The sequence below is a fragment of the Vanellus vanellus genome (assembly GCF_965231255.1).
Source record: "Vanellus vanellus genome assembly, chromosome: 2".
In the NCBI taxonomy this organism is placed as follows: domain Eukaryota; kingdom Metazoa; phylum Chordata; class Aves; order Charadriiformes; family Charadriidae; genus Vanellus; species Vanellus vanellus.
This window is the reverse complement of record NC_138906.1, coordinates 33,051,231-33,339,588: the sequence shown is the minus strand read 5'-3', so window position 1 is coordinate 33,339,588 and position 288,358 is coordinate 33,051,231. Positions and strand designations below refer to the sequence as shown.

The 288,358-nt window shown below is 38.0% G+C and overlaps 2 protein-coding genes across 2 annotated transcripts; both read left to right on the top strand.

Annotated features, from left to right (window-relative positions):
- The first annotated feature begins 24,472 nt into the window (after positions 1-24,472).
- Positions 24,473-77,348, top strand: MEOX2 (mesenchyme homeobox 2). Its single transcript, XM_082479981.1, has 3 exons — positions 24,473-25,269; positions 62,879-63,051; positions 76,034-77,348. Exons 1-3 carry the CDS (start codon positions 24,759-24,761, stop codon positions 76,256-76,258), a joined length of 909 nt encoding a protein of 302 aa, XP_082336107.1. The 5' UTR covers positions 24,473-24,758; the 3' UTR covers positions 76,259-77,348.
- A 19,248-nt stretch (positions 77,349-96,596) lies between these two features.
- On the top strand, positions 96,597-287,872 carry AGMO (alkylglycerol monooxygenase; the record flags this gene model as incomplete). The annotated part of the gene is made up of 14 exons (XM_082499471.1): positions 96,597-96,725; positions 103,151-103,281; positions 116,470-116,621; positions 174,363-174,466; positions 180,397-180,492; positions 193,954-194,020; positions 195,552-195,617; positions 195,724-195,803; positions 196,932-197,066; positions 197,559-197,675; positions 205,765-205,847; positions 207,006-207,111; positions 209,326-209,390; positions 287,827-287,872. 14 exons carry the CDS (start codon positions 96,597-96,599, stop codon positions 287,870-287,872), a joined length of 1,377 nt encoding a protein of 458 aa, XP_082355597.1.
- Positions 287,873-288,358: the final 486 nt, after the last annotated feature.

Sequence of the window (288,358 nt, the reverse complement as noted above, 5' to 3'; positions counted from 1 at the left end):
AAACTGTATGACCCACTTTAGCATACTTTGCACTGTGAAAGCTTGTATATTATTTCAGTGGTCCCTGGAGCTGCTGTTCTGGGGAGTTTTGTTCAGCCTGGACCTCGAAACGACTCATCTCTTCTATCTCTTGCTCCCCCATAATAAATTCATAACATTCAAGATGTGAGGGCGGACTGCGAGCATGTTAATGTATAGATCTCTTTTGGTTAAAGAATACTTTGCCCAGTATAGCCTGTATTCTTCCATTTCAAGGCTTCTGCCTCCCAGCGCAGCCATGAAGAAATTGCTTCCTTGTCTCACCAGGAGAGTCATGATGGCAAGTACCTTGCTCGTTACTGCTATGTGGCGTATTAAAGGCATCTGTATTGAATCATTCATTTGTGCAGCAGTTCGTGCACAGCTTAGTGAATGAAGCAGTGAGCTAATGAATGAACATTCCTACTTAAAACAGACATATATATCTTTCAAGTTGTATTCCTTCATCTCGATGGCATACCTCAGCTCATTGGCTCAGTCCAAAGTAAATCCATAACATGTCATAGCTGGACAGACCTCTGATGAGATTCTTTTCAACAAGTTAGCATACTGTTAAGTCATTATTTTCAAGGTCTCTAACACAGAAGTCCCTTGTTGAACAACTTTGCTTTATTTGGCCCACTGTGTGAAGGCACGTTTGAGTGAGATTTTTAATTCCCAATTCATGAATATTATTCCAACAAAATGTAAATCTTTGTAAGCATTGGGCTACTACTGTGCATTCTAATAACATATGGAAGATAATACTGTGCCCATTCTTAATCACTTAATTAAAATAATTGCTGGAACAACTTTATATAGTAATATATAGGTCTTTTTTTCTGATAAATTTGTGTGGTTAGAATAAGTCATAGGGAAGGATTTTTACTGACTTGTCAATGGTGGTGAGTCAAAGTAATAACTTTAGTAACAAGACACTATATTCATTCCCAGTTGGACAGTCTTGAAGAGTGGAGCAGTGGTGCAAGTTGCTGGCGGGGCTTGTCTCAGGATCTTCTGGCTCCATGCTGGAGAGGAAACCAAGGAGAGAGTGTTGGTTGGCTCCCTGAGCCCCTGGTTGGATCTAACCTGTCATATTTTTAAAACACCCAAGCAACTGCGGGTGTCTTTTGGAGGAAGTAATTGCTTTTAGCATTCTTTTCCTATTGCTTTCTGACCATCTCAGTACTTTCTAAGGTGTTGCCCTTTGTAACAGGAATGTGAACTGTACAAGGGCCTGACGAAAATTAACAGTGACTCAGAAAATGAAAATTATCTGGAAAAAACACATTCCTCAGGAATACAGTATCATGGAGACTTGATTATTTCTTGTTGTGGAAGGGGCCAAGGTGTTTTATGATACCATACAGTTGTAGCTGAGATTGGCCTGTAGCCCAATCAACTAGTCATTCCTTTCTGGTGTATTTCTGTATTGGACTTATGCTGAAATGCCCACAAGAGATTTGGGTAACTCTCTACAAATGCTTTTGCAGGTAGTGAGTGTTAATATAATTTAAAAAATCTGTTGTTTTCCCACCCCTCTCCTACTCTTCACCTCTCTTTGTGAAAAAGGTAAATCATTCTGAGGTTGCTTTCAGCAAATACCAGTTTGTTGAATTTACAGGAAAGGCTGCAGTTCCTCTATGCACGATACTTTCTAACACATCACAGGCATCTTAAATAAAAACCATAAAAAACACACATGAAAACAAACAAATTCCTTTCCTCCCAAAATACACACACAGGAAAATGCTGTGTAGTTAAGTATGCTAAACACAACTCTACCAGTAGCTTCTGTACCAAATTATGCTCACTGAATTGTGGATATCCTTTTTGAAAATGAGGGCACAAGACTCCTTCTTTCTTCTACCAGTACAAGCTGAAAAAAACAGACATATTTAGCTGTCAGCTGCCTAAGGAAATGTCACTTACCAATGTTTAGGATGATAGATTGCGTCCTTTAGATGTACCATTCTCTCTCCTTCCTCTCCAAGGAGATCCATTCTCAATTTTTTACCCTTAAAACCTGAAAGAATCAAAACAAAAGCTTCTCACTTAATTCATCACTTCCACTTCCTCCGTTTTGTGAGCATTTACACAGCATAAAATGTGGTGCCAGTGGCACTCTGCTCTTTGCCCACATGTGAGCTTCGGAGCAACTATGCTGGTCAAACAAATGGAACTGCTTTTTTAAAAATTAAAAAAAAAAAAACAACCCTTTCTCAACTGCTCTTAGAAATACCTATATGAAAAGGATTTTGTCCTGTATGTGTTCTAAAGTGTTGTAACAAGTTTTGGATTATCAGCATTCAAAGATAAGTGAGACCAGGAAAAATGAGAAATCAACGACTTCCTATAATCTGTGATTAAAAGGGCTAGAATATTCAAAATTATTCACAAACCTACATAAATGGGTATGTTATGGTCAAGATCGAGTGGATAGCTGTGAAGACAGCCCAAGCCCAGCTTGAGCAGCTCAGAGACACAGTAACAAAGCCGGTGACTGAGGTTCCTCCTGCGGAGCTGGTGCTTGCCAGTGCTCTGCACCACTGCGGGGCTCCTTATGCTGGAGTGCCACAGCAGCCCTGGGGTATTATTTGCTGTGTGCAGTGTCAGGCTATTTGGAAGGTGAGCCTTTCGAGGCCTTCAGTCTTACACCGCTGTTATCTCCACTTCAGGGTCAGCTATACTCAGTGTGGATTAGACTCAGTACATATACACTTTTTTGCTATAGTTCATGGGTACTCTCCATAACTTCAAATATGTCTCTGAGATGCCGGAATAGCCCTGGGATTGCAACATTATGGAAATGAGCTAACACCGCTTCTGGATTTGAAGTGGCCATGCAAGTAATATATCTGCATTTGCCTGCAATATGCCTGAGCTAATTACTCTTATGGATCCAGACATGCCAGCCCTGGTCTGTCTGTGTCTATACAGACAATAATTACCTGCAGATAGTGGTGTATTGTTATGGACACTTCAGACATATATAAAGATTCAGTCAGGAATATTCCATTCATCACCTTGTACAGAGAAGAGGTAAAACAAACCCACCTTAACTCTTTACTACTCTCTTTTCTTTTTTAACCTTGATGTTACATCTTCAGTTGAGTTTCCTGCACAGTCTGTGTTCTGTACCGAGTGCAGCAGTGTCAACCAGAGAGAGTAGGAAAGCTCCTAAGATTAGGTATTTCCCTGGGAGAAACGGGACTAGATCCTACCCGACATTCTGCAGGTCAGTAACACGACTGAAAATGGACAGCAACAGATAGATGTTAAAGGAAAAGTGAAGGAAAAAAATCCAAACCTACAAGCAAATATTTGGTATTTCTGCAAACTACTCTGTCTCCAACAGTCTGTGGCTCAGGAACTTTTTTTACTCAAAGTCTTATCTCATGCTTAATAGTCACTGGTTATTGCCAGGAGTTTAGCAGGTGAGCTTGGCAAACTTAGAGCATCCACAGCTTTTGTTGCTCCATTTGTATGAAGAACTACCTCTCTCTGATCATTTTGGAGCTGGTACCTGCTACCTTCATTTAATTCTCACTAGTTCCTAAACTGGAAGAGAAAAGGTTGTTCCTTATTTACCCTTTTCATACCACTCAAGATTCCATAGATGTCTATCCTACCGCTTCTTTGTTTTGGGACCTCCTTCTAATTTGAAAATTAACCATTTAGTTCTGTCTTGTCCCTTTAACGAATTAAGATATGAAGACCTTCTCTTTTATCACAAGGCTGCTTAGTTTTTTTAAGAGGTTTTAGTGAAAGATCTTGTCAAAAAACAAGGGAGCTTTCTCTTTTTCCTTGTATTTGTTTAAGGGATTCCCTATGCTATTTAAATTTGTTTATCCACCAGTTTTGCTGTTTATTATAGCTTTAACTCATTTTCCTGCTACAAAATCAGTTTATTGACCTGCACTTCCACAGATCTATTATTTCTAGGTAGTTGGTATCACATTAGCTGCCTCTTCTCTGGCAGGACAAAGGTATTTTTAAGAAGAGGCATTGAAGAGTGCTAATACAGGTTTAATTCCGGTTAACATGATGAAAAGGGAATTGAAGACACTTCTCACCTGACATAAACGGAGGCCCTGATTCTGTGTAAAAGTAAGAGTGTGGGTCCTCCTTCAGTTTTGTCACACATGCTCCTTGTTTCTTCAGCTCTGTTTTACATATCCATGAAAATAAACTATTTTGCTTTTGAACACTAATGCTATGTATGCTGCATCACATTGGGCAAGAGAAAACAAACAAGTATTTTGATTTGACTAGAATAAATTGTGTTTTTCAGGGTCTTTTTTTCTGGTTTGTCTTGGAAAAAAAAAACAGAAAAACTCTATTTGCACAGTGTAACTACTTTCCAGGAAACAGATTATAACATTTGATTCTGCTCTGAATATGTACTAAGTTTTAACTTTTTTTTTTTCTTTAAACTCAATACGATCTCTCAGTTCATACATCTGTGAGATCAAAAATGCATAGTTCCAAAGCAGTGGGTAGGGAATCTATCGAAAAATCCCAGGTGTCTGAGGAACAGTTTGACAAGCGGAGGGACAAAAGGAACACAGGGAAAGGAAGAATGTCAGAGAAGTGTGAAGACAAAGGGTCTGGAGGCAAGGTTCGTGCTCAGTGTCATAGGGGGAATAGAAACTCCACCGGTGTCAGCTTTCTCTCTGTAATGCATCTCTGTCTCAATTCGTGCTAAATAGATTGGCATGTACTGCTGACAGCCTATTATTTTACAACTTATGTGCTTTTTCATACATTTAGGTAGTAGTACAGTTCAATCCTTTATGCAGATTATCGATAGGATATAATGACAATCCTCATATTTATAGTTTTGTTTTATGGTAGTGTGGCAGTGAGAGAAGGGTTGTCTTTTCTGGGGACTCTGGTGGCAGTGAGAGAAGGGTTGTCTTTTCTGGGGACTCTGGTGACAGCAGTATTCCTCGAAAGGAGTGGAGAGAACTAGCCTCTTAACTGACCTCTCCTTCTGCTACCAAGAGCTGTTTGGAGATTGAGCCAAGAGGATTGCCTAGGGAGTGGCTCAGCTTTATATAAAGTAGATATCTGCAATAAGTCAGATGATTTGTGCTTGAAAGTACCTGCTCTTCCAACTGTAAGTTTGCATATTGTCATTTAGGCTACAAATGGCTTAAGTTACATGGGGTGAATCTCAGTTCAGGATGCCTAATGTTTTCGCCACTAATGCTGTTGTATTATTTAGCCAGCAAAACAATATCTACTTCTACATCTGAGAAGAGAAGTATTTCAGGAAAAAATTAATAAATTCCCAAATGAGCTTTATTTACAGTTTGTCTTGCTTCTGTAATATTGCTTTCACTAGATTTAAGACAGAGGAAGCTGGCAAGCTTTGTATCTACCCCCCATAACAGCAGTTATCATGAGAGGACAACAGCAAAAGCCAGTCCATTCAACTTGTCATTTACAACGTCCCACTTTCAAACACTGTTTCACATCACACCCCCAACATATTAAGAACAGCACATCAGGAATATCTGTGTATGAGGACATGTGTAGATGGCAGGTACCACCTGAGGCTTGTTTGATCTGGAGGTCGTGTGCTTTGTGGTATGGAGGAGGTAGTACTAATAGCTTGTGCAGGTGTAAATTTTCCACCAGAAAGGGCGGTTTGCCAATCTCCAGGCCTTGCTTAGTACATCAGCTTTCTGTCCTACACTGCTTTTTTTTCAGTGTAAATCCCTTGTACTTCTCCAGAACTACCTCCCCATCCACCGCCGGTCGCGTGGGCAGGGACACAGGTGGCAGCTGCAGACTTTACCTGTTGAACTTGCGCGTTTCCACCCTTTCCACAGAGCACTGCAAGAGCAGAGCTCCCACAGGGCTGAGAACTGGGCTAAGCAGGGTGATAGGATCTAGCCATATCAGTATAAATATCAGTATAAATTTCCTTGATTTTTCAATAGATTTCAAACACATACAAATCGTGGTATATGGGGCTCGGCTAGAGTTTCAGTGACTTGTTTTGCTTTAACTAATCAATGAGGTCTGTACTAAAATAAATTTGGGTTTAACAAAACTCAAAGTCTATCCAAGAAACTGTTCTGTTTGTTTGTTTTAAAATCAGCTTAATGAAATAAATTGACATTTACACCTGGAACAGATGAGCTATAGCTTCTATGTTTTATGAAAAGATCGGTCTTAAGGTTATGACAATAATATTAAAAATATGATTTATGGTCAAAGTTTTACTAATGTGTCTATAGCCAGCTGTTGAAAAAAGCTGAAAACTTTTCCAGCCAAGCCCTTATGGATACCTTCATTCCATGGCTGCTTTTTTTGCCCATACTTTTTTCCAAGATGCAGTATAATTCCACTTTTTAGCCAAAGACTCCAGTCTCATGCTATATAGACTGTCAGTTGATTCTTTGACTTCCTGCTTTTCTGCAGCATGCCAACACTGCTTCTTGCTCTCCAGCTTTCTTTCGGAGAGCAATTTAATTGTATTTGAATGCCTGGTCCCTGGACTGTTGTGTGGAGCCAGGTAGCTGATGATCAGGAAGCCAGTCTTTGGAGTCCAAGATTGCATCTGGAAGCTGCTGGAACAGACTAACCAAATAGGAGCTGTTGAAAAATGGAGCAGCAGCAGTGGCTGATAGAGATGAGCTGTAAAAGACTGTCCTCAAATTCTCCCTCCTGTGGAGGGAAATAAACGCCAACCCTGGTATCTGGAAAATCTCATGAGACCCCAGATCTACAGGGATTATTATATTTTTTTATTAAAAAAAAAATGTAGTCGCTTGTGGAGTCTGAGTGCTCCCCGACACGTGGAGTCTTTGCAGTTTTCCTTCTGCTCCCACTGAAATCAGCTGGAAATCACAGTTGATCTGGGTGGAAACAGAATCTACACAAAGTTCAACTGGCTTTTCAGCTGAAAGCTGACAAGGATTTTATCACTGGTCAAAGATTCCTTCCTGTCTTATGCAGAACTTTCTATTAACATAAACTGTATTTTTCCACACTAGCATATGTTCACAGAAATATTAGAACTGCCATACCGAATCAGACCAGTGGTCCATCTAGGCTAGTATCCTTGGCTCCAGATGCCTGAGAGGGAGGTGCAAGAAAATTCATACTTTCATATCCCAGGAAAGTATCTTCTCAATCTTTGGCAGTTTTTGGCTAGCTATTGCCCTCAGCATGAGTGTTTATATTCCTTATACACTTTTATCCTATCTTAGTGTTATCTATCATGTATGTTGTATTGTTTGAACTATTCTCTACAGGTTTAGGCATAAAGGTCACAATAGGACAGAGGTCATAAGTCACAGTAGATCAAAAGCCATAGCGTGTCAAATGTTGTAATATAATTCATGCTCATGTATACAGCACATATATAAAGTGATAGCTCATGCTAAGGCATTGCCTCACATTGCTCTTACAGCTACAGCTCCCCTAAGAGCGTTATAATATGCTATTGACTTTCTTGTGGATTCATCGTGCTGTGAATTATTTCTGGCCAGTGGAATGCATGGAGTTACCTTTTGGGTATTACTTAAGCAGGCGTCTTGTGATTTTGCCAGAGATCTTTTTTGCAGGAGTCAAGGTGTGTATTGTTTCCCTAGATTTTTTTTTTTTTAAGAAAAAAAAAAAAAAAAGTAAGGGAAAGAAACTGAAGATTTACACTTTGGCTTAAAGATATATGGGGTATATGAAAACAGCTCTTTTTTTTTTTTCACTCCCATAAAAGAACTGATCCCATGGTCTCGACAGGGACATGTACGTGAAGCCATATTCAATAAACCTTAGGTGCCACAATTTTTCTCTATTTCCTCTTAAACCAAAGAATAGACAACTGCCACATATCCTTTTGTCCCCAGCATTCAATCTTCTTAATTTCCTACATGCAGTTACTCACTTTTTCCCCCCTCCCTCTTTGTTCTGTTCCTCTTGGAACAAAAAAGAGATAAGAAATAAACCAAAAAGCACTGTAAGCGATCCTCTTCCTAAGGACGCTTTAGTCCTTCTAACTGTTTGACTTTTCACCCCTTGGGTGCTTAGTGGAAAAGCCATTACTTGCTTGCTGAGGAAAAAGCATTTAATGAATCACAAAATCATTCAATTATTCTTAAAAACACTTCACATCACACATCTTTTTCCAAGTAAAGTGTGCATTTTTCACATTTAAATGGTGCATAACTGCCTCATGCAATGTGTCCCTAGAGTTAGAGACATTTTAACAGAAGGGTTCCAGGAGTATGCAGAGCATTTTGATATATATTAGCATTAAAGACCTTGCATTAAAGATGCAGAATTTCCTCTTCTCTCTTCACTGTCTTTCAGCAATATTTATGCAAAGTTGCCGTTCTGCTGTTGTGAAATGGCTAGCTTTGTACTGAGCTGAGATCTGCACGCTTTGCTTCCTTCGGCGTGCTGCAGTACCACACGATAAAAGTGAAGTATATAGTAAAGCTATTAGCTAATATGAGGCAGCAAAGCATTTAGAATGTTTTTTTAAATAAACCAAAAATTTATTTAGGAAGGGAGGTAAAAAACTTCCTCAGAAAAATACATTATTTTCAATCGTTCTTGAGTCTGATGCTGATCTCTCACCACTTTTTCTCTGCTTTTGTAAGAGAAGTGCTTTCTGCAGACTGCAGTAGCTGCCATTTCCTACACAACTTCTTCTTTTTATTTTCCCCCCCCCTCTGAGTTTTTTTTTCTTAATGGACTTACATTGTAAAATGTTATTTTCTGTATTTTATGAAAACGTATGTGCTTTACCCAGCAGAATCAGGTGGCCAGCTTGGTTTGTAAAACCAGCTTGAAGGCTGCACTTTTGCCAGGGCAAGTGGGAATCAGTCTGTTTATTTGAATGCCAGTATATGAACTGTACCAGCTAAGGAGCTGGCCTTGAATTTGTAAACTTTCCTGCACTTTTATATCCCTGTAATTTAAACAACTAATTTTTTCCATAGCAATGATTTTTATTTTTTTTTTAATTTAATAGGAAAGAGTGGTATTTATACAGCAGCTTCAGGCAAAGTTAGATATCTAACTTAGGCACAGTTTTAAGAACTAAACCTAGGTGTTTGTACTTCCCTGCCTAGCTGGCAGAGAGACAGAGGTGCCGGGGGGCTGGGGAGGAGGGGGCAGCTGCAATTCAAAGCACCTAAATCAGATGGCTGAAGTAGACAGTGCGAATAGCCCTCTAGAAGACTGGAATTATTGGACCACATTAGAGAGAGAGGAAAAAAGTGAGGCTGGCATATGGTGAGTGTCCTACATATGGTGTGTTGTTTATATGTGTTTTTTTCCGTTAGCATTTCTCTTTCCTTTGTTGCTCCACCTCCTCCTGCAGCCTCTCTTAACAAGAATGTTAATTCAGAAACTTCTGTGGTTGAAGGAAAGTTTTTGGACCTACGCTATTCTCAAGAGCACAAAAATCAGACGAAATGGGTTAGTTCTCTTTCCTGTACTCTTTCTTACTTACACGGTGCTCTGTGTGTTTGTGCGTAATTTTCTATTTCCTTTTGTTTCTCTGGAGCCGATAAGGTGTGTGTTGGGGTTAACATCACTTTGCCATAAAATTTACCATATTTCACCCCTCAAGACGTTGTTTTATATTCACTCAAATATCAATACATTTTGCAATAATTAGAAATGATAGGCGTCAATATGATAGACACACGCTCTTCGTACTGTATTAATTCCTTCGGTCCGGTCAAATCCTGGTCTTATCCAATGTAGCTTCAGGGCGAAGCTTCCTTGTGCTGCAAAAAACAGGCTCCACCTGGTTCCGATTAACTTCGCACTGGTTGGATCTGCCCAGTGATGGCGTAAGAAAATACGGAGCAGAGAAGCCTGCAATTGAAGTCGTAGATTCATGGCCAATAAAACTAAAAGGCTGTAATGGTCATCTATTCAGTCCGCCCCTCTGTGTAAGGGGCACCAGAACTTTTTTTTTGTGTGTGTGATTTTAATGGAGAAAAGCATTCGATCTTGATTTAAACCTTCCAGTGTGTTTCTCCAACTACATCTTCTTGCCACTGGCTTCTGTTATACCTTTGTCACCGGACTGAAAACTCTAATGTTATCAAATTTCTGTTTCTCACATAGTTATTTATAAGCTGTGATCAAGTAGCCTTTTAAACGTCTCTCTGATAACCTAAATAGATTGAGCTCCTTGAGCCTTTCGTTACAAGGAATGTTTTCCAATCCTTTCATCATTCTCGTTGCTTTCCTCTGAACCTTTTCCAATTTTTCAACAATCTCTCTTGAATTGTGGACACTATTTCCAGAACTGGTTGCATCTGTGCCAAGGACAGAGGTAACACGACCATATAGTATATTTCTCTGGTATGTGCCCATGGGTTGTATCAGATTCGTGTCTACCCTCTTGTACTCACAGCTCTTCTCAGCTGATTATCTGCTCTACAGGCTTTTTCAGACTGACTTCAGTCTGCGGGCAGGGTCCCCACCTTGTAGCAGTGACATACAGTTGTTATTAGAGCAGCGTCTTATGTTTGTCTGGACCAAAATTTACAGTTTGTTTAACTGTGGACAGTTTCCTGAGCAATCTGGGTTCCACAGTGACTTGGCTCACTCTTTATTTACTAATCTTCCAATCATTTCAAATGCAAACTTTCTAAATATGTTTTCTTATCATTGATAAAAGAGTTACAGACAGAAAAAAAATATCACACAGCCATGTATTTGTGGGTCACCATTAAAATAAACACCACTGATTATTTTTCCCCAATTACTACATGCTTGAAACTGAGATTTGACTCTATTTAATTGGCACAATATTGATGTTAATAAATTTTTTCTTCATCAAAATATTATGATTAACAGGTAAAAGACTTTCTAATATTCCTCTGCATATTTAATACTACTAAAATTACCTTTATCCTACCAAATATATACTCTTATTAAACGATATCTAGTTAGCTTTGGCAAGATAATTTTCCATAAACTTCTGTTCTCACTATTTTGATTAAAATGGACTAATATTCCTAGAAGCCATTCCTAATTTTGCTTAAGATCAGTGTGAGGTTGAAATGCCTATAGACATTTAGGTCATCACATTTATTCTTTTTAGCTATTCACAAAAATTTTTGCATAGTTCTCCTGAACCTCCCCAGTTCTCCAAGACGTACTAAAAATCCTCACTAACCGTGCAGACAGGTTCTCTGCCAAATGTATTAAAATACCTTCATGCAAATTATTCAGGTCTACTGATTTTAAAAACGTCTAGTTTTATTAGCTGCTATTTAACGTTCTCCTGTGCTACTACTGAAATAGAGCTTCATCATAATCATCTGATATGAATACATCATTTGACTTTTTCTCAAACTGCAGAATAAAAATATTTGAGAATGCCTTTTTTTTGAACGTTATTATTAAAGGTCCTATTAATTTCCATTTAATAATGGAGCAAGGCAATTGTTAGGATTTTTTGTTCATAATATCATTTCTAAATGTCTTGATATTGTCCTTATCTCTGTTTTCTCTTTGTGACCTTTGGCTTTCTTTATCAATGCTCTATAATTTCCAGCTTCTAATTTACATTAATTACTACATTTTCCCCTGCTCCTCCCTTTTGTTTTGTTTTTTTTTTTAGTAGCTGCCTTCACATAAGAAATCATTTTATTGTTTTCAGCAAAAGCGTAGGAGGTTTTTCCTTGACTGTAACTTTTTTTGAGATGTCCTTTACAGTGCTTTTTAGCAGATTGAAGCTGTCAGTCAAGTTTTTCCTTTTATACTTTCTCCAAATAACTGATTCACACTCACTGTCAACTTCATAAAAGCTGGCTGGCTAATATCACCAAATATAAATTTTGGATTTGAATTCATTTGCTTATGACAAATACAATCAAGTTGTAGCTATCTGCACATAAGCAATTAATTTTTAATTCTCTGATTCCTCTGTCACATTGAAGTCTAGAAGAGATTTTCTCTTTCAGTGTTGGATGCAGTTAGGGAAATTGTAATTTTTGATTTGTTTAATGTAGCTGACATTTTATTACAGACACTCTGAGGTTTCCAGCTCATGTTAATATTATTCCATAGCCCATAAGCATTTTTTCCATGTTAAGATATTTCATGACCTGTATGGAAGAAGTACAGACTTTTAAAATTATTATTTAAATATGACGGCAACGAGAATTCTTCAAACGAGGCATAAAAAGTGAGATATAAAATGTCAGTCTGATAAAACCACAATTTGAATTATTGTTTCATAATAGAGTATGGTTTTAAAAATATTGACGCAGTTACTGAGAGGTGTAAAGATTTAAAGTACAGAAGCCGTCTGGGTTTTTTTGGTAGGAGTAAAGTGTGAACCTGGATTTGCAGCGTTCTTTTGTAGCCTCTGTTTATTTACAGTATCATATGCAGATTTCTCACTTCAATGCTTTAAGCAGAAATACATTACAGACAAAAAGTGCAGCTACAATTATAACAAATTATAAAATTCTGGAAATTGGATCTGAAATTCCAGCCTCTTTGAAGTCAGTGGCACTCAAACTGTTAGACTTCCAGCAGTTTTCTTCACAAACCACTGTTCCATATTATAATGATTTAACTTGCCACTGGCTTCATGGTAAAGTTCACTAAATGGACCGTAACTCCCAATTACCTCAACCTTATTTAATCCCATTCTTTAAGAGGGTGAGACCTGTTCAGAAATGGTATTAAATAAGAATGCTTGCAGAGAATGCATCTCCTAATTCTTGCTACACGATTCCCTAGAAACATTTTTAAAAAGAAATGCTGCATTTCTATTTGTGTTGCAAGCGAACTATTCTTAACGACAGACCTGAACTGAATATCTGCCGTATACGTTTCTAATTTTAGGTATAGTTGCCTTACAATTTCATTGTGGTTTAATTTCTTTTACGCTTTATCTTTCCTATTTAGATGAAAAGTTCTCCCGTTCAGTCCACAGCACCTGATATAAAAAGGGCAAAGATCTCCATAGAGATGCTACTAAAATATTACTGATCATTCAACCGGTCACCATCTAAAATTAATTAGTGAGGTTCTAAGAATTTTATCAGCAAGAACGCAATGTATTACCTGTTTTAATGATTTTTGCCAGTACCTTATGATCATATAATACTGCCTTACGTATATGAGAGTTTGGAAAGGAAACACCAAACATATTTGGAGAATACAATCAGTATTAAATGGATTAACAATAGATTTGGCTTCAATACAATAAATCCAGAGAGACTCTGCGAGCACAGGAACTAGCTACATTTTCTACACAGATGTATTTCCTACTATTTAATGTACATAAAACACATGAATCGAATTTGTTATTGGTATTCTGTACCATGAGGAGAGTCAGGAAAAAAATCCATATAACCACACTTGAGCATAATGATGAATATAAGAAAATAGTTTGCTGTGCCAATCAGACAAGTATTCACAGCAAAATGGTTATTAGGGGACATTCACATGAGCAGGAACACTTGTTTGACTTGTGGGAGGCCAAGGTTGACCGGGCCCAGTGACTAATACACCCTATCACCAGTACAAAATAATCCTTGAGGCTACGTATCTGGGAAACTGGACTTTCTCTGCTCATGCTCTTTCTGATCAGACTTGTCTTTTTCTGGCAGCTTTTGCCAGCAATCAGATTCACTGGAAACATAAAAGAGAAAATGATTGCTGGAGTTGTGCTGAACAAGCGGAGCGTTATCTTTCTTCTGCCTCTGTTTGCCCATGTGCACAATGAAAGGAAGCTGGCGGAGGTCCTGGTCCAGGAAAGGAATTAGGGGCTTTATCATCAGACAATAAGTTGAGCAAATTGCAGACCACAAACTACTTCTCTTCAGAGTACTGCTGAAGGACTCATGGCTGAACTCGGTGCCTTAGAGGTACCAGGAGGAAGTACAGGGAGGTTGTAAAGATGAGTAGCCAGCAAATGAGGGATGCTCATGCAAGGTCTGCTGTCAAGCAGTGGGCAAAGAACACAGGGTAAAAATCTAAAATTCTACAGCCCTGAAGGCCTGGTCGTTTTAATTAGTTTCAACGAGTGCAATAATCCAGCACACTTTTTACTCCAAAGCCTTTGGTTGTTCACGCAATAATCTTGCAAAGCAGACCACATTTGATGAAAGATTATGATAATGTACATGGATTACCAAATATATATAATGAAGCTGGGAACTAAAAGGAGGACTATTTCTTTAATAATGGTTCCACCGATATAAATAAAGGAAAGAGGATTTTAAAAGCAAGGAGTTAGAAAACAAAAAGACTTTCATGACCAGGGAAATAAAATCATTCTGCTCTTAGTTGTCTTTGTTATCACACAACCCTTCCTCAGATGCTGATTCAAGGGGTACAGGGAAGAAGTTTTAATATTATATCCTGTAAAATTAAAGATCGTAAAGCAGAACATTGACATGGTGACTGAACCCCTTTGAGCTTTTGAGCTGGTCTTTGGAAACTTGGAAGGAGTCCAGATTTTCGCTAACTCTTTGTTTTCAATCCAACATAATCTGGAAATAATACCTGTAACAGGAATGATATTAATGTATACCTGTAATAAGGACACAAACTGCAGGAAATATGTCGGTTTAGTCTCTTCTACTAGCAATATGAACTTTACCTTAACATGATCATCTCACACAAATTTTTTCAAACACCAAATGGTTTGAGTGTCATTTAAAGGATTTCTTTTGCCCCATCATAAATTGACGCATGCAGAGAAAGAGAACTGAAAAAGATTAAGCAGAAACCTAATACACAAAAAAATTTTATGGGTTAACTGTTCCCCTAATAATCCCTCAATCTATAAACACCTCAATAGATATCTAGAGAAAATTGTTTGAAATAATTGTTATAGACAGTATCCCTGAAGACGCTGCAAACCTGTTCTACTAACACTGGTTAACTGGTTAGAAAAGGAACTGGGGAATCATGAGCATTGCTGTTTTCTGGAGGGAGAGGCTTTCTTCTTTTCCCTACCCCTAGCTTGAGGATCAAATTTTCCATACAAATCGGCATGGTGTGGTAGATTTTCCCTCTGCTATTCCATATCCCTGATATTCTCTGCGTGGGGAACTGCCACTAACACCAAAGGGATGCTTGGCTCGGTGTGCTCTCCTGATAGCTACTTCAGAAATGCTGTTAGATTAAATAGCGAGGGACAGCGTGGTGTAAGTCGTGATCCATCAGGCGGATCTGAGAGGAGCCGTTTGCCCTGAGAGAGGATAGACTTTCGAGACATATGGTGCTATAATGGGGGGGTGGGGATTTTTCAATTCCAATCCACCCATTCCGGATGAGAGAGACTGAGCTAATACCCTCGTGTATGGTGCATTGCATCTAGCTACGGAAGTAGCGTTAGGATGGAATTTATGGACTCTCTAAATTGTTTGCCAGGAAATGTTTACTAGCTATGCACAATAAACGACTGTGAAAGCATATTCCTGTGTTTAATATGATATGGTTATTTCCTTATATTTGGATCATACTATTATGATACCAATAAAGGAAACTTAAAAAAAAAAAAAAAAAAGAAGAAAACAAACAAGCAATGTATGTTCATATTTATGGGAGTTCATTTGGGAAAGTCTGATAGACTACAAATTGTACAGGGTAAATGTACTGCATGCACCCCTGGATACACGCCATGCCTGCCATATTAGAAATTAAATATATGACTTATTTTTAGAAGAAAATATTCTCATCATCAGGTCAAGGTATGTTTTAAAAAAAGCCTCATTACCACAGCTCTAGGGGGTCATACATAATGAAATTACTGTACATATATAACGGAAGGCTGCCTACCTGCTTTCCAAAATGGGTACACAGCTTCACAATTTAGAAATTAAAACAGGCAGTTTTGGATTGCAGGCTGAAATCTTGGAATTTTGCTCTGGGATGTGACCTTTTTTTCCATACAGCTCACTGTTGTACCAGGGACTACTGTACAGTTTTATAGGGTGTGTTAGATTAGATACATTCCCAAACATTTTACCCTGCTAGGAAGCGAAGTCAGAACTTTGTCTGGTAATCTGTGCAAAGAGCTTTTTCTGCTCCTTCATTTGCTTTAATGCGAGGCTTTCTATTTTTGTATAATGCATCTAAGATCTCTCCCTATTATTAAAAGAAAGCGGGCACTAACCTAATTTGTTTTAATCGTACATTAAGGGTTTGAGCCTGGAGGTATGCTCGTATTTTTGCCTGGTTGAACACCCTCTTTTAGTGTATGCATATGTGTATTTATACATTCAGCATGCTGTTCGTGATAGGATTTTTGAAGTTTTGTAAACAAATCTTTGTAGCAATGCATTTTCTCAGTTTCCACTTGTGTTTTTTGCAGTAACTCCAATAGACATACTTTCTCCCTTGCTTAGTATGAATGTAACAGAGGAGATTAACTGATAAAAATGAATGAAAGAAAATTTAAAATTAGACATCTGAACTTCTATAGCAGATCATTTAATGGTTTTAATACAATAAAAATTTGAAAATGCATTAGTAGAATGCATTCATACATAGTTGTTTCAAAATGCAATTTTCAGCAGGAGACGGGTTTTTTTTTGTAACCACAAGTAACAGTATTTATGTTCAGCTGCACTTTTTTAAATTGCTGTTACAGTCTAACGATAACGTCAATCCTGTGAGGTCGATGGGGAAAAGAAAAGATGCAGCACTTCTCAAGGTCAAGTGTGAAGACAGTTAATGTTGTAAAACATTTAAAGGATGAATTGTTTCTTTAAAATGTTTTCAGAGTCTCGACCGAGCTGACCACAGTAGTAAAAGTGTATGAAGAATCCATTATTTGTAATACTACTGGAGGTAAAAAGCAGTAACAAGAAAGAGGCACTACAAATATCGTGGTGACAGTAAAACTTGTTTCTACAAATGGGAATTTGTATGTTTGGATGCACTATGAATGCATGATTCATACCATGAGATATTAGGTTTTACTCAAATTTGATTGTTTCAAGTGAAAGAGCTTTAGATAAGATTTTTTTTGTATTGTAAATATCTATCTCACCTTAACCCTACTGCCTACAGCTAATGAAATGAAAAATCCAAAATGCTTCCAAGGCAGTTTACCTGGACAGTGTCCGTTTTATTAGTTTTAATCAGAGTTGTATTGGGTATCACGAAAGAAAAGGCACAGCTTTCAGGGTAACATAGCCAAGAAGCTGACATGTCTCGTGCCTTTCTCTTCCATTAGAGACATGCTATGCCTCCAGATGCTGCAGTCTGGATTTAGGGGCATATACTGCTCTTGCACAAATAAGAGTTGCATATGTTATGAGTTAATTCCATTTTGTTGTGTTCTCTTGCACATGGCGTTTTGAAACAGTTAAATGGAAAATATTTTTAGTTTACCATCTTGTATTGAAATATACTTGGATTATTAAATAAAATCTAAATCCCTAAGTGATACGTTCTACAGCTCAAATGCACAAATGCGTAAAGTTCATGAACAAAATGCCTATGAAGGAATCGCACAAATCCAGACAGTGTCCCCACGTGCTGTATTTTGCATTTGTGTCTCAGTCAGCTGGAGTGTATGCCAAATAATATACCTCTTCTTTGCTGTACAGCTGAGCTTCACTGAGCCCACGGTGCTAGGCACTTTCCTTTTGGAAAAGAGGAGATAGGAATAAATGGGTTTCATGCTTTTATTGCGGGCATCTAATTTAAATTAAATATATGAAATAGACATCAATGGAAAGAGGAAAGTGGCTCCTGAGAGTGATTTGGTGCGCCAAAGTCCGATATTTATATTTAGATGGTGTGAAAGAGGCTCAAAGACAGTCCCTTACCGGAATAGTTTATTGAACCCACCCTCAGACCTATCTGCATTACATGAAAGAACATGCAAGTGTGATGCCTCATAAAGCATAACAAATACAAATATCTTGGAAAGGTTCATTTCAAGAAATAGCATAATATATTCACAGCTCATCATTGAAGCTACATTCTGCTTTGGGGAAATAAAAAAAAATGAGTTTATGCAAATAAATGTGGGTTTGGAAGGTGTCAATCTCCTTAACGTATGCCACTTGGACCTTTCTTCAAGATAGTTAAGAACTTTCCTATTTTTTTTTAACGTCAGTAGTGTCATTGACGCCAGCAAACTTAAAATAGTTTCCCAGATCAAAATCTTTGAGACAGATACGATTGTGTCTTTTGGTGATGTCTCTGCAAATTAAGCTCTTCTTGGCACGTATTTTTTAGGCAAATCTTGCTTGATTTGGTTTTTTTCTTTCACAAGCCATAATATCTGCATCTAAAAAAAACCCCATTTAATCTAAAATGATCATTTCAAACAATTGTTATTTTGTATTTAATTTCTCCATCCAGTGTCTGTTGTTAGCGTTATCTGACATTAAGCTTTGAGGAGCATGATGCAGTTATGCATAAAAAAAGTACATGCAATTTTTAGCTCTTTGTTTCCTTACAGCTACTATTAATTAAGGTTTGAATCCTGCAAGTGCTTTTAGTCAAGCAAATCACTGTGAATGCAAACAGGACTCTGTAAAAACGCAGGAGTACTCTCATGTGAAACTGGTGAAATGAATAGTCTGAGCTCTTCAGGGCAGTGAATCTCTTTCTGTTTCGAATACTAGCTAGTTAGGGGTTTCTGTTCCAAGTCTAGAGCTCATCACACTATAAATCATAAGCAAACACACCTGCAAAGTAAGTGACATAATCCCAGCAGCTATTAAAACCTAGATATTTTGCAGTTATTTATTCTTGATGTATGCATATGTGTCTTTTTCTCACTCCAGAGCAGAGAAAATTAGAAATGACTGGGAATACACACTGTGAGTAGTATTTTACTCATTAATGTGTAAAAGAGGTGATGAAGATTAGTGACTTATCACTCTCCTAACGTCCCCTGATGGAGGCAGAATTATGAAATATGCCCCCTGCTGCTGGTCCTGCAAGGGCCTGGAAGTATCAGCCAGGGGACAATAAATATTTCAGGTAATAGTAGGGGTTTTTTCTCTAGTTCGGTCTTTGTAATCTAAGCGTACTGCGTATTTACCCAGTAAGTGGGTGTAAATCATAGCGCAAAACACTTGATGCACAAAGATTTGAATCATCTGTATTTTTTGTTCTGTGGGATTAAAACTTGAAGTATAATCAGCAAAAGATTATCTGCGCAGCACAGAAAGAAGTAAGCAGTGTTAAAAATACAGTGCTGAAAATACGATTCACCTTTCTTCCGTGCACAACTGTGTCCGTATTTTTGATGGGAGCTCTGGTAAAATGTCTTTCGAATACATATACAGATCCAAATCCACAATGCAAATTGTATCAAATAATAAAATGAATAGTATGTAATAATACAAGCCTTTTTTTTTCTCTGTGATTAGTAATTTTAATGGGAGAATGGACCGAGTAGATTGTCTAACTGTGAAGATTTGGAGAAAACAAAATGGAAAACATATTTTTCAGGCATCACTGACTTGCCTGCACACGCACTTTGAATACATTTCTAAACACAAATGCAAGATACATGTTATTAAAGTATCCTACAAGTATTGTGATAACTGTTTTTTCGTTCAGTATTCTTAAGTGGAGATAATACTAGAAAGAATGAAACAATTGTTAAATTGCAATATAACATGCAGATTGGGAAACAAATAGCATTGTGCAAGATGGTTCAGTCTGCAAATAAATTATCTATTTAAAACAAGCACACACCAAAGTTTTGAAGGGGACTTGTTCTGGGGCTTTTGAGTATCTAATGTGGAATGCAAGTTTCCCATAGCTTAAACTCTAAAAGCATTCCAGAAACATCATAGTTCAGGTGTGAAGCCTCAAGTACATTAACCATTTCAATATTTCATCGGTTTATTTAAATTAAATAGGAAGCCTAAGATATTTCACTGGTAAGAGTGGGCTGGCAATTCAAATAACTTTTAATGATGTAATGCAAACTTGTAAATCATTTTCAGTGAGGGCCTCATAGTTCAGCATAACTTTTATGTAATATACTGAATTGCTGGCATAGCTTTAAAATCTGTAATACTTGGAGATCATGAAAATTAGAACAGAATCCATATGTATACGGGAGAAGTAGTCGAAAATATGGATTCAGGCTTAGAGTTTTTATAGATATGTTGTAGTCTTTAACGCAAAAATTGTGTCTGATAAGTGTTAAACCATGGCACATGTAAGCGTTAAAAAGAGTGAAATGGAAGTACACCACAGAAATGCAATGTTAAAGTTCTGTGGTACGTATTGTGGTAGTGTAATTTCTCACAAGAAAATGGTTTTATGGTGAAGTATAGTGAAGATGCTGGCATACCGTAGGTTTATGAATGGTAAATGTAATGGTAATCATTCTTAACTAGTCAGGGATTCAGTATTTTTGAGAAGTCAGTCAACAAATTACTCATTTTCTGTGCAAAGATTTTCAGTTAAGGCATTCAAGCATCCCTGAAATGATGCATAATCCCCAGGCTTTATTATTGCTTATATCTGTAGATTTCCATTGCAGCACAGGTATCAAGAGAAACGAATTATATTGCTTCTGTGGGAGTTAAACAGGCAAAATTTAGGGAAAAAAAAAAGAAATGACTGAAAATAAACATACATCTGTTGTGAATCTGGATTGACTCTAAGGTTAAATAATGATGCCTGCCTTCACCAAATTGCCATGGAAAAATACGAACTGATCATAATTACAGTACAATAAAACCTCGTCCTCTTGCTTTGGTAGGCTCTTGAGTACAATAAAATCTTTGGCTAAAATAAACTGAATTCATATTTGTAAGCTTTCTCTTTGACAGTAAGGAAAATATTCTTAAATGGCGTAAATTGTTATCTTTTTGCTGACTTCAACAAAGCTATGACCATCTATACCACTCAAACAGTGGTCCCCAGGTATGACTATCTGATTTTACTGTAATATGCATATTGCAAATATGCAAACCAGACACTAGAAAGAACTGTTCAAGAATCCTACTTACATTCTGATAAATACTCAGGAAGATGGTGCTTTCAGCCTCCAACGTAAAAAACTGAGCAAGACTACAAAAGTCCTGAAGAGGAGGAATTGTACACTGGTTCATTCAGGTCAATTTTCTATGATCTCTTTCCCCATAAATCGTAAGTTAAAAAAAAAAAAACAAACACACAACCAAAAACACCACCAAACCCGAAAAACAAAGCGAATGCAAATATTAGCCCATACATGAAAATATAAATGATGTTCCAAACTGTGTTGGCTCCAGATGTTTTTATGAGTTAAACGGTTTACTGTTTTCATATATTTAAAACATTCTATTTTTTCACTTGATGTTGTAAGCTTTGGGCAAACTTGCTGGCATTGATTTAAGTTAACGCTTTTGTACCACATGTAGGTCAAACGCACATTCTGAAAAGATACAGTATGAACGAGAATTCAATCATTAGTATTGAGAGGTAACAACTGCTTACACTTTCTTCAGCAATTATTTCACTGAGAAGCTTTGCACTGAGGCTTTCTTTGACTGAAAAGTCATAAATTTTTACAAAGGATGGTATCGTATAGCAATAGTTATTTGATAACTCTGCACAGAAACTTTTTGAATCGTTTCAGTAAGCGTTTGAAGTTGTTTATTTGCCTCAACATTAGTTGCCAATATTGCATTTTCCTTATATTGTTTAAAATGAAAGGCTAAAGCTCTACAGAGATTTGCATTTTCAGTTCTTGTGTGCTTAAAATCTCATGTTAAAGAAGTAATAAGAACACTTGATCTAGGACTTGCATACTTATTAGGGGACTCAGGAGCCCAAGGAAGCACAGTCCCGAATATTCAGATTTGATTATGAAGCTAATGGCAAACACTTTGCCGTGCCATTACGACTTTGCTATTGCGTTCCTCCTGTTTTTTCCTTCTTCACCTTTTGCAGCCTCTCCTACCTCTCCCTCAAAAAGCGCTATTTGGCTCCATCTCTTATTTCTCTTGGAAACCTAATCTTTCTCCCTCCCCCTCGCACCCTCTCACTTTCTTCATTGTACTTCACTTACTTCACTTTTTTTTTTTTTTTTTTTTTTTAATTCTGTGCGAGAAATCCTGTGCGGCCATCCCCTAGAATTTAAAAAAAAAAAAAAAGGCTTTTTTTTTTTTTTTTTACACTGGCTTGGGGTTTGGGGACTTCCCTGGCCCCTTCGCATCTCTGGCGGTGTCAGGGCTTCAGCGGTGGCGGCCCTTGCAGGAGGGGTCCTGGCATTCCTCTGTGTGTCCCCACCTCCGCGGCCCCGGTCGCTGCCCCGGTGTCGTCCCCCCCCGTCCCCCCTCCGACGGCGCCTGGCCACCGCGGCCGGGGCGGGCGGGCTGACAGCAGCAGGTTGGAGAGGCGCGGAGAGGTGCGGAGGGGAGCGGCCGCCGGGGTGAAGGGGTGTGCGGGGGGGAGGGGGGCCGCCCCGCCGCTCCCCGCTCTCCCACCTGGGGCCGCCCGCCGCCGGCCCCGCCGCCCGCCCCCGCAGCCCCTCGGGCCGCCGGCGGCGGGGAGACGGGCCGGGGCCGGCGGGGCCGCTGCGGGCGCGACGCACCCCGCCGGTAACTAGCTGGCATGGTGGCAGTGCCGGGTTTTCTGAGGGACACCACCACCCCTGTGCTCGCAGCCCGGCGAGTTAGCAAACCCAAGAGGGGTTCAGGCACTGAGTTTTCTTTGTACTCCTCTCTTTTAATATTAGAGCACATATTGAAACGATAAACACAATGAAAAGCACAAAATATTTCATCAGTGTTGTAACTGTATATTTCCTTTATTCTGAAGAAATATCAAGTTTTGAACAGTGCACAGAGGCAGCAACTTCTGCTTTGGACGCCACTCTCTTTTTAAAGACCGCATTGTTACAGTTAAATCTAAAGACAATTTTTAAAAAGCATTAGATGTCAGAAAAGGGGGGAAAATCTTACCGTCGAAAGACTGCTGCAGGTTCCAGCTCAGCCTGAAACTGCAGGGAAAAGTGGAGCAGCTGCTGAACAAAAGTTTTAGATTTTTTTTTTTTTAGAAAGTCTGCAAAACTAATTTCCCACAAAATAGGACTCAATTTCCGTTTAAGAAACTAGCTCTTGCAAATCTCATACAATTCCTGATTTTTTCCAAGAGCAATTGAAATTCATTTTATCTTTCGCACATGGACCCAAGAATTTAGACTTAAATTGCAGGAGCGCAATGGTTTTCCTTTTTTTTTTTTTTTTTTTTTAATTTTGATTTGGGGGAGGAGGAGGAGGAGGAAGGTAGAGCGAGGAGGAAGGGCTAAGGAACAAAACGTTTCCGCAGTGGGCACCTCTTTGGTCAGTGATCAATAAATGCGTTATCCTAATTTAAACCAGTTAACAGTCGCCTTCGTGGCTACTGTTAATTCCACTACACGCATGTTAAAAGAATAAAAAAAAAAAAAAACAAATAAAGCCAAGCCCAGACTCTCTAGGTTGTCCCTCTTGAGCCACTAAAGACCACAACGAAGGAAATTAAGATCCCGGGAATTAAAATTATGCGAGTTCTCGTTTTGAAGGGGCAGGGGGCGAAAAGGGACACTTGTCTTTCTCCGGCCAGATTTGATGGAGAACCGATTTGATGGTTCCTTTGTGGATCACCCCACGATGCTTTGGGGGGGGGGGGGGGAGAACGTGAGGTGCGGGCAGGACGCCGGGGCAGCGCTGCGGTCCCTCCCGGGGGCCGGGGCGGTGGGTGCGGGCGGAGGATGGATGGTGGGGTGGTGGGGTGTGGGTGTGTGAACGCTACGCACCCGTGGTCGCACCGCGCTGCTGCTGGGCGCGGGGGATGGCGGCGGCCGACCCCGGCCCCGGCCCGCTCCGCACGCCGCCGCGGCCGCCTGCGCGCCGGGCCGCGCTGCTCCCTCCCACCTGGGCGCGCAGGTGAGGCGCTGCCGAGCGCCCTCCGCCCCCCCTGGGAAGAAAGGGGCGGCGGTAGCCCCCGCACCCCCGTTTGCCACCCCCGAGTAAACCTCACGCGTTTCGCTTCAGGTCTTTATTGCCCTCCCCTGCCCGCTCCCCGGGGGGCGGTGGCACCCCGAGCCGCCCCGGCAGCCCCGACGGGGCGGTGATGGCCCCGCGGGGGCACTACCGCCCCCCGCCCGACCTCCCTCCCCTCCCTCCCTCCTCCGCCGATCCGGCCTCCCCGGCCCCGGGGCAGCCCCGCCGGGCGCCGCGGCGGGGGGGGGGTGAGGGGAGGGCGTGCTCCCTGCGGCCCGCCCGGGCGCAGGGGGAGGCGGGCTGCGCCCCCGCCGAGCCTCCCCCACCCCCCCACCCCCCCGTCGCTGCCGCGGGTGCCCGGGGCGCGGGCGCGCAGCGCTGCCGCCCGCTGACGGAGCGGCTCGGCGCGGGGACGGCGCTGGCGTTTTGGAGGGAGTTTGCATGTGGTCAGTGCTGTGTTGCTAAGCCAGCCCCCAGCTCACATTACACACTACTGTATTTATAACCTCTCGGAGCTGTTTCCCCCTTCAAGCAGTTCTCTGGGACCACCTTCTATTGGCTTCAACCTCTCCCACTTCTTGACATCTGAGCAGCTCTGAGAAAGGCTCATCTAGGTCCGAGTGTTTACGCAGCGGAGACTGGCCACTAGGGCTAAAGACCTGGATTATCTGAGCTCAGCTGCCTGCTGCAAAGTCTGTCGTTGCCGTTTTGGAAAAAAAAAAAAAATCCCAACCCCGATCTGTTTACAGTGAAAGTTGACAAAGGGTGGTGAAGTTGGATCTTTCCTAAACTCTCCTGCCTGGAACCTGAGACTTGCATGCCATGGATCACACACTCTTTGGCTGCCTGCGCAGCCCCCATGCCACTGCGCAGAGCTTGCACCCTTTCTCCCAGTCTTCTCTTGCCCTGCATGGAAGATCTGACCACATGTCCTACCCTGATCTGTCTTCTTCTTCTTCCTCTTGCATAATAGCGGGATACCCCAATGAGGAGGGCATGTTTGCCAGCCAGCATCATAGGGGGCACCACCACCATCACCATCATCACCACCACCACCACCAGCAACAGCAGCACCAGGCTTTGCAGACGAACTGGCACATTCCTCAGATGTCGTCTCCTCCCGCCGCGGCCAGGCACAGCCTCTGCCTTCAGCCCGACTCAGGAGGACCCCCGGAGCTGGGCAGCAGCCCCCCCGTCCTGTGTTCGAACTCTTCCAGCCTGGGCACGAACACCCCCACGGGGGCAGCGTGTGCGCCAGGGGACTATGGCAGGCAGGCTCTGTCCCCGGTGGAAACAGAGAAGAGGTCCGGGAAAAGGAAAAGCGACAGCTCAGGTAAACGGCTCACGCTTTCCCCTGCAGGGCGGGACCCCCGGGCGGAGGGTGCCGGGGGAGGGGGGGAGCAGTGCCGCCGGGCCACGGGTCCCCCGCCGCGGCTGGGCTCGGCTGGGCTGGCCCCGGCCGCCGCCGGGCTCTCGCCGCCCGCTGACACCGGGCTGCCGGGTCTCTCCTTCCGTCTCCAACGCGCTCTCGGCATCTCCATCATTAAAGCGAGCTTTATTAGAGTTACCGGGGGGGTGGCTAGGGGGGAAATAAAAAGGCAAAATCCAGCACGTGGTAGAGCATGAAATCAAGGTGGTGGTGTGTGGTGGTGGTGGTGGGGGGGAGAGTTTCCTACAGTCGAGGAGAGAAACGCTTGTAGTTTGGGTGAGGATTTTAGCATCTGGTCCCGCGTCCCCCTCCCCCCTGCCCGATACGCCACCTCTGCTTCAAAATTCGGAATATAGCGCGCTCCTGCCCCTCCGCCCCTTCGCCGCGGAGCTGACTGCGGTTCCGAGGCGGTTGCACAACGCTTGGGAAGGCTGCCTTGGAAGCGGGGACTGGGGAGAGGAGCTGATGCCTTGCTGCACTGGAGGATCTGGGTGCGCCTGCATCAAATCCGCAGCATGGACGGGGCAAAATTTGGAGTCTGTAGAGCAAACGGGTGAACGGGAGTTTTAGAAAGCTGCTTCGCTTCACTTTGCTGGTGGCGGGGGCGGAGGGAAGGAAGGAGCTGTCTGACTTTTAAAATTAGTGCAATTCTTACTTAAAGACAAGCGTAGAAACATGTAGACCCACAGTCATTCCAGGGCGATGATTTGGCATTGCTGAGCCTGCAAAAGAACTTGACATAATCTCTGCTTTTTAAAAAGGCAAAGCCTGTCAAAGTCCCGCTCTGACAAAAGCCACTCGGCATAGGCAAACGCGACTGATGGCACTTCCGTTAGAGCGCGCATAAACCGGGGGGTCATCAAAAATATACTGAGATGAGCAGGAGGCACTTGAAAAAGAGAGGGCTCGACAGTTTGAAAACTCAAGAGCAGGCGTAGCGAATTGTTTGTTATCGAGGAAGAGAAAGTGAAAGGCTTTTCCAGATATTTATGAAGTTCACAACTGAAACCGTGACCTCTTTGACTTGAAATCTGGTGGGCTTGGTAAAGTGGTAAGCGACAGAAACTATTTTAAAAAATAACCCTCAAGGATACCATCATTTTCTTCATTGTCCACTACGTTAAGAAACGTTTAGAGCAATTCAGGATGGCTTTAACTGGATTTTATTTTACACAGCTGGTCTACGGGCTAAAAACTCTTCCAAGATTAAAAGCCGTATTTAGTTAAAACACTGGTGGCAAAATCTCTTGTTGCATCTTCGTTACATCTTATGAAATAAAAGGAATTCTCTGATTTCATGAGGTGTATGAACAATGCTAAAATTTGTGTTCCAGTTACTACTGGGAAAATAAGTGGATGCCTGTCGGTGTAAGGATTTACTGTATTTTACAGTCTATTTAAAGCTGAAGGAAAAAAGGAAATCGGTCCCTTTCACTGTCAGGGAAGTATCTGTATTGCTTTCTGTTTATTTCATTTTGCAATGCAAACAAAAACAAAACCAAAAAAAGCCAGTGGGGAATGTCACAAAGCTTACCCTGCAGTGACTGGAGCCTTCCACTGGATTTAGTGGACAAGGGTTCGAGTCTTCAGCCATGGTTACGCTTATCCTGTGTTGTACTCCCAACCTCATTTTCTAAGAGATTCTGAAGATCAAGGCAGGTAACTATTTCCTCCTCCCTTCCCCTAAGAAAATACATTATGTCCGTTCACGCAATTGTGAATCTCTCAAACTGAAAAGAGGCATCTTTTGACGACAACTGGGTAGCTGCTGTATCTTTGGTTTTTCTTCAGAAAAGCCTGAGTTTTGGGCTGAACATTTAACCCCACCCCTTTATTAATCCTGAACTCTGGTGCTAGATATTTAATGCCCTTCTAATGTATGGCAGCAAGAACTTTTTTTAAGTCGCTGCTTTGCTATATTTGTCATCTATAATTGCCCCTCTTTTGATTAAAATTCATCCCCTTTATTTCTCATTAATCGGTTTTGGGTTTTTTTTTTAAACAAATTACCATACTTGAAAGATTTTCGTCCACGCCTTCCCCACTTTTTGGAGGCATATTCATCACACTTGGAACTACTTCAATAGCCATTTGTATAAAATCCTAATAGTAAATAACTAAGAAGTGAAGAGAGACTGTTTAAGTTTCAGTGCCAGCATTCTGAGACAATTATTAATGCTGTTGCTTATTTACAGATACATTTCCTCTCCTTAAGCATATCACTTAAAGCCACAGAATGTTCAGTGTTTTCTTGAGCACTGAATCTGTTCCGCATTTCAGAGCTGAATTAACCTTAGGCTACCCCTTTCTTGCACTCCTTTGCTTTCGTTCCTCAACGTTTAAGATCAGGAACGTTGATTCATAAAGCTTGAGTTTATAGATAGTGTAAAGAAAGCAAAACGTGGACATTCCTTGTATCATTTGTCTCCCAAACTAGTCACTGTTGCTCAGCCATATAGATACTCTGAAAATTTACCAGCAGAGGTAACCCATTTTCCTTATTTGTTCTGATGGCGGGAGTGTAATTTTTTAAGTTATAAACAGAAATGGAGAAGACGAGCAAAATTTTGGACGACGGACTGTATGTTTGTCCCTGTGCTTGCTCTTTTTGCTGGGAATTCACGTATTTCAGGGGAATGGGAGAACAGAAATATTTTTCACTATGCTTTGTTGTACTTTTGTTTGCGATAGAGAAAGCAAGGTGAAATGTGTTAGTTTTATAAACTGTCTGACTTACAGTTTTCTTTTGCCCTAACCCAGGTTTTAAGCAGTTTGGGAAGTTCCCTTTGAAGATATTGAATAGGCTGCCACAGAACAGGGTGAAATTGTCAACTGTTCTTGTTGTAAAGGTCTGGGAAATACTGCTTACTTAGTCATCGCCTCCCGCGTGCTACAGCTGTCAGTGTCTCCAGGTTTTGTAGTCGCTCTGTCATTATCTTCAGAACATTCCTTTCAACCTGCGTAGGCCCAGAAGTGGGTCAGGAAACTTGCACGCGGGTTGAGGAGTGATGCACACAAATCTTTAGATGTTAACGTTTTGCAGTGAGTAATGGCATCTGCCTCCTTGCCTTTGTAACTCAGCTCTGCATATGTCAAGGATGTAGGAGGAAAAAGACGATACTAAATTTGAGGCTAGGTTGCAAATAAATTCGCTTATTTTAAAGCGCACTAATGGTCAGAATTATCTGTGTGCTAATGAGGTGCGGATGAAAACCATGCTGAGTGGATAAAAAACATATTCTTGGAGCGCTTTGTTGCTTTGTGGTACGCGTTGTTCTATATGGAATATTTTGGATTTTTCTGATGCCTCCCCTTCTCGTTACTTGCCTGTGACTTCTGAGGCCATTTTATTTCTTGTTTTTATAGAGTAGGTTTTGATTTTCAGACGATGCAGAACACGTCAAATGCAAAATGACTACTGCGATTGTCTAGGTTGGCTTACTTAGGTCCAAGTTTTCTTAAAACTTCAGTCGGGAGGAAAGCATATTAATGACTATATAGAAAGAACAATCTAGGGTTACTGAGAAATGTGAAAAGAAAGTGAATCTGGTAGCCTTACGGAAGCCTACAATGCCATGGCCAAAAAAAAAATAATCACTACTATGCTGAAAATATTAGGGGGGAGGCTGAGTGGTGTTGAAGGAGTTCTAAGCACTACAACTATTCAAACATTTAATTGTGATAGATAAGTATATGGTATAAGAAAATTTGATTCCAGTTAAAGACTAATGTAAATAACACATGCCCCCAGGTGTAAGAAACCTTTTTTTAATGTTGTGTTTTTTTTTTTTTTTAAAGTTTAATGTGGATAAATGTTTTTATATGGCACAGATTTCCAAGGAAAGGTAATAACAACTATTCATATTTTTGACTGTATTTACAATAGTATCATATAGAAACACTGCTGTTGAACATACAAAAACATTTCAGGAATCTGGTGTTTCAATAGCTATTCAGTTGGTTTTTGTTCATTGCCAAATCACTCGAAAAGAAAACAATACTCTTTTTTCCAGTGTTTTAACATCTTTTATAACCTACCTATTCTCAATGTGCACGCAGTAAAAAGTTACATCTCTGGGGAATGTATTTTAAACACATCTAAATACCATAAATCATATGTGCTTGTTTGAAATGGTCTCTAAAAAGCAGGTAATTTTGATAAATGATTATAAATACTGCAAAATCATGGGTTTTGAGGACTTCTGATTGGTTTCTGAAACACATCAGTAAGAAAAATGAGCTGCACACTTGTAGTCAAAAAGAACTGTGTAACTGATTCATCAATATGTCTATGCTTTTCAGCGTGGTTGTAAACGGAAGCAAGAAAAATACATAATAAAGCATAGTTTTTATGGAAAGAGTTAATTTGTTTGGGATCCAGTATCAAAGCATCACTTACCATTAAAAAAACCCCCAACAACAACAAGAAAACACCTCTGTAGAATTCATAAATGAAACAAGTTCAAAATCTGATGAATAATAATAATATTTTTAGGAGAAAACTTTTAAGGCTGATTGCTTAGCAAATGTTGGTCTACCTAGTGGGATACTTGCTGGATTGTTTAATAGATGAAAATTTGCAATATGTTCACTTTCACTCTCAGGAAATAACAATCAGGAACTTTTCTAGGACTGTAAAATTTTTAAACACTATTTAACTGATACATTCTCAGAATTCTTTGCCTATGGCCAAAGAGTAATTTTGTGTGGACAGAAATAAGTATAGCCCCTAATTAAGTATTTCTGTCTGTTTATATATATCATTCAGTAGGATTTACACTCTCTTCCCCCCTCCTCCCCCCCCAACATTTTAGAAACATCAGGGTCCCAATCCAGACGTTTACTGGAGAACAAATGCTTTTGTGTGAAGGTCTATTGACTCTACTGGAACTACTGAAATGCTCAAGGTTTTTTAAGCCCTTGGAGCTTATTTCTGTTACTCTGTTTTAAATCTTTGGCACAGAAATGTAATTGCATGTTATTCTTTTATTATTTGGTATTAAGCACTATGAAGGATCCCAGTCTTCAAAGCAAAGCCACCGAGGGGTCTGGATGGGTAAGAAGTGTGGTACTAGAACCAAATGCAGAAGGAGATATGGACACATGGGGATTGAGGATCCAAACATTCTGGCAAACATTCTGGCGAAAATGTCACTAAAACTTTTAAATAAGTCATGGCTGCAGTTACCTTTCAGGATTTTTAAACAACTGTTGCATGGTAGGGGAATAAAAATGCTTTATTATTCTTGTAGTTATTAATTGATAAAATATTAGGATTGCCCGATTGTTTGAGCATTGACAATTCAGTGTTGTCTGTATAAATTGAATTTTAATTTCATTGGTTTTAACATACTAGGATAAAATTTGTCCTAACATATCTAGCATAACTTTGCTACTATTTTGCACAGTAAGTAATCAGATTCCGGATTTTTTTTTTTTTTTGTGTCGTACTCGTTTCCCTTTTTAGACATGCTAATTATTTAATAAGTGCTTTTTAATTGAGCCTATTAACTTGCCTATAGTTTGCTGTTTGGAAATAGTCATTCTTTAGTGATGTGATGGCTCAATATGCTGTGTCTTTGAAGTTCTCAAGAGCAGGATTGAGTTCTGTGTCTTGAAATTCAAGGGAAGGTGACAACATTATCTTTGTTGCTGTCTGCTAATAATCCGATATTGCTCACCGGATTATTGCTTTCAGCAAATACAATGTTACATGGCAGTATGAGCGGTCGCTGTAGCATGTTTCTTTCAGCAGCAAAATGTATTCTACCAAGCAGTTTTTTTAGTCTCCGGAAAGGAAGCAAAGTAAATCTGGTTTCATCTGCTAGAAGGAGGAAAGTTTAAATCCATCAGTAAAATGTAGTTACGGTGGGGTTGGGTTCAATCCTTATTTTCCCTATGTTATCCTATGTCCTTGTTCTAATACACTTAAGAATGCAACTTGAAAGGACGTGAAAGGAAAGTCATATTTTTTAAATATAAATACTTGCATGTGTCGGTAATAAGGTTTCTAACTAAAATAGTGTGGTGTTAGAGAAGCTTGATAAACAGTGCTGGAGGCTACTTCATTACATCAGTGCACAGTTGGGCACTGAACCCAGCCTTATGATCTGTCTCGAGCCTGTGCCCTATCCTTTTATGTCTGTTTCCCCAACCTATACAATGGCAGTACCAGTGCTTCCCTTCCATTTGTAAAGTACTGTAAGCTTTTATGTGACGAAAAGCTTTGTGTGTGCGTGTGTGCGCGCGCTTGCTTTTTTTAGTAGGCTTTAAAGACTTACAGATCTGCATCATCGTTTCTCAAGTATTACTGGTGGCAGGGTAGGGGCGAGACGGTGCGCTGCCACCCCGCAGAAAAAGCCTTCCTCCCACTACGCAGCGGGGCAGTGCCATCACCTTTACCAGCCTGAGCTCGTGTGGCTGCAGAGGTGTGCACAGCAAGAAGTCATTTGGCTTCTGGGCTGGGCGTCCGGGGACTTTGATGGTCGGATAGCTGCTTTCCTGCTGTATTTAATGAAAGCTTGAATTAAAAAATCGCCTGATGTAATTGTGTTGGATGCACACAGTCTAGGCTTGTATGTATTTGAAGTATTTGGATCACTGAAAAAAGTTATTAAAATAAATGGTTTATAAACATACACGCTAAGGGAAGTTTCACCCAGAAGATATTGATGGCAAAACTCCCACTGATTTTTGGTAGTACCAGACTTTAAGACGTGCGTTCTTACTATGAATGTAGCTGAGCTTGGGAGAAGGAGATAGGCCAGTTAGCCGTGCTAGTGCTTATGCTTTTTGTGATACGCTGTCTCGCATGCTTCTAGCGGCAAACACAGCAAAGGAATGAATGCCTGTTTAAAAAACCACTGCAGCCATCGGTCTTAGTTTTCTGGTGTTTGTTGTCCTTGTTATTTATATGTATATTACAAACTCTGTGTCCTTTGATAAGTTTACCTAAACCGTATGTTTAAAATAATACTTTAATAGGAAAAAAATTTAAATCACACTGATGTTATTAAATCTCTGCTGATTTTATATATATATCTGTAATATCATTAGTGCAGAGTTGCGTCACTGTGTCCTAGTGTTCACTGAGTGATGTAAAGTGAGAAAAAATCATTAATATAATGGGATATAGTAGTAGACAGCTCACTGTCATACTTGAAAAGTTGCTTCTGAGGTCTTCTACTAAACTTTATAAATAGACAACTTTGTCAAAATTCTACTTCTTAACATCAATGATACTAAAGATGTAAACGTCATTGTAGATTAGGGAGGATGTCCTTCATTTTGAGATCTTGGACCTACAGAAGACAGTAACATACCTCCTATTCGGCACGTGAGTTTATTTTCAGTATGGAATTGTGAATTTTACAAATAGTTTTGGGGGTAGGTTACTTGACTGGAAGTTGTGCGTATTACTAAATAAGCATGTGATTATGCCTCAAAAGAAAAATCAGAAATCACGTTTGGAAATTGGCTACTGAATATTTTGTTGTTTAATGATGAATGTAATCATTCAATGCTATGCAGTCTGAAACCACTGGAGCTTCTTGCTCAGTACAAAGAAAAAAACATTCTGAACTTTATATCGAAAATTACCTGTGCTGAATAAACCCTGCAGTAGTGGGAAAAGGGGCCCTTAAAATACATAAACAGAAGAAAACATACATGAAAACTTAACAGGCATTTGAAAGAAAAGTTATTTTGTACTTGAACCTACGTTTCCTTTTATCTTTCTTTTCAATAAATGAAACAAAATAATTGACCAAACAGCAGAAGAAATAAGTCTCAAAGGAATGAGTCAAATCTTTCATTTATGATGGAAGAGCATAGTTTTACTAAACCAATAAAATCCAGTGGATTATGAAACCCTAACTGGAAGCCAAGTAATCTTTTTTCTTTCTTTCTTTTTTTTTTTTTTTATGAAGCTGCTTCTTGGACTAGAGAAAAATTGGTTGATTGAACATTATTTTATAGCAAATAGGATATGAAAAACTAAAACTGAAACAGATTACTGCAGGCTTTTAAAAGTCCTTCTTCCTTCTGCATTCTCTCAGATCTCTAATAGCTGTTTTTTATTTTTAGCGAGCCTGAACAAATGCGGCCTTACATAAACTGGGTAAGATGCACTTCAGTGGCCTCTGCCACCATTGTGAGTTTTAATTCTTAGGCTGTGATCCTACGATGATGCCAGTATGCATTTAATTTTGTATGTTGGGAGGTGAATGAAATCTTGGGTGCACTAAAGTCAAAACTAACTACTGAGTGGAGCCAGGACTTCACAGCAGAAGTCGTCGTATTACTTTGATACAAACACACCCGAAGTTAAGTGTATGTTTACACATTTTGGTGAATTGGGGGCATTAGTCACTTAAATTTACCAAGCGGAAAAAAACGTTTCCCACTTTGGTCCTTCTAAAAATAGATACTAAAAAATCTGTTGGACATATGTGGACTGACAATATAGCTCTGAAGAGAGTTGAATGAACCGTGGGGTTTTCTACCTGCCAAGCGAAAAATGGCATATTCTAGAAGTATGCAATGTACCCTCAGCGTGCATGAGGGCTTCTTTGGAAGGGGGTGTTTTTCCAGGGTGCGTGAGGCTCCTCAGGCACACAGGTCTCTCTCAGTAGCTTTTTAAGTCTTTCATTGTCTTACAGCTGGTGCAGAATACCAGAACGCTGTAGGCTCCGTTCTCGTAGGGTATGTGGACAGGCAAAACCTACTTGTTAAAATGTGCTTATTACTGTAAAAAGAATGGTAGGAACAGTGACTAGATGTCTCCTAAATTAAAGAAAATATCATTTGGTTTAGTGAAGGAAAAAGAGCTGAAGTCAGATGCGTTGATAAACTATACGATGGCATATTTGGCACAGCTTTGGTACACTGAGGTGTCAATGGAAGCCCGGGCGGCTACGCTGACGTTGGCCGCTCGAAAATGCCTTGTAAAGCTTTGTGCTGAGAATACCAGACAGTATTTTCTGCCAGAAGAAAACAGCAGTCTAATGGGGGCTAAGGCGTGTTCACTCCTTTTGAATTGGTATTTTCTGAACTAGACTTTAAAACCTAGTAAAAGTCCACGAGTCACGCTCGCCTTTTGTAGGGCTTAGGGAGAACTGAGAACATTGCAAGTCCTTTGCGCTTTGGAATTACTGATTTGATTGACTCAGAATTGACACAGTAATATTAAGCTCTTTTTTTTTTTCTTTTTTTTTTTTTTCCTTTCTATATTCTTGTTTTGGGAGTACCACAATGACCTCAAGCCACAGCTGTGTGTTAAGTCTTTGCGTTCCTGAGGACATTAGAACAATACACACTAATGGTCTCACTCCCGGCTCCCTCTCCTTCCCTCCCTCCCTCTCTTCCTTTTTTTGCACAAGTCCATTTCTGAAGGAGTGTACGCCTGTATATCCTTTCAATTGCCATTTATCCTTGCAGAATGAGCACTTTCTTTACTGCAAAACAAACAATACCACCCTTTACCTTAATCAGTTTTCCATTAGATGTTAAGCTACAATAACTGAAGAACCGCAGTGATCCACTAAATAGAACAGTTCTGTTAGGTAATGTTAGTCTGTTAGGCAATGCAAGATGAAGCAGTTATGGATCAGCGGAGCAGAGTCAGATAAAAATATGAGGCTTCATTAGCAGTTGTCCGTAAGGCATCTTGAATCCGCAGCATTATCTTTTCTTGTATTATTACCACTTTAATTTACATGATTCTCTAATAGATTATATTATTGGGCCAATGAAAATAGTTAGTATTCTTTTGTCTGTATTATTTGTTTTTATGAAGCAATTTATTATTATTAAAAGCAGTAAATAGAACAACTTAAATTATAAATTAAAAAAATGATGTGAATACACACAGGAGAAAAAGCTGGAGACAGGGGCGCAAATATTGTGGGTTGGTTTACATCATGAAGAAATACGCTGCCAAACTTTCCTGTAGCTTTGGTTTAGCTTTGCTTTTTAATTTTTTTTTCTCCACTCATTCTGACCCCTTTGCTTTTTACACTTCGATACATAGCTACAACTTTACAAGGCAAACATCTTTATTGCTTTAATGTGAGGGTATGTACTGAAATCTAACTGTATTCAAACCCTGTAAAGCTGTCTTTATTTCACTGGTTCCAAACCGAAATTTAGACATTCAGAGAAGGCGCCTATTGGGTTTGTAGTCTGCTGGCATGAGAAATATCAGAGATTTAATATTTTTGTATTTGCAAACATATCACAAGAGCTTTGCCAGACATGACACCCAAACAAACACTTCTTTTGGATAGAGATTGGGTGTTTCAAGTACAGTGGCTAAATGTGTCCAGCCGTTTTGAAGTACGTTTGGTGAAATACAGCTTACAGAATGACCCAGTCCTTCAAAGATCTTGGGTAAGCCGTTTTCCTTCCCTCCTGCAAAAGTCACTCGGTGCTTTGCCAGGCTGTGTACTGATGCTCTAATTCTGTCGAAGCTTAGGTTACTGTGTATTATTCTGTTGGAGTTAACAGTAGAATGTTGAAAAAGTTCAGCACAGGCACGTCGGTCGCTACTTTGATTCCTTCAGCTTGATGGTGTGTGACTAAGAAATGTTTGTAGTTCCACAACATATGGGTAGATACCATAAAAATATTATTTATGGAGGCTCTGGCTTGCCTTGTGTTTTTCAAGCATGTTTCCACAACTAATTGATAGTCTTAATTCACACACACACAAACTAAAAGCTGCATCCATGTTAATCTCGAAACGTATGGTTGACTTGATTATGTGGATAAGTAGAAAGCTTGATGCTACTCATATATTGGAGTCTGGCTACGTGCTATTGCTGGCCTATTAATTAAAAGGACCTTGTTAACATATCAGCAGACTCTTATCACAAAAGGCACAGGTGAAATCCACACTCAGCTAGAAATGCTAGTACTGCTTTTATCTGAGGTGTTCACATGAAGCTACATGGAGCCTTATTTGGCGGGGGGTACATGTTCCCTAAATACCTCTAGAGGAATATTTCTGCAAGTTTGGGAACTGAAGCAAGTCCAGGGAATGTGTGTAGCCTGTTGCACAACAAGCACAAAAAGGTCTCACTAATCAGCCTTTGCACCTTCCCCGCCATGTCATTTAATGTCTCCTGTATCTCTGCTCTCCATAAAGCCGAAGAGCTAGCTTTATGCAGTTAAAGTTGGTTTCTTTAGAAAAGCAGACAGCACTTCCTTTCCTTCCAGGGCGAGAATGCACAGACACAGGAAAAAAGGCTCACAAAAGAGAGCTGGGGGTAAGCACAAAGCATTTTTATACAGGGGCAAAACGACTTTGTCCTTGGTTTCCCCAGGACAAGGCCATGGGCTGCTGCTTGTTCTCAACGGGGTAAGAACTGTGGGTTAGACCATCTTATTTTGCCATGAGAGTTTGCAAGTTGCTTTTATCAATCTTCTCTCTCTTCTACATGTTTTCAGACTGTTTTGCAAATGGTTTTTATACCACTTAGCAGAAATCAAAAGCTGTTTTCCTGCCCTGGCCCTCTCTTGGCTCCTATTTTAACCCTGCCAAAACCAAAGCTGATGAAATAATCCTACCATTCAACCATACCCTTTTGAAATTCCCTTCCTAGAATCCTTCTTCTAGTTCCAGCTTATCCTCTCAGAGTTAAACTTACTTCCCTGCAAGGCATTGCCCAACTGCTGCTCAGCCGATGTTTTGGATCCTGTTTCTTATCTACCTCGATGTTTTCTCAGTGCTATCTTAAGTGTGTTCTTCCTTTTTCCATTCACACTCTTCTGTCTTCAGTACGGCTCACATACATTCAAGAAACATCCATAAGCCATATTCTGTCACTATCCCATCGATCCCAAACCATCAGTTGTTTTACTGTGAACTTACTTTTGGTAACAGTAGGTCATTCGTGGCTCTTGTATGCGTTTATGGCGTGTAAGAAAAGTGTGCAAGGCTGAGAGTTAACAGGAAAAAAAAAGAGAGAGAAAAAAAAAAAAGATGTTTCATGTCCTCTCTCTTCCCTTCTTGAGGTTTTAACTTCATAAAGGTGTGCACCACAGAGCAGATTCTGTAAACAGCTATAGTGGAAATCAAGCATGACCCAGACATGACAGTGCTGATGGTTAATATTTAATACCGGTGATGTACCCAGTGTTGAGCAGAGCTGTGTGTAAAATGGGAGTATTTGAAACTCAACCAAATGAGTGAAAAAAAATGAATCTAACTTTCTTAAAATGCACTCTTTTAATTCCAAGATTTTAGGTAATAATTACTTGTGCCAGAAAGAATGTGCTTCAAGGAAAGTAGAGTCTCATTTTGAAGGGGCCTGCAAACTCTTTAAATAGCATTGGCAATTTGTCCTTTCACTCTAATTTTTGGTAAGAAGAACTTTGAAAACAGGAAAATATTTTTTTTGTGATTCCATTTCATTGATATAATAGACATGAACATACATTCGCTGTGCGTGTGAGTGTGTGCGTGCATGAGTGTATCAAATCTAAAATAACAGCAGATAGGGACCTGGATAGGCCACTTGATTTGACTGAACCAGCACTTGGTTATGCTCTGCTATTTTATTCCTAAATGTGTTTTAAAGCAGTTTGAGGAAGACGAGGGAGCTGCAAGCAGGGAGAGAAAAGAAAAGAAAAGAAAAGGTACAGGAGTCTTGCTGATACCTTTTGAATGCTTGGGCTTGGCAGTTTTGCAGTTATTTTCAGTATCTATTTTTTCAGTGTAATATCAGCAAATAGAGCGCGTGGTGAAATTTCAGAAGATATTAAATCTGAACTCTGGAGACATAAATTCACATGAGGATCAGATCACAAGATTGGCTGCTTTCCGGCTAGTCTCCAGTGGGCTTTTTTCCATATCACAAAAATCACCATACAGTTTGGCACAACCTTCAGGCGCAGTGAAGAGGGTTCTGTTCCAGGACTGAAATAGCCAACAGCACAAGATGCCAGAACTGAGGTGCATTTGCAGTGTAGGACGGAGACAGTTTTACAGCTTTTGTCTCAAGTCTTCTTTCCCCTTGCTAGGAATAAATCTCTCTGGGTTTTGGTAAACGTTGTATCAACTTTATAGAGGAAGGAGGGAGGAATGAGAGCTAACCTTAGTATTTGTGACTTTATAACTAATGAAAACCTAGAAGTGTGTTGTGTCGGTAACTCACATTTCTGCAGCACGCATTAGAATCTAATAGACAGTATTTGAAAAGATTTAAAGAAATTGGTAAACAGATAATTTTCTGGTCAAAATTGGAAAAAAAAATAAAATTGCAGTCTTCTGAAAGTGGAGTCCTGCTCCCTTCCCACACCTCCCATCAGCAAGCTGATGTTTCCAGCAACTTCAAAAACAGAAGACTTCTCTGTAATCCTCAATGTACATAAGGAACAGATTAAAGTCCTGATTTGCGAAAAAATTTGAGCATATGCTTAAGAACCACTGACTTCAATGGGAGTTAAACATGTCCTCACACACGCTTCTTGAACTGGAGACTAATAAGGATATTAAAAAGGATCAAGAGGCTGCCCCCCTTCAGGAAATGCTGCAAAACTGTCATAGCTGAAAGCTTTTTTGGTCATAATCATACTGACTTTCATCACTACCCTCCTCACCTCACTTCCAACCTGCACAAAGAGGAGAAAACAACCCTTCTCTCCCTCTCTCCCCCTCTCTTCTCCTCTCTTCTCTGTGCTACTCTATGCCAGGCTAAGCTTTCTCTGGCTCCAAAAAGGTGAGGAACTACAGACTCTGCAGTGTCCATTAGGGATGCCATTATTTCCAGTGTAATGAACGTGGATGGTGGTCAGATAGTACAGTGGATGATGGTTGAACAACTCCCCTGGGAGAATTAATTACAAGATAATTACATTGCTGTCTAGCTATGCAGACCTAGGAATGATTGGAAGGACATAAAACACAGTACAGGTTAAAAAAAAATTAAAAAAAAAAAAAAAAAGGAAACCTTCCTAAAAAGACACACGTAATTTACCTGGAGAAATCCTATTTACAGGGAAAAAGGTACCCCCTGCCAAACAGCAATCCATATTAATATTCTTTTATTAGACGAGTGACAGATGGAGTGAAGTAGTGATGACTAAAAGGCTTGAGTGTGGGTTGATTTCTTTCAATTCAGTATGACAAAATGGGTTATGTATATGGTTTGTGAGTGTGGTACTCATTTATTAACTGCTCATTTGGACTTTAAAAAATAGCTTGCCTTCATTAGCAGTCTCAGGAAACAGACTCCATGGTGTAATAAATCTCACTTGCAGGAATTTTGGCCTGATACTCATCTTAAAATACTCCAAACTTTCTTTTTCTGAACCTTGTCTCGTGCTCTACTACAGTCCTAAGTAATTTATCCCTTCTCTTCATCATTCAGCTTTAGAAGACAGTTCTCATGCATCCTTATGCACAGGCTTAGTTAATTTGGGGATGAGTCTTTGTTCTTATCTTCAAGTCATTAATTCCAAATTTTTTGTTTTATTTCCTTAATGAAAACTCTTTCTATAACTGAAGGTCAGAGGCAGCTTTGGCACAATGGCTGTTGAGCATAGTATCACTTACAGAAAATAATTTATGTAAGAATCATAAAGCAGTAGAAACATTAAACCTGAATATACTTTGGAAAAGAAAAACTGATGAGGAGAATGCTCATTAGGTATAGGAAAAGCTGAAAATGGACTCTGTTTCTTTCTGTCTCCCGTATTTTATTAAATTAGCTCATGTAAATTAGTAAACATGTTTCCTGCCAACTTTGTTTACGTGCTTCTTGAAGCAGCTTTCTTTCATTCAAGCCAGAAAAAAACACATTTCCATCCGTGGTTTTGTGTTTTCACTAGTCACTGTTTCCTTTGCTGCTGTGTGTATTGTAAAACTAAAATGAGATATCCATTTGTTCTTTACTTTTGTCCAGTGGAGTATACTTATTCATGAACCTGCTTGAGTTTTTTCTTGATGTTTCAGTATTCACTGAGATAAGCCCGCAAAATTTCTGTGTTCTAAAGCATGGACTTTCTTAAACTCTTTGAATTTGCACATTTCTGCAGAACGGGTTTTCCTGTAGTGGGAAGAGGAGTGGGAATGGACTTTTACTCTCCCGGGGTTAGTATCAGGTAATGCTGTGCATTCCCTGTGTCATGTGTTTTAGTTGCAGAGGTACGGCACTACCACATAGTTACATTTGCCTGTCTGTCTCAACAGTTGCCCCCTAACATTTAAATACAAAGTCTTACGACTACTTAGCGCAGCTTTCAACCATCTTAGGACATACCAGAGTCCAGGCACAGTGATGTATGCTGGAGTCTCGCAGAGCATTGCAGCTCCTATATCAGGCTCCACATCACCATGGGATGGACGTAATTGTCCAGAGCAGCAGAAGTTACGTAACCTTAAAACTTCCATTAGCACGGTGTGGCACAGCACACATCAACTTATGTTCTACTTCCACATCATGATGTGATCTCCTTTTTGTTTGTTTTGGTTTTTGTTTTGTTTTGGTTTGGTTTTTTTTTATATAATTTACTTGGTAATTTTCTGACTGTTTCTGCTACTGTGTTTTGTTTTATGCTGATTTTCAGTTTGTTCTGTCTTCAAATCTGTGAGCTAATCTGTGACCACTTTTTGATAGCCAAGTAAGATGGATTCATATTTTTTTGAATGTATTAAAGCAAAAAATCTTGTTCCAAAAGATACTGTTTTGAAAGATATATTTTTACAATGACTTTATACAAACTTTATGTTTGCTACTAATAAAAAAGAAGATACTGCAAATAGTCCCTAACTGGACATTTTGCTAAGTTAGTGTTTTATTCATCTTATTATACTAAGGAATTTAAAAGCTAGAAGAGCTGGCATTAAACTGAAAGGGCAATGGAAAGTTGGTAGCCTAAACATTTGTTTTGATTCATATGGAAGGAAAGAATTTGGACCAGATGCTTGAAAGAGCTCAGAACCCAGCAGCCCCCATTGTTCTTCATTTAGGTGCCTAAATGGTAACAGTCGGGTGTGCGGCTCTCTTGAAAGCTGATCCTTTTGTGTTGAGGCAGCTTTTAGGCTTTAGCCTATCTCTTCCTGGCTGTAGAAATTCAACTGTAAACATTTTCTTCCAGAATTGTCCCTCATCTATATCCTTCAAGCATTTGCTTATAGTTAAGAGATCTATTGTTAATATTGCAGGCTGCAACCCCTTCAGCGTGTCCTGAGTTTTAAAAATATGTGTCCCTCACGTTGCTTTCATACTGGGGACCTACTTCTCTGCATCTAATGCTTTGGTAATACATTTTCAAGGAGTTCAACCAGCGTGTGGACTCTTAAACTGCAGGACATTCGTATGCTTTTGTTTGCTTTAGGCCGGCAATCCTGTAAAATAGAACATATTTTAAAGAAACCAGGGTTGTGCACTTTCTTCTATAAAGTAAGCTCCCAGTCCTAGAAAATTTCCTGAGTGAGGCTAGTGTATAGGATCCTTGCAAATCATTGTGCTTATACTTTAAGGTTGATAATATACAGATGATCATAATACACGTAATTGCAGGATTGGGTTAAATCAAGATCAAACAAGGGCTCTAGTGTGCCTTCTTATAGTTAAAAAAAGGGTAGGAAAAATTAGCTCTTGATTTTACATATGTTCTGTATACACACACACACTCTTACACACAAATACAAACACACTAAAAATACCATTTAAACTTTTATTGTGCTATGTGCTATATAAGATGTTGTATTTGATTCAAAAGCGCCTTTGGACTTCATTCTTCTATTACCAGGTTTTAGAATTTAGATATAATTATTAAAAGGAGGGGGCTGTTAGTAGGCTTGAAAGACTAAGACTGAATTTTAATAAATAAGCCACCATGCTATCCTGCACCCCAAAAGCAGAGAAGATCGGTGGCTTTGAAATAAGACACCAGAAAGAACTCAAGGAGAAAAAAGTTGAGTTTCCAACTCTGCCATAGAGTTCTTGTATGAATTTGTCCACTAGAACATTGCCCACAAGGACCCAAGCACTCTCCAGGGCTGCAGGTGAGCACATTCAGGTCAGCACTATGATTTTGCCAGGCAAACTGCTCCTGCTGAAAAGCGAGTACGTTATTTTGGGCAAATCACCCTGACTATAATCCCTACAGGAGTCCCTGTAGGACCTGCTACTTTAATTTCCTTCAGGGTAATTTCAGTAATCTTTACACGGTGGTGTAGTTATTCCATACTTCAGATCTTCAGTCTGTAAAATGGGCAAAACTAGCTTACAGTTCCTTACGTGTAAACAGAGCTAAACCATTCAGGATGTCATGCTGGACCTGGGAGTAGGAGGAGTCAAAATGCAATGATAATTCCAGTTACTAAACACTGGGTGAATTACCGATCAAGGTATTTTTGAGCAGGTATGTGGCTCCAAAGAATAAATAACACTTTTTATTTTAGCATCTCAAATAGAGGCGTTTTTATCATTTTGATGATTTTTTGAGCCAATTATTGGCAGATGTGCTTCAGCCAACCATATGTATGGAGGTGATGTACAGATATATTTCTCTGCCTCAACAAATATTCCAGCTTCTTTCCAAATGGTGTGTTTGTTTGGCTGATGCACGACCTCAGCCAGACATTTTTGTGAAATTGAATCCAGATCAAATGGAATGCCCTGCTGACTGGCTGGATCTCAGTGCTTGCCTTGATCAATGTTCCTCACCCTTATAGAAAACGGGCAGTTGTCAGGTTATCTGGGGTTTTCAACACAGGTTCCTATATGTTATCCATAAATCTCTTTTACTTTCTTTGACAGATGCAATTATCACATCCAGCTAGCATTTGAAGACTACAGCAACATAAATTCGGTAGTATCTTGCTCCAGAATGTTTTTATTTATTTCTTTTTCACATTGAGACCATGCAGTTCTCCAAGTAAACCTTCATGTGTTGCAAACTTACCAACTGCTGAAAACCCCGTGCCTTTTCCTCTTGCTGGGCTAAGATCAGCCATAATGTACAATTTATATTGGGTCTCACTGAAGTTTCATATCGATTTTCATTTTTTATTGCTCCCATGTAAAATTCTCCTCCACTAGGAGCTATTGTGAATTGCCATATTGTGAACTTTCTCTCCAGAAATAAGAACTTCTCTTCTACCCTGAGATTTAATTGGAAGAGATCGGACACCCATTTTTTTCTTGCCTGTCACTGACTGACTCATTGCCAGGAGATACTCAACATTCTGGCTCCTTTTGCTTTATTTTCAAGTCTAAATGTAGGCCATCAATATACCTGGATATTTTTCAGTACAGTGGTTATTACATTTTTGTACAGAGCTCTCGGAAATTGTGTGAAGGGTGCTATATAAATGTACAGATTACAGTAGAGTGGATTAAATAGGACTGGATTTCTGGAATGCACATCACCCCTTACTATGAGTTCTCATAGTGTGGTTAGAGCCAGCCTGTACTGCATGAAAATTTTTTTGTGATGTCCATTTAACCAATAAATCTGTCATCACTGACTGGTCTCCATTTCCTCTGAAATAAACAAATCACTATTAGGTCCTTTGAAGCAGCAGACTGCCAGGAAACACAAAAGTCACTTTTGCTTCATCCACGGAGATAAAGTAGTTAGTAAGTGGAAATGAGCTGCAACTGAAGGAGCCTCAGTGTTCTCACACCTGCTAGAAAGTACAGTAGATTTCCACACAGCAGGAATTCAAACAAACCTCGGATCACTGTGTTCAGTGAAAGTGAGCTTGCCTAGCCAAGAAATGAATTGCAGGCCCTTGGAAACTACTTAAAGAAAACCAGTTTCACAGGGACGGAGCAAATTTGAAAGAGTCCAGGAAGCTCTTCAAGGTCTCTGATGGCCATTGTGTCAGCCGCTGGTTGCCTGGCACCATATTTGTGACCTCCACACTTCTCTGGCTCCCTTTTTGAACGAGATGGTCCTCTGCTTGCTGCACTCGGTGTTTCATTCCACAGGGCACCTCGCTGTGCCTTGACTGCCTTTAGCACCGAGTGTTTTCACGTGTAAGTTTGTATCTGCTTTTTCTTTACTCTTGAGCTGGGATTTATTTCATTGCAATCTCTGTTTCCCAACGTTCTGTGGCTTAAGTCTTATCTTTTACCTCTTTTCCATGTGAAAAATTAGTCTTGAAAAGCCAGTGAAATCCTTAATTCATTCTGGTGGTTCTCTGCTGAACTACTTAACGCTGATGAAAAAGGTTGTGGAAGTTAAGCTTCTGACAGGCAAACGTAGATGTTGTGAAGGGAAAAAAAATATCTTGGTTTTAGGTTCTGGAACTCGTTTTTAGGTTAACTTAACTAGAATAGTTCACTTCTTCATAAAAGTGAAGTAAAATGTTCCTGTTAAAAATTCGCAGTTATTTTCAGCAAAGTCACTTTAAGCTTTCTTCCTAATAAAAAATGACTTTTGACTTGTACAAATGCCGATGACTACGAAAGCTACAAGAAACTGCTAATGCAAGCTGAATTCATGACAGGAACAATCAATAACAGAAGAAAGATGACTTTTTTAGGAAAATCTAATGAATCTTCATTAGGGGTGGACCCCTGGCCCAGCAAAAGCTAATGAGAATTTTTAAATGGGACAGCTTTACAACATAGTTTATAAATAGTGTTGAAAACCTTTCATATTTCTTTATCCATTCCATTTTTTACACTTGTTTCTAGATCATTTGATGCTTGTTAAGAGTTTTAACATCAGTATTTCCAATCACATTTTTTCTTTGTTGGAAAACACTGTTATTACAGTTTCAGTAAAAGTTCTATCTTGGATTCGGATGCACAGCCAGTAACTTTTTTTTTTTTTTTACCTTTAGTCCTAGAAATAAAATATTTAATTTGTTCTTATCCAAATCCTTTTAAGTGACTTATTTTCAGACTCATGCTGACATTCCACTCTATTTTTATTGCTAGCAAATTTAATACTTCGCATTTTGAACTCATGATAAGGTAGAAACTATTCTTGTAATTACTGCAAGCGTAAACACAGCCTTCAGTTATATCCTGTCCAAACCCCTTGTTCTAACCCCTGTATTCAGATTGTCCTCTGATGCTTTGTGTATATACTGAGTTTCATAAGTTAACATGGTCTTTTAAAAAAATTTACATGTTTTTACCAGTAGTGACTTAAGGGGACATTCCTGTATCTGCCCCTTTCTTGCCATGGACCGGGTGTTTGCATGCTCTCAGCACAGCACTGAAGCGTCTCTGCCTTCCTTGGTGGGAAGATGCTGCGGGGTTGAAGGGAACTGGAAAGAAAGAGAGTACTGTGTGGAGCCAGGGGGATGTGCTTTGCCCTACCATGTCTGGAACCAGGAGCTTACCCCATCACACAACCTCATGTGAGGGTGCAATAGGGCTGCCCTCCTTCCTGTCTTTCTTATTCTTGGGACTCTGGATTGCACTAGTGATGAGGAGTTGTAAAAACAGACCTGTGGTAAAATGGTAAAAAACTAGACCAAAAGGAGTATGGCACTTGCTCTGGTGCCAGATGCCAGATCTAATTTGGAAAACTTCTGGAAATAACTTGGGGCTCCAGTTGATGATATGTATTTCCTGGCTCACGTTTAATCCCTGTAAGTGCTGTTTCTGTCAATAACAGAACAAAAGCGAGGAAAAGAAAGCCACCTATCTATCTGCCATACATATGACAGTTCAATTCCTACAAAATACACTACCTGTTTATAAAACTGGGATTAGTTTCCAAATTACATTTGCCAAAATATCCAGAAATGAATCCATATACGCTCTGAAAAAGTGCTTAGAGATGATTTTTCAAATGTGATTTTGGTAGCTTCAAGTCTTGAAAAGGCACATTTGTTGAAACTACACAACTGTTTAAGTCCTGATGTATCACAGACATAATCGGTCATTAGGAATAAATAATGAAATGGTGGGAAGAATTGGAGAGAACAGGAGAGATTATAAAAGTTGAATTTCCCGAAAATGCTGTATTCCAAATCTAGCTGGTGGGAATGTAGGAAACATGAAGCAGAAGATACAAAGCCTGGCCATGCATTATATTGTTTTTTCTCCTCCAGTTGTCATCCATTTGTGGTTTTTTTTGTTTTTTTCCCAGAGATTTATGGTCCATCATTAACAATAACGGCTGATGGTTGTTCACAGGAAGAAACGTGCACTCTTGTGCCTTTGTTGGTCAGGTAGCATGTAGACTTCTGCATAGATGGGAATCCTGGTTTTGCCACTTTCAAACTGATCTATAAAAGAAATAGATGGGAATGCCCCATAAGATTAAATGAGCACAGGTAGGTTTAAAGGATGTGTGAATAAAAAAATGCATAAGGGTTCTTAGATTATGTCCTTAGGTGATTTATTTATATAACTGCTAAAGCACCTTGTTACAGGAAGAAGGAAAGTTTGAGGATTACTGAACGCTTAGCTCTACATTGCATGAACTTCAAGGAATTACAGTTATATGACAACTGTAAAGATTTTTTTTTACGTTTTGCTGAGCAAATAAGGGATCACTTTCCCTGCTGATTCATTTAATAACTGTGTAGTTATAAAGAATGCAGTGAAGAAACAGATTTTTTCCAGATCAAAAATAGTAAGATGAGGTAGTGCTAAAATGGGATCTTCAAGCCATTTTAAATAATCCTGGAACTCAACACTTTGAAGCTTCTGTCTTTGGTTTCATAGCTAGTTTTGCAACATTTAAATGCTTGGGAGTTTCCTGTTTACTTTGTCTTCCGACAAAAAATTGACCTGAAAAAAAGTATCATGCAAACTGTATAAATCCAATCAGAAAGATGCTTCTTTTCTAAGAATTCATCCAGTCACATAAACCTAGGTTTGGAATGATTGGGCAAGTTCCCAGTTGGCATCAAAAAATTTCAGGGGTTGTTCAGAGGAGAAGCGACAGCCAGTTTTTCAAGGCTGGTTCACTGCTTTTATTTGTGCTGGTGAAGTACTTTTAGTGTGTGATGAATTGAAATAACAAACAGTTTTTAAGCTACTTTATGAGAACCCAAAGATGTTGTGTACATGAGTTCTGTATATTACTGTGGCAGAAAAGAATTAACTTCCTCCCATGTGTACTACACTGCTTTTGTTTGTGTTGTGTGTATGTGTGTAACTTACTTACAAAATCAGAGTTAAGAGAGCTTTGCATCTGAATTCTGGAGCCACACCTGGGGGGAAAAACGTCTCGGGGTAAAAAAGACCTGTCTCCCTGTCCGTGAGCCTCCCGCACTCTTAAGTTTTATGATTGTTTGAGTGGAACACAGTTGTCTTGGAAAAGTCTTATCTTGGAGAGAAAAAGCTGCCAGGTTGCTCAAGCTATTTCTGTGGGGGGCTTTAAATAGCCAGAGAGAGACCTTGAGGTGGACTCTTTACTTCAAGGGGGAGCCAGTGCACAGAGCAGGAGAGGAAAGTGGTATGTCATGTGAATCTTCATGCTAAGCAGGCTACTTGTGTGTTTATATATCAACCTGAACTTTTTTTCAGGATGCGTGACTTAATACCTGCACACGCATTACATCAGTTCGCAAATTCTGCTCATTGGTGCCTGCTTTATTTCGGGTAGGACAGAGCATAAGCTTCATCATCTGGAGTGCGAGCTAAGCACGGTGAGAATCAATCCAAGCAAATACACAGAGGCGAGGCAGTGACAAGGGCATCTGCCTGCACGTCTTAACATCAGGAGGAGGGGGGGTGAGGCGGAAGGCATTCGGAGAGAAGGAAGCATTTCAGACAAGTACTTTGGTCTTGTCTACAGTCAGCTATGCTTTGTCCAAGTGATGATTTGTACCGGATATAACGTTGCCATCTCCTACATTTTTCTTAATATTGATTTAGAGTAAACGAGGAGCTGAACATCATTTTTGGCATCTCAACATTATTGCCTTACTGGTTCTTAACTACTTTTGTAGAAATATCAAATGCTTTGAGAAAGGAATGGTATAGCTCTTCCAGGACGTTGTGTTCATAATGATTCACAAAGTTCTGGATCTGAGCGGAAAGCCTGCGTGTAATAACCACTTAAAAATGGGTTAGATAAATTTGATGATCAATAGCAGCAGAAGATGTGGAGAGATGACTAATCTGGAACAGCATTGTGGGTCATTGAAGGTCATTTTCCTTAGAAAAATGAGTGCAAAAGGCAGCGTACTTTTCTGGGCACTTTCTACCACTTCTTTCTTTTCACACACACATTGCTGAGAGTTGTGAAACAAGTTATTGTTCATATCCTGTATGAGTACTCCATGGGATTGTGATTTGTAAACAGGTTTCCAGAACTGGATTTGAGCTAATGACTTTCATACACTATGTGTGTTCTTCTACCAAGTTTTAAAAATTATTTTGGTTCCCTTAAACATCTCCTGTGTGCAAAGGGAGTTTCATAACGGCTGTTTTCTAAATATGCTTAGGAAGATAAAAGTTTGAATACTGATAAGTGATTTTACCCCTGGGCAACTTGACGTATGAGTTGCCTAAAAATAAATGTCTGATTTTCATAGCTCTCTTACTGATAAATGGTTATCTTGCATTTGCAATGAAGCTTCTATATTTTCAGAAATTCACCCTGAAACCATTTGTGGGTGATTGTGGCTTGTAGTCATGCTTCCTAAATATATTTCTGGAGTTTTAGGTCAGATTTCTATGTATAAGGATCTCTTCATCTGAACTATTCATTTATAAAAGGAATAGATCATGCGCACATTGCATATTACCAATATGTCATGTAGAAGATATGCTGATTTATACCCACAAAGAGTGCTGTTTTCAGATGTTAAAGCGCCTGAATTACTATGCAGCTCAGCAGACCTGCGTATCTGTTGACATAGCTCTCAAAAGGTTTGCTCACCTTCTCACAAAAGTCTCCACAGGTTTGCTGAGAACTACATACGTGTTTTCATGTTGCTTTTGTCCTTTCATTCTTGGTTTAGACCCTGACACGTTTCTTTTCCTTAGCCTTTTGCTGAACACAAGTCCGAGGATACCGTGAATTTCATGTAGTACTATTTATACGCAAACCAATGTGTAATTATACAAATTTGGCCAGTTATTGCTGCACCTTATTCGAATAAGGATCAAAGCCTTGCTCAAGATAGGAACTGTTGTTTTCAGTTAGATGAATTGGGAGACTAAGTTGAAGGATGTCGCGAGTGTGATGTTTTCCCGTAGTTTTTCCTTAAAACCTGCTCTGATATAATACCCAGCATGCCGATAGCTGGGGTGCAGCGATCAATGTTTTCGCTTGTTTGTTAACGCCACAAAGAGGTGAGGAATGCATTGTCAGCTCTTGGGACCGTGGACTTTCATTTGTTAGTATGCAGCGTCCAGTGTAATGAGGGGGCCCTTGAAGCAACGCTGCTACACTAATACTAACGAATATTTGGAATTATTTGGAAATAATTATTTGGAAAATATATTTGGAAGTTTCTCTGTCTCATTCTATTTGTGCATACACCTCTTCATTCAAAGAATGAGCTTCTGGGCTTTTTCTACTGTTTTTGAACCAAAGAAATGTCCTGCTAGCTAGGGAACTAGCCTTCCTCGCTGAGGCAGGTATTCTTCAGTCTTTAACTGAATTGTAGTATTTTCCAAGTGGTATTATAAAAATGTATTTGTTTGTTTATTTCACTTTAAGGCTTAGTAGGGTCATGCATTAGTGTCCTGGTAATTTCCCTTCTCTGAGAATTAATGATCAATAATTGAAAGTAGTAGCAAACTGTCTGAAATAGGTCTCTATTATCTTTCAGTGCAAGTTAAAGCAAATCAAATAAAAGCAAATCAGAATTAGTTCTTAACTGATTAAAAGGCTTTTTTGATGTATTAAAATACACAAAAGCAAGTGCGGATCTATTCAGTAGCTTTTGGGGGCAGGTCCTATTTACAATCAGGGCACCATCCACATAAATAATCCTGTTTGACTTACATGTCAGTATATGGGTGAATTAATGCTCATTAATAAATTGAAGGAGGATGGTTCACCATGAAAGTGAATGAAGAGAGAAAGGGGTTGATATTGAGATTTTTAATAGGGACTCAGTCAGCTTCAAAGAGGTGAAATTTGTGGAACCAGGAATGGAAGTCATCATTGAAAAAAATGGCTTATGTATACATTTTTATTGATGTGACTTAAAAGCTAAGGGAAGTAAAATGCGAACACTCTGTTGTAATTGCATGACTGTGAGATCTGTTTCTTCAGCTTTAGGACTGGATAAGCAGCTGAATGACAGAACACCAAATAAACAAGCGATCTAAATCCCAAAATAGAATAAGTAGATGATGTAACCAATGAGGTCTTTTATGGTGATGGTAGACCAAAGTCTCCCTTGGAAATAAGGTGGAAAAAAAAATCCAAAAGAAAAGGCAAGTTTTAAAGGAGTCTACAACTCTAGGAGCAATGTACTGGGATTCTCTGGTGGGTTAGGTATGACACATGATACAAAAATCATTAATTTTTTTTTGGTTTACATTTTTAGGCCTGAGAAGACACAGATTCCCTGCTTTCAAAAAGAAAGTGAAAATATATGGGAGTAGGAAGGCACCAAATTGTGTTTAGAAAGAGCTTAGTGTTCGGCTAAATGCACAGATGCATAAACTAAACACTTTTTATGCCTAAACCACTGTTTATACAGTAATGAGGATTTTCCATCAGTTTCTTCAGTTAAACAGTAGCTGTCTTTTTGCTGTTTAATGGAAACAAGGCAGTCTTGCATAAAAACATCACATATATCAGCATTTTATGCTCTTTTATCTTTTATATGAGTTCAGCATAGCCATAACCCTAACAGACTACATTTTAACCTCCTTTCCTTTCGAATTTTGTCTCAGATTTGTGAAATGAACTGGGTCCAATTTTGCTTGAGAAGCAAGCTGGGGTTTTTGGATGATGGAGAAAGTCAATATCCAGTTTTTGGTTTTGTTTTGAAAGATGGAGAAAGCTTGTTTATGACTAGGAACATCCGCCAAATGCTGTAACACCAGCGAAAATTAACTATTTACTCAAACCCATGTTTACATCTGCAAAAGAAGCTATTGCTCCATGTTTTCAGTGCCCCAGAGGCCTATAAATCCCCTGGAAAACATTGCAACAATGTAAAATGACCCAGCGCAGTTATTCAATAAGTACCATTTTTATAGGGCTGTGCCGCAGCGGAGCATGCTCAGTCCAGCATCTATGATAAATCCAAGCCCTGGTGACATTTGCTCTACTGACTGGAGTCACTAGGGACCGCAGAAAGGAAGGGAGATGCAAGCTGTCCTACTTGGACATTTTAAATAACCAGGCAGCAAGCAGACAAATCCTAAAAGCGCTGTGTTGCAAAGGATCCCTCAGCAGAAGAGCGGGTAAGAGAGGGAATGAGGTTGTTCGATACCCACCTTTGCATCCCCCTCATGACACCTTGTCTCACGACAGGCAATCGAGATTGGGTGCTTCAGAAACCATCGGCTCGTCTATCGCGGGGATGGCTGTGTTGAGCGAACTGTCCCTCCTTTGTAGGCTTCCCCTTTGCCTCAAGATCCTGATCCATGGTTATCAATGGATAAAAAACTATTGGAAAGGCTCCTTTCTCAGCATTAAGGTTTTTCAAAGCTGTGCAGTTTTAAAATAAGATACCCTTGATAAAAATAGTACAGTGTCCAATCATCTTATTTAATTGTGCGGAAACTCAGTGACTGAGTAGTTTAAAATTAGATGGAACAAAGTTTTATATTGAAAAGAGTAACGCCCCAGAGCTCGTGCCTAACTGCTATAACTCATTTTGTTGGAAAGCTGCAGACCTTTATTCCACTTCTTAATATACCTCTTGAATTTGTGCTGGTTTTGCATGCTCTTTTTCAGAGCTGCCAGACCAGAGTTCAGGAGGTATTTTTTGAGGTTCAGTGGGGGATTTTTCTACCTCCCCCTCCTCACCCCATTAGCGCTGGCCAACACAGCGTTCATTGTTGTTGCATGAAGTCCAGCCCTGGAATTGCTGGGTACTGGTATATATGCTGGGATTTCATTGTTGCTTCATGTCTCTGATTTTTAAAGTATATTCCTATGTTGTCCAGTAGTTATGCTAATAATTTTATTGCTCTTTTTTCCCCCCTATTTCTGTGATCTGCTAATCTCGAGTATTGTGTCTAGTCTTACTGCAGAGCATCCAACCCTAGATTATATAGATGGGATGAAGAGCAAAGAAATAAAACATCAATTTTGATTTCCTAGAAAGATGGATTTCAACACTTTCAGAGTCAAAAGGGGGGATGATGCTTTAGCTCCAGACTGACAACCATTACTGGAGGTGACAACTGATCACAGTAGAGAATGTGGGTACTGATGTGGGCTGTTTTACAGAAGAACAAAATAACCTTTGTATTTGTTTTTGGTGTTACAACTTTTAGGATGGAGAAAAAAAGTTATACCTACCCAACTTGTATCTTCAATTGTAATGAATGTTTCTTAATTTTCTTATCCCAGTAGAGGTAGGTATTTAAAACAAGCCTTGTTTAAAAGAGTAAAACAAATACTGTCTGGGATGGTAAAACATATATAGGATTTACTATGCTTTGACATGCACTGTCAGACTATTTCACTAGCACATTACTTTACCAGGAAGGCCTTTCTTCTCCAGCTTAGATGCAGCAAGCTGTGAGAGGTGAATGATGGAAGAGTCAGGCCATATTATTTAATGTTTCTGTGCCAAATGGCCTCTCTTATTTGGGAAAATAAAAGTTTCTACTTTTGTATTAGTTTAGTGATCACAGAAAGACTTTCCATTACTGAAAAGGAGTTGGAAATGAAGCTGGGGACAAAACGACCTTTTGATTTGACTAACATACTGTGGACTTGTGGTTTAATTATTGGACACTCTTGGGTTTTGGGGGTCTTTTCTTTTTTTGATTTTTTTTTTCCCTAAATATATCTGTTCTCAAGTGCTCGCTTGAGACCTGAACTTTATGTACACACTGACATGTTTGCAAAATCAGGCCCTTATTACTGTACTTCCTCTTTCCAAATTAAAAATTAAGACTATGTAAGGAATATCAACTGCTTTGTAAGTAGCAGTCCTTTTTAGACATTTAAAGGAGACTTAGACCTCTTAGTTACTTTAACTATAGTCTCTCTATATCATACATACAAAAGAGGACAGTACAAATACGGCCTAAAAAGCTCTTAAAAGCTACACTTGAACCCTTGGTTGAAGTGACCTCCCCTCTTAGATATCTAGTAAATATTTTCTTGTACTCTAATATTAAAATAATAGGAAGTACTCCAAACAATTATGTTGTGGCTTTTTGCTCACATCAAAGTTGAAGTTGTTTTTTTTTTCTTAATTGCACCCTGCCAAAGCTTTCCATTATGAGTCACAAACTTTAACTGTCCAAGTTTGTTAGCAATCAAGAAAAACTATTCATCAAAAAGCTCTCCTAGACTGTAGAATTAATAGTAAAATAGACTTAGCAGAAAACTTAAACCTGGACTGTTAGTTAGATTTTATTTCTTTTACAGATTTATCTCCTTTACCCAATATACTACTTAGAGAACTATTTTGGGTTTTCTGTTTAATTATGTGAGCATTTTTTCATCCCTTAACAATCGTACTATGGATCAAAAAAAAAGGAAATTGTGTTAGCTTCAAACATGACAAATCCTTTGAGTATTTTTAATGGATTCTGCCATTTACAATAATCATTTGAGAAAACACAAAGGAAAATGTGGCATGCCACTAAGTGGAAGAACATATAAGTCAAAACTAGCTGATAGTCAGGACTTCTAAAGAAGTCACTAGGAGGTCTTCTATCTAGTATTAACAGCTATAGTAATAGTTTTTAATGAAAAATGAAACTTTCACACATTGGTCAGAAAACCAATGGTATAAATAGTTTAAACATCTGAAAAATTTTATTTTATAACCCTTTTTTTTTTGGTTTCCCCTGAAAGACAGGTAATTCCATTTAATTGCATGTGGGAAAGTACTTTCCACTGTTTTTCCATTTTTATAGTTAGTGTTATACTTCAGCACAATGTTGTAAAGTAAACTGTGACCGAAATAGTAGAATACACCCAGAACAGCAACCCTGTTTGGTAGGAGAGTACGCGTGTGCGTGTGTTTTCCTGTTCTTTAAAAAAGTCTGGATATCTACTAAGGTATGTTATGAGCACAGCTGGGCCTGTTGGGTTCATTTTAATGCTTTCTGAGGGATAGTAAGATTTACAAAACACGTCACTAAAACATATGCAGGCACATGCATTTGCACAAAAATCTATGATATATCTTAAAGACCCAGACAGGGATTACATTTGTGCCTCATGCTGAAAGCTGCGATGCCGCACTACCTGAGCCATGTCTAACAGGGGCAGCCACCAAGGCAGGGAATGACCATGGGAAATTCCTTGTGACACTCATCAAGACTGTGAAAGGGAAGGTGATTTGTGATCCTGCAATTCTGCAAGGTGCTACGTACACTGCAGAGGCCAGTTACGAGTGTTTCAAAAGGACAGGTTTTAGGAGGAGCAAAAACGTTTGAGGCAGACTGATTGAAAAAAAAAGAAAAGAAGGGAGAAAGGGCATGCTAACATAGGATTAAGCAGAAATACTGGATGTTAGATTTGCTCCAGACACTGTTTTTTTCTGTCACACGTTCAACATATATAAAATTTTCACTACATCATTAAGGAGTTCCAAAGAAATCTGTTCCATGATGAATGGGGAAAAAAATTAGCCAGTGTAACACACGTTGAAGAATTACACTGAAAAATACCTCTGTGAAATGGCTTCCTGTTTCCTGTAGCAGCAAAATAATTCTTAGAAAGAGTTAAAGATGAATTGTTGGTACCCATTTATATTTTCCTTTGTGTAACTGTATCCTGAAGACTTGCTTTGGAAAGATGGGTGAGTGAGGCAATATGGAACCCTAAAGAAACTCCAACTGTATTAAACTTCTGTAAGTGTTTCAACTTTTATTGCTTAGTATGGAAAACTAAAATCCTGGATTCTTTGGCTTATGTGCAAACTATTTATTTTTTTGTTCAGACAGGAGCTCATGCAATTGCAATAAATTTTTTTTTTAAAGCAAACTTAGAAGTCAGCAAGATTTCGACTGTAAGTTCTGCACGTATATTTTGAGAAAATATATACGTAGGAGCCTAAGAAAATACTTTTCTTTAATCAACTCAAGACTTCTCATGATCATACGCAAAGTAAGCTGGGACTTATAATGGGATCAAAATTGGCTCTGACACCCTTGTGACTGAGAAGCGGTTCCACTGAAATTCTTGAGCTTGCCCCAGCTTGCCCACTGTAATTTGGGGAAGAACTTGGCCTATCCTTAGAAACTGGCCCAAATGGCACACACTTTTCTAGGCCATTTGCTCTAGTGAAGGCACATATTGTGGCACAACGATGTGGTCTGTTACAAGAGCTACAAGAACTACTACAGATTCTGGCTTTTATGTTTTTTTAGTGTAGTGTTTGTGGGTGAGGAGTGGGGGCAATGGCACTGTCTATCTATAGCATGTCAGCTGAGGAAGGAGGACCATAAGGCTATACACTTGGTGAAGTCTGGAAATTACACACACCTTGATTTCAGCAACCTTTGGATAAGGTGACTATAGTGACTATGTGTAAAAAAAAATCAAAGTCTGTTTGCATCTGGATAAAACACGATGATTGGTTATTAGAAGGATATTTGGAAATTCACAATGAACGCTTATTGGCATGATATCTGAAAACTAAATAACTGAGATCTTTATGTGGAGTAATCAAGTTTGTAGCACCTCATTAAAAGTGCTTTACTCACAGTATCGAAGAATAATATCCACAAGCCCTGAACTTTCTAAGCAACAGGATTATTCGCAATAGCTGACTGCCATTTGGGAAGCAGACATCGCTGGTCTTGCGGTGGAAGGTACTGCTGCTCTGAGTGCAAGGGACTTGCAAACAATCACCACGTGTTTGTTATTCGATGCTGCATGTAAGAGATGTATCTCCAGAACTCCGAATGGGATTTGGAAGTCCCACTGGATAAAGCCCTATTAAAATGCAGCCTGAAAAGTTTCTTTAAGGGAAATCCTGTCTCTCCTTTCCTTACATGAGCTGTAATTATACGAACGTTGTGGACTGAGAGTAGCATCTTCCACATGAAGTTGTACTAAACAGTGTAATTATTCATATGAAAGAATTAATATGTTGTCTTCCATATTTGCATGGTTTGAGGAAGTGGCGTGTACATGCTATATGGTTAGATCGATCAGATGACCTGGCAGAAGTACATCTTTTCCAGCATAGGTATCTTCAAGAACCTGCAGCATTAGCCATCACAGTGTTATGGATCAGTATTTCTGATATTGCGGTATAATTCCTAGACTCGTACTTTCAGGAGGCAGGAATAACAAAAAAAGTTGGCAGCAACAACTAGTAGGTAATGGCTTAGGATAGTATATAGTGTGTTGCCGAATATCCACAGGTTTTGCTGTGCCAGTCCATGGGTTTTGGGGAGTGGATATGAGGCTGTTTTAAATTGTAAATTGTCAAAGACTGGGTTAGAAAGCATTAACTCAATAAGCAAACAAAAGTTTGCTTTCATTAGAATGAAAAGAAGGATTCATGTAATTTTGACATCGTACTTGTGCCGCTGTACAGCTTGGCCCGTTTGCACATCCAGAGTTGCGAATTCTGGAAATCACAATGCTGTTTGTTCCAATTTTCAGAAAGGATTCTTGAAATACATTAAGTGGATTGCAGCTCCAGAAATATTTTTAATGACATTCTCAAAAGAGGCACTCAGATTGAATACGTTCAGTGATTTGGAACTGTACTTTTAACTGTGCAAAATCTTCTAAGAATACTATTTAAATGACTTTAAAGAGAAGAAAAATTATGAAAGAAAACCAGATTAATTAAGTCTGCTGCATTTGCTCGCATAGTCTCAGCTGGTGCAAATAAGAGTAAGTGCACCAAAGTCAGCATGTGCACCAAAGTAAGCATTACTATGTAGTTTTGTGTAGCCCAAGAGTTAAATATTTTTTTTTGGTACAAATATTATACTCAGAAGGATTTAAATTAGGATCCTGCAAAGCAATGGGCAATGTTTTGGACACAGGGTAAGTTTACATATGAATTATGAGCAACTTTGAAATGAATACAGAAAAAATCTAATGCAAAAACTGCATAGTATTCTCTATTTAATGTAAAAAATGTTTGAAAGTGGCTATTTCTGGATAAATCTTGTTCTCACATGTACTTGCTGGCAAAACAATAGGAACCATATGGAGACCTTTAAGCCAGCTCCTTGCTTGTGTCTCAGTAAACTATTTCATTTTGTCAGAAGATATAATTAACTATAAAGCATCAGAAACAATTAGATTAGGCAATTCAGCTGTATGTCAGTCGGTACTTCTGACCATTAAAGAATGTAGTTGTCCTCTCCATAATATCCCTTTGCAATATAAAAATGTATTTCAGATTAATGATATTTTGCTAGATTTTTGCTTTGATACTATAGTACTTATCCCTTAGTTCATATTGTCAATATATTGAAGGAAAAAAAAAAAAAGAGAAGCATTTGGCATTGAATCACATATTGTTGTTGTGTCCTATTGATGTTTAGAAGCTCTAAAGCTTTTGTTTACATGCTAATGATTTAAACAAATGTGGAGGAATTAAGTTTGAAAGAAATGCTCTTTCACCCAACATTAAACTACTCAGAAGTAACAAGATTTTGCATTATTAACTTTGTATAGATTGCTTCATCTTAAAGTAAATAACTATGTAGTAGTTGTTCTCTGCAAACACTTGAATATCATTTAGAGGAAGGTATGCAATTAAGAACATTTACTTTAGGCAACTTCACTATAAGTTTATAGTTAAATAAATTTAGAAATAGGTTGTTCATGGTAGAGGCTTTTTGAGAATAAATTTTGGAAGATGTGATTGAATGTTGAAAACCTGGAAATTGACTAACAATTCTTGGGGTGAAGTTTCAGTGGCCTTTTTGTCACAAATCATTAGTGGTTATTGCCACTACTCACTGTCAGTATGGATGTCAGGATCTGAAAACCATCTGCAACTGCTAATAGAGCACTACCAATCATCTGATTTATTTTTGAAAATTCTTGTCTGTAATTCCATTGCGGGTATTAAATGAAAGTTCATTTCTGTCTGACAGATGAAGGTACATCAGGTTTTGAACTAATCCAGAAAAAAATAGCGGGTGCTTCTTGCACGTTTTGCCTGTGATTCTGACCCTACCCAATTAGCAGCAGATATTTGTATCACGGATATTCTCATCAGTCTCTTTTCCCTATTCTGTGACTAGTCCTTTCTTCCTAGGCATGTATCAAAAGCAAAAATACCAAAATACCACTTTTTATTTTTACTTGGCATGCTTCATGTTTCTCAATGATGTAGAGAAAAGGAAATATGAATGCTGGTGGGACAATTCAAATGTTGGGATTAACAGCAATCCTTTCCTTAGAGTAAAGTAGAAGTAACTTTTGAGGGTGGGGAATAGTGCAATTAGTAATGATTTTCTGAAAAAAAAAAAAAAAAAAAAAAATTGAGCTATTATTAAACTTGGGAAAAATCTAAGCCTCCAAAGTCTGTAGAACAGTCATTTATAGCCTTGAATGTCTTTGCAAATGATACCTTTTACACCAGCTACCAACAAGCATCTTTGCCTAACAGGAGACATTAAAGATGTTGCCTGGAGTTTTTGAAAACTGATAAAAACAGTTCTGAGAAGGAGGTGTGACCTGCATCCCTCAAAGCAGTGTTTAACTGCCTACATTACTTGACATCCAGAGAACAAAGGCTTGCAAAAGAGAGACTGATAAGGTACTAATACCTGCATGTAGGCTACATCTCCTGAAAGCGTGCAAGAGTTTGTCTGGGAGAAGGCAGAAGACAGACAATATAGATTGCTGTATTTTTCATCAAATGCTTTGTACCATCTGTATATATTTTACGTGTGCCTTTTGAGAGGCAAGGAGTGTAACTTAGATCCCCCTAGGCTTTGTTCTCTGCCTCTACACCTACCATTTGGCGTAAGATGTAGCCAGTAGAAGAAAACGAAGGTTGTTGGGACTTTTTTCTTGTCTTAGTTGCAACAGCTGCAAAACAGATGTAGGCGACATGAGTTCTGCCAAAAATCTCTTCCAAGTCTCCCACCCATTTTCCACCAAAGAGAAGCTAGTCAGGTGATACGAACAGAGACCTGAAGGTCAGAAAGAGACGTGAGCTCCCAATCCTGTGTCTATAGAGACTTAAAAAGAAACAATCAGAAAACCTAGATTTACCACTTTGGAAATTAAGACAACCAAAATGTCTAAACTTACTATTCCAAGTAGTATGATGTCAATAGGAAATAAATGGCAATCTGTTCATGAACCAGAGTAGCACAGCAGCAGGCACAGGCAGATGACAGCAAGAGTTCATAACTGGTGTCCATCTAACTGGCATCCATCTAAGTCTCTTAGATAGATTTTCAGTATCTCAAAGGCATTAAGCAAAATACCATTGTCTTGCTGGCCAGATCTTTGCTGAAACAGATTTCCTAGGATTGCAGTTGTTCTGTTGTGTGAACCTCAGCACTGAGAGGGAGTTGGCTTTCTGTGTACCTGTCTCAGGTTTTTGCGTACTTCTCCAACTTTTGCTTTCAGCAAAATATGAATATATCATGTGGGGTTTTTTCAGACTATCATCTAGACTATTACAAACGCATTCAATGATACTCACAACAAATTAAAAACCTGAAAGTTTTCCACAGTGTCAGTCTGCTGATGAACTCATGCTGCTGACAAAACTGTGGCTTCCAGGTGCTTACAGTCCAGCATTGACTTAAAGGTAGTATCCAGCAATGGCAGAAATGTCTACATAACCGGTTGTCCAAGCATATTTATGTCTGCACAGGGTCTGTGTGGGCCAGCATTGCTAGCAGTGCTGAATCCCCTGTGCTGCCAAAGATGAAGGACAAATGCTACTCATGCAGTTACATTTCCCTTTCCTTACACCAGTATTCCAGGAACCTGGAATTTAGATGCTAACCATGTTTGTAAATAAATCGGGAACTCAAAACCACGAGTATTAACCTGAATGATGACTTGCCTCGTTATGGTTTTACTGGCTGTACAGTAATTCTCTTTTTCTCATGGAACCATCTGCTTGCAGAAAAATTGCTTGTGTTATAAATCTCAGTCACTTATAGAGCTCAGTATCCTCCTGAGAGACGTTTGGATGGGTACTCCTGAAGTTTTTCCTTTTGACCATTCACGATAGCAGTAGCTACCAAGGTTTTACATCTTTGATCCCACTTTCTGTCGCATTTTTGGGCTTATATCTTCATTTCTAGTATTTCATTTTCAATGAATTTTCATTTACAGTTTCAATTTTTCAGTTTTCATTTACAATTTTCATTTTTACAGTTTTCATTTACAATTTCAATGAATTTTCAATGAATTTTCATTTCCAGATGGTGTCAGTGTCATCTGTACACGCATTACTTTTAGTTAAGGTCACAACCTGTAATTTGGAAACCAGCAACCCATGGATCTTTCTTATAGCAAGTACTGACATGGGAAGATTTCTTGGCTCATGGTCTTACAGGGACACAAGTTTACCAAGGGAATTAAGAGGACTTTAGCAATGACTTTCATGAAACACATTTCCATGTTGTACTGCAGATAAACAGTATGCACACCCACCTGCTTTCAAACGTGTATGAACATGTTTGTGGTGGTATAAAAATGGTAAGTCCAAATGCTGAACAAATTGACTTGGGTATCTCTCTTCAGCTATTCATTGGAATGCTGATATCGGGGTTTAAGTATTTAAGTTCAGGTCCTCTACGTGGTATTTGGACCTTATGATGAGGCAGCAGACAAGGAAATTTCAAGGAAGAAAAGCAACATGCATGTTCCAGTGATGAAAAAATGCAGAGAAGGTATCGTGACTCTAGTTTGCCAACTAGTATGAAGGAAGAAATGTGAATTTCTAGGTTTAAGGTGGTTTTGATCCACCAAGTTTTCTGTGTTGACTTTGGACAACGTACCCTGGCCCCACACTGTAGTCAATGGGTGTGCAGTCTAATGGGGTCCTATCTTAGAAAATCGCTACTCCATTTGTGACTGAACAGCTCCCAAACCCACTCAACAACGTTGGTGGATACCCTCAGTCATACACACCAGTGGTACAACCACACTTGAAACAAAGTTCTTTGTGTCATGTCAGCAAAAGTTAAGAGATTTGGTGAGTTGAATCCATTAGCTTAAAAACATTTTAAATTCATGAGTATAGCACTGAGTCAAACATTGACAGTTCTCATAAAAGGAAAAAAGGTTCCCTTCCAAGCAACAGAGTAACTGACAAAAAGTGAAAACATAGATAGTTGACTGTAGTTTTGAAATCAGACCCACTGGCCAGTTGGACAGTCTTAGGCACGTCGATGATTCATCTGACACGGAGTCCCAGGGAATGATTCTTGTGGGCCTGTTCAGTTGGATGTTGATGTAGGTTTCTATTTAAATCTGCAGCTGAAGTGTGAATTTATCTGTGACATTTTTAAGATGGTTCATGAGGCCAGAATTTGACTAATGATACTCCTACTGATCTCCTGCTAATTTTGGATTTATAGGTGTTGTATCATACCCAAACTTATAAATGTCTGGTCCTTTTTTTTTTTTTTTTTCCTTTCCACTCTCTCTTTCTCTGTTTTCTACTTTTTTCTATTTTTAATTTTTTTTTTTCACTTTGATCTCTTTTCATTTATTTAAACAGACTTCACTGACAGCAACAGAATGACTGTCACTGAGTTCAGTAGTTTGGCTTAGGACCAATTGTACCTGTTGCTGACAGTAAAAGGAATGAGGAGGGTGGTAATGAAAGTTTCAGTAAAGTTTCTCTGATTGTGGCCAAAGTATTCCTTAGGTAATGAGCTGCAGTGGTAGCAATTTCCTATACTGATACCAGCTGTGGCATAACCTCCCTACCTGCACCTTGACATGAGTAGGAGGAGATGCCATTATCACATGGGACATGCTCACTGATTTCTTTTTGATGTGTAGTGAATTTCCTATGCTTTGTCCGTTACCTTTCCCTGAAAGTGTAACTGGACAAAACCTTAAAGTGTGTTCTTTAAAATAGAGCTCTGGCTTAAAGTATTAGTGAAATGATAGGAGAGAGAGGGAGATTCTTGAAGTATTACTCATTAAGACACTAATCAAATGATACACATCCTGTACTGGTTGGGTGCACTGAGAGTTGCCAGAAGTGGGAAGAAGTGGAAGCTTTGCAGAAATTCTACAGGCAACTCTTAGGAAATGAAACACTGCAAGGTTTTAAGCTAAAGTTTGACATGCATGGATGGAAGCAGCAGCTCACATCTGTCAGAATTACTGCTGCTTTCCTGATTTACAGTGAAGAATCCATAGGTATGAAAGCAAGGGTGTATTTGTGAGAGAAGAAAGTTTGAAGAATGTAACTTAGGCACATCATTGTTATCTTTGGGCTCGTTTCCTATTTAGCTGTACACTTGTCATTGCTTCATTTTTTTCACCTTTTTTTTTTCAGATTCCCAGGAAGGAAACTACAAGTCAGAGGTCAACAGTAAACCCAGGAAGGAAAGGACAGCTTTCACCAAGGAGCAAATCAGAGAGCTAGAAGCAGAATTTGCTCATCATAACTATCTGACCAGGCTGAGGCGATATGAGATAGCAGTAAACCTTGACCTCACTGAAAGACAGGTACCGATGCAAAATAACGGACTTTAAATGCTTGCCCAATATTTACCAGTGGTCAGTAGCTCCTCACAGTAGAGCTCTTGTTCATGTTACTAATAGATATGTTGATATACCAGATTGAACGTTTATAACAAAATGATATATGCTTATTATCTCTTTGCTATGCAAGTAATTTATATTTTTATATGTATCAGCTACAGATTAGTTTAATCAAGTAGACAGAGATGGAAGATAAAAGCATGAGTAATATATCTGTTAAACTGGTGCACATCTTTTCTAATCTGTCCACACCGATGTGGCTGAAGAAGTGGTAGGTCCCAAATACTGCATCGACAAGAAGTTGATCTGCCTGCATGCAACAAATATGAGCATCTTGTTTTAGTCTATTAAATATATGCAGTTGCCATTTGTCCAGAGTTTCTGAACATCCTGTTTCCAGATGGCAGCAAGAATGGGAACACCAGCAAAACTGGAATACAGGCATTTTTAACCACTTTATCTTACCCTGCACTGTGAAAGCAGAGGAGACGATGGAATTTCTTATCATTGTTATTGGTTTCCTGCTGACCAAACCCTGGTCCGGGAAACACTTCTGCATGTGCTCAAGTTTCATCATGCATGTCGTCACATTGATTTCTAATGGAAATATTCATGTTAAGCATGTACTGAAGTGTTGCAGGATCTCATCCCAACACACTAAATAGGTAGTCAAGTCACATTTCAAATAATAATTACATCAACATACCCATTTTAAAAATGTGCTTTAGTAAAGACATTTAGAATACTGCACTCAAGTACACCAAATCTTACCAAATATCACCAACAGTTTTACCATTAAAATTAAAAGCTTTTTGCCTGCTGATAGACAGTCATCCTTTCTTCAGGAATCAATGTAATATTGAGGTATCACTTTAGATATAATCAGTAAAATGATAATATATTCAAGGGAAGGTGTCAAAATAGCACCATGATTTGTGAACTCTATTTATGAGAAGTTTTGCAATTTTCTTGAGTTTTGTTAACATGTGCTATCAGTAGACATCTCAGGGAAAATCCAGACTTTTCTGTACATCTTAAGACACATTTACTCACACAAGCAAATGAAACAGTTTTTTTCTTTGAAGGCTGCTAGAGAATGGCTGTCCCTTCTAGCTTGTCAAGAAGCAGCCCGTAATTTCTCTTGTTTAACTTGAACACATTGCCAGGTTCCACTGGGGTCATTTTCAGTTACTTAAATATGTTTGTTGTATTTGTAAAGCACACCATTTTTTATCAAACAATTGATAAAATTTTGCCTTTATCATTTCCACTTCTAAGGTAAGCTGAGACAATTAGATAAACTTGCACACCTGATTTTGAAAGCTAAAAGGGAGGAGAATGAATTCTTCTCTAAGTGACAAAGGTGGAGTTCACTGTGGAACTGAGCAACGATAAATACATTTTAAAAGCTATCTGCTTGCCAATTTGATGGGAATCAGTCAGCTGAATTCATAGAATCACAGAATGGCTTAGGTTGGAAGGGATCTTGAAGTTCTAACGCCCCTGCCATAGGCAGGGACACCTCCCACTAGACAAGGTTGCTCAAAGCCCCATCCAAAATTCAGAAAACATATCCTCGTATTTAATAATGGTGAATTTGGCCTGGAATTTAACTATTCTCCCTGATAAGTTCTTTATTCTTTTCCTCAAAGATCAGCTTGAGTAGTACGACTAAACGAAGAGACAGTTCAATATCCTAAAGGAAACAGTTTAAAAGCATTTAACATATTGAAAAGGGACAGATAAATATTGAATGTTGTCTCTGGAGGAGAAAAGGCAGCCTGTGTTACACAAGTGCAGAGAATTCATATAAGCCATGGGATCTCTTGCTGTTTTCTAGCGGTCACATAATGTTGGTTCTAAGCATTCTGCTGATAATTGTGATAATTCTGATAGAATTATAATTAGTCTATCTAATTATGTAATCTAATTCTTCTCTGCTTCCCCAGATTATCACAGTGACAACTGAGCTGCTAGAGATAACTCCCTTCCTTCCTTCCTTCCTGCTTCCCTGCCTTCCTTCCTGCTTAAAGCCACCCTTATGTAGAAAAGGAAAGCATTACGATTTTTAGCTTGATAGAGTCCAATTCTGTATCTTGCCACATTAAAATGGCCTGAGAGAAAAATGTAATGATAGCATAAAACCTGTATTATTAATTGAAAACAAAAAGAAAATTGAAAGGAAATTCTGGACATATTTTTCAGTTTCTGAATCATACTAAGCCAAGTAATGATGTCACTTCCAACATTGTCAATTAGAAATGTCTCTTTTTTAAATCAAGTATGCTGCTTTGATGGAAAAATGGTGTCAATAGGCACGGAACTGGCTGTGGGTTTCCATGGTGTATGGCAGTCTTAAGAAGCTGAATGTAGCAAATCAAAAGGCCTGACTCTTCTTGCATACTTGTTTTATACCATTATTCCTTCAGAGACTTAAAAAAAATACTCCAGGGTCAACCTGGTGTGACACTAATATTTCTTTTTTTTCCAGTTAAGAGACTGAACTCATATTCAGGACCTGTCTTTCCATCATTAGCAGAATGAATGCTTATTCTTGAGTGGAGTAACAACACTTATTTGTTTACTTACTACTGTTATTACTTTCTTTTACTAGCTGTCCTACCCGAGGTGGTCATATTTGATACCTGTCTTAAGCAGATGCAACAAAACCAGTCCTTTCTCTATGATTATTATGAGTGAATTAAAATAGATTGATGGAATTCCAAAAAAACATTCTCCAGTGAGGTAACATTTTTAGAAAATTGCTGTTTCTGGAACAGTTTTCCTTTACCATTTTCCCCCCAAATGCTGCATTGCAGAAAATGGTACCTGATAGGCAAAAGTTCCTTTGTTTGAAATAAGTGAACACACAAGTGATAAACTCGATCTCGTCACAGGGGCTGTAGACCTATTTGTGTTGGAAGCTCTCTTGATGTCTCATGAAACATTGAATTTGCACACAAAGAATTGAAACTTGCTTCAGAAAATACCATGACAAAATCCAGCAGTGGGTATCGGGTGAACTAGCATATCTGCTCAGAAAATAGGTTTGAGAGCAGACCTAACCCCCGATGGAATGAATTGTTTAGCATATTTGTTTTCACTAGGTTTTTAAAACATGACAAGCCTCATCTTATTCAGAGGACAGAAGAACAAAAGATAATCTGGGGAAAGTATTTTTGCGTCATCCTAAAGTTACAACTTTCAGTTATTTCCCAAGATGTGAGATAAATCATGGAGCCTATTATCTTAAGAAAGCTCTATCTTCCTCTTGACTATAGTGATAATTTCAACCATACGGCGCAGCTTAAAAGAGGCACTGACCAACTAACACTTCATAATTACCTTTCTGGCATTTAAACAAGCTGTAGAAAAAAACATATGTCTGACCATATTAAAAAAGCTATATAGGGGTATTAAAGTTTTCTACAGTCATCAAAGTAAGGCTCCATTTGACTTTTGAAACAACTTACAAGATCAGTTCAAACATAAATGACTCATGGAAGGCCATTTCACAAAAATAATAATGAAAAAAACCCCTCACAACATATGGATCAGGAGAAGGAAGTAATCCTATCACTCCCTGAAAAGGAAACCTGAGTTACAAGACAGGAGGATGAAATGAAATAAGTGCCTCAATTGCCTAGATATTAAGAGTGCACTTTGAGAGCATTATAAGCACATCTGGTGGTAGGATGGCTCTATTATGGTATTGTAAGAATTCCAGCAGTATAGGTACATATAATTCCTGCTCCATCCCTTATAGAGTGCACTCACAATCCCTGCTCAGCCAGCAGTTAATAATTTTCAGCTGGCAGGCTTCTATTATATCTTGAAGAGCCAGTTAGACTAAGAACTATCTTAGCTCCCTAGATATTTGTAACCTTGACAAGCGCATTCTTGGCTTTTTTGTACATCCAGATAAACTTGGAGAAGGTTCCATGCAAACTTTTTAATATCTCGCTGTGGGATGAGGAGAGGAAGCAGCTGCAGTGGGGTATCAGAGGCGTGGCAAAATGGACATTTTTATGGAGTTGGTCCTGCCAAATATAGAAGGAGTAGGAGATCTTTCCACCTCGCAAGATCTTTTTGCATGGAGCTAATCAAAAGAGTAATGTTGCAGTTCTGCAGGCTAGCTAAGGTTACCGGAATAAACAGTCCAAATATGCAAGGCTTCTGTTTGCCAACATAAACGGAAAATCCCACCTAGTCAGATTAAATTCTGCTGATGGCAATAAGAAGGTTTGTTTCTTCTTAAATTTAGTTTCAACTACCCACCCAGAAGCCACCAATCATTTATAAAAGGCCTGAAGCCATTGTTTTTGCGTAGACAAGGGACAAATTTTTGTCAAAATGAAGCGTGCTTTTGCGTCTGTGTTTGGCTTCCACGTATGTGGTACCAACATGGGGTGAATGACAAGGAAGAAGCTTTGTAATGCCTTTTTCTACCAGAAAGAGAAGCGAGCAGCGCTATTATTTAAATGCATTTGGGCAATGTTGGTTTAGTACCATAACCCACACTGTAGCACTGCATTGTTATGACTATACAAATGATAAATGAAGTTTTCCATTAGAAAAGTTTACTCCAGACCTGGTTACCTCAATCCTTCATCAGAAGCGTCTTCATTAAAATCCTTTTCAGCATTGCAGAACTCAGGAGAGGCCAATCACTGCATTTTTTAGACTTGACTGGTAAGGTAAGAGTATCTCCCTTTAGTTACTCGGGTGAGAAACCGGGGAGTTCAATGTTCCTCAGTTAGTCAGCCACCTCTGGAAGAGCAAATGTCTCTCCATGCGTCAAACAACATGACTAGTTTCCCACTTTAGGAAGCTAAATTTCTACGGTTAGGTGGTAAAATTATTCCCCTGTATACTTTCAAACAAAAGCAAACAATGGATTGGTAGGACGAGCTTGACCATATCTGTCGTGATTTATTGTGCTGTCACGTCTTCTGTGAAAGGCAGCTGCTCATTTCAAGCTTCCATGTGTTAAGCACTCTCTACACGCACTATAATAATGAGCCTGTGTGGCTTGAAATCCTTTGGATTGTTTGTTTTATTTAAAGTAACACTCTTAATAAAATAAAGCTCACTAATACTTTTATATTTGTCTTGAGCAATATAAATACCAGCAGTAAGAGTTACTGTGCTAACTCAGTTTGTTCTTTCTTAGGAAAGAATTCTCCTGGCAGACTTAATTATAACTCATGCATAATTTTGATTTGTATGATAATTCTTTTTTAAAAAGTACATGGCAAAACTTCAAACAACATATTTACTTTTGCAGTATTGATTGAATGTGAGCAAGCAATTCCATGTGCAAAGATCCAAGTGCCTCAAGCTGTTGGTTGTGAATGGGCCCTACACCTGCAGGGAAACCTCATGAGCTTCTGGGTGGGGAGAAGCCCGTCTGTGCCAAGCAGCATATGTGATATAGACAGGAATATTAGCAGCTTATACGGCTGCTTTTACAAAGTGAGTAAGGCTGTGCTGTCCCCCACCCCTACCCTTTCTTAGACACCAGTTGAGAAAGACGCATCTTCTTCTGTCCCCTGTTTAAGGAGATAGGAGATTTTTAGGTTTGTCGTTTATGGACACTTTAAAAAACAGAGAGAAGAAATCAGTGAGAAACAAATGGCATTGGAGAGGCAGAAATGAACGTGTGGAATAAAGGATATTTTTTTTTTTTATGCAGGGCATTATAAAATACAGAATCTCTTTGTGGTTTCACCAGTTTCTCTTCAAGGCAGGCCCTGCTGAAAACAGATGCAGCTTCTTGAGACTTCCAGATTTGAAGTCATGAACTGTGGAACTAGTTTAAGTGAATACAAATGAGGGTGCTTCTCACTTGGGCAGGGCAATGGCTTCCATAGCCTTATACCCCTGCAGAATTGTCACGGGCTGGTAGTCAGAGGTTGCTTTCTGCTGAGTCCCGCTTCTTGACATTTGCCTTTCTCCGCACTAAAGTAGTAGCAGAAAAAAGCATCAACATACTCAGCCGAAAGCCAGTCTTAAATACCCACCATCTTTTAACTTTCAAACTCAACTGACCTGTGCAAAATGGGTGCAGAACGATGGATGTTAGAATTTTTTTGCCATGAAATAAAATGCTCTACATGTGAGTAATTCATGCAGGTAAATGCCTTTACAAAGCGCCTAAGTTTAGCTGAAGGGGATCTTCCCCACAAATTATTTTTCCATCATGTGCTTCTTTTGTAGATTTCTATATATATGCAAAGAAATTGGATGAAGGTAGACTCTAAAAAGATATATTATAGGAGAATAAGGAAGAGGGATTTCTAGCAGCAGCCCCACAGAGTGCCTTTCTTTGCCTCTGGACAAAAAAGAGAGACTAATTTTATAAAAACTACGCCCTTAGATTATGTACAATAAGCCAGTAGGAGGAAAGAACCTGAAATAGTGTGTCCCATTCTGTTTAAGGTATGTTAACCCCGAAGCCTAGTTAAGAGAGGTTTTGAATAGGGAGGGTTAGCTCTTTGATCATGAAATTAATTCTGACGATCACTGGTGGAGAAGGTGGCGGTTCTTTGGATGGAGTAGAGGGAGGTAAACTGAGGGCTTTCAAAGACTTCTGAAACTGGAATGAAATACTCCTGTCACTGCTCTCCTCTGAAATATAATGTCTATTCCATCCCTGTCTAAACGTGGGAGGTAGAAAGGAGAATGTATCACCTAAGCACTACCCAAACCTCAACTGACTTCGATGTAATGAAAAACCAGAACTCACTCCTACACCTTCCTGGGTGCCAAAAGCTCCAGCTGTCCTTTGTGCACCTGCCAAAACCTCCCCTTTTTCTCAACAGCTGCTGCGAAGTACTTGTGCGCATTCAATGCAAAGTCCTGTAACGTAACACGGAGCAGATTGCTTTAAATCAGTGAGCAGGTGACTGAAGCAATTTTAATCAGAAAGTGCTGGTACCACTTATTAATTTCCAAAGAAAAGTTAATTTTCTCCAATTCAGGTATTCTGGTACTATTCATAATAACTGAGATGACACTTAATACTCAGATTTATTTAAACTGGTTTTAAGCTCAAAATATATTTAAGATTTTTAAGAGGGCTTTTTTTGGAATAGAAACTGGAATTCCTTTAAATCATATAAGGAAGAAAATTAAGTTTAACTGAATAAAACTACCTTAACTTATTCTCCCATGTATCCAGCATGACTGAAAGCCAGCTGAACTATTTAAAATCTCATATCATCTTTAGTTACTGAAGTGACCCGATAATTCTGACTATCATTTCTGTAAATAATTTAAACTAATAGATTTGATTCTTCCAAACCCTATATTTATTCATAGGCTAGAACAGGAAAAGAAACTTGCCCGGTTTATATTCCTATTTACTTTTGTAAGTTTGTTGAATAAATTATCACGAAAATACTACCTCTATATATGCTAAAAAGCTAAGTTTCAGCTGTATAACACCAGTGATTTCTGTGAAGTTCAGGAGCTTGTAACTTTCTTTAAAACTTGGCAGCGTAAGAGTACTATCTAAAAATAACAAGAACGTTTTCAGTGCCAAAGAAAGTTGAGAAGTAAACTTTTCAATTTTTTTAATTTTGAAAAGTCAGGATTATTTTTTGTCATACATATGTTTGTCTGCATTAGAGGAAAGTAAATTGACAGATTTAAAAAAAAATAATAACAAAAGAACATGGACAATGGCTGACCAGGGGCAGAACACTTAAAAGGTTTGGTGATGTCTTCCTGACACATCTTTTAGGTATAATAAAACATGGAATTTGGAATACTAACTTCAAAGAGTCATACTTGGAAATACGCATCCCTTATAGCAAAATAAGAGTTTCAACTGGCACAGTGCTCTTGTTTCTAATTTTTAAGGTTTGCAAGATATCAGGCCTCAAATTTTAATCTCGTTTGGGACTCATGCCACCAAAACCTGGAACAGAAAACCTAATTTTAGGAAAGAATCTTTCATTTCAGAAAAGTGCTTTTTTAAAGAGAAATGTCTTTTTTTTTCTTAAAAGAAGAAAGACAACAGGCAGTGCAACTAAGGATGTCTTTATTAAGAAAAACTCATTAATTCTAGGAGGTATCTGCTTAGTTTTTCTCTGTAAGTACAGAATGCTAAAATCCCATGTCAAAAGGAAGCATCTGCATTATACAGAGCATGGTAGAAGTCAGCTGTTCTCAAAGTTAATGTGCCTGAAGGGCTCTATTGAAGAAGGAGTATTAAATGAGAAGTTTAGGTGATGTGCTGATTTGGGACTACAATGATGCAGTGATGTCCATCCACATCATGAAGTTGTATTAAAGATACACATGCAAGACAACACATAATGTAGCCCTTAAGCTTACTAAGGACCTATATATCATAAGCATATAATGATTACTTTAGCAAAGTAGATGCTAACAATGTCAAAACCCTTGTTTTGAATCTTCTCCCGTGATTCCTACAGCGTAGACGTTAAAACAAATCGGTCGCAGTAAAAACATTTCTCTTGTACATCAGGAGATGCTCAATGTGAAATCATTTACTCATATCTTAAGTAACAGTCTAATCATCAGATGTGGAGATGCAGATGCTAAACAACTTGTTGACTAAGGGAAAAGAAACTGTGCTTTCGTGCCAGTAAGCAGATGTGCTTAATAGACTGGCTCATAAGTGCTGATTTAGAAACAGCTGTTAATGCTACCATCATCTTTAATATAGTTCATTCCCCTCCACTTCCTTTGTTTTCCGTACATACATATGCTTGCTCTATACATTAAAGTTGTGCTAGTCAGAGGGTGGAGAAGAGGGAGTGCATTTTAATAAATAATAGGCAATCAGGACCTGATCCTGGGAGGTGGTGAGCATTCTCAGCTCCTGCTGGAGCTAACTTAGACTTGAAAAACAGCATTAAAAAGGTTCATAAAACCTACGGTATCACGTCTGTCATATTGGATCTTTAAACTAGTTTAAAAGGATATTGGTTTTGCAAAAGTTGTAAATGGCACAAGCTAGTTCTTTCCCTGGAAAAAAGTTCAAGAGTTTTTCAAGTTCACTTCAGTAAGGGCTTTTTCTCTCTCCTTTATTTTTATTTGATTTTTTTCGTTATTTTTCTTTCGGTGATGCTCTCCTTTCTCTCACTCTTGCTCTTTCCCTCTCTTTCTCTCTTTCTTTGTTCTCTCTCCTCTTTCTTTCTCCTGTCTCCGTTTTTTCTCAGGGTGTTTTGTTCTGATGCGCATTTTGTGCAACAAGCCTAAGTTTCAAATGAGTAGTGTGTTTGAAAAGCACAGTTTTCCCTGAATCCAGATCAACTGACACTCTGAAGTGCTTCACACAAAGTTTGCTTCACTTCCTTCCCATTACTAAAATATAGCTGGATCACATATCAGTAACAACTATACCCTCCATAATTGACTCTTCAGCTCCAAAGGAAGTTCAGAATTCCAGTATCTGAATTTGATCTCTAGAGGAAATAACAAGTGAAGGACCTGTCTCATATTATTAGCACATGAGCATTAAAGACTTCGTCTAGAGTCCACTGAACTGGATGGAAAAACTCACACTGACATTAGTGTACTTTGGATCAGGTCAAAAGTGGATTTCAGTACTTTATAATGGAGGACATAAAGAAATATATATAAAAAATACCGGAGATATTCCCTCATATGAAAGTCCCTCTGTACATTAATGCACCAAATGACATCAAAATAAATGCATAAAATTTTTAATAATAAACTTTACTATAATTGATTTCTAGCTTTTGAAAATAATCTTTGACATAACAGGTAAAGAAATTTCTTATTTGACATTCTCTAAGTAAATCAGATGCAGATTATTTGAAGTCATTAACAAAAAAGCCTAAAACTTTTTTTTAACTTTTTTTTTTTTTTAGCCTGACAGGCTGTATGCCAGTCCGTAGTAAATATTCTCCTTTGGGAGTGCCAGGGTTGCTCTCTTTTCCCTACACTCAGGAGAGTGCATGCAAAGGTAGCTGGAGTCCTTTTAGCCCTCCTTTCCTTCAATGCCGTGTTTCCCAGAGAATGAGTCACGTGCAAATTTCACGTTGGGTGCTGGATCCTCTGAGGAATTTATAAATGTGTCTTGCGCTTACTCTTGAAAAGGGAAATCATCGTCCTTTAATTGATTCAGATCAATTATTATACAGACGCTGACCTAGACTCATCCCTGGTGCAGGCATTTCAGGGTATGGTCTGATGAGCTGATCTGAGGGCAGATGATCTGCATGACGACGTACTCCCCAGCCTCTCCTCGGCTACTCGTTACCTGGAAGCTGGTGCCACTCAGTTCTCCTGCTCCTGCCCCTGCTCGAGGAGACAGACTGCTCTCGACTGTGGTTTTGTGAAGTGTCCTGAATTATAAAAAGTAGCAGCAACAAAATATTGTAGGAAAAAATGGAAAACAAACCCCAATAATTTGTTAAACTGGAGTCAAAAAAGTCAAGCGAGCAGATGTGAGAATTTAGCTCTGTCTGTGAGAGGAGAACAGAACTGAGCACCTGCATCAGGAGCCAGGAATCATCCTGCTTACATCTCTCCCAGCCAGAACAGTTTCTGACAATGACTATAGGAGTATTAGCTAGTATCCAAAAATAAAATGGATGGACCTGGAAGGTGGTTTGCCTGGATCTCTCCTGTTCCAGTAAGTTAAAATGGGTTGAATCCAGGGTGTACATTGAATTTTTTGCTTCAAATGCATCACTGTTATTTTTCTTGAAACCCCTTTTTATATACATCATTGTTTCAGTTTAGGCTTTCAATGCTGTGACTTATTCCGTGAATTTTCAAGGACATAAAGATATCTGGAGGATTGCTTAGGTCTTTTAAACATCAGTCCAAGTCTATCATTTCTTCTTATAGAATAAAATTCTCTGGTTCCTTATTTCAGAAGAAGAGTGATAATATTCTGCGGTACTGAGTTTATTCCAAAGTCTATTATTTTTGATGTTTAGATTATGATTGCAGTCCCATCTATTGCAACTGTCTGGCACCAGTATAGTAGTGTCTTTTACAAGAGAAATTTCATTGCCTTAAAAACCCAAAAATAAACAAAATGACATCTTAACTTCCCCCAGAAAGCTGCCAATGCTGTACCCTTTTGAAGACACCTCTGATACGTGACCCCAGTATGATAATTCCCAACATCACAGCAGCCAGTAATAAATACCTTCCCCTTTACACTCATTTCACTTTACAAGCCAGATTCTTTGGCTCTGATGAGTTGACTAAAGAAAAGGATGTGCCGTGCTTTGAGGCTCCTAACTAACCTGGAATCAGTTTGGTCTGTTTCCAAGTGATTGACTTTAACAGCTCAAGTTGGCTTTAACAAGAATATAAAGTATAAAAAAATAAACATACCTCTCTTCTTTCCCACGTACGCACGTACAGATAGTGACGTTAACTATCAGTTCAATTGTAGTAAAATTTTAATGTAAAATTCAAAGTGATAGTAAAGGTTAAACACTGCAGTGTTTCCTGGATGTATAAGACAGATTCAGCAAAACAGCATTTTTGTGGCTCTATTACTCGTGTTGTACAATATGTCCTGCTGTGCCTGTTCCTTGCTGTTTCTTTTAAAACTCTGAAACACATTCTGCTAAACGCAGCGGAGGATACACGGACATTGCAAGCTTTCTTGCTTTCTTTCCAAGTGAAAAGTTGCAGACATTGTTTATTTTTCTGTGGAACCTTCATGTGAAGAGCTGCACAGACACACACGCAAGAGATTTTTTTAGCAACATTAACTCTAAATGGAGCAAACCCAACAATCTTCTATTCGTACTGTTTTCAGTGACAATATTTGAAGTTGATTTGAAATCAGCCTTTAATCTGGTCTAATATATTTGACAGATGCTACGAACATCTTTTTCTTTTTTTTTTTTCTTTTGGCTATTGAAAAAAAAAAAGTCCTTGTGGTTTGCAGTGCTGTTACTTTAGAACTGTGCAAATAATTTAGGTTTACTCCCCCCCCCCCCCCCCCCATATTTCTAAACAGAGAAGGGGAGGAGGGGAAATGAGTTTCAGCTGCAGTGAAATCTTGGGGTTTAATGTGACTTAAATACAAATACATTTTTAATCTTTCATGCTATGATTTTTTTTTCCATTCTCATCTGAAATTATTTGCTGATTTTGACTCAAATTTATAAATGTCTTACCCTCTGGCTTTGGGGGTATTTATTTGTCTGAAAAATTTGACCAGCATCTGTGGCTAAATGTAGTAGAGTCGAGGATGAGTCAACTGCTATAATTTAAATACCTTTGTGAAATAGGCAGGGAAGGTGTAAGTTTTGACAGTCGGAAATGCTCTTTCAGATACTTCAGCAAGTCAAAAAAAAAAAAAAAAGCGCTTTTAAAGTGCTCCACCTGAAACTTACCATCAGTTTATCGAAACAAACAGACAGAAAGCAATGCAAGCATTTCAGTGGAAGTTCATTTCCAAAGTAACTACCCTCGTTCAAAGGGTAATTAATAGCACTATAGGCACGCAGGGCAGCAGTATGTGTCCCTGCCAGCGGACTGGGCTCTCCGTTACACAAGAGGTAGGTTCTTCTGCGCGCTCCCTTGATGGGTACCATTTTGCCTTCATTTCTCTGCCTGAGAAATGGCATGAATACATTTTTCAAGAGTATGTGAACTTTTTAACGTTTTCTAAAGGGCTCTGAGCTCTTCCTGCGGTGCTTACTGCTGCAGATAGCCCTGCTGCCTTCTCGCAGTAACCCCCTACCCTCCTTTACAGTCTTTATCCCCAGGGTTCATGTCCTATCCAAAACTGGATCGCCCGCTCCTCAGGGAAGGCTCGCTAAGCTTTTTACCATACAGACAGAAAGGCAGTGTGTTGCACATTAAAAAAAAAAAAAAGAAAAAACTCAAGCGCTATGCTATAGCTAGAAAGATCATTATTACCTTCTATGACCCCATCTTTCTTTTCTCGTTTTGTCTTTCTTCCGCAAAGGTAAAAGTTTGGTTCCAGAACAGACGAATGAAGTGGAAGCGGGTAAAAGGGGGCCAGCAAGGGGCAGCAGCCCGGGAGAAGGAACTGGTGAATGTGAAAAAGGGCACGCTGCTCCCCTCCGAGCTCTCTGGCATCGGCGCAGCTGGTCTCCAGCACACGGGGGACTCACTAGCGAACGACGACAGCCACGACAGCGATCACAGCTCTGAGCACGCACACTTATGATACACAGAGAGTGTCCCAGCTCCGTTCTCAGGAAAGATGCTTTGCTGGCAAGCCTTACACAGGCATCGTTTACTTATGCAAGTGACTCTGGCAGTGATTTTTAAAGTTGTTACGGAAAATTCAGGCTTATTGTGTCTGCTTTTCTCGATTTTTAGATGGTTTACAGTAAGTGCCATGTCTTAAAGTGCCTCAAGAGTGGAGAAGTGGAAGACGAACTTACTTTGAACATTCCAGATTTGTTTGTCATGTTTATGACAGCGGGCAGGTATTTTTGCTTTAGCTTGCACTGAAAATTACATTGCTCTCAACAGATGTTATATTCTGAAAACCACAGTGCCACAAAATCACTATCTAGTGGATAAGAAATGTATTTTAACTCTGTATATATTTACCTTACAGCATTTTCCTGTCTTCACTAATTTTAGCAATGCATTCATATTAGCTGATGGCAATAGTCACTCCTGACAATAAATGGCTTTTTGTCTCTTTATTTTTGTTTTGTTTTTCCAAAGACATACAATACATGCAGATACTTTTGTTCAAGTAGAGAACAATACAATAGTGTCTGCTAGGACACGTCCTTGTATGACAGACAAAACAAACCTTATGTTGCATTTACTATCAACTGCTGCTAATAGGGTATTATTAAACTTACCTAGCTCCTCAATTCTTCTTATCTTATAACTGCAAAAAAATGATTTTTAGGATCATAAGGATAGTCCAGTAACCTGCCAAAAAATGTCACGTTCCACTCATGCTCGGTGGAAACTTCCCAAAGGATTATTCATTTCTACTTTGTCATGATTGAGTACATTGATAAATACTGACACTCTGCAGAAATGTTGTTGCTTCATCTTCAGTTTAAAAAAAAACAGCAGATAAACTGAAAGTCATTATCAACTGCTTATGTTGGTAGGAATCACGATATGAAGGTAACTCAGTATTGTGTCCCGTGTGTAAAATCAAGACACGTTTTCTGTTATAAGCTTTTTTTTGTACATACAGGCAAATACCAAACCCAAAGTTTAATGCAAACTATTGATTGTACTTTGTAAAGAAATATGTTTAATAAATAATCCTTTTTAAATAATTCTGGTCTCTCTACAGTGATTTCATAGGAAACTTAAAGTGTTTCTTGTAAAAGTCCTAAGCAGCTCTCCCTTTTTCGGGTCTTTCGGAACTTTGTCTGTGGACAACACAAAGCTATGTTTTCAAATTTAGGCTTTTAATCTTGGATAAACCTTCTACCTTTATCCATTTGGGAAACTCTTTCCTTTAGCAGGAAAAAGGCATCTAGCAGCTAATGATGCCTTCGGCCAAAAACAACAAGAGCCTGTTCAACCATTTTTCCAGATTTACAGCAAATATAAAGGGTTATTTTGTTGGACCTTGTTGAAATGGATGAGAGGGAATAAATATCAGGAAGGGATGCATACTTATATTACGCCTTTGTTCAATAAGCCGTTCAGGAGAAAAAAAGAAAAGATCTCCAAAAACTTTGGAGATGAATTGGACTGGGTTGTGTGATAGAAGGACCTGAGGGAAAGAAAGAGCGAGCAAGAGATGTGCGTATCCTAGTAAATGCTTGTGAGCATTCCCTGCAGCTCTGCTATGAGGAGCAGTAGGGCTTCATAAAAGTTAAATGCGATCAAGAACTCTGTGTCTGTTTTCCAAATCCTTTCCATTGTTGTTTTGATCTTTCTCGCATGTTAATTGTTGTCATGATCATTTTAGTTTAAAATATGCGAGCAATGGGTAGTTCATTTCCTTAAAGACTTCAGAGCATTTTATTGATTCCTGCAGTTAAGGGTTTTTACATTTGTTCCTTAGTTCTTTTTCAAATGCCTTTGTCATACAAAATTGCTGAGAATGGGAGTAGGATAGAGAAGTAAAGCCAACTACTTGTGAATACTTGATATTTTTGATTTCATGGCTGGATGGGAAAGTTTTTTTGGCTGGTGGTGGTGATTATCAAAACAGGAAAAAAACCCCAGTGATTCAGACTAAAACTTTTTATTCTTGGCTGTTTTCTCCCTCCTAAATGAAATACAGCTAAATTTCAAAATGAAAAATCAGAATGAAAAGTTGAAAAAAGCACCTTCAGTTTTCAAATAACACCTTTTAACAGCAGACATTCAAATATAATGTGACTTTTTTTTTTTTTTTAGCTAGTAAAGAGGGGAGAGAAGATTCTAGTCTTTCAAATACTCTATTTGCCAAAAATACCTTTAAGTTTTGTAGAATTGTTTGTTGCTGTCTTTCATACAAAGTTTAAGACAGAACTTGAAGAGGGATCAGCCAAGTTTGAGCTGACATTTTACAGAACAAATGGAAGTGCTTTATTTACATTACCTGAAATGCACCACCAATGTGTTCCTAGCCCAAGACATTTTGAGAGCTGTGTTATTCTGTTAGCAGTACTGTGATTTGACTGGGATACCTGCAGGGGGGGAGCAGCCAATATGTGTATGTTGATTGCAATCTGTGAGCCATAATAATCTCATTACCAGGAAGAATTTTTTCCTGTTGAGAAAGAGAGTCTTTTTCAATTTTCCTAGTTTTAACTGAATCTGTTGTGACTTACAGCACAGGTTGAAGAGAGAGAAACATTTGCAAATAGATGTACAGTGCTAGGAGAATTTTTGTTCAGATAATTGAATGAACCTTTGAACAAAGGACCAAATAATGTAACTTTATATTCCAGAAAAAAAAAAAAAAAAGGTCTAACAAAATTGATCACCTCACGTTCTTTAAAAGCAGCTCAGACTTTGAATTTGGCTGTAAGGTGCTAAGTCTATGTAGTAACCTCTCAGATTACTGATAGACCTCTGGTGGCTTTAAACAACTGTTTTGTGGGTACACTATTGGTAAGTGCAATATGGTGCAGAGATCCCACGCTGGTAGAGGTTAAAGCTATGAAGTCTAAGCACAGTGAGCTTCCTACCACAATCTTGAAGGAATTTACTTACAAGCACAGCCCCACAGAAACACAGCCATGCTTCTTCCAGATTTCGGCTAGCTCATATTCAAGCCACACATAGCAGCAATGAACGCCCTGTGCTTTAACTCCAGTTTATGGGTTAGCGGATCTGCTCAGGACTCATCAATGCAGATGCTGTCTCATCTTGTTCCGAGTACCCCAATTACTCAAAAAGTGTCTTATGGAAGACCCTGGGATCAATCACCACTTGTAACATCTTATGACTTTGTGTCAAAGTTTTAGTATAATTTTGCTGCTGAAAACAGCGATAGCTAAAGGATTTTGAACTATAACGTGAAGTTTTATCTTCACTGGCTTATATCTGTCTGCAAACTACGAGGGTTCTTCTACCAATCTAGCCATACAGTATAGCTAAGAGTATACCATTTAACAGATGGACAAAATCAAGCCCTAGAATTGTGTTTTGCCCAAAGTTGTGCAGGCACTTGGTGGTAGAATGAAATATGATGAAACCTAGTTTGGTTTATTTATCTCTATTAGTTCCTGATATTAAATAGTGGCTAATCACTTTTATATCTTATTGCCAACAAATTCTGCTTCTGAGGACTAATGACGTATTTTTTGAGTTACAGTAATTTTGATATTGTATCTGCCCAGAGTCCACCTCTCTTTGATGTTCTGTTGTTAGAATATTGCTGAGCTAGACATAGAAATGTGTACTCTTAGGAAACATACACAGAAAATATAAGTGATTGTAAAAAGGAAGTGATGCTTAACAGTTCCATTTTCAACATGATGGATGATCCAAACTCTTTTTTTTTCTGCCTCTGGGGTAGAAGGCTATATATTATTTGCAGGGTATCTTTCTCTGCCCTTATGGCTGTTGAATTTTTATTTTGCTTTTTGGTTTATTATGGCTTCATTGTTTTCAGATTTATTTTGACAATAGCAGTTCAAGAGGTGTGGTTAAAATAACACCATTGCAAGTTGGCTGAACTTATTAAATCACAAATTGTAGGTAGCTTGGGAATTTCATTAAACAGTTATATTTTCTTCGCTTTCTTTTCATCGGATCAAAAAATAGTCAGAAAAGGAGCACAAGAAGGAGGGACTCTATACTTATGTCTTTTCACCACAGGCCAAGTTTCGAGGTAGTTTATGTATCCTGCTTTCTTAAATGAAGGCTCTGACTGCTGCAAAAATATTATTTGTACAAAGAAAGAAAGAAACACCATTAGGATGTGCACCCTTAGTAGCTATGAGGAAACATAGTTATATAAGTTAGGGACAAAATGTCAGCTTGAGCCTTCGTTTAGAATTTCCTGGCTTCAGTCAATTTATGTCTCTTGGGTGAGCTTGTATTTAATAGAGTACATGCAGTATTTAAGATCGGCTACAAGATTCAAGAAATTTTAGGGAGTAATGTTTAACCAATTATGTACTGTAATTTAATATCGTTATGTAGTATGTGTGGATTGAGAGGGGGAATTCTGTACACAACCCAATGTCTATATTCATTTAAAAAAGGCAATGTAGCCGACAGCTGGCAATAACTGGCATAGGGCTTCAGTGATGATGCACATTATTACCTCCGATTAATAAGGATTTACTAGACCTCATTTGCTTTTATATATTTCTATTCATTTTCATCTTAAGCCCATCATAGTCTTTTGACATCATTTACAGCTGAAAGCTGCAGTGTAAGAATCAATTTCAATGTAATTTAAGGCCCCTGGCTGTTAGTCACAGTGTTATGCTCCATATGGCATAATAAGAGGTTATCACGGTCATCTGTGTAAACTGCAAACGTATTAGAAGTTTCTCAGCCATTTATTACTTCTGCCCAAGCCGTGCATCCAGGTCTGTTAGCTGTTGTCCTTTGGCATCTGAACCGTCATGACTCCCGTCTGCGGAAATTTGGTGAAATTTTACTTTCATTCAGTTGAAAACAATCACCTGGGCAGTAGACTTGGTAAGTATCTATGAAGATAGAAGACCCCAAAAAGTGTTGTAAATGAAGAGCTTGTTAAATAGCAGTTGTAGTAGGGAATAATCATAGCTCCCTTTTTTGCAGTGCTTTTCTGTAGACAGACTCCAAAGATTTTTTAAAGAAAAGTAAGTTTTGAAATAGCCTTTTTAATGGATAAACAACAAGGGACTTCAGTAATTTGTTCTGGCCATCCTGTATCATAGGCCCACTAAGCCCTTTGGGATTAGGTTCAGTGGTGAGGATTTAGTTCTGTTCTTTTTTAAGCTTATTTGGCTCTTAAATGCTTTCTGTGACAACTTCTTCCAACCTTTGGGACTCTGAGTCCTTCCCCTAACAGGATTCACAAAAAAAAAAAAAAAAAGAGTAAATATGTGGCTCTTCAAAGCACAAGTGAGATACATTTGAGATAAGGTATAAGAATGTGATCCAGGACATTAAATAATAATTAAAATGGCACTAGTTCTGTTCTGAGGACTAATTGAGTGGAATAAAGCATTTCACTTCACCCCTGTTCTTTCCATAAACGGTTTCATATTTTTGTGCACTGATGGGATTATTTTGGAAATTTCTACCTATTATGTTTATTATGGTTATAGACTCGAATTTAAATATTCACTTCTAATGTCTGACAAAATAACATTACTAGTCCACAGATACACTTCTCTCTCTCAAGAGAGAGACAAAATTTGGCCATAAGTACTTTTCTGCTAACGTTTATATTTTATTTGTAAATTTTGAAAATTCAGCATCCATTAAGAGAAACTTTGTAAAATATTATTTTACATTAGTGACCAACGAGTTTCAGATTCACTCATCCTTTAAGCAAACAGCACAATAATTGATTTCTGTAGGAAATTTCTTGTCTTATAAACACATGATAATATCATGGGGTTTGTGTTATAAAAATGCGCTCCAAAACCATATAAGCAATGAACATGGCAAATATCTATAAAAATGTTTCAGTATTTAGGGACACATTCTCATCCTTAGTGTCACCATGAATATATAGACACTGTATATGTTACTTATGTTTGCTTATGAACTGCAGGGTTTCTAGAAATATGCCTATTCTGAATGCTTACCATTATTTGCCAAGAAAGTCACATGCACAGCTGAGAAAATACTGAAATGGGCATTTTCCCAAATTAAAAATTTATCTTGAAAAGTGCCCTTAGACAAATTTTATGCAATCGCCACAGAAATGCATTTAAGAGAGTAAAAACTACCAGGGGAGAAAAAAAAAGCCCTTAGTTTGGAATTACAACACATTGTAAATAATTTCGTAGATGTATTTCTATAATTCTCACGTATATACCTATTCATTGGAACTGTGGAAATAAAATGAACATTTTTTTTTTTCATAAGTGATACTAAGTACAACATAGAGCCGTTACTTTTCTAATTTTAGCATATTTGTGTAAGACATTTGATTCTGATGACAATATTATGAAGAGTTCTCAGGACTCCTTTTATATCGAATATTTTTGCAAGAAAGAAGTAAAGACTCTTCTAAGGAAGCAACGGACGTCATCTAAAGCCTATAGATGGCAACGGAAAGATTACGATTGATTTCACAGGGATTTGGATTTAGCCCAAAGTACACACAAAAGTTCATGCAAATCAGTGAACAGTCCAAGATTAAGACATTAGCCAATAATTTCCAAAGTGACTGTTGACTTTGTGCCTCCGCTATGACACACAGTATCCTGATTTCAACAAAGTTTTGAGTACACACTGAAAATTAGGACCACTTTATGGAAATGTGAGTTGAGGACCCCATATTACTAGCCAGTTAAGAAAATTTTGTTCTTGGTTCTAACAAGAGTATTATAATATGGGATTTCTATAGCTGGCAAATCATCACGTTATGTTATTAAATTGTAGGTTTCATAACCAATATAAAAGAAACTTGCTACGCTGCTTTCCTTCTCCTGTAATTTGTAGCATTAGTAGATAAGAAAAATAAAGTGCATTATATATAGAGGTAGGTTTGAACAGATGTTCGCGAATGGTGGCGGGGGGGTAGGGGTGTCGAGGAAGGTAAAACTTTCCTTCCACTCAGATGTCTGTCTTGAATTTCTCACAGTTTTTGCAGACAGTTTGGCTCACTTCCAACATACATCGTTGCCTGTCTGGTATGAAAAATGCCATCTGTGGTGTATGGAAGTTCTTTCTTTAAAAGTGGCCTGCTAATTATTCTTCAGGCAGGTGTTACTAAAGTGAAGTCAGGTGTCAAGCATGGTATAACCTTCGAATTGCCTAAAATTGCCCTGTTCTTGTATGCCGTTCTTTCCCAAAAGAATAGAACAGAATATTGCAGAGAATTGAAATGTTGGTTGATACGGGACAGAGATGACTCATGCAGCAGTATATATTGTGGTGACACTCAAAAACTGAAAGTTAAAGGATGTGGGTTGAATGAAGTGTATAAATTTTCCAAAACAAATATCCGTCTGATTCTTATAAGCTGCCTTTCTCTTCCTTTACGTTTGTGCTGCCATCTTGCACAATGTTGAAAATCCTGATGCTCTCAGAAATTTCAGACGGGGTAAAAGGCGGTGGAAAGAATCTCCTGTGCTTTAACAGACTGGGAGAGCCGTTCGTTGAAAAGAGCGGGCAAGATGGCTGTACTGCGTGAATGACACCTGCAAATTCTCACCTGTACTCACTCTCCAGAACACTCGTGCTTTAAGGCTTTTTGAAGATTAATAGGATGGTTAATGGGCCAGAATCAACACATGGGGGCTGCAGGCAGCCATTCAACTGATCCACGAGCCCCAGCTCCCAGGATAAGTGCTGCTGCTGCCTCTCGTTTACAAGAGTTAGTCTGCTCCTCTGTTCCTTACATGACATCAGCCCTCCCAACAGAAGATGAAAACTCACCACATTGAGCCAGATGTTACAACACTTCTCTCTCCCTAGCAGATGAGTGTTGTTAGGAGGTGAGGGATTACCAGTATAAATGCAAGGCTTCCTATTTCCTCCCCGTTTTCAGAAGGTCCTTTGAATAAACAGTCCTTCTCCTCTTTGTAATCTTGGCATTCAGAATGAATGACATTGTTCGTGGTTTAAAAAAATGAGGACGAGGAAAGCACAGGCACGTTTACTCCTTTTGACAGTAAGACTTTGCATCGTTTGCTTTATCAGTGATGAAAGTAATCCAACTTTCTCCTCAGCCTTATGCAGAACCCTCGACAAAATATTTACAATAGATTGATATGACACCGAGATAAAGAGCAGTCCTGTAAGAAATGGAGTATCTCGTGCTGTTACATTTTTGATCAGCTCTGAGACATCTGGATGATTTTGAACTACCAGTCTTCTACTACGAAGAACAGTTTTACTTTCATAAGGACTTCCTCTTGTGTTTTCAATATCATGCTTAGCCTCTGACTGACTTAGCATATTGCGATAATGAGATGTACACAAAGCACTGGCATGCAGCATTATTGAGATGATTTCCTTTTTGGCTCAGCCAGATTCCTGTTAAAAGTTATGCGGACTCTTAAGAGACTAACAAAAGAAGAATTAAAGATCCAGGAATGGCACGAAGATAAGCCTGATGAAGCTGGAGTGAGGATCTCACGAAATTAAAAGCAGACTTTGTATGAATACATTTATTGAAATATACCATTGACATTTCATTACACAACAAAACAAAAAAAAAGACCTTAAATCCTTCCTTGGCCTGGGTTGAATCCCTAACAAAATCCCAGTATTTACTTGTTAGAGTGGGTTCTCCTTTAAATTTGCAGAATAGAGGCTTAGATAAACCATTTTGATTAGAAAGAAAGGAAAACAAAGCGCTGAAAACTGCACTGAAATTGTTCCTGTGCTGTAATGTATTAATGGATAAAATCCATACAATACCTGCTCACATTATGGATTGAAGAGGATGAAGCCATAACTTTGTGGCTGAGTCCATTCTGCAATGGCCTTTTGAATGACTTGGTGAATACAGCATTTGACAGTTCAATACAGAGATTTATTTTAATTCTAGCAGGAGACTATAGTCTCCTAACACATTTGCAAGATATTTGCAACCACCTTCTACTGCCTCAGAATAGAAAATCACATCGGTATAAAAAAAAAGGCTTTTTCACAGAACGGTCCTTTTGGAGTCATCTTTGATGAGTCTGATAAAGCTCTGGGGACCAAGGTGGATATAGGTTTCTCAGAAATTTTGACAGCAAAAGATTATATTATCATCCAGCTATTTAAATTGGCATCTAAGGAATCGTGCTGAAAAGTATATGCAGCTTTATGCCAACCATAAGCCCCTGTTATCCCTATTTTTGCCTATCGCTGCTGTGCAGCTCTTTCTTAGGTGACACTTCACAGCTGTATAACAATTCAGAGAATGTCAACGGAAGAAGTGAATGTGAATAATGATGTATCTAACCGCAACTGCTGTTTGCTTACTTAGCACCGCTCTGATTACTTCAATTACACAAACCGGATTTTAATCAGAACACTGGATTTCAGTCCTCCATTTTTTAATTTCTCCTATCTGGAAGGAAAACAATGTGTGGATACATAGTTTTTAAAAGTGAATTGGGAAAGCCAAATATGATTGCAGCTATTACTTACATAAAATACAATTTGTGACTTTTCGTAACTATTAATTGGCAGATGTGTCTCACGAATCAACTGAGTAATGGCACATTCCCCAGACTAGCATCAGTAAAATCATGCCTGGACATCGTATCACTCCAATGTGAAGAAAGGATGACAACGTATGGAAAAAAAATCATCAGCTCAGTTCCTGCACTGCTCTTCTCCAATTCAAGTACAAGCATGTCCTAAGCTGGCATAAAACATGAGATTTCATTTTACAAGTGATGCTGTGATGCTTGAGGCAGTAAGGATATCTTATTTTTAAGGACATTTAAGATCTTTTTTTGTATATTTGTGAGTTACAACATCAAGTGAAGACAGTGATGCATCTGAGATGAAATCATTATGATTTCATCCCAATCATGAATGCTTATTCCTCTGAATTTAATGAATCTGATACATCAGAACTCTTCATAGATTATATCTATTATATCTACGATATATCTATGATCATGGAGTACTCAGTCTGTGAACTTTTTTGAAAATGTAATTCTTGTTCTGTGGAAAACTTGATATTTGAATTTAGTTTTCATGCTAAATCAAGTTGCAAAGCGAACCTGATCATAAAAAAATCATCAACAAAGAAAACATTTACAAAGCAAAATCAAAAAGTGTTTTGAGTTAAAATGCTACTTTCACATTTCAGAACTGTTTGAATTAGGAAATTGATAAAATTTTGGTTTGTCTTCACACTACTGCAGTGGCTTAGGCATCCTGCACAGGTGTGATTCAGAAAAACAAAATAAGATTAGGTACTTATGTGAGTAATGGAATAATTCAGAGACTTTGAGTTGCCCAAAATAGCCAAGAAAAATAATGTGGAGATTATTCCCCTTCTCATTTGCGCAAATAAAAAGAAAACTCTCAGCTTCTGAAATGCCAGTTGGCCTAAGGTCCAAGACATTTTTAATGTGATAATGTCAGTAAGACAAGATGTCTGTGGAGGAAGTTTATGTAGGAATGTGCTTCACTGGAGCAGAATGACTGGATGTGACAGATATCAACACTTTCCACACTATTTGCATACCTGGTAGTTCAGAATTACACAGCCAATGCCTCACTGCAGATTCTAATGTCAGCTACAGTATTGTAATGCTAAAGCAAACACAGATCTGTATGTGATCATCACATCTAGTGTCTAGCAAAGAAAAAAAAAAACCCAGGAAAAAGGAAAAGAATCCTCTAAGAAGCCTTTTCATTGACAATTTTCTTTGCTCACTACATTAGAGTAAAAGCCAGGGTTTGCTCAGGTTGAAAGGTAAAAAAAGCAAAAAAAAAAAAAAAAAGGCAAAGAAATATTGAGAGCTAAACTTGAGACATAGATCGACATGTTTCAAATTCCTTTAGCTTTGTGACAACACCCAGACTCCAAAAGTACACCCATATTCAGTGGCGCTTCTCAAAGACAGTCTGAAGTTATTCTTAACTTTCTTCTCTGAATTCTGAAGAGTTGGTAGAGGAAAGTCTGTGTTTACTCTCGGTTTCCCCACTTCCCATCCCATCCCTTCCTCTCACTGCACTCCAAGTCCAAAGATATACCTCTCCGTGGCCCAAAAGAAAAGACTAATAATGTTACAGAAGTGGCTCAGTCATATCAAGAACAGTTTTACTGACTGAGAAACGTGGTCTAAAATCTTCACCAATTTACAAGTAATTACAGAGAGTTGTGAGGTCAATGTAATTGTTTTTTTTAAGTGGAAAGTGCAAAATAATGTATTTTATAAATTGTATTGCTTTCTTCAGACTGACTATTCGGATTGTGCTAGATTTTGCAATCTTTTAAGAATGAACATGCATTCCCCAGGTAGCTCATCGGTCTTTTAAGAGCAAGAGAGATGATTCATGTCAAAATTATGGAGTTGATTCATTGCAAACCTACTCTAAGTAGACAGAACTGACCTTGATAGTTGCATCTGGACTCTTGCAAATCCTTTTCCAATTTTCCACTATTTTGTCTCCCAGTATCTTGAAGAATTGCCACAAAAAAACCACAAACCCCTCAGCATCCCTCAAAACACTACACATACAAATTCTGATTGGGCTTTGGCTCAGATATTAAACCAGTAAGTGCTTCAGAACAGGTAAACAGCACAGCAAAGAAAACCTTACAGACATCTTGATCACAGCTGCTGTATAAGTTACTCTGTAACACTGGAAGGATTCCCCACAACTAAATATCAGGGAATACATTCCATACTTATGACATACAAATTTGAAACCTATTTCATTCCCTGAACATAAAAAGAGATTAGAAACATTCATGAATATATGGAGAACTAAAGTTTGGAACTAGAATGAAGGAAGAAAAAATAGGCATTTCGTAAGTGAATTTTGTAGTGGATAGTCCTTTTTTCCCTCAAAGTAATGTGTATGCATAAATGAAATTTCATTTATCTTTTCATTTATATTAATCATCTAATATGAGGACCAAAAAAAAGAAAAAAAAGCTTTTGCTATGGTAAAATGTGATATATATTACTTGTAATTTGATTGATCATGCTCATTTCAATCTTTTATTTTATCAAATAACTTTTAGAGTTATTCTTGGTTTTTATACTGTGTTAAAAAGTGTGGGGCATGAAATGAACTTCAGCCACTCAGACTGAAAACATTTATTCTGAGCAGATAATTCCAGTGCTTATGCATTACAGTAGCCTTTAATTACCTCATCATATGCTACCTTGTACCAGGACCTCTAACTAGATTTCTGCTGTAAATTTCAAATACTCCAGAAACTTTGGGGTTTCTATGAATTTTCACTTGTTTGGTTTCCTTTAATTCTTTTTTTTTTTTTTTTTTTTTTTTTTTGGTAACAGTTTCCACCCTAACAAGTATTTGCAGATTTTGGTGTATTTATTAATTAGGTTTTGCTCTAGTTTTAATTTTTCTTCAGTCCAAATTTCAGATTTTAGTTGTTTCTGAAAGCTCCCAGGGCCTTATAGAGCTAACAGCTTCAGTTAGTTACCTCTGAAACGGAGTCTGTTGATTAAGAACAGTCTGGCAACTTTTGTCTTTATCTGATTGCTGATTAGGAAAGAACCTATTTAGGTCAGCAGGACTTCAGCTAGCTGGTATTTTGGCAATTAGGAAGCCAGCTGGGCTGTGAAGAGCATGCTGGAATGTCTCCAGGTAGGATGGGATCATGTGATATTGTAAGTTTTGGTCCTCAACATGTGACAGATAAATTATGTGGAGTGCATGGAAAGTAATGGAGCAACAAAGGATGCCCTTATTCAGGTTTGGGCTGTGAGGAACACTTGCTGCTTCTTCCTGGGGTGGTCTCACGGTGGGAGGTGTGCTTTGGCAGAGGTACTTAAGGTCTGGGTAAGGGAGCAATGGGAAGAAGCGTGTGGCTATGTAGCTTCAATAATGACAAGCAGGTGATGGACAGGGACTTCACAGAGCTTCTGGAGCAACACGAGCATCAGCTGCAGGATGTAACAAAGGAAGGAGAGTGAGAGGTTACTTGTGGATGAGTGGTGGAGGAAGCTGGCAGCTCGTGACTCCAGGCAGCAGGAGCAAGGCTCCTTCTTTGCCCTCAGACCTGAATTTGCAGCATTGATGCAGCAGCTCAAAGGCAAGGAAGGGGAAAAAACTCTGCTAAGGGGGAGCACAGAGGCAACTGGACCAGAGGTGAGCACTAGCTCTGGAGTGGCAGGGGACAGTGGCTGTAGACTCCCTTTGGGGGGTGGTGGGGTGGCTATGTCCATCTGCTTACTGGCATAGGAGGCTTGTTGTCTGCTAGAGGCCCAGGTAACTTTTTCATTAAATGAAAAGGCTATTTCCACCTTTCCAAAGGTGTTCTACCACCTTTTGTAGCTAAGCATTTTACTCTTTTTATTTTGTAAACACATTAATTGCACTTAGTGTTTATATCTCACTGTAGTTTATTTAAGGGACTTGCCCACAGAAAATGATTTCTCCCTCAAGGACTAGAGATTCAAAGGCTAGGAAGAAATAGAAACTATGACTTTCCTAGGAAAAAGATTTTTTTTTTTTTCCCTGTTCCTCATGAGAAAGAAAAATAGTTGATTTAAGGCCAGATGATGCTTGAAGATCTCAAGCTTTAAAATATTATCCACTGCTTTTTATCAAGTACCTCTGCTCATACTAGAATATAACTTGAAAGATGTTAAGTGTCAATTTATGACAACTGTCTTTCTGTTGAAGTTCAGATAAATGTCCATGATCTTTGTAATTCTCTAGGACTGTTCTTTAAGCTTTAAAAAAATAAAAGTCAGTGTTTTGGTTAATCTTGCTTGAAAGGTGGTACTTCCTATGATTCCACTCAGAAATGACCAGAATGATTTCTGCGTATGCACCTGCAGTAAAGTGTCACCATGTGCTATAGCTCATGTCGTGGGATGTTTAATAATTTTGGATCTACCTAGTGTTGATATTCATATGCTCCTAATTCAAAACCATGACAGAGACTATTCTGATGATAACAAACAAACAGTTATAATCACTGGTCAGATAGCACAAAGACCTATTAAATAGGTTATAACATGTCTGATCAAATGACCTTGATGTATAAGATATCTATGCTGAATCGGAGGTTGTAAGATATATAATGCTGACATACCATGCAGGTTACAGCATGCAGCAACTTGAACCCTGGTGCTCCTAATAAATTAAACTAAAATAAGATTTTTCAGAAATAAAAATGCAAGAAATTGCACAGCAGAGCATGCCAAATAAAATTTGGAAACACTCTCAACAGGTGGGCAGGCTGTTCTTCTAAAGTTACTTGATAGGCCTGCCTTGAAGATGGAATTTATTTTTCCAGTAACTCCCATCCCCTCTCCCACCAAAAAAACAAAACACATTTTTTCCTCTGTAGGAACAAAAGGTTAAAGTATTTCAAGAGCAGAAAATGCTGGAAAAATAATACAAAAATACTCTTAAAAAGTTTCTGCCTTATTCTTCAGCCTGCCTGAGTAACCTGATGACTGCTTCCTGAGTTATTAGGCAGCTGTGCTGCCTGCATCAGAGCCGGGCATGAGCGAGTCAGCCGGTGTGGGGCTGCTTATGGCTTAAAAGCAGCTTCTTGGAGCTCTTTCAGGTTGTGCAGATATAAGCAGCTCAAGAAGCCAACTTCAGGGAGTGCCAATAACTGACCTGATTAAAAGTTCACCTCTTAAGCAGATTGGTAGCTGAAGACCCAATGGATGGGGCAGCCTAGGAGCCCACCCATGGGCGGCCGAACAGCCCAGGCAATGAGGCGCGCCGACAGAGGATGAACAATCCTTTGGTCAGACCGCACGCCTGTTTATTGACAAAGCTTTCTACAGAGCTTAGGCATGAGATACCGAGATAAGTTTGATGTTCTGAAATTCCCAAGCTTTCCTCAGCAGGGTGGAGTCTAGACTACCGTGTCGTCTTGATCAGCCTTTTTGTTGCAAATGTCTGCCTTGACTTCAGTACAGAAAAACTCAAGCTGGTTTTAGCGTTTTGGTTTGTTGGGCTATTTTTTTCTGCTGATGAAACATGTTAAAATGGCTCAGCACACTGTCTAATGACCACCAGGGCTCGCACAAGGAAAGCACCGAGTGCACAACATGCAGCTGGAAGTGGGGGAGGGCTGAAACCAGTACTCAGACTCTCTTGGGAAATTCTTGCCACTACAGCACTGTTCAAGAAGGCTAACGTGCAAATGTCTTAGAGGGCTTTCTGCTTGTGACTGGCTCCCCCAAACCAGTCAGAGCTTCAGGATAAACCTCCCTGCCCATCTTCCTTGCAGTCAGTGTAGCAACCACACCAAAAGGGTCTTCTATCTCTAACATTGTTTTACTAGAATAGAAACTAAAGCAAAGGAGCTTCTGATCTACCAAAAAATGAGATTTTGCCATTTGAGGACTAATAAAAATAAAGAGCATGAATGCCAGTTCCCCTGCTGCTCACTGTGGCCTAATGGAGTGACCTTCAGATCTTGCATGTCTGGTTTTCTGGGTTGCAGCAACCTCTGCGAAGCTCCTCTGGTCTCCAGGACAACCTCCCTCCTGCAGCTCTGAGCTGCTGTTGTCCTCTTGCTGATCAGGCCCCACCCTTCTCATCTCATGCTGCATCTTTCATCTGCTACACCTCTTGAACTATCCCCTTCTGGCTTCCTTGCAGCCTGACAGTCCCTTGTGGATCCTATGGAGAGCACCATCTTCCTCTCATTCCAGAAGATGCCCCATGTTCCCATCCATGCGTGGCAGCTAGAACACGCGGTACCAGGGAGCTTTCCTGTCCAGCCAAAATCCATCTGTATAATGCAGTGTATAAAATATATAGTTATGTGAATAGGCAACTAAAAGAAAAAGCTTCCATACTGCTGAGAATGGCCTTCCAGAAAAAAAAAAAAGGATAACTTTGAGAAAGGCCATTACTGAAGCGCTGATGTAAAGAAAGCATCAACTCTTTGGATGTAGTTGCATGCTGACATATGATAGCCTGCTGAAGCCATATTTTTGGCAAATGCACAGAAGGCAGTGACTCCGTGAGCTGTTCAGTTGATCTAATAACTTGCTGCTGCTGAAATGAAGAAGTCCTGTCTCCACCTTGTTTTCTCGTCTCTGGTTTGTAGCTGTGTGGTCCTTCCCTCTTTCTCTTGGGCATTCGCGCCAGCTCCTGCACTCCCTGGGCCCTCTCATGAACTCACTAGAGCAGCAGAAAAATGTAAAACTTTCTTTTCTGGCTTAATTTCTGGCTTAATTTCTTGCTATGTGAGTTGTGAGGTAAATCAGCTGATGGAGGAATCCTGTCAGTCACTGTGCCAGCGCAAGGTAAATGGTGGAGGAAGCCTTTTGGAAGTAAGGAGGGAGAGGGAGAGAGCAGTGCTGCCCACCTATTTTCCAGCAGGAAGTCAGCATCTGGCTCAGCTAAGTAGGGGACCAGAGTCTAAGGATCAAATGATTCAGATACAGACATAAGACTGTGTTTTAAAAAAAAAAAAAAACAAAAACAACAAAAAAAAACAAAACCAACCAAAAAAACAAACCAACAAACCCAAAAACCAACCAAACAACAAGAAAAAAGAAAACACCCCCCCCCCCCCCCCCCAAAAAAAAACCCAAAACAACCCAACAAAAAAAACCAAAACCTCCTATAGGATCAAGAATAGATACTAATAACAAACAAACACAGAGGATAAAGTTCTATGACTAGTAGAGGTTCTCCCTGAGAATCCCTTGGTGCTGGCTGGAGGTTCTGTGATCCCACAGATCCATCGAGATTCACAAGCATTTAGCACAGTAAGTTTCCCCAACAGACTGCCTGAAGGGTGTATTATTTTCTCTGGACATCTTGGCAACCCTTAAATAAATGGGGTTTGCTAACATGTTGAACTAAATAATTTAGAATGAACATATAAGAGCACTGTTCTACAGTTAGCAGTTCTGCATAGAAGAAATGGAAAGTTAGCAGTAAGTGGTGAAGTGCATGGCGTGCCGTTGATTAATACGCGGAACATCCCTGTCTTCAGGTTTCTGGAGTCAGTATTATGCTGTTATTAAGAATTGTGTATTAATACATATAGCTTATAAAATATGAACAAATAAACACTATAAGTTTTTTTAGAAGGTACTGTATGATGTAGGGTTTATCACTGGCAAAGCCAACATTAAAAATATTTCGTAATACCAGTTTTATAATAACACTGATGCATTTAGTGCTCCCCTAATGACATCCATTGTCAAGTGTGAATATAGGTGCTGAATACCTGCAGTAGTGATGCAAAAAAATTTGGACATCTGCTCATCACAATGTATTCATTTAAAGTGTTTCTATATTCAAAGATACTACTAAGTAAATCGAGCATACTAAGCCCCGCTCGGTTCTGGATATGATTCAGTTTGCTGTGAATGATTGCCAAGGCAGACTGTATCGCCCATCCCAATTTCAACCTGCCCTAATTCCCTTTATGAGTTTATTATTTAATGCTGGTTTAGTGCTCAGAGAGACCCAAACAGGAAGCGTCTGGGCGTTCTCTGTTCATGAAGTGGGTGGGATGGAGTTCTTTAGAGAAAACAAAATATGATCCACCTACAGATCATGTTAGGCCAGCTCCCCAATTTCCTCTAAGTAGAACAGAGGCTTTTGTTGCCTTAGTTACTGGAACGATCTACTAGTCAACAGCAGAATCTCAGTCTCCAGACAGAACATCCTTCTGCATTTTTGATGATAGCATAGGATGGGAAATAGCTACTTTTCTACTTTTTGTTGTAAAAAGAAAAAAAAAAAAAGTAGATTATTTAACTCTGTGAAAAAATATTAAAAAAAAAAAATCAACCCCTACAAAAAAAATTCTGCAAGGTCACTGAACGGAGGGAGCATTGTCTGGTAGAGGGTTACAGTGTCCACTAAAGCAATGTTCCTGGATGCTTTATCTTCTATTTTTTTCTTAACATAGACAAGAGCGAGCACTGAAACTGCATGCTAAGTTTCATGGCTTAAATAGACAACAGCAGCTGCGTTTCTAGAGCCAGATTACAGAGCTTGTCTAAAACTCATTGATGCTCCAGACAGGATTCAAAATTGTTCTTCTCACCAGAGGTGTAGCTATTGTAGTGCTATCATCTATTTTTCCTTGGACACACAAGCTGGAAAACACAACCCATCTGTTTCCCCTGTGAGGAATTATCAAGTCCAAATTCTTTCCTTTAGTTTTGAAAACAAGAATTTCAGTACAGTGATACTTGGGTGCTAATTTACACTGAAATTGGGGCCCAAAGTAATAAATTTTAAGAAAGCATACAGTCCCCCAGAACTGATGGGTTCTCATCTTTCCCAGAATGGAGTGATATGAGGTAGCGGTTCCATGGTACCTGAAATGTATCTCACCTTGCGTGGCCATGGGCTCCCTTGCCCTGCTAGTGGTTCTTCTCACCCCACGATGGTCCCCAGATACTGTTCACTGATAACATTTTTTTGTGGGATTAAGTTTTGGTCATTTTAACCCCACAAGCTGATAGTGGAACAAGATGAACTCCAGCACCGGAGCAATGAAGGGCTCAGGGTGGACTGCTGGGATGGAGTGGCTGAGGCTAGGGTGAGTTCAAGGAGCTCGAATGTGAGAATAATGCCATAGAAATATTTAGGCTAATCTAAATGAAAAAGCAAGCATTTTCTACCATATGTCATTGCCTGCAATGAAGATCTAGTCGGTATGCTGTTGATTTGTGAGATTTTGAGTAAATTTGGAAAATTTAGATAAATTCAGATTTTAGAAGTTCAAAACCAGAGTTCTATAAGAACCTCAGATTACCATAAATCAACATTGAAGTTGAGAACACTAGGATGTAATTTTAAAGCTTTTTAATAAGTTTATTAATTTTTACTTATAATATCATACTACTAGTATAAACTATACATATTAAGAGAGTGCCCAAATATTTCACCATTAATGCTGTTTGAAAACACTTGTGCTTTGTTCAGCTTAAAGTGAAATTATTTTTTTGGGTACTTCCAGTAATTTTCTGACATTCATACACTACAGTATTGTTACATTATTCAGACTGCAGAATATTGTTTAAATCTACCCCACCCACTGTTGTTTAAATGGCAACATATTTAATACAAACATCACAAATGTGCATTACTTCAATTATTTTAATGTCAATTTCTACATATGTTTCTTTTTCTAAACAGAATTTTCAACTGAAATTACCTGTCATAGTTCCTTTCTAAAACTAAGGGCTGATTCCAAGTAGAAAGTGTTTTTTTAACTTAATGACTGGCAGGACTTAAATAGTGGCATAATCTTTTACAGCAGGATTTGCAGTCCATTTCTTCTGCGAAGACTATAAATGGAACTGAATGTTTGAGATAAAGGGGTTGCTGGGACATTGTGTTATTTTACTTCTGGTTAACCTATTTTATCACAAAGCTTATAATTTGTATTAAGGCCAAACATATGAAGTGTGATTGACAAACATTTGACAGGGAAATGTATGCTCCTGAGCTTCAGATTGAAGGCCTGAATGTATGAAGCTTGTTCTTATTCCCATCTCTACGTCATTTTCTACAAGGATCTAGCACACATTTGTTTTCACTGTTTCATTGTATTTCCCCAGTTTTCATTCCTTTGTAAATGACAGCACAATAGATGGCTTCCAGAGGCTACCATCGGTATAGTCATGTTAATTGGAGCTATATAAAATTAAGCCCTTCTAAAGTTTTACAAAACTAAACACTTTTAATGGGGAGAGGGCTGGGCTGCCCTGTACAGCTGACCCAAGGAGCCAACAAGCGCACCTCAGCTTGTTCCTCCAACCCCTTAACATTGTAATCTTAGAAAAGTCTGCTTTTCATGCCAAGTCAAAACCTGAGCCGTATCTTTTTGAGTGTGGAAACCTGTCTAAAAGTGAAACAAGGGCAGCTTGAGCTCTGTCATCCAGAGATTTTTGAGGGTGAGAGGTGGGACACACGGTGGGTGGTTGCAAGAGGGCTTTCTCTTGACACCCAGAAGCGGGCTTACGCACGTAAGGACGCGTACAAAAAAACCCAACCAAACCCCAAGTAAACCTCCAAAGCAGCACGATGCAAAGAGGAAGAAGAAGAAATTGGAGGCTTTCCCCAAAGCAGCCTTCAAGCCCCCCGGCGCCGTGGGGAAACGAAATAAGCCCTCCGGGCGGAGTTAAAAGACCGAGCGCTGCCGGGGAACCAGCGCACCCGCGGAACGGGGTTGGCGGGAGGTGCCCGCTGTCAGCGCAGCCGCGGGGCGGGGAGGGCGGGCGGGAGGCGCCCGCGGTCAGCGCATCCGCGGAACGGCCAGCGCTGCCGCAGGCGCGGAGCGGAGCGGGGCGATGGGCAGCGAGGCGGGCGGTCCGCGGGCGACCGCGCCGGGGCAGCAGCTCCGCGCTCTCTTCTACGTGCTGCCGCCTGCGGAGAGCTCCTTCCGCACGGTGGAGGAGGTGCCCGACTACGTGGAGAAGGTGAGAGCCCCCTCCCCCGGCAGCATCCTTCGCCCTCCCCTCCGCCCACCCTGCGCATACCTGCCGCCTGCCTTTTTTGTGGTTGGTTTTTTTTTTTTTTTCTCTCCCCCAAAAGCCCCAGGTCGCCCAAGGAAACAATATCCACGAAAGGGCACCTAAACTAAGATGAATTGCCTTGTCTTTCTCTGAGAGGTTTCAATCCTGGGCTCTCTGTCTGCAGGCGGCCTGTGTAAGCTGCCTGTGTAACCGTGCACTCTGTTTTAATGTATTCTAAAAGAAGGCTCAGGTGCTTTCTCCTGATACCAGGAGCTAAAGTTTTCTGAGAAGCACCCCAAATTCCCGGGGGTTGATGCTAAAATTGCTCCGATTGTCAGTGCTGCTGGATATAGTGACAGCAAACTGAACTGAGTAAACCAGAAAACATGACGCTGTGTTTGGCTATTGTGATTCTTAAAGCAAGCAAAAAGTCAGGTCTCTTTGTGCCCTTAAGGCGAGCGCTACAAGTTCAGTCAAAGAAAGAAAAATAAAAATTCCTATTTAAAATAAAAAATAAAGATTGTTTAAGAGAACAAATATTTGTGTTGGGACAGTGCAGTCTCCTAAAGCTCCGAGGCAAGAGTACAGAGGTCAGGGGTGAGAACTCTCTTGTCAGCAGGCAGCAGCGTGTCCCTCCCTCCCCTCCTGCCCTGCCAGCTTATCCACTTCTACAAAGGTACCTTTGCTCCCTCTGTCCTACCTATTACACATATCTTGGCACCCAGCTCCTGCTGCACCTGGAACCGATGTGAGCTTTTTGTGGAAGCAGCAGCTAAACAGTATTTTGCCCTCGCCAAAGTAAATTCAGTCCGGCTTCAATGATGATCCACACTTTTTATGTGGGTCCCGGTGGCTCTGACTTGCTCCTCTGCCAGGTAAACCTTGGACTGCGGGGCGGCAGCTGCTGTTGGGCTGCAATGGGGGTGTCATGGGTGCAGAGCAGTGCAGCACCGTCAGCCACTTTCTGTAGTCTGCAGCAGCCCCTTGCTGATGGCTGTTATCAGCAAACATTGCCCTTTTGGACAAGGTAAGCAGACAGTTGCTGCAAACCCGGCCTATGTGTGCAGTGTCTGGTTGATGGCCTGCTTTCCTCAGAGGCATTTTGCAACTAAGCTATAGCGTCATCATCAAGAGCTTGACGGTTTTGCCTGGTCAGCTGATGTCTCCCTCCAGGTCTATCTGTTGCCTGTCTCAGTCCCTTTTACTGTTCTCACATTTCCCACTAGTATCATCCACCTTCTTGCCAGCAACATTCCTTAGCATCCCTGGGCTTTCTTCTCCCATGCAGACCTGTGCAATATTCAGCTCAGAACTTGGCCAAACCTGCAATATCTTTTACTGGGCACACAGCTGTAAAAGTCTGCGGAAGGATTCTTAATACTTCTTTGCATTATGAAAATGCCGTCAGGCTTCTGCTGTTGTAGAGCACCATTGTGCTAAGTTTGTAAAGGAATATATACCTCGCAAAAAAACTACACTAAGAAGAGGTTTCCTATTACAGTTATACTTTCCTATAATTGCTATCTTGGGTTAGTGGATCTCTGAGCCCCCCATCCCCCCAGTGTGTTTGTTGCCAGAACATACCTTTTGATGCTTGATTAAGTGGGTGTGTAAAGGTCTTTTAATGGTATAACTGTCTTACCTCTATCGCCATGAATTTGTACAAACACAGCAGTGGATATCTGAGCTCAGCGCAACACAGAAAAAAAAAATTCTTGTGTAGAGCTGGTAATAAATGAAGGCCTCAGCTCAAATAACTCACTCTAAAAGACAGCAATGATGATGCGGGTGTGAAATGAACTACTGATTACATTACTGTCCTCTAAACAGTTATTGGTTTGTTTTCTGTTTTTTTTTTTTTTTTTTCTGAGACACCGTATAGAAGTGGGATTTAGATCTCAGCTCTGCAATCTATCATGTGTGTTGGATGGATGAGGGTATTTCTAGTACGTGGCTACAGGTGTGGGGACGTGCACCTTCCAACATTAGGCAGGTGGCAGAAGCTCCTAATTCACTCAAATATTTGTGTTTTTAGTGATCTGCTAAATTGAACACTTTGGTGATTTACGAAATACATGCACATCATAGGAGTAGCTCCTTTGAGCTAGAGTCAGCTGTGCTGTTCCATCTGGGCGGCAAATGACAGCAGTGGATGAAACAGCTCTTATTTTGAGAACAGAACAACTTAGCTTGACTTGTGTGGTGTGCTTTCTGGCTGTGGCTATATTACTTCCATTTTCAGAGGCAGGACAGCTCCCGGTCCCTGAATTGTGCTCTGTATGTCTGCAGAGCTGTACGTGAAGGCCGCAAGTCCTGTTTAAAACATGAGCTGATCAGCTACCAGTGACTAGTAGCAAAGTTGCACAGCAGTGCCCAGGGAAAAGTCACCCGTTCAACTAATCTCCAAAATTCTGGGATAAGAGGTCCAAATCCTGCACCATAATCATAGAATTTATTTTTACGCGAGCTTTTTTATCATGCGGAATTTGAAACCCTTGATTTTTCCCTTATTTCTAGGAAGAGAAGAGACATTAGAAGTCAATTTTCCTTCTCCAGGGCAGAACATCCTCGCTCTTACAATGTATACTGCTGCTTGCCCTGTGCTTTCACAAGCATCCTCTTTGCTATGGATGTAAGATTATGCTTTGAATCCTCTGTTTTTTTGATTCTCTCGTAATCTACAGATGGGCAGATGGAGTGCTCCTTTTTGCTTGCCAAATATAGTTCTTATGAATAACAAGAGTTTCACCTTGCTACGTTCTGAAATTATCGCTTGTGCTCGCGCAGTAAAGACTTCCATGAGTCAGACTCAAGAAGAGTGCACACTGTTCCTTCTGCTGAGACCCCCTAAATGCAAGCTTTAAATCTAATAATCACTGTTTTTCTTTCCTATTTACTCTCTGCTTTTGAGAGCCTAAAGATTAAGTTCATATTTAAACTCAATTCACATTTTAGGCTTTGCTTCTAAATAATGAGACACAGAACATTCATATTTAGTTGCACGTGAAAGTTGAGATTCTTATAGGGACCTGGGACTTTAAGAAAACAGAAACTGTTTCAAGACTTGCAATAAAATCATGAGCTTATGCTGAGTTTCAACATAGAATATTATTTTTTTGCAACTGTATAAAGCAGAAACTGATTTTAAAAGGTCCTTTGCATTCTGTAAGAGTTAATTACTTATAAGGGAAACCCTCTTAGTGCTCAGAATAAGACTTTCAAGTTATGGATCAGTTATTCAAGTAAACCATGAGCTAATACAACATTAAGTATTTCTGGAGATGGGTGAACAGAAAGAAACTGGAAACGGAGAGAAAAAAAAACATTTATAGACCAGAAGATATGAAAAGGATCCAGCTTCTGTCTCTGGCCTGGGATGCCAACAGTGGCTATTTCTTAATTTCGTGCCGTTTTGTTTGTAGGGGAGATCCTTGAAAACTTTTGCAGAGCTACCTATGCTCAGTGGTTTCCTTAAATGTTTTCATTGTCCTTTTAACTTAAACAAAAAAGGAAAAAAAAAAAAGTTATGGTTAGGCTAGTGAGACTGTTGTCTGTCTTACTGACTGCCTCCTTTTTTCCTGAATTATTTGCATTATCCTTCTGCTGTCTTACCTCTCATCCGTAGACTGTAGGCTGTTTGGGACTGGGAATGCCTTTTCCTTCTCCTTGTACGACATCTAACATGGTATGATCCTATTCCATGATAATAGCTGTTAGGTGTTACGGTCACATAAATAATACATACTAGTCTTGACATAGTTGATCCCTGTGATCTGCTTTGGACAAAGCTTAATGTGGGTGTGTGGGAGAGAGGTAGTAATTTCTTAGATACTAAGAGGTATGCCATAAATCTTTCCTTTTGTGAGCTCCTTGATGGGCAGGAGGTTAAGGCTGTCTGAATGTTTCTCTATCCTCCTTGTATCACACTCCCTGTTCGTGAGTCAAAAAGTGTTGTCAAATGTTTGGCTGTCTCACAGCTTCACAGTGGGAAGAAAATATTTAATGAAGTCAATGGGAAAGAAGTTATATTAATCCCTATTAGTATAAAGTCAAGTATTTTAACCATTTCAGAGGTGGTTAGGTAAAGAGAATCGCCATATACAATACAGGCATCATGTATTTCCGATTCACTATTTTCATTTCATGAATAAAGCATCCCATTTTTTCTGTCCTGAGCCCATTCAATTTGCTGTGCAGCTTCTGCTGTTCCTGTAACTTCAAACTGCCTGTACTAGACCTGGCTCCTGATATTGTGGTCAAGTGTTTCTTAGTTGTTCTTAATAAGATCCTTTTAATCTCTGCTGGAATGTACAGTTGTGGTCATCAGCCTTTGATAAGTTAGGAATCTGTTCTTTAATTATATCAATTAAGAAAAGTACGTTGAAAGTCCTGTGTACTTAGAAATGAAGCAGCAAGAGTAAAACAAGGAGTACTTGCATTTTCCTGGAATGTTTCGGTGATTTCAAATGGAAGGTTGTGGGGTTTGGTTTTTCTTTCTTTCTTTAGTATTGATTTCAAATATCCAAAGATTTACCACATTGGTTTTCTTAGGTGCTGTTTAGGCTTTATCCCTATGTCTACCTTTGCTTTCAGAGATTTTTATATCATGAGTTAGTGCGTATCCCAAACAGCCTTTTAGATACCTAAAATGCTGTTAAAGAGCAAGCTAGGCATCTAAATTAAAACGTGCCATGTTGATTTTAATCTCTGTTCATCTGTTATTGTAACCTAACCCTGAGCTGCTGAAGTTTATGAACTTTCACGTTTCCTAGACGCTATAAATCTCTTGCTGCTTGCATGGTTTGAATCATCCAATTCTTCTTCGACTGAGCAATCTGGTCTATATCCATCTTAGTCTCTTTAGTGTCCCAGCCTGGTAGGAATTCCTGGATCATGTCTCACTTGGCAACAAAAATGAGCACCCTCCAAAATGCAGTGGCATTTGCAGAGGCAACATGCTTCTTCCATTAAAGTGTTGTATAGGCAGGAGCCCCCTCTTCTACAGCAGCACAGTTTGGAGGGTTTCAGTCTGGGAATCTGTAAGTGTTTTCAGGTCACTTCAAGGGAGCAGCAGAAGACGACTAACAGGGCAAGTCTCGCAGTATGACGCCTCTCATAATGGTACAGAAAGTCTCACTGGTCTTGCATTTCTCTTGCTCTGCAAAACTTGGTGGGAATGTTATGCCTTAATACCACCGAGAAGCACTTGTCTGAATGTCTCCAAGGTCACAGAAAAGTTTTCTGCAGAGCGAGGGAGGCAGTTGAAGACACGCTCACGTGCGCAGAGATCTGATGCAAGTAAAATAGCTCCTTCTTATTTTCCTTGCCACAGGCCGCCTAGATTTTGGTGGCGGTGGCTGATAGGCTGCCATTGCCTTGTCATTCCTTCCACCCATCAAGTGTAGGAGCCGTTAGGACTCCAGTGTCAGTAAAAAAGCATATGCTCTACCAATTGCTGTTATTCAATCCTTTTTTCTTGCTTATGCTGATGAACATTTGAGAACCGCTGTAGCAATCTTTTTCCACTGATGAAAAATGGTGGTGTCACAGTAACGTTACCAGTCCTACCGCTGGTCACAGACATACCTTTCTCTACTGGGTGCTGCTGTTGCGCATTATCAACTTGCCAATTGATCTGGGGCGCAAGATGGACAGTGTGAATTGAATCCTAGACTGAAGCAGTGTTTTGAGTGAGAAATGTTTCAGTCTCACTCATCATTATACTTATCTTCAGAAAGGCAGAAAATTATTTTACAGGAAAAAGGGAACATTGTATCGTTGCTACTTGGTCTGGAAAGAGACCATGTCTTATGGCTCAAATTGGAATAGGCTGCATAGTTACTGGGTTCTCTTTTGTACACATGCAGAAGAGCTGTTGCTATCTGCAGCGAAAAGCATGGCAACAGAAATGCCGAGTAGAAAGAAACTCACTTTACTATGTCTTTCAGATAATATTGGTAGGTGCCGAATTCAGTGGCTGAACACACTCAAAAATCACTTACATATCAAATCGAAAGCAGATTCTGTTTTACCTTGTGGTTAGAGGAATCCACAAATGTTGCTCCTCTCACTGATTTACTTGAAGATGAGAAATGTGAATTGGGAAATACTATTGTGTTTTGTTTTGATGCCATTTAACAATTTATGTGCCGAAGATACAAAAGAAGATAATATGGGAGGAGGTTAGTGCACTGGATTTCTAGTGGTGTTGTGGATTAAACGGTAGCCTTAGTTTTTCTGATTCTTAAGGTCCACATGGAGCTTTATCATAGCAGTAGCTAGTACAGTGCCAGCCAACCCAAGAAGTATCTGGCTGCATAAACTGCTATTAGAAAGGTGGATCTAATTCTGTTTGTGTTGTGACTTCTTTTCTTCCAACTGTTTTTCAGAGTATTCCGTTCTTCATTGCTTTTATTGGGCTGGAGTTTGCTGTCAGCTGGGTTCAGAAGAGTAAGCTGCCAGGTCGGATCAATGATGGCATAAGTTCTCTTTCTTTAGGTATCCTGTCTCGACTGCCAGAGTAAGTATACATGTTAAATTAGCTTAAGATTGTTTTTTAATCACTAAGAAGAAAGAAAGAAGGATTCTATATTGAAGTTGTTATTGCTAACCCAAAAATGATTAAACAAGGCATCTGGATCTTACTTTGCTAAAATGAAGTGGAATAAAGAGTGTAAATGTCTTTTTAATTTATAAGGCTAAATATGATACTTGCAGGATATTATCCAGCTCCAATTATATTCATCTATATCTGATCTTGGCTGTCACCTTTTGCCGATTCTGGGACTTCAGCTGACTTGACCATATCTTATGTTGGACTGTATGTTAAAATCTGAGTTTTCTTTCATTAAACTTCAGAAAGAAGAAAACAAACCAAAACAAGTCCGCTATTTTCATTAGCCTTTAAAAATAAAATTGTGTGTGTGTAACCAGATTGATAGAATTGTGAATATGCACGTGATCTAAAGCTCTTTGAACTCAGTCAAAATCTCGTGTTTGACTTCAGTGGATTTTAATACCTGAGAGAATTGTTGTAAACATGATAATCTAATCTACTCCCCAGTGATTTATCTGAGTTAGTTCATGGTGAAGAGAGTTGTGTTTTAAAGAAATACCCACTGTGGATTATTAAATATCCAGTAAGAGGAGATCCAGTAAGTTTTTTATATAAGTTGCCCTAAGTGTTTTTCAGGAGCTCTGATTACTTCGAAGATCTGTCTTTGCATGATATAAGCTTCCAGATGATAGATTTTATGACATCTTTTCTGTTAGAATGGGATTACATTTCTATTCCCCATATATGAATTTACAGATTACCATCAAAATGCATGTAATCTCATTACACGAAGAAAAGTTTCTATTATTTGAATTTGACTATATGGTGTATTTTCAAGTTTTTCAATTATTCCCACAGTCCTTTTTCTGAATCCTCTGCAGTTTTTCAGCCTTCTTAGTGTTGATGTCTCAAGTGCACTCCATATTTCAGAAATTGCTACATCAGTGCCAAATAATGAAGTCATTTGTTCTCTATTTCTACTTGTTGTTCCTCCCTTTATATATCCCAGGTCCTCTGAGCTATCCTTCATCCCCAAATATTTTTTTTTTTAGATTATGTGGATTACATTCCTCATTCGTAGGCAATAAGTTCGTATATTTGGCCACATAGAAATGCATGGATTGTATATTTGGTTGTCCTGAAATAGTCTGAATCCATGAAATGTTGTCTTTGTTACTTAGAGATCCCTGTATTTTGTCATTGCAAACTTGATTAGAAATCATTTCTTTCAATCCAGATTACTGATGAAATACATTAAAAGAACACAGTAACAAAAAGTTATCCCTTCTGGTGAGTAGCACCCATTTCTGAAATGGGTAAATCACCCACTTTGTAATCTATTGAACATTTGACATTTACTTGATTTTTTTTTTTTTTTAAACTTTCTAATCAAGAAAAGATTTGACCAGGTCTATGTCTGTGCCTTTAAATTAGGTACAAAGACAATTCTGGTGGATTATGTTAATAGCAAATATCATGGATGAAGCCTTTTAAGGAGTTTCATAGATAAATAATGTCACTTAGAGACACTCTTCCAAACCTTTCATATATCTGCAAATAAGAGGCATGATCTTTCATCATAAGAAATATTCAAACATAAAGTATTGTCTTCAAGCATAAAATAATGTCTAAATTATTTGAAAATTTTGTGAAGCTATTTGTGCAGCTAGTATACAACCTATATTTAAACCATTTTGTTGCTTTTAATATGACTTGTGAGCATGATCTAGAAGAAGCATTCAATTTTTCATTATATAATTATATAATAATTATAATAAAAGAAATAAAGCTGTAATAAATATTTACCAGTACATTAGACTTGTGTGCACCAAAGCACAGTCCTGATAAAGGATTACTCTAGTTTGCATGCAGCTAATATTGAAGTAGTTCAAATGTCACTTCTTCAACTTAACCCAAGTTTTCTAGACAGCCATACACTTCGCAGGTTTGCTATGCTAAATACTTATTTTTGTAATCTGAAATATTCAGTACTGATTAAGTTAAGGGGACTGAGATACATGTAGAGCAAGTTTCAGTGCTTTTGCCAGGCCTTTTGGCTTTAGTTTAAGAATACTAAAATGCTTCAGATGCACTTATTCCTGGAAGAAATGCTTGCTAAGAAAGCTAGCATTGCATGTGTGGACCACAGCTTTGCAAGGTGCTGAGTACTTTTATTATTTTGGCACTCAGTACTTTGCTGCAGAATTTGGCTTGCGGGCTACGCAGTTTTCTTTCAGATAGGAATTATTTTGCAAGGTTGTTTCAATTGAGTGAACCAAATGATCCTTAAGGACACAAACTTTGCAGGATCATGCAAATCTGCAGGATCAGTATGCTTATTCATTGCTACACCGCCACAAGAAGTCTCTTCCAGGTCGCTTGTATGGCTCTCGTGGCTGGAAATACAAGACCCTCCTCAGCAGCTCTTTCCAGAAGAGTTCCATAAAGCTTTTAACTTTCTGGCTGAATGTGAAAGAAGCAGGCAAAATGCAGACTTTCTAAAATATTTAATCGCGTGTTAATATCACAATTCTAACAGTGACTACTTAGTGTAACACCTCTTTTGTAAGTAAGAGGAGTTGTGAATAATAGACTGGCTAAAAAGCCTTGAACTGAGAAAACAGAACAGTTTACCCTTCTGTCTTCTGCTTCCATGGTGTGAAAGAACTGGGTCAGGAAGGAAAAAAAAAAAAAAAAGCACATGCAAAATCTGTTGCTAAGACTTTCACTTCAGTCTTTCCCTTTCAGGCAGAAAAAAGGTAGGGAAAGCTGACAGAAACTGCTAAAACAATATTTCAGCAGAACCCACAGCATCAGGGGAAATAGTAGTGCAAATCATTAACAGCTGAAGGTTAGATTAACACACCATTGATTGTATCCTCTCCCAGGGACTAATTTTCATTTTCTCAACTAGCAGCAATGGTTTGCCACTTCCTTAAAAAAAATCTGTGGTTGAATCTAAAATGGTGGGCTTCAGTCTGTTAGTTAGAATGAAGCTTCAGATGCATCACTGCAAAGAGGTTTTTACATTTAATGAAAAAATTAGGAGTCACAGACCATATTCAGCCTCTAAGTATGTTTTTCCATTCCACAGCCTGTATAACAGAAGTACTGCGTATCTTGAGGGAAAACAGTATTTATTCAGTGTTTCTTACTTCATTGTTGGAGAAAATGCAAATAATAAATTGTTGATTTTTTTATGCCAAATATTAAAAACATAGGTGCAAGAGGAAAAGTCTAATCAGACAAGGCAATGTGTTTTGTCTTTAGGCTTATTAGACTCAACAGCATATAGTAAGTTGAATTGCTTTGTGCGTATATATCGTCTGTTGTAAAATAGCCCATCCATTTCTTAAATATAATTTTCTCTGCCTTAATGCATCCTATGCATTCCTCTGCATGTATGAATACTAAACGTTATATGCAATGAAAAGTAATTTGGGGGAAAGGGAGAAACTTGAATTACTAAGCTTACTCCCAGCATCCTAAATGTTGGTGGTTAAAAAATTTCTGAGAACTTTTATTCTAAATAAATAAATAACTTTTCTAACTAACCATTGCCAAGAGACTTGAAATGCTGCTTTAAAAATATTCTCCCAAGAGAAAGTTTATTTTGGGTATAAATATCCACTATACAAGTATGTGCATTATTTCATATTGGCCCGTTTCTTCTTTTAAAGCAGCAGAACATAAATCAAATCAAAAAGTGTTTGGGGGATAACTGAGGTAGGTACATTTTCAAACTAGTTGGGAAAGTCTCTGTTCTTTATGGTCATGCTCAATTGCCAGTTTTTAGTGTTCCACTCTGCCACACAGTCGTACAGTGTGCAAGTGTACATATGTCTAACACAGCGTTGTCAGTGAAGTCTGCAATGAACTTCCTCGTTTCTAAAGACAGCATTACAATTTGTATACATTATTTACTTTGGTTTTTGAAACAGAGGAGAATAGAGTTCTCTGAAGTGTTGTTGAACCTCAGAAAGGAATGAGAAAATGCTTTTTGATTAGTTCATGCTATTATGCATCTTAAGATACCTGCACATGAGCAATGATTGAATCAAAGGAGTACAAATCCTGTTTCTGCTAAAGACTAGTGTACTCACAGTTTTGTATGTCATCTAGATTTTAAATAATATTTTTTTTTCGGAAGTTACAATTGAGGAGACAGTTTTGTGTACATTTTAGACCAGCACTGCTGCCAACTGAAGCACCTTTGACTAACTTGTACTTCTGGTTGCTCATTCCTGCCTCTGCACCTTCTTTCCCCATTTGCCAGCATCAGCATTTGTGTGCCCTGTGGTGAAGTGGCCTAAGAAGCAGGTCCAGCACCCCACCCCATCATATTAACTTGCATCAATTCTTACTATGGCTTTGCAAAATCTTGTGCTAGCACAAGGAATGGGCTTGGAAAAAAGCAGTCGGGATTGCAGGACAAGAAGTACTCAATTATTTTGTAGCATTACTGAGTTATCTGCTTTAAAACGCATATAAAATTGCAGTCTGAAACCAGAAGTGTTCAGTTCTTAATGGTAGCAATATGCAGAGCTGATTAGGATGCACTCGGTTCAAGTTGGTGCAAGCTGTTCACAACCCTGTGGAGCTGGCAGTGTCCTGACAAAACACAAAATACTTGCCTGCATGGATTTATCCATTTACAGTGTGTCCCATTTTTCTGAAGTGTCTACTACTAGGTACTTCATGTATGACTATAGAAAATTATAATCTCATAAATTAGTGATTGCATCTTTTAGAAGAAAATTTGATACATGCGGTTTCTCATAAATTATATTTTCACTTCCAGACTTATTAGGTACATTTTTTTTTCCACATCTGTTTTACTTAGGCTTTGGACAGATGTTTATTTAGAGCATGGTCAGATGTGTTGCTTCTGATCCAGCTGCCCCCTCAGATCTGCCAACATAACTGCACATTTAATTGCTCCCTAACCTGGTCCTGACAAAGTGATCCAGCTAAAAGCAGAAACAAAAGCCCCCCAAGAACTATAAAAGAGGTGTTTAAGCTCAGCTGCATTCAGTTTGACAGAGCAAGGTCAGGGAGCAGCTATGCATGCAATTATGCTGGCAGGTCCAAGGGCTGGTAACCACCACGCTCAGGGCAGCGATGAGCAGATGGGGCCAAACTGGAAAGGTAATCACTTAACCTGGTTAAATGGCAGATAAAGCTGCCATGCTATGCCATGCCCCTAAACCAACCTAACTTCTGGCTACTGCACTTCTCTCCTTCCTGTACTCATTTATGTAGTCCTCCCTTTCTCTTGTGTTGGTTCAGGTGCTCATCTGGTCTCGTGTGGAGTTATTTCAGTTCACCATGGGACCAAAAAGGTATTTGCTTGAGGCAGAGAGACAGGCAAGCAAGCGGGGAATGTGGCAGCCAAGAGCTGTCAGGCACTAGGCTCAGGCTCTGCTGAGCCTGCAGTCACAACCATGCCTGCAGCAGCTAGCTATGGCAATTTAAGACATTAATTGTCAATAGATGTTTCTAAAAAAAAAAAGGATTTTAATAGGTAATAACCCCAAAGAGAAAAAAATCTACTCACCTCCCCATTCCTCCCACTCTCCAAGTAGCACTAGGTAGTTATATATTTCGTAAGAGCAGCCTCCTGGCTGCACTGTCCCATATACACTGCTAATCATTCCCACATTTTGTCAAAGGTCACAGCCCTCACAGCTCTGTCAGAAGAACAGGTTTTGAAATAACTCACTAATCTTCCATGGGTAAAGCAGTCAGAGTAGGATAAACAGTTTCAGTAAGGGGGTAGTGCTGTGCAGCAGGAGCTGGTAGCGTTTTCAGCAGGCAAACCTGACTCTGGAAGGGGATTTTCTAAATCTGTTCAGTTAAGCTCATGGCAGTGACTGTCTATGTGAACAATCTTTGTTTGGTCCAATTATTTTTTTTTTGATCTGGTTTGTCATTGATGAATCAAGTGGAGCTAAATCAGTAAAAGTGAGGGTAATTAATCCACACAAGAGTTACTGTCTTCTCACTGCATCAGTTTAACACAGTTTCCTAATTTTGGTGTAAATCATGCTGTGACCTCAGGCAAGTCCAAATCCAGCTGTGTCCAGTAATGATGCTAGTGCTTCCTGCCTGCTGTCAGGTGCTCATCACCACCTCCCCAGTCCCCTGTTACCGTCTCCACTTCTCTCAGTGGTGAGCCCTTCCCAGGCACAGCAGTGGTGTTATCTTCAGCGGCTTAAGCTGCAGAATTTAGTTTACCTGGTTCGCTTTGTTTGAAGCGGGCTGGAGAGCACTCCGGTGGGCAGAGCTGCTGGCAGAGCACAGGAGTACCAATGAGCAGCTCTAGACAGCCTGGCATGCATGGAGTGCTACTTTTTGGTGATGACTAAGGATACTCTGAGCCAGAGTTTAAAACTCTCCAGTTTCTAATGAAATGACATATAAGCTACTAAACATTAAAAAGAAGGATTTGGGAGAGTCGGGAGGTTCTCAAACTAATTCACTGAAACAGCTGGTAGTCCCTACCTACCATAATGTTCTAGAGATTGCTGTATTTCACACAAGCCTGTCAGGGAGCCAATTACTCTTTTAGGTTGTAACCTCTTACACAGACACAGCTGTTTGCAGAATGCGTATTTGTCTACATCCTTAGTATTGCATCATTGCCTTTTTCTATACAGTGGGGCCAGTAAATGGCTCGGTGGTGGCCTGTTTGTGAATCTCAGAGCCCAGCTTTGCACCTGCCATGCTTTCAGAAACAAAGATGAACTGTCAGTGTTTGTTCTCAAATATCGGTGTGCTCTTTGGGGAAAGTACAGGCTGTGAACTGAGTTTACCCTTATTGGAAATATGTTATTAATTAAGTTCAGTAGTCTCTGTTGCTCACAAAATATACCAACTTCTCAAATCTGTTAAATGTTGTGTAGATTTTTATTTCACGTTTCTGTATTTTTCTTTAAGATAAATTGCGTCAGTTTGCCCGCATTTTGAAAAAACTCTAAGGAGCTGCCTCTGTGTAGAGTACACTTCTGACTGAAACGCTTCTCTGCTAAAAGATGCATTAAGCTTAAACCAGGATTCCACTAGATGGAGCACAGGGGTAGCATTTTTAGAGCTGGCCAACCTAATTTCCTGGGTCAACACCTAGAAGTTAAAAATGGGGGAAAAATGTCTCTTAATGATTCTGTAAATCAGTGTTACAGATGTGAAAAGAATATACTTCCACCACTGTGTATATCACAGACAAAAACAGACTACCATTTTAAAAGTTTAGAAGTATGACCAAAGCAGTTCAACAGAAATTCTCATGTAAATATTTTTCCTCATTTCATCATTTGATGTGCTGTGATATTTCACTATATTTTTATAGACCATAGGAACAGTCATCTGTTAGCAGATCCTTTGTTCTAGATAAATTCAGAAGAACTAATCTGAGTTGAATAGAATACCCTTTTCTTTTTCCTCGTTACTTCTGTTTTTATGTGACCTTTGAGAATATTGTAGGCTTGTTCTAATCTAACTTAAACTATAATGCAAATTTGCTGATTTTAGCGGAACAGCCAAGTAGGAGAGATCAAGGTCAGGTCCTCTGTTGGAAAAAGGTACTAAGTAACCCTTTGTATTACACTTATATGGTGCTATTTATAGAAATATTAAAAAGTCAGGTCCCTGCAGAAGATGGCATTCTGGAATCTCCCAGTATTGTGTGTACTGAATTTACAGGAATAGAATTTACTGTCCAGTGTGCTGGGCAGGTATTAGTAGGTCTAAAGAAATACAGCTTCTGCTCTCATAAAGGAAGAAGAGTAAGCAACAATCCCAGAAGCTCAGCTGTACTGAAGTTTTTAAACTAGGCTTTGTAATCTCTTAAAGATCACATATAATTAAATTTACCAGAGGACCTTGGATAAACTTAGGGCAAAACGTGTTACTACTACAGATTATATCACTAAAGGCAGTGGAACTTCTCATGAAAATATTTAACTTGTGCTGGATTTTTAATCGATTGTTTATTTATACATAAAAGAGCAAAGATAAACAAGTGACTTGAATTATATAGACAGGACCTGGCCTTAATAATAAAAAAACATAACACTGACTTTTGTTCTTTTCCTTCCAAAACCTGTTGTTTCATGTTTTATTCCACCCTCTACGGTAAATTAATATTAGTGTCTTAAATTAGGGGATAAAAAGTGAAGTGCAACAGGAATAGGTTTGGTAAAGAAAAGGTCAGCTCTGTCAGACTAAATGTTACACAATACTGCCTACAATACAGCCGGTAGGGATACCAAACTCACCTCCATTTTATTTCATTTTGCATTTGATTTTTTTTTTCTCCTTGAGGAAAAGCGGGGATTTGCATTATTTAGGCTAAAATGCTGGAGAAGAAAGCCATACTGAGGAAGAGGAGAGGCTTTGATTTGGCTTTTGTGTCTGGTGGGAACATTTTCTCAAAATGTAGGTGCTATTTCCTGTAATCAAGGGCTTTCCAGAGCCTGATAATAATTTCCCAGCTGTATCATTTTGGTGAATTATTTTTTAGCCTTGGGTTATTTCATGACTGGTTTTGCATATTAAGAATGGGAGAGGATCATATTCATCTTGATGATAGAAAACAGGGAATAGAACTCCCACAGCTCCCTCTCCCTTTCCCTCCACCTTGTGGAAAGTTTGGCTTTGTGCTAAAGCGTGAAAAAAGCCTTGACTGCAGTATGTCAGGCATATTTCAGCTCGATTTGTGTCAACCCTAATAAGTCAGCTGACAAGGTAATAAATTGGGTGTCTGTTTAAGACCTGGCACCTGTACAGGAAATAAAAGGGGATTTCAGTTGCAGGAGGTTTGCTTTGTTTTGCAAATGGACGTTTTCTCAAGGCTCCTCTACCTCCTTCCCCCCCTTCTCCTCTTTACTGAAATCATGTTATCAAAATGTTTATTTCAATTGTGACTGGAGCCAGTTTTTCATCTGGAAAAGAAAGCTCTATGAGTACCCTTGGAAATGGAAATCCTTACGCTTTCCACTCTGAAACAAAGGCTTACAGAGCATTTAATTATTCATGTATCCTGCTGTTGCATATATGGTCTGAATAATTTCAAATTATTGAGGAGAAACTGCCTTTGTTCAACATTTTGAAACTTTACATTCATGTAGTTTGAATCGGGCTAGGAAAACTACATTTATTTAACCCAGGGAAACTGTATTAGTAATATCTCACTATTTTTAATGATAATATAACCTTGTGACCAGGGTGTCTTAACATGTTTCCCTCTGTGTCTGACCTCCAAGGATGCAAGTCTGTTAGAGCCTTTGAGAGCCGAGCTTTTGTAGGTCCAGCTGTAGAGTTGTGTTTTTAGCTCAGGGGGCCCAGGTTGATTCCCAGTGTGACACGAGGTGGGGACTGCAATAGCGGTGAGAGCCGAGGCGGTTTCTTTGGGGTCTTCCCTTTTGATACATGGATCTTCCTCCATGCTTGGAAGAGAGACAGCAGCTACTGTCTCTGACCCTTTTCCCTTTTAGTGACTGTCCTGGGCACTGTGGAGGAGGTTTCCTAAAACTTTGGTTTCAGGCTCTAAGGCTGATCTGTGAGTTGGAGGAAGCAAAAAGGGACCTTGTACTCTTTGAAATGGGCAGCTTCCTTTTATTCCAATTGAATTTCCTCCACCATTTCCCTCCTTCATTATCCCATAGGGATCTACCATAAGTAGATCTTCATTTCCATGTGTCGAGTTCATCTCCCAGGACTTCCTTCTTGGACTTTTTTAATTAGAGGAGCTGATAATCTCACCCAGTGGAAGGAGAGGGGGGAAATGGTTTACTAAAACAAGTATTATCACCTTTGAGTAAAGTATGTATGAATTTTAGAAACAAGGAGACAAGAACTCTCCCTCGAAGTCAAAACAGTTGCCTAAGTGCATACTTTGGACATAATCAGAAAATTTTCAGCAGAAATGTTCAAAATGCAAGAAGATAAATCTGTGCAATGTATATAATAAGGTTTTCTATGCAGTCTGTCTGTTCTAGGATTTATTACTCCTTATGCAGAGGATAGGACTAGATGACAAAAGGTTTACCTATCCGCTTCTGTCATATTTATGGTTAAAACCTAACGTTTAAATGAGGAAAAAGTTTGCTTAAGTTCTCTTCAGTATTTTCAAGAAGGGAAAATGGAACTTGAGGGAGAAAAAAAAGGGGCAATATAAACCTTTAAAACTCCAAGTGAACTTTCAGAATCGTAATTGAATGCAAGCTCTGGACTTTACTATCTATCACACTGTAAATTTTTAAAAAATACTTAGCTAAGCAACTCTTCTTTCTCCAGCATTGCACAGTGATATGATGGATTACTCTAAATTAATTACAGTAATCAGCTAGTGTATATGTGCTGTAGAGTTCTGATTCAAGCATGAAGGAAAGAATGTACAGCAAATTACATATATATAAAAAATGTGTTGCAGGGTTAGCTCAAGTTTTACACCTTGGCCTCGGCCTGTGGAAAAAAAAAAAAAAAAGACTCAAGGGGAAATACTGAAAGCTGATCAAAAATGGAGGAAATGTACCAGTTCACATATCTTTGGATGTACTGCAAACGCATTATACGTTAATAAAAGCAAAAGAATAAAGTAAGAAAACAGTACCTAATAATAACTGATACTCTATGTTGCAAGAGGTGTTTTAAATTTCCTGGTCATTGAAAAGATGTTAAAAAATGCCCATTTCTTTGTGTTTGAATAATATCAGCTCCCTTCTGACCTGTTGTGAAAAGGGATTGAGAATTTATACTGAACTTTACAGATGCCTCATGAGGTGAATTGCAAAAATCTGGTTTGACACTTATAATCTTCTTTAAAAATATTTATAGAACACAGCTCTTATGAAAATTAAACATGTTCCAGGTGTGTATGGTCCAACTTCTGGGCATAGCTAAGTGGTTTTTGAAGTGGTAGATACACCTGTCATTGCTAGTGAAGAGAAATTCTTCATCTGCCAGCTGCTGAAATGAAACTTCATGGGTTTTGTTGTGTTTTGGTTTTGTCCAAGAGAAAAAATTGGGATGATTGTAGTAAAGGTAGGAAAGAGTTGCAGATAAGATGTGGCAGCTGGCTGTGGAGAAAATATTAGTTCTCCTCTTCTGGAGCAATAACTCCTTGCAATGCTTCAGCTTCTTGGTGGATGGGATACTATTCTGCTTGCAGGCTAGTACTGGGAGCTTGGGATTTTCAGCTGACTTTGTCATAGCACGTGGGGTGGTTCACAAGCTGGACCAGCCACGTTTCCCTCATGTTTCAGTGCAGCTACCCAAAGTACAGGGCATGGCCAGACTGTTTTCAGAGATGTTTTCCAGGTGTGTGAAACAAGGCTTTAGAGGAGGAGGAGTATAATATGTTCTTTTTTAGTTTTGCAGATTCAAATATTTTGGGGGCTATGCTGTAAAATATATCAAAAATAATCTAGCTGAAAAAAGGGGAGGGGGGGGAAGGCAGGGTTTGGGAAGAAGTACCATTGAGAAGTGGCACTGAAACAAGAATGAGCAGACATGCATTGAGATTCTTTTAGCTGATTTCAATGTAAGGTGAAGTTCCAGGTGAGACTAAAATGAAAGAGAGATGTTGGTCTGTGACAGTCTTTCATCTGAGGTTTGCAAGGCTGTGATGCTTATGTGCAGTTTGTTACCGCTTCCGTTCAAGTAGCATCTTGCAGGTATGCCATTTGCAATCTCCATTTAAAGTTCCCTGAATTTGAATCCCTCAGTTTTCCTTCAGCCCTGAACATGATTTATAGATTTCTAAAATCTTGCACAGCTTTGCACGAAGATGTTGTTCTGCTGATAACTTCTGCCCCCCCCCCCCCCCCCCCCCCCCAAATATACCAGCAGCAAAACATGTGACAACTAGATTAGGTTTTTCTGTGTAGATGATAGTCCTAATGATAATCTTATTTCTGACTCTTAGGCCCCTAAATTGAGGTGCATTTAATCTATTGATACACAAAAAAGGATATGCATGACTTTGCTGCAGTTCGTATCTTTTCTGTGCTTTTTTTCTACTTGCTGGTTTTCAGAGGCTGCCCCAGTTCAGTTCACCACAGTCCCACAAAGATTTTCAGCAACACGGCAAAGGAGGGTAGCAGGGGAGGGTGTGAGGAAGCTGCTGCAAATCATGCTGTGGACTACTCTCTTCTACAAGAATACTGGTTTAAATATACATCAGGCTACAGCTGAGGCACCATTTCTCAGCTAGCTAAGCTGATTGTTGCCTGGACCACCCCACAGCCTCTCATCTCTCTCATGCTGGGGTTAATGCTTCCTGATCTGCCCAAAAACTCACACAGGAAAACCAAAGCAATTGAAGGGGGTGTGACTGTGGCAACCCAAATTTGTATTAACCTAAACAGCTGTGGAGAGTTACTGCTGGATCTGGCCTGCCCATCCCAGAGCTACTTTCTTTCTCCTTCTCCCAGTCTCAGCACTGACCTGTGTCAGATCAGGGGTAGCTGCTCATTCCCTGTAGTCCAGGAACTCGGCAGCAATAAAAGCTGCTCTCTGGTGGCTTTCCTGCCTTTGCAAATTCATAATTTTTTCTCCCCCTTCTGGCAGTCCTGCCATTTTTCTATACCAATTGCCCATTCCCTTCTTTTCAAAGGTACTGAGCTTTGTCTCCTCCTGCTGCATTTATACTCTTTTTAAGTGAAGTTAAGTGATATGCTGAGCAGATTGAATATCTCACTGCTCCCAAAAGTCCTGTCACCTTCTATGCCCTTCCTTACAATGGAAATAGTCAAGGTATTTTAATCTCATACATTAGTGTTTGAGCATAACTGCTGCTATACTTCAGTCATTTCTGACTTGTGAGTTAGCAATGATAGGTTTCTTCCAGATTTGGGAGAACAGGAACACCATAGCACCTGCAGAGCACACGAGTGCTTCAGCCTTTGAGTGTGCCTAATGCCACAACGTGGGTGGTGAGTGGGTGAGGGTTGGTTTGAAAAACCTCATAGACCTTAAGCAAAGGTTCCACTGAAGTCAATAGTCTGTTACTTGACAGAGGTTGCAGAACTTGGACGCTGGTTTTGTGTTACAAAAAAACTCCTGTCTGATAAATGGTAAATATATAGTAAAAAGGTTATGTAACTAAAGTTGACAAAATTATTAATACAGTTTTTTGGATCTCTATTTCAGCGTTTTATTCAGAAGTGTTGACTTAATTAGTTATATCTACGTATGGAATAACTACAGACTCTTTGAACTGCCCTGGGACTCGCCATGGACGTGGTATTTGACACTCCTGGGAGTGGACTTTGCATACTACTGCTTTCATCGCATAAGCCACGGTAAGAGTTAACAAGTTTTTGACGTATTAAAATATAAAATATATTAATTTTTGTTTCCATACTTAATCTACTCTAAGTATATATAGCTGCTCTTCTTCCCAAGGATTAGCAAAGACTCACTTTTACCTTAAGCACGGAAAACAGTTTATGTATCTTACTCTGCACAATAAATGTGATTTTGTGAAAAGAGGAAGTATCATTTTGAAAGCAGGACCACAGCCGAAGTGAAGGATCATAGGAAAAAAATAGGAAGTACATAAAAGTTTAGGATTAGTATCTCTATATGCCTGTATGAAAAACACAGCACAGTACAGATAACTCTTTCAAAAGAACCTCGTGGATGTACAAAATGGAGAGCATTAAAAAGCAAGGTGGCCAAAATAATGACAGGACAGCTGGCTAGCTTCATCTGTTTCTGTGTGGTTTTAAAAATCTTTTTAAACATTCAATCATTGTTTAATTCAGAAATGAATAAAAACATTTCTATACTTTATATATATATGGACATAGATATACATGTATGAATAAGGTATTTTAGAAATCCTGTCTGCAATTAACACTTGACTACGTAAATGCGAGCCTTGCCTTGTTTTTGTCTAGAAGTACATTTTAACCCTACTTGCTTTTATACATGAAAGAGAAAAAGCACAGTTTAGAAAGGATTTAACTTTTATTAATTGTAACAATGGAGCTCATGTAAATCATGCCAGTCATTTTGTACATATATATTGCAAAGATATAACAATATCAATCCCTGTGTATCTGTCTCGTTAGATATTTCTATTCTATAGTGACAACGTATTTTTGCTCTAGCCTTTTATAGCTTATCTGAAAATGCAATAACACTTTCTATCAATCCTAATTTTGGGCCTGATCTAAAGTCCATAGCAAGGAAATAAGAATCTTCTTGTTTAAGAGAGTTTGGACTGGGCTTCTCACGGCAGAGCGCCCACAGCTCACAAAAGCTGTGGGATCTAGTAACGATAGTTTATGTAATGCGCTTTCAGAAAGGGAAAATGTTTTGATGCCAATAGGTCAGCGGAATATATGGAAGTAGGTAAGAAAGGAACCTGAGCTGTTGCGAGGAGTGGGAGGGAGGAAGGGTCCCTCCCGGGTGGGGATGGCGGGCGGGCGGGGGTGAGAACAATGCAGGGTGGGTGCAGGGGGACAACAATGGTGGGGGGACGGGGCGGGAGGCGAGGAAGCGGGGGGAGCTGGAACAATGCGGCGGGGGGGACATCGCGGCCGGGAGCTGGGAGCCCTGCGTGGGTGTACGCGAGACTGGGAATACGCTTCGCAAACAATGACATTAACAGTGCTGGCAGGGCTACAGCCTCAGGCTGAGAACAGGACCAGAGCGGGAGGCTATTCCTGCATTTTAAAATAAAAATAATTGCCTTCAAGTGTTAGAAAATCACTAGCCTGGCTGTGCTTTCACTGGAGTCAGTGGTAAAATTCCCACTGACAGGGAAGGGAGCGGGGTCAGCTCCGTGCTCTCTAAAGCAGTTGCATGTATTTCTGTTCCTGCAGAAACTTTGCATTTACTCTGCTCTGTTTTTCTGTGTTTTGAGGGGATTGCACACTTTGAAATGAATCTGGTTAGCAGTGTCAGAATTAAAATCCAAACCAATTCTGTCTATATGTAATGGAGTTGGGGAAACTGGTTGAGAAAATGCTGCTTTTGTCTTAAGAAGGTCAGCCCTGAGCTATTCTATAAACGTTAATTCACTTTTCTTCAGGTAACAGAAATATTGTTTGCTGTTATGTCTGTGCTACTCAGCAGGGAATTGATGCAACATTGTAGAAAATAATTCTAAATAGAGATTTTAGCTTAACCAACACTCTTTTCTCTGGTCCAGCAATGATGAAATCCATAGCACAGCAACACAGCTGAGAAAGTCGGCTGCTTCGGAACTTACTAAGAAAATTTAAATGTAGGAGATGGTTTTAAAAAGTAAAACGTAAACTCCTGAAGAATATCTTCGCCCTTTGAGAAGCCAGGACACTGGAACAGTCTCTGGTACAAACAGACAAAACACACCCTTGCACTAGAAAGTGACAGGGCCTGGTCATTCAGGCTTGGATCCTAGAGCAAAGTTAAAAATTAATAGCACATGTATATCCCAGGAAATTCAAGTTGTGTGGCCTTATGTGTGGGTATGTAAATAATAGCACTAATTGTTTCAAACTGGAAAACTAAAATTCAGATACATTTTGCAGTTGTTTCTTAATACTTGATATAATTTTGATACAAAGAATCATCATCATCATCATCATGTAAATTTTCTCCAAGCAATAATTTGATAACACAACCCTCCTGGATTTTTACTACCTTCATGTGGTCCATGCAAGAATTGGACTGTCCATTCTGCTGTTTGAATAAATAGTCTGAATCATTACAGATTTTAAAGATTCTTCTGTAGCAGAAACTCTACTATACAATATCAAGTTTTTACCCAGCACTCGGGAAGCTATTTTTTTCCTCTTCACTATATGTGTGTAATAGCTATTATCATAAACTGAAGTTATACAGCAACAAGAGGAAGTATTTTTAGGTGTGATCTCATTTTGCAAAGGATAAAGTTATTCTAAGTATGTGCTTGTATTTTCCATTGTTTGCAGTAGCCACTAAAAAGTTAGAAAATAAAATGTTTCACCACTTCTTCCAGCATTCTTCTGGGCCTGATCCAAAAGCCATGGCAGTCAATGGCAGAACTTAGTTAGCCACTGCTTTTTCTCCTGGCGTTTTAATGAATTTATAAATCAATGTAACTTTTCCCTTTGTTTCAGTAAAAACACCTATTATGGCTGTACTACTAAGGAGACTAAGCTGTAAAATCCCAGGGCTTATTTTAATTTTTTTTTTTCAGGGAAGGATATGTGTGGGTTTGAGGGGATTTTTAGCAGATATTTTAATCTAGCATATATGGATTACTCCTCAAGTTTCCTCTCCAGGTGCAGAGTCCTTGCAGAGTTAGTTAGTCCTGCTAGAAAGGGGGGTTTGGCGGTCCCAGCGCAGCGCCGAGCCCCAGCCGTGGTACAGCACAGCCCTCCCCGCACCCTGGCCTCGCAGATACTCCTGTTGCAGACATATGACAACGGCAGTAAGGAATTTGGAGGCTCTGTAAACTAATTTCTTCAGCAGCCACACCTTTTAATCAGGGGAGGAAATCTAGAGACTTCCAGATCCAGGCGAAAACAAGAGGGACGCGCTTGTGTGGAGCCCAGGTGCCGGCTGTGGGTCAGTGGCGGGTTTCATGGCCAACTCTGGTGTGGGGGGCTCTGCCAGGCCTAGGGGCACCCCCAGTCTGAGCCGGGCCCTCCCCATGCCCCAATGGGGAGTATAGTGGGGAACTCTAAAACTCTGATCCTCTGTGTAAGGGAGTAGTTTTTAATCTATGTGTCCTGGGGGGGTTGTGTCCTGCAGAGCAGTGTGGTTTTCTGTCAGCCAGGGGACCATCCTCTCCTCTTGCAGGCCTTGGAAGAAGCTGTCCAAGTCTGGCAGCCAGCAGATTTCGAGAGCCTGTCTCTTTTTTAACGGCAGCTTCCAACACCTCTTCTTTTGTTCTCCTTTACTGCTGGGGAATTTCCATTGCTTCAGTGTCCCTCCCCTCAGACAACCTGGGAGAAGCGAGTTTCCTTCGGCGGGGCCAACCTCCCCAGCAGCTGCATTGTTCTGCCAGGGCCGCGGCGGCCTGTGTCAGCCGCTCGCCCCCATTGTCCGCTGGCGGCTTCCAGCCGCCCTGTGGGATACGTGACACGGTCCCTGTCAGCGAAAGGCCGAGCCAATATGAGCTGATGGTTTGAGTTATGTGCGGAGTTCGTAAAATAGACCTCAACTGATAAGTATACCCTCGACAGATTCCCCAGCTGCTACATAAAATTTTGAGTTAATGGCATGTCTCTTAATAATTCTGAGTTTATTTATGGTGGATGAGAAATAAGCCTTCTACTACACCAGGCTTATTCTGGAGCAATAAACTCTGAGCTTCTCAGATTCTTCCACCCCACAGAACTGACCTTCTGGCCAAGGCCAGCTTCTGAAAGGTCGGAGGACAAAGGAGAGACCCAGAAAACTCTCTTCAGCTTTGTCCCTCAAAAGGGAATGCCTCAGATCTGTGGCAAAATGCTTCAACTGAGGATGTTGAGGAGGTTTTCTAAGATTTCCAAGAATTGGAAGCTTTGTGAACGTTCCATCTCCTGTTTTGTAGAACTTTTAAAAAAGAGGGTTCTCTCAGCCATGACTTCTGCCTCTTCTCTCAGTAAGCATCTTTTTTTGCAGTTTCATAGAACAATTGCTGACTTTAGAAGTTTCTGGCCTCTCTTTCCTACACCATGCTGCAGTTCACCACCCACTCAGTTCTGAGAAAAACCTCATGCACAGAGACTATGTGCATAAGATCACTGAAATAGTCCATGTTAAAAAAACTGGGTTGTGTTGGGTTTCTTTCTTAAACAATTCAACTCGGTTCAGCAGTCATGAGGTCAATTTAGCTAGTGGTCATGGACACTGGCAACATAAGCCATATTTGTTAGCACAGAATCTATGGGATAACTGGAGACTTCAGAGAGAGAGTGGAGAGGATTTTCTGGGTCAGTAGTGAACAGGCAGGTAACTCATTGTTTCATAAGGAACCAGAGTGGATAAATTGGGGCAAGTAGTGTCTCAAGATTCATGCAATTAAAATGACTGGAATGGGCAACAGTAAAACCTAGTCCTGTTCTTTCTGCTAATTGTATATGTAGTCTGCAATAATAATCCTAGTATGTTTTCACTTTGGACACCAGTTCACTGTTGAATGAGAAGGCAAGTTTGACCTTGCAAGCTTGCTAAAGAAAAAGACAGTAGGACTCAAAGTCTCTTCAGCATCTACATTTACCGTTCATTTTTGGAGGGTGTATTGAAATCATATGATCATGCTATCTTTATTTATCTGACCCATTCCTGCCTTTGAAGTGGTCCTTTCATCTGCATTTTATAATGTACTTTTCTGAAGTCAGTATATTAGAATGGACTTGTTAAGTAGATTTTATATTAAGAATTGATAGTATATTGAAATGATTTTGGATTTAAAGGATTTCAGATTTATGGGAAATTCATTATAATAAAATGATGTCTGACTTTTGTTATTGGAAACATGATCAGAGACACAAGGTTTTATTTCAGGGAAGTCTGTATTCCCCTAGAAATACAGTAAATGACAGTGCTCTTTTATATGGCAAAGGCTCCATTTGGCTGGCAGAGGCAGAAGGTTGGGTGGTGGTGTTTTTTTAGGCTTGTCCTTGCATTTGGGAAAATGCCACTGTTTACCTGATTAGAAGTTCAGTACCATATTGATTATTCAGCATGAAACAAATTTAATTCCACCCTAGTGAAAGATAGAAAACTTTGGGAACTGTCAAGTGACTGGATGAAGCTCTGCTCTTTTTCTTGTCACAGCTTGTGTTGATTGCAAAGGGAATTGATACCCAGTGATTAAGAAAAAATTGTTCGCTTCTTGTGAATTTTAGAGAAAACATCTTTTGCCGTTCTGTCAGTTGTTTTTTCTTATATTTTAAACAGGCTTGGGAAAGCAGGATATTAAAATGCTGACTCTACTTGCCTCACAAAAATAGCAAAAGCAATAGCTGGTTGTCATATTTTCTGCTCTTTTCTGATTGATTCTAGTCGAATACCTGCAGACAGCATAACATGAATTGAAAATAAATAGAGAGTTCATGTGATTATGATTCATTCCCTGCCCTCCAACTCCACTGTAAATAAAATACATCATTTGTTAATTCTATATACTTGTTTTATATCTTTTAGCTTTCTCTCGCTTTTCAGAAATGAGTTGCTCCTTTACCATGTGTCATTTAATTTTCTGAGTGGACACTGAATTTATAGAAGATCACAGTCAATCTTAGCAAACCAAAATGTTGCCATTCCTTCCGACATTTAAATGTGTATTTTGGTTGAAAAAGTTCACCTGAAAACTACCTCAGCTGCAACGAGGCTTCCTGACATGGAGTGGTCTAGGGTCCCATAAAATTATAGCAGCCTGCTTGTATTGTTTTCAGGTTGTTATTGTTCATAATAAGTTCCTGTTGTTTGAAAGACTGATTTCTTGTATATCGGCAAGAGTTATGTCCTGATATGGGGTGAGGTTGACTCATTTAGTCTGTTAAATTTATTGTGGCACATGCAGATATTGCAAGCCCCTTCCTGTTTTACTTTAGAAGCTGTAAGATAATAACAGACTTTCTGAAAAATCTCTGTAACCGGAAGAGTATAGAAAATGGGAATAAGAGGAAATCTACTAGAGTTTTTACTTAATTTTAATTTCTGAATATCCAAAGGCATTTATGGGTAAATAGATTTTCTAAATATATGATACACTAGAGAATATTAAGAATGATGGTAGTAACAAACCCACCAACAGGTTGGACGTCAAGCTAAGTGATCAGCCATGGATTTTATGCTCTTTAGAACTGCTCTGGAATGGGAATATGATGTAGCAGAGGGTAGGACATGGCTCATTGCTATAGGCGAGGAACCAAACTCCATGGTTTGGGTTCAACATCTAATCCAAGAAGACATGAGTGACTTATCTTTGGATGATGGAAGGGTATCAGGAGAAAAGTCACTGTACACTTGCCATGATTCTTGTAGGTTTTCTGTAAATATCTGGTAATTCCTTTTCTTTGCCACAAGATACTGGGAAAGATGGATCTCTATGGTTGTTTTAGGCCTTGATACGAGTATAAAAGCAATATTTTCTTACATTTTTTTTGACGCAGCCAGAGACAATGTGTCTTTTAAATATCATGAAATATCATGAATATTTAAATATTCATGAAAGCGTGAGCTGACACTATTATGACACAGTTTTAATACCAAAAATTCAGGTGGTAATTCCATCTCCTCTCAGCACTGTTTATCTTTTCTCAAGCTCCCACCGTGAAGAGATCTGGCAAGCTCCCCAGTACAAAATGAAAAAGAAACCATATTCCTCCATTTTCCTTGTTAGTCGTCTTTTCTTATGGTTGGGAAAGGGGCCAGCACAAGGTTAATACTCCTCTTAAATATTACTGAAATCCTGCTTTGAGGATTTACATAATACATTGGCCTTCTCCAGGCTCTCTATATAGACATGCAGTAACTAGGTGTACCTATGGGTGTCTGGAGGGTAGAATCTCATCTTTTTCCTACCTGCAGTGCCTTGGTTGTCCCAGAGTGCACAAACTGGGGAAAAAATTCTGGATCTGCTTGCACAAAAGCAAGTTTGCAACATGCTTTTACAATAAAACACTAGAAAATGTAAAAGAAATGAATATTGAAAGCCATGGGGAAGAAATATCTGTTCTTTTTCATCTAAATTTTTCTTTAAGGTGGTAAAACCTAAACTTTCTGAAGCTCAAAATGAATTCCAAAAGTTGTTTATGAAATGACTGTCTTCTGAGGTCTTCAGGAAATGTGCACAGTGTGTGGATTAAACAAGAGGTTGTAATGAAGAAACTGATACATTGTACACACAGCTGTTGTGATTACTCCTGGTTATGAAGCTAACCTGATAGAAGAAAAACAGTATCTTATAAGATGAAGTGGGAAAAGAAAGTTTGCTATAAATTTGCACGGGTTGACCATTAAAAAAGAAAGCCGTCTTCACACATTTGTATCCTTGACTAGTGCTGCCATCTAGTCTGTGCATGTGCATTTTAAACAGGGAAAAAAAATTATGCCTTTTTTTTGTCTGAGTGGAGACATGAGTATGAAAGCATCTAACTCACTGTGCAGAGAAACAGTTCATTTGACATACTTTTCTGAGTGTGCTGCTGAAAACCAATGAAATGGTGCATAACACTTCTACTTCTTAAGGTGTTATAGGATATACAGTAAAATGTGAATTATCCCAGATTTGAAGTGAACCTTTTTGCAGTTAGTGAGTGTGGGAGAGGAGAAACTAGTTCTTCTGCAATAATTGGAAGATTTTATTTTTATGGGGGTTTAGCTGAAAAAAGGTATAAGAGTTCTGTTATATACACTATTTGACCTCCTAAATGTTATAGAACCAACTTCAACAGGTGGCTTCATAAGCTGAAGGGAGAGATTGTACGTTTGGAAGTGCAGCTACTCGTTTGAGTCTTCTCTTCCTTTTTAGTTTCTGTCTTAAACTTTGAATATGTATCTTATACTAGAAACTTTTATTTAGAGTAAGTGAAAACCCACCTGGGAATATATATTCTTATTTCCCTTGATCTAATTTTCAGCTTTGTTCCTTATTTCAGCTAAAGGTTTCTTACTAAATCAGAGAGAAACGTAAAAATGGTCACTAATATCTATTTCCTGAGTAAGTTGCACATAAATCACATTTCTTTCCTAAACCAATTGCAATGACTTTGGAGATGCTAGCTCTCGGTTTCTGATACAGCAGCTTTGCACCCTGTCTTGCTAGAGGGCTTTGACCTGGGCTTGAAGAGAGGCAAGGTTCGCTTTTATGTCCTTTCCATTTTGCCAATCTATTGAAATCAGCAGTTCAGCAATAAAAGGTACCAAACGTAACAACCGTTTTTAATTTGTGATATGAAAATGTGATTGTAAGGAATTAGACTTAGAGTGAAAACACACGTCATATAATTCATCAAACAGCAGCAGTGGTAACTAATTCTTGTCACTAAGTTTTAAAGTAGAGAAATAAAAGACATTGTTAAAACAGATGGCCCATTGAGATGCTTGTGCTTTTTCTGTTACAAAAAGAAGTTGTCTTTCTCCCGCTGTGCTAGAAAAAATTGCCTGGTCATTATTGCTCTGTTTGTCAGTCTGTATAGTTTTAGCCTGAAGAAAGAAATGCACAGAACGCTATCTCCAGAATCCCTGCTCTGAAGCACCACTTTAGCTAATAGGCACTATGAAGATCTATAGAACTTTGCAATTTCAAATAGCTCTTTCCAAATTTATTTTCAAACACTTTTCAAACTGTGCAGAATTTAGCTTTGAAGCACCTTCACAGTCTACCTGCAGGGAAAGGTAAGGTGGTTCCTGGGGTGTGTATGTGGTTCTATGGCTGAGGGATGCAGAGCACAGATATGGACCCTGCTGTCCTGTGGGGGTGCGCCACTCTGAAGGGCTTGGGCTCGTACTTCCGTTCCTCAGTGGGACATTGCTGAAAACTTCCATTTCTAGAGTATTAGGACCCAAAGACATATCAGAAATATCATTATTTCTATTTTTTCCACGGACACATGCTCTTGATCAAAATTTTTTTTTTTTGTAATTTAAATACAGTTTTCCAATGTGTTTCCATCAATACATGTGTATTTTATGCATGTATGCATAGAGAGTTTTTTTATTATATTTGGTATCAGCTTATGTGACTGACTGAAATATTTCCAAGTGCATACTATTGATCATTTCAGAATTAGCTAAAAGAAAAAAACAAGATTGTTCATTGCTAATTGCACCCTCAGTTTTACTGACTCGTGCAGTTACAAAGAATAGGTGCACGTTTATTTGCATATTTGAAAAGGGTATTGTTTTTTTGCTAGGAGTAAGAAATTTAAAATGATTTTTTAAAGCAGACTGAAAGTGCATTCCACCCCAACCCCCAAATGGCAAGCTGTTCCTTTCAGGATATTACTCAGATTTCTAGAAGCTGGATGTCTGTAATAGTTTTCCTTGCTTGCTAAAAATCTAGTGAGGCCATTACCATTTAAAATACTTTATTATACATTTCAAGATTGGCAATTAACATTTAAAGTGTGTTTGGAACAGACAAAACATTATTGTATCTGGACAATGTTCTTTGCATGTATGTTTCCTTCAATGCATCTTTATTGCCTTAATTAAAGTATTGAAACTGCCAAAAATGCTTTTTGAGTGTAGGAATGGCAATCTTTTCCACATCACACTTTATCTAAATTGATAGCATGCTGGTGGAAGGTGTAACTTAGTAAAAATTACTAACCAGATTTTTTTGCCTTTATTTCTCTTTTTAATGGCTAAATTTATCAGTAAATCTTTTTTGGCATAACTTTTTTTTGAACCAAATATATTTAAATAACCTACAGTATTTCACAATCAGTTTTTCTCAAGAATCAGTAATTGTGAAACCTGAATAAATTCAGCAAGGTTAAATATTTTAAAAGCAAAATTACTTTTTTTAATCTTAAAAATGAGACATACTTTAAATGGAACATGAACATACCATTGCAAAAAGATATCTCCAATTTTCTCCTGTATAAATCTGTATGAAAGACAGATATCCCAAATAAGAATCACTCAGCTGTTATGATGGTATTCATAGTTGGATTCCACAAAGCACTTGTATTTTAACACTGGATGTTGACATGTTGGCTACTTATTTTGATGGCTAAATGGGAACTGAAGTATTTAAAAAAAAATTTGTTTCTGGTAAACAAAAATTGTGAATAATCAAATCATATTGGGCTTGTATGCATGGGGAAGTGCAAGGTTTTGTAGGGTCCAGGAGAAGGACCCTTGATTCTACCTATTTTTTAACTTTCCAGAAACTCTCACAAACTTTTCTGGAAGGAAACATGATAGTACTCTGCCTTCCTGATGAAGACAAGTAAGTGGCAGTCATTACACAAACTATCAGTAAAATGGAGGGGGCATTGCTTCAGACAATGCAGAGCAACCTGGGCATGTCAGCTTGTAAAACATGGGTGAGATTTTCCGTTGTTCTTTTAACTTTGATAAAATCAGGAGAATTCATTTCTATTTAATGAATATATAACACAAATATCACTGCTGGGACTTGCTGTATTGTAGTTGTAAGTTCAGCGGTGGCAAAGCTATGAAAGGGAAGTGCAGACTCTCAGATTGTAATAACATTATGGCATGTGACATGTTTTCACAAGGCATCATTTCAGAAATCAGTGACGTCATGTTCATGCTTTCCATTAACTGGAAATTGGCCTATTATATTGAGACAGAAAAAAGTATGATTTTTTTGATTTCACAGCACTGTGGTGTAAGAAAAGTATATGCTTTATATATGCACCATATATTTTACATTTTCTTCTTTTCTTGTGAATTATAGTCACTTTTAACACATATGGATGCTGAGATCGTAAAAGGTTTGTAGTCATAAAAATAAAATCTTACCTTCTTTTCAGTAAGGTAAGCTATAGTGTGTTACAGAAATAAAAATAAAGGTTTTTCATCTGAAACTATCTTTTAATTTAATATACTTTTGACTGGAAATTACCTTTTGTTTAACAAAAACAAAAAGAAAAGAAAAGTTAAAAAGAAAAAAAAAAAAAAGAGGAACTGTTCCTGAGTTGTTTGTTGCCTCGAAGTGATGTAAGGCAGGAATGAGCAAACCTGCCAAAGCCAGCTCTTAAGTCTTCTCTGCTATTTGCGGTTTTGCTTTCCTCCTGATCTCTCTTATCTACTCATTCTAACATGAAATTTTAATTTTTTTAATTATAAATGTTGTTTTGGTACTTAAATATTTATTATATTTGTGGTTTTAAAGTTGAAGAATAAATCTAAAAGTATTATGGAGAAATGCAGAGTTAGGTATGTAAGCTTGCTGTATTGTTAGCAGCTTTCCTTGTACCATATGGGTAAAAAGAATGAGTCATGAATGCTGTGCAGCATTCCTATGGGACAAATGGCAGTGAGCAAAGTGCCCACAGTACACATCTAAGATAAATTCATACTAAATTATAGAATTTTAAGAAGCCTTAATATTCAGTTTTGCTCTTTTGTCTTTAAATACGGGTATGATTTTTAAGTTAACCTTTCTTCTAAGAGCACTTCAACTTCACCAAGCAGGGTTAAGTGGGAAAGCATAGATCTCTTTCAAAGAAATAACAAAGAAGTGAGTGTAACCTCAGGTAAACAACAGACTTTGGAAAACCTCATTGCGTAGTTGGAATTCTTTATTTCTCGTCCAAAACTTTCTGCTAAGCAATTTCAGATTGGATACCAGGGTGGTGATTTGGAAAATTTAAAGCCAGCAGTAGCTTTAAATTACTAAATAACAAGAAAAGCTAAACTCATAAATATATAGATTCAGAAATTGACATTTTCCTTTGCTAAATAGGTGCATTTGGTAACAACATTTGGGTGTTTTAGAGTGTTTTTTTTTCATAGTTAAACTAAAAAGTGTTTTGCAAAGGAGATGAGTTTCATTATGCCCCTCTGTAAAATAGGGGAAGGATGACATTGGCAGATGAAGAGACTTTCCTAGAACAGTGGCAGAGCAAGGGACAGACTCAGAGGCGAAGTCCTCGGGCTGGTGCCTCCAGTCTAGAGGCAGTGCTTCCATTACAGTGAAGTTTTTGGGGTTTTTAAATTTTATTTTATTACTTTTTAAGTGAATTGATACTCATATTTCCTGTTTTGTGACTATCCCAAATCTGAAGTTTAATTGGCATAAGTTTTGCTTAGGTTTCTTCTGAATGTATGTAACACTTAAAGCCCATTTAAAGAAGTAGGATATTTCTGCATGCGTTGCAGATATAACTGAGTAATAAATACAATTGCATATGTATGCTCCCTGTGGCTACAGAGTACATATTCACAGAATAAAAACCACAGTCAAAGGAATCCAGGCTGCTTATTTTTATACTTACTGATATCCCAGGGAAAAAGGTAAAAAAGCAGTTTATAAAACCTGGACAAAAGAAGGATGTAACTTTTTTTTGTACTCCCTTGGGCTGAATCTCAGCTGAAATAACTGACAGTTTTTGGACTTACTGAAGGAAATGATGAGTGAAGATAAATATCCAGATGTTTGCTGGCCAGATGTGTAAGGTTACATTTTAGAAGGCATGAATGCTCTACCTGTGTCTTCTCAGGAGGAAGTTGTAAATAGTAAACATGCTAAATTTTTATTTCTACAGTTTGGGGGGGGGGGAAGAGGTTCAAAGTAAACTCTTTGTTTTGCCTACAATCTAGTGTCTTAAGAACAGATGCAGGTTGCACATGCAAATTTGCACAGCATACAAGGGGATTTTTTTAATGGCCATTATGTCTGCGTGGCTAACTTAACACCCTTTGTGCATTGTTTTCAATTTAGGGGAGATGCAGCTTATGGAACTGTCTTAATTTTCCAGCAGTAGGAAATAGGTGTGTCGAGTCTTTGAAAGTTTCCTATTTTCTGTTCCCATGTTTCAAGCCGCTTATTTACGACAACAAAAAATTTAAACCTTGACTTTTTCCCCTCTTTCCCCCGCCTACGCTAAGTCTCTCCCTTTCCCACCTAACATAGAGATCTGCTTCTTTTCAAATAAATTGTTGGAAGCGGCTGCTTGCTCATACAGCAGCACAGCTCATCTCGGCTTGTGCTTGCTCTCAAACTTGGGAAGAGGAAAGAAAAGTCTTGTTAAAGTCAAGTAAATAACTTAGCTGCTAAGCAGTAGGAAAAATATTGGATTTGATTGTGTATTATTCCCATATGGGTGAGATATATTTAAAATTGAAAAGGAAACCAGCTCCCTTAAAACTTAAAGGGACAGATTTTCAAAAATTGGCAGCCAATTTTCGCCTATAATTGTACTTAATGTGGAAGGGATTTTCCTCTGCTGATGAGGGATAAGAGGGTCTTGCTACCAGACTAGCAGTGAGGCAGAGGAGGCCCCTTCCAGCACGTAGATGTTGTTACTGGCCAAATCTTTCTCTCTTCCTCGGGCTAAAGATCTCCCATGGCCCTCAGGGCCCCGGAGAGGCGGGCAAGGGCTGGAGCCTGCCCCAGTGCATGGGAGGTGAGGAACTCATTTATGTGAACTCCCCACTCCTTTAGGAGATCCAAAATAAGCATGTCAAGAGTGAAACTTTTTTTTTTTTTTTTTAAAAAAACACAACAACACACACTTTAAATGGGGTTATCCTTCTCCTGGGCAGGCAGCATGTTCCGTCCAGCACTGCAAACTCACTTCAATGGCATAGCCTATAATTTTAGATGGAAAGATCCTTGAAAGGTTTTTTGTTTATTGTGCTTATGTAGACTTGTTTTTGTGTTCCCATTCTGCCAGTGTGTAAACATTAGAAAACATAATAACCACATAATTACAGAAGTCCAGTCTCTTCCTCCTTAGGAAAAAAAGAGAGCTTCCAGAAACCCTTGTCTCAAAGACACAGGCTGTCCAACCCCAAATTTCTTCAATGACTTACTCATTTCTTCCCAGTCTTGTATGAGAACAAATAGACAGTGGAGCATGACCTGAAGATTGGCCATTGCAAGCATGTAGAAATAGCAAGTGCTCCTCCCTGCAAGGAGGGAATAAATTGCCAGGCACTGGGAAAAAAACCTTCAGTTAAAGGTTGAGTAACCAGGTGGTACTCAGAACCTGCCCTGGTCCATCACTGTGGTTATGGTGGGCACCGTAACCTCCCAGGTGAGCAGGGGGTCTGGACCCTGCCACCCACCTGCTCTTTCTACTCATGGCTGCGGTTTCTTTATGCAGGTGGGGAGATGGGAGAGTGGGGTGACAAAGCACGTAGTTCAGATTTGCTTGTAAAACTGTTTGTTTTTCAAGCACTTTGTGGTGGCTCATCTGCATGTGTTGCCAGGTCTTGCAGTATTATTGCCTGTCTCAAGAACTTTATTTGCAGTGTTGGTTTTGAAATAATTCTGAGATTATTTTTTCTTTGGCTTTGATTTTTGTGCCTATAGGACACATTTACTTTGGGTTTTTTCTGCATCTTGGAGGAGTAAAATAATTTTGATAATAGTGGAAAGGATGGAATATGGAAGCACCGCTGGATGTGGGGGAGAACGTGGGGAGGTCTGGATGGAGCAGAGGAATGTGACAGAAAACAGTAGGCATTGGGGTGGTATGGAGGAATGTACATGGAGTCAGGGTGAGTTTAGGAGGAGAGGTCTGAGGCTAAGGGAGGAAATTTATGATGGATAGATTTATGGCTGCTGCATAACAAAGTTGAGGGATAAAGCCTTGTCCTACAGAAGTCCATAGAACTTTTGCTGTTAATTGCAAAATGAGAGTTTGCACCAAAAATAAAGTCCTCTTTTTGTATCAGGCGTTAAGAAATCCTGTATTTTTGTGTACAGCTAAATGAAATGTATGCAGCTAATTATTTTTTTTTTTTGCCATAAAGTTTGGGCAGCCCTCTCTAGTCTGCTGAAAATGCTCTAGTCACTTCCCAGTTAGTTATGCTTCAAAAGCTTATGACTGTCAAACAAATATAATGATTTTTCAATGTGTAGAACTGGCAATAGTAGTTTTTAGCGGATGGGTAAAATTGTCCCCTGCTCTCTGTTATGAAAGAAAAGGCAATGGCAAGTGCGAGAGGAATATATCTATGTTATGTATATTTTTTTATCCCTTTAGAGATATCTAAGATTTTCCATTTGCTTATATTCAATAAAAGGCTGTATTAATATTTTTTGGTTACATACAGATTTATATCTATTAGTTGAGTAATACAAGCATCCCTTGAGACATGTGCTACTGAGTGTTAATATAATTGCTGAAAAGTTTCACACATTTTCTTTAGTTGGGAATAATATCCAATATGTTGTGTCTTTTGTGTGAGGTGATAGCACAACATTTTACACATTAATCAAAATAATTCACCGAGCTTACTTCATCTTCCACTCCAGTAGGATATGGTTACTACACAAATAACTTTAGGACAGGAAGTAAGAATAATACTGTAATTAACTGAAATTGCAGGGGAACTTAGGTAGTCAGAATGTAATTATGCAAGGCAGAACTCAGTCAGGAAACAGGATTAACTTTCCTGTTCTTTTGAAAAATGCCAGATGATTGCTAATATTTATAAATGGTTTTTACACATCAACTGAATGATGATGCCTGTGACAGAGGAGCTGCCTTTAAAATTATGCTAAGCAGTTGGTTCCTTTCTGACTCAGTGATAAAGATGCTTCCTCCAGAAGCAGCTGTTAAATTTCCTTCTTGCAAGATAGGTTTTCTTAACGGTGTCACATCCAAACATTGGCCCAATCTTTATTAGTTTGTCAGGACTAATTTGATTGCAGTATATCCAAAGTAAAGTCAAATTGGAAGTGACTGAGTAAAACTGGTTTATTTAGAAGAAAACCCAAAAGTGCATATTCTATGTTATGTCAGACACTGATACAGGAAAGTTCAGAATGGCAGATACTGGTTCAACAGTGAAGTGCACAGTTGTCTATAACTTTCAAAGGATTACAAGACCCCTCCTAACTTTAGCAGAAATTATTTGTATAACCCGTATCATTGCTGATAGTGTTTGCCATGTGGTTCAGAAGTAGCACAATAAAGGTACAGTCAGAATCAAACTATGCCAGAAGAAAAAGAAAACGGAAGTAGCTACTAAGTATTGTCAATTAAAATACAAATGCAGGGAATGACATTTACTTCAGGAAGAAATTCAGTGTACCTGTGGTTTGATCTAAAGAGAACTTTGGAGTGCTAATTGAAACCAAAGTATTGCAGCCCCAAGTCTGACTCAGGTGAATGTTGTATGGGCACATGTATGTATACACTACATTTACAGTATGTTAACCATTAAATATGTTGTTTTGTAGAAGAGAACCTGATGTTATACTGATTACAGTTTAATGTAAGATAGTTATTTGTAATACTACAGTCTGACACTTCAAGAGTATTATTCTCAATGCAAACTAAAATTGCTCATTCTACACCTAATTTTACCGCATTGACTGAGTTAGTCTACAGTGTAAAATCACAATAAATCTTCTGCCCTCTTGATGATTTTGAGACATTTGTTCTGCTCTTGACATGTATATTTGTATGGGAATAGGATTTCAGTAAGCAGTATCGTGTACATTAGATGCCTAAGTGCCAGGCTTTCTGATCAAATAGCATCCTGAACTCAAGGGCTGAGGTGCGACAGTTCTGTATCTTGCTTTAAGGAAAGCTAACCAAAAGCTTACTTCTGCCTTTTTGGCTTCCCATAGTGGTGAGCAGATCAGCAGAGAGATACAACACATTAATCCTTTGTACTCACTAAAGTATGTCTGACATCATGAGCACAATTCTGCGGTATTTCTTGGGGAAAGACTTGCCAAGGCTGTAAAGAAAATGTTTTTGCAGGGAGCCTTACTTTGTCCTGACATTTATGTGAGGACACAATTCGCCATGAACCTTTTAGTCTTCCTCTTCCTTCAGAGAATAATGAAAGGAGCCTATTCATCCCGGTCTCTCGGCGTTTTCGTGGAAAAATAATAGTTCAACTGCACAGGCCCACTCCTCATCTGAAATATGAGTAAGCCCTGGAGCCGGAGCAATCTGTGCCCACTGCATATTTCTACCAGGATGCTGGACTGTTGCCATTGTTAATAATGTTGAACCTAAACCCAGCATCCACAAATGAAAGAAACAGATAAAAATACTTATAAAAGATCAATGCTTACAGTATAAATATACCAAAGATCGCGTTAGAAAAAATACATAGGGTAACTGTTTATTATTACATGAGGTTTTAAAATATTTACACTCAGAAAAGGCCTTCTCTCATTTTGTAGTTGGGGAATATTCCTTTGGGAGCAATGGCAGGATGTTTTCTGTTAACCTCATTTTTTTTTTAACTAGAAAAGGAAAACCTTTTCTAGCCAATTTTTCTTTTTTTTTCTCCCTGTAACTAGGTAATAAACTTGTATCTAAAAAAACACTTGCTAGAAAGTGCTGTTATCTGTTTAAAATTTACGGAAACACTGTAGTTTAATGGTACAATACCTAATGCTCAATTATAGAGGAATTCCTCCGGAAGAACAAGTCATGACTGCAAGTGCCAATTAAATCTGGTGGTGTGACATGGATAGTAAAATTTCATAACAATAGTAATCTGAGGGTTTTGTTTTCAGAGCAGATTGTGTTGATAGTACTACAGTTGACCTGGCGATGTTTAATTTGGTGTGTATGTGAGGTATAATGCTACTAAATTATTGACGATTGAACAGGGTGACTCACTGTATATGAGGTGAAGACTCATGAAATTACAATCCAGATTAAGTACATTAAAAAACAACGGTATCTTGGCTTTGGAGTTCTCAAAACCCAGAGTCTTTCCTCAGATTGGTACCCTTTAACTGCAGTGTTGTAACCCAAGTGAACAACTATCAAAATAAAGCAAAACGCTTTTGTAATGCCCTATAAAAAGAAAAATATTTAATAATTGAAGGGGAGAGAGAAATGAGGAGAAACCTTTTCAAAACTGGAATATTATCATATAGAATGAATTTAAAAACTGAATCGCCACAGGCAGTCTCCAGGTTTGATATATAGGAGAAGAGTTGCAACTTCTGTTTATTCTGTTTATTAATGCTATTTTTCCCCCCAAAGATTCTTAAATCTTAAAAAGTGAACCCTATTGTTCTCAGATAACATGTCTATGTTTAAGTGCTTATATTTTTACTTATTAAATAGAATAAAGTATTACTCAATTTACTCTTTTAGATAATTTAAAGACTTTCTGTTGCTGAAAGTTCTAAATACAAACCTGCAACAAAGTTTAATGCTCCTATTTTGTTACTTGTTAATATTGCTTTTAAGATTTGTGAAAAAAATATTCTTTACCTCTGTTACTGTTGTGATTTAACTTTTTTTGCAGAGCATCTGGTAATGCATAGCTGACTTCTTAAATAAGTCCCTTCCTCATTTATAGTCTGGAAATACGATAAAGAACCAAAGTTTTCTTACAATTTCAGTTTCCCAATTAAATGACACAGTCCTGGCAATTGAAGGCATATTTTTTAATGAAATAAGATTAATTACTTTAAGGACTATAAGGTGGTGTTGTTTGGTTTTTTTTTTCAGATCAAATTGTTTTCATTGTTTTCATTTAAGAAGTGAATCAGAAACTTTAATTTGCTAGTTGACTGAAGCGATGTGCTAAGTTTTTCTATGAGCATGATTTGCAATGGTATAAATTCCATACAGGGTGCTCAAATTAAGATTATTTTTCATCTTGAAGTTGAAGAAATGAAGGACTGGGGAATTCACTTAGCACTTTTTTTAGTGAATATAGGTAACATAAGCATAAATAAAAATAGTATCTCAGAAGTCACTCATCATTTGGTTGCTGGAAACATTAATTCTGTAGAATGGTGCAGGGATTAATTACTACAACGAATGGTTATTTTGCAGTGTCTTGAATATGGCAACGGCACTGACATTTTAAAAGAACATGTGTAGAATTCCAATTTTAACATACAATTTATGTAACGTTCAATCATATATTTATTTTAAATAATAAGTAATCACTCTATAGCAATTGTAGCAAGTACCAAAACCTAGATTTTAAAATTCCAGGTATCAAAATTAATTATCAAGGTATGTAAGTCTATGGATCTGGCACCATTTTGAGAGGTGACACCACAAAGCTGATACATACACATTTTTATGCTAGCTGAACGTGTGTGTTGGGGTGTGTGTGTTGGCAAGGATTGCAACTCATGTCTATTTGAGATTCTGGTACATTAGGACCATATTGGAGTATCTCCTCACTAGCTCTATGGATAAAGTGAAAAATGTTTCCATTGTTCAGAGTTCCCATCCCTTTGGAAGATTAGGTAACGTAAGGAAAATGTACAAACATAGCTGACCTTGTGGTGGAGAAAGAAATGGGCATGGCAGAGAAAGGGCTCAAATTCTTAAGAAGATTTTAGTTTGCCTTACTTCTTTGGGCAAGAGACTGTGAACTGTTGCAAGAAAAGGACTGAGGACAGTTGATGCTGTTGCCTGAGAAATTAGGTGATCATTTGGGTTGGAGCCTCCTTTACATGTGGAAAAGGTCACCGGAAATGTTACTGGGGATGTGCTGAGGCTCTAGCATTTCCCTGCTGGCATAGAAGGGAGGGCCTTTCCCTTACTGCGCCGTGACTTGTAATGTACTTTACATCCAACCGTAGTGGAGGAAGTATGGAAAAGTCATCTTTGCAGGAAGAAATGTTTTTGAACCTGTGCACATTTAACGGATGGCTATTTTTATATGTTCATAACATTATAAATATATGGAGTATTTTCTACTTTAAAAAGTTTACTTGAGACAAATGAAAAACTTTACGCGCTATGAGGGGTGAGGCCACTAGGGTAAAAAAATGTATTGCTTCTTATAAATACATCTTTAAAATTGAGTCACGCAACTGTTGAATGAGAAACAACTTCTGAGAGTCAGTGTCCTGAAAACTTGAGAGCATCCCTGTGATTTTCTTTGTATCTGTTAACTTCTTTAACTGCTACTAAATTATTCAACTGTTTAGTTGTACATGTAAAAATATAACCATAAATAATGTCTAAAGATGCTAGTAGATAATATTCTTGCAATAGCTTTTAATGCCATGCTCAATACATTTTTTTAATTGTATTTAATTATAAAATATGAAACATTGTATAAAATGACATTGATGATATCCTCAATATGGAGATATCTAAAACCAGCACCAGAGCTTTCCATTTGCCAGCCCAAAGTGAATTGTCAGTCGCATTTTCAGATCATATCTTGGACAGTTATGGACTTCTGAATCAGTAGGCTCTACTTTTTGGTGTGATAACCTGTAAGGTGACACAGATCAATTCACTGAGATAAGCCAAAATATGATCAGTATAATTTTCTGATTCATTGGATTGATTCCATGCTGTGATCCTGAGTCAACATGGGAATTAAAGTAAAATGTATAGATCTGTGTCTGACCTGAGCTCCAATTTCTGACATTTTTTAAAAAAAAACTTGGATTTAAGGGAGAACATTGTACTACTTTCTCATGTCTGAAGGGAATAATCAAAGGAATACTTTTTCCCCTAAGAGACTGAAGAGCATTATCTCTTCCAGAATAGCTGCGTTCTGTAGTAATTGCTGTTGTGGAATTAACTGCTGCTCGTGGAGATGTCCTTAATCTAGCTGGTTTATTTCCAATAGTCACGAAAAAACAGAGCTCACTGCAAGCTCTAAGACTGATCTGACAAAACAGGATTAGTTTGTGTTATATTTTGCTGCCTCCGTTTACAGTATGCAGAAGAACTAGTTGGGAGTTAGCTTGGGTAATTCTACCCAACCTGTAGTCACCTGGGAAAGTCTTCACACTTAGTGGCTTTTATCTCATATTGCTTTAAGCAGGAATTATTCTATCCACCAAGGACACATAGAACATATGCACCCTCTGAAAGCATATTGTGCTGGCTGCTGTTTCACTGCCTATGGAAGATTAGGAGAAGAACATACCTTAAAGCAACTTTCAAAATTTGTGTTGAACAGAATGATAGTTAAGTTTTTGGGAATGGTTTTAATTAATGATGGCAGATTGCCATCATTGCAAATATTCTCTTTGTAAAGGTAAGCATGATTCAAAAATTTATAGTTTTATAAAAACATTTTTGTATGTGTGAAATGGCTGAAAAGAGAGAAAAATATGTTTTTGTACAGCATGAATGTTATTTTACTACTGACACATTCTGACTCAATAGCAACATGTGCATATATTTTTGAATGAAAGACTTTCACTTGCTCAGGGTTCAGGTTGAATTTATTATGAAATATTTAAGTGCAATTAATATTCTATTTGAGCAAAACAACAGCTTTTGCCGGGGGTCACTGTTGATTCAACTTTTTTCCTTCCTCTTGAAATTGTCCATTTGTTTCATTGATCTACTCTCCTACTGGCCAAAAAATAATAATAAAAAAAAAACCCAGTGAGTTCTAATTTAAGACAGGTTAACCCGCACTTCTATACATTTTAAACAGACGTGGCAGGGACAAAACCTTCATTCTCTATATCTGTCTCATTAGACTTTGGAAGCAGTAGTCTTTAGTTCAGTAAAGATCCTGTCCTCCAGCTGGTTTTGTGAAGGGAAATGCTCCCACACAGAGCTGATTTGAACTAATGCTTCCTTTTTATGAACTTGTTATACCTATCTAGACCTTATTGCACTTGATAGAGTGAAGGCAATGTACTAGTCATCAGTATTTTATAAAAGTGAACAATTTAGCCTGTGATGTCTCAATACCCTCTCATATTACAAACTTCTATTTATTGTTTAAATAATTTGCTTTGTATAGTGCTCATGGATGCTCTATGTTGTATATATATTCGCTTTTAAACTTAATTTAAATTCCTTATGCCTTTTGCAGTACATTACCAATAAATGCTTCTTGCACATTGTTCAGTTTATAGCAGAGAATATTACTTTTTTATTGGTAATTGCACAGCAGATTATTATGTGGTGAAAAAAAATCCATTCTTTTCCTAAGGCATAAAACCAAGTTCCTGTCTGTTTTGCGGATGTTAAAAATCCCTTGACACTCAAAGAAGAAGAGTGGGAGTATTAACTCTCAGGAACCCTTGGCTGAGTATCCATGAAAAGAGCCTTTCTCCTCCCAGAACAGGGGACTAAGCTTGTTAGGAATGCTTACTGTGAAAGAAACACTTTATGTAATCTTAATAAATAAAATAAATTTAAGAGCGTTTTCTTAAGCAGGAGGGGAGGAATGGGAACAAGTTCAACTTTTTGTGTTATTAAGAAATGTACGGAATAGGACAGATTATCTGAGGATTTGTCCAAGCTTCTAAGCATGAACTGCTTTGGGGAAAATGACTGTAAAAATAATTTTCCCTACCTATTTTTAATATTCGATAACTTCAGTGGAAAAAAGAAAAATAGTCATTTTTCTCCCTCTTCCAAAAGATATATGCAATAAATAGCCAAACCACTTGCACTGTAAGGGTCAAAAGGGCCTTGGAAGTATCTTTTAACATCGTAGCAAAGAATATCTTAGTTATTTGAAATGACAGTTTTTCAGTCAGGGTGACCACTCTACGTACTCAAATAATATTAGTGACCGGCACATAAAAATAAAGGGTCTTGCACTGTAATTCAGTATAATTAGAGCCTCTATAATGCTTTTATTAGTTCACCTCGCACACTTTTTACAGATTTTGCAGATCTGCAAAATTTTCTGAATATATGCAGGTATAACCCCACTGGCTACAGGAGTCAAGCCTTTATAAACCAGGAGTGGTTCTTGGAGGTGTGGGTTATCTCGGCTGACACAGGTCTGGCAGATAGAAGGAGACGGGGCTACCGTGCCTAGGGGAATTGCTGGCTGCCCTCGCTAGAGCCCAGGGCTTTGTGTGCGCCGGTTGTTAAGACAAACAGGGAAAGCGAGTGCCAAGAGAGACCGCCCTGCAGAGCTGCGGATAGATGTTATTATTTTTAAGAAGAAGCCCTCTGGTGATATAACAGGGCTGACCCTGTTAGCGGAGGCTTCATAAATCTTTCTCAAGTGAAAGTTCCTGGCCGCGCAGGTTGGAGGGCAGACAAAAGAATCAAAAGAGCCAGGATGTGAAGTCTCTGTACTGTACATGTGAGGGCTGCCTATGGGACTCTGCAATAATACAACAATAGCCAAGATTGCGAGGCACAGCTTCAGTTCACTGCCTGCTTTCAACTGCTTCTAATAACAGTTTTAATTTTAGATTCCTCACAGCCTTCTGTATAAAATCTTAAAGCCGTAGCAATTCTTTAATTTTTTTCTTTTTTTTAAGACCATTGAAATCTCAGCTAAGAAAACTCATTTCTCTCTTAGCAACACAGTAATAATTAAATATGGTTATTAGAATAGAAAACATGAAAGATAAAGTGGCTAGAATATAAATGTTTGATTCACTTTGACCTTCCACATATTTGCCGTGCTGTGATGAAAAGAACTTTATATAATGTATTATCTGTCAACCCGTAGGAGACATTTTTATCTTGTTATCATCTGCTAATCGTTTGGGTTAGATGCTTTGCCGTACAGGACCTTCTCAAAGCTGACTGAAGAAGCCTCCTTGGAGCATACTGATGACATGCCAGTCTCACAGTCCAGAATGAAACTGAGAAACTTTCTTTGTGGTTAATACCTGCACCTGTTCAAACATGATATATGTATATGGAATATACATAGCTCCTCTTACTCCACCAGTACTGAAGCCGCAGGCCTTGGTATTTGCCAGCTGTGTAGTGGTGACCCTGCAAATGGAATAGACACTTTTCAGGTCCAAAAAACACAAGACTTCTGCCATTTGAGCTAACTGGGCTTACAGTAGGAGTTAGGTGGTTTTGCTTTGCGGCAGGTATCAGAGATGTCGTAATCCCTAATTCTGGGCTGTACCTGAAGCTTTTCCTTTATCTGTCTGTGCAGTTGTGTGTAAACAGTTGGAAATTAGTTGTGTTACCCTGTAATCCATATTTCTTGTGCAAGAAGAAAGGGAAAGGCAGAGAAGTGAAAGTATAATATTTAGACAATTATGCAGGGACAGCTTTAACGCCATTTGAATTGAATAGGGAGACTCTTAGATTTTTCGACTTGGAGCTGGGACAGGAGCAGAACATATGTTGGTAGACATTATGTGTTGTAGTGTTTCTAGGGCAAGTTTTTCTTTCTTTATTTGCTATTTTAACATTTCAGCATACCATCATTCCCCCAAGTGGAAAATTTACATGAGGTGAAACATAATGAAAACAAATGAGCAAGTCTTGATTGGCTTTGCAATTTACGTGAAATCTTGGCAAGAGCTTTGATTAAGAGTTTGAATTCACACAGGCTTAATCAAAAAGAAATTAAAATCCTATAAAAAGGCTGCTCAAGATTCCCTTACAGAAACCAGAATTGTCAGCAAGACCTAATTTTGTGTGTTTATATCAAGACAGGGAGAAAGGAATGGAAAATAGAGCATAATGGGCAGTTGAGGTGTAATTAATATATGTACATCAGTGTACTCCCAGAAAATATGATAAACGATACACGCTGTAGAGCTGTGAGCTTGACCGAATACTAACCAGTGGAAGACAGAGCCTGATCTGATTGGCAGGGAAGGGTACCACCTTTGTGGGTGCAGCATCGTGACATGAGGCGGGAATAATTTGGAAAAACCTAACAGCTGATAATGGGTGGGCTTAATGTTTCTATGCAGTAAATCTGCCTAGGCTTTATCTCCTTATGTCATAACCTGTGCTCTTTTGTTCAACAGTTCAGGAAATTCTTGCTGTACATGTTGGAAATTTTTAGGCAAGACATTATACCTAAACAAAATCAGACCGTGTTATTCTCCGTATGGCTGAGTTATCGTTCACATTACCCATCATCAGGAATGGAAGTTGTACATTGCAGTGCATTTTAATTACATACCAGGAAAGAAACGGAAAAGTAGTCTAATAAATAAGAATGGAAGAAAAAAATGGAGAAAACAGGAAAAAATTGAAAAGAGTTAATGCTGATTTGACAGAAAGATTCTCTGCATTAAACACTTAGCCTGTCACATTCTTTTATACAGTCTTTTACAGCTTAGCAGACTGGAGAAATGTGATCTTTAAAATGAAAGATAGCACATCAGGAAAAGAACTTCATTATTTCACAAGTGAAGTTTGCGTTATTTATGCTAGTCGTTGTTGTGACTAGCATAATAATTATTATAATAATAAATATAAAAATATTTTATTATTGTGGCCTGAGCCACCTATTTTATAGCAAATTTCACAAAGGTGTAGATCTGAAAAGAATTTGTCCCAATAATTCTCATTGTAGATGCCCTGACACTCCTGTGCTTTCCAGTCTTTACCAAATGAAAAACAATCCACCATTTCCAGTGTGTGGATTCATGTAGGTCAGCAAGACGCAAAATGAGCAAGGTGTGTATTTTTGATAGCCGATGTTCACCAAAACTTTTGGACTTAATTATGGATTTTTAAAATGGAAAATAAACCCAAATAATTTCACTAGGAGCATGTTATTAATAGGACAACGTCCCCTTTGGGGGTGTGAGCCTTTTATGTGTTTAAAGCTATTTTATATTTTTTGCAGGTATTTCATAATTGTAATTAAATTTGAAATATGCCAAATGTATGATCCCAATAGACTCTGGGCAGACAATAGCTTATAGTAAATAGGAGAAAGTCAAGGTCCTACATATGAGCATGTGTGTTGCTGCCATACTAGGAGATCTTTATTTTAGCCAGCTACAGACCTTTTGTATTATGAGGAAAGTAATCAATAAATTGTGTGCTAGTAACAACTGTTCCATGTATCACATCATATTTCTGTATTTCAAGACCCAGAAAGGGTAGAGAGTCCCCATGTTTTATTATACTGAACAGTACCTGTTCAGTTCTCAAAGCCAGGTTGGGAAGAGTTGTTTCCCAATTCATAGTAATTGCAACAACAAAAAAAAATCACTTCCTTTGGCCAAAAGGGAACAAAGTAAGGCATTGAACAGAAAATTCTGTTTACCCAACATTCTCACTTCCCCGGTGTCTGTGGCCTTACTAAGGAATTGCAAATTGTGCAGAATAAACAAACTGCTTTCCTTGTAAGAAATCTTTATGAGTATTTATGAGTAAACTACTCAGATGATAGTCATAGTCCCTTTAAAAAAGTCAAAGGTGCTTTTGGGTGCTTTTGACAATAACAGTTTAGATGCTTTGACATCGGGACCTGAAATATCTAGACTGATTTAGAAGGAAACCGTTTTTATATAAAGTTCTGATTTTTCTTTTTTTTTTTTTTTTTTTTTTTTTTAGTTAGGAACGGATTCAGTGTACAAGCCCCCAATTTATATTAGGCTGGGCTGTAGATACCAGACATGAATGCATATACTGTGCATGTGATTCTGCAAAATACATTGACTCTTTAAATCCTGCAAAAAATGGGCATGGCCCATTATCATCTTTCAAGGACACATTCATTTAGTAAGTGTTCAGACAGAAAATACCAGATAGGTCAAGTCTTGTTTTGGCAACAAGTTTCTTGGAGATGCTCGATACTTTGTTTATGACTAAAGCGATGAGGTTAGAAGGAGGAACCATAACAAATGCAGAATAAAATGGCTTTTGTTATGCTTTCTATTTAACTGTTAGGTAGTCAGTATAAAGAGTTGAATGAAGAAAGAGACCATCTTGAGTTAATCAGAGTAATTGCTGGAGATTTAAATACTGTGGCACACAAGTAATTTTTTATTAAAACTGATTTGAGAGAGTCTGCATTTAATATAAAAAGCAGGCTTTTCTGCTGACATGGGAGTGAGAACAGCAGTGTGATCTGTGATGACAGCACGTGACATGTCCAGTGTCCTAGGATCCAATGGTTGTTTTGCTTGGCCAGCGTCACACAGCAAATTCCATAGGATTTTGTCCCCCATTGACTGTACTGGTGACAAGATCTGAAGTCACTCAGCAGACAGAAAATCAACAGCTATTCGGCATATTGCTTGCATGTGCTTGACTCTACTGTTTTCTGTAAGGTTTATTAGCTGCTTTCATTATTTTTTGCAGTAAGCATTGCACTTTCTGATCCAGAACAAGTTTAGAAAGCAATAAAAAGTGATTCTGTGCTGCTTTTTACAGTTTTAACTGTGTTTAAAAGTAGAAGCACATGACAGTTTATTGAGTTGCATTGATTTTAATGTTTTCAACAGCTCATCTTGGATTTTTTTTTTTTTTAAAAAGGTTGCAATTCCAATGTGAAATTTCCTCTCTAAAGCATGTCAGTTAGTTGTTCAGATTACACTGTAAAGTGAGAGATTTCCTTTTTCTTCTTTACTGGCAAAAGTTGGCATACTGTTTGTTTCTCAGTATTTGAAAAAAAAGCTCAAACAAATACCCGTGTTTCTTGACAATAATTTCCAATTGCACATACTGGAGTTTCTGTGTGTGCACCTGTGAAAAAGAGACAGAGAACTGGAATTGAATTCTCACCCATTAGTGAAGGAAATTCCTTTTTGAGCTGTACAGTGATTCGTATGCAATGTTTTTGTATGACCCTCACAACTAGAATATCTCATTACCTCACAAATGATGTTAGATATTTCCTCCCAAGGGGATATTTTCTTTTCATAGCACCATTTGGAAACAAGAGCATAAAAAGAATATTATATATATTTAAATACATTTTTCATTTCAGTGTTTTGTTGAAAGAATTTTGAGAGACAAAACAATTGCATTATATGTTCTGTCTTTATTAACAAATAGTGTTCTATGAGGAAACTGAGAAATATTTTAAAGTACCATTTCATGGACGACATTGTCTCTGTTGTACTGATCCTTAATTTATGTTTAAAAAGCTGCTGTCAAGAGAGGGCATATATATACCAGTTAGAGTGAAGGTGTTTTTTCAGTAAGCAGTTATTCATGAATGCCACTCAAAAATGACCGGTTTGACTTGGCAATGACAAAGAATGTTGAGTTTTCTTGCCATGGAAGGCACAGACTTTGGTTTTGTGTTGCATGTTTTGGTGCCGTGTGTGTGTCAGTAGCACATTACCACCACCTTTAAATCTTGCACAACTCAACTGTTTTCCAAAACACACTTTTCTGTGGGAAAGAAAGAAGGCTTTTCTCTTATGTATTTACTGTCTGTGGTGGGAAGCAACAAAAAAGTGGTGGGAGTTAATCTACTCCTCCCACTCACCCCTTCCCCAACTACAAAAAACCCCATCCATGCATTTCTTTTATCCTTTCTTCCACTGACTCAACGAATGAATAATTTGCAGGAACACTTATAATTACTTATGGTTGGTTTCTTCATAAGGAGCACTTGGCTATGAGTAAACCCATAGTAATATTCAAAGGGAGAAGTGTGTCTCTACATGCAGATTTTTTAGGTGGCTAGGTTGACTTTTAACAGTCTGACACTTTGTACAGATGATAAATGAGCTGAGAGTGGTCACCAAAGGAGACACGTGCACAAACAAATACATGTTCAAGAAATTAAAAAAAAATTTAAAGCATGCCAGAGAGCAGGATGCCTTTAATGTGAATATATATACACATCTCTAAAAAGCTTTTCATAATTCTCAGCAAAATTATGTATTGTCTAATCTATCTTCCTTTCTCCTTTTTATAAGATCTTTGGCTGCACTTCTGTGATGAGTTTCAAGAGGTGGTTCTATTACTGGTTTTGTTTGTCTTTAAGTATGTGTATGCAAAATGCTGAAGTTATTAGCTCTTCTACAATGACAAGCAATTAAAATCTTGAGATGCATTTTGGAGGAAGTCTGGATTCACAGTCCTACCCAGGACTGGATGGGATTCACAGTCCAGGGTTTGCTGTACCTACACAGCTGTTACTGTTTGCACTGCAACACCTCTTGCCATCATGCCAGAGAAGAGCAGGTCAGTTCTGTGTATCCAACAGCATGATTTCAGTGCTTTAAGCAGCACCCTTACAGGTGATAAATCCTACTTTCCCAAGTAAGGCACAGATCTTAGGATTACAGGGAAATACGAAAGCAGGTGATAGGCAGGGTTTGAAAACTACTTGTTTGAAGTTTACTTTTTGATTGACTTGAGTTCAGAACAGTACCTGCCCTCTGGACACCCATGCCTTTCCCTATGCACATGATGAAGGATAGAAGCACTCCAAGAACTTCATGTGTGACTTTTAGGTATTTCTGTGCTCACTGTTGTCATGGCTGTATTTTTATAACTGGCTGCTAATGCCCTCCATGCTGGGAAAAGCAGGGGTTAAAAGGAAAACTAAACAGATGACACAGCCAAGGATTATAGTCCCGCTTCTCCTCTCATTTTTTGATCCGAGCCAAAACCTAACCCAGTGAGCTGAATTACCCTGCTGAGTGTTGTCGTGAGTACCAGAGTGAGCAGGCATGTGTGTGGGTGTACTGGAGGAGAGAGGGGAAGAGCAGCTGAAGAGGGACGCGTGATCGCTGCTTTGGTTAGAGCAAACTACCAGATGGGCTTTGCATTGTGGTCTGACTTCTCCCTTCCCCTTCCCCCAGAAAATGTTTCCTCTCCGTGTCTCCAGATGCAAACTGAAGCAGGACTTTAAGGCCTTTCTGCTCAGGGCGAATCCAGAGCAGCCAAGGTGGCACAAAGGAAATCCCTATGGGGATTTGGCAGATTTGCATGTCTCTCTGTAAGTCCCTATATTTCCATTATTTTTGATGGATGCACACTATTCAGTGCTGCCAGGGGAATCACCAGGTCTGCAGAGAGAGCTCTCAGCTTTCCATTCCTGCAACAGGTGAGTGCTAACCCCAGGTAGCACTGGCAGAGGTGAAACATTGCCATCTCCTTCCAGGGCTTTGGAGGAGGCATGATCAGAGGGAAATCTGTCTCAGGCTTTTGAGACAGGCAAGTCTGTAGTTGAACCAAAGCTGATAATTGAAGAGAAGCAGCTGCCAATCCTCAGGGCTTGTAAGAAGAGGAGGTAAAAGTAGCAGCTGGCAGGAGCTCTAGGAGAGGTGAGAGTTTCCCAGGTACCCGAATGTCTCTCTAGTTTTTCTCGTGCTTGACATTTCTTCCAAGATGCAGTTTCACTGATTGCTAAGCATTGTCCACACAATTTCATTTGCTTTTTTATTATTTGGCTTTTGAGTGAGGAAGTAGGGGGTGTGTTGGGTGGGGGTTTTCTGTTGTTTGTTTTCTGTCAGAAAAAACTTCTGTGACTGTCCTGTTACTCCATCAAAAACATGCCACTTGGGCTTTAATTCCCTGGCATCCTACCAGAGGGGAAGACAGAGGAGTTTGAAATAACTCCATTGATAAACGGCAGCTCTGATAGTGTGTTGCCATTTTCTCTTATTCTTAGTATGGTCCTGGAGAGTCAGCAGTTTTAATGATATTTGACTGTTGTAAGTTCATGTGAAACCTTCGGACAAGATGATTTTTAATATATCAGCTATATGAAATGTGTTAAAGTCAGATTTCTGTCCTGGCTTAAAATCACATTTTTTTGCTTGAAACCACTCTGAACTAGACTGGTCCAATACTTTTTTTAGGAGTCTATGTGAATCTGAAATAAAATAACAGAGCAGGATACCTGGGACAACAGCTTGTCCTAGATAACAGACGAATAATTTTAATTCTGTAGGAGGCAGAATGTTGACTTGCCATTTCATCCAGTCTAAAATTTTAGGAGTGGAAGGAATAGCCTCTGGCCAGGCCCAGAGAAGATCATCAGATGCTGGTACCTTCATACATTGTCACCATTTCATTTTCTACATTTATTTTCTCCTTTACTTCTCAAAGTAGCAGAAGCACTTAGTTTGTTTGCTGAATGCTTGCATTTGAAATCCTAGACAGAATATAGAATGTAACCTCTAATAAGACTCAGAAGATGTGTAAGTAGCTAAAATTATTGCACATTTAAAATACATCAGTGAAGAATTAAAGAACTGTGAAATGAATCTTACTTTGTTTCGACAGAAACCTTTTTTCAGCAAATTGCGGTTAAAAAACCCCCGATCAGTTAAGCACAATAAGTGTTTAATTTTAGATTTCTAGTATGTACTGCTACTTCGTTCATTCCCATAACATATGAGAAAAGCCTCCTCATAAACTTAGAATATGTCCATCTACTGGCTCAGCAGGATAAAATAAATGTATCTGCTTTTTGTTAGCAAGGTATCTACTAGCTGCTTGAAAAAATTCTTAATATAAAGACACTCAGAAGGGAAATGAATATTTTATTTTATCTATTTCTTTCTAATTTAAAGTTGAAAAAGAAAGTGAAGCTTTTTCTGTCTGTAATAAATTCAGATTTCCTAGAAGGAAACATGGATTCTTTTGCACTTATCTTTCAATTTTGTATTCAATAACTCTTCCAAAACACAATACATCATAAAATATTATTTATATAAAACATAACAAAAACCTTTCCTTTACAACCAGGTATTTGTTATTTCTGGGTAGTCCAAAACCAGAGACTTGAGGAATATCCTTCCTAGGAAGACGGGGTCTCTGGTGTAGCCAAATACAAGCATTGAAAGGTCTTCTGTTTCAAGCCTCTCCTTGCTTTCAAATCCCTCTAATCTCTGCTGCTAAAGTCACAAAGTAATGAATGTTGTTTGGTGCTGACTGGTGGATTTTGGAGACAAGCAGGACATCATGGTGCCCTAGGGGTCAGGCTAGAGAAAATCTTGCAAAAAGCTGTTTGAGCCATTCAGATTTGAGAAGAAATCTGACATTGTGCATCCTGATGTCAGTCAGCAGAACCGTGGCTGTTCGAGTAATACACAAAGAAAGTGTCCTCTCTTCAGAGTAGTGTGAAATTTCAGTTTGTCATGTTTGTACTCCCAGCAAAATGACCAGACTGGTTTTACTCATCCACACCAGGTATCCATGGCTATTTTTGCCAGCCCTTGAAACACCTTTTGCATTTTGGTGGAGGAAGTCTGTACTGCACAATCTGCTGAGCCAGAAAGCTAAAAATTCCATCTCCTTTCATTATCCTGGGAGTCTCTGGGATTGCACGTGTCCTCACAGAAGGGCTGAAGGACTTGAGGGCAAGATCCCCTACCCTGGAAAGATGCTAGAGGAACAGGCTGTTAGGACAAGGAAGGTCTCCTGGGAATGGCAGTGTTGGGTCCCTCTGGGACCAGAGGGCTTTTCCCGCTGCTGAGGGTACCCATTTGGAGGAGCCCATGTTTCCAAAGTTTCTTTCCATTTGACCCCAGGTATGAACTGTTTTTCCATTGCCTGATTAGGGGAAAGGCTGCAGCAGAAGCAAAAAAAAAGAAGAGATTCAGGCTTTGTTCCATATGTGGTGGATTATCTGTGACTTTGGAGAGGACAGTGCATGCCCAGCCCTGTTTCCAGGGTGTTTCCAGCCACACCAAGTACTTTCTAGAGAAGCCCCAGGAGCACAGAACTTTGCAGGAAGAGGATGTTTTTGTTTGCCAATGTGTGGATTTATAGGCTGATCGCATCAGAAAATCTTGGGCTTGACCTTGGGTTACATATATGGAATTTGTGCATGTATCCACAATATATATATATTCTTGTTATCTGTGTACGTATAATATGAATAGTTCCTGTGATTTGCATGCATCTATTTCAGGATAAGAAAGACAACACTGAGCCAGTGTCACTGTTTTTCTCTTACATGAAACTTAAAGTTTTGGTAGTATTGCTTGATTGATTCCAGTTATAGCCAATTTGGCAGATAAAAAGTAAATTTTTCCAGTTTTTTAAGCAAGCCCATAGAAAAAATGTTGAGAAAGGAAATTGTATCTGGCAAGTTATATCAGCCTGGATCGCCATTCTTTACTTCACTACAACATACACCCACACAAACTTTGAACTCCGTTGCATCCTAAGTTCCTGCTGGCTGCATTTCCAAAGATTCAAAATATTTCTAATAAAAGAAGTCATCAGCCAGCATTTCCCTCTGAGTTCTGAAATACATGGTGTGACCTGTACTTACCGATTTCCAAAATGAATGGATGAATCATAAGAAGACATACTTTATTCTTGTTTATAATTTGAATATGTTGGCCCTTGTGTTTAGGAACCTTTTTTTTTTTTTTCATTATTCACAATTTCATTATTATAAATGTGGGAAAAGTTCCTAGTGGGAAAAGAATGCTGCAGACACACACACAGTTCCCAAAGCCAACCCCCACATTGCAATTTTCCTGTTGCCTCACATCTGGAATGTGTAACTTGCAAACTCAACCATAACAAGAATTATGGTTGAGCAAGTTAAAAAGTTTGCATTTGATGAGGAGAGGAGTAAAGTTGACCTTGATAAGGACATTTTGTTTTTGTTACATGAAGCCATATCTTTTTTACTTAAAGGAAAAGAAAAAGAAAATACGTGCTAACTTTTAGGCTAAACCCAGGAAGTTAAAACCCTGCTAATGAGAGCTCAGGCTCACACAGCTGGCTTGTAATCAGGACTGACTGTACTCCACATTGTCTTGCACATATATTCAGTCTTTTTTTCTTCTTCTTCTTTTTTTAAATGATCATCTGTACATTGCATCTGGGACATGGTGATTTTTTCAGTTCATAGTTCGTAGCTCATATTTAGTGAATAGCATAGTGAAGGGTAGGTTGACAAAGGAGTATTGGATTGGAGATTTCGACTTTATCTTGCATTAGACATAATTCAGAATTTCTGTAGTAATACTTGGATGGAGTAAAATAAGAACAAAATCAAAACAATATATTTCACCTAGAATGATTATATATTTCAAAGTATGCTAAAATCAGCAGCATACAAAATAACAGGTTTAATCTATTCCTGATATAACTCAACTGAACTCAGCAAATGTACTTCATAGATGATTTTCTCCTTTCAGCATTTCTAGTTGGGCAACTAAGAATTATTATATTTATGGAAACCTTTGAAAACCTGATGTCTCTGAAATCCTGGTTATCTATAGATTTTGTGCAAATTGACAAAATTTAATTCATTACAGGTGTCTAAATGTGAGTTCACATTCTCATGAGCTATGCAAGAATGTATAGAAAGTGTGAGTCTACAGCTGAATAGTAATTTTCTTATCTTCTCTAACTTACTTGGATAGCTAAACTGTACCAGAGTTTATAAACATCCATTACAGGATGATCTGAGCCTGATTTAACAATCTTACAGTCTTTTTTAAAAAAAAAAAAAAAAAATCAAATTGAACCAATTGCCATTTTCCATGGTCAAAGTTGTGGATGGAAAAATTGCATAAAAATTCTGTGTGATCATAACCACCAAGTTATGAGATTATGATTCTGTTTTCAAGGCTGATACTGCCAAGTGATTTGGGTCTTACCAGAAGTATACTGCATCCTGCATGAGTAAAGATGTGAAAGATCTGGAGGCTGACAGAAATCAAGCAAAAAGCTTGCTGAGGAGCTGTAGAAGAGTAGAAAATTTTCACTATAATCCCCTAACAAAAGTTTGTTAGGAAGTTATGATTCAATAAACCTGTGAAACCTACCACATTTCCAAATATTAGGAACTGGGGTGGTATTAACTGAAAGGTTTGATTACATAAATATAACAATGATGATTATAAGCAATAAATATAATCAAGAAAAGGCGAAAGAAGAGATGAATCAATATCAAACCATAGGGAACACTAAGGGATACTGAGACAAAGCTTTATGACCTTACTAATGTGAAGATGAATAAATTACTACAGATAAGGTCTCCACAGCTACAGACTAATCTTCCTATTAACTGCTGATCAATTTACATGAGTTATTTGGTAAAAAAATGGAAAGATTCCTGACTACTGCAGCTAGATGCATAACATGTGTTAGGCACACTTTCAGATGTGTGCAATGAAACCATCATTCATGGAATTTCTCCCAAACAGGAGTATGCTGTCCTGAAAGCTTAAATCCTCCCACTCCCAAAGTGATCAGATCAGTATGAAGAATGATTGAACTGTTCTCCATATCTGCTCTCATTGCCAATCTGTAAGAGAATGCTGTAAAATATGGGTGGACATACAATTAGCATATCAAATACACATTGGAATTTGCTCATCATGTGAAGTTAAAAACGTTGGGTGTTCAGGCTAAAGATGTTCACAGCAAACAAATCCCTTTGGTGAGAAACACTGTATCTTTTTCAAAATAAACCAAGCTCACTAGCAACCTCCTAAAGAAATGCAATATATATTGTTTTAACCTGGCTGTTGCTTCCTTTTAATAGCTCAGTTTCTAGATTTTTCTCACTGATTTTTGTACATGATTATAGAATCATTTAGGTTGGAAAAGACCTTTAAGACCACCATGTCCAACCATTAACCTAACACCGCCAAGCCCACCACTAAACCATGTTCTTAAGTGCGACATCTACCCGTCTTTTAAATACTTCCAAGGATGGCGATTCAACCACTTCCCTGGGCAGCCTGTTCCAATGCTTGATAACCCTTTCTGTGAAGAAATTTCTCCTAATATCCAATTTAAACCTCCCCTGGTGCAACTTGAGGCTGTTTCCTCTTGTCCTGTCACTTGTTACTTGGGAGAAGAGACTGACCCCCACCTCGCTACAACCTCCTTTCAGGCAGTTGTAGAGAGTGTTAAGGTCTCCCTTCAGCCTCCTTTTCTCCAGGCTAAACAACCCCAGTTCCCTCAGCCGCTCCACGTAAGACTTGTGCTCCAGGCCCTTCACCAGCTTTGTTGCTGTTCTTTGGATATGCTCCAGCACCTCAATGTCCCTCCTGTAGTGAGGGGCCCAAAACTGATCACGGTATTTGAGTTGCGGCCTCGCTATTTCCAAGTACAGGAGAACCATCGCCTCTGCTCCTGCTGGCCACACTATTTCTGATACAAGCCAGGATGCTATTGGCCTTCTTGGCCACCTGGGCACACTGCTGGCTCGTATTCGGCCCGCTGTCAGCCAACACCCCCAGGTCCTTTTCTGCTGGGCAGCTGTCCAGCCGCTCCTCCCCTAAGTCTGTAGCGCTGCATGGGGTTGTTTTGACCCAAGTGCAGGACCTGGCACTTGGCCTTGTTCAACCTTGTATCATTGGCTTTGGTCCATCGATCCAGCCTGTCCAGATCCCTCTTTAGATCCTTTCTACCCTCAAGCAGATCACCACTCCTGCCCAACTTGGTGTCATCTGCAATGTATGACATACAGTCTTGGTGCTGTTTTTTTCCAGTTTAACTGCACAGAGGCAGCTAAATGATTTAACAAGGACAGTATTGGCTGTGCAATAAACTTGGCCAAAATGAAAGTCATTGCATCCATGGATGCCTAAAATGATTGACTGCAAAGCAGATGCCTGTGAATGGTACAAATATCAAGTAGTTTGATTTCCAGGTACTGAATCTGACACTTGGCATCTAAACAAATCTGTTGTAACGGTAAGCAAGATGATGAAATGAAGGCATTTCCCTTTTTACCAGCTTTCCTCTTCACTACTTCCAGGCAGGTTGGTGTCTTTTAGAAATCTATAAGCGGTTTGTGCTGACAAAGAGGTTGGAAGCTATTAATAACATTAGCTATGCTTACCTTCCCAGTGTACTGCAGAAAACGAGTCAAGCTGCTTCTGAATCCTACAGAGGATTTGTCTTTCTCAGCTCAGTATGAGTATGTGATGTGGGGGCTGAAACACCAGCTTCAGCATTTCATTATGTTCTTGCTGTATGCCCCATTAACCAGGAAGTAAAAAACCCAAAGGAATCTAAGTCCCAAAAGGCTTGGTACTTTTGATATGTTTGACAGCCCTTTCCTGATGGCAGAAATTAGCTGCCCTACAAAAAAACCCAACCAAACAACAAACCTCGTACTTATAGATTGTTTTCCATTTTACATACTTACATCTGATGATATAATATTACTGATATATCAATAACTGTCTGTGTTTAAATATACATATATATGTAATGTGATATAGATTACTTATGATATTTGAATAGAAATGGTTTATTGCCAAATGTAGTACCTTTTCACATAAAATCAAATAAAATCTCCAAAATGCTTACCTAAAACTTAATAAGAACTTTCACTTTTTGTACTCTTTGTTCATGTTATGCTTGACATAGTGGAAAAGCAGTTTTATCCCAGAAACTGATGAGATTAGGCTCTGCACCCATTGCGGCTGTTGTCCTTCTATCAAATGTGTCATTAGCTTTAGCATGAGCTTGTGGACAGAATTATTACTGGAATAAATTTTACATTTGTAGCACTTAGATTGATGCTTTGAACCTGAAGGATACATAGGGATCACAGTCCCATAAGGAAGTGTTATAAGCATCATAAGAATTACAGAAGCAGTTCCTAACATGTACAACTAGTATATGTAAGGTTCAAATAGTGTTCATATTTTATCAGTTAACACACTTTCTCTTTCAGAATATTTAGATAATTATTTAGATTGTGGCATTATTAGTTTGCTTTTAGTTTTAATTTTTGATTTAACTTGTACAACCTGACTGATTGCAGAGAATATGAGTTGGTTTACATTAGAATAGATGACATTAAACATGTGTGACTGAACCTTAAAAAATTACTTTCTTTAAAGGTTTTGTTTGTTTATTTGGTTGTGTTTTAGCCAAATTAAAGAGTTGAGTAAGTTTTCTGTTAACCTGTATCAAGGTTCTCTTAGATTTGTGTGCCCTGAGTTTGAATTCAGGTGTGGAGCCAATAAACCGAGATGTGCATGGACCAGTCTTGCTCAGAGGTAACTGCTGGTGTAGCAGCAGCGCTACGTTGTGACACGGAAGGCAGATTTTACTGTTTGTAGGTTCTAATACTGTGCTGTTACAAAATCTCATAATTTTACTACAGCTGACTCAATAATTGTACTTTTACTTAAGCCTTACCTCTTGGGCCTACTGAATACTGAAGAAAAATCTTCAGTCTCAGTAGAAATATTTTTAAACCGTAAATTTCTAGAACTTCGTCATTTCAGTAAAAAAAATAAAATCTTAATGCGTGTGACTCAAGTGCATTATACACGTTCTGAAATCAAAAGGAAAAGTGTCACAACCCCGCATTTGTTGTTGCTTTTTAATCTTATTGTTTTGGTGTAATGTTTGTGGGTCTTCCCAGAGCTATGTTCCTGATTTCTTAGGGACTGTTCTCCAAGGATGGGTTAAAATATCTAAAGGACTACCTTGTGATGATGGATACAAATCAAACATTGAAGGATTTGATCTATCTCTTTTTTAATTATTTTTTTAAATTTTATTTTGGTGGGTTTTTTTCATCTTTTATTTATTGTAACAGTCACAAGTTTATATTGATAAGGTAATACCAAGTCTCTGCATCTGAATTATCATTAATTTTCATCATTTAAAGATGCTTAAAATTTTGAAAGGAAAATTTTGCCTCACTTAGGCAAATCCCTTTGGGGTAATTTTTGGACACTTGAAATCAAGTCAAGAGCCCCATGCACAGAAAAAAAAAAAGGTCATCTTTTCTGCAGCACTGAAAGCTTTGGCTTACATTAAAATTGCAAAAACACAAACACCCTTAAAACCACAGCCCAAAATCTGCCACTGGATTATATTTGGAAATATAGCCATATGTTCACCATTCCTTGCTATTATTAAAAATTGGATTATTTTAGCAACAACAGTGTTTTCTCATTTTTGGTTGATCTTGATTTAAAGTTTGAGTTCAGGATGCAAAGTGATAATGTCATGCTGAGGGCATTTCAGTATTTTGGGGCCAATTTCTTTTATGAGGAAAGACACTGGAAACGTTAAACATCAGGTTTAAACTTTTTACAGCAAATTTTGCTTCTACAAAGCTTTAGTAAATACTAAACTTCATAAAGTCAGTAGAACTCTGATGCCATGAGTTGTTTTGAGTTATGGGTTATTAAAAAAATCAAGATAGCTATGTTTTATTTTCTGATGTGTCAGAATAACATGAAACTCAAAAGTAAGGTGGTGCTTTTTGTTATCTGCATATTTGTTATTGACTTATAACACTTGTTTATGTGGTTAACAAAGAATCAGATTTCTTGGATACAGAAAAATTTACAAGGGAAGATATATACTTATTATTTACTTTTTCTATAAATTTAGCCAATGTCATTGCCTTGTGGAAAACTGGATTCAGAATTTTAACTTCAATCAAAATGAAAGTATTTTGATGTTTCTTAGTTTTAGAATAATATGCTTCCTTCCAATTTTTCTAATCCTTAAAACAAAAAAAATCTTCAATTTCTAGTCCTAACAAGCAAAGAAGCTTAATACTAAACACCTTTAAACTGTGAAGTTTGTCCATGTACGCATTCCAAACTAAGGAATTTTTACACAAAAAATATATGTTTTAGATACATTTTTTTTCTGAAATTAAAATTCAAAATTATCTGTTAGAATGGAACTGCAATCAGCTAGTTTCTTGGAAACTGCAAAAAGTGGCTGTCAGTCACTAAGAGAAAGATTGCACCTGCGTAGGGTTTAATTTGTTGTTATCATGGTCCCTGGGAAAGAAATCTAAGTGGAAAGCAGAGAACAAAGTCCCATATCTTTTTCCATGCATCTTTAAATACATCAGTAGCATCTGGACGTCAGTTTGATCTGTAAAATCGAAATTGAGTTCAGTAGAGTACGGTAAGGTGACACTTTCAAAATGGCAATAAAAGCCAGCTGTTGGATCTCCAGCATGAAGGCAGTAAAGTGAGGCCTCTAAAGGCTGATTGAAGAACAGACCAGAAAGTTACCTAACAGAAAGTTAAATTCAGGTAAAAGGAGGGTGAATTATTTAGAGAAAAATATTGAAACTCTTCTTGTTGTATGTGAGGAAGACCTGCATCAAATCAGGGCACAGCTCAACTACTCCAGTACCATGACCATGAGTCATCTCATCTGGCTAAAACAGCGTCTATATTAACTTTCAACACTTTGTAGGAAATAAAGATTTTTGACCTTAACTTTGACATCCATTGCATTATAATGTCTTTTGTATGAAATGAACTGAGAACAAGATTTCAACTAATATTTATTAGCTAGAGAAAATGCACAATGTACCTATGATAAACTTCATTTTTACTGAAGAAGCATTAATATTTTATTTAAGTGATAAAGGATCGTTTTGTCTGTATAAATGTACATATAATATTACAAAAAAATGGTTCTTATATAGGCTTTAGTACTTAGCATAAGTCTGCGCAATCCTGAAGAATGCTATCCATTGGGGAGACTCACTGGGGTGATTCATGTTAGCAAGATAATTTACACTTTTTACTTAATCCTTCTGTCCGTGAACAGACATGGTTGATCAGCTGGACACCAATACAGGTTGTTAATTTATATGTTGCTAATCGGCTTATTAGTGCTGCTGACAGTTGATCCTGTTATAATTCCAATTATAAATTCAAATTCCAATGGAAAGAAATATGCCTATTTTAAAATAGCAATTCTTTTTAAATTATTGAAATATTAAAATTTATCATGATCTATTTTAAATTTTGTTAACATTACTGTTCATAAAAAAACCCTATCCTTTGTGCCTTGCATTGCATTAATTCTATCCACTAACTGCTTAACCAAGTCATTTATTACTTTCCCGCAGTTATAAAGTAATTAAGACATTTTGGACTCAGTAGGTAAGTAGTTAAAGTGCATACTTTATACCTGTGGAGTTATAAAATATATGTTCTTAATATTAAAACTGTTAAAGTCTCCTTGGAATTTTAGTATTAATGATTTCTTGGTTCTTAAGTTACATCCCCTAGCCTCTTTTCTTGGAGGCTTTCCTTCATGGCTCCCTCAGCAGTACTGAAGCCACACATAGCAAATACATAGCTGATGCTTATTTATAAACATTTGACCTATCCCTTCTGCTCGCCCCACGCAAATTCTCCCTTATGACCTCAACATTTCACTCAGTCAAGCCTTGTAAAATTCTGCTTGGTTGTGGGAAGTACTTTTTATAAGAGAATATAGTATCATTTTCTTTGTTTTTTGGTCATTGTCCTCACAATTGCTATGGTAGAGTTGATTGCACAGATGTATTTTGAGCTGAAAATTTTTCATGACAGTTGTGTAAGGCTGCCTTAATTGCAACAGGCTTTCTCAGCCGTCCCTTGACTGTGACCTATGACATCTTCACTCCCCTACTTCTAAAACCATTTCCTAATAGAACCCAGCAGATCTCATCTATGATGAATTGTAATTCTGGGTTGCAGCTGGAGATCTCATCAGATGTGCAGTGTGTTCTGGGGCTCATTCATTAATCCAAAATAGTGGCCACAGGAAAATGCCTACATGCACGCTTGAAGTTTTAAAGTGCAGTTGTGCTGAAAACTGTCCTGTTCAAATAGGCTATGCGCCGGATCTGCGTTCGTAGTCAATCACCTCTACTTGTATACCGATGGGTGACTGTCCTGCAGAAGGGATACCATTAGATAATACATAGCAACATACATATACAGAAGTATACAGAGTATGGTAGATTTCATGGTGCATGAGGTCATAAACTGCATACTCCTTGGGTCATGAAGTTGGCAATTTATATGTAAGCTCCTGACATCCATAGGACACCAAAGGTGTGAAATTCTTATAGTCTAAGTTCAAGAAAGTTTATTAATGATCTAGAGAGTCCCATTGTTTCACGGGCTTTATTATCTCCTGTTGCTGTAGTCTAGCTCAAGATCAGACTGACACAGCCGTACACACTGCTGAGGCCTCAGCACCTTGTAGTTTTAAGACCTATCTGAAAAGCTGCTTGTAAGTGGGACTTTTTTCCTGAGCTCATTTTACATGCCGTTTTTGTCTACTCAGGTTTGATAAAACAGTTTATGATAAGAATACTTAATCTATCTCAAAATATATATATTACTACTTAAGTGATGTAAGGCAAAATGCAGAAATACTGAATATGAAAGCAAATCACTTTTCTGAGGTTTTTTATATTTTTTTAATAATAAAATTTTAGAAAGAATCATTTACTTTTATCCTTAAACTGGATTAAAATGAAAGTTTCTAAGTGATTTTGATAAAAAGAGACTGTCCAAAAATCTTTAAACAGTTAAAAAATGCCTATGCTCACAGCGATCCCCTCAGATTTTTTTAAACAGCTCTCTGTCCCTGGATAGGCTCTTGAAACTGTGAGGTCCGAATCTGATTCTATCTGTTCACTTGATTTCCTACTGGAAGAGAAGATACTTGAATTAAGTGTGACCAGAAAGTTGTGACCGTGTTATTTATTTAGCGGTCTTGAGAATTCTCTGAGAAATGAGCTTGCTATGTGCTTTCCATTTTGTGCCTGTTCATCTGTTGATCTAAGAGTCAAGGAGAATATTGATACCTTTGAAAATATGCTAGAAGAGTCATAGAAAACACTGTGGTGTCTGGCATAGAGCGTATCGGTTTTGCCCTTTATTCTTTCCACTTTTTAAATGTCCTTCTGATATTCAGATTGATTATGTATGAGCATTCTGCTCTTCTCTGCTTCATTAAACCAGGGGGAGAGTAAGTAGTCCAGAATAAATATATTCATTAAAATATGCAAAGGCAGAATCAAATCTGCATAAATTAACATCTGTATATAGAGTACACTAACATAATATTTAGTCAGATGACCACATATGGATTATCGCTGTGGCTTTCAAGAGAAACTCCCCCAAACTACCTGTCAGTATAATTTTCTGAATAATAAGCTCTTCAACTGAATTTCTTGCATTAATGCAATTATTTTATTGTGATGAAGTAATGAGGCTGGCATTAACTCATGTAATACATGGATAAATATTAACTTGTTTCCGTTGATCAGTTCCTTATACAAAGGCTATCGAGACTGTACATGGTGCAAAATAAAAGAAGCATTTTTAAATCTAGGTGATTCTGATTGAACAAAACACTTGAACACACAGATAATCACATCTCCACGTGTAACAGGTCCTAAGTTGACAACACCCCTGAGATACAGCTGCTCATCTGATTTTCCTTGAAATGTGAGAATGCTGGAATATAGTAAAGGCTTCCAATCTCTAAAGCCTTGTCTTACCACAACAGTAGATACATGAATAAACTGGATCAAGAAAACGCTCTGAATACAGATACCCCAAAACTTTGAAATGCGTCAAGCTGGAAAAAGATGTGGAAACCATGTCATTCCAGGGTGGGGTGCAAGTCCAAGAAATTTACAGTGACATCCTGATTTGGATAATCCCCACACAATCTTTTTTTCTGTGCTCCTTGGAAAGTCTCCTTCTTTCCATCAGCTTTGGCTAAGCTCACTCCACCTGGTATTCCATTGCCAGGCCAGCCCAGTATGTTTAAAGAAAATGTGCTGTGTACTGTCACTATAAATGGTAAACAAATGGGCCAAAACCCCATACCACGTTGTCAATGAAAATGCTTGCATGTCTGCAGAATCAGGATCAAGAAAATGTGTGAAGTGTATTGTTAAAGCTATTCCTGAAATATGATCCACACTGGGAGCCACAGTATATTTTTAGTTTCAAACTCTTCCTCCAGTATTCCTCTGGAATACTTATAAGGAAATGGAGCAGCAACCCATAACTATGAATATTAGTATCTGAAGGAAGTACCACATTCTACACCTGCTTTAATAAACGTATATGAAGAATAGGTATAGATAATTTATATATTTTTTAGTTTCCTCTAAGGCTCTTCATAGGTGTGAAATGGAATTTAGCAGTTCTAGCTTCATGCTCCTGCACCTGGAACGCTTGAAGAGCTGAATCAAAACTTAGACTAACATTTAAAATGTAAATAGACATAAACACAGAATAATTTCTAAACTTTCATAAGGTGTATGATAGGCACAGTTTAATCTGTTTTAAATAATTTAATGTGTGAGATGAAATTACAGTGCAGAGAGCTATTTTGGAAAGTAAAGATAGGTATTGAATGGATTGCTCTTACATCCATTTGTAATCCTGTAAAGTTTGTCACTCCTGTACTGTTTGTTAACTTTTTCACTGGATTGCTGGAACCTTTACAGCATCAGAGCATACCCCACAACTGGTAATAAGTTTACTTTGCTAACAGTAGCTAAGATCTGCTGTCATGCAAAAGCCATTATCACATTAGTTTGAATTTTAAAATAAACTTTATCTTATATGTGAAAATTGCTTGTATAGTTTTGAAATAAATTAATGCAAATTGCCATCTTAGAGATGTTAATTTTTTTTCTTGCACCTGTGAAAAGCCTTCCTGAATTTAAATTTATAGCCTCTGAACTGTGACCCGTGTTAGATGAAGGAGAGATTTAGACGTGGTTGGTGCAGTTGTAGATTAATGTGTCATGCAATCTGTGTGACTACAGGTTAGTCATGCCCATTAGTTTTCCTTCAAAATTTCATCTTTTGATACAGGAAATATGGTTTAACTTTAGATTTTGTTTGTATCTAGTAGCACTTAATCCTCTAGATTAAGTTTTGTTTGTGGTTTTTTTTTTTTTTTCCCTTTCCCTTTTTATATGGTTTGCTACATAATTTGCGTTGTAAAAGGCAAAACTTCTTCTGTTACACCTACCAGTTTCTCCTCTGGGTAGGCAGCATTGTAAATTATTAAATACAACTACAGACAGTGTCATGATAACTTTTAATGTGATGGTGAAGTGAGAGCATTGATCTTATGTAATTTGAGTCAGAAAAATCTGAACAGGTAAACTATTTGTAACTTCTTACAGCTGAATAGGAACATAAGTAATATTAATAACAGAAAAAAGGCCATCTGGTCCAGCTTGCCTGAGTTCGTTTGATTGGTTCATTATAATCTCAACCACCTGCTTTTCCACTGAGCTCTACTTCACCAGTCCTATCCTATTCCAGAAACAAATGTATCTGTCTCTTGTACACCTTTATAAATCTTTCCTTATAACTTTGATTATTCAGACCTTATGTGGTCTTATGGCACAGGAGATCCCAAAGTCTCAGAAGAGATTGGGGCTGGTAGGTTCTGGATGCTCGACAAATGGACAGGAAGAAATGCTCCTGATCTAAGGGTTTGTAATCCAGTTTCAGAGAAAATATGTGGGTGATTGGAAGAGTGGTCTGATAGAATAAGGTGAATATCTGTGTGGTGATATAATTGCCTTGACCAATTACAAAATGCCGATGTTTATTTTGCTTTTAGATTTAACAACAGGCACCTGTACTATTTATAATCTCTACTGACATCCTGCTAAGGCGTTTATTATTCTTCTCTCCATTTTTTATCAAGGCAGTACTATCTTTCTTGTAATTTGAGGGGGTAATAAGGAGAGTATTTAGTACTCTTAAACTACAGTTCTTTTTGCTAGTAGCAGAGGGAAATAAACAACAGCCCTGTGAGGTAACATTTTCCTTCTATAAACTAAAGAACAGAGAAAGTTACTGTTCTGCCCATGTCTTTCAATTCCCATGTATTTTATCAGACATGCTGCTTCTCTATGGCAGTCATTAAATAATTGGAAATGTTATTTAAATGGGGTTAAAATGATTTAAATGATCACTTAAACAATGGTTTGATCTGTTTCTGCGAAATAATGTCAACCTTCATATCCTTCAAGTTCTTCATAAACACATGTGAATTTACTGTCATGATGTGTTTCGGCAACTGAATCTAAATTAGGTTCACTTGTGTTCATGCAGTTTTGGGGGCTTTTTTTTCTTTTCCCCTTCTTCCCCCTCCCTGGAGGTGAAATAAAGAAGGTTCCTGCACTATAGCCACTGCCCTAGATTTTGTGATAATGGCACCAGGTGCTGTAAATTATACTGCTTTGATTATCTGGGTTGTGATTCCCTAGTGTAAGCTCCTAGCAATCTCTCTGGGCTTTTAGCAAAGGATATTCTTCACCTGGACTGGCACCATTGTGCTGTGCCTCCGTCTGCTCAGTGTTCAGCTGCTGCTGGGTGTCTCTTGGCTGAGCAGCTGAAAAGAAAAAAAAAAAAAGACTTCATCCATTGCTGGGGCCTTCTACCAAAAAATGTACGTTAGTGCTGGGATGAATACAGGTTAGTCATTTAACTTACAAGCTTTGAGAGCTCTCATGCTGGGTATGGAGATAATGGGTACTGGCATGCATATGAAATATCCTATGAAATTATACATAAATGCTTACTGTTTGATATGTCTTAACACACTGTAAAACTTTGTACTTACAAGTATGTTTTCCATAAAAAAATCAACACTTTTCAGATAAAGAGAAAGATTCTCTGTTTCCCTCTCCTCCCCTGCTAACTGTGGGAGGAGATTGGCTGTGGAGGAACAGGATTTTTTTGGTAGACTAGAGTTATGTTTGGCACAATCTGCCTAAAGAGGCCAACAGCACGCTCTCATTTTGGGTCGGTTCTTTTGTCTAGCAATGGATTTTAACCAGAGATCTCAAAGCAGCAAAAAACTTCTATTTTTATATTGAAAATAAAATACCCTACCCTTGCCAGATAATAATGACACTTTATAAAATAGAGGAGCCTATTTTTCTTTGGCAGATCTGTTTCCTATATGCAATTTTAGCGGTTGAGGTAAGTCTGCAGTCTAGTATCTTGCACTTCATAGCTTTAATGCTTATTTTTGTGTGTTTGGAAAGTACAAAAGTACAACAGATGCATCCTGCGTTGAACTTCCAATATTAGCTTAATTTATAGTTTACAGCAAACAGATAAAGGACAAAAATTAATTACTTTACAGTGGGGTATGCTGAAATGTATCAGTTAATCTGTTAAAATCAGTTAAATTAATCAGTTGAAAAGCATTCTTTTCAGTACTTGGTATTTTCTGTCTCTGAAATCCTTTTCTTTCTGTTAGCTCTGCTACTAATTATCCAGCCCCTAGCTGTAGGCCTTTAAAGTCAGAAAATGCAACATCAGTCAAGAGACATGTGGCTGCAAAAACCAGTGAGCGTGTAGGAGGAGTGCCTTTACAGGTCAAGTGCTATAGCTGTTCTTTGACAAATCAGTCTGAATTAGCATCACAGGAGCCTGTTGGTATTCCTGCTCCCCCACACCTCCGGCTTCATCTGTTAGCTGCTGCTGTTGCCAACGCTCATTTTGCACTCCCAGACCTGTAATCTGTTTCAGAGTTTGCTGGCAGTGCTGGAGCAACTTCGGCCCCACAAACGTCACTACCAAAGCATTGAAATAGACTGCATCTAAAACTCTACTGTCTAGGGCTACAACAGTCTTCAGCCAGGAATTGTTTCTTAATATTTTGAGGAAAGCAGAAATGGAATATAAAGTAACTCCTCTGACTGATGGTCAAAGTTCAAGAGATAGCATCAGTAGCAATGGACACTCAAGTAAAAGGCTTTCTTAGGTGCTGTATCCCCAGGGATGGCTCCGTTGGAAAGACCTATTTGTGTAGTCCTAATTTAGGCACATGTCTTTGTTCCCTGCTGAAGGGACAGGGCAGGGAGTGGTGAGAGACAAAATCCTGAAGATAGCATTCAGGTGCTAGAGGCATCCTCTAGATCATCCTAGCTGGTACTCTTAGGGGTGGGCTCTACCAGATGGAGCCCAGCTTGTTGGGGTATGGTGGCAAGCTTATATTCCCCCTTTCTTTTTCACCTTTAAATTCAGGCTGTGTGCTTTGACAGTTGTCTGTGTTCTGGTCTCTTTATCTAATCTATCTGTCTACATGGCTTCCACGTCCTCCTTGTTAGAGTGATAAATGGAAAAGGCTATTAAAGTTTCAGCATGCTTAATAGTGTCCAGAGCCAATCCGTTGTACGACAGATGCAGTGATAGGTAGCTACTTGATGGACACAGAGGATCCATGGTTAGCTATGTGCTTTTAGGAATGGGAGTATATTGTAAGTACTGGCAACAGTGATCCAAATGAAATCTGTGGAAGTGTAGTCTTCTTTTTCTATGCATCACATGCACTGTGGATAAGCAGTATGACTACCAAATGGAATGGATCTATCACTGTTAAATAAGCACACGGTATCTGTTAATATATCGGTTCTTTTTATTTCTTAGGGAAATATTTTGATGCTTGTAAAACAGTTGTGTAAATAAATATGGGTGGCTAATGTCACTAAATACCTGAACTTGACATCAAAGGGTTAACTGTTCTCTCTTTTGAATTGTATACTATACAATGAACTTGTTTCAAAATTTTTTAAAGTTAATGGATGTTTTTCAACGGAATTCATCAAGTTCTGGATCAGGTCCATAGAGAGTAAAAAAACTCAGTGCATTGCCTCAAGTGTCTATGGTTTTTTCTATGGTTTGCAAATCTGTGAAGGAGTAGGACAGAAATTGGATGTAAATGTTTTTTTCCTAGAATATTTTAAAAGTGTATTTAAGGGGTTGGTGTGTTTTTATGTCCCCCAGGCTTTCCTAATATCTCAGTAAATTTCAATAGATGCCTTTGCATATCTAGTCTGCATTTCCACACATCTATCATTCAGGAACTTGGCTTAGTAAATCATCCAATACAGTATGCAAGAGAAAACTTTGTAGAGCTAATTCCTGTTTTACACCAGAATAAGTCCATTGACTTATCAGTGGTAATTTTTACTGTATCTGCCTTGGAAAAATGAAGAACCAAATAAATGAATGCAGGAATTTGACCTACAAGGTAAAAGTTACGTGAAGGGGCCGTGGATATTTCCTTTGAAGAAGTATGTTTATGCCTTTGAGTTGGAGGACTTTAATTCTTTCCAGTTCATCCATATTTTTTTTTTCTTTTTTGTTTGTGTGTGTATGTATGTGTGTATTTCGCTAGCATTCCTTGAATGCTAGCGGGCATTCCTTTGCCCTTCTGAGGGCAAAAAGTAAGATTAATGTGGCTGAGTTAGTATCAGTTATTGTTTTCTTCCTAATATCCTGCAGCTTTATGTTGCTTTAACGTATGCACATTCAGAGTTTTGAACATTGTGGGAAAAGGTTTCACTGGCATCCATTCCTGCCATTAAAGTGCTTCCCATCTGAATATTGCCTGCCAAAGTATGTGGTATCCTGCAGAGCAAGAGGATGAGGACATAGATTGCAATGAAGCTGAACGGTTTGCACTTCCTAACGGTGACACCAGACATCAATCTTTTGTAGAGACAGCCCACAATACAGGAGAATAAGAACTCTCAGCCCCACTCCCTCACCAAAAAAAAAAAAACAAAAGGAGAATTATCTTCTCTTTTTTTCCATTTCATTCCAGCAGTTTCCTTTTAAGATCCTCAAAGATGAATATGTTCTCAAATTGCATTAGCTGACATTTAAGTGGCTGAGATACTTTTAGGGAGGGGGGAGGGGGAGAAAGAGAAGAATTGAGTAAAAAAAAAATAATTGGTTGTCTGAAGTAACTTTTTTTAAAAAAAAAAATAAGAATTTATTTAATTTAGTCTCAAATCTCTTCATCATCAAGCTAAGGAGTAGAGTGCTAATTTGGTCACAGTTAATGTGTTTCACACATTTATACCAGAGTTTGACATCAGTATTCAGTAACACCAAGTTATATTATACATGTTGGCAAATGCTCAGAACTAAAGATTGCCAGTTCTGTAATCGGCCATATTTGGAGAAGCTTGAGTCAGGTCTGCAGCTTGTATAAAGTGGCACAGTTCTGTAGAAGTCACTCTGCACCAGCTGCTGAGGATCTTCTCCTTTGCACACAAATTTGTTGCAGGTTTTTTATTTTAATATATAAATCTAATTTCACCAACAAGATGATTTATAGTCGTGCAATTAATGAGCCATATGCTCCTCTTTGTAGTAAAAAAGGTGCAGAAAGAGCTAAGTGCTGCAAGAAACTGCTACACCAATGAGCTGCAGAAGTTAACATATACTGTGTCATTCAATCAAGAGGTTGTGAGGGTGTAAGGTGGATAAACCTTGCTATAACCAGTAGGAACCCTCACTGAAGAAACGATAGTTGAAAAACCTGAGCCTAATATTGGTGGGAAATGCTTGTCAGGGCTTGGGACTGGGATCACAAACAGAATTTTATGCTATGATTTAATTATCCTTGAAACTGCCACGGCACCGATTTATTTTTTGGTACAAATCAGAGTTCTTTTCAGATTCTTACACCTAAAGAATCTGTTATGAAAGCCACAACAACTGGAAAACAGGGTACCTGAATCAAGCCTTATACACCCACAAGAGAGACAAGTGGCAGTGTGACAGCTGCCACCATCATGGCTCCTCATGACCCAGAGGCTTGGATCTTTGCTCCAGAGCTCGCCCAGAGCTCAGGCAAACAAACTTTAACGAGCTGCAGAGCTGCTCCAAGCAGCTAGAGAACTTGAACAATTGGCTTCAGGGAGGTGTGAGAAACAGGTTGGTCGGGCAAGTTGGTACAGCAGAATTTGTGCGAGACCTGCCGCGTACTGAAAGACTTGCCAAATATTCCGCTGTTTTCAGAGGTTACGTATATACACACATTACTAAAACTTCATTCCTTCTGTGCATTTCTTCATCTTTTGAATTTTTCCAATTTGCCCCTGTGGAAGTGTCCAAATCCAACATTTGCATGCTAAAATTGCCTTGGATCAATTACCTTCTCGATATCTTTCCCCACAAGGAACGCACATTCATTTTCTATTAAAACTATAAGTGAAGTCAGAGATTGAGTCACTGTGAATTAATTTCTGAATCCTTACCTAATAAACTTTATTCCTTTGTGGTTTTCCATGGCCTGTGTGGAAATAGACTGTTCAATTCCCGGCAACTGTATGAAAAGCTCACAGGCCGTGGGTTAGGACTTTCTTAATGTAATTAACTGAGACTCTTACTCTTGTTTACATTGATATGACTGTGTTGCGTGAGGTTTGATCCATGCAGCTTAGCTTCTGAGGGAACTACTCCTACTAGAAGAGACTGAATCTTGGGGAACCCTGGCTTTTTCTAACCTTTCCATTGTTATCCTATGCTTACGAGGATGCCCAGAAGTAACATAGGGCATGTATGGGTTGAGAAGACCATTTTTTTTGACCGGGCCAAGCTCTGCTTTCCTAACCACGTGATATCTTAAATATTTTACAGATTCGGAAGTATATCTGGGTATAATTCACAGTCCCCTGGATTCTTGCTAAGAAGGGATATGATCTGGCCTGTTGTTTGTTCTGGGTAGCACATGTAATACTTTGGCTTGTCTTGATTCTTCCCACGTTCCCATAGACCATTCTGCATCTTAAGTTTTGCAGATCTTATTGTGGATTTTTTTGTGTGGGAGCAGTTTTGTGTTTTCAACTGGTATGGCAGCAGATCAAGCAGGAGGTTTTGGCTTGTGGACAGATTCTGAAGGCAGGTTTTGTAGAAGGTTGCTCCAATTTTTGGCTTGTAAGCCATGGGAGCATATACCATGTATGACTCGATTATAAGTTAGCCCACTCACTAAATAGCTCACTGACCACATACAGTAATTTAAGAAGAGGGCTGAAAAACAGAGATAATACTGAACAAAGCACAGAAAAAACACATCTCGCATCATGGAAGGGTCAGATGCTGAATGCCTAGTGACATTTCCTAATTAAGCTGCTCGATTACAACTATGTATGTTACAGAGTGTCTCACGGTCGCATTATTTTCTGTTTGACACTGGCTGTGTGCCATGCTGTGTGATTGCCTAACCTGGAATTACCTGGGTACCCCAATATATTTCGTTGCAAAATGAATCAGGTGCTTTTGAATTGTTCCACTTCTCCTGACACACAATCTCTGGGAGCAAAAACTAACATACTGTGTTTTTCCTATTATTCTAAGCAGCATCAGAACTCCTACTTTCCAAATGATGAGGACTGGTCTGTGTCAGGTACATGCACAGATAGATGCTTCTCAATAAAAAAGTGCAAAAGAAGAAAGTTAAGAAAATTGTTTGAAGCTCTGTAGTGAGTCAAGTCTCATTCACCACTTGAACTCAGATCTCCTTACAGCTAGTCTTTTGTTTTGCATATATGATCATCCTGAGAATACAAACTGCTAACACTCACTGTAGCCAAGGCCAAAATGTAAGAAAAATGTGTCTTATTAAAAAAGAAACAACAAAAACCCCCAAATTTGTACATTTCCCTGTATACACGTTTCTTTGTGTGTGGTATATAATACAGTCTTCCAGATAAATTCCTTGGATCTAATCCTGTTCTCATTAAACCCACACAGCTCTACGCTTACACTAATGTAACTGAGGAAAGAATTTGTTCCTATAAGAATTATATTCCTAATAAGAAGGAAGCAGAGGCTTTTGGCAAATAACCTATCTTGCAACTTATACTGAATAACACTAAAACAAAAAACATAAAGCAAAGTTGGATCAGAAAAGTAACAGAAGAGGGACTACATCACAACAGACTAAACAGGAGAGTCACGTACGGATCATATCTGCTTCTGTTGTGGAGATGATAACTAATCTGTGTAGGCAGGTTTCTGTTTTCAGGTGAGGTGGATTGGATTCTAGGGTGACTTCCCAACTTTATTAAAGGCATCCACTCTGGGTCCCAAAATACAGTTTTTTAGCCAACTTTATTAAAAAAATCTGGTAATTGTCCTTCCCTGTAACAAAACTTAAGTGGTGCCCTGTCTCAGTGGTGGTTCATCCAATGCAAGTGTAGAATCCAGCAGGGAATAAGACTCTTTGAAAAATCCCTGCATGACAAGAGATTTATTCAAACATTTAAGAAGCATCATCAGAACAGATCAATTAGAACAAGGCAAGAAGGTAGTAAGTAATCAAATAATAGTTGTTCTGTGAATAAGAAAAACTAACAGTTATTTAAATACTATGTATTCCTCTCTGTGTTACCTTTGTAGGGAGGGTTGAAATTCATGGAAAACGAATGACTAGTAGTTTTACCTTCCAAGCCATTTTTCTTTCCTCAGTCATCCTGGGGTTTCTACTAATTCTGACTGGAGAGAAGTCAACCCGTGAGATGATGCCTTTTCTATTGCTGGTAGGCAAACGCAGCACAGTACCTGCTTCTGAAGCGCTGCAGGTTACAGCTGCCCTAGGAAGCATCAGTTTCTACACAGGGGTCAGCAGGGACCACGCTGTGGGCAAGGGCTTTCTTGCCACATGCTTAGCTTTGTGGAGTTCATCGTAATGTGGTAATCCATGGCACAGTAAATGTAATTTTGCTATCTTCTAAGTTTCTGGCTAGCCAAATTGTAGTTCGGTTCCTCACTGAAGGTATTTAATCTTGCAAGAGGCGGTAAGCAAGTGAAGGTTTTGTTTAAATTTCGGTAGATGCCGAGCGGAAACTTTCACCTGTTCTCCTAGCTGCAGTCAGCATTGATTGAAAGAGAATGGATTTTATATGACTCATTGTGCGGACATATTTTCAAATCATCTGTATTTTTCTTCCACTTTACTTTAGATCCAGGTCTTATAAAGCTGTGTGCAAAGAAATCACCCCCTTTTAATTAAAAGGTCTATCTAATCTTTTTTATTCACTAAGTATTCATCAAATCTTTAGCATGTCACTGATTTTGAGGATTGTGAAAAATGGTTGTTTTCATTGATATTGCTCATTGAAATGACTACAGGGTTTTTTGACATACCCAGTTTCTCCTGTTGTTAATCAAAATGTATTGGGCTGTGGAAATCACCAAAAATTACAGAAATGAACAACAAGAACATTTTGAGCTCTCTGCATTGTACATTTTTAAAGACAAATTAGACCTATGTTTGAGTATCATAGGAAAGGATTTGATTAGTGCCAACAAATGAATTTGAAATAGAAAAAAAAATTAAGGATAAGTAGAAACATTGGTTGCCATACCAATATAGTTGTGATGATGTGTGAAACATTACATTTTATGTATTAATTAGGAGGTGGAGGGAGAGAAGTGGAAAAGAAGGATAACATCATTAATCTTTCTTCCTTTTGGAAAACCCAGAAAATATGATAAAGTGGGCCTGCTGCAAAAGGTCTGGCTCCAGCTTCTTGATAACTGGTGCTTCATTGGTGCTGCAAGGCTACTATTAAGCCCCCCAGAGCCTCCTCTCCTCCAGGCCGCTTCCCTCAGTCTGTCATTTGCTTTCTTCTATCAGTAGAATTCATATATTGGACTAATGCTAAAAAATTCATATCTTCATTTTCCTTTAGAATTAGTATTAGGCTACGAATATCTTAACAGCTTGTAGCCTAGAGATTTTAGGAACTGCAGGACTGACTCTGAGTTAAATGCATGGAGACTTAAAGAGCTAGAGTGAAAACCGAGGGCTGGATGATAACTATCCAGCAATTCCTGCGTAGCACCAATTTTCTTTCCTTCCTTGCATTTCTATGTGACAGCATTCATTCTCTGCTGATTATTTTTTAGTTTGTATTGGGTGATGGAAGAAAATATTAATTGATTTTGTACGATGGTAATGATAACCTATTAAACAATAATTAACTCTAGTAGCGAGACATAGTTGTTCTGTTCTTCCCCAGATGCAAATAGCTCATCAGTTCTCCACCCATTGACAGGAACCTGGGAAAAGCCACACCAGGAAAGGTGGCCATTGCTGTGCTAGGTTACAATTTGTATAACTTACCTCACAACTACATGAAAAAGAAATGCCACCTTTATCTGTTGTTAGAGATAGTTCTTCATAATAGTGGAAGATGCAGAAGGTTTCCAGGACCCACCTGGGTGGAGTACTCAGGAACTTAAAGCTGGTCCAGCTGTGAGCAGGAGGTTGGGCTAGAGACCTCCTACAATTCTCTCCAGCCTGAATTATCCTATGATTCTGTGATTTTCACTCTCCCGAATAAAAAAAAAGTGTGTTTGTGCATATGTGTATTGCAGTCATGTATTTTTTAAATTGTATTTACCAACCACATTTGACTTAGAAAACATAAAAAATTCCATTAGAGCATTGTCTGTGTGGTTTCTCCAATTCCATCACCTATTTTTTTCCTGTGTCTTCATGAGAGAATTTGACTGATGAGATCTACAAAATGCAGTAATACTTCCTGTTTTCTACATAGATTTAAAAAAAAAAAAAAAAGTGTTGGAATTGGCCATATCTCGGTCTTGCTGTCAAACCAGGAAATTCAGTCCTTATGTAATAACACATATGAGAAAGTGCCTGTGAGAGTGTCTTTTATAATTTCATTCTCATTCAAATAACTTTTCTCATTTTGCTTCAAGTTATCGTTATGAAAGAAAAAGTGAAACCACAACTCTTCTATAGACACATACATTTTGGTTTCTGTCGTGGCAAGTTGGTGAGCAGTAAGCTGTATTCCTTGAGTGCTTCGTCTGTTTCTTACATTCGTGAGACATCTTTTAGGCATTATGATTGTAATATTTTTAATGTACTAATGGTTACAGACTGAGGTTTGGGGTGATCTGTTTCACACTTGTTCATGGTGTTATTCTTTTGCTTCAAATAAGAAGTTATTGATGATCAGTTTCTTCAGAAAAAATTTTAAGACAAAAAAAATTTCCGATCATCGACTCTGCCTATTTTGCCAATGAATTTAACATAGTCTGTGCCATTGATGTCAGCAAGAATAGGATTAAGGAGCAGGCTTTAATTTACTTAGCTGTAACAGAAGAAGTAAGAAATAGCTTTAGCAGTTAAATTACTTGTGGCAGAATTGTTTGTTTATGTCCCTAATATTCCTGTGGTATATTTTTGAATGACAGATCACTTAAGCTGACTCGCACATCTGAAAGATTAACATTTTACCAATATTCGGTTACCTTATTCCATATTCTTATTAGTGTAAGAGGCAGTTTAACTGAAAAATGAATGCTAATAAAATGCCTTTTTAGTAATTCATTTTGAAAACCATTTGACCTTAACTACAATGAAAGTAGACTGTAAAAATCATCATAGATTCCCTTCCTTGAACTTTTCACAATGCTGAAAAATGACTGAGGGAAAGAAGCGAGATCCAGTTACTGTACCCTGTTTGTACAGCTGTACTTCATTGAGTGGAGGCTTGTGTTACACACAGTTTGTGATAGGAAGTAAATGCTTTTAAAACAACTAAGGAGACAGGTCTTTAACCTCCACCTTTTCAGATGCTTTGTTCGCTCATTTAGCTTCTGACGAGGTCTTGGGAAACATTTCAAAAACAAATTATTATTGAGTACTGAAGCTCACCTGAATAATTCATCTCCTAGTGAGCTCATTAGGCAGAGATGCAGTAAGATGGTGGTGGTGGGTTTTTTTTTTGAGAGAGATCACTAATTCTTGATATAGTGAACACTTGTTCCTTCAAGAACAAATGCATTTAAAGAGGAAAGAATTCTCAGGTTGTGTTAAGTAGTTTATGATAGTTGAAATTACAGTTTTAATTCAGCAAGCGTAAGGATTTTCAAGGACTTAGAGGACATTCAAAAATGATGTTGTCATGTAAATTATCAAACTGTCAAAATTAATTAGATTTAAAATTCTCAGTTTCTAGTATACAGGATAGTCACCTCCTGTTACAAGACTGTCTAGTCCCCTGAAATGGTGAAGACACCTTAAGATTCATTAAGGTGATGTTTTGGCATTACTTTACGTTTCAAGTACATGTTAATCACCAGACGTAAACTATTTGATGTAAGCTTGGCACCAGATAATTTCAGGACTTTAAATGCACATTATAAGATAATTCTGTGAATGTGATTCTAGTATCTGCCAGAGACGCTTCTCTACTTGCTCTGGAGAAACAAGTCAGTGGCAATGAGAGTGTGCAGCTGGCAGACATCCAGTTAATTTCTGTAATCAGCTGAGGCTTTGTGTGTACTTCATCCCTTGAAATGCATGTGACCTTAAATTTGGGTTTATGCTAAACAGGTATTATTTGGGCTGTATTAACCACCCACTTTCTCATTTTGGTATAATTAAGGTCATCCTCATAGCATCCTCATAACATTTCTATCTTAACCTCGCACTAAGGCTGTCCAGATATCAATATACACTGCAGAGGGTCCCCCCCCCAGGTCTGCACTTAATGAGAAAATGCCTTGAAATACAATCAGGATTTTAAGGTATTCTTCTTCACTGCAGTGCATTAGAGGCGTCATGCCTTCAGATGACGTGGCTGACACAGGTTTTGCCCTTATTCCAGCAACTCTTTTTGAACTGTAACACAGTAGAGCCACTGCTCTCCTTTGTCTGGTTCCAGAGTTCCCAGCAAGTGACCATTTGTTTTTCCATTTGTCACTAGTGGGCAGGCAATGGCTGTGTTTTGTGGGCTGTGGTTACAAGTGGGCTTGAAGATTTACATGTTTCAGAAAACTGTAAGCGTAACACCAAACACCAGTTAAGTTGTTTAAATTTGAATCGTAAGATTTTTGGAACGTTTTGTGTCCCCTTCTAGTCTTGAAATACAACTTCAGTAAGGAAACGCAGGCATGAAAGCGTCCTCCGTCCTCGTCCCTTTGAACCCAGTGACAGAGCTCCTGCTGACTCAGCTTATCAGGTCTCAGCTCAGGCTTTCTGGCTGTTAAACTCTCGTCCTGCACATCCTTCTCTTCCGGCAGTGATTTTAGTTCCTGCCGCAACCTGGCTTTCCTCGGCATGAAAATTATGCTGCCTTGTGTCCACTGGCTGACATTTAACCCAGCCTACCCAAACTCAGCTCTGAGCATGAGGTTTTATTACCTGCTATACTATGGTAAAATAGCAAAGTGTAAGTTGGGGGATTAGTTGCTTTTAGCTTAAGAAAAAAAGGCCTTGGGAAACAAATGTTGCTGTGTTCTCTAGTACATACCTCATTAGAAATTATGTGTTTTGCAGAGGTTAATATACTGTGGGCAGCGCACCAAGTACATCATAGTTCTGAAGATTACAACTTATTCACAGCCTTGAGACAATCCGTACTGCAGAAATACACCTCCTGGGTAAGTTGCACAAGGTTTGACAAACAAATTAATATCAACAAGATTTAGTAAAAGTGAAAACATAGTGTTTATTTCCCTTCAAAGCAAAACATATAAATTATTTAAGATGTTTGCCACTGAAAGCACAGAAGTTGAAATTGAAGAACCTGAGAATCATAAGCTTTAAAAATAAATTCATTAATGTTTTTACAGCGAACTTGAAAGGAGATACAGCAGTGAAGTTTAGGAACGCTAATAATAACTCTGCATTTATATTTTCATAACTTTCTGAGTAAAATGGGATGATTTTTTTCATTTGGTTATTCATTCGTAAGTACAGGAAAAGATCAGAGTATAACATAACTGCTCTAGAATACGTCTGTATAACTGAAAGGAGCAGGGAGAGAAATCATCATGAAAGATTGCTTTGGACGTGCAGATGTATTTATTTGTCTCTGCTCATTCATGTCATGTGTCAGTATTCCAGTAAGTAAGGGCTGTATGCCACTGCTTTTACCTAGTGTTATTTCAGATATAATTTATTTTAAATGGTGAGCTGTGTACACATGCAATATAAATTAAGAGGAGTACTCATTTACAGCTCTTTAAAATGTATATCTCCAAATACATTCATAAATGTAGCATGCTCGTTGGTGTTTAGTTTTGGGCCCAGGTTAACTGCTGGTTTCCTCAGTTGTGCTCTCATGTTCTCTTTTGACTTTATTTTTTAACTCAGGTTGTGATTTCTTTCTTTTTTTTTAAACAAGAAATAACAACCTCAAAATTTGAGTTTTCAGAATTAGAGTTCGAAAGCAATATCCAATGTATTTTCATATATATAAAATATATAAATGCTCGTGTCCAATGAGGTATTATACCGATGGTGGAGAAAACTGACAGTCCTATAGTCTATGAGCAACCAACTCAAAGCCCAACCCTGTATGCTCACAAATGCAAATCCAGAGTAACTCCATAAAATTCAGTAAAGTTAGTCTGGATTTATGCTGACATAACTGAGCATGGATTTAGCCTGTTGTTCGTAACTGTTTCAAGCCCATGACATTAGATGAGTGCTACATTCCAAAAAAATGACTTGTTCTTCTGGAAACTGTGAAACAGATACTATTCCTTTTGTTTCTTAAAGTCTTCTCTGTAAATTCTTGTTACTTTCTTAATTCATAAAATAGTCATCTGATGTTAGTAGGAGTGTCTCAAATTTAAATGGCCGCAATGAACAATAGCGGAAGTGATGCATCTCTGTCACAACTCTGCTTCCTATGTAAATACTGCCGTGTTAAAGATTTAACCTTTGCACATTTACCCGTTGGGACCATATGTGCAAATGCTTAACAAAAACAATAATTCAAAAAAGACAAAAAGCCTGTGTGTACATATGGGTGTGTGCATGAGCACTTTTTCTCCCTGCATGGTTTTGAGGATGATACCTCAGAGACCATAAAATATTCAGGAAGGCCAAGATGTCCAGCCAGCTTAGATTCTGAAGACCATCCTCAGGACCACACTGCTATCACTTGGCATATAATATATGTACATTTAAAATTCATTTGCTTCAACTAAGGGGAAGAGAACGTAGGAATCCATAATAGCTTTGTGTGCAGTGTTTTTTCCACCAAATATTTGGTATTAGCCAAGACATTTGACAAATATAAATATTGGTTTACCACCACCGCCCCCCCCCCCAACTTTTGAGAGGTGCGCCAGTTTTCTTTCTCCAAAGCTTTCCTGTGCGTGAACAGGAATTCTTGTTAATTCTTGTAGCACTGCTATTTTTTTGGACTGCCAGACTTGTCCAGAACCCCATGGATGCATCCGCCTTGAAACTGAAACTCAGTGAAGCCTTTAGTTAATCTCTGAGAGTGATCTGATGTTGCTGAATGTGTACTGTTGAATGCAGTTTGACATCCAGTTTTGTGGAGGCTGTGGGAAAGTTGTGGTGGATGATACGGGATTGTGGGACTGTTCTGCTGCCAGCTTGTATGAGTTTTAAGTTAAACATTATAAGATAAATAAATCAGCTTATTAATCTGTGTGGGTTGTGCTCAAGCTGATTGAAAAGATGTGAAATAAAGAGAAGAGAAAAACATGCCTGAAGTACAATCAGTGTGATATGAGATGTACTCCTGAACTTGGAACCAAATGCATATTGCTTCATGTTGTTTGCACACACAGTGTTTCTGTTACTCCAGTGGAGGGGCCATAGCGAAGCAAACCTACTGTTAAGACTGAGGGATCATTTTGAAGCCCATTTTGTGGGAAAAAAAGGTGTGGAAAAAATGTATATTCTTTTTTAAGAAGAAATTATCAGCTAATGCTATACAAATTTTTGCTTCTGATGAAACACTTAAAGTATAATTTTGAAAGGAGACAGTTGAAAGAGACACCTTGAAAAGCTATGATTTAATTCTTTGAGTACCAGTTCTCAAATTTTGTCTAACAGTAAGATTTAATTGCAAATATTAGATCCATAATAATCTGATAGCTTTAGACTATACACTTGGATAAAGGATTGAATTATACCTTGTTGGTTTAAAAGCAGTAGAAATGGTTTTATATAAATCTGGAAAGGGAACAGGTAACACTGTTCTTTTCAGCACAGAGACACAAAGTTCACTTCTTATCTAATGAGGAGTCTGACAGGTCTGGGATCTGTAAGGGGTGGCTCAGGGTTTTTTTTGTCCTTACCTTTAACTCCTGCAGAACCCTCCCGGAAGTATAGCCCACATGAAGTAGCTGTGCCTTGCCGCCCCGCTGTGCCCCGCAGTCCCTCTGTGGCCACATCAGCAGTTGGCCCCGGAGCCCCAGCGTGGAAACGGAGGGGCCCAGCGCCGGAAACTCAGCCCTCCTGATGCACCTCAGGAGCTTAATTTTTTTTCCCTTTATGTTGTGGAAGCGTTTATAAGCTTTTCCTTACACATGAGAGGGAGAATGGTAGAGCCTGCCCATGTCGGAGAGCGTATAGTGGACCCACACCTGCCAAAAGAGGCAATGCGTGAAGGCACACAGCCACAGTGCGGCACCTCCAGGTAGGAATCCCTCTCCACCCCCTCGCTAAGAGCCTTCCCCATCAGGTTGTCAGTTATTGTGGCTCACACTCAATCTCTGTTGCTGAAACCACAAGTGGGAAAAGATCTGTGAGTGTGATAAAAGTTTTTCTACAGTTTTGACCAGAAATTACATTTTGGAGTCAGGAAATCTTTTCCTCTACAGATTAGTGAAAGCTGGTACGTTCCCATGAAATGTTTTGATTTGGTGAATTGACATTTCCAGTGAAAAACTATTTAATGATTTTTATTTCTTTTTCTGACATTGATCTTATTTTTCCAGTGGAACCACAAATAGGAGAAACCAAATCTTTTGTATGGGAGAGGTTTTCATGCCTCCCTATGGGTTCTACTTTTGTAAATGAACTTTGGAATCCTTTCTGTGCAAAATAAAGCTTACATTGCAAGGAAACATGAGGCAGTTAGGAAAGCATTCTCATTTGTCAATCTCAAATTTACCTGTAGATTTATATAAAATTTCCCTCATCTCACCACTTAGCGGGGAAATCCTAGTAGTTGTTGTAAAAAGTAGGTTAGAAAATAAATATGAAGATGATCCTTCCTTCCTCTCTGAGTCATCTGTAAATACCACCAAATTGCCTCTGATACTTTTAGGGAAAAAGCATATCATTTTTAACCCTGCTTTCAGTCCTGCAACCACTTCCATGAATAATCTGAAAACCATCTGTTTTTGGTTTTGTTTTTGGTTTTGTTTGTTTTTTTTAAATCAACTTCCTCTCCATTCCTTTAAAAAAATTTCCTGCTCTTATCATGCCATTAGACAGGTACTATCAATAATAAGCGAAAACTGCAGTAGCTTTACTTAAATGTGTCCGTGTGTTCTACTCCGTCATTGGCTTCTTTTTAAGATAAACTTTGAGAAAAACCATGCCAGCCTTCTGGCTGTTGTGGGACAAATATCTCTCAGTCTGTCTTTTTTTTTTTTTTTTTGTAGCTTGCCCACTTTTAATAATTCAATACTAAGGGGGTCCAGGTTAGAGGAAGAAGGAAAAAGGAACTCAGAAAAGAGATTGACTCCATGCCAACGTTTACGGCATTTCTTCTAAAGTATGGGAAGCTTACACTGCATTTCTGGTTCAGAGCCTGGAGAATTGTGGGTTTGAAAGTCGCTCTTCTGTTTAGTAGTTTTCTACATGAGGCAGTGTGATCTGCGTTTTTAATTCTTAAAGAAGGTTCATGCCCACCTCTACTCCAGAATTTCATGCCTAAATGCCACTTCACCCCAATGGCATTTACTAGCTCCTAACTTAGGTAAGAGTTGCTGTGAATTTTTGTGAGTCTACGTAGACCGAGTGGTTCTTTGGGATTTTACGTGCAAATCTCACCTTCCAGATATATTTTTCTTTCTTTGTTGTTTTATAAATATTTTCCAACACTTCAGCCTTTGAGGATCACACTGATTAAAACAAAATAGGTGTTCACGTTATTTGCCCAAGTTCCAGAAGCTCAGCATAATAAACCACCTTTGAATACCTTTACTTCCAAGACATTCAACCAGAAATGCCCCATGTGTAGCCTGTGGGGCAGCTGTGATCCATGAAGCCTTTGACTGTAGTTTTTTAAATCACAGCTGTCCCAGCCCTACCAGGTGATGCTGAAGCTGCAGTTACTTAAGGATTTCTTTCTGGTGCTTCAATTGTTTGGTGTTGAAGCCAGCCGTCCGAGCTGGGATTGCAGGGCCTTAGTCCTCCATTGGCTCGTGACAACTGTGGTGACTTTCTCAAGAGCGTCAGTCACACCACGTGGATGGAGGTGCAGTTGTTTCATAGCCCCAGTGTGCCATCTTACCTATTGGGTAGGCCGTTTGACAAAAACTGCGGGAATATCAGCATTAAATGCTATGTGCAGACCTACACTAAAGGAATTCCTGGCTCAGGAGGCCTGTCAAGGCTATCAGATTGCTTTCTCTCATGTTCAAAGATTTGATTTTTGTGAGAAGGACAACAGGAAGTTGAAAAAAAAGTTTGCTAATTTTGCTCTGTGTTTCACAGGAAGCTCTTATCTGCTACCCAGATTTTCCCTGCATGCTAAAGAGATTTAAAATTTTCAAGATACCTCCACTACTATTTGGTTTAGAAAAAACATCTGTATTTTAGGGAAGGATTAACTTCTTAATGCAGCTGGTATAACACAATGTCAGGTAGAAGGAAAAAAAAAAAAGATAAACCTTTTTCTGAAGAAAGCAGACTGACTTTTAACACGTGAAGGTCTTGGAAGTCTTATTCTGTTGCTCAGCCAGGTAAGCAATTAATTGTGAAATTCCTGGGACTTTATTCTGGTATGTAAGATACCAGTATCTTTCCTAAGTAAACAGTTTTCTGAAACTGTTCTCATGCTAGCACATCTTTAGAACTCAGCAATATATCAGAGCTTCAAGGGAGATGACGTGAGGAAGTTAGGGTGAGAATTTATAATTAACTTTGAAAGCCAAGTAAGCTGCCTTGCCCTTATAGTGGTCACGTAGGGAGTTCAGATGGAAAAGCTGTAGTGTTATAAATTCACACCTTGCTTACTCTGTGATAATTCTCCCCTATAGGTGAACCCTTCACGTCAAGGATATGCTGCTGTCTGCTCCATATAGTACACAGAATAAACATCTAACCTCAGGATTTCTGAGTTCTTTTCTTGATCTTTCTACTTGCTTAGTATGACTTTTGAGAAATCACTTTTGCACCAATTTTTGTCTCATTTGCTGTAGCACATCTGGTAGTAACATAATAATCAGTGTCCTATGTAATGTCTACATTATGGAGGTATTAGAAAAAGCAATTATCTTTGGCAGTGCTTTGAGCTCCTGAGATAATACTTTGTTATATCATCACAAGTTTAGAATTCTATCTAATGTATATATTATTTCTCATTTTTCAGATTTTCAACTTGCCCATGGCTCTTTTCATTCCTCCTTCAGTGTTTGCTGTTCACCTACAGTTTAATCTACTTTACCAGTTTTGGATACATACAGAGGTAAACCAGATTTTTAAGCCATACCTAAACAGTTAGCCTGGAGCAGTGTCCTGGAAATCCACTAGCAACTGATTTATTGTGTAAGAAAAATCTTTGTCTGACTTCTTTAAGGAGAAACATCTGTTCATTTTTATTCCTTTTTCTGAATATATATTGCTAAGTTTATAAGAAGCAATGAGGCCAGTTGGTCCCAATTAGATTTTTTTAAAAAAAGTAACTGTAAGGAATCAAAACTTTTTGCTGTTTTAATACTGTATTTTCCTATCTTGCAGCTTATTAAACATTTCTGGCAGATACTGAAACTGATTTCATTTCGAAGATAAATATTTTAGGGAAAAATATCCAAAACCCAGTGGTTCTTAAAGATCATTTAGAGTTCCAACTGAAGTCAGATATTGTTTTCTTCTTAGTGCAAGTAATTCTCAGATGAAAAATGCCCTTTGATTATCTGATGGCTATTTGTTTATGACTGCACCTATTTATTTGTGTTTTGTGAGTGCATAGACCATATCTAGTTTACATACATACACAGTTAATAACCCACTGTAATGAGTAAGTAGTTTCTCACACTTCTCAGATCGTTGAACAGCCTTCTGCCTTCTCCCTCACACCACAGTAGAGGTGTTTAAAGGTAACCCATGTTACATGCCAGTAGCATATTTCTCAGTAGCCCCTAGTGGGCTGTGGGCTAATTATCTCTACAACACTTACTATTAACTATTTGGATGCCTTTTTCCCTCTGTAGTTTATTATGCAATCTATAGGACAATTCTTTTGGAAGGCCATTTTTTTTTCTTTATCTGCTACTTTTGGTGATTCTGTTGCCTAAATTACAGTTTTTATTTTCTTTTTTTCTGTGTGTTTCCTTAGAAAAAAATAAAAAATTGAAAAAAAAAGGAATAAGGCTACTTACATTGACCCAATAGCAAACTTCTGTTGTTGAAATTTCACTTCTGTTGGGCAGATTTCTAAAATCCTTAATATATGTCTGATGTTCTGTGATACCATTTGAATAGGAAAGGCTTACAATAAAATGTCACACACATCACCAGAACTGGCATAAACTCAGGCAGTATACAATTAAGCTTGTCAAAATGTTTTGAAAAAATTTGAACACTCTGAAGTTAAACCAATTGAATACTCTGGATCACACGGTAGCAAAGTTTCTTTGACCATGCCATAGGTTCCCCAAACGGGTTTTACTGTGTTTTTCCACTAAGAAAAATATATGCCTCATCTACGTTTTCTCTGCTGTTTGAAGCCATCTCTTCCTTGGCAGAGAGGTTTCTAACGTTTTGCTGCATAGTAGTAACTCAGTGAGTCTCAGCACTGGTGCCACAGTGTGCATCTAAAGTTTCTAAAGTGAATTTCAGAGGCTTATGAATCACCTGCATCCCTCTAAAGCGCTAAATCCTTCATAGGGCTAAAAAGGAATTTCCATAGCGTATGTGCAATGTGCCAAGTTCAGGCACTAGTCTAAACAAGAATGAATTTCAGTCTCAATGAAAAGATAAACACTCCTTACTATTAAATTATTGTGCCAGTAGAAAAACAGTGGATGTTTTGTACTGATCCAGTTGATCCAATCATAGATCTTTGTTTACAAGGGAAGCTATTCTTAATGTTGATAATGTTGATTTTGTAGCACAGCTGAAATCACTTGAAATATATTGAAGTCATGCTTTAAGGTCAAAAATGATGTCAAAATAGAAATAAGGTTACACCATGTATTAGCAGATTTCCTACTCTCAAGGGCAGGGGTATAACAGAAAAGAGAAGGGAAAGGAAGGGAAATAGTAGCAGCTGTTGCAGCCAGGCGGGTTTATATTAGCCGATATTTTCGGTGAAATTAATATGATGCTTCACCATTATATTGGGACTTTTTGCAACAACTGTTACAATTAAACTGTTTAGAGCTGTGGCATCTCTAATATTTTTTCTAACAGTCCTTTTCCTGAATTTTAACAGTTCTAATTATGTTGCACAGGTTATAGTAAAATGAAAATCCTTTCTGTAGGTCTCAGCACTTTCCCAGCATATGAGGTTTGTTTGGGGCTGCAAGCCTGGGGTTCGATAGAAAACAGCATCCTGTCTCAGTGACTGCTGGTAGCCCTTGCTCTGAGAGCTGAGATTCATCAGCCCCCGGCCGCTTTGGTGTCCTCTGGGAGCCCGTGATGGGTGCTGTTATAGGGTGCTCCGTTAGGGGTCTAGTAGAGATAAACGTCATTATTTCTATTCTGCTAATGCAAGATGTAATAATTTGCTTCTAAAATGCAATTTGTCCTCAGATTTCTGTTGCTTTCAATCAATATTGATGTTTCCTTAGACAAAATTTGGCCCCGTATTGACTAGTCAAGTATTTTTGGAAATTGTAAGTTCACAACTTTTGATTATACACCTTTCTCCTTCAGAAAAAGAAAATCTAGTAAGATACAGGGAAAGAATCTCTTTTCTTTAATAAGCATTTTTTTTTCATAGCAGTGAAAAGCTTAATAAAGGATGTGCACAATTTACTGTTTTATAAAAGAAAAAATAAGTGATATTTAAGTAATAGGAAAGAACAAAAGTATAAGAAAGTTTCTGAGGGAAGATTGTTTGTTTTGGGAGTAATTTAAATTTAATTCAGTAATTACAAGAGAATGATCATGCTGTGCTGAAACTTTCTATGCTGTGTTTCAGCCTAGAGCAAAAGTTTATAGCTGAAGTATGATCCCTGATATCTTTCTATGCTTTAATTTTGAATGTGTCCAGTGTTGTTTCAAACAATGCTAAGAGAAGTTTCCTGTGTTATAACTTTGACCGTCTTCAATATTTGTTACGTCAGTTTTTGTCCAGCTTTTCTATCAGTGGACATGGTCTATTTTATTTTAACTCATATATTCCTGTGAAGACAGTATACAAAATCATAAAGATCAAAAGTACCCACTCATTCTACCTCAGTTAGACTTCTTTATTTCCTGCATACTTGGCCTTTTATATAAAATAGTACAGCATTTAAACACCATAAATCTTATGTAAAGATTATACTATACCATTCTTTTGGTGCTAGAGATCTTCCATTATTACTAAAATCAGAATAGGCTATTGATACAGAAAAGGCATTTCTGTAATTAACAAAGAAAGGTTGGGTGTGCTAGAGTGAAAACACGACTTTGTGACTTCAGGTGCGCATTTGCATTTAACTATATGCTTCTGTTACAAGAATTTTTGCTGTCTGAAGGCCACTTTTTTTTTTTTCCACTGCTTCTGTGCTTTAGCAATCTGAAATGATATAAAATTTTTTCTAAAGATCTTTTAAAAATCTCTGAGTAGCACCAAGGTATAGAAATAAACTCATAATAGTTTAAATGAAAAATGAAAAAAAAAATATCCAACCCCAAAACAACTGAAGAAAACACTTTTCTGTAATGGTGCATAAAGATAGGAGCTCAATAAATCAAGAGAAAACAATTTCTGGTCCTATCCAATACTATTTAGGTCAATGGAATAACTCAGTCAGTAGATCTGCTCTTAAATGGCCTGGGAGAAATGTTTCTATGACTAGACCATTCTCATCTAGATTATAAGGGGAGTTAAAAAAAAATACTTTGGTCAAAGAGCACTAAAAATCTAATTTTTCAAAAGCCACAAAATGTTTCAAGACTGTTACTGACAGACAGAAATACTCCATTTCAGTTTATTTGCACAGGTGATTCGGAAGGTCTATGGCTTATATTAAACTATATCCTTCCGTTATGCATTTATTACAACCAATAAGTTAGGTGTGTTTATAACCTGATAGACACCTGTGAAAAAACAGAAATTAGTTTCTGTTGGTTTAGCTGTAATTTTTATGAGATGTCAAATTGTATTTGGAAAGTATCAACTGAATCAATCCCTGTTGGTAGTAATTGCAGCAGCAGATTATTCCTTGCCTGTTTGATCTTTGACATGCGTTAGTTTCTGTTTAATTTTCTAATTTAAGGAAAGACTGTAATCTGCCCTTTAGCATACTTATGGAAGTCAGGTTTCTTAAGGCATCTCTTTTTCCCTTGTTTAAGTCTTTCTACCTCATCAAACTCTGGGAGCACAAAAAGGTGAGCCACTACTATTAACCAGGAGTAACATGGATGAAAACAGGCAAGGAATGGGAAAAAATTTGGCAACACCTCATGCAGGCTGGAAAAAGAGGAGTGAAATTGATAAAGATATAGGCCAAAATAAGTTTTTGTCAGAAAACACCAATTCAGTAAAACTGAATCTTGCTGTGAAAGCATATTGTATTTGTCAAAAAATATTTTGCACTTATATACGGTGTGTGCTGATTTATGTTTCTGTCTATGACTTTCTTTAGTTTTGACTTCTGCTCAGTTTTCTTTGATGAAAAACTTTGAAAGAGAGAGAGACTGTGGAGGCTTCATGCTTTCATGAAAAGGCATTGTCTTCCTGGCAGGGAGGCACACACAGCTCATCGGGGCTCCCTGAGTACAGGTGAGCTGTTGTGGCCCAATCCTGAAGCCCGTACATCAATTAGCTCTTAGTTAGGAAAACGGCCAATTTCAGAAGAAAACTCCTATGCTTTGTTTTCTTTTCCAAGTATGAGCATAGGGTCAATAAGGAAATTAAACAAGCAGATTAAAGAACTAAGTAAAATAAAGTAAAATACATTAAAATGTACATATTTATTTTAAGTAGCAGTACACCTGGGATTACCAGATCAATAGTGAAAGCTATTCTTGAAACTCTAGAGGATATATGTGTCTTTTTAAGCAGAAACTATTTGAGACAAAAGTCTATTGGATGGCAGTTAAAAGAATCATAAAATCTTTAGGACAATGTGATAAATAAATGACAGCATGACACAATAGATAAAATATTCAGTTATTAGTTCCCAGGCCCTAACAATTGAGGTTGATCCTCTATTTCTTTGCAAATTTCATTTTTCCATTTTCTTGGACCTACCTTTTCCACACTCTGTGCTGTAATCTTGTTTAAATAAAGGAAGGAATGCAGGGGTAAACAACTGTGACAAGGTTTATTGAAAGTGCTTTCAGTAGTTTAGCAGTTTAGAAGCAATTTAGTAATCCATTTCTTAAAACTGAAGGGTAAATTTGATCAAGGAGTGAGATTTGAATTTAAAAAGAATTTTTACAAAGCTTAGTTGACCATAACGTTTTTGAGTGTTTGCAGTGGGAAGAAGATGTTTTGGGGTTTGTGGTTGTTTTGTGGAGTTGGAGAAAGATTTTTGTTGGTTTGTTTGTTTGTTTGTTTGTTTGTTTTTTAATAAAGAGCATCACCAGGAAAAGGTAAAATCAGTAATAATCCATTGTGTTGAGTAGCATTGTGAAATCAGAGTCTCTCTTGAATTTGATGGTGGAAACTCATTTTGAATTCAAATAGCATACACCACCAAATCTTTTCATTTTCTGTATTCTAATACATTGGTTCATTTAATGAAAGAAGAAGCTTATTTTTTATTTAATTCAGCCACTATAGCCAAAAATAGACATGGGTCTGTCTGATGTGCCCTTTCAAATTAGAAGCACGCACATCTGTCCTAGTCAGGTTACAAGGGATCAGTCTAAAAACTTACCATTCACGAGACTTTGGCTAAAAGTCGTCAAAAAGATGAATGCAATTAGAGGTGATTACAGCCATTCTCCTAGTGTGATGTTTGAGACTGTGTCTGACAACTCTCAGTGACGCAGATGTTTTAAGTGGAATTTCTAGAAACAGGTCACATTGTCCAACAGCTTTTAGAAGCTAGATTTTCTCGCTGTTACAAAGATCCAAGAAATTATTCTGAAACCAGTGGGGAATGAGCTAATTGCTGATTTGCATAAGGAATGAAATTTTGGTTTACAAAAGAAAGTTCTGGTCCCATTCCTGAGAGCTGATGCTTTTATCATTCCAAAACTCTGTTCGCCCGCCACGAACTCAAGCGTTTACCGTGGAGAGAAGGAGAACAAATAAATCAATAAATACCAGGGAGATAAAAATACTTTCTTTAATGCAGACAGTGCCTCTGTAAGGCCAGATAGGATGTATATATACAATATAGACAATAAAGCTCAAACGCGATTCCAAGAAGCAGAGATCTCACAGCTTCAATCCAGCCTGTCTGCCAAAATGGCTTATTAGATTTTTTGACCAACCTGCAGGATGAAAGTCTTGTCATCATTGCACTTACCAGAGCGTGGAAAATAGCAAAGCTAACTACACTATCACTAAGCAAAAATGCTAGCAAAAACTGCAACATTTGTTCCACTTTTCCATATTTCGCTCCCCCCACAAGGGGAGAAAAGTGTTGGCTTTCTAGATATATAAAGCATATAACTGTGCTTTTTGTTTTAAATAAGAAGAATAAAAAAAGAGAGACAAAATAAATCATTCATAAGAGAGCACACTGTTACTCTCCTGCTAAGTGTAGGCTGCACTTGAACACAGTTTAATTGTGAAAAACATAGTGGATGAGGTTTGGAGTTCCTTCCTTGGCACTGAGGACCTCAATGATGATTAGGAGTGCTGACTTTACACCTTAGTAGCCCCAGGATGAGCCTCGTATTTTAAACCTAAGTGCTTCTTGGCGCTTTTAAGTATCTGAGTCTACCCAGAAGTGCCTTGATGTGCTGAGTTAAGTGTTTCATTCTTATCTAGCTTCTCTTTCAATGGAACTACAGAATAGAGAAGGACTTAAAAATACGTAAGTCAATTAAATGAACTGAGTAGTGCTCTGCACCCGGTAGCTCTGAGTTCAACGTGCAGCACGGGAGCTGTGACCTTTTTCATTCAAAAATTGTCTGCTCCACAGTAATGGGTTTACTTTGGCGTTTGATGGGCAGCAATTCAGGCAGAGGAACCCTTCCCTTTCCCTGTGGAAGCTGGGTCACTGGTGAGGCCAGAATTGAAAAGATTATGGGACAAGGACATAAGTAGGAACTTGACTTTTCATCCTAATAATTAAGTCCTTGAGTTTGGGTGTTGGTTTCTGGTCCTTGCACCAAACAATCTTCTTGTAAGAGACAGCTGAGAAATGTGTACTTCTGCAGCAGTGGGCCTGACTATCGTTAATCTGCCTGCAGAAACCCTAAAACTAAAAAAAGGAATTTCAAGAGATTTATTTAGGCCACTTGTGTCTATTATGTCTTTGGAGAATTATCAAGATACAAACGAAATGAGCTCCTTAGAGGTGCAACACATTTCAGTACGTTCTGCATCCTGCAAAACAATCTGAGCAACTCCTTTGTCAAATAAAGTTAATATAATAACAAAAGGATAACATGTTAATGTGGAGGCAAGTTAGAGATATTGCTCTCTGTCAAAAATAAAATAAAATAAAATAAAATATCTAATTTTCCATCTTAACATGTTACACGTAATAGTCTTGAGGTTTTTCTCATCGCTTGTACTCACTGAGAATCTATCTAAATTAATTACGGCTTCAAAGCCAACAGAAAATTTGAAAGACCCTTATTTGTTAAAAACACAAAGTGTAGGACCCTGACTATATTTTGGTCTATTTAAAGAGAAAGGTGAAGAGCTACACTTAGCTATATTTTAGTTTATTTCAGGACTGGCATACTGATTTATTACTTTCTGGTTTTTTTTTTTTTCCCCCTCAATTGCCAGCACGTATTTGTCAAGCCGATGAAAAATACTGAAATTGTATAGCAATTTTTCTCCTGGAGTTTGTTTAAAATGCTTAACTTGATATATGACTGAAAGAGTGACTTTCTCCATGCTCTGCTATTTGTAATGCTGCAATTAACACAACCAGTTAGCATAGGTTTTCTCTCATTTTTAGTGGACAAATTGATTGAAACTTCCTGTACGTGCTCATCTTTCCCACAACAAGGCTTAATTGGACCTTTAAAGAAAAAAACAAAAAAGAAGTTGCATCCACTTATTGAAAGTGTTAACTGAAATATTCACGTAAGATGGCAATTTGATTCAAACCGTACCTCTGGTTGAGGCGTAAACCAATGAAAAGTGACAACAGCCTGCCTTCAAGATAATTTATTATAAACAAGTTTCTTAAGTCTGTGTGTTTATTATGTAAATATGCCCTAAACCAGACTATCCATTAAAACTAGGCTTTCACCTCCCATTCCTACAATCCAGATTTATCAGAAATTTGCCCCCTATGAAACTCTTTATGATCCCAACAGGCCCGATCCCTCTCGCTTGTTTTATTTCTAAACTATAAATATTGTTTTTTCGCTCCTCAGTGTGGAAATTTGGCTACATCCATTTTACATGCTTACTGGAGTAGAAAACTACCTAATCAGATAGGAAAACAGTTGGCGGTACATAAATCAGGGTTTGCCGAGGATTTCAAAGTGTGAAACTGGCAGACGAGCACATATCCTAGGAGTTCTGCCTTTCCCCAGCTTCCCTGTAGAGATTTCACATGGCAAATCTGATCACCAGGGCCATCTGTATAAATACATGGGTGTGTTGTCCTGAATTAACACAGCAGCTCTACTGGGGAATGTAATTAAGGTCTTATTTTTAAATTCCTCCACCAGACTGTCTGAAATACAGATTTATATAGCAGGAATAAAAATCTTATCTTGATTTTGATGAGGAAATCAGTAGTTTATGTGTTTTACTACCAACTAGTCTAACAGAAACCCCAGGGTTAAGTTCAGAGCACTGCTTAGTGATGCTCCAGGGATGAACTTACCCTCTCCTGTCCTGTAGATCATCAACACTATGATATTGAAAGTTATGCTGTGTTGCAAACAGCTTTTCTTGTAGAAAAAAAAAAAAACAAACCCAAACTTTTTACATACGAATGGTTTTACTGTAACATTGCCTGCTCTACTCAGTCGACATTCCTTCCTAACTTTCAAGTTGAAACAGCGTTAAGTAAAGATTCATGTTGTAGTGGTGACAGGAGGAGTTGTTACACAAGATGTAAAGTTTCCCTTGGATTTCATGTCACGATTTTTTCTCATTATTTAAACAAGAACTACATTGAAGTGGTGCAGGTACCAGGCAATAAAGATTTCCCTTGGTGCTGACAAACTCTGAGACCGCAAACGGAGGTGCTTACATGCCGCAAGAGATATTGCATAGTGTTCTTTTCCTTTAGGCTAGGGATTGCTGTCACAAAGGAAACATCTTTATATAAGAACTACTATTATAGGAAAAAAAAACATTCAGTTCTCATTATATATGAAGATTTCAATTCCAGCATGTTTTATTCAGTAATGTATGGAAATCGTTTCTAAGCATGCAGCTTTTAGCCTGCTTTATTTATTAAACTGCTTGTGGAAACACTTCAAGTATTGTCAGTAATTATGCTTTATTATTCAATGATACCCAAGTACAACGGAGGGAATATGTTTGTTTTTTGTTTTTTTTTTTAAAAGAGAAGAAAAAAGAAAGCAAAAATGAATACATGTTTTGTGAAGAGATCTGACAAAGCTTTTATAACTGGTGTACATAAGCTACCTACATATCTGATTTGTAGGTAGTTTATTGAGTCCATTTGTAAGGGTTTTGGCAAGTGAAAAATTATTTTTGTGGCTATGGGATGTTAAAAAATAAACAAAGCAAACAGGAAAAGGGTTTTGCTGGAATGCTGTAGTTCATCTGTGGGTCACTGGCATGGGAGTTGAGGTGCATATGATGTGTTAATTGAGAGAAGAAAAATTTGAGACAGGAATTGATTTTCAACAGTAGGTATCTGTATCAGGGAAACAAACACAAGCGTAAAGCCCCCAACCTTATTGGTCAAGATACAGATAAGGTTATTACTGGACAACAGTTGGGGGATTTCAACGTTTTGGGGATTGGTAGCTATTCTTCTGTATTCCCAAAATCACTGCAAGATGATGATATAAAGAACAAGAATATTTTGTATTCACAAGCAGACTCCTTTTCCTTTTAATAGTATGAAATTGGGTTTGAAGTACAGTATTGAATAATGACATTTCCATTTTTTAAATTTTGGAACTACTTTCCAGTAAAAAGGTTTAAGACAAAACTTTCTACTGCATACTAAAATTATAATAGCAGAAATCTTTTTCTTTTTCTAATGAAAATCACGATTACAAGCCACAAAAACTGAGCTGTTCTGATATTCTTATCACATTTATTTCGTTAATTTTTAAAATTTGTAATTTAAAACTGTTTTTTTTTTTTTTCCTGAAATGTGAAAACTGTGACAGCTCTTATTCTAAAAAGTCATTTTGAATACAAAGCTATTTTAAGCTGAAAATGTTTTGCTGTCTTGAATGACTGAGACCTAGCGGTGTATATGCTTTGGTGACTGCTACCATGAACACTTACCAGCTCCTTTGCAATTGCTGTTCTCTAAGGAAAATGTCTTGCCACAGTGAAGGCACAGAAGTGAGGGTAGACTGACAGTTGAAAGGTAGATGAGTAGGTGGAGTACCTGCCGCTGCCTTTCTCCCCTCAGTTGCCTGGGAGGCATTCTTTTGAACATGGGCTGTTGTTATATCGCATTACATTTAGTTACGAGTCAGTTCCTCCAAACTTCATTCCTTTCACTCTGATTTCAGTATGTTTTTGTCAGCCTGGCATGACAGGGTCAGAATCTTGCCTGGCAAAAATCATCTTAGCCTTAACTATTTACTTTGGTGAAAGGTTTGCTTGTAGGAGTTTTGCCCCTGGTAAGATGGCAGAATATAGAAAAATTCAACAAAATAATTATGTTCTCTGCCCTGTGTTGCTGCAGGAGCCTTCAAAATTCAGCTTTCCAGAGGTGATATGTTTCTATTTGTTGGAATGGTATATGGATATATTTATAAAACATACATTTATAAAATATAAAGTTTTTGGAACCATAAGTTTTCCACTGACAACAGTTTTATCTGTTTTAGAAATGTGCTAAATATATAGAAGTAAACTTACTGATAACAAAGGAAGTTTCTAGAAATAGGACCCTGTACTGTTCTGAATATCTGGTGAAAAAATATTTTTGATGTGTTTTAGCCAAAGTGTTGATTTATGGATTGCTAATTTCAGCATGCTGGATTTTTGCTTGGTCAGGTACAGAGTCCTGTACCACCTCTGAGCTTAAAAGTCATGTGGTTATAATTGTTATCTCAGATGATATTTCCATCAGCGTGTAGCTAGTATGTCTTTGCAACAGAGGTAACCTTGGCTGAATAATGAATTGAAGTAGGCTCAGCCATCAATCACAAATGGTGCTGCAGAGAAGATATTTCAGCAGATTTGTAAATGTCATCACCCAAAAAAGGACTATTTTAAATGATAAGAGATGTTTCATTTTCCAAAGAAAATACTTTCTCTAGGATTAGTCACAAGTATTTATTTAAAATTTTATGTAAGTTCCTGAGGTCCTCAGGGAGCCCCAAGACACCAAGTTCTACTGAAGACTTGAAGGCATTAATTCTGAAGAAACTTTATTATAATCAAGCTGTAGGGTAAAAGTGAAAACTGCTGGTCCTTAGTGATTCCCAATTTTCCTAGCACAGATTTGGTTTATTTTCGCAAAAATTGTTAAAATAGTGAGCTAAAAATGTATTAAAACTAAGTGTATTAAAGTTAGGTGTGGTCTAGTAGATAAATCAGGTGCTGGGCTGCAGTTCAATCCAAGGCATTTGACTCAGATTAAATTAATTTAGCGGTCACATCTCACATAGCTTAAAACAGTGGGATTTTCTGCTTGAGAAAGGCGGGAAATGGAACTAGCGTAAGTGATGAATCGTTTCTCATCTTTAGGTGGTCATTTCAGGCTTGAACTTATTTTGAAGGACAACTGAGAAAGACAAATGGTCCAACTTATGTTGTCCTTGGCTTCCAAGTTAAACAAAACAAACTTGTCCCAATATTCTGCTTTTCCAGTCAATTGTGTGCAGGATTTTGAGACAGAAGCTGCAAATGTTACAGTTCTCTCTAGCTGAAAAATTTGATTGTTTCTATGTTCCTTTCATTACAGAAATGCTCTACTTAACCTATTTAATAGTTCTTTTAGCTGTTTTAAAGTAAAAAATGAACAAAAGTTATTAATTCCTTTTATGGTGATATTTGCCCAATTAATAAAAAATTAAATACATCTGAAGAATGTCCTGTGTCTACTTTTTGAGTGGAGATCTACTTTCATTTGCACAAGTGTGAATTAAACAGAAATGGAATGGGCATATTTTAGGACTTTGTTCTAAATAAAATGTGAATAAAAATCCTTGATTGGTTGGTTATTGAGATGAATGGGCCTGCTCTCATGAGTAATAACTGTCTGACTCTGTACTTAATGTGTTGTTTGCCAATATTATCGCTATTATTGTATTACAGATCACCCATTTCTGCAGTAGAAGTATTAAATTTACTAATTAAGTTCTGTAAAAGACAAAGCGACAGGTTCTGGGTTTTGTTTCTTATGGTCTAAGCATTTTTATTTAGCTGCTCCTCCCCCCCCCCCCCCCCAGTTGCAAGACATTATGGTCATAAACAGACGTAGTGAATAAGTACCATTTTAGGATGTATTTTGAACAGAAATCCTTTTTTTGTCATCTAGTGATTGCATCTATTTATGATTGATGGTTTTGTTTTTGGGATTAAGCAGTGGTTGCTGTGTTTGGGTATCCACACACTTCTGTTGAGCTAAGCAAAGCACAAAACTTGAAGTTAATCTGGCTTTCCTCTGGCTCCATAATACAGGAAAGTACCTAATTTAGCATAACCCCTACTGATACAAACTTAATTTATCAGTATTTTCTGACAAAGTTTGAATCATTAGAGTGAGTTTATGGCAATCAACAGTTTCTGTCATTTTTGGTCTGGTTCTACAATGATCAAGGCTGGATTTTCTGTACTCTTGAATCATTGCCTTAGATCGCAGCTCCACTATGAATTTATGCTGGTCTACTTTCTTTTCATGCCTCTGACTCATGCCAATGCATTTGTGACCGTATGTTGCATCAGATTCAGGAACTGATCCAGTTAAACTAATTTAGAAAAAGAAAACAAAATTCGTTTTAACGTACATCGGTTCCCTAATCAGGTTTGTTGTGTTACTGCATTTATGGTGGGGTAAAAGAAAGGGTATTGATAGAAGGAAGAAGCAGTCAAAGGTACTGAAGGAGGAAAGACTACTTGTTTCTGGGTCAGTGCCAGCCATTTGATGATGTAAAGTGTTCACATAACTGGGATCTTACAGTTATACTGGATCCCAAGCAGTGCCAATGGAGATGGGCGAAAAAAGCGAGTGAAGTGATCTGTATGGAATTGTGAACTGATAATAAAAATAAGAACAAAATGTGCTGCTGGCTCAAAAAGAAATTAAATTTTTAACTTACATTTTACTAAATTTCACTTTTTTTAATGAAAATTCATGTAACAGTAATACAGTGAAAAGGTTCATTCTTGTCTTTTTATGCAATTCTCCTTAAGACAAACATCCTCTTTACGCATTTCCTCCCCCTCTTTTCCCTCCTTCTTCATTTTATACAGTATTTGCAAATTTATTTAAACATTACTTTTCTTAAGGTTGTCACCAAACTGGGGCCTCTGGAGTGGATTCTTAATACTCCCAGTCATCACAGAGTTCATCATGGTAAGCTAAAAGTGTAACCTCTTATTCCTCAATGTGTTTTTTCTCATGGCAGCTATTTGTATAGTAATAATAATAAAGTACTAAAATTGTACTGTAAAATTAGTTTTACAGAAGGTTTTTAATTTTGATCATTGCTTCAAAAATAGTCCTTGTTCTGTTAGAAATTTCAGTCTCTTAAAAAACTTTTCTATAACTTAAATTTAATTTTAAAATTTTTATATTTAAGATTAATTATTGAGCAGAAATTAAGCCTGGATAACATGAAATAATGTGAAGACTTTGAGCAAAACAATTCAACATTTGTAAATATGAATATCCTTCCCTGACTACTAAAACACCATCAACTTGTCAATCACTAACATGCTTTTGCATTCAAATTCAAGCGCTGCATGTGCGAAAAGATGTGGTTACCTTTTAGAAGAAGGACTGTTAAATGTTTCAGTGGAATTTGGTTTCAGCTGTCTGAATTATTGAAAAGTCTCACTTTACATACGTACATAATGATTGGCTTTTCATCAATATTCAGAGGCATTCAAGACCGTGCTGCATATGTAAATAGGATTAATAACTCCACTGCATACTGAAAAATGTCATGGGCATATCTGAGGAATAGAAGTGGATTTCATAGATGACCTTGGCTCATTCAGTGTGCAGAGATAACAAGTGAAAAAGTAATAGGGGAATGGAAGAATAAAATAATTCGAAACAGACTGAAATACTGTTGTATGTGCAGAGGATGTTATTAATATTTATTATATCCTTCATGTGTAAAGTGTTTATAGCACTGTGTAGACTTTTTAAAAAGACTGTGGTGCTGTAAGTGTCTAATCCTTAAAATTTGCACAAGTACTGGTAATCCTGGAGGGAGACACTCCGCTCTTATTTGCTGTGCTGTAAATCCAAACTAATCCTCTGATCCCGATCGGAGTTAGGCAGAATCACTCTTGAGCTGATCAGGTGTTGTGCAGTCGGTCCTGACAATCTCCTCAAATTTGGGGATATGTAATCAATGTTTCTTTCCTCATACTTTTGATAGGACAGCTTATATACAAATACATTCCCTAGAAAACAGAGAGAAGGATCAGTTTTCCTCACACAGAAGTTAATAATAATGAAGGCAGGATCAGACATGTGGCATAGAAGATAGAGACAGCTGAAAGCCATTAATGAGATGATTGTGCATAAATGTATTTAGTGTATATTTTCTTAGGTATCAACTAGTGAAATGACTTTTTGTTTGCTTTTCAATTTGTCTTTATAAATATATTTTGAACTGAGTTTACTCTTCAGATAAATCCTTTTAGTTCACGGAAATTTTGGGTATTTGTATGTTTGAATCTGAGTAGAAAGAGACCAATAAGCCTTGTAAGAAAAAAGAAATTTTATAGATGTATAAGGGTTAGCTACCTTTTAAAATTATTTTTAGATTATAAATCAATGCTAATAATGAATATAATAATTCCCTTCAGAATTCAATGGCATGTGTTCTTATATATGTAATTATTGATCTCATCAGTCCTTTTTATTATAGGTAGAAATCCTTACTGCATTGACAAAAATTATGGTGGCACACTCATTATCTGGGACAGGATATTTGGTAAGTAAAAAAAAAGGTGTTCTCTCTTGTATTTAGTTAGTGTGGCAAAAGTATGTATATTTTTTATTTAATTGTTGGTTGTTCTTTTTTCTTCTTCTTCCATCAGGAACATTTGAGGCAGAAGATGCAAAAGTTGTATATGGCTTAACACATCCAGTAAATTCATTTGATCCCATCATGCTGCAGGTTTGTTATTATTGACCCTGGTATCTTCAACAGGCACTCATGTTCAAAAGAAACTCCTCTCAGGCACAGTTGAGACCACCCTTGCGTTGCTGCACAGTCAATTGAATTATCTACAATTTCTTCAGTATTTCATTACAAAACAATTATTTCTACTCCCTGCATTGAGTATATGCAGAGCTTGTAGTCATCACGAAAATACAATACAGTAAAATTAACAACTAATTACAATGGAGATGTAACAGGCCTTGGACTGAGTGATGTCCATTTTGCCATATGCAGAGCGATATGCAGCAAAGCACAAACAAAAATATAGATTTCATCTGTTGTCTTCTTTGAATATTGCTATTTCATAAATAACCCCATAGTGTAATACCTTTACTTTTTTTCTCTCTTCTGTATATTTGCTGTTCAAGGTACTCCTGAATGATTTGTGTTGACAGCTATCATGGTCTCAACAAAACCTCCAGAACAGGCTGAATATAGGTTTTTTATTAAAAAGTAAGAAAAGACAAGAAAAAAAAGAAGAAAAAGTACTTACTGTGGTGGTTCTTAGATTTATTGGTCCAGGCTTCAGTTAAGCTGGATAAAAATTCTCTGTAAAAACCTCAGGGACTGAGTAGTATTGAAGCCCCCGTTTGCTGCTCATGACTGTTCACCCAAGGAGATGTCTCAAAGAATGAGAAATTCTACAGCAGGTGTGGCTGGGCTGGAAGCTGGAACGATGGACACAGCCTGTGCAATTGTATCTATTCCCGTCAGGTACTAAGTGATTTAGTTATTGAGAGTATGTCATGTCAAGGTCTCAGTAATCAAATTCTAGTTTAAAACTAGCCTAAATATAGCTATACAACATACTGTTAAATACTCTGGATTGATTACAGGAGAGACAAATTTTCCTCTGGGAAGGAGTCACTGTAATCCTCACTATAAACCAAGGGTTTTGATATGGCTCCTGCCTATTTTGGTTAGGTTTTCTGAACTTCTGACTGTCTTCATCTGTTCATAATATATTCCCTTTACAGACTTTGAAAAATCATTTACTTAAGAGCTAAAAATGAATAAAATATAATGTTTTATTAAATTTTATTTTACTAACAATGAAAAATTACGTGCTCTTTTTTTTTCCAGTTACGTCCCTTGGTTCATATTTGGAACACGTTTTGGGCCACACCTGGATTCTGCAATAAGCTTTCTGTCATATTCAAAGGGCCAGGCTGGGGACCAGGCAAACCTAGACTTGGCCTTCCTGAGGAAATCCCAGTGGTAAATAGAACATGCACAGGCTTTCAGTTTTGTGTAATTTACTTGGACCTCTTAATGCTACTGGATCAATGTTAAAAACTCTACACATGCTATTTTAAATTAGCAAATTAGCAGTCGTAAAGCATAGGGGAGATGAAATGGGAACAGAAACTGAAGGAAATGAATGTTTTAGCTATGTTTTTTTTCTTTTTATTTGAAGGAAAAAAAATACAATTTTTATTTATCTTTTCATTAATCATTTCCTAAAGAGATTTTCAAAATTATTCTATAAAGTACAGTAATTTCTCTTTTTCTTTTACCTGTGAACATACACACACACAGAGTTAAACTCTGTCTCACTCTAGGTAGTACATAAGTTTGATAGTAGATTATCTTTGTGCAATTATTTATGTCCCTTAGTCTTTTTTGGTTTTGTAAGCATGAAGAACACTAAGGAATAACAGGCTGGAACAGGTCATTGTTGAAGGCTATTATCTGTTTTGCTTTGTACAGATCACTGGAAAAGAAGTTCCCTTCAATCCAAGCGTCCCAGCTTATCTTAATTGCTATGCAGTTGTACATTTTGCTGTAATAATGGACTTGTATACTGAACTTCTTGGTACTGTAACTGTAAGTAATTCCTGTCTTTATGAAATAGCATCTCATGCTGACAATAATATGACATAACATATTTAAATAATAAGGCATTGAGTAGAGGCTCTACAGCCTGACTCATATCTTATTTAAACTATTATAATAACAATAACTAGATTCTGTAAAAAGGATCAAAATAAATGGCTAAATATATAATGCTTGATATTGTTTATTAAACAATGTTCAATAACCATATTAATTATTTACAGATGAATATGCTTAAGCAATTAAATAAAAAAAAAATAATTTTTCTGTAGATGTGTCTGCTTTAGTTTTTAGGACCTTATGAAAGGAAAAATGTATCTTAGACTTGAAACTATGTAGGTTTTAAGATATCTTGGTCATATTGTTTGATGACAATAATGCCCAGTCTTCAGAAGGATTGCAAAGGTCTTGTGGTGCTTGCAGGTGGGAAGCTTGGTGTCAGTATCAGTTCAGAGTTAGAGGAGCACAAACTCAGGGCAAATCCTTCTTCCAGTCTTCAACATATAGCAGCATTGATAGAAATACAGAAAGGAGAGGCAAGTTTTTACCAACTCATGTTTGGGCTGATGGGATCTCCCTGGTAACACAATGTGGTTCCTGCAAGGATACCTGGCGATCTGTGAAGGTGAACTACTAGGCCATCTTTACCTACAAGAAGCAAGACACTAACTGTGTCCATGGCTTCACACCCTTCCAACCTCCTTTTATTCTGCCTTCCTTGACAACTCTTTCTACTTTACTAAAGCTAAAATCTTCTCATTATGAAGCATAATTTTAATGCATCTAATATTCCTACAAATCAGTCAAAGGCCTACCAAAACACCACAAATGTCTATCAGTTTGATAAAACAGTCTTTGGACTGTTTGTTAAACCCTTTCCACTACCTCCTTGGTTAAAGACCAGTCTTTTCATTGTGTTTGTTTCACCCATGTTGCCACAGGCCTGCTGTCAGAGAGCCAAGGGCCCCCTGGGTTCTTCAGCCTCTGCCGGCCCATGGACTTGCCTCATCCCATCATCCAGCCCTTGGCCAGGGGTGGTTACTGGCCCCTGCCCACCTCAGTGGGTGCTGTCCCACAGCACCCTTCCCCCCAGGGCCACAGCTCTGACCAAGCTGCCACCAGCCCCCTGCCTCTTCCCCAAGGTGCAGCCCTTCGCACTGCAGCCTGATGCCTTTGCCCACGACCAATATGTGTGAATCCAGCCAAGAGGCACATTTCTAGAAATAAGTCTCTGTTGCATATCTGACCGTGGTCATCCATGAAGGATTCCAGAGAACTGCAAAGCCATTTCAATGCTGTCAGAAATCGTGTCCAAATGTTGATGTTTTGGTCTTCTGACTCAAACATTCCTCTTGCATCCCAGGGCAAGAAGGGCAGGAGAGGGACTCTGCTTGCAGTATTTTCTTGGGATATGTGGCAGCAGGCTTATAGCAGCTCTGGCAGCTCTGCATATACCAGCTGCTACAGCCCTTTTTTTTAAATGTTTTTGGTTAGGTGTATTCTGAGTATCATATCAGACTAGTAAAATGATGCAATTTTTGAGAAAAGCTTAAAGAGTAAGTATTTTATGTAGCATTCCGATATAATATAAACGCTACCTCAGGCATACTCTTCTGATTAATATTAAGTTATTCCACACATAGCGTTCATCTCTGTAAAGGGTCACACTGCAACTGCAGGGAATTTGGAGATTACTAAGACATCTGAGGCTTAGTCTATTCTAAGAAATTTCTGAGGACAGGAAATTAAGCCAAAGGTAAGGATAAATACTTCCAATGTATACAAGATATACAGTATAAATGATTGCCAATGTTCTTATATTGAGAAAAGCCTCTACAAGATTTTCCAGATACGCTTCTAGATTCCTACGTACCAAAAGCAAGTCATATTTGCATAGGGGTCAAACTTTGGGTTTGGGGTTTTTTTTTAGTTTGTTTTTTTTTTTTTTACTTTGTTGCCATTGTTTTTAGCATTAAGAAGTAAGGAGTCTGATCATGAGTTTTTTCCTATTTTATTATTACCTTTTTTTTGCCTTTTTCTGGTCCTGGAAGAAAAAATGGATAGTCCAAATTATTTTCTTTGCTGATAACTGCAGCTGTTTAAGAATAAGGGAAGCTGAAAAATGCACCCAAGCCCCAGATGATCATTAAATTCTTGCAGTCATGGAGGAAACATCCTGAAGATCCACCATTTATGAGCTTATTGTAGAAAAACAACTAGAAAATTATCTGCACAAAACTGTGGGGTAATAAGGTAGTAAGGACAAGAAGGAGAGCACGGGGGACTAGAAGCACCTCATCTCAGGACATAAACCTTTGGCGTGGGTGTAGAAAGTGCTGGTCCAAAGGCAGAGTTCCAGCATCGCTCTGCAGTGTAGCCGGGAAGCTGTCATGAGAAGGAAGCTTGTGTATGAATAACTTTACTTGGCAAAAATCTTTCTTCAATATCAGTTTTCCACTACACTGAGTTATGAAATGTCTATGGATACAACTGGAACTTTCTGTCTGGCTATGAATTATGTCATAACTGTGGCATAGCTCCATAAATGGAGAAAGCTAACTGTTTTCCTCATTTTTAGGTATAAGTTCCATTTCATAATAGCCATAAGACACAGCACACAGCTATTACATTTCTCAAGTGATTACAGTTGCTCAGTGTTTGGTCTCACGCCCTGTAGAAGTGTTAAATTTCTCTATACGTAAAGAGCAACCATATACCTTCGGTCTGAATGACCTACATTTAACTTGCAAGAAGAGCAAAACAAGAAAGAACAAATATATATTTTCCACAGGAGAGAGCATACAGTGTTTATTTTCTATATAGCAATCTGCATTACATCCAGAGAATAAAAATTACTTCTGAGCTCTGCACATCTAGATCTGATCCAAAGCTCATTGAAGAAAAGGGATTTGGATCAGTCCCAGAGAGAGTGCTAGGAGTGTAACACTGCAGTGCATTCAAAGTAAAAGTCTCATAGCTCCAGAACTGCATGTATCACATAAATCAAAGTCAAGCATACCTTAAACCCATTTTTCAGTGTCTTTTTTATTGTTGATAGATACTGTAAAATTTACTGTGCTTATAATGCTATGAATATGTGAGCAGTTTCAATTAGACGAAAAGCAGATAGATCTCTTGAAAGCTGAGAACACACTTAATGTATCCATTCACTAGGACATCATATATCGAATATTGCTAAGAATTTACAAATCTTTAGGAACTCTAAGTTAAAATAAATTCATACAAAGACAGCTAACAATACAAATTTCATAGCATTGTAGTAGCATTCTTCTTTTGAATGTTGAAAGTGTATGATATATGACAGCAGGGCATCTGTTAAATTATGAAATGTGCTGACATCGTTCCTAGCAGTTCTGTTGAAACACTGAACACACCAGGATGAGAAAATGCATCCATGTTATTCTTCAAAAGGAATAAAAGAATCCAAGTCCTTTGAAATATAAAAGTCCATTTGGAATCTTTCAAATTTCATCTAGATATACGTTTGGAATGACATATTTCCTTTGTTTAAATGAATTATTTTTTCATTACTAAAAAAATATAAAACCATAACGCTGTGGCAACCTGTTGATTACAAAGCCATGTAAACTTCTTCCCAAAATTCTATAACCCTCCCTTTTTTTTAAGGCTCCAAGATATTTTTAAAGCTTTCAATGAAATCAAAATCCAAAAGAAATATTTTTTTCTGTTTGATTGCAGCCAATAACCACATTGCAAAGTTGTGGCTGACTTGTAATTGGGGAACCTGCTGTGGTCCTACAGGCTTCTCTGTTTATACAAATACTCCAGTATATAAATACTGATTTATTTTATGTATACGTCCATGCATATTATGTTTAAGTGGAAGGAGGATGCTAGCACTAACGAAGGTGTAGAAGGCACATTCTTTTCACATTGCAACTTGCAGTGTGTAGATTTAATATATAATGTTTAGTTTAGTGATATAACCCACTGACTATTTTGTTGATTTTGGTAGAGTAATGCCTAGAAAATGAATGCCTCAGCTGGCAGCATCCACTTCACAGGGTGATACAAGTTTGAAAGTAAATAAAAGAATCAAGGCAGCATGTAACTATTCCACTGGAGCTGTAATGGGAAGTTATGGAAGCAAACTAATAATGCTAAAATTTATGCTACATGGTGGATTTTCTAAAAGCTGTTATTCCCAAATGGCATCAGGGTGTACTTAACTGCAAATTTCTTGTCCTTGACTAGGACATGAGGGAATACATTTTTTTGCTGTTTGTGAATGTGGTGCATGTATCTACAGTGAAGGGTAACTTACACCTTCCACCTTCATGGTTCCCGATAAGGCTTTATGCCTCATTCTTCATCACTCCAGAAAGCTGCAGACTTGGGAAGTGGAAGGCTGCAACACTGTACTCAGGTGTTACAGAGCCATGCATTTGTGTAAATCGGATGATAGTGCCAGTTTGCAAATAAGTGTGATCTGCAAGGTGTGCTTTAGAGTCCTCCAGTCCTTCACATTCTGGGCCACAGATAGTACTGGACCATACGAAGTTTTACAAACAGCTAGTGTTCAAAATGTTACGGTTCAAGTGGGAGAGCCGTCTGAAGAGAAATAGAAATTGGCCTGAAAAACAGAATCTGTAAAATACGATCAGACCTGGCTCAGCTAGTTACTGTACCAACGAACCTAATATAGCATTTTAACCATTTTAAGATAAAGGCTTGTTTGTATTTGGGTTTGATTTTCCTAAATTATAAGGTTGCTTCAGCTCTTTCTTCTGATTTACTGACATACATTAGATTGTATTTCTATTCTTTTTTTTTTTTTTTCTGGAAATCCATGTTTAAAACTGAACTGGAATGTATTAATTTCCTTTCAAGTTCTTGACCTGTGCTTTTTTCTTCAGGGGCTGGGTAAATGTGGAGAGTCAAATGATAACTCCAGGCATCAATTTTGTGCGTCTTAGAGAAAATGTTTAAGAGAAGTTTGCAGGGTCACACTCCAAATTTTTGTATTCAATCTTTTCTTTGTTTGAGGAGAGAAAGATGCAGTCTGAATGACAATATTAAAGTGTCTCTGATATCAACCTTGTCATTATTTCCAGGTCCATCAACAACAATATAATAAAATAACGTAAAATAGATAATAAAATAAATAAACAATAATAAAAAATGGTTTTTTTATTCCTGAAAATATGTTAACTTTTAAAAAGTAACGTATGATTTTCTCCTACTCTTTTATAAATGGCAATTAAAATATATCTTTAGGCAAAGAAAATAATTCTGATAGAAGTTATGAGACAAAACAACACTGAAAATATGACTCAAAAGTGTCTGCTTTGGAGAGGTTTCTCCATCATCCACTCAAACCCAACTCTTAGCGTAGGGACCAAATTTAGCCTCTAGACTGGCTGTCTAGTTAATGGCAAGAAATAGAATCATCCAGAAAGTGCACTCTCTCCACTGATTACAGAGAAAGTTTAGGTTAATAACAGGGGTTTAGGCACTTCAGTGAAGGCAATTAAAGGAAGGTAGACTGAATCAGCATCTCAGTTTTCTGAACCTGGAATCTCAAGGAAGCCCAGATGCATAGGCCTTGGTGGCTGGTTGTCTAGTGCTGGTCAGCTCAGAAACACTGGGAGGGCAGAAAGGTGTGAAATCATGCAGCTCTTTTAAATTGGAAATTGAAGACACACTTCATAGCAGGTACTGCTGGATCCTTCCTGAAGACAAATATTAACATTTGTACTCTCAAAACCATTGTGGGTTCATTCGTTTTCCATAAGTTGTGATTTTAGCCATACATTGTAATGTAGTAATTACGTGACTTGCTTGAAATTTGGATTTGGTATTCAGTCCTCTTTCCTGCCTAAGGGGGATACCAAACCTTACGTTCCTTTTCTCAGAGTAACACCCTACCACTGTGGGAACATTTTTAAGGCAGTCATTAGAAACTAGTGCATTGCACTGGAAACACAAAGCAAAATCAGACCCACCTGGTCAGAAGGACTAGGTTTAAAAAAAAAGGTGTAATTCTCCAACTTAAAAGTGAGGACAGTCTCTAAGGAGGAAAGTCTTGAATTCCAGTCCTAGATCCCTGGCAAACTCCTTTATTTGACAAGTAACAATCATTGAAAAACATATCAAAGCATTTCTAAGAAATTTATGGGTGAGTTCCCTTATGCCTGTGCCAAATCATGTTTTTCTTTGCTCACTCCTTGAATTTTTGTACGACCCAGTTTCTACAGGAAGCTGAAGTGGGAATTGAACTTACTGTGACTAGATGATCAGTTTAAGAACTTATTTTATTAAACTTAAATAGAGTCTGTGCCTGATTTTTATAAAAAAGTTCGGTCCAAAAATGTTGTCACTTCATAATAAATTGCTTCATATTAACAATGGAAAGACTTTTATGTTTAGGATAACTGTGGGATTTTCAGATTCTAGAAACAAGGTTTCAAAAAGAGCATCCTCAATTCAGTCTTTTAATGACAAACTTTAAAACTTGTATCTGGAATTTGCGAATGTATTCCTGTCTCCTGTGATGGCCAATAGCAGATGCCCAGGGTAAGAACATAAGAAAGTGTAAAGAGTATCCTTTCTCAAGGTCTACATATAAGTAGATGATGGTAGTAATCATCAGTCTAACGTTTTGTAAGTTTATCATAGGAGGGGTGGAATAGGTTGGAAATGTAGCAGTGGAGTAACGAGTTTGAGCTATCCTGGAATAAATCTGTGCAACAGAGTGGCTTGACAGGTGTCATTTGTGAGAAGAGTGCTCTGGCTTGTAAACTGGTGGGGCTGCTCTTTAGCTCGCTGGTTGCTGGGATTGTGTTTTCTTTGTTCAATAACTGTTTGTTAAGGATCTTTAAGTAGGTGCTTGTGATTCTTCAGTAAAACAACAGAAACCTACCCAGCCTGAGTGTGTGGTTTGATGTGTTTTGCAAACATGGGCACTGTAAGTTCACACAGCTGTAAAACTTGAGAATATCCTCCTGTGGCCTCCCACGCTTGCAGATACTTTACCTTAGATCTCTTCGAGGGGTAGGGGCCACCACCGAAGGAAGGTGGGCATGTCACCGAGTGGGATTTATTGAAATCAGGGCAGACTTTCATAGATTTTTAATTTCCCAATGCATGCAATCTTGAGGTATAAGATGCTGTCCGTAAACCTTCTTGCTATTGAAGTAAGAAAGGATTCCTATAACTCAGCAAGATCCATTACTTTTGTTTTGGAGTTTTTTGTTGTTTTTTAAATGAAAAAACAAAGGCTTTTCAAAACTAATATTTGAAAGGAAGTCAGGGAGGGAACACGAAAACTGATTAAATATTTGATTTTCAAAGGCAGCTGTGTAGAATACAAAAAATATTTAAGAAATGAAAAGAAAAAAATTAAACTTCACAATGAAAATAGTTTCTGTTTTCTCGAGTTTTTTTTTTATAGCATTTTGATGTAAATTTTAAGGACATAAATCCTCATGCTGCTATTCATCCAAGTATTAACACACATGTTAATGTTTAAAAGTGTTTTAAGTCTGATTGAAGTTAATGGTATAAGTTGAAGAATTTTTCTGAATTGGGAACCAAGTGTCAAGTTGTCACGAAGGGACAACATTAGTTTTCTTTCTTCTCAAATATGGTTATATTGCCATGTCATGTGAATTCTTATTCTCACCAATGTATTGGTTTTGGTACCCATTGGGATTCATAGATGACTATTGTAGAAACATAGCAGCAGAAGACGAAAAAGAACAGGGCTGCTGGGATTTTTATCTAGAAATAAGTTTGTTCCCTCTTGGGTAAAGGCATAAGGGAATCAAGTAACTTCAGGAAAACACCTAGTGAAGAAAGGAATATCTTAAACAACATTTTGGAAATACAGTTTTCAGGAAACAGGTATAAAGGAGGTTACTCCCTGTAAGTGTGCTATGCAGACACGGTAATTTTTGTTCTAAAATTTAAAGTAAGAAATTAGTTTAAAAGCAGACTCTAACATCACTGAGTGAGGAAGTTGAAGCTACCATTCTGTTAAAACTCAGTTTCTCTTCAGAAAATTACTGTAAATTAATTCATTGTCTACTTTTTACAGATGTTATCACAGGCAACTATTCTTCTGAGAATTGGCTTTATCATTTTGTCCCTGACCTCTTTTGGACTACTTATGGAGAACAGGCAAGATAAAAATCACATTATTTTTTTCTTCTCTCATTATGAATTATTTATCATTACATGGAAATCTCAAGTGTGTCAAAAATTATATTGATAAAGAACTGTAGATACACTTGGACACGTATGTTGCTATCTGTTGAACAGAAAATAATATGTGAATAGCTAAACCCAGGAGTGTTCCTATAGCGATGAGTGTCTATATCTGTATTGTCCATTGCAGAAAAGTTACAGGATGGGCTACTCGTGTCCCTCCCCATGCTTGCATTTGTAGGGTCCACATCTCTGGTTTTGGGACGCTGGCAGGCCAGGGAGACCTGCAGGCTGTCCCAAGGCAGTTCAAGCTCAGATTGCAATTGTGTCAGTCCTGTGTAGCATGGCATAGGTGTCAGATACCCTGATGGTATATGAAAAGTGCACGGTGTAGCTCACAGTAGACTCCAAATCATGTGAAGGATAGTGTGGACTTTAGACTAAATGTGATCAGTATGGTTTCAAATCAAATTTGATCTTGAATACACCAGCCCAGTGAGACGTACACTATGGGAGTAGTCCGTATGGACACCATGAACCTACAGAAGTGTAAATAGCAGATACAGTTTCTTACAGAGAAACTATTTGCCCTTCTGGAACAGAAATGTGGAATAGAAGCTTCCTTTGAGATGGAGGTGCCAGTTCTGCTTTGCACCTGCTGTTCATTATGTTTTCAGAAAGAAATGCCTTTCACTTGCATGGACTGAATAGTTTATTTCAGGGTAGGTAAAGATCCGTCTGTATCCAGAGATGTCTATAACTTAGGTAGTTAGTAATGTGAATTAGTAAAAAGTTACAGAAATAGACCGATGAAAACATTCTGAACTACTTATGTAGCAGTTTTCAGAATTTTGTTGTTGTCATCATTTTTGAGATCAAAAGACAATAGCTGTATATACATTTACATTTGTGTGAGCTTATATATACTTTGTGAGTATGTGTATTCTCACCCCCAGAAAATTCAGTGCTGTAAGTCCATATAAGGTAGATGCTATAAAAACTTAACTATAAGGTTAAGAAAGATGACTTGGTGAAGTGCAGGACATCACAGACTATTTCAACATTCTTTTTCATTGCAGTTAACAAGTAAGAAAATGTTGGACATTAATCTGAATTATTTCCCGTTTCTAGGCCCAAAGCAGAAATTTTGGAAGTCATCCGCTGCTTAGTTTTCGTAGGTGTGTACAAACTCGGCCACTTAAGGAGTCAGTTTTCTTCCTTGTGCTATGCATATGAGGTAAGACATTTATTTTGAAATGTGTCTGCGCAGATGACCCTGGATTTTTTTATGTTTTTAGAAAAAAGCAGAAACACTAAACATTTATATTTTGTTTCCTTATGTTTGATTGCATTATTTGATCAGAATATTAATTTTTTTCTTATCTCTTTATTTCTCCCTTTTTACGATTAACTTGTAAGAAAATTATTGGGGTTTGCTACAGAGATGTCAATTTACATTGAAAAAAGTCAGGAAAGTGTATACTTATCATTTCTTGCAAAAATAATATATTAGTGGTCATATGCTTGGAAGGGAATAGCAGAAATGTGTAGCTGAATTTGGACTGATTAATTCATCTTTCATGGGGCAAATCTGAAAATGCTTGGAGGCTGGAAGAGTCTTAAATATAAATTTTTTTTTCTGTACTTATACTGTACCTCAGAAACAGACTTTTAGCCATTGACAAAGATAGGATACTGGACTAAACAGACCTTTGGTCTGATGAAGTATTGATGCTTTTGTGTTCTTAGGACTTATTTTTGTCCTGTTTGTAACTTTTGCTTTTTAATCTGCCTTTTTCTTTTTTCAGTACAGTTGGTATTTCATAATAACTCTTAATATTATCTGAATTAAATAACATTGATTTATTAATATGATTCTGATTTGAATAACATTCCCAAGCTACCTAGTGCTGGTTACCAGCAAATACAGTTATCAGCAAGGTTATGAATGGTTTGCTTGACTAGTAGAACTGTTATCAGAAAGTTACCTTTTGGCTTAAAACCAGAAAAAATGAACTAAACCAGTAGGGATTGAGACTCAAACCAAGTTCAGAATGGTTCCTTTGACTTGAAACATCTGCAAAATTTATAGCAAATTTCCTAATTGGAGGTTTCTGGTAGGGGTGCTGATTCTCCTGTTTTTCCAAGGCATCAGGCAATAGGAGAGTGAAAAAATATCTTATGCTGCTGTGGGTCTTTTTTGTCCTGTTGTCTTTTTACCTGGGCTAAGAAACAATAACTATTGGACAATATTTAAAGCCAGATAAGTGCCACTAATCAAGAATTATTCTGATTTTTTCCCCATATTATTACATTGTCAAACCTTGGTCCATAAATCAAACAGTTCTTGAATTCCTTTGATAAGAGTCTGCCAGAACTCAGCAGATATTTTAAGGATTTTACTTGCTTAAATATTTTTTTATGTTTTATTATGTTTTTATTATTTACAGAGTAGCCTACTACAGTAGATATGCTTGAAGTGAAGAATTCTAAAATTTGGTGATTAGTTCTATAGCCCTTGAGAGGTAGCTCTCAGATTTCAATTATTCGGTCTGACTTTGTGGACAATTATATGTCAAAATATACGCTCTCAATTAAAAAAAAAAAAAAAAGTGTGTTTGTGCATATGTAAAAGTGTCTCTTAGTAAGAAATGACTAAAATTAAAATTATCAGATTATTATTTCTGTTGTTCATAGGGAACTATACAGCTTCCTATTCTGCCATGAAGAAGAAAATAAAATGAAATGGTTCTTATTCTGTTCTTTCATTAAAATTTTAACTTCTTGGCTATCTCAAGTTCTTCCCTACTGTACTTTCCTATCCTTTCTCCTGTCTAGCTTTTTTTTTCCTTTTATTTTTTATATTATACTTTCTGTTACTCTTTTTTTTAGTCCCTTGTTTGGCCATTTTTAACAAAAAACAGGAGTACCTTGCCCACATGCTTTTCTTTCTTTGATAATGCTGAAAGAATAGGCATCTTCCAAATTGTTTGCTTTCAGTGAGACCAAAATAGATAATGCTTCTAAGTAACGCCAACATGTCAACAATAGAGATTACGTTTTATCATAAATCAGCAAGTTTGTGATATTAATAGTTTTTGTGATGTTTGTGATGAACTTCAAAGGGTTTTGATACAAATGATCCACTTGTGCTCTCAATGCATTATACAATTTCTGGATTCACGGTAGGAATGTTTTTAGGTGTGGTAATATTGTTATAATGGGATTTATGATAAAAAAATTCTGAGCAAAGGGAAATTGCCAGAGATTTGTCAATTCATGTTGAAAAGTTTTCAAATATTTATGTTTTAGCTCAATATTGACCTAATCATTTTGAACCAGCAGACACCAGAAAGCATAATAAATAAATAAATAAATAAAAGGTTTTCTCAGAAGTTAGGTCTAAAATTTGTCCTAAAAATTGTTTCTGTTCTGTTCAACACTCAAACAGGTTATCTATCCTTCACAGTATAATACTGTAGATAACTGTGAGGCCCATAAACATAGATCTATATCATAAGCAATGTTAATTTCTGCTACATATGTCCTAGTAATGTTTATGTGCTTGCTTTTCAACTTCCTTTGCTCTGTTTCTCTTTCAATCCACTTACAATTTTTAGACATGTAAATTAAACCATTTATTTAATCTTTTTTTGCCTCATACATATTCCATCTTTAACATACACCTAGATTTACCCAACTTTGATCTTTTTAATGTTATATTTTCAGTATTCGTAATCTGTACTATACTTAAATGATGTCCTCCTTACATCATCATCCTTATGAGTTACCAAACAGACAATTCTTTAGTAATCCAGTATCCATGAGTGATAATAATGAATGCACAATGTCATGTAAAAGAATTTCTGTTGACTTCTTTTTTTGAGTCTATAAATTATGCCTTTCAGGGCACACACTTAAGGATGAAGAAAAACAAACTGCAAGAGGCATGATGGCACTACTCAGTGTGTCTAGAATTTAACAAATAATTCTGTCACAACATTCTTAAATTAATGGTGCACATTGTAGCAGATAAGTGCAAGACTGATTTTGCCATACAGCATGATGAATCATTAGTGAAAAAGCATGTGACTCCTGTCTATACATGTTTGTTTTTTCTATGGTATGTTTCATATGTTCATATTCCTCATGAATATTTTAGAACCAGTAGATAAGATTTCAGAAGGGAATATCCTTGCAGTACTATTTGCAGGGTACTCTAACTAGTAAAAATAGGTGATTTAAACTGCAAATGATTGCATTTGGCTCGCAAAAAGGTCTGACAATTGTCAGAACTGCTGTGTGGGAGGAAGGCCTTCTGGGTGAACACTAGAATGAAAGTAGAGAAGAAATAAGAGAAAAGCAGGGGAGCAGTGAGAGAGGAGACAAGAGCAGAGGAAACAAGGAGCAAGCCTCTCCCATTTTGCCATTGAATTAGCTCAGGTGGGTGTGAAAAATGCAGCTAATGATTGCAATTCCAGCAGGAGGAGCAGTCCTGCCCTCTGGCTTCAGCCTCTTACTCTCTCTGCCCAACCGATTTTCTTCAGACAAGTCAGTTGATGCAACTTACTGTAGAGCAAGAAAGATTCCTAATGCTCTGGTCCAGGGAAGGTGGAAGTAAAAGGAAGCTGGAGGTGTGTAAGAAAGAAGGACTTCTGCTTTTGCTAAAGTTAGAGGCTCAATGTGGTTAACTTTGTCCACGCTTTAGTAAGTACAACACTGCATCTATAGGTATAGATATGAAGTTGTGTGTTACTGGTCTTGGACCCATTTGAAGACTGTGTTATTTTTCTGATAATTAAAAGGTATTGTTCTCCCTGCTATCACATTTGAAGTCCTTCCAAGATATATTCCTGGGGGATATCTCCTGGTGTCCTTTCATTCTCCAAACAAGACAATAATTTGAAGTTATCGGAGTTAGAAAAGTGAACCTTTTTTTCTTATGGGAGGTGGACCAATGTGCATTTCTCAGTGTGGATTTTCTGTTCTTTGTGCTGTATGCATTTCCTATGGATGGTTAGGTGAAAGAAGCAGGGCTTTTTTGTGGATGTTTTTAAGAAAAAACGTGGTGACGTTTGAGGAAATCTTAAGAAATTTTTTTCTTTGGTGGAAGTTACTGAAAACCTTGGTGATAGGGGCAGGGATATTATATTTGACCGGTTATAGACAGCAAACTGAGGAGTTAACGTGTTTCTCCTTGAGGATCTGTGCTGCCACATCCTATACTAGTTAGTTTTCTTTAGGCTGATTACTTCATGCCTGTGTAATGTGATAATCATGTGTATTACTAAAGCCAAATCATTTTCTGTCAGACTGGGCCTGGAGTCTTCTAACCACCTGGAAGTAGCAGAAAACATTGCTTGTGTGTTCAGTTATGTGACAGTTCAGCAGGCACGATATGTAAAAATAAATCTGTGATGATGGTGCGCCTCTTCAAAGTGTTTCCATCCAACTCCTCTGGTTTGGCATCGGCCAGCATATTCCATGAGCTGATTTTGGTCAAGCACTGCCTGTTATTTGACAGTAGTACTAATGAGGAGCAAGCAGAAACGAGAGCCATTGACATGTTGTTGGAACTCTCGTCTTAAATATTTTCACCAACTCTCATAGTGGCTGCAACTCAGTACTGAGAAAGACTCTTAAACTAAGGGGAGAGGAAATACAGATGTCTGTCTTGATGTGCTTGGGTGTCTTTTACCTTTGTGTCAGCTAAGGCATTGTATCTGAGAGTAAATCTCTCCTCCCGGGCTCCTCTTGCCCTGCAGTTTCCTGGGCATGAAAGCACTGGCGGGCATGTGTTAATTTACAGGTAGGGAGGATAAAGATCTAGGACAACTTTCCTTGGGGAAAAGAAAGAAAAAGAGGGATTGTATACAGGTGTGATATTTTAAATGAATACCTTGTTTTCTTTTCTGTTTTATGTGGGCATGGGGTGCGTTAGAAATATAACCAACTCTGGAATAGATATAAAATCTTATGCTGCAGGGTGTAATTCAGCCCTTAACTAATGAAGGCAGAAATGAACTTCGTTGTGGTCAGATTGTTTATTTACTCCTTCAGAGTATCTAAACTTGGTCCAAACAGCTGTTCCAAACACTTTAGGAGACAGTATTCTGTACCAAGCGGGCTGCTTCTCTGATCTTTGATGCAATTCTAGTATTTCTTATGAGTGTGTCAGCTAATTTGTCTGGATAAAATATATAATATCTCTTTATTAAAGAACTGATTTGCACTGTATTCTCTGTTCCACAGCAGTCCCTCTTAATGTGATATATTACCATGCTACTTATTTCTCCTTTCATCGTACAAAGGCTTGCTGTTACCTCACTTGTTTCTTAGTGTAATTTACCAGTGTTGGAATACTGACTTATGAGTACTGACTTAAAACAAACATTTACTCATAAGAACTTATTTCCACATCAACGATAGTTTTCTGCTCTGTAGCATTTTTCCTCGGTTCCTCGTTATGATCATCTGTGCCACATTTCAAAGAGCAGCATATCCCATATTTGGTTTCCATTAAGGTGAAAGCTCCGTGCCCTGTACTATGATTTACGACCTCAGCATTTATGCAGCCTCTGTGCCCTAACTAGATTGGCTGGTGTATTTGAAATGTATTTTAGAAATGAAGCTGGGGATGGAAGGAAACTCTACTGCCTTATGATAAAAAGCCTTGTCAACACACACGGAATTGAACAAACACGAGTTGTAATCTGTATTTTCTGTGTTAGCTTCATTCAAAAAAGTCCGCTCTACCATGCAGTGTATCCCAGGGACTGGACTTTTAATATTCTTGACAACTGCCCTAAGGGGAATAATGTCCCTTAGAAAAAGTCACAGTAAAATCTGGCAGTAGATTAAGTTAGTTTCCACTTAGGTGTGACAGCAGAGTCATTACTGATTTTAGACTTAGCCAGTTTGAGAGTCGGCTTCACCACCATCAACTAAAGACTATGATGTATAGTTCCAGATGCTCTGGCCAATTGACCGTAAAATTGCTCTGCATTTCTGGCAGAGCAGCCAAGCTGGAGCTTTTAAAATCTCCTCTCCCTGAGCTCAACACCCTCCCCCCCTCTGCTTAAAAGCTGCTCATTATTCTTCTTCTGCCCGCTGATCTTAGCAAAAGAAAAACTTCTGGAATCAATTAGAAGTGTCTGCACTTGATGAGATTTGCACGTGAGTTCGGAATTGCGAGGCTTTGATAGTGTCAGCCAACAGCTGCAGTTTCAGGTGGTAAAATGGGGGAAGGAATTTTCCAGGGTTTATTTACAATCATAAAATAAAACAAAAATCAAGACAAGTTGGAAACCATCTAATGTGTTGTTAAAATGAAGCCTGAATTGGGTTATATATTTATTTTGTCTGAAAAAAAAAAAGTAAACTGGTGGTTTATTATCAGGATCTTTTCAATTACCTTGCAATTATTAGGCTGTATAGAGTAGTTGTAATAAAATGCAAGCTATGGTCTGCTTGCTGTAGTTTTAACTATGAAAGAGGCATCTGCTATTACTTTTGTCACTTTAATTGCTTGACAAGACAAGGAGGTAGTCATACTTAATAGAAATCAGAAGCATGCAGTCAAAGATGAAGCAAAGGTGGTGCTCTGAAGATAGATAATGCATATTCGCATATACTGTCTGAAATTTTGCTTTTTGTTCTGTCAACACTCACGTTGATAGTTTTAAAGTTTATTTTCTGACCCTTCTAAGCCCAAAGCAGTTAGTGATTGGCTTGTATCTGCAAGCAATGTTTGCATTTTAAAGATAAGAACTATGCCAAATGAAATTATTAATCTTCAGTTATACATCTGAGGCTGTCTTTGTAAAAGTGAAACTGTGCCATTCCACACACGTTGTAACTAATTTGCGTTGCAGACTGGTTTGGTTCATAAGTCAAAGCATAATTTTTCTAAAAGCTATTAATGCTACAAACCCCATCAAACTGCATTCTTTTCTACATCATAATAACACATGGATAATAATAGAAATCTCCATACCAGTGAATTGCTCCACCGATATTAATCCCTGGTGACAACTGAGGTACTCCACATGGGTAGATGTTTCTGTCTGTGTAACTGCAGTTGCAGTACTAGAGTATTAACTAACTTTTTTTGTTAATGTACAAACACATATATTTGTTTCGTACCTGGTTTTCTACTGTTAGAAAAATCTGTAGAGTAATTTTTAACTATTTTTTTTTTTCTCCCTTTGAAAAAATGTACTTCCAGTGAAGAAGTGCTCAGAGAATGGCTCGTTCGCACTATTGGTCATCTGTGTATCTGTGTAAGCACAGTGGTACCTCTGCATCCCAACACAAGCCGCACTGGTGTACACTGGGGTGAGAGAGGCAGGCTACAGACAGACCCCGTGCCATTTGGATTCTGTAGGGGAGATGCAAAGGCAGCCGGAGAAGACTCATATTTCCTATGCTTGATAGAGCCAGTCCTTCCTGATCAGTTTACATTCAAAGTTGATTTAAAGTACAGTGTAGCGTAAAGCACATTGGAGTCTCTAAGTGTCAAAGGCAAGGGTAAGATGAGGGATTGCTGCATCCTGAATGAAAGACACTGGCTTACTTGCTGAGATTTCCCATCTACGCACATGGTGTGGGGAGAAGCAGAAGATAGCTTTTGCGTCCATCAGACTGTGTTCCCCCACTGTGCTGAGCCCCCCGGAGCGGGGAGCCTTCCAGCCCCGCTGTGCACGGCCGGTGTGCGGGTGTGCTTGGTGGCCTGGCTGTCTTTAGCCTACCAAGCTCACCCGCGTGCATGTGTTTGTTAGGACAACCTGATATGCAAAATTAGTAAAATTCTGTCCAAAATCAGATAGTCTGCCACCAAAACTATTGCACCTGCCAGGTGGGAATTGTCCTAACCTTAAAGAGAGAAGAGTTGTGCCTGTGTTCCCAAGGCCATGAAGGCAGATGGCTTAGTTTGAATTTTAACCTCAACATGACAGGCAGAGGGATTGAATTAGCTCTTAGGAGGTGACAGCTTTAATTAAGCTAGCTATTTCTGATGTGGAATAAATCTGGGTTTGGCAGATACGAGGTGACCACAAAGAATCAGCCTAGTATTTGAAGCGTTTTGGATATTTGTGTCTCACAAGATTTAAATAGAGAAAACCCAAATGTACGAGGGACACGCAGTCCAGGGTTGCCCAATTTATACATCTTGCAAGGGAGATGGAGATACAAGATTCTTCTTCCTATAAATGTCCATTCCCACTTGTGTAACAATGAACAGAACATGGCAGCTATGGAAACTTAGCATTTCTGGAACAGAATAAATGTGTAGGACCCACAGAATTGGGCAGTAACACAGACCGTTGGAAAGCCAAATCAATACCTGTATTTAAGAAAACAGAAATTAACTCAAAATATTCTGTAACATATTTTATTAGAATTGATGATTAAAAACAATAATCTTTTGCACAGTCTATTTTTTCATAAGCTTCTTATGAACAACAAAGGAGGAAAAGCACACTAAAAGTTGAGTCTCTGTTTTTCTACTAGCAGCACCTGAAATAACCAGAGAGACTGAAACTAGTCCATGACATCTGGGCAATTGCATGCTAAATTCTAGCCAGCCATTGCCTCTTGTCTAAAGTGGGCAATAGATCAATAAGATAAAATCAAACCATTATCTGTGCTGTGATTTATTTTTCTTATTACTGCCTTGTTATAGCATTCCTCTGTATGAGTTCTGTTTTCTATGATGTTTAGAAGCAGGGAATATAGAGAAAGCAACAATGCTATATTTATTTTTATATTTTGGTATTACGCAAAGCAAAGAGAATGTTTTAAAATTTCCTTTTCCTGCCAATGCCAAATAAAAATTGCCTGATGAAAGAAGATTAGCAAATACTATGTTTAACAACTGATTCCCAAATGCAGAACACACAAAACACTTTGTATGTTTAAAAGTTGGAAATAGGTGTTATGGGGAAAAAAGTACATGTAAAGCTCTAGTTATCACTTGAAACTAAGGCAAAATAATGCAGCAACTCCCTGTGGAGTCTGGGAGTGATCACATCTGTCCTGACAGAATTAGTTTGGTTTATCTTCATGTGGAGCCCATGAAATGCTTGGAATAGGTTGTTTATTTTGCTGATTGGAAGCTAATACACAGTTCAAAATGCCTGGTTTTAGTTTGAACGTTTTAGATTTTATGGAGAAAAGGATGCTGTATTTTGTCCTTAGCTATAACCTGAATTCATTGCACATCTGCATATGACTATAAATCTCGAGATATATTTATTTCTCTTGTTGTTGGCTTTGTGTAAGTTGACTACAAAGAACAGTCAGATATTAGCAAGCAGTTAAATGTGGCAGTTAAGCGGGATGTTAAAAACCACGATCTGGTTGTTAACTGCATTTTTTTAGAGCTACATGTCTCTATAGCTACCTCCATTTTCCTTTGCAAACGGTCTAGTTAGATGATAACCTAGGGCAGTTACCTGCCTTTGTGCATACATAAAGGGCCAACCTCACTTCTGTGCACTGTGTAAGCAGTGAATAGAGCTGCCATCATCCACGTTAAATTCCTATTAATTTCTTACTCCTGACTTTCAAGTGAAGCCTATTAAATAGTTGCCTTATTTAGAAAGCTGCGGCGGTTAAGTATACATATTTTTTAAGTTGTCTGTTGTCTTCAGCTGGGTACTTTCTAGCACAGTACAAGATGCATTCAGGAGTCTAACTCTAATATCTTGTTGGGCCATCTTTGCTTTTAATGAAAGAGTTGACCTAAACTGAGTCTATTCCAAATGTATTTTCCATACTACCTGTATGGATGGAAATTAGCTTCTGGGGTTATCTTAACCTTATTAAAATGCATCCTCAGACCATAAAACATATAAAAAGCAGGAATGCAACTGTCAGACTTGTAAATTGGACTAAAAAATGTGTTACCAAGATATCAACAACTGAGAACAACTGCGTAAATTTTAAAAATTAGGGTATAACTGGCTAGAATCTGCCATGCCCTCTGGATAGAAGTCCAAAATGTGCAGTTGGCTTACAAAAAATGACATATGCTTTTATATGTTTCTATTTTAAAGAGCACCGAGAAATATTTGAGACTTTTCTAAAGAAAAGGGTCCAAGTTTCAACTTTCCTTTCTCCCTCTCCCCTTCCTTTCTCCCTCTCCCCTTCCTTTCTCCCTCTCCCCTTCCTTTCTCCCTCTCCCCTCCTTTTATTACATTTGCTTTTTTCTTTCCATGTGTGAAAAAGAAAAAGAAAATAAAAGGAAATGGAGAGGATTAATATGAGGACTAACACAGAGGAATTAATTTAAAAACTTGAAAAATAAAAAGCAAAAAAATAACTATTACTCATGGGGAATTTCCAAAAATAACAATTTTAACCAGTTTTAGCAATTGAGTATTTGCATCCTGGTCCAAGGTTTCTGATCAAATCTATTATGCTCCAGAGAGAATTGTTCCTGCCATTTTAAGGGCCTTGTGTTTGTAACTGCACAGTGGTGAACATATTTTTTCCTATCAATGATGTGCTGAATATTTGAATTGGTCAGTAAAGATTCACAGCTCTGCTGGAATGCTCAAACTGCCATTGCTCTATATGCTCAATGACTCAATTAATAGAGACAGCTGTAGGAAAACTATTTTCTGTTTCACTAACCAAATCAAAATAAAATAAAACCTACCAAAAACCCCCAAACCAAAACGCTGATTTTTTTTTCCCCACCATTACAAAATAAGAATAGTCAAATGCCAGAAAAAAAGTATTGCCTGAAACAAAAATATCTCATTCAAACTTCTCCATTTAAAATAAAATCAAACGTCTTCAACTTGCTGTTGAATGACATATTTCAAGATATGAATGACATATTTCAAGAAATAAATTGTTTGATAAAATTGTCCCATCTCTATTTCCAAGAGTAGAGAGATCAGCGAGTGTTTCATCTGAGTAGCTATATGAGGATCTTGCTGTTGGAAGAAGATTTCCATTAGCAGAGGGAACCTGGATATTAAAAAAAAAAAAAAAAAAAAGCAAACGCTGTCCATTTTTAACACAGTCCTCGGTATTGGTAGAATCTTAGGCCCCAAGATTCAGATCAGCTTTTTCACACCCTGATTCTTTCTGTCATTATATATTACTCAAATGTCGCTCACTTGAAACAGATAATTTCAAAGAAATTCTCAGTAGCAGCTCCATGAAGATCTTGGAAAACCCTTTCATAGCTTGGAGGAGAGTTGGGCTCATCTGTGTGGAGGGAAAAAAAATCATTTGTTTTATGTGTATATGTGGTGCATAGCTATCAAAGAACAAGAAACAAATTTAAATAATAGTGTGTTATATTCTTATGTAACTTTATTTCCCACTGTAATGTCAATTTATACCGTGTTACTCTGATTAAGAACAGTGATAGAAAAAATATAATTTTATAGCCTTAATTTTTATATAAATTGGTGCCATCTTAACTTGATGTTTTTTAGTATCTTATTGGACTATTTATTACCTTCTAAGTATTTACTAATTTCTGCCAAGTTCTTATAAAACGTCTCAATCCACTAGATGAATCAAATCTGCTCCTTCCAGCGATGTGAAACTGTCCGCTCCACGCCTGGGTAGTGGAGAGTTAAGAAAGAGGAAAACAGGATCTTTAGTGGATCCAGGTTTATTTTTTTGGCTTTGTAAACTCTGTGGCTTTCAGAACTTATTAGCATCAAATAAAAATCAAAAGCATCAGATTGCAAAACTAACAAAAATAATAGCTGTGAAAGCAGCATGCAACCCAAACTGGTCCATTTTTCCTTGACAGTCCACATAAAATCTGCCCAACCAACTACTTTACATCCTCTGCTGTTTTATTTTGATCTTTGTGTGGATCAAATTACGTGGTCTTCATGATTTTATTTTGCTTTGTAATGTGCAGTAATCCGTACTATTAAACTCTACACAAGACCATATTGCAACTGTAAAATCTGCATGTGTTAGACGGTGCATATTTGGGCATATATGCCAGTAATTTCAGAGAACCCATAATACATTTGGCAGGGGAGATTCTGATTTTCAGAACTGTTCATGTGTTGACAAATGTTTGCCTCTTGGCTTAGACAGAGTCTTTAGAATGCAAATCATCTTTGGAAAATTGTGGTTGAAAGGGAACTGTGTTGTTAGCTGAATTGCTAAGAAACTGTGGCTATGCTTAATTTCTCGTAAAACAAATAAAGGTAGGTGTTCTGCTGAATGTCTAGCTCTTTGAAGGAAAGCTCAGCTAAGACACATCAGGCTTTTGCCTCTAGTCCAAGGTATGGCCAACTTGGGCGGGGACACTTGGAAATCGGTGATCATAAAGTGTGTTATCAAATGCAACATTATTCTTGCTGGACAGGGTATACATATTCAAAATAGTAGCCAGGTTAAAAGCTGAATGGAAGGAAATGGTGTGGGGTGGCAAGGCAGACATGACAGACCCTCTCCAGTCTATGCAGGGCATAGCTGGTCCAAAGTGTAATGATCTAGGAGAGAGGTTGGTTAAGGATGCAAGGCAGGGAGGATCTGTACATTCTCCCAGACTCCTTTTATTACTTCCTTTGTAAAGGAACTGAATGATAAGAGGTTGGTTCTCTGATCCCACCCCTGAATACTGTAAAATTCAAACTTACAGGGAGAGCGGGAAACGAGAGAAGAGCCTTGGGTTTATACAGCATTATCTGCTTAGCTTATATTACATCCTTCCAGCCCAGCTGCCCTGATTTCTACAGTATTTAGTCACGTCCTTGCAGACAGATTATCTCTTTGTAGTTTGGGGACAAGGTCGAGGAACCATGGTTGTATATGCTATAGGCACATGCTAATCTTATTTCCCTGGTGCTCATGAGTTCCTGAATCAGTGATTTAAGCCTAAATGTGATGCTAGGTTGTTGTTTTGTCCCAAACTGCAGAGGAGACATTGCTATTGTTCATATTCATTAGCAGAAGTTTTCTCCCTTAAAATTTGTATGAAGTCGTCAAAACTGCAGGTTCAGCTAATGTTGTACTAATGCCAGGCAAGAATGCTGTATGACTTTTCTCCACCATTGTTTCCCTATTACAGTTAATGCAGTCCATCTTACTGAAACCAAAAAGCTATTGCCAGTACACCTCTTAAATTATTCTCAAGCTGCCAGCTGTGCCGTTTGACTTTGATCCTTTCTTTCATGGTAATTGTCATGCTGAAATGTAAAACTAAAATATATTCTGCACCAAGTGCCACCTTTTCATACTTTCGGAGGATATTCATCTTCATGAGATTTCTGCAGATTTTACCTGCTATTAATAGTCTTCTCTATGTGCTATTGCTGCCATCAAGTGTAATTATATAATTATGCATGTGTAACTATTCATGTATAGTAATTTTTAAGGAACGCCAGCTCTCTGCAGCTCATTCTCATGCAGCATTTTCATACTGCTTAGCTGAAAAATAACAGCATTACACAAAACACATGAAACACCTCGTTGTTTTATTTTAATGGGAGGCAAAAAAATTGAAAAATTCTGGCTGGATATGCACTTTGAAGTATGTAGCTGCACAGAAGAATAGATTCCCTTGTTATTAGGTGAAATTTGGTAGTTTAGTGACTTGCTTTCCTGTTTTGTTTTGGTCTTACTGTTATAATTGAGAAAAACTGTGGAGCCATCAATGTAAATAAATCCCTCCATTAATGTAAACAGTTATATTCTCCTTACAGGTGTTATTACACACTAGGAAAACCAGCTCTAAAATATTCTTCATATTGAAAAAAAAAACTATTTCCAAGTATGAAAATTGATATTATTTCTGATTCAAACTATTTGGAAAGGAAATTATTTTTCAACTGTTTATTTAGTGTTTTAGTGATCTTATTGTTAACATTTGGGTGGTTTTGACCATTGTTTTATTAAGAAGGTCCCGAAGCACCTTGCTGTGCATTCGCTCTCCAGTAGCAAATCAGTATTTTAATGCTGAACTGCAAGGAGCAAAATACTTCATCACTATAAATCACTGTTTGCGTGTGCTGCTTAAGAGTAAATACATCTTTTATTAACTCTGAAGTCAAACTAGTTGGGATCCAGGTTGTTGAAGGCACTGTCAGTACCAGAACGCAATAATAGTCCTGCTCCCAGGCACGTATGGTGTAAACATGAGATAAAAGGCAGCAGATGGAAAATGTGGACAAGCATTAGGACTATTAGAGGAGAAATCACAAAGTATTTCTATGAAAATTCAGCATGTTGCTAATGGAAATTAGCTCAGGGAACAGAGAGGTATGCTGAAAAAATCCTTAAAATGTTGAAAATTAGCTTACTTTTCATAAGGGATCCAAAGGAAATGTACATAGAGAGGAATGACATAGCCAAAGGGATAGTCTAAGACATTTATTTCAGTAGCATTCTGGGTGGACATCAGTGAGATGTAAAGATTTTCGCAGAGAGAATTGCTGTACTGGAGATACGAGAAAGCAAGGGCCTAGATGAGAATCCTAGATGCATGAGTGAATAAGACTAATTATCTCAGGCACGTTGTTAGGAAAGAATCTGCACATGTGGATGTGGGGAATCTCAGGAGAGATGGGAATCAAAGAGGATGTATAAACAGTGACGACGATATCTGGAAGTATAGCGAAAGATGGAGGCAAAATCTAGTTGGAAATAGAGGAAATAAATAATTTAAACTATAATTAACCTATGCTGACAATCAGACACAAAAATATTGGGAAGACTGCAATTTAGTTGGTGGGGTGAGACTTGGAGAAGAGAGTGGGATCTGCACAGAGATGGTAGAATTTGTGCTGGGGGTAATAACATCTACAGGAATACAAAAGCAGAACAAGGACAAAGGTTACACCATGCTTTTGTGAATCTGAGCTGTACACGATGGCATAAAAGCTTGATGTATCTACTGAGACCTACATAATGGCATAAAATAGACTTTATTTACACAGGATCTACACAATGGGTCTTTTGAGTAAAAAAAAATAATTCCAGAAATATCTTCTATTTAAAGGAAAATGTCCAAGTATACAACAGATGAATAGATTTATCCTTGCTGAGTTCACGGTGGTGAGACTTTTTTTTTTTTTGAGCACATGAAAATGAAATTTTCTGGCAACCGGGACCAAATATGATCCCTAGCCATGTTGCAATAGAGTGCTCTAATACAACAAACAGACCTTACCATTGTCAGAGAGAATTGACTGAGGATTCATCTGTGATATAGTAGTTTTTCAGCCACCGATTTCTTCTGCAAAAGCAGGAATAAATTGGTGTTGAGAATTCAGTAGAAAATGCTTGTGACAAATCAATTGCCAGAAGAATTAGAGATCAGGGTGCTAAAAAGGAGTTAAATCTTTGCCATTAGCTGTCCTGGCTGGTGCACACAAGAACATATAGACACTTGCCTTTAATCCAGGCAAAACTTCATTTACTATCTCTCTTCATATGAAAAAGGACACTCTAAAATAAACCTTAGTAGTTACAAACATTTCTGGAAAGAAGGAAAGAACAAAGCCCATAGAAAATCTGAAGTAATATATGAACAACGATAAAGAAAGGTTTTGGGAGAGAGTTTCAAATAACTGAAGTGCTACTGAGACATAAGGACACTGGAAGGCTTTATGATGGGAAGAGGTAAGGAAAAATGAAGTGATGAAGTCGTGTGAAAGGATGTAATAGAAAGAAAGGAAGGAGAAAAGGTTTGTCAGGTAAATGGGAGAAGGTTATGGAAAAAAAAATATGGCTAAATGGTATTGCTGTCACTTGTTTCTAGGAATCGAATGTTAATAGCTATTCACTGGATTGTTCTCACAGAATCGCAGAATGGTCAGGGTTGGAAGGGACCTCTGGAGATCATCTAGTCCAACCCCCCCGCCAGAGCAGGGTCACCTACAGCAGGGTACACAGGACAGCTTCCAGGCGGGTTTTGAATGTGTCCAGAGTGGGAGACTCCACAGCCTCTCTGGGCAGCCTGTGCCAGTGCTCTGCCACCCTCAAAGTAAAGAAGTGCCTCCTCATGTTAAGATGGAACTATATTCTAGTTTGTGCCCATTACCTCTTCTCCATGTAGTTCTTCTAATAGCTGAAAATAGTGGTAAAATCAAAGTGAAAATTAAATCAACAACTGCTTGAGAAGTTTCATAACAGCAAGTTTGGTGCAACTTTGAAAAAGTAAATAGCATTCTGAAGTGAGATAATCTGACTTGGTGGTCTTTTTCTAAACAAGAGAGAACGAAGATGTATAGGCAAACATTTATGATTTATGGTGAAAGTGGTACACGCTCCCTTCTATAATGTTTTTATTTTTTTAACAACTGTAACCCAGTGCATGATTGGTGACTGTTCTGAAGGATCTACCATGCCTAAGGGAACAGCTCTAAAGTTTCACTATGAGAAATATAGAGATAGTATTTTTTTTTTGCATTAATTTAATATATGCATACATTTTCAGAAGTAGAAGACATTATACATTGACTTAAATTTAAATAGATTATAGAACCCAGCTGAAATGATTACCTTCTTGAAAAGCAGTGCAGCAGGAAAAGACTTCGATGATTATAACATCTACTGTGAAGTTTTGCGTGTGATATTACTATTTAAAGTAGCCATAGTACGTACTTTGTGTGTTAGTGAAAAACATAACTTGGAAATGTTTGCATCTATTTTAAGTAAAAGAAGAATATTGTTTAGGTGCTAGTGAGAAGTGTGAATATTGTGATTGGCTACTGCACAGAAACTTGCAGACAGGTAATATGTGGAGAGCAAATGAATTGCTACTGTGTAAGCTTAAAACTGTAGATGCAAAAGCTAAAATAATATTTACCTATACATGGCATAATGAATCTTTATTGGCAACTGGTATTCACAGACTATTTGAAAGGTGCTATTGGCCAGACACAAGTTATTTGGCAGAGACCTTGCCTAGTGTATATTTGCAGAGCCTGTCTGCATAAGGATGCTGGCAGGTTTACCCTGATTTCTATTCCAGGTGACAAATTTCTATCCAAGCATATGAGTGATCAAATATTTTCCACTGGAATCTGGGCACTGTAAAATTTCTGAAGCTGAGTAGAAAAATTGCAGGATTTGCTTAAACTATAATAGCCTCTGCATACCAGTGTGACGGCAAAATATTTCCACTTGGACAACATCAGGGCGAACTCTGCTGAATTGAACTGAGTTTTTCTGGAAGACTGATGGTATTTTGTTGCCACTTGTCAAAGGCATCTTCTCTTAACCTAGAAGCTGTGATCACCGTAGTCTTCAGGTAATTTCTGAGTGAAAATTGAGCAACAGCAATGGAAAGTAGTGGTGCACTAATTTTATCTACTGAAGCAAAGTACTCGGTCCAAACCAGATGAAAGCTATACCATAACCACATTAGCTTATATTTTTCCGATGCAAAGCCAATTAAGAAATAGAACAGTTTCCATTAGTTTATTTGTCTTTCCTGGAGCAATTACAATTGCTAAACTTTCCTAAACTATACAAATGTGGAGTCTCCCCTCGTGACAGGTTGTTTAAATTTATAACTAAAGCTAGCATTTCCATCTCCAATAAAAGCCAAACAGACATTTAATTATGGTGCGTGACATTTCTGACTAAAATAGAGCCAACAGAGCCTGTCAGACAGCCCTCATTGTTCATGAATTTTGAACAAATTGGGGATCTGTGAATTTATAGCCAGGTTTTTCTCTACTATTGTTTAAAATAGCACACATGGAAAACACGCCATGGGTGTGTTGTAATTCAGCTTTAATGATGTAACACTTGGTTTCAGTCAATTGTTGGAGGATTGCAGTAACACTGTTTTAGTGCTTCAGACGTTGCATGTTCCTTAGCAATTATAGTCCAGCTTTCAATAATGGCTGTTGGCGGGATATCCACAAGTGAAGTCATAGCAATTTTGAAAAAGAGCTAATAAAAATACACCTGCCTTGTAGTGGAAAACGAGCCTTTAATATCTTTGCTTTGAAGTTGAGTGAAGCCCACAGCATTAACTAACAGATACCAGTATTATGATGCAGTAATCCACTCCCCCAGGGGAAGTCAGGGGATTGAAGTATGAAAGGCTGCTATTTTCTAGTCACATATTTTTTAGTCACCATAACATCATGAAGGAAGAATGGGAATAACGAGGTGATAATAAAACTGGAAAGGGTGTTAGCTGTGAAGTTAGGAATATGCAAAGCCATCACAAACCGTAATTCAGGGATGCTACAATTTAAGTGATGTATAATGAGTCAGTTGTTAGTTTTAATACAATTCCTTATTTAAATACATCCAAATCCACTTTTTGTTAAAACAATATATGTAATATTAAAACAGCATTTAAGAAAAAGAATAAGATTTTCTTTTTTTTTTTTTTTTTTCCACACAACTTCTCAGCTTTCCATTCTGTTTCTATTCTGGATCAGTTTAGCTTTTGACAACATTTTTCACAGCCACTGAATATTTGCAGCCATTAATAATCCTCAGTTGGTTTTCTTCACCAAAAGATCTAGGGTGGATTCCTTTTGTCCCTTTGTTAAATTCTCTTTTATATTCTCTCTGATATACCTCATATGTTTTGAATTCTTTTTCATTTTAGGAAGCACGTGTGGTTACATCCTTGTGTCATATACAGTCAAGTTACGCGTCTTTCTAGGGCAGTCCATCGTTCAGTAGTTATATGCAATTATAAACTTCTGTTTAGAAGAAGTGTAACAAAATATATTTTCAATAAAAATGGTGGGGAAAAAATCCAAGCTCTTTAACTACTTCTAAAATGAGAATAAGAACTTGGAGGATCCATTCCTGCCTATTGCTAAATTAGCGACAGCTTAGGCAAATGACAGAATCTTTCTTTGTGTTGGTTTAACTGAGTGGAAAAGGCATCCAAGAATGACCACATTATAACGCGTTTATTAGGTATGATTACTGCATTTGTAAAGAGCCTCTAGAATTATGCTATGAAAGGCCTTAAGCAATTGGAAGTTACCCTGTTGAAGGAAACAGTTCCCTGTGTTCTCATTTTTATTTTGCACAGAACTTCGTGGCCTATTGTGGCACACTTCTCCCGTCACAGAGACGGTTGTGCTAGTCTTACTGTAGTGAACAAGCCTGAAGAAACTTTAAGTCAGGAATGTATAATTAGAGCTCAGTTTAGGCTTGCAGTTGGTTAGTGTGATTTATTATGTGGCTGTTTTGCAATCACTGCTCTTGCAATTAAGATCCAAACTGCAAACAACTTGGATGGGTATATACGCAATTCGGCCTCTTGGCATAGTTGTAGGGGAACAGAAAATACGATGATTGGTATATTCTTAGCCCAAAAAGTTTAATCTGGAAATCGGTAAAGCTACTTCCATGTTGATCACTAGATAGATATGATTGATGAAAAAAATCGAAACCGTTTTGATCAGGAATTTGTCTGCAACCCAAAGCAGCTCAGGAACCTGCAGGATACAAGTCCTGCAATGAGATCTTCAGTTTCAGCTGTGTTAGAAGCTCCTCTAAAATAGCCAGAATTTGAACTGTATACCTTCAGGGCTGGATACTGCTTCTCTCATCCTCATTCTCACCGCCACCAGCATAGTGGGGTCCTCTATGTGGAGAGGTGAAAGATAAAGGGTGCTTAACCCCATGCTGGCCTGATCAAACACTGTTCCCTGCTAACACAGGAAGAAACATTCATCAAAGGGATATCACTTGAGTATGATCCGACAAAGACACGCACACATGCTTAACTTCACATTAATGGGACTGTTTAGGTGCATGAAGTTAAGCACGTGTTTTAAATCTTTGCTGGATTGTAGTCTATATTTTTCTTTCCATTAACCTGAGCCTTTATGCAAGGCAGTTACCTTACTGGTCTGAAAGGGCTGAAAATTTTCTCTGTCTATGGAGAAGATTTTATATGTCTGAATTCACTTATTGATCCTCCCTAGTTTCCCTGGGATTTTATTACGTCTGTGTTTTGTATTTTTGTTTAGGGTTAGAGTCATAGAATGGTTTAGGTTGGAAAGGACCGTGAAGATCATGGAGTTCCAACCCCCCTGTGTTAGTAGCACATTTTTACAAATGTCAAATAACTTTTATAGACCTGCTACATTTTCAGAGCAATTATTTATAGAATTACTTTTCGAATAAAAATCCAAACAATTCTTGTTTATATTAAAAAAACCCTATTAATCATGATACAGGCTTCTAACTTTTGTACTAGTTTTTACTCTTAAATAAGTCTTTAGCTTTTGCTCAACATTGCTATAGAATACCTAAGAGGATTATCTTTTTTACTGATTTCCATTGTATCATTTTGGGAGTGAGTGAACTTGTGCTGGAGTTGGAAGGTTTCCTATTCAGCATTCAATTTAGTAAAAAGAATGCAGAGAAATCAGAGCAAAATATTTAGGACCTGGAAATAGAAAGAAACATAGTGAGCTTTTAAGCTGTTACAGTGTTCAATCCCATAGCTTAATTTAAGTACACTCTGCATTCAGTGCTAGTCAAAAAGATTTTGTTGTGCTGGGTAAACCAGATATATCAGGAAGCTGATCCGTCACACTTCTTACAAACTTCATAGTACTGTCACTACATATTTTACTGCTGTTCTTTTCTTTGTAGAATTCAAGTGTGTAATTTGCATCATTACTCTGAAAGTAAATTGCTATTGAGTCTTGACACCTGCCAGCACTGGTATTCATTTCAAGCTGTAAAGCACTACTTTGAAATAAATATTGGGAAACTCATTAAATGGTGTCAGCTGTATGTTAGCATAAAATAATATAGCTAAATATTTTGGCATTCTATTTTCTACTAAAAAAATGAACAAAACTTTTTGTGAACACTTGTCTGTATTTTAAAATTATTTTCTAAAGTTAAGTCCCCTGATTTTTATCAATTTTATACACACACTATTTTCCCATATGTTCTTATATAGGAAGCATATACAGTTTCTGTTTTTATACTTGGAAAGTTCAGCATCCAATTAAAGGATTAAGTGGGCCAAGTCTGACAAGAACTCTGAATGTGAAATTCCCCTAGCCTCTGTTATTTCCAAATTCAGACATAAACTAAATTTAACCAAACTTAGAGACTACATAGTGCTGGAATTCAGTAGAACCTAAGTTCTGACCCTGGCTGGTCATGGGTAACTCCCAGTCATTTCAGAGGAATGGAGTGTAAATGTCCAAGGAAATATTTTTTTTTTTGTTTTAGGAGTTGCATTAATGCTTATGATCATTTCTGCTTTGCTTATTTCTGACAGGAATCTCCCCTGCCTCGTGAAACATATTTTATTTATTTATTTATTTATTTGCTCCATCTTTAGGCAGACTGTGTCTAACCATCGTCAGTGAATCAGGACCGAGAAGTGTCATAATGAAAATTACCCCTACAAATATAATGTGTTAAAACAAGGGTGTTTGTAATGACACATATTCAGCAGGTGATTTCAGCTGGAAAGTGTGTATAAATTAGTATTAATTTCCTGTGGCGTTGATAGACTTCTTTTTTAGAAGGTCAAAGGGTGAATGTGAGAGGAAGAAAAACACCCTTATCTTTAGCTTGACATGCCTTTCATAATTGTGGTCCCACAAACCAGAGTCACCAAACCAGTTCAAAAAAAGATTCTGAAATATTTTTTTCCCCAAAGGGAACAAACTGCAACGTAATAATGCCTGCCAGATAACTTGTGATTATCCTAGTCTTTTCTTGAACTTCCACCAACTCCAGTGCCAGTGGGTTCAAACTTCTTGCCTTAATCTTCGGACCTTCCATGCAAATTCTCACTCTCCTACTCCACGCTCCAGACTGCACGGAGTTAGTTAGTCTCCCATCACCTCCCCTTTCATCAGGGGGGTTGATCTTGAGTCTGTGGCTGATTGTTTAAGTATTCATTCTGTCTGGTTAGTTCTCTCTTTGAATGAACTGATTTCTTAAGTTACTATTTGCTAATGTCTCCTTTAAATCCTTTCTCAGAATCTGCTTCTTTCAGGGCTCCTGAAAGACAAGAACCAGTGTGTGGTTCAGAGGGCTAGCCGAAAAGAAGCATTTAGATGACTGCTGGCCTAAGGCATGTGCTACAAGCACACCTCACAACCGTCTCTCTTATCTGTAAGCTCTTGTTTGTCATTATAGGCTATAAGCTCATATGAAAAATGACAGTTTAAGGCTTGTTTGTAATCTTTCACTTATTGAAACCCCGATCTTCATTTCAGTGGCAGAAGTTGATTGTGGCAAAATAGCGAACTGACAAGGCTACCCAAAACAAATTGCGGAATTATATGTTAATAGGCACTGGTTTGGCTCAGTAGATGATTTTCAGCCAAAGAATTTGCACTAAGAATTTGCAAAGAGGGATCTGTGACCTGGGCCATGCAGCAGATGCTTTGCTGTGGCTGAGAGGTAGAAGCCCTGAAATCAGGTACACAGTATGCTGTGTCCTGGAAATCATCGGGGAATCATTTAAATAGTATGAGAGAGAATTCTTATAATGGAACCCTTGAATCTCTGTATGAGGGTAGAAATGGAAACCAGCAGCTAGGAGGGGAGCGTATGGCTGAATTTATGTTGGGAGGACAGAAAAGAGTCATAGATAACAGCCCAGGGGCACAGACCTTTCATGCTGAGAATTGTGGCTTCAAGCAGAGGTGTTAAATCTGCATTCCCAGACTGAAAAATTTTACATCACCACTGAGACAAATTCAGGCTTCCTGCCCTGGTGGAGCCATCTGATGGAATCTTTGAGCAAGGAGTTGGACCATGATCATATAAATTAGACCAGATTTTCTGAAGAGGAAATAATGCAGATGTGTACATTTACTGAATCTTCTTTGGAGCGAAATGTCGTGATAAGCTATATAGATGCTTGGCAAGTTCCTTTGAGGTATAATTTATATAGCTACTGGGCATATTAAGGAAGGCAAATTGTATATGGGAAGTCTAGTAGTTAATAGCCAATGACTAAGCATTAACAAGATAGTCAAATAACGTTGCTACTTTTGGTAATTAACTGTGCTTGTAATTTTACACGTACAGCTAACTTCAAGTACACAAGGATAGTCACTGAACCTGAGCCTCTAAAAGCATTGCATTTTCTTGGGTCTGCCTAATAAAGCCTCTGCCATTTATGTGTCCAAATCAGTTTAATCTAGGCATAAGTCTATGGAAAAAGCACTCCATATTGTTGCCTTTTCAAACATAAATCAGATAGGTTTTTAATGTTTTCTTCTTTAATGTTTTACATGTAGAGTGGTATGAATCTCAATGTTGTTGCTTTTTTGTGTATTCTATAGATTACACCTGGCTGCCTGACAGAAAGCTGTCGTAGAAATGACCAGAATTAATTACTCTTCAGTAGAGTAAAAATTAAATAAGGTTGCAGAACTCATAGGAGCTCCACAGAGTAATATACTCCTATACAGTGCTCTCCGTTATGGTTCATTAGGCGTATAAATAAATCTTTTCAGTGCACTTTGGCAGTATGGAAATAAATTGTCATTTTAAATTAAAATCTCATTACTGAGCTAGTATGCACCTTGATATCTGAAATACGCTTATTTTTGTATTGATGCCATGCTATTGACTTAACTGTTAGTGTTCTCTAGTCACCTGAACTGGATAATAATAAAAAAAGATGTGAAATGATTCTATTCATTTTGAATGTGGACTTTCTTATAACTCTTCCGAGTGCTGCATACCCAAGGGAAAAAAAATCCTTTATTAAGTCTGAAGCCTAAAATTCCACTGCCTCAGCTCTTAGGAGGATTTTAGAAAATGAAGAACCCCGCCTACAAGAGAGGCTGAAGAAGGGAAAAATAGCCAGTTTACAGGCCTTGGGGGATTAATAAGTCTTCCCGTATTCCTTGGAATCCCATTGAACTAAAGTTGCAGTGAGGCCATGGAGACAAAGGTCTTATGCCTTTTACTTTCCCGATCGAAGTGGAAAATATAATTTTTTTGGAGAGCAAATGGTATTTTTCCCTACTTATTTTATCTCTAGATCTCTATGCCACCGTTTGTTTTATAGATTGGAAATTCAGAACTTCAGGTTAGCAAATTAATTTACCAAATGAAAACTGAAAGATAATGGTTTTGACACTGTTATTGTTAGGACATCCTACATATTGAAAGTAAAAATGTATGTGTTAATGTGGGAGAATTTGGAAAATATTTCTGTAATCTAAAAGTACACCGTTTATGTCCATGCTGGAAAGATTGAAATACATTGTCAAAGTGAAAAGGTAAAATAGAAGAATTAAAGAATTTGACTCTACTTAGACCACTCATCTGACAACTGGCATGATAATACTCCTGCAATGTCATTATTTAAAAAGAAATAATCTACTGACGGCAATGGAAGGGTTGGCTGAACTTTAGTAAACCTACCTGGGAAGGAAAGAAAAGAGGGGGAGGTCAGAGGAGAGTGGTGAATCAGGGGGAAAAAAAAGAACCCACTTTTGGATAAAAGGAGCCACTTTCAAAAATAGTTTTCAGGCTAGCTACGATTAAGAGACAAATACAACAGGGTGGGGAGCTGTAGAACAGGCCAGCAAAGGAAACAAGGAAAAAAAAAAAAAGTATGAAAAAAATTCCAAGACAAAGACAATGTTTATAGTCCAACAGGAAATGAACAATAAAATCATAGTGCTTGTGAGATGAGTTGAAAGGAGAAAGTGGAGAGCACAGAAGGGCAAGCGAAGATAATGCCTTCACTTTCCACAAGCAGCAGAGTTCAAGAGGTGGTGAAGGAGTATTCCTGAATGTAAAAGGGTGAGGGCAAAACTGCGATGTGTATAGCTATGTGCCCATCTTGCTTTGGCAATATAAAAGTGGGTAAGTTATTTTACCTCTGGAAATTGAGCCTCCTTTGAAACTGCTAGACTCTGTATCAGAATAGCTGAAATCATGCATTTGGACTGGGTTGCAGACTTGTAACGGGTCCTGTGAACTAAGAACAAAATGCAAGTCTGAAAGAGCATCGTAGGTGCTACTTACACATGATGGTACCCGATGGTCTCTTTTTGTGAACTGCGTGTAGCCATTGTGTCCCGTTGTGGTTTGTTAGCATTCATATCTGCTTGCACTTGACTTGCACACATGGAACTGACTAAACAAGCTGCAAAGAGGGCAGGAAGCACCTTTGCAAAGGCTTTTTTTTATAAGAAAAGCAGGGAATAGAGCAGAGAATGTAATGCTCCTTATATAGGAAAAAAAAAATGAGTCAATTTTCACTTGTCTTTGGCCATTCCTGCAGGCCTTTTTGTGTACTTTGCCTACTAATTCAGGTTGGTTTGACAATGCTGTAAGACTCAATCTTTTATTCTAGTAACACATGACTTTCACAGAAGTCCTGTATTTTATTTTATTGTTCTCTGGAAATTCCTGAGTTACCTTATAGAAACATGAGAAACTTCAAATATACTGATGCCAAAAGACACAACAGTAGATGTAGTTTCCTCAAAAAGGAAAAAAAATTACATAGAAGTCTCTGTGAGGGACTGTTGAGTATGCTTTGGTGTAGTGGCATCTAATTTAAGGTATCAAAGTCCTTTATTAGAGTTGGCCCCAAGTGATTTCTGTAAGTCTGTCTGTCATCTCCCATAAGATTGTTCTAGTTGCAAAAGGATGCGGGATCCAACAGTGGATTAAAAATTAAATAAAGCTTGGATCTAACGTAAAGGAAATGCCTCCAACTACCAGAGGGTCCTTCCACAACAAATCAAAACCCCTCTTTCCCACTCCCAAAATGTATGTCTTGTAGCCATTGGCTTATGTCATTATTATAAACTTGATTTTTTTTTCTAATTTAGTGCATACAACTTTAATGACAGTTCTTTATAGGAAGCTCTTCCTGTCAATAACTTTTTCTTGTTGTTGATGCTGTGAATTCATTTGAATGTTGCAACATAATGTGTACTCAACATTGTCACAAAACTTTGAGACATTCCTGTATCCAAGACTAAGAGCAAATTCCAATAAAGATTTAGGAGCAAAATCTTTTCTTATTTGCTTCATTATAAATTTTCAGGGCAAATGCTATGTGTCTTTTCATAAGATGTAATCTTAAAGATTTCAAACAGAAGGTTTTAACAATATTCTTAGCAATATATTCTAGCAATTGTACATATTCAATAGGACTATAAAACAAATCATGAGAATACAGGGTGCTAAATGTCTTCTTTCTACTCATGGTAAAAATCATCCATCAAGTCACTGACATCTTCTTCCCCTTCAGTTGAAGTGTGGTGAACCATTCGTTAAAGTGCCAAGAAACATTTTAAAAATCAAAGGTAAAGACAAGAAGGTCATTCATGGCTATTTACTCCCTACTGAAATGAATACCAAAGAATGTTATCTGTCATGAAATTCCACTTTTTTCCACTTTTTTAAAGAGGAAAGTGGAGAAAATAAGAGAACGCAGACATAAACATAGAAATGGAATGAATATCTACGTGTTCACATATATATAAATAAAAATAATATATATAATTGTTGAGCATGTGTAGTAACACACATGCATAAACACACTGTATATCAAAGAATATAGTGTACCATATGTATCATAGGAAATGCATTAAAAAAGGAATTAGTTTTTGTTTTCATAATGATAAACCAGATCATCACTCACCCTTTTTCTTGCCTCTAGATTTTCTTCCAATGTCTTTTGAGTTTGGTTTTGCCTATCAAAAATAAAGAAACAGAGGTGGCGTCACAAATTGCTAACACAGATGCATTGATGTTTCTTGGTATATTGTGTGGCACTACAGGTTTGTTTTGCCAATATTATGATTGAGAAACCAAAATCCTTGAAAAATATTCATTAAAACTTAAATATTTTTTCATGGTCTTGGAACAGAAGCATTTAGATCCCTCTGTTACAAAATACAAAAAAGAATTATTATTTGAAGTGAGCCTGAAATCACCAACTGTTCTCTCCTATTTTTTTTTTTATCTCCAGGTGAATTAATAATGAGTAATTTATGAGCTAATTTGCCTACGTCATTTTGTCTCTGTTCACGATTTTTCTTGTTACTGCTCCTGTTTAATCCTTAATCTGCTAGACATCACTCCTTTTTTTACTGAATACTCACCGGGTGATGACTCATCTGTCCAACAGCATTATTTTTTATTATTATGGATATACTCATCTTGTCTTGAGCTGTTCAAGAGGGAATATTCTGAAGTACTAGAATGTCATTGCATTCTTGATTTGGGCTTTTTGACTCATACTTCTAGATTTTGAAAAGGATTTCCCTACACATATCTCATTACTGTTTAAAAAAAAATAAAAATAAAAATAAATAATTCAGCTGTTACTCCTGCAGAGCTGCTGTGGGCTATAGCTATCAGCTGCAGTATGTTCAACAAAGATAGGATAATTACTAAATTTAGACAGGAATAAAGTTCAGCCTTTATCTTTTATGTCAGGATTGCTTCTTAAAAACACCCTAGTAAACAGAGTTTTGAAATACTGAGACCTTTTGAATACACCCTTAATCAGCTTTAACCCATCTGCTGACAGGTGCATAGCCATACAGACTGAACCATGTGCTTGGGTTTAGGTATGGAACATAAAAACTAACAGAAATGAGAATAAATCAGCTGGAGATGGTAACATATTAATAGCATATTTGTCTAGTGGGGAATGTTCTCTAGTCTTCAGAGAAGCAAAATGTGAGTGTTATCGTAAATTAAAAAAGAAAAGGCCCTGAAGTAATACTTGGTGCACTGTAGTTGGTAGTGTTCTAAAAATCTTTTTTTTTTTTTTCCCCCATCAAGTTCTCAAACATTTTAGCTTAAAAAGTCACTTTACAAATCTCTCGAGTTGTAGGGAATCCACAGCTGAGGAACATGTGTTAGCTCATGTGGCAATGACAAATATCTGGTTATGCAGTTTATACATGCTTTCATTGCCAGGTTCCCCAGTGGACCTCTGCTTCACTGAGAACTAGACTGCTTACCAGTAACTGGAGCTAATATGTAATGCGGTGAATGCAAAATCCAAAAAGAAAAAAGGTGAAAGGATGTGGTTGATGACAAAACATGGTTTTGGCCTTGAAACTTCTCACAAGATTCTGTAAAAACAAGTAGTTCACAAAGGCTTAAGAAGAGACTAGAAGAGTTCATGGAAAAAAATTCATAGAAGGTTTTTTTATATGTAGAAACCGTGGCTGGTTCAGGGATTCCTTGAGCAAGAAAGACTCGACAAGATGTGTGATATTAAATCTCATTCAAATTCCTGAGTGTAGTATCTGATAATTGTTTTTTTTATCCACACACAACTAAGGAGGAAGAAGTCCTAACCTGGATTTAAATGACTACAGGCTTCTTTTTATTTGAACTCTAAATGTAAATTTTCTTTGAAACTTTGCTGTTTTGATTTTATATGTTTGCAGTCAAGAACGGTATGGTTAATTCCTAGTAGATATCTGCTGGTAAGTAGATATCTGCTGGTAATACAGTAATTTATATTCTGTGAAAAATGCTGGTATTCAGTGCAGACCAGTGCAGATCAGTGGTCACACTTAAACAAAAAAGCAGCTGGAAATTACTGACTGATTGAGAAAAAAAAAAGCCTGATTTCTTTAGGAAATTGATTGTCTAATTTGCACAGTAGCACAGGATGACTGCAAATATGGACATATGTATCTATTGTATGATAGTACAAAATGTATTGCTGATTTTGGGTAAGCATTGTATACAATTGTACCCCAAATGCTTTTCAAAGCACACAAGAATTGTGAGAAAAAGTAAAGAATTTAAAGAAAAACCTGAAAAATCATTACTACCTTTTCCATTTGTATCTAAACAGCCTACTTTTCAGACAGAAACGTGAATTTTCATTTACTAGCATGTTTACAGTAAAGTTTATGGTAGGTATACAGGTGAATATGGATATTTAAAGTACTTCAGATTTCAAATGTGTGTTACTTCTAAGAAGCTTTCATATGGAGTTAGAAGCTGTGACATTGTTATTGGAAGAGTCTTCAGATTATTAGATTACGAAAGCCTGTCCCTAAAGTCAATAACGACAGCCATATAAAAGAAACTTTTATGAGTTTGCACATACTTCAGTAGAGTTATAGATACCGTAGGAGTGTTGTCAAGCTGCAAATGGTTTAGGACATAGTGACAGTAATGATTCGTGATCGCCTTCCAAAATCTTTATGTGGCTGATCCTCTTGAGACACTTTCCGTGTCCCTCAGAGAGCTCAGAGTAAGGGAAGGTGAGGCAGGCTTCTGGATTCTGCTGGCTTTCAGGGCCCTGCTGCTCCAGGGCTAGACAGAGTTTAGGCTGTTTAGTAGCGTTATCGCAAGGGGTCTTGGCAGTTTCAGCCTTGGCTGTCTTCCTTGACTAAAATGCATTAGGGCCACCACTGTGCACAGCAGATGACAGGTGGGATCAGGGATATGCAAGGAACTTTGGGATTGCCCTCTCGCCTCACACTGTTTGCTGCATTAATCAAGAAATGAATTGCTGTTCTAGCCAACTGCAGTCCTAGGGATTCAAGGACACCTAAAATGAATTGCAAGCGATAAACAAAATAAGAAACATGACAAAAATAGCTGGGGGGGTTTGGCCCTTCATTACTTGCCTTTTAATAAAGGAGTCCCCACAGGCCAAGAACCCTCAGCTAAATATTACAGCTGTTTAAAATTCCATTGTTTGGCAATCAACCCATTTTTTTTCTGAAAAGGGTTACAAACTAAGCAAAACTTCAGGTATGTGAAACACAACACAGCGCAAGGCTTATTATTTTGGTGGAACAGCACATGAACATGGCATGGTCGGTGCTATATTGCTTTGGTGCCTAAGCTGGTACATTTGAGCTTCTTTGGGCAGCGCATGGCCTTGTGGGCAAGCTATTTATTTATTGATGGCTTTTTACAAACTGCAACAGGCATTTTCCTTGGGAAAGCAAAAATTTAAAAAACCCTCACCTACTTTATGACATTGTGACGTAGTTCTTCTAGCAGAAATCCAACTTTTAATAAAACCTTTGATCAGATGTTTAAAAAGGAAAACACCATTCAGTGAACAGCGTGCGCTGCCCTTTCGTGAGCAGTGATACTACACCAGTGAATGCATTTCACATCCTTTTGTGTCTTCTTTACCCTCAGATACACTCAACACAGAAACTCAAATCTCCTTGTTTTCCCTCCCATTTGCAATTCTCTGCAGCCCCTGGCTGCAGTATAGCCACGTCCTTCTCATGTCCTGTGCCCAGTTCTTTCCCTACCATACCAACAGGAACATCAGATACTGAGGAGATGGACCAGGTTCACCCTTAATGTAATACTGAGGGGAGTATGGTGGAGAGCCACAGGTTCATAGAAGCAGGATAAGTAAGGTGATGGGTTGGGCTCTGAAGGGCGCAGAATATCACGCAAAAGTGCTAGAAATAATAGAAATGGGCACTGAACTGTAGGGCTGCAAGAATCACAGTAAAATCCTACAGTCCTTCTGCCTTCCCCAGGGCAGGGTCAATAACACTTCCTAACAGACGTCCTGGCAGATAGGTTTCTAACTTATTCCAAAGACTTTCAGTGTAGGTGATTCCCCAGGCAATGTATTTCAGTATTTAATTGTTCTTGCAATTTAAAAAAAATATTAAGCCTGAATCGTACTCTTGCCCTATCCAATGTGGATATAATTTTATTCAGTTTGTTTTTCATGCAACTATGTCAGTTATGCTTCACATGTGTATTTGTGAGGATTTTTAATACATATATATATGTTTATAAATAGTTTACTTGACCTTTCGTTACAGTATGTTTCAAATATTTCCTGTGCATTCCATCTTATGTTTGGAATCGGGAAAAGTTCATGATTTAGGGCAACCTATATCTTAATATTTTTTTCTTCATAATGAGCATTTTTTTGTTTCAGTGTGTTGGCATGTTGGGGGTTTTTAACATTTACTTCCTTAATATTTTTTTTAAGATACTGTGAACTCTCCTTAACTCCTTTTCACCTTAGATAAGTTTTCCTTGAAAACTTAGAACCAATTGTGTGAGTTTATTGAAAACTTCATTGCTGAAATGAAGTTCATTCTTTTTATTTTTTTCTTAGTCCTTCTTCCTATCCCAGTCATAATGAGGTAATATTTCATGGTCGCTGTGACTCCAGTTGTCAAATTATGTTTTGATATTCTCATTGTGTTACCCCCGAAAGTAAGAACCAAATACAGAGGATCATTCCTTGTTACTGTTTTTACACTTTCTCTATCAAGAAATCATATAGTAGTTAAAAAGCTTAAAGTACAAGCTAGGTACTGGTTATTTTTCTTTCCCCCAAAAATGTCATGGTAGATACAGTTTTACATTATTACCAGGACTCATATTATGGATTTTGCCAGTTGCTCACAGAAAACCTCATAGTCAATAAAATAAATTATTAAGCAGCTGAGATGTTGGATATGATTTTCAATAATATCAGTTTGGCCTTGTCAAATCTTATAAGTAAAAATGACTCAAAATGGAAATGCAGACTTTTATGAAGATTTGTTATCACACTGACTATTTTTCTAGTCTCCTTGAGCAAAGGCAGCAGATTTTCATGTGTTCCAAACCTTTGCAGGTAATTCTTTTCTTTTTTTTTTCTTTTTTCCCTTTTTAACATTATCTATAAGTTAAATATATATAGTAAAGTAAATAAAATATTATTCAGAGCAGCTCTATTACCATCTGATTTTGAACTTAATCTTGAACAACATACTGTAAGCAGTAAGTATCAAATCACATGAGAATCAATTAATTGGCATTATCAAGAAGTCTGTAAAAATAATTACGAAAGCAGAAGTCTTTAAGATTCTGAAGCATTGCACTACCTGGAACACAAGAAGCAGGCAGAAGAAATTCTATAAACCAGGAATTTTGCCAAATCTTCTCAGGCTGAAGTCCAAATGAAATTTTTTTAACCCAGCCAGATTTTCCGTACTGAACCAAGAAAATTGCAGCCCAGCAGAGTCCTAGGAGCCCTTGCATACACTTCATTGCAAGTGAATGTCTGTCTGGTTTTTGTTGTGTTTTGGGTTTTTTTTCGGGTTTGTTTGGGTTTTTTTTAGTGGTGTCTGTATTAGATACCAACAAAAATGTACGTTAACAAGCTGACAGAAAATAGGATGTGAAAATACTGGAAATGATGCTTGCGTAACACAATTTACGATGTGATATGCGTAATGTACAAACTGAGGTTTGGTGCTGCAGAAGTTTACATACGTTATTAACATTACGTACAAGAGTAATTCCTGAAGGATCAGCTCCTACAAGTCTCACTCAAGTCACTATTATTTGAACATATTTATTACTGCAAGTCTCAGCTTGCTTATCACAAGGAATGAAAAGCACAATAACTTCCATAGGTCTATAACAAAAACATTGCTGTTTGTTTATTATAATCCTGTAAGCATTTGTTTTCATAATGCCACAGAACAGTTTCCTTCATTTGACAGTCTCATCTTAGCACACTTACACATTTGAGTCCAGGATTTAGAATTAGTTGTCACTGGTATGGTTTATCCATTATGCTGAATTTCCAAAATAGTCCCTAAACCAAAATTTAATCATTCTTTGTGTTAGCAGACCTACAATTGTCTCATAAAGTCATCAAAATAGGTTAGGTGATTACAGTTCTTAGATCTAGGTGAGAAAAGGGAGGTTGTGCAGGAGCAGATAAGAGAAAAAAGAAAAAGGAAAATCGATATGCAGCATGACCTTTCAAGTACATCATGATGGCTAAAATTATGTCCTGGCATGATAAATGGGCAAAGACTAGCCTGTTCTGCCATGACTGCTGGGGCAGAGGTCACTCACATGGTAATGACTGGGACAGTGCTGTCCAATTATAATGGGGGGAAAAAAGGGATGAAAACCATTGCTAATGTGGTTGTAACCATCCTGTAAAAAGGGAGCCTAAATAACCACAGCTTTGATCCCTTATTGCAGCTGAATCTGCCTGAAAGCTTTTAATGTTTGTTTAAATAAAATTATGGAGTAAAAAAAATTCTTTAAATGAAAACCAAACCCGATCCACCAAATGTGAGCCAAGTTATTCAGATACCTGCTCTCTGCTGCAGATGGTTCTGAAAGCGTTACCCAGAGGGAGAACAGAGGTAGATTTTACTACAACAGGTAACTGATGAGCGATGGCTTCTTTCAGCGCCGAAGATGATTTGCAGTTTTGACTATAAAAAGGGTGCACATGGCCATGTATACTGGCAGCATTCATATGCCCAAGATATGCAAGTGTTCAGTATAATAACACCTATAAACATGATTTAAATGAAAATTTTCTTATCCGTGGGAGGAGGACGGAGCCCCTTGTGTATGTGTGAGTCTGTATGCGTGTACTTATGAGAGACCAAGCTGTACGGAATGATGAACAGCACTGAAAAATATTTTTGTCAGAATAGCATAATTTGCTGTCCACATGTTCTTGGTACAAAGCTGATTTTGAACACCTGAATTATGGAGACTTCTTACCCAGAATTATGTTCCAACAGGTGTTGTGGATCAGGTAAAATGAAGTAATTGCTACTCTTTGAAGCAGGGGCAGGGAAGCAGTCATACAGCATAGCAGAGTTTTGGGGAACAGCAGTTTGTAAGGTTCCTGCTGGGGATGCCTGTGATGTGAGGAAGTCCTTCAGAAGGTGTAACCTGACTTTTGTGTCTCCTTCCTTTAACTACTGTAACAAAACCCAGGGGAAAGTTTTAAAGCAACCATCTTTAAAGGTGAGAGAGTACTGTTCTCTGATAATGTCTGTTAGATTGCAAATTCAAAGCCAGTAGTCTTGGCCTCGTTTGAAGCTGATGTGTGTGGCCAAAGGAGAAAAACCAGTCAGGTCCTAGTGGTAGCTCTGCATATTAGATTCAGGCTTGGAGAAGTTGCAGCAGCTGGAATAAACCTGATTCCAGCTGAGGTATGATTTTTATAGAGTTTGAAATAAGTATCTTTAAAATGTCCCATCAAGGCAGGGCAGCTTTGGCAAATAAAGGTTTTCTGTGGATGGGACAGCAAAGCCTCCTCCTCTCTCCCTTTTTTCTTTTTTTAATTGCAAGAGTGTTTTGGTTGGTTGTTTTTCTGTTGTTGCTGTTTTCCCCTTCTCACAATTAGTGTGCTAAGTTCTAGTGACTTGTTAAGGAATAAATTCATGGGCACACTGGCACAGTCCGTCTAGCCCTCTCCAACTGGTGAAAGTTTGAAGTACTCGGTTGCAGGTGCTCCTTTGAAGAAAGAGTCATTGCCTAAAAAGTTATACGTCTAACTATTTACACCAAAAAAGACAGTTTGTCCATTTTCTCTCTCCTTGGGATCTTTTTTGGCAACCCTCTGTCAGTTGCTGGAGGACCACGGCATTGCCCACCAGCAGGCAGTGTTCTTCCCTTGCACAAGCTGTGATGGGTCGACATGAATGAACGAGGTTGTTGAGGCTCCATCCCTGGGGGTGTTCAAGGCCAGGCTGGACGTGGTCTTGGGCAACCTGGTCTAGTGGGAAGTGTCCCTGTCTATGGCAGGGGGGTTGGAACTCGATGATCTTCAGGGTCCTTTCCATCCTAAACCATTCTACAATTCTATAACTTTCCAACAGCCCTGGCAGGTCTCATTTGTGGTGAAATCTATTAGTTTGTGGATTATATTTCTAGCTCCATTCCTTGGGAATACTTAAAACATGTCAGTGTGAGACACTGGGAAATAGTCTGAAGAGCTTGTTAATCTTATGACTCATAATTTGATAATGCTGATATTTTTATTATTTTATTTTTTAAGCATCAGCAAGCCTTGGTAGACAAGGAGCACCCCTAGGGCTTAGGATAACTCCATGTATCAGCAGGACTCGGGCCCAGCAGTGGCTATGGCTATGAAGAGCAGCGAGGGGCAGATGCTCTGTGGGTGCTCAACCTTCCAGTTCTGCTGCCACCTTGGTGGCAGGCGGCAGGAAACCTGTGTGCGTGCAGTCTCACCCGTAGGACTTGGGCATGGAAGTTCTGGTGATGCTCAAGTCTGTCCTAGCAGGCTCTTTGTCCATGTGATAGGCAAGTCCATCCTGTGTGAAGAGCAGCTTCCGGGGCACTCTTAGTAGTTGTTGTGGATACTCCCAGGGACCACATCTGTGTTGTCCATGTGCAGCTCTGAGGCTCCTTGTCAGACCTACCTGCCCTGCAGGCAGTGAACCTTTCAGGAGAGTGTAAGTAAAGGTACAAAGAATGCCCCAGGGGTTGGTGTATGCAGCACAGACATTTCATGCTCAGAGCAGTGCAGTTGCAGCCACTGAAATAACAGTTCTATTAACATATTATTAATTTTTACTGAATAAAGATAACTTTTAGAATTTAGCCTATTTAGCTGATGTACTGAGTAAAAGCCATTGCCTCTAGCAGTAGACATTGTGAATAATCATCTTTCAGACAAATCTTTTCCTTCACTTTGTGAATTGGAAATCACTGGAGGCTGTGAGGGCATTCTGGAAAGATATCACTGCATGCTTGCCCTGTGCTAACACTCTTCCCTAGGCATTAGCTTTTGGCCACCGTTATAAATCGGATACCAAGCTAGACAGGTTCTTAGATTTTACTAAGTACTTCCTTCTTAGTAATCTTAAGCAATAAACAGAACAAAAAGAAACCTGGCTGTTTGTCAGGTAAATTAATTCCAAAGATACAAATATTTTATATCACTTTACGTGCATTGCTTGTTCGGTGGGGTCTATTTCATTCAGTCTACACATATGCATCAGGCAATGCTACTATGTTAAATTAAGAAAAAAGAAAATGAGATCACTTCGAAGTGCTGTGGTTTTGGTTTGGTTCCTCCTCCTCCCCTGCCCGCCTCCCCCCCAGCTCTGTTCCATATCTGTCAAAGACTCTCAGTTCAATTCTAGACTTTTCTCCTTTCTGAAAAGAAATTCCAAATTCATTCCTAGTGTCTAAAGGTATGCTTGTTTAAAAATACATGAATAAATAGAATCTTCCTTTTAAAATTTTATTAGGCAACCACACATTACTGTTCTGAGATTTTGATTTTATTACCAATATTTATTATGACAGTCTGGTTTGAGTTATCCATGACAGCTTGTCTAGGTTGTAGATGTACAATGTAGATAAATACTGAGCTTGATGCCTGCAGCCTGGATTATTGGCTCCATCCTGGCACTTGACAAACATGATTATACATTTTCTACAAAGTTTTTGTCCAACGGTAAGCTAGTAGTTTTTGCTGAGAAATGAGCATAAACTAGTAAACCCAGTGAGACATGGGTTGCACCTTGAATTGCACACATGACTATATGAGATCACCCTGTCCATGTCCCCTGTCCGGTGAGGCTGCGGGTGTGGAGAGGCAGCATTCCCATGGCTGCCTGTGACAATCCTTAATGCTACCAATTTCAGAACACTTGTCATTTGGGCTCTTGCCCTACCCTTTCACAAGGAGACATCTCACATCCCAATTTGTGCCTGCACCAACAAACCTGTCTTCTCCCTAAAAACTGATCTTGGTGAATCGTGGTCTGAAAGTACCGTGTTCTCTGTAGGAGGCTGGTCAATGAAAGAAATCTGTTTTTTTTGTTCTGGCTCAGGACAGACCAGGTTTCACCTGGACTGACCCAGCGTAAGCTTCTCTGTCTTCTGCTCCTCTGCTTTTTTCTATTCCAGATGGTATGCCAAATGCCAAAATATTATTGTATATACCAGAGACGTGATACTATTTGTGTTACTGTCCAGTTAGATGATTGGAGTGCTTTCTCAGAGACGTGAAGAATTTTTAACGTAAGGAAGAGACGTAACTAAGGAAAAAGAGGGATTGGGACAGAATCAAAGGATAATACATGCTTAGGCATATTATTCAAAGTCACCCATAGTATTGAATTGAAGCTTTAATAATCATTGTCCTAGGTACTTTTTAAAAAGGCGTTACAGAGTAGAGCAGAGGATGTACAAGACTTTTCCAGGTGAGGACTAGAGGAGAGATCATAGAGGCCCTGAAAGATTGTTGATCTACAGTTCTTTTTTCTTAAATACAGGAGATGTGTGGGCTCCAGACTTCAAATGGAGCCCATAAACATGAAAGAATTTTTCCCTACACTTCAACAGAAGAATGTTTTTTCTCATGGCATGCTTTTCTGATGTTTTGAAATGGCAGGGAATTTTGGTGGTTGCTGTGTATGATTTCGCTGCGTGTGTAATTTCCTCAAGCCTAATGGCTTTCTTTAATGGCATGCATAATTACATCAGTTGTTTGTAAGTCTGCTCATGTTAAAAAAGACATTTTCAGTTTGGCCTGTGTAAGAAACAGTCATATTAGAGCACAAACTACACTTTATGCTGAAGGTCTGTTCTAGCACCTAAGGTTTCCTGTGCAATTTTAAACAGATTTGAGATGATAAAATTCCACGTTTTAGATTTTTCAAAAGCCACTTGCTGTTCTTCATATCGATAGCAATAGAAAAATTTTCAATTTAAACAATTCTGAATGAAAATCATACCCTATTTAGATCCCAAACTGCATGGGACAGCTCTTGTCTACTGTTGCATGTACGTATAATGTAAAATTACTATTCAAGGCCTTAGTAGTAGCCTTTCTTCCATATATTTTGTTGATAAGTATGCCTTGAAGGTGATACATTTTGTTTAAATGTTGCAAAGTAATGTCAGACACCCACAGATTTCAATGGATTTATTATTTATTTATGTTTACATTAAATAATAAATGAGTCACCATCATATCAGCAGTTTTCCAGAAAACCGATTCTAAAGTAAAAAGAGCCCTGATATTTGTCATTCTGAATAATACCAAATGGAACCTGCACTTTATTTTAATAAGTTAATACTGTCGTGTGCAAACCTCCTTATATACCTTGTATAATAAAATAGCTGTCACTTTTGCATGTGGAATTAGGTATGTGGTGATTATATAAAAATGAACATTCTTCTGATTCTAAATGTGAAAAGCTGACCTTTTAAAAACACTTTAACAACTTTTAGTGTTATCATAAATCTTACCAATTCTTTAATGTTGCAGTTTTTTGGTTGCATATATTACACTCGTTCTTCTACGAGTCAACTTTTGTTACAGGGAAATTTGGGCCTGGGGCCAGGTAGAGCTTTGGAGAGCTTTTAAGTTTGAGAGCCTGTTTCACAGCTGGAAAGCTCCCCAAAGTGAAGTGATCCCAGAAGAATATGTTTCCCATTACCCAAATCTCTACCAAATCATGCCTTGTAGCTCTAAAATAATTAAGACTTTGGAAGCCCCAAGAGGTCTTTTTTGATCCATGAATGAAGTTACCCCAGGTTCAAATAACTAAAACCTGACTCCCTCTTAACCAATGAAACACAAAACCCCTCCATTTGTCAATGTAACATAAAGAGAATGCTCCAAAATGTCAGAGCCTTTACACTTTAATGGATTCAACCTCAGGACATGTCAAAAGTTTTGATTGCGATTGTTGGAGATCAGGCTGAGGTGTCTGTGCAAATCCCCGGGGCAGAAGAGTTAACGTTCTATAAAATATGATGTAAAAAGACGTGTTGCTTTATTTTGAAGTTTTAATGATGAAGAAATCGATAAAATCAGAAGAAACCATTCAAGTCCCTTGTGTTGCTATTAGTAATATATTCTTTTGCAGAGTAAAAACACTGTGATTAATTTTAAGAGGTGGGCTGCTGCTTCTGCTATAAGAATAAGATAGGAAATAGATGTTTGTTGGAAAAGGTAGCATACCGAGGTATTATGAAGCTTTTTATTTGTTTTATATTCAATTAAAAAGATATGGCCATGGAAGCTATCTTACTGAGAAAACATGTAGAGCTATTGAGCAGTATTACTAAGAAACTTTTCCAGATTCACTGAAGGAAGAAATTCACTGCCAGGATTTTTCTGGAAAAGTAGCAGGACAGGGTTAATATGAGTATCCAAACTTCATTGAGATTTAGAAAGAGGAAAAGATGATATTCACAGCCTATGACTCTTACAAGGTGAAACTTGTAGAAAACATAATAGCAACATAACTTACTTAGCATTTCTTTCAGTATTTATTAGAAAAATTCAACACTTTAAAAAGTTTATTAGAACCTGCTGTGGGAGGATGCAATGTCAATGTAGTTGCTAGTCTACTTCTAAAGTCTGTGACTTCAAAAAGAGAAAAATCTTTCAGGATGCTAACTTCTGAAAAAATATTTGTGTATTCTTGTGCTCATTTGGTGATTTGTGGATAGCTGAAAAAGAAAGTGGGATATGTATTGTGAGGGGACAACTAATGTTACTTGGGCATCTGAGAATTTAAATGTGCTCACAAGTCAGCCATCCACATAAATTTAATAATGCTCATTAGTAATTTCTGATGAAATTTTAGTCTTCCAAAATCTGAAAACTAAAAGTATATTCCTTAACTTCAAATTTTTTTTCTTTAAACCAGTCTACTGGCTAGAATTTCTGATATGTAACAGGTGGTATTAATTTATTATATTTCCATATTTTAATACAGTATAAACACCATAGTAGTTTAAATATTCATTTAGACAGCAAAGCTGTAAGGAAATTAATCAAATATAATAGAGGTATTTACACACCTTCCACTTAGTGTGTGCATACTTCTGGTTGGACTACCTACTGGATGATGATACTGCAATAAAAGTGGCTTAAACAACACTATATTCTAAGTTGGCCAGCGCGCCTTATTTATGGTCAGATGAAAATATTCTTTTCTTTATATGTTCACTGCTTAAAACCTCTTTTGGAAGAGATGCCAGCTGATGGAGCTTTTTGCAAATCCAATTATATTCAGCTGATGAATTGCCAATGTTCCATCAACTGGCAGCAACTCCAGACACTGGTGATTGACAGCCAGACTAGACTGGTGGCTAAAGGCTTTATAGCCTCAAGAGAGACCATCTGAAGCAGCTAAGTCCAAAATTGTCCTTAAAAATTCTTCCTTACACTGGAATTACCTAGCCTTCAGCTGCTTTGCTTGCTCAATGTTGCGGCAGTCTGAGCTTGGCCAAGTTCTCCGGTCAATACCACAAGGACCTCAATTCCAATATACTTTTACAGAATACTGTCATGGCACTGACAGGTTCAGGCTCCCTTCGAGATGCAGCAGCAGTTGTTTTGTTATAGCACACACGATCTTGGTACTTCTCCATCCGTCCCCTGACATATAATAGGTTAGCAAAGACAGAAGTTCTTTAGGAAGCAGAAGAACCAGATGCAATTCTTTTTTCTGTCTGAAGAGAAAAATATACATCTTCTACCTTCCAGAGCAGTACCTGAAACAGACTTTATTTTATCTGGTGGATGTCCTTTTAATGCAAATTTGCATGTTGAAGTTCCATAAAAAGCAACAAAGGCAAGGACTGGAATGGAGATTTCTCAAGTCAGTGGTCTGTAGAGTCATGTTCACCTCTTTGGGTAGACGTTTTCTCTCATTTCTTAGGTCTTTTATTCCATTCCTGTGTAGAGATGTAATTTCAGCAGGAGTGAAAGAGTGTTTTGCCTTTTTCTGTATAGATTTTTAGTATGGCATTTGGAGCATGCTAAAGAATGGATGCGGGTGTGAACTTCCTTGGGCTAAGGGGAAACTTGAAGTTCTTCCTAAACAATTTCTCTTGTGACTTTATAATAGAATAAATTTTTGGAGGGTGACTTTGTAGAAGTTTGGTACAGTCATCACCACCTGCTTCTCTGACTACATTTTAAAAAGAGTGAATCTCGTTCAGCTCTTTAAGGCACCGATTTGTTGGGTGCCTCACCTTGGGAAACAGACTTGAATACCTGACCCTGGAGATAGACTCATACTATAGGTCATCAGTTAGGTCCAGAAGCGTTCAGTTATGCTATAAATCGAAGTGCTTAGGCTCTGGGGAGAAAAGGTATTTTTCTGTGATTGTTGGTTGCAGTTCCCTGTTTGGTGTCCTAGCCCTCTTGGCCTTCCTTTTGAATATCTTTATTTTCCCTGCACGTTTATAAGGTGTCTTAAGCATCTATGTAGAGTGAGTGGCATCTAGGTTACAATTTCTTAGCAGGTGCCTAAAGTTTAGTTATTGCACTGTGGATCCTGCCCTGGGCTACATTTGAACCTATGACCCAGAGACGTGAAGTTCCGTGTTATATTTCCTGTCTTTTGAGTCATCCCGCTCCACCAAACATATTCTTACTGTTGCTAAAAATGTACTGCATATTGACTGCTGACAGGTTAGACTCTCTTTGTCCAATTGCTTCACATATTATCAAAATTTGTACGTCAGGCCTGGCAGTATTATTCTTTTGTGCTTAATGCTAGTCTTGTGCTTATATTTCAGGATTAAATTAAAGTGTTCCAGAAAAAAATAGCTGCAATATAATTGGATTTATTGTTATATTCTCTAATTTTTCTCTTAGTCACTTTTAAAATTGGAGGCCAAATTTTCAGCTGGCGTGAATCCCTTTAATAAATTCTTTTCCTTCCAGAGTTCGCTTAATAAACTATCCTTCTTCTTGAATGTGAAAAGAAGTGCATTGATTTGTGCTTTGAGATTGCATGGATTAAATTTGACTTCAGCTTTTCTTCTGTTGCATTAATCATATTTAACAAAAGACCTAAACAGGCAATATGTTTGTAAGGACTGGATATTAAGCATGCTGTTTCCTGTACTGTAGGTAGCAGGCACTGTCAGTAAGCAGCCAATTGTATTTTATTTTACTTTAATGTTACCACGTGGGAAGGCTGACAATTAAAATCTCTCATGTGCTCATTTTTCAGGAACCAGTGTGTTGTATTTATACTGACATTAGAAATATTTATGCATCCAGCTATTGGCAAATAAGACCGTTTGCTTTTTTTAAAGAAAAAGATGAGTGGAATGGGTGGTTTCTGGATGAGAACAATTAATCATGCTCTCCATGTGCTGAGTTAGAAGTGCTTAATTTGTAATTTGAAGAGTTATATAAATAATATAGAATGCTGATGACTAACATTCCCAAATAGAGTTGGATTAACATTTTAATACTTTCATAATTATATGGGAAAATATTTGGGTTGTTTATTGCTTTAAATTCTATAATTAGCAGTTCTAGTATGTTTTAAGAGCAATATTGGTCTGAGGAGAGACAAGGAAGTGGCGTATTCTTTGATTTGTTCCTAGAATGGAAATGGCTTGGTTATGTGTATGTTTATTTTCATTTTATTCTTGTGTTTCTTCCTCTTCCTCCTCCGCTTAGCCTTTCATACCTACCTGAACAAACACACTTTCACTTCCACAATCAATATTTCATTCTCCTGACTTTCAGCATCATTCATATTCCTTGCATTCCTTTTTAGCAATGCACACTTGCTCGCTCTTATAACAAAAAACATGCATTGTGGTTAGGCGGCAGAGGTCAGCACTGGTCTTGCGTCACAGGTCAAACAAGATCACTTACATTCTTTATCAGGGTCATTTCTTCTCCCTGGGTGGGATATGAACTTTTCTTTTTCTTAGAGAGGAAACGGCACAGATGTTCACCACTCCTTGTTCAGAATTTCTGCTGCATGCTATACCATCATCTTTCATGTAAACTTCCAAAACAGCAAGGCATGAATCACCCATACCTTATCCTATAGCTACGTTCAATACTCCAGCAGCAAAGCAACAGCACAGTCTATTTAAATACACTTGTGATTTATGCAAAAAGTTAATTCCATATTTTTTAAGTTACATTTTAAGAGGTCTCCAGTATTCTTAACAAATATTTATGAAATGCTCAAAGTATTTATTTCTGGATTTTCACAGAGACATATTTTTTTTCTGTTGCATATGATTTCATGCTTCCTAATACAACCTGACTTAATATTATAAGTATTATTTTTGTTCATTTTTTGCAAAGTTTGTGCAAAATGGTAACATTTGAATGGAGTCACTGTGGTTAAAAATGTTTGCATCTTTTGTGATAGTTTTTCTCTAGCTAAAAATTAGGGGGCTTGCCATTTTTTTAGCTGGAGAAATTCAATGTTATTAGTATTTCTTATAATTCTTCTGTTGTATTGATCCTAAAGGAAACAGGGTATTAATTATGCTTTCACCACCAAGTATTCCTCTTTCATGGATGAATGAGGTAACACACAAGAAGTTCTGTTACTAATCTTTCCATTCATGACTGAATTTTTTGCCAGCATGTTTCAGCAACATCCCACTTCTAGGTAGGTTTATGTCATAAACACTTCCTAGAAGATATGTCATTTTCTATTCTGTTTACTGCGTGCTTACCCTTTTTTGTTCCCAAAAGTTGGAACGTGAAACTAGAAGTATGAGGGGAAAAAAACCAAACCAAAACAACAACAACAAAAAACCAAACAAAAAACCAACCAAAACCACAACAAACCTTTATTGAGAAGTTTCAACATTTCAGATGCTTTCTTCCACTTTTTAAAACGTGTTTGTTTGTGTTGGTTTTCCTCCAAAACCAGTAGGTGTTGCTCAGTCTACTCTTCACTTGCTTCAGAAAGAAACATTTCCTATTTGTTTTGAGACATCAGCACATCTAATGAGCCCTACGGGTTCTCTCTCAAGTGCCTGTGTGACACAGCTCTGCCCACACTAGAAAGCAGCACAGCACGACAGGAACTGATCTCTAGAGCAAACTGGTTGGCGCTGAGGATCTCAGCCTACACTGCACAGGTTTTGCTTTGGCCTGGCTACAGCCTGGTCTGCAGACCAAATGCCCAATAACAGCTGGAGGGCATGAGGTGTCGTACTGGAGGGCATCTTCCAGTTGAGTTTCACCCCAAAGGAATCCAGTTCCAACACTCCAGAACTGCAATGTGAACAAAAGCTCAGCAAGTGGGGATGACCAGGAGATTTGCTTTTAGAGTATACTGACCTCAAATAATACACTGTGGTAAACGCATTCGTTGCACCTTAGCATCTTCCTAAGGACAGCAGAAATTCAGTATTTATGCCAACTGAGAGCAGAGTTCATTTTTTCCCTTATCGACCTCCAGCTGAGTTTGCCACCTTTATGTTCTCATATGTTCTGTCTCCAGGTTGGTTTGTCCCTTCTTGCAATCAGGTGCTGAGGACCTCAGTTCCTTATGCTGTTTTAAAGGCTTTGTCATACACATCGAGTTTATGGTTTAGGTTTTGAATGAGCAAGGATTTCATTCCTTAACTGGGTACCCACAGAGAAAACAAGGGGAAAAAGAGAAATACAAGGATCGTGGGAGGCTGACATTGCTTCTGGGAAATCATACCCAGTACAACTGAGGCCAGGTCTAAAAATTACTGACTTATATGGAAAAAAAAATTAGGTAAAGTCAGTTCACTGACTTAACAGCCCCCCTCTATGTTATTATTGTTTGTGTTGCAGTAATACCTAGGTGTCTGTTAAGGTTCACCATCCCATCACGCTAGAAGAGTTTCTTTTCCACAGTCCGGGGACAGGACAGAACTCAATGAATAGATAAGACAGGGGGAAAAATGGTCAACCAAACAAAGATCCCAAGTCATGTTACAAAAGGTGCAGTAGTTGTAACATAACTCATTGTCAAGGTGTTGGAATAAGCTAGGTGATAGGGTAGTTGAAGTGAGTAGTGCCAGGCAAATAGTATTTTGCAGTGTTTGCATGGATGCATTCTTAAAGTTGCTCTTTTGCTTCAAACCACCTAATAAAGCAGGGTATGGGTATTATACGTTGGGAAACATGCACAAGTATTTTCATGTCCAAGGGGGAGGGGGCATACGCAAGGATCTTTCCATAGCGGAACAGCTGTCTTGCTGAGTTTGGGGTTACCAATACAGGCATAGTTACTGGATATTATAATTTAAGCTAAGTATTAGTTGTTCTGGTAAAACTTGTCACTTTACAAAACAGTGTAGATGTACCCTGTATGAATTACCTACATTGTTCATGTCACTATAATATGGCACACTTACTTCACAGATATGCATCTTGAGTAAATACCTGTGTATGACTTCCTTTATTGCTTAGTATTTTCCTAACTTGACTCAGGAAGTTATAATGGAGTCAAACTTGCTCAGCAATGCCATTTTCTTTCAGTTCGGTATTGCACCTTAAAGCCACATGTAAGTGTGAGCCACCAACTTTTATTTCTACTCCAAACTTTCTAGTATTTTTTCAAATCCCCAGGGCCTCAGGGTGCACATGCTTATCGTTTGTCTCTAGTTTTGAAGAGATAATGCTTCAGAAAACATCCTTCCTAACATTTTTAATATATATTTTCTTAACCAAAATTCATTGCAGAGATTTGTTAAATGATAATTAATGCTGGAGTAGATTGACAAATTTTTCTGTTTAGTGAAAATCTAGATGCAAGAACTTGTTGATTTCTGTAAATGGAACAACTATGAACAACTTCTGAGCACAGAAAAATGAAATACAGATATCTAGAGGAGCAGCAGACTTGTCATCACTCTGCCCAACACTTGCATCACATTATAATCCTGAAAAAGGTTACTGCCCTATTTCCATTAATTTTGGTAACTTATTTTGGCTGTTGCGTAGTCCAAATCTTGCAGAGTCCCAGCATTTAATTTTAAAATTTATGTGCTTTGAAAAATTGTATAAGGCAAGAAATATTCTTTCACTTTTTTACTGTAGCTCAGATTTACATTTTTAGAGCTTCCATCAGCTTTGGCAAAATGAAGATTAGTCTGATCCAACTTCTGAAGCTGGGAGCTAGGCCAAGACTCTGGTAGTCAGAGATCTGCGAAAGCATGTTGCTGCTCTATTACCTGACACTTTTGGCCCTATTTTCAAGATTTTTATACACTCTTCTTATTTTCTTGTGTGTATAGGGCTCATATTTTCTCTTTTCTCTGAGTCTGGGATCTGATACTATTTTCGCTTAGCATCTTTTGCACATCACTAAATGCATTATGAAGCAGTTCCTCAAGCCCAACTCCACTGCTCTGGGGATATGTCAACAAACAAGTGGTTGAGTTGGTTTAACCATGGACATTCCCATCTCTTATGAGTATTTCATCTTAATTAATAAAACAAGCCTGAACTTTTCCAAAATGCTGATGCTTACAAGAAGTAGCTTTTGTTTCATCCCATCAGTTTTCTCAGCAACCTGAACGTTGATTCTGAGTGGAAAAAGTTTCATATAACATGCAGACGTACACTTGAGCATTAATAACCCAGCTATAATCAGTCAAAGTAGGAATGGTCCAATTGTTCCACAAATGTATTTTACTGAATCACTATCTGTGGATTAAGTTTGTCACAATGTAACTAGCTCTGCTGAAACTATTAAGATTCATTGTGAAAACAGATATATGTTAAGGGAAGTCTCTTATCTGCCTGTTTCTATACTCGCTCTGCAAACAATATTTAAATTAATTGATCAGTATGTTACAATACAGATTTCAAATCTGAAATTTGCAGACCTAAGTTCCTATTTAGATATATTTTTGAGAATTTTTTCTTAGTGTTGTATATTATGAAGGATTTCAGAAATGGTTTTGAAGGCCACACGTGTTCATACAGACAGCCTAACCACAGAAGAAACTGTTTTTTGATGTAGAGCTATCTACAGAGAGATAAAGATACAAAGGAGACAACATTTTTTTTTTTACTCTTTCAGCTATGTGTTGTTTAGTTTTTATTTGCAATTAACTGCGACAAAAATTGTCACACGATGAAATTCCATCTGTGAGATAATCTTCAGTTTGCAAAGGTTACATCTCATCAAGGTATTTTAGGGATTCCTTTTGTCTTGCAGAGAAAAACCAAAATGGGGAAGAAAATGGAAAAGTTGGTAATTGGTCTTTAAACACCTGTGGTAGTAATTAGAAAAATATCCAAAAAATCATAGAATCATAGAACAGTTTGGGTTGGAAAGGACCTTTAAAGGTCATCTAGTTCAAACCCCCTGCAATGAACAGGGACATCCTCAACCAGATCAGGCTGCTCAAAGCCCCGTCCAGCCTGACCTTGAATGTTGCCAGGGATGGGGCATCTACCATCTCTCTCAGCAACCTGTTCCAGTGTTTCACCACCCTCAAAGTGAAAAATTTCTTTCTTATATGTAGTCTAAATCTACTCTCTTTTAGTTCAAAACCAGTACCCCTTGTCCTATTGTAATAGGCCCTGTCAAAAAGTTTGTCCTCATCTTTCCTGTTGGCCCCCTTTATGTACTGAAAGGCCACAATAAGGTCTCCCTGCACCCTTCTCTTCTCCAGGCTGAATAATCCAAACTCTCTCAGCCAGTCCTCACAGGAGAGTTGCTCCATCCCTCTGTTAATTTTTGTGGCCCTCCTCTGGATCTGCTCCAACAGGTCCATGTCTTCCCTGTGCTGATGGCTCCAGAGCTGGGTGCAGTACTACAGGTGGGGTCTCACCAGAGTGGAGTAGAGGGGCAGAATTGCATCCCTTGACCTGCTGGCCACGCTTCTTTTGATACAGCCCAGGACACAGTTGGCCTTCTGGGCTGTGAGAGCACATTGTCGGCTCATGTCTGGCTTTTATTCCACCAGTACCCCCAAGTACTTCTCAACAGGGCTACTCCCAATCCCTTCATCCCCCAGTCTGTGTTGATATTGGGGGTTCCCCTGGCCCATGTGCAGGACCCTGCACTTGGCCTTGTTGAACCTCATGAGTTCAAAATAAAAAAGTTCATTATAAACCAAACGGAATTAAAAAAAAAAATGCTATGCTAATTCTCCTGTTCCCAATGAAATGGAATAAAAGGCAATGTTGCTAATTATAAAGTATCACATACTTCATTCAGTCAAAAACATGAAAGAATTGGTGGAAAATTTGGGTGCTATTGCTTTACTTTCTGATATAAGTTAATTTAATATCTGATACTTCAGCAGTGAATTTTCTACCAGTGGAATGTTTTGAAAATTTAATTCTTTTTTAAGTATAGCATTCTGCAAAAAACATATTTTCTTGTTTGGGGTGGGGTTGGTTGTTTTTTTTTTCCTTTCCAGTTCTGAATTATCATCTGCCTATTCTCTGTTTTGGACAGTTTTCTTCTCTTTTTTCTTCTTCTTAGTGTCTAGATACACTTTTTTACTTTTAAAAGAAACCACAGTCCCTCCCACTTTTTTTGTCTTCCCTCCCGCCCCTCTCAATTCTCATTTTCAGGGAAAGAAACAGGAAAGTGTGGGGTGTAGGGAACTCTTGACATACTTTGCAACACAACAAGAAAGAAATTGAACGCAAATGACAATTTGTTGCAAGTGTTTTCAGCTAATTCTCCAAGACTTTTCCCTTGACACCAGCAGAACCTCCCACCTTTTTAGGTTCACCCTGTTGTAAGCAGCCCACATCACATGTGTGTGCTTCAGCTTGACGGGTCACAGAAAGTATAGACTCGCCTTTCACCTCCAGCTGCCCCTCCACTCGACTTCCTCTAAGCAATATTGGCTTCTGCAACTAAAAACTGCTTTTCACATATAATGAAATTCACAAGTGCATTGGAGGAAATGTGATTTTTTTTTTTTTTCTGCCCCCACAATTTCAATAGAAGTTTATTCTTTTAAAAGGCAAATTGCAGAAGGGAATAACTTTGAAAGCAAACTGGAAATATAAAGACAGGAAATGAGTCTGTGACTGTATAACTGAGTTCATAAATGGGTCCTTTTTTGGTATGAAACTGGGCTTTTAAAGTAGAAAAATCACCTACTTAACAAAACCATTCTCTGTTTCAGCACTGCAGGAGCATGAAATAAATCCATGTTTCTTTCTAATATATCATTCAGTCTATCAAACTATTTCCAAATGACCAGAGTTCTAGCAGTGCAGCAGAAGGTTCCATACCTCTGCTGGGATGGTGAATTTTTTTAATATAATCCTTTGAATTTCCTTGTTCATTCGGGTTTACCAAGATGCCTATAAATCCTCCCTTAATCTGAAGGTGAGACAAGCGTACTCTTTCTCAAATTACGAGCTACAGACACCCTGACTTCCCTCAGAAACCCATTTCAATTCTTCTGTAGTGAGGATTTCTGCATTTTAATGCTTCCATTCAAATGTAGTCTCCTGTATGAGGCTCAGAATGCCTGTATGTGCTCATTCTACATCAACAGTTATTCAGAATCGCCAGGATTGTCCCTAGTCACTGAGTTACAGTGCTATCACGTCAAAGGGCGTTGATGGAACACCTAAATCACTTTATTAGCATGGCATTAAAAACAAACTCTCGCCTACACTGTTCAGTGCAGCATGCAACCACCTTAAACTCTTACAATTCCTCTCTAGCTTGACTCCATCTCCCAGCTAAAAAATGCAAGCAATCAGTTGCTTTGTGTTCCCCCACTCCTTGCCCCAAATCAGTAGGCAAAAAGCATGTACAAACAAGGCATGCACATTGAAAACAGTTCCATAGGATTTATACTTAATTGACTAAAAAGAGCATTTCCTTCAAGATTTCCTTATTTTTCTGCTTGTTGAGAAGTATTCTTGTTTTCTTTTTCCGAACTTTAAGATGAGACACTCCCTAGTACCTTTCCCTAATCCACTGCTACATCACGGTGTCTTACAGCTCTATGGAAACAACTTTCCTTCCAACTCAGAGGTTTGAGGAGAAAGAAATATTGCAAATGCTGTTTATGGTAAATGTAAAATTATCAGGAGGATTTTTGCTGATTTGAGTCAGCTCAGATTGTGTTGTGCATCAGAAGGTGGAAGTGCTGCATAGTAAGCGCACCTTGCAAGCAAATGAAGAATAAAGGCCAAAATCATTTTGCACATTAGAAGGTTAGGGATAGTTTGTGGATACCCAAAGTCTTTTAAAAAAGAGATGGTGGTGAAAGAGCTGGAGATGATGCTGATGTCCTATTCAGTTCATGTGGCTGAGGCTAGCAGCTGTGGTGGGTGACTGGGATCTCTGCAGGTTCAGATACTCTGCTTCCAGTAGAACCAGATTTAACCTTGGAACTTTAGAAATTTTTTTTGGTTGGATTGTTTTCTTTTTTTCCCTCTCCTTAGAAAGCACCCCTGTGCTCTAAAATGTACTTTATTGCTGTAGCCTAAAGATATCGTGATATTACCTTAAGGTATGTGAGCTCTAGGGATCACACATAAGATGATTGACAAAAAAATTGAGTAGTTAGGAAGAACATTCTGTATCTCGGGAAATCTCATACTGGTCTTATTTAGTCTTTAATCAGTTTTGTGGGCTTTTTTGTTGTTTTTTTTTGTTTTGTTTTATTTTTATTATTATTTTAGGTTTGTTTGTTTTTTATTTAGTCATCCAAGGAGCTATGAAACAGGGAATGATAATTAGATTTTCACTCTAGGCTGAGTAACAAAATACACTGTAATCTCAAATAATGATTAGCTACTAAGAAAAAAGCTATAGAAAAAATGTTGTGTGGGAGAGAAAGTGGAGGAGGGTGTTAATGACAGTTTTTCTTTATGTTTTTAAATAGCAAAGGTGGCACTCTGCTGAGTTATTCTACTATGTATCTGAAAATGGCAGATCGAAAAAGCATAAGTTGTATGTGATTTGGCATTTAATTATGGTCACCAAAACCTGTGAAGCTATTACATTGCTTCCTCCTTTTAATTTTATTTTTAAAGGTGATTTTGTCTGTCTCTCATGTTAGAATGTGTTTTTTTTTTCTCTCTTTTGATAGGTTGTGTAGGAATGGTATTTCCATTATTCCTGTGGATGGGAACTTTGAGAAACATTATAGTTGTCTTCATTGACAGATGAATTATATTTTTTTAAAAGAAAAAAAGAATGGACTGGATAACATCTTAAACTTATTTAAATATAATTCTTCTTTATGTTGTTTTAAAGAAAAAATGTCTTCTTGAGTAAAATAGAATAGACTGAAAACATCTTAAACTTATTTAAATATGATATTCTTTACTGTGTCTTATGGAGAGTTTCTTTTTAAAATTCTGAGCCAAATTCCACCATGTTAAAGTCATACAGTTTATATTACTTTTAATATTAATGTATTGAATACAAAATATAACCTTATACAAAACATTTTGCATTCAAAATTAAGATACACTACCTACCTCGTAATTGCCCCAGGCCTACAGAAATTAGTACTGTTTAAAATTAAATAGTCACTCTTCATCCAGTCTTAGACTTTGTAAAACATAAAAATTTTGAGTGGTTTGCAAAACTGGAACAACTCAAAGTTGATTGAAATATTTTCTTTCTGTACTGTGTTTGATCATATTTTTTTTTTTTATTTCTTTTCAATAAGATCTTATGCTTAATTAAGTGTAAGAATTTGAGGGGGTTCTGGACAGTTTTCTCTAAAGTCTATTTGAAAGATGTCAACTTAACTTCTAGCCAGTTGAGCATGCATATATGGTAAGTTTTGGATGCTGATGTAATCTGTAACCAGCACTACTTTCTAAATGACTGGTTCTGTTTTCCACTTGAAAGAGGATAACTTAAAGTTAGCATATTGTCTTTCCACAAGGTATTTTTATCAGATGTCTAAATGCATTCATGTACAGAATATGATTAGAAATATTTTCAAAGTTGGACAGGGACAGATACGCATCTGACTACCTTTCATGCAACTAGATCCGACTTCTGTATCATACCAAAACTCTCCCCTTGCCCCTCTGCCCTTCACTACACTTAATGTTGCGGGGACATCTGTCTAGGCTAGGAGGTGGCCAGCTGGGGAGGTGGCCTAAGCCACCAGCATTTCAGCTTCTAAATGCATACCGAAGTTCAGATACAGCTCTGCTGCTCAGACTACAACCAGAGTCTCAGACAAGTTATTTTTCACTTATTCTGCTGGACTATACTAATTCAGCAAGGTTCAGAGCACAGCTACCTGAATAGTGCACCAAGGATAATTATAAGTTACTTGATTTACAGCTCTCCTAATTTGGTCAACATCATGTCTGTCTGTTTCTTAGGTGGGCCAGAGAAATGAGTTTAGCTACTTTGTTATTGACTACTGCATCCCTGGTTTAACCCATGAAACAGAACAAAGGGGTAGTGGTGGTAATGCCTTTCTTAAATCTGTCTAGGACATGAAAGGAAGGTTCAAATTCACCGTGCTTTTCTGCTGTCTGATACTGCCCAAGCTTTTAAAATTGGGACCCCTGCTGATCAGGAGAGGGCCAGAGTACCTTCTGGGGATGCTTGAACTCAAGCTCTTTTGGTTCAAGCTCTTCAACTTTGTGTGAAAACCTTCAGTATTCTGTGAAGAAATTGAACTCGGGGTCTGAGGGCTAAACAGATTGATCGAGCCACCAAGCTGTACTCCTTGTCTCTCTGGTTCAATGGGCATACTGAGCATACAGAAGGTACAAGAATGTCCTCCAATTTGTGCTTTAAAATTAGTAACATTTTTAGGCACTCCGATCTGAAGGAGAGTTTAGAGTTGAAAATATTGAAGGGTAGGAAAGAGTTTCCTTTGCTGCTATGTCTTTGAGAGGGAGGCCTCTAAGCCTCCTGATGAGCAGCTTAGGTGGGTCACTCCTCTATTTGCCTGTATTTACAAACTGGTTTTAGGTACTTTTACAGCTCTGTGTTCTTTATGGAGCCTGGACACCTCAGGCAGAGTATCTGAAGGTGTATTTGGCTCCTCATTCCCATTACTGTCTATGAAGGTTAGGCCTCTACTACCTAAAAAGTAAAAATAATCTTTACATGATTTTTGGGTTGCTTTTGTTTTGTTTTTTTTTGTTTGTTTGTTTATTTATGACCAGACCTTGCCATTTTTAAAGTTCCCTGAGGCACCAGAGAAATGTTTAGTCTCATGGCTTTATGTATTCTAAAAGTTCTCTCCCTATCACTGAAGCATCATATTCCTGGCAGGGCTACACTCCTAACTTCTAACTTGATTAACAAAACTCGCCAAGCTAGCCTGAGTTCAAACCTGGATCCCTCACATAAACCTTCCTCAAGAATATTATTCCACACCTATTTGCCAGCTGTTTCCCTCTGACCTTCCTGTTGTTGAAGCCTTTATCCACCCTTGAGAAAGCTTGCAGATCATCTTGCACATCTCCCTGGACGTGCATTATCTCCTACGCTCGCTCCAGGCTTTGTTCCATCCCATAACCGTCCTGGTCTCCCCACCCAGCAGTGTTATGAACTCCTGGGCTTCAGGACACATTCTCTTTCCATGTGTCATTTAATTGGATGCTAGGTAGATAGTTTAGCATTATTAATCGATGTTATTATTGAACAGTATTTCTATTACAATATTTTATTTTTTTGTTGTTTTCCTTGAAGTAAGAATCATCGTTATGGTTAACCTTGCTAGGGAAAAAAAATCTACATAGACAGAGAAAAGGAAGATGGAGAAATCAAAGATCCTATTCTATGATTAGGCTTTAGTAATGGAATTCAATAGAACAGATTAATTAAATTTAGCTTGATTTTTTTCAGGGGAACTTCAAATCTTTTGTGCTTTGCCAACACAAACAAAACATGAGTGAAATACATTTTCTTGAATCATAGGCTAATATTAAATGACTCAAGGGCATCTTCCTAACCTCCACACTTTTGATGAAGGTATGGTGATCGTAAAGGAGTATGGCCAGCATGTCTTAACTATAGTGCTTTTTAACTGGCTGCACATATAACTTTGAGAGCAGTAACCCAGAAGTTACTGTGGCCCTGGACATTTCAAGAATTACTTTTCAGAGCTGGGTGGGAAGTCCAAAGGTTAATAGTGAGTTATGGTTATTTCTGAAATTCTTGAGTGGTGAAAAATACCTATATTCATTCTAAGAACTTTATTAGTGACAAGAAAAGTCACCCTAAATAGCTCTTTGCCCTCAAAAAATGAAAGAAACCCAAAATCAGTTCTTACGAAGAAGAAAATTATCTCAAGAAACAGAAATGACAGAATATGGCCTGGGAATATCCTGATAATCAATTCAGGCAGGAATCAAATGTTTCAAATTAGGTAACTCTTCCTGCTGAGGTCCCTTGCACCAAAGTGTCTGTTAAGCAGATGAAAAGTTACTGGAACACATTTTTCTAGAAGAATTTTTTTACATTTCTTCAACCTAACTGGTTACCTCAGTGCACAATAACAAGAAACTGAGAAGAGTGTTCAGAAGCTGCAGTTCTTGGTCCCCTGTTACCTCTTTGAGTTGTCTCATTAAGGAGGATGGGACTATAGACGTGAGTCAGTTCAGGATTTCACCCAGTGGAACATACTAATTTTCACAAGAGAGAAAGGGAATTTTCTCTAGTTTGCCGGTCCTTCTGGTTACTTTCCTACCCTCTAAATCTATCATCTGCTTACAGTTTTCCATGTGCTTATGTGCATCTAGCTGAATCTTAAAGAATTGCAGATGTATGTGTATTTCTGAGAAAGCCATGCCTGTCATCCCTCTTTGAGTTAAATGGTCTTTCAAACATCCTTCAAATATGTATCTTTCTTCATGGAAAAGCTTTCTGTACATGAGAGTATTTCTTCATTCAAGCTAGGTCATGATTGTAGCATTGATAATACTTAGTTAAATAGTCTTAGAAATTGTAACTAAGAAAAATTTTGTATATATGGTATCTTGGATAGCCCCCTATGTGGAAAAGAAAGTAGGTCTTTTTGAAATAATTTGGTTTTTTTTCATAAACATTCAGTTACCTGAATGTACGCTCTTGTGGTCTAGCCACAGTTCCATTGGCTCGGCTTTCTACTGCTAAGCATTATTAGAAAAGTTCATAATTGTGCTTTCATTGTTCATGGTTGTATCATTCTCTTTGGTTTTTTTCTGAGCATCTGTCACAGCTGATTTCTAGTAAGAACATCAAAAAGATGCAAAGGGCAGGGACAAAATGAAATGAAAGGATGAAACACTTGAGAAATGAAAGCTAAAACCTAAGTATATCACCTGCTTAGGACTAATCCCATTTTAACATGTTATAAAGACTTAGGTGAAATTTGATGATGGCATTATTTTTCATATTTAGAGCTGAATGCAGTCCCTAACCCTTTTATGCTTTTAGCTTTGGGGGCAAAAATGCCATACCAATGTCTTTAGGTATCAAACGGTATTTAACTCTGAATTCAGACATTATCTAAACTTTAGGTTAGTATTATTTTACTCAAATTCTTAAAGTAGAAGTGAGATGAAATGGAATGAGGCTCACCATAAAGCTTTTCAGTCACTGAGGCAGGTGTAAAGCAAGCCGAGACTTTGGTAACAAATATATTGTGGTTTAGTGTAAGCACCTCTGGTTTCCGCACGTTGCATGTGTTTTGTGTATATCATCTTTGTCCTTTACACTTTTTCAAATGAAGTCTCTCAAATCTGATTATGAGTAAGAAAATAAAAAATAAAAAAAGGAAGAGGTATTATTTCTGTGACCTCACTTTCTTCTCAACCAAAACCTCTTTGCCTCAGTCCAGCCTCCTTCTTTCTATGGAATTTTATGGGATTTGCAGTTCTAAGCGTTGGCAGTGCAGGAAGGAGCATGTGTGACTTGGGGATATTCTCACATACTCTGAAAGCTGATCTTTGTTTCTTCAAAAGTTTCTTTTGGTACCCCCACGGCTAACGGTATGATCACTCTGTTTTCTACTTTCCCCACTTCCATTGTCCAGATAAAGTGTACAGGAGTTTACTCACATTTAATGCACAGAAGGGTGCATTCACTGAGAATGCACTATGTGCATTATAACGTGTTGACATTCCACATAAGTCACTTCTGATATAGATAATATGCATTTTGATATTATGTCAGTGCTACAATTTGATAATAAACATTCAAATTAACCTTTCAATTAATTTAAATTTTGTATTTTATTAAGATGAGAAACTTATCCAAAATAACTGAAAAATAACATCACATACAGAAAAAGAGTAAGCAATTTAAATTACATTCTGTCTTCAATAGTGAATGACCTGTTAGAGAGAACATGAAATACCTTTCTGCAAAACTGAAAGGTAAAGGACTGCTGTGAATTCTGCTCCCTAGAGCAGTCTAAACAACCGGAAAAATTCTGATGCACTTCATCTTAATTCTGAAAAGAACTTGTCTGTAATACGTGTCCTTTGAGTCAATATCTTTTGAGTCAGTTTGTTGAGCTACTGAGTATAAACTGTTGAATGAGTTTGTTTGTTTGCCAACAAGTCAACAGAATGTTGTTTAAGTTGACAGAAAAATCGTGACTCAATAGGGAAAAAATGACTTAAGTAAATTACTGGTAAAAGCAACAACTTTCTAACAAACCTTGTGTCTGTTCGTTCAAGTACTTTTTTCTTTATCACTCCAGAACATCCCACGGTGTCAGATGGCAGATTTTACAGCACAACCGATCACAATTTGAGCTGTTCAGCAATTTCTAAGTGTCAGTAAAACAAAAGCACCAGCAGATCTTTGCGCAAAAATGTAACCAGACTTTCCGAAACAAAGGCGGCCCCTGATTTTTTTCTTTCAGTAAATCCTAGTAACCCACTGGGTGAGAATGTGCGCTGCATATCCTTTGAGCACAGCTCAGAACTGGCAGCTGGGAGTAGGGCGGCTGTAAGTCTTTGTTAGCGCTGACTCTGCTCTGCTCCGGGACCGGCACCACCAGCCCCAGCATGATTTAGGAAGTCTTGAAAGGCTGGGGTTACGGAGGCCTGTCTCTAGTTACATCCACTCTGCCTTGCAGTAGTCGGTCTCCGTTTCCTTACGGGCGGGATCATGGCCCAGCATTTCTGTGGTGCCAGCAGATTGTCCTGCTCTACACGTCAGTGGCCCAGCACTATCCTGAAGGTAGCTGGGGGATTCTTGAAAACCAACTTAGGAGTGTGTTTGTATGCGTCTGCCCCTGGGACAATATTGCTGCTTTATGCTTTATGTTATTTTATACCTGGGGTGGGGAGTGGATGAGAATCTGATCCTTTTTTAGCTTTTTAAATTTTATGTTAGTACCCAGGCGAAATGTAAATGTGCCAAAGAAAAAAGCAGAGAGTCATTCTGACAGTTTCTTAATTTTTTGTTGGGCATCGTTGCATTATTTTGACTTATCAGAAATAATGGAACTAAGCTTGAATATTAAATGATGCTAGAGATGCGTTTGCAAGCTGCTGTCTTATTATTTAATAATATTCAACTAATTAAATTCTCTCCCTAATCCACTTTCTGTCACTCACTAAAATTGTGAGGGGAAAAAATAGCATTTTGAAAACTGAGTAGATAGAAAGTGTCATACCTCAGCTGTTGTTGTTTTTTTGTAACTAATACTAATGGGGTAATGTATCACACCAAAGCAACTCATGTTGAATTTAAACTGTTTTGGAAGAGATGATTTAAAGACGTTCGCACAAACCCACTGATTGGTGTGGGCAATGAACTGTGCAAATCAGTGCGTTGCTGCATAAATTCTGGCATTGTCAGTCATTCCTGTTCAAAAGTATGACCACAAAAACTGAGGTAATGGATATCAGTGAAGGTTTTAATTCTCAGAAACAGATAATTAAATGGTCTACTGAATTTGTATTTGGGGGACCTAATCTAGAGAAGTGACTGGGTGATATTTGCCAACTTCGTCTGTTCTTAACAGGACCTCTAGCAGCCGGCCTGTATCACTCACTGCGTGAGCTCCAGGGCAGACTGTCCATTTCCTCTTTATTCCATTATATTTTTTTAAAAAACATGAAATAATTTTCTTGCAACAGATCCTAATCTCTTATCAATAGAAGAAATAATTGGTTTAGATTTCAGCTTTCAGAAATAAATATTATGTTATGATTTTTCTGTCAGCAAACACATTTTTAAATACTCTAAAATTAGGCGAGAGAGAAGCTGAAATCAAGCGGAAATGCATTCCTCACAAGAGATAGGCTAGTTTTTCTTTTTTTCTTTCTTTTTTTCCTAAGCAGTCATTAAAATCTGTTTCTGAAATCTTAACTTTATCAACTGCAGATAGGAGGATGGAAATATGTGTGGAGAAATTCTTTTTTTGAATGGGTTCCATTTTCCCATAACTCCAGTTGGGATGCATGATAAAATTATCAATGAAACGTCCTAATTTGATCCTTAACCAAAGGGATGTTGTCCTATGAATCATCTGTGTTTGTGGGAGGCAACGCTGAAGCTAACAGAGCAGGAATGGGACCCAGATGTGTTCTGGGAAGCTGGTTGCACTGTAGGCTGTGTGTATTACCTAACGTAGGCGACCATATGGAAGAAAAGGTTGGAAACATCCCATTACAAGTCATATATCACAGAGCTGACAGCAAGGATTTCAGCTTGTTTTTATTTAAATCATGAAAGCAGCTGCTCAGCTGTCCAGCTGTATTAAATTTAACCCTTTTCCTGGCGAACAAATTTTACTTTATGAAATGGCAGCCGAACAGCTTGGTGCACTTGCAGAAAAACCCAGGGTAGAGGGTCCTGCGATAACCCTTGCCCCGTCCAGCAGGACAGCACTAACGATGGCTAAATCTGCCCCTGGGTGACAGTGTAGCCACTCAGTACACCTGTACTTCATGAAACACCACCAAGCCGCTCATCCTGGGAAGGTTGCAGAAGAAAGGTACACACATTAAATAAAGAGCGTATTTGTAAATTTTTTTTATTCCTTTTAATCTACTTGTTCTTCAGTTGTTGCACCCCTTTAGAATGAGCCGTTACTTTTTTTTTTCATTTCTTATGCCCCCTTCCGTTTTCTCTTTTTCTTTTCTATAACTATTTGTTCTTTCTTTCCTTCCTTAATTTTCCTTCCTTGTCTCTTTTTGTGTTTTTATTTGGTGTCCATCTCTCTCCATCTCCTGCAGGCTCTCTTCTCAACCCTTCTCTCTGCTTTTCCTTTGCTCTATCCTTTTTCTTTTCTGCTCCCCGTACTATTGTTTTCTCTCTGTCACTAATATGTAAGCTCCTCTCGGGGATCATCCCTTCCCTGCTTCTCTATCCCCTTATACATACTGTTTACTCTTTACTGTGTCTTTTAAAGAATTTCCTCTTTCCATAGATTTGATATTTATATAAAAAAGCACTTAGTTTGCAGAAAGGCTGTTCCCATTAGTAGGAAACAATCTTTGGCCTCCAAATCAATCCTTCACCACATGTGTCTCAAGCAGCTTATTGATTTGTTATTTTTTAGCACTCTTTTGCTAAAGAAAGAGGCTTTAACTGAAGCCTAACAGTTACAGTTAAGGAACAGCTATACAGTAACTACAGACTTTAATTTCCTGTGTAGAAATCTGTAGAAGAAATATAAGGAGTATCCAGCATAATACTAAACCAGATTAGTAGTTTTGGCACGCTTAAGCGTGCTAAAGTAAGTTTGTCTCTTACTGTTTTGGAGGCTGTACTTTTTATTCTGTACTAGGTCTGCCCTTCTCACCTCTGTGTCGGAGTCCTCTGGTTTTCTGTCAGAGGTTTTCTAATTTTACGTCCGTTTTGTAATGTATTCATAGTCCTTTAAGACTACAGAATATTTTAGAAGGATTTCTTCCACATCCATCAATACGAGGCTTTGGCATAATGAAATGGTATGCTTACTTTAGTATTTGTATTTGATACAAATATTTACATACAGATTAATTCTCTCTTCCTTAAACATAGTGGAAACACCAAGAGCCGAGCAGCAATCATGTCCAACCAGTGCTTTCCCTCAGTTACTGCCAGAGACCTCCTGGTGTAGGCACAGCCTTCAATCCAGGCACTAAGATGTGGCTGCAGTAACACTACCAATCCCTAGTTAGTTTTGGGAAAGAGGTAGGATCAAGAACTGAGATCTTCCCCTCCGGTTAAGAGCAGCAGCAGGTGTCCTTACAGGCCCTGCACCTGGCCACAAGAAGGTTCTTCATGCCCAGGTACTGTGAAAGGCACCCAAAAACCCAAACTTCTGTAACAACTTCTGTCAGTAATTCCACATGATTTCTCTACTTCTTGGAGGTTTAGCTTTCTCACTATTAAAATAACTTTATTATCTCTCTTTCTGTTTCCATTTCTATCTCCATAGGCTATTCTTCTGAAACAGTCAGCTCTACCTAGGGCATTATTTCCATGCCTATAACAGGTAGTCTGTTTTCTGCTAAAACCACCTGTTCCCACTTTCCAAGATTTTGCTTGTTGTTTTATCTAGTTTGCGCTCACCCACTGTGTATAACATAAGGTTTGAATCTCTCTGTTCCATAAGGCTAAATTTTCCCTTCCAGCCTGTCAGTCCGACCTCTGATATGGCATTAACCTTCTGCATCTATGTCCGACTTCTGGTTAATAAGCATTTTCCTTCCATGCAAAGTAATAATCCAATCACTAACTGTAGTTATCTCCCAGACAGTTCTGATGGGGGTTGCTTCGCTCGTACTGAACCTCCTCCTGCTGAAACAGCCGTCCTTCCCCGCTGCAGCACTGACATCTCTGTGTCTTGGGTAGCATCTGCTCCTTTCACAAATACAGCAGGACTTGGATCTGTGGGGAAGACTGATCTGCACTGATTAGTATGTCTCTGCTTGACCAGCTAGACTTACAACCAAAATATGCCTGGAGTGTTATATTCCTTCAGGGGACATATGGAAAAGTTTTCAGGTTTTGCTGAAAAGTTTTGCTTCTTGCAAATACGGCAGGTTTGGTGCAAACAGTTAAGTTTGTTTCTTGCTGTCACACATTATTCTCTAACTTTCCACAGAACCACTGTATTTGCAATATTTTGAAAACGTTTTGCTGTATCTCTGAATGCTATGCAGGACTTGGCTTTACAGTCATTCAAAGTAGCATCCTCTTCTTTTCCTTCCCAAGTATGACATCTTACGGATATGTTCTTGCAGGTTGTTGTATTCCTTTTGAAGTTTCTTTTTTCCTATGGAGGCAAAATTCTTCAAATCTCTGTTGCTCAACCTGATAGCATGTTCTTCCTCCTTTGTTTCTAGGTTTTTATGTAAATCTAAGGCCTCAGACTAAGGAATAATTTCAAAAAGCGTCAGTTTGTTCAATATTTAATCAATAGGGGGGCTTGGTTTGTCTTTAAAAAAAAAAATGGACCAAATTCTTGGCTGAATTTTTTCTAGTATTTGCCAAAATGTTGGGTAGTCCAGCTGGACTGGAGATCTTAACTTCTCCATTTTGCCATTCATCAGCTTTCAAGGAGCTGTGTTCTTTTTTTCTCAGTTTCTTGTACGTGGTAGCTAACTGTGAGCTAGTGTCAGACCTTTATCATTAAGACAACTAATATAATTATTAATATGTCTACTAATGTAACAATTAGCACTCCAGCAAACACATGAGAAAAGACAGTGTGGAAGGGAGGCAAAGCAGGAGAAGTATATCCCCGATGCACACATATACCTGGTTAGGTAGCTAGACATCTTCCAGGCTATTTTGGGGGGTCTTTCCCTTGCAGGGGCAGTGGGGAAGCCACGGTGGGTCTCTTCCTGCAGCTCAAGAGGCTGCTTTAACCCGTGGAGCCTTAACACGGAATCTCACCCAAGGAATTCAACCTGACTTTGCCATGAGGTCCTCCAGGTGGCAATGCAGACAAACTAACAGGTCAGAGTGCCAGTTTAAAAATACTGAGCTGACAACATCTAACGTTTAGATTACCAACGTGGTCATTTTAATTGGATTTAATGTAAAATGTTCACCATTCTGACAGGACTGCCGAATTCACGTAAATTGAGAATTGGACACAAAACAAGAGGGGTAAATTTGATTTCTGTAATCCCATTAACATCATTAGTTACTGCATAGATTGGAAGATGAGATGTTTTTAATGTAAAAAAAAAAAAAAAAAAAAAAAAAAACCAAACCAAAAACCAAACCAAACCCACAACAAATAATTACATTTGAAACCACTAAAATGAGTCACTGTTTATTATTGGTGCTTAATTCTCCACAATCCTGTATATTGGTAGTCATTTATCCCTTGAGGAATGCATACAAAATGTTGTTATTATGATTTTATGTTATTTGCACCAATTTTACAAAGATAAAAATATGTGTGTAGTTATAATAAGATGAAGATGCAACTTCTAGATGATTTAACAATTTTAAACCTCAGGAAATAAAAAGCAACTAACATGTTTATTCCAGAGATTTTCAGACAATGAATTTCAGTGTGCTTACATTTTTCAAAAGATTATTTATGTATCAAAAAGGTCTGAATGGTGACAGGATGTTCCATGTCCTAATTCATAAACTGTAACTCACAAAAATGCCAAAATGAGACTCTTAACAGTAAGAAAACAAAAACTCAAGCCTAAATTACATGAAAGATTTAAATAGGATTTTTCTCTATACTTGCTACAGAGATGTTTCAACAGCAAACAAAAATGAAAACACGTCTCAGTGTCAACTTTACAGGGATTGATGAGTTAAATGAATATTAATTTCTGTCATTATGTGGACACATGATTAGCTTTTGCTGCATGACACTGCCATGTAGCCTGCAAAATAAAATGTGCATTCCTTAGCACATCAACCTGGCAAGGTTCCTTTGTCAGGGAAAGGGACTTCAGAGGGATTTTAACCTTCTCAATGAGACTTATATCCCAGATGCACCTGTTTGAAGCTACCTGTAAACCTTTTTCAGAAAAGAAAGTCTTCTAGAGTTTCATAAAATGGTATCTGATTTCTGAAAGAATTATTTTTTTCGACCTGATCCGCCATCTGTTTGAACTACCATACTAGTTTCTTATTGGAAAGGAACAAAGATCTCACTTTAAATTGGCCACTCAGAAGGCTCGTATCAATGAATCTCCATGCAACTTCTCTAATTTGAGATTTGGTGTGTTTCTGATAAGATACAAGATTTAGGATTTATAGCTGAAGTTTACTACGTACATTTTATTTCCTTGAAATGTTATATTTGTTTATGTAAATGTATTTGTTTTGTTTTCACTTTTACTTGTAGTTCCATGCCACATTCAAAGGAAATGTTCCTAACATACATGTTTTGTTTTCTGTCTCTTTTTTTTTGTGTATTCATTACTATGATATTGAGTGCTGCTTCAGCTAGGCATTCCACAAATATATGTACACAATAAATCTTTTGTGATGGATTACCAGGCCACACAATTATTTACAGAAACCACGCAAATGCTCCAAGGGGTAATTAATTAATTATGTGAATTAATAAATATAAAAATTAATGATGTGGATTACTATAATGCTATGTAATTTATTATATTTTACTCCTGGAAAATTCCAAAGCACTCTCTAGGCTACATTAGTCACTTCAGACACTCTGGTGTAGAAAATATATTCCTGTTCTGTGGTATGTTATTAGATTTTAGCTGGAGCATGCAGAGAAAAGCTGTCTCATACAGCCGGAAATTTGAGGATCTGTAATCCCATTGTATGTGTGCTTCTTAGAGTGTGCTGTGGCTTCCCTGATCTTTTTGTTGAATGTAGCAGTTATAGATTTTGTGATTTTATTACAGATTAGAGTTTAGCAAAGCATTCGGGGAAATAATTTTAGCTTGTGTTATGTTCTGTTGGTTTTTCTGGACAAGATATTTGTTTGCGTGGTTTCTTATCACTGTGGGAACTAAACTTGATTCAGAAAGTTCTTCCAGTCATATGTTTCTAATACCCATATCCCCTGTAACTCCTGTACATTTGTGTTTCATATTGTTTCATATTGTGGAATTGAGATATGTAATGGATTTCTAGTGTGTATATATATATTTGTTTATAATGTCCTCATCACTACAATACCTGAGCAGCGATAATAATCCAAGTTCCGAACTGGTCCATCATATCCACTTCGCATAGAGGTGACTTACAATAGCCATATTTGTTCTTTAGTGCCTTAGGCAGAGAAAATGACACCCTACCTGTCAGCTCCTCATTTGCACTTCCTTGTCTGCCTGTCTTTTTTTTCTTTTTCCCTCTTGACCCAGAAGCTACTCTCCTTCACCCATGAGCTAAACTTGTTGAAACATTCTGAGTGTTTCGTCACAGTTTTCCTCCAGGCCTTCAAAGGTATACCAATATAAAGAAATGTTCCTTTTTCCCTATTCAAAGAGAACATATGACTTAGGAAGCAGTTTAACGATATCAGTATATAAATCTTTAATACTGTTACCATTAACTAAAATTCTTTGACCTTTTTGCCCCGTAATTTATTCTGATATGTTGTCATCATCCATGTATTCACGGATGGAGTCCGATGTGAGTTGTCCAGGATGGGAACTGGGTATGTGAGGGGCTGGTACATGAGAAAAACATGCATGTAGTTCCTACCACGGGTGGTACATCAGGCCAGGCATTGGTACACTGGTACCAGCACAGCTTGACACAGGCTGCTCTGGTGGCAGAGTGGCAAGATAAAGTGACTGAAGAGGGCAAAGCTAAAAAGACCAGGGGTTTATTGTTTGTTTTTATTGCTGTTGGTAGTGAGGGCTGTGGTGTAACAGCAGGATGGTGAGTAGAAAAGTGGAGGGGGAAAAAAAAAAAAACAACAAAGAAAAAGAGGTGGAACTACACGGGGAGTTATAACCATCACTATGCGAGGAGCATTTTATTTCCTTTTAATCAACTACACCTTCTGCACAACTCCCGGATTAAGGTTTTACACCATCAAAATGGAACTCTCCTTTGATTTGTTTTCTAAGTGAATATATCCCAGTACAATGCTCCATAAAAAGAACATGGGTTCATGAAGATAAAATCATGAATATAGGTCTGGTTGGGTTTGCATATTTTTTTGTACTCTAAAATTGGTTACTTATGTTAAAGATATATAAATAGATGTTACTTCTTTCTCTCACACATTTTCCAGACAATTATATTTCAGTATGGAATATAAATTCACATAGCAATAAGCAGACTTTGAATTCATAAGACTGGCAAACCCCTTGGCAAAATAACAGAAATACAAAAAATATATTTTTCACTTTACAATTATTGCTTTTCCTTATTATCGATGTGTGGGGGAGAAGAACTTTACAATAAGCCCCTTCAAGGCCTGTTTTGGAAACTGTGCATAGGGATACCATCACAAAGTGGCCTTTGCTGTTTCTTCATAGCAGCCTGTGGAAGATCCCAGGTCCAGCTCACCCTGAGTGGATGAAGATATCCTCCAAGATCCACCTCCTGTGCTACAGTTCCCCAGTATTTTAGCACGGCTCATGGTCTGGTGAGCACAGTAAAGCATGTTGATCCAATCCCTATTCCACGGAACAGAATCAGCCCTGTGATAAGGTCCCACGGAAAGCTAGTAGCTACAGCTAGAACAAACCTATGCATTTAAATTAAATCACTGTGTGGGTTTATTTAATGAAGAACTCATGTTTGTTTATTCAAAGATACAACATCTGTGTCCAGACTTGTTTGGTTCCTTTTCATATTATCCCTGAATGCATTTACATAAGACTGTAGACTGATAAGCTTTTTTTCAGTCTATGGATAGCTCATTCATTTTTTCCCCCCACTGGTTAGTGGCAACTACAGGTGCTTATAAATAACGTTTTAAACCAGTTAACTTCTCCTTTATTCCAGAAATCGGTTATCTCTGATCGTCTTATTATAATACCGGTAGTAAATCCCTTTAGATACAGACTAATCTTCTTGCAGTATCTGACAATAATTTCTTTAACAATAAGGAGGAGACTCAACGCCATACTCCAAATTGTCTGTAATAGCCTCTCCTCAGGTTCTATTATCTGTCATCACTATAGATGTGCCTATAAGTCTTTTATAAGATTATCTTGTTGCTAAAGCTATTTTACTCATCTGGACATCATTTGTTTTATGATGCAATATTTGTTCTCATAGCTGAAAAAATAAATGGATTTCTTTCAGGCTTTCAGGGTTAATCCTGTAGTTTTTATGTGCGTACTCCTATAGACTTCAGTAAGATTACTGTTGTGAGTAAGGATTGCAAGATTAGATCTTGTGTCACATATATATGAATTTGTCAGAAGTGTGTCTACACTTCTATAACCCTGTCCCCTTTCACTCTCCCGCTTTAATAAATATGTTATCATAAAAATTATTTTCCATATTTTCTGTATGATTCAGTATTTAAGTATGCAGGTTTTCAACAAAAAAGAAAAGTAATGTTGTGTTTTTATAGTACTGCTGAAAGTATGATTTGGCTGATGTATATGCATAACTGCAAAAAGCTTCTATTCTGAGAGTGCTTGAAGGACATAAAAAATAGGAGGTACTTTGAGTAAAAATGGAATAATTCATTACGAGTCAGTTGAGGGGTAGAAAAATAATTAAAAGAGCTAGCACAGCAAAGTATTTCAAATAACTAAAACTAGAGATGAACATATACTATTACCTAGGTTAATTCTAGGTTAATTAGGCATCAGCTAAACCTCTTTGATCCTTAGCGAACAATTGAAAAAGATTACGTTCTTATTTAAATAGGTAGTGGGGGATTGATTCTTATTGTCACAAAGGGACACTATCTTGGGCAACCATCTGATATTTTTAAAGACCTCTGCCGCTTAGTTCGGGGAAAAAAGGGAGGATTGTTCACTTTTTAGCTGCTAGGTTATCAGATTCTATGTTACAGATACTTGGACAAGAAAGCAGAAAGGTCAGGCACTAGTTCTTTTGGAAGTGCAATGAATGAGTTGCAAAGGAGAAAGTGAGACAGGGCAGAATCAAGCTTTAGTGTGTAACACAGGCAGCAAAATTCCCATAACTCTTTCCCCTGTTTGAACAGTTTTGTGTAAGGTGTGGCTTAAATATAGTAGTTTTTTTCTGAATTTGTGACTTCTCACCAGCCCAGACTCACTGACTTCTCATGGTTTGGTCAAGCAAAACCACTTTCTTCCTCTTCCATTCCTGGAAGGATTCGTACGTGATCCATCTTGCTGGTGGTTTCTACCTCTAAGGGGAGAGCAGCAGCCTGCATGCCTGAGCCATGAGATCACCACTCAGAGTGGATCCAACTTCTTATCCTTATGGCTTAGAAATATTGTATCTACCACGCTGGATTTGACTTCACCAGCTTTAAAGCTTCTCTGGTCTGAAGGAGCACTCAGACACCCTCTTACAGAATACTTTTGTGGAAACTGTCAAACCAAAGCTATTGCTCTGTCTGGGGAATGTACTGGCTTGGAGAGCAGCTCAGGTCTGAGTGCAAGAACGTTGGTAGCATACTTTGATCATTGAACAGATGTAGAAGTAGGTTTCTTATGTCTAGGCAGTGATCAAGACAAAACCAATAAGAACGTTTTGGGGACTGAATGTAAATGAAAGGTCTTGATGAACAATGGGGCAGAGGGGGGAAGCCCCGGGGAAGACTGGTTGGTGGCTGTTCAAGTAGCCTGCTGCGAGCCTTTAAACGGTCATTCAGACGTCTTGTGGGGAGAATGCCTTTTTAATTGTTTGTTGGGGAGAATTACTGCTTTTATAGAGCTGCTCTTTCCCAAAGCACTTTTCCAAAGCTTTTGGCAGACAACATTGATTATCTGCTTCCTTTCCCTGTTGATAGACAGATGTTTCTTCATTTCATAGCAAGAGAGGCTGTGGCAGAAGGGGAAGGCACTGACAGCACCGCAGGTAGCAAACAGGTGCAGCCATGAACCAGACTGACAGAGCTGTCCTTAAAATAAGCAAATAAACTAGTGAACTGTAAGCTTAACTGATAGTACTTCTGTTGATTCACTGAGCACTGAATAACTATTAAATTCAGGGTTTTTACAGTCTTTTGTATGTGCTGTTCTTGCTGTTTGCACATCAGCTATAACTACTTTTCCATTTTTACTTGCATTAACTAACTGTGCTTTAATTGGACTAATTAAGTCCATTTAAGAAATACTTACATAATGCTTCAAAAGGTAGAACTGGAGAAAAATATTGAAGGGTGTCAGTATAAGGGCTTTGAACCCGCTATGTAAACTGTCCAGAGCAGAAGCATACACTTCTGACCAAGTATAGCTATGAAAAGATCATTGGACATCAATACGCAGAGGAAGAAATGGTAGATGTGCATAATTACCAAACAGTATCATAAGCCACATCCTAATGTAATGTCATTTCATAATGAAATTTATGAGGTAGCTGATGTTATATACAATTCTTGGCCGAATGAATGTGTAATATAACTTTGCATATGTATTTTCTTTGACTTCAGAGTTACACTAGGGATAAAAATGGCCCCACAATTCAAAATCAAATCCATATTGTGACATTCAGCCTACAGTCTGATGGAAGAAACAAATCTTTCTCGAAAATGCATAGGATATACGTATTTTCTATATTCGCTTGAATTTCTGTGTACGTATATGTATAGATACACACGCTTCTATGAGCGCTATCTTTTCAATAGGGCGCAGTATCATTTTTTCCCTGAATAGGCTTTCATAATTAAGGTCTTTATTCTCATCACTAAATTTCTGCTCAAGAGGGGAAAATGGGGAGCATTACTGCATGCTTTCACCTTTTTATTATAGTTTGAAATCCAGAAAAAATTCTTTTCGAACACTTTTAGTGTTTAGGCAATCAGTACCTGTGCTGCCAAGGCTTATTGAAAGCAGCTGGATGCCTGCCTCTGTCCTCCCCCTTTCTTGGAACTGCTGCCAGAACAGGTAGTCAGAAACGGAAAGTAGAGAAATATTTGAGCATCTGTGCTCTCTCTCTCGCAGGAAAACAGCTGTGGCTTCCATAGGAAGCACTCATTTTTTCCCATCAGCCAAGACTCTGGATACCCTTGGGTCCAGTTTTGGCACAGCAAGCCAAGTAGGATGCAGTTTATGGCTTAAAACTTATGAGAGAAACCGTTCAGGCGGTCCCATCCCTGGCAGAACATTGAGAGAAATTCCCCAGGCTGCAAGCCACATGTGGGCCTCTGACCTTTTATTAGCACACCATGGGAGAGGTTAACAATTGTTGAGACTTCAGTCCACCCTTTGACATACAAATACAACAATACCAAGTAGCCTTTCCAAAACAAGCATATTTAGGGCACAACATCTTTTTTAATCTAGGATTCCACATGGCGGGGGGTGGGGGTGGGGAAACGACACCCAAAAATTTAGACTAAGAAAAGGGTATATTTCTCTAAAACTGAAGCCTGGGTTGGTATTTTTTCCAACATTCTGCAATTGTTAATGATATAGTGATTTGTGACTTTTTAAAACCAATGTAATTGTGAGATGGAAACATATTCTCACGCCATTTTTTAGCTCTTCATGTGGTCAGTGCCATGAGTTATGGAACTAAGATTGCTAAATAGCTGGAGCGATATAAGAAATGCATGCAATTATCTGATTGGACGTCCATTGTGTTTATCCAAGTGCATGATTGTTAAGATTAAAATAAACCCTATGAATTCAGAATATGAGGCTTGTCAGAGGAAAAAAAATCACAGAAGACCAAATCTGTGTCTTTTTGAGATGTCACTGTCTTCTCAGCACTACTGTGGTGAATGAAACTATCTTAGTTTTTAGTAAGACAGGGATTGGAAAGTAACTCCTTTTTGGTGAAACAGAATCACTGTCTGTTTTGCAGCTAAGGAGCTGTAAAGACTAAATGTCTTGCTTCTTCTATGGCAAAGAATGCAAACTGACTACCCCAGCGTCCCAGGTTTTTACCATATCTCCTTGGTTATTCTTTCACAGTCTTAGAGGCAGATGATTTTGACGGTGCAGTCCCATGTTTTTAGTGCAGTGTGTATGCTGAGTGTAAAAGAGGAGTGAGCTAGATCGTGCTTCCGCCATCAGTCTTTGCAGCTATCATCTGAAGAGGCAATGAAAGCTGATCTATAAATGTAATAATCCTATGACTACTCTGACGGGAAGCAAGTTCAACTCTGTTCAATGCCAGAAACTGGAAAAAAAATATTAAAGAAGCAGCAGATCCAGCTTTTTGTCCTTCTACTAAGGTGACAACCACATCTGAGAATGAAATCGGTGAAGTCTTGCACAAGGTTGGTTATGGCAAAAAAAAGTAGTTGCTAAGTAATGGTTGTTCCATGTGCTAAGCAGTCTCATCTTTATTAACCACTGTTGGCAAAGTAGATCTTGGCAAATTTTAGTTAGAGGTGAAGAGTCCTTTTGCATTCATTGTGAATAAACAGAAATAGCGGGCTGATGGGGAGCCTGCACTGGAGAAGGATCAAGTACAGCTGCTCCATAGACACGTGCCTATCTAACCATCTAAACACATTTCGTAGCTTCCTTACATAGCTGATTCCAATGCTATACCATCCTTATAGCCAGCTATTATGTCATGAAAATGTTAGTTTAAAAAGATTTTTTTTTTTTTTTTTACCCTGAGCAGTAGTTTATAATCTTCTTTTCTGTATGTATTATTCTTTTACACATCAGAAGATTGATCTTATTGCTCCTCCTGAGTCTTTTTTTTTTTTTCTTAAGAATGCACAGCAGAATTTCTTCAAGCTTTCCTACACGTCAACTTTTCTAAACCTTTTCTCATTCTTGTTGTCTGCTTCATGACTATATCTAGCTTATCTATGCTTCCTTAAAGACTTCATCACCTTTCAATACACCTGGATCAATACATAGGGGCTACGTGAAATGCTTCTGTTAATATCTTCCACATTGAAACTGGCATCTTTTTGTATCAGCACTGTATGGTGAAGACGTATTGTGCTTGTGAACTGTTCCAACAGTTTGCTTTTTTTTTTTCTGACGAATGATTATTCCTCACTACGTATTTGTGTACTTTGTTTCTCTTAAGTCTGGTATCTTCCATTTCTATTAAATTACACATTTTCTTCAGGTTCTCCAGAGTTTTTTAAAACCATTATTAAATCTCCTCCTGTTTTCCAGGAAAAGAAAAATGTTTCATAGTTCTTTGTATTTTAGAAATATTATGATATACATGCCTGCTTTTAAATCTGAATTCTGATTTCCCTCTCATTTTGTGATATAATAATTGGTTCTTCCTTTCTGAAGTTTCTTCTTCCACTCAGTTCTGTAGCCTCCATACAGAAGTTTCATTTAGACCCTAGGTTTCCTAGTAGAAAGTCCCATGGATCACTTCCATTAATTTTATTTCTTTTTTTTCTATAAGCTAATTAAATAATACAACTACATTGTCTTGACATAATGAGTAGGAATATCAATGATTTTAGTATATCTGTGGTTAATGTTGATAGCAACAACTTTTAATAATCAAAAAATGGTGAGTTTTGGGAATGGGAGTTTCCCCGGACAAGAATAGAAGCAACAAGCCAGAACACAGGAAGAGTGTCTTGAGAGTAGGCAAGAAAGAGAGACACCAATAGCCAGAAGTAGATCTACTTTTCCATGTAAAGGGATGGACAGAGGGCTGGACTGACCTCAGCGCATTTTTCTTCTCCTTGGAACTTAAAAACAGTCACAGTTTACTGCTTTTGGCTTCAAAAGAGGGTTGGCCGGCAGGATGGGTGTGTTCTGTCTATCTTTAACTTGGATGTGTATCTTCTATGGTAACATTTTTCCTCTACAGTATCAATGAATATTAACCCATTTCCTTCGTTCAGAAGTTGGGTTTTTGTGTGGATGTTTTTTTTGGTTGGTTGATTGGAGGCTGTTCTCAGCACAGAAAAACCAAACCAATGTTCTCCATTTTTCAATGAAAGGATTCATTTCTCCTTACAACGTGTTGGCTTTAAGAACAATCTTCATCTCAAATGACTTTTAGTCTTGATCCTCCTCTGTCTTTCTTGAATACTTTGCTAATGTTTGTTCACTGTGCTGGAAATCCCTTCTGCTTGTCACTCAGTTGTTTTATCCCTCTCTGCACATTCTTATTCCTTTCTTTCACGTTTGCCATTAGTCACAGTAGCCAGCTTTTTCCCATCACTTCTTTTCAACATCTGCAGCAAAGTTTTTCCCGTCAGTGATCTAATGTCTGTGGGTTATAGTTAAAGACTGGGATTATTTTTTTTAATATTTTTTTTTCCCCACACAATGGAAAAATCCCCATTTTGGAGCTCGTAGCTAGTCAACTTTCTCTCAAGAGGATATTTAGTCTACCAGTGAGTGGAGATCTTCCACTTTGCAGCCACCTTTGTTAGAGCTCTCCAGGCTGACAGTGCTCTCAGTTCTGTTCATCACCCTGCCAGGGTGCTTACGCACAATAGCCACGCTCTGAAATGAAACCATCTGTGTAGAAACACAATATTTTATGTCTGCTAACGATGGAGAGATTGGACACTGACTTACCTAACGTTTTTCCTGCAATGTCAGTATAGGATTGTATTAAACTGGCATAAAAATGAAGGGACTGAAGGTATTGGTTTATCTCTGTAGACGCTTATTTGGTGAATGTTACAGCTAGGTAATGTTACAGCTAGGTAGTATCCAGTCCAAATTCTGAAATGTTACGTGTAGCAATTTTTCCTCTGCATTCAAACTACAATTATCTCTTCTTTCTGTAGCTGTAATTTTCCTGTGTTTTCAAGGAAGTAGGCAGGCATAAAGAAGATGTCCCTCCTGCACGAGCTCCTTTAAATGAATTTGCCCCATCTTTTAAGTAAAAATGTACTTCAGCCCAGGATTAAGCAGTATGGTACCTAAACTTTTCTTAAACCCATGACTGTATAAAAAGAATACCTTTATTCTTGCCCCGGAAATATACATGTCCAGTCTTTCTCACGTAGAGTATTGCATTTAAAAGCATTCAATTCTTTAGCCTAAAAGAATAATTTAAATTGATTAAATATAAGATCTCTGTGGTAAACTATCGATTAAACTAAAATGAACTTCGTATTTCTTGAAGAAGGGAGATTAAACTGCTCTTTACATATAATTTAAATAATATCTTTAAAAGTGAAATAGTTCTTTGCAGATGTCTGCTTTACCCCCCAACTTGTGTTTGAGCTATAAATGATGCAGTGGGGTGTATGTAATTATGCTACAGCTGCTGACAGGCATAAAAGTAAATGAGATGTTTCATCTCAATGGGTACATTTCCTGTTTAAATGTTTAAGAAAATAAACTCAACAGCTTTAGCCAAACTGGGACAGGACTATCTCAAATATTTCGTTTCTGCAATGAACAGCTATTAATAACCCTTTCAATCTCATTTGGCCTGTTAGCCTGCAACAGATTAAACTGTTATGTTTACAGATTGAGTATGTTTTGTCTTCTTAACTTTTACGGAAGCTTTATTTTTAATTCTTCATTTAAAATATAATAATTGAGAAAATTTCCATACCTGGTGTTTCTCAACCTTGAGGGAAAATGAATGCTGAAAAATTGCAGAATATTTAAAATAAAAAGGGTGAAATTCAGAACTAAGGTCTTCTAAAACTGTTCATCTTTGAACTTGTTTTTCAGTACTGTTTTGTCAAAAATGAAACTAAAGCAATATGAAAGAACAATAAACAGAAATTGTAAAATATTACTGTGCTCTAGAATGTGTAACAAAGTATATATTTTGTTTGCAGGTTTTATGAAATTTTTAAGCTCAGATGATGATTGACAATTTTTAATTACTAAATAATTTTTTAGGATGTATTTGCAAAACAGTGAAACAGACTCAGTCCAAAAGTTATTTAAAAATGTTCATTGAACAGCTAAGAAGACTTTTTTGTTTAAGAGGGTTTTACTTTGGGGACAACTTGACACAGCTAAACGCTTAAGAATGATCTAGGAATTTATAGATGGAATTAGGTAACTTCTCAGATGTTTGAATAACATATTTTAAAACAAATTTCATACTGAAGAGATGCAGATAGTTTCTGGATGTGTTAATGAGTATAATGTTGACACTGTCTCCAGATTGCATTAGCTCATCACAAGGTGAAGATTTAATGATTATTAACATGCTTTGGAGTTCCTATTCACATGACTGGCAGTAAAGCTTCCCACTTTAGTATTTTTTTTCTCTTTTGGGGAATGAGGTAAAACCTTCCTAATCCTAGTGCTTAGGTTGTGGATTATTCTGTGACCCAAGAGAGAAGGAATTTCATAGGTAACAGTTAAATAGGGTACATATTTCTACATGAGTGATTTGAGAGGCTGTGGGCTGGTTTCTCCTGATTGAAGGACGTGATACAAGATACCATGCTGGATGCACGTAAGCCATTTTAGGTCTAAACATAACTGCAATAGCTCTGCCTGTGTAAAAATCCCCACATATTTAGCTGAGGGATGTGACTTACTAGCCTGCGTGCAATGCCAGGAAAGTCGGAGTCAACCTGGTGCTGTGCTGAGAGAGATTTAGCAGCTTATGTCCTTGCTAGCTCAGGCATCTCTGCAGTGCACTTGATTTCATACTGGGGATGTGCCCAGCTGTGAAAGCAACAGAAGAATACATATCCTTTCTCCGGATCTTTCTTTGTCTTTCCTGGATAGGTAATATAAGCCTTTTAAGGTATGGGGGCTTTTGCAGCCTATGTTTTCATGCATTATCTAGCCTTAGAGTCTCAGACCATATTTTAATAAAAGAAGGAATGTTTAAAACATTTAACAGAGTAGGAAGGACATGTATATATCACTTCCCTATTATTTTCTCATTATCTGTTAATAATGAAGTATAAAACTAATGAGGTAAATCGTAGTAGCAAGAAACCAGTCTGTGAGTGAACTATCAATATGCTTTGTGGGAGCTGAAGATACTTGGCTCAATCCTGTGTGTGCCAATGGTCTCTTAATAGACACCTTGTTCTATGTCAGGGGCACGATGAATCTGTGAGATATGTGCTGCACCAATAGGCTGAATGTGTGTCATGAACCCATATGGAGCATTTCCAGACATCCTACTACTTTCACAGAAAACGCGGACAAATGCTGTGAAGCCACTATTATTATAGTTGTCACTGTTCCCTTCTATCCACAGTGACTTCATCAAACAATAAATAAATAAATAAAAATCAGCTTCCCGCTGTCTTCTCCATGTATTTCCACGTATATGGAAGGCATCACACAGAGAAGGAACTTTCTTGTTTCTTGGTTTCCCTTTCCAGGTATTGTTATGGCAACTTTTTTGCTAGTGCAATCTTCTTGATCTGTGCACTGTGCACCATTAGTGATTTCTGGATCTGCTGTTAATGCCATGGCATTTGTCTACTAGCCTCAGGCTGCTCATCTCAAAACATTGCACTGAGAATGAAGATCCATGTGTTTATTACCCAAATCCAGGCTTCCAGAACTAGTAAACCACTTTCCCCACTTCTGAGACATATTTTCTATATGTCCTCTGTGTAGTTCAGCACCTGAAGCAGTCCTGTGTAGAGAAGTGGGAAACCAGCAATGGTACTAGTGAAAACCGCACCACTTAGGTATTTGTGAAATCTGGAGTCGTTTGTTCAACCATTTTTTATTAATATTAATATTTTTATTGACTGTTATATCAGTTTGTGCTCTCCACCTTTACTAGAAAAGGACAATGGCGTTACCCAGACAGCCTTCTCAGATAAAGTCTAAAAATTACTCTATCATCAGGGCAACTAGGATGATTAAGGGATTGGAGCACCTCCCTTATAAGGAAAGGCTGAGAGAGCTGGGACTCTTTAGCCTGGAGAAGAGAAGGCTGAGGGGAGACCTTATTATGGCATACAAGTATCTAAAGGGTGGGTTGAAGGAGGATGGAGCCAGGCTCTTTTCATTGGTTCCCAGTGACAGGACGAGGGGCAATGGGCACAAGTTAGAACATAGGAAGTTCCGTTCAAATACACGGAAAAACTTCTTTATGGTGAGGGTGACAGAGCACTGGCACAGGCTGCCCAGGGGGGTTGTGGAGTCCCCTTTTCTGGAGATTTCAAGACCCGCCTGGCTGCAGTCCTGAGTAATGTGCTCTGGGCAATCCTGCTTTGGCAGGGGAGTTGGACTAGATGATCTCTAGAGGTCCCTTTCAACTCTGAAAACTCTGTGATTCCGTGATTCCGTGATTAATATTGATAGTATGAAATGATTTCTGGTGCCTTTGAAGAAGCCATGCCCAGATTTGTAGATAAAGAATATAAAAAGAAACTTAATAATGTTTGATTTACAGCATCAGTTAAACAATTCTCAGCATTGCATTGAGAGGGCTCATTGCTTATCACATTTGCCTGTACCAGGTCCACTTCATGATGTGAATAGCCAAGGGCAAATTTAAGGAATACAGTACCCAGCACAGAGGTATTCAGAGAATTCAGTATCATCAAAAACATGCCCATTCATATGGTGTTGTACTCCAGGTATAGCCAATTAGTTGCATATTTGCAGACTGTCACTGCAGTGAAATTTGGAATAAACACATCTGGGCAGATGTCGTGGATGGAAGTATTTGACACAGTTATGATTAAGCAGAGATTCAAAATGTATTAATACTTCGAGACAGATCAAGAGGTTGAATCTTAGCAGCACTTAGTCAATAACTGGTTTAAAGGTTTACAGAGTAACAACAAAATGACTAAACAGCAACTTAATTACAGATTCAAAGATGGCAAGATTCACACTAACTTACTATAAAGTATCCTGAATCAGTGCATATACTCATGAACAAAAGCACAGATCTCAAATTAAAGCATATGTAGATAAGCAAAGCGTATAAGCGTACGCACGCACACAGACACACACTGGTCTATAACCGCTGAGATCAAAGATCTCTTAATATCGCACAACTCTAGTGAGCTGGTGGGTACCCCTTTTAACTACAATACATGCACGGAGTAATGGAAGAGCATCCACATCCATAAAGCTAACGTATATTTATCATAAATATATAAGTGGAGAGGTGGATGGAAGAGAGGGTAGCCTATAGTTAAAAATTCCCTTTTCTCAAGTTAAATACTCACAATATGCATATTGGCACTCCTCAATGGGTGATAATTGAGCCTTGAGAGGGGTTGTCTTGCCCTGGCCTTCTAGTACTCGAAGTGTTTTGCCTGAGCAGGCATCCCAGCTCAGGGGAGATACTGGCCACAGCCTACTGCAATCCAGAAGAGCTCAAAGGGTCTTTACTAGAACCGTTACTTTTAGGATCCCAAATAATTGACTGTCGTCAGGAACTTTTCCACTCTGTCCCAGCTTGGACAATGAAGTATTTTGATACTTTCCATGATTATGCAAGCACGGGACAAGCTAGGACTTGTGGTCCTGGTACCCCCGTCTCTCTGGCCATGGTCCATATGTTATCAGGAGTGATCAATTATAGTTGTTATCTTCAAATGGTGGGAGCCACGGGGACCAGGCACACTATTGTGTTCTTGGTCTGTTGCTCTCCACCTTTTCTTTCTTCCACGTTAGACCACTGTGTTAAGTTCTGGTCCAGTGTATTCTTATGTGGCCCAGGTGGGGAGGACGTCGCGCCAAGTACCCAGAGACCTAAGGTGAGGCGGGGGAGACTGCACCACCACTGCGGAATCTGCGAAATGTCAGAGAATCATTGATTTAGGTTGGAAGGGATCTGGGGTCTTGTAGTTCAAGCCTCTTTCCCCTCTTTAAAGCAGGGCTACCTGGACATTTGTCTACATTTCTAGACCAATGTCTAAAGCCTTCTAATTGTATCCAGATGAAATCTGCAAAAGGAAAGACATTACATCTAGGCAACTCAGATATACAAAAGAGAAAATGTAGAAAATGCAGAAAATAATATTAGTGATGAACAACAAAGCTAATCATGCAGAAGTGGGTGCCTGAATTTAGCTAATGATTTTAAAGTAGTTTACAGCCTAATAAACTTTGATCATTCCAGTGGGGATTTCCTGTGAAGAGCAGACACAGTTCTGCAGTCAATCCATTAGCAAAGCTATCTTTGTTCTTGTGAAGAATGTTATTTACATTTCTGTAGGCTTATTCAGGGAGGTAATAGGGGCTGTATGGAAATAGAAAGACTGTATGAAAGGAAGTAATGTAAATATTTGGAAGAGGACTGTCCTCTTCCAACAGTCTAAAGCACAGTCTATAATTAATCTGTAGTTATTTGAACAGGTAAGTGTAACAAGTGCTTATATTAAGGTGGCAAAAATTTTGCATTTAACTTTGCTTGATATAAGGTTATGAGAAATTCTGCTTTTAGGCCTAGCTGTTCCATATATGACCACTGTCCACAGTAATTTTTCGTTTGAAGACAGAAGTGAAACTATTGTTCTTATGTAATATTGTTTGGGGAGACCTTTTTTCAGTGTAAAAATAGAAAAAAAGTTGTATACTATTTAATTCTGTCTTTTTATTTCAAAATTGGCTGAATTAGGAAAATGATACCTGAATATTTTTATCACGGGAGAAATATTAGCTGGGTTGGACAATACAAGAAGAAATGAGAATTTCTGTGACAATAATTTAGAAACTAAAAGGGAAAATAAACCAAAACACAAAGCCAAAGACCAACCTGTTAGGGTGCGAGAGAGTTGAATAGAAAGTGCAAAATATCTGCAAATGGGATTCAGGAAATATGTTTTCCCAAGGGCACTAGAGAAATACCGGTCAACTATAGTTCAGGTTGCCTGGTGGAATGCTCTTCTGCTGCTTCCTGCTGCCTACGCTATTGTCTGCTCGAAATTCTGGCACGTATCGTCTCAGCTTTCCATTGCTGACATCACCTGATTGCACCATTCATTCAAGCGGGTCAAGCCTTGTAACTCCAAAATATGTAGCAGCAATCAAAAGAAACTGAACTCCAACCTACACAGCAAGTTTCTGCTTGGTAGCCCCCTACAGCTGGCTCTGCTCAGGGTAGGTCAGCATTATAGCAGCAGAACCAACCAGAATTGCTGTCATGCAAGGGAGGATTTGGCCGCTTAATTTTTTCCCCTGATGTTTGGGTTTTTCTTAAACCCTGTCCCCCACAACCTTGCAGCGTTATTGTTTCACGAATACATTATTTCCATCGAGGACTGGCAGTCCTGACATTGATAGGCAGTGAATCAAGACTTTTATAGCACCGTGAAGCCAAACTAGTTCTGCATATCCACAATGTGCAGTATGTGGTTTTTTATTCTGGATGTAATAACTGCAATTTGAAGTACGCCCCCACAAGCATTGATTGCATGCTTTAAGAAATTCAAAATAAAGAATTTAATTAGGAAAGAAGAAACTGCATCACTCCATTTTAAAAAGAAAAAATCACCCGAGATGTTTTTTTCATTTTCTGGCTATAATAGCAATAACTATCTTTAGCTGAGGACATTTCCTGGGGCTTAATGGCCCATGGCTGTGCTTCAGGTGATCATCATCTCCCAGCAGTCATTAATCCCCTACAAATGCCCCGCACCTCAGTCATTAAATGTGCTTAAACGTGCTTCTTCTGAAAATGAAATACTTCTATATTTAATGCATCTTCCAGGAATAGGAGTGCTCTTTCTGAGGTGAGGAATGAAAGGAGTTTAGTAACGTGTCAGAGAAGTACTAATTATGACAAGTGGGTAAGATCTGTTTCTGGAGATGGCACGACAAAGAATTTTCCCACAGTAAGAGCACGTTATATGTTAAGTCATCATTTTATGTATGTCACGATTCACACTCATCCCAATTACATAACAGCCAAATCAGAAATACAGATAGTTATTTGCAGTTGTTTTTCTTCGATGTGGCATCTCAGCATAGAAATAAGGCATCTCGCAAAACACGGAGAGTATGTGCCTGCAGCACTGCTTAAAATGTCTCTCTGTTCCATAGCTCTAATATAGAGCAGTTTTACAAGGTGGCTGTGATAATGCAAGAAAAAAAACTTAAATCTTTTATCCCTAAAGGTCTGAAATTCTTATAAGTCTTTTGGTGAGAATTTTATGAGTCTTTGGACCACAAATACAGCACCAACAGTGTCATCAGAAGTTTTAAACGCAGTAGATGATAGCCTACACTTGCTCAAGTAGTATTGAAACCTTCAGTGAAAATAGCTGAAGGGAATTTTTCTCGATATAGGTTGATGGGGGACTTCATTTTTTTTTTTTTCATTTGATTGGAATTCTACTTACTGATACATTGCATTACTTCCATCTTGTGCTACTAAGTATGTACTGCGTAGCTTACTTGAAGCCTGTACCTGTCCCAAATAGTTTGAGAGGGATCAGACCTGATTCTATCATATTCCCTTCAATAAATGCAGAATTAGTACCTTTTAGGTGTTATGGTCATTTATTATTTATATTGGACACGTAAATCTCATGTACTTTGCTGAGTGACTGTGTAGATGAGGACAGAAGTAGATTTTCGGGCCATGCATTGTTGAATGTTGAATGTTAAACGATGTTAATGTTAAAATTGGTTCTGTCCCAGTCAGAAGTCACCTTTTGACTGTGGATTGACCTGAGAAAAGAATTATTATAACCTGACTCCAAAATTCCTTCTCTTTTCAATTTTCGCTGTTCCTTCAAGCCACAACAAAAAATCACCCGAACAAAATATCTTTCAGTATAAATTGAATGTTTTGTTTTAACTCATGGTAAAAAAAAAAATCACTTAGTTCAGTACCCCATAACAGCTGTCTTAATTTTGCAATTTCCTAAGTTTAAGAATTTTTTCTAAGTGAAAGACAAAGGTTTCTTTCAGGACATTTAAAATACAAAATTTCCCATACACACGTGTACACACACTTGTTATCCTGCCCTCATGTTCTTTTGAAAAAAGATATTACCTGAATTAGACTTTACCCTGCAAGTGTTCCTACATATCCCAAAGCAGTTTTCAGCAAATAAACTAATGAAAAAAATTATTAGATCTCTCATTAAAATTCACTGACTAAAAAAAAAAGATGCACAGAGCCAAGGACAAGTTAAAGAATATTACATCTTTAAGTTGTTTCCAACGTAGTTTATATCTCTTCATAAACAGCAGGTTGGGGAATAAGTACCTATCTACTGTAGTGCAGCTAGAACACTTATTTTGTCATAGATTATATTTAAGGCTACTTCAGCTACTTGTACCCCACCATGCAACTTACAGTGTCAGCATTCTTCAGACCATTTGCCAAAAAAGCAGTTAACATTTTTGCACCTACCTTCTGTCACAGCTGTTGTTATTATTGTCCTTTCTTATTATATAGGACTCTAAGTACTTCAAATGCAAACTCGATTACAAAGTAGGGAAGGTCATGCAGACTTTGCCAGGTACCTTGTTTTGGTACCATTCAGAAAGAACAAATTCAAACAGGAATGTACACAATAAAGAATAATAGAAAAAAGAAAGCATGCATTCCTAAAGTGAAGTTGTCAGTATACCTAGAATTCTTGTGTAATTTTTCTACTTGAGTGCTCTGTGTTTTCACCCATTCATTATATTTACAGACAAGTGTAATTTAAAAGATGTTATATAACGTTTCTCATTTTAAATTCTGTGTTGTAGGTGTTGTTTTCTCTCTGCGCTGCATTCTGGGGAGTCCAAATTATGAAGCGGATCACTTCATCCAAAGATAAACATCACTGAAGGAGCAGATCTAACATCACTTTCATTATGGAAACAGCACTTTGGAATGACCTGCTAAGTTCCTTGGAATTAATCTGCCATGATTCTTACTGAATCGCAATAATTTCACTTATGATAGGAGAGGTTTGTGATTTCATATGAAGGTCTGAAAGATTTATTAGGATGTGTATTCTTTTTACTTGATTTTTTTTAAAAAAATATTTAATTTCCCCCCAATTTAAATAAAATACTCATTCACAATATATATTTTTACATTCAAAGGATTACAAAGTCTTAGAAACCATGTGAAGCTAATTGCATTTTGCAGTGATTTTGTTAGTAATATGTCATATGTGAAAAGTATTTTTCACAAGATGAATAATTAAAATCATACTTGTTGTAACCTGGCATAAAGTGGCTGACTGTCTTCCTATCGAGGCTAAACATAAACATATGTGAATGTCAGTTTTTC

Excerpts from the sequence above, each read along its gene's own strand:
- MEOX2 (XM_082479981.1), top strand. The coding sequence starts at position 24,759 with ATGGATCACACACTCTTTGGCTGCCTGCGCAGCCCCCATGCCACTGCG. Across the intron at positions 25,270-62,878 it reads AAGGAAAAGCGACAGCTCAG|ATTCCCAGGAAGGAAACTAC; the intron begins GTAAACGGCTCA and ends TTTTTTTTTCAG. Across the intron at positions 63,052-76,033 it reads TTGACCTCACTGAAAGACAG|GTAAAAGTTTGGTTCCAGAA; the intron begins GTACCGATGCAA and ends TCTTCCGCAAAG.